This window comes from Pelodiscus sinensis, chromosome 2 (genome assembly GCF_052426305.1).
Source record: "Pelodiscus sinensis isolate ZL-2025 chromosome 2, ASM5242630v1, whole genome shotgun sequence".
NCBI lineage: Eukaryota > Metazoa > Chordata > Testudines > Trionychidae > Pelodiscus > Pelodiscus sinensis.
This window is the reverse complement of record NC_143053.1, coordinates 31,971,547-32,185,221: the sequence shown is the minus strand read 5'-3', so window position 1 is coordinate 32,185,221 and position 213,675 is coordinate 31,971,547. Positions and strand designations below refer to the sequence as shown.

At 42.4% G+C, this 213,675-nt stretch overlaps 1 protein-coding gene across 3 annotated transcripts; it reads right to left on the bottom strand.

Annotated features, from left to right (window-relative positions):
* Positions 1-3,100: 3,100 nt before the first annotated feature.
* RSPO2 (R-spondin 2) lies at positions 3,101-187,135 on the bottom strand. 3 transcript variants are annotated; one of them, XM_075920218.2, is made up of 6 exons: positions 186,882-187,135; positions 186,340-186,632; positions 109,029-109,217; positions 93,669-93,812; positions 85,169-85,357; positions 3,101-3,813 (listed from the first exon to the last, which is right to left on the bottom strand). In XM_075920218.2, exons 2-6 carry the CDS (start codon positions 186,431-186,433, stop codon positions 3,704-3,706), a joined length of 726 nt encoding a protein of 241 aa, XP_075776333.1. In that variant the 5' UTR covers positions 186,434-186,632; positions 186,882-187,135; the 3' UTR covers positions 3,101-3,703. The 3 variants fall into 3 exon arrangements, with proteins under 3 accessions (XP_075776333.1, XP_075776334.1, XP_075776335.1); XM_075920219.2 differs by having other exon boundaries at positions 85,169-85,354; XM_075920220.2 differs by lacking the exon at positions 93,669-93,812.
* Positions 187,136-213,675: the final 26,540 nt, after the last annotated feature.

Sequence of the window (213,675 nt, the reverse complement as noted above, 5' to 3'; positions counted from 1 at the left end):
GCATTTTGTGATCTCTGCTGCCCTGCTGGAATGTGCCCCTCCCCTCTCAAAGCTGTGGGACCTTTCTGATAGCTGAGTGTGCTGTTCCATTTGGGGAACAAAGAGCAAATCTTTGGAGTGCTCCTTTGCTGCCCAGTACTTGGAACACAGCAGAAGGCAGACTGCTAATGCAGGAGAAAGGGGACAGATGCTGTGCAATTTTGATATTCCTCAACACGGAGGGCTCACAGAACTACTCAGGATGCCATACCCGGCAGCTGAGAATGCTGTGGGAGAACTCTCAGGGAACCCGAAGATGCGCAGTGATCAGCTCTGCCTTCCCACAACATGGAACTGTGGGATACATTCCCACAGTGCACTGCTCAAACTGTCGATGATGATGTCCCCAGTGTAGACATAATCGGTTGACAGAGGGAGCAAGTGTGAACACCCTCTGGAGAATTTTGTTTTGTTGTGTCGGCATAAGTATTGTCAACAAAATTTGGTAGTGTAGACATAGCCTCAGCCAAAGATCCCTGCAGCTGCTTCCTGAGTCCACACTGCAAGACACTTCAAATTGACAGATTATCCTGTCACTTTGAGGAGTAAGATGCTAACTCATTTGTGTGTATATGTTATTTTGCTTTAATCTGTAAATAGCTCTCATTTTGTTGTCCTAGGGAATGAACCTTTAGATAGTTTATTACAGGAAAGGCTACAAGTGCTGTCTTTGGTGTAAGATCTAGGTCACAATTTGATGTGGGGTAAGTGAGTGGTCTCTTGGGACTGGAAGCAATCTGAATGTGGTGTGATTTTTGGTGGAAGTGACCATTTATCTATGTCCAGTTTGTCCAGGTGGCAAAATAGACTGGAGAGTCTGAAGGTAGTGGTAGGACTACTGTTATTGGTTTGGTGAAATCTAATTATAGAACACACCACCACTTCGGGGTGTATGTCCTTGTTTTGAGAACAGTGAGCCATTGCAGACAGTGTGACAGACCCAGTTCAAGAAAGCATCCATATCACTCAGGCTATTACTCAATTGTGTGCTTACAATTAGGCGTGGGCTTAAGTCTCACTCATGTTAATAGTACTGAAAAGGGATGTACGTAAGCTCGTGCTTAAATGATGTCCTGAATCTGCAACACTGGTTCTATCTGTTATTGGTACTCGACAGGTGCATTTTAGTATAAGGAGACTAGAAACGAAGGCTTATTCTTCATCTTAAGTTTAGCATATAGAATCTGTTTTAGGATGAATGCCCATTTACAATATCACATATATAACTGACAAAATCTTGTTTAGTTAAAAGTCTTCATTCAACTTCCATTGGCAAACACATCTCTACTCACCAAACTTCTCTGAATATTATTTTTGGATTACATTATTAGGAAATCCAGTCTTTAAATTTAAAAAAGGAACCGACATATTTTACTCAGAGGTTGACTATAAGGTTTTATTGTATTTGTAGAATAAATTCCATGACATGACTAATAAAATATTTGTAATCCCTGCCAGTGGAATTCTGCTCAGGTGTTCATTGCATTCATTACCAAACTTGATAACCAACAATCAAAATAGGCAACATTTTAAGTCATCTATTTAATGCCCAGAACAACAACCCAGGATTAGAACAATTTTATTAATCTTAACAATAAAGTACTATATATAACATGCTCTAGCTAAATAGGAATATACTCGAGAATGGAAAGAGTTGAGAACTTCAGGATTAAGTGAAAATCCACAAGAAGCTTCCTACAACATTCATATATGGCTTAATACTGTATATTTCTAGTAGTAAAAATACACCTAGATAGCTATGCATGAATATGATATCCATGTTTGTTTATATTTTTCTTTCATAATTTATTTGTGAAGAGCAGAACCAGGAAATGTAAAACTAAGTTTTATTTTCTAGAGATAGCCTCTTTTCTTTGTTTGTTTTATATTTTTTTCTAGCTCTTAAGGTCATGAATTACAGTCAATCTTAGTTCTAAAGTCAGATTAACCTTCACAGGTGACTGCAGGTAGCAATTGTAGTGCAGACTTTTCCACGGCAGATCTTCACTTGGAATGCTGGCCCAATAATGCAAGCCTACTGAAATATACCCTTTGTGATTTCTCCTTCTCTAAATGGGAAAAGGCAATAAACAAACATGTCTAGATGCACTGTAAGGCTGAAACTTGCTACAAATTCCTGAACTGAGTGGCAGTGCCAAGTCATGAATCCCCTGTACCTATAAATTATAATCCCCAGAGAAAAGGCCCCTTTGCTAACCAGTAAGGCTAGAATTTTGAAGTAATCCTGTTAGGACAGGAATAAAATACTGAGAACAGCATGAAGGGAGCTATGCGTACAACTCCTGTGATAGATAATGGGTGCTGTTCATATAATTCCCCTTTAACAATCTTGTTTCTATGAACATCTGTCACCATCATAATTCATTTTCACTCTTAGGGGCAGATTTCTCTCTGTGAGAAGCAACACTAACATTTCAGCTCAAGACAAAGGCAAGATTACATTGTAACTGAAGAGACTTAGGGTGTGTCTAGACTACAGGGTTTTGTCAACAAAACTATACCTGTGTCTACACTGCCACTGAGTTCTGTTGACATAGCGTTGATGGAACTCAGCAGTTTTGTCGACGGCTGTAAACCTCATTCTACGAGAATAATGCCTTTTGTTGACACAGTTCTGTTGACAGAAGGCGTTATTGCATCTACACTGTCCTTTGCATCTAATGGCTTGCTTTGTCGACAGAACTGGTAGTCTAGATGCTCTTTGTCGACTAAAGCTTTGTCAACAGTATGTGTCGACAAAAATTCTGTCAACAAAAGCCTGTAGTCTAGACGTACTCTTAAATTTTACTGAAAGAATTAGGCATGTGTATTGCAAACCTGACACTGTGTTCTGAGGCTAATACAAGCTAGTTTTGTATCTGAAAGTGCCTTAACAAATGAGAAATTAATCTGTCTTGCTTAAAGGTAATGATAAACTGTAAAAACATTCAAAACATAGCAAAAAGTAAATGTTACTGGACTATGTTCTGGAATTACTGGAACCAAAGTGACAACTTTAAACACACATAATATGTTACACATAAGAATGAAAGCACAAATGTACAGTAAATAAGTTTATTTATACACCAAGAGCATAATATGTACACATAGGGGCTTCTGTGCTCCTAGAACACTAAGCAGTAACTCCTGTGGCATACCATCTTAAAGCAGTTTTATTATACAATAGTTTCAATACAGTGGGTGCAGAGAATACACACATTAACACTAAGCTGATATTCATATACATTTACTCTTGAAATGTACAAATATAAGAAACAAAGGCCATAAATGTAAGTGTATCTATACCACCAAGACCTCCTCTTTTATATAAATATGCACAAGTCCATTATCTAATGGTAATTTGCTGTCTTTCCTGCTGCACTTTAATTTCAACGAATTGGCCATTTCCATCTCCCAGGCACTGAATGCAAAGTCTTTGACAAACTGCCACACCACTTCCACTGATTCAACTCAGTGCGCTCCAACCATTGGAGTCTTCGGATTCAAAAATTAAAAAGTATAAATAACACAAATTTGTGGACATTTTTCACAAGTTCTTTGCAACCAATACTGTCAAAGCAGAGGATGCAATGCATCCATATGCAGAAGCATATAGCAGCTTTTGTGCACTTTGCAAAAAAAATATATATAAACAAAAAAGTCTTTACTGACTAGCTCTGTCTGTAGCTAGGAAGATGCTGTGCTGCTTCTGAGCTCTTTCCATTAAATTCTTTTTCTTCTTTCTCTTGTCCTTTGTTTTTGCTGTCCTCCTCCCTAATTGGAAAAAAGCACAAAACAAAACAAAATCATTATGTAAAGGCTTACTTGGCTTATTTGGTTCTTTGGAGAGAATGCAAAAAGAATATTCCAAAAGCTGGTCAGAAAACATGAGGGCTGAAAAAATATGTACTGTGTGGCAATGTTGACACAGAGAACATCTACAATGAAGAAAAACCAGAGGCAGCATGCTTCATACCTCAGGTCAACTGACTTGGGGCTAAAAATAGCAATGAACATGTTCCTGCTTTAGTTGGAGCCCTGGCTCTGAGATCCCCTCTCTGGGGCTATGTCTAGACTGCAGGCTTCTTTCGAAAGAGGCTCTTTCGAAAGAGCCTCTTTCGAAAGAGAGCGTCTAGACTGCACGGAGAAATTTCGAAAAAGCAGCTTGCTTTTTCGAAAGAAAGCATCCAGTGAGTCTGGATGCTCTCTTTTGAAGAAGCCCTATTTACATTGAAGAACGCCTTCTTTCGAAAGAGGAACTTTCGAAAGAAGGCGTTCTTCCTCGTGAAATGAGGTTTACCGCCATCGAAAGAAAAGCCGCGTTCTTTCGAATTAATTTCGAAAGAACGTGGCTTGAGTCTGGACGCAGGGAAAGTTTTTTCGAAAAAAGGCTACTTTTTTCGAAAAACCCCTGAGTCTGGACACAGCCTGGGTCTCAGAGCCCAGGTCCAGCCCAAGAGAGTTACTTTTATCCAAATCAGCTGGCTCTTCAAATTGATCCTGTGACTTTGTTTTTGCAGTGTAGACATACCCAAAACTACTGTGGTAATGTGTCAATAACCAGAATAGCAAATTTTCAAGGTACAGGCAGTCCCCGGGTTACGTACAAGATAGGGACTGTAGGTTTGTTCTTAAGTTGAATTTGTATGTAAGTCGGAACTGGTACATATTGTAGGGGAAACTCTAGCCAAACATTTTTTTTAGTTTTGGATAGCATAGGGAAAGGTTAACTCCCCTCTAATGTTTGTTTTGCTGTCTGTTCCCCTGTTCAGAAGATTTCACATCTATTTCTGTCCCTGTGACAAACTCAGGACTAAAGGAGTAACTCATCAAATACCAAACAGCTCTGCACCATGCTTTGAGCTAATAGCTTTATTTCCACACACCACCCAGGGTTCTAGGAGGAGGGTCCTTTTTTTGCTAACACAATGAGGCCAGCACTTTGTTTGTTTTGGTGGAGTCTTTGTTTGCCCAGGGAGCCCAGCATGTATGGGGGGAGGAGGGGCGGAGAGGCTGCTTTTGTCTGCTGTTCAGCAGCCTGTTGCTCAGGGGAGGGGGCAACCTGTTGCTGGCAGGGGGGGAGGGGGGAGGCGTGCAGGCTGCAAGGCCGCGGAGGGGGGGGGCAGCGGGCGTGGGGAGGCACTTTTCCTCTGCCTGGCAGCTCTGCGGGATCCCTGTCCCTGTGGCCAGCTGCTGCAGACAGAGGCCAGTTGGAGCCGGCCGAAGAGGAGGAGAAGGTGGATTCTAGGACCCAGGTGAGCGAGCCCCATGCTGCTGCGCTCCGGGAGCCCGGCATGTATAGAGGGGAAGAGGGGCAGAGAGGCTGCTTTTGTCTGTTCGGCAGCCTGTTGCTCAGGGGAGGAGGCAGCCTGTTGCTGGCAGGGGGGGGGCAGCGGGCGTGGGGAGGCACTTTTCCTCTGCCCGGCAGCTCTGCGGGACCCCAGTCGGAGCCGGCCCGAGGAGGAGGAGGATCCTAGGACCCAGGTGAGCGAGCCCCGGGAATGCTGCTGCGCATGTGCGGGAGTTGCCTCACCCCGTTCGTATCTAGGGATCCCACGTAAGTCGGATCCACGTAAGTCGGGGACTGCCTGTAGTGCATGAATAAATAAGGACTTCAACTCTTCCAAACTCTTAAGCAAGTGTTTAAGTGAAGTCCTGCTTTCTTCAATCAGGACCTTACACTTGTGCTCAATGTTCTTTTTGGTATGAATCTATTGGGCCTTTGATGGAAGCATACAGGTCCTATTGAGATAATATTATTTGAAGAGTATTAGAGACATTTTTACTGCTGTATATAGTCAGTGGAAAAACTGTAGATTTCAATCTCTAGAGCTGCCAACCCAGCACATTTCGGGAATACAAAATTCACTTAAGAGGATGAGAGTGGAGAAAAGTTAAGATCGCCTATAATATAAAAAACATAAACTATAAGGAGAAAGAATATTCTTTAGCAGAAGAGAAGTTTTCTTAGTGTGATATTGTCTTGCTTTTATAGGGTTTTTTAAATGAAAGCAGACACAATGAAAAGTTATGAAACATTTTCTCCCATTTCATCATAAGAATTTAGATAAAGGGCATTGTTTAAAAAGAAACAAGGGTTATATAAATATATATAACAAGGGTTATATATCCTTGAACATTGCACCATTATATGTAATCATCATTAGGAGTTGATGGGGAGAAGAACACTCATTTTTAATTTTAAAATATAACAGCATTAAGCTAACAAGGGCATAGCTGTGGTCCCATATTAATATAATCAGAGTCTTAGGAGTTTTCTTCTGCTTCTCATTCAAGTCTGGCATTAATTCAATGATGGCATTTTGCCACACTTACATCTAAATTAGGCTTACACAGTAAAGCTCCAGTCCCACAGCCAATCATTAATCGGAGCAGCTTTCAAGTTAGAACTATTTAGTAACACTGTATCTAATGATCAGGCGCATCTAATAAGGTCAGAAAGATGAAACATTTGACAAAAAATGACACTAAAGCAAGGTGATTTCAATTATAAAAATGTCTATATCACATCAATATTTTCTCATGCAATTTTATTGGTTTGATCCAGGGATCATATAAAGTGATGTTTAAACAATTTCATATTGGGTTTTTTCATATTTTACATGTTTAAAATAGTTTTTAAGCCTGAATCTTGGAAAAGTTTATTTATTAACTGGCAAATGGTAGGAAGCAATTTTGAAAGTGGTGATAAAGCTGCTGGTCAGATGAGCAGGGGGTGCACTCCTGCCTTCGTTGGAGTTTTGTGTCTGAAGCTGATCAGTTCATGACTCTTTTATCACTTTCCTGGGACCAGTGCATGCAGCATTCAGCAAAAGGAAGTTTAATATATGGTGACCATCATATTTTATTTTCTTTATGCTCCCTTCCAAATAGAATGCTGTGTGGAGTGTTCAATCAGTATAAGATGTAAACTGAATGCTGAAGCACACTGATAAAATGACCATGAAAGGACTGTATCCACTTATGTCAGCATTCTACCAGTTTACCTTTACAAATCACATTGCTAGTGTGCTATGTGAATATGATACCCGTTGGTAAAGAAGCAATGAAATATAACATACTTCAGTGGTTCGGTATCATAGTATAGTGCAGCAACAAGGACCATTTCAAGTATTTTCAAGGGATTAAGCGAGTCTATTAAAAAAACATGGATTTTGCCAAATACAATGACCATTTCACTGTTTTCCTTTTGGAAACAACACTAGGGCTGAAGTAACTCCTGGGGGCTGGAATGGAGGGGATTGAATCAAGAGAGAGAATGCTTCAGTTCTGGAATGCTTCAGTTTTAAAGCTGCCTTGCCCTTCCTCACACCACACACACTACTGTGCTAACCTAGTGCAAGGGATAGACTTTCTCTTGGCAACATGTCAGTGCTGTGTGCTGTCTGAACACACATAACACCAAAGTCCAAATACAGTTTTGGATGGAGAGCTGTTGGTAATTTAAAAGGCATTCTATACACTAGCAAATCATGCTTGTTTTGTTCCTAGAATGCAACAGAATCTTGGGGTGCATCTACATAACACCCTTACCTCAAAATAAGCTATACAATTTGCAATATGCAAGTTGCGTAGCTTATTTCAAGGTAAATTCAAAATAGCTTATTTTGAAATTTGGCGCTGTCTACATAGCACCAAATTTCGAAATAAAGCGCTATTCCGAAACTTCCCCTAACCCTCCTATAATGAGGTTTACAGGGATGTTGGAATAGCGAGCCCATTATATTTCAATATAACAGGCTTGCTCTCAAGACACAGAATAGCTATTTTGGGATACCTCCAATATCCCAAAATAGCTCTGCAGTATAGACCTAGCCTTGCAGACTTGTGAAAAAAGTACTGAATTAAAAGGCTACCAAGTTCAAGCAAAGTTTCATTACATTCAAATTTATCTTAAAGTATTTACTTTGTCAGCAAATGTATGCTAAGAAGAAGAGAAAGAACTTTCTTACAATTTGCCACAGACTGTTCTATTGCAGAGTATTATGGCTTTGTATATTATGGTAGAGGAAGTAGGTCTATACAAAAGCACAAAATGTCAAATCTCAGCCAATCAGATAGCTTGTGGGCACCAGAAACACATGTAGGAAGAAGGAGGGAAAGACTTTTCCCCCAGGATAGCCAGAGAGAGGTCCTGCCACTGCATTACAGAGGTTTCTTCAACTGTGTGGATGAGGTAACTCTGGTGCAGAAGAAAGATGTGAACTAGCAGTCAATACTCTGGCAGCATCAACCCTCACAAAGCCACACCCATGTCTTGTCCCACCCATTGTATGTTGCTGAGCAAGCATCCCCATAGATCCAAGCCCCTTCCATCAGAGCAGAGTAACACAGGTCTGAGGTTCTTGGGGCTGCTAAAGAGAGGGTTAGATTTTACCCAAGGTCTATTCCATATACAGATTTCCCAGCACACTACCCAGAGAGAATGGCTCAAGGTTGGAATGTGGGCAGACATCATGAAGGGCACACAGGAGAGACGACAAGAGGAATCTGTGAATTCAGGAAACCACATGGACTTTTAGCTCCTGCCCCACCCTGATGAGGGTGAGGAGGAGGAAAAGGAGGTTCATTGTCCCAACCTCTGCTTAGCACCACACTTCAGAGAGGCAGGAACAAGCTGTGCCTCTCTAATTGATGGTTCAGCTCTCCATAAAGGATGCTTCAGCCTGTACCAGGCTCATGGTGAGGAGGCTGGTACAATCCCCCTCAACACTCCTTATACAGCTAGTCTCTAAAATCTACAATGTGGCCCTAAACCTGTCCTCCCAATTTGTGTCCAAGTCATCACTAACCATCTTAGTTTATGGTGTCATTGAATGTGACTGAAAGAGACAATACCTCAGGGTGTGTCTAGACTACAGGGTTTTGTCAACAAAAGTGGACTTTTGTCAACAAAACTATACCTGTGTCTACACTACCGCCAAGTTCTGTTGACAGAACGTCGAAAGAACTGAGCAGTTTTGTCGACGGTGGTAAACCTCATTCTACGAGGAATAATGCCTTTTGTCCAGAGTTCTGTCGACAGAAGGCGTTATTGCATCTACACAGTCCTTTGCGTCTACACTCTCATGTAGACAAAGAGGCTTGCTTTGTCGACAGAACTGGATGTAGTCTAGATGCTCTTTGTCGACAGAAGCTTTGTCGACAGTATCTGTCAATAAAGGCTCTGTCAACAAAAGCCTGTAATGTAGACATACCCCTAGATATTAAATTTGATCCACACTGTTTATAAAACTATCTTTCTCAGACATAATTCAAGCACACAAGTTGTTTGGGAATAGTCAACTTAGATTTATAGTAAGCTCTGATCTTTAAAAGACATTATACTATTTCTAGTAAAAATACCCCAACTGGTTGTTTGGCATAGAGCCATAGCCGTTGTTTCTGCTTTCCAAAATAGCTGCCTCCTTATCAAGACTTATCTTCAGGAATTATTTTATTATTCTGGTCAGGTTCTCCTTGAAAGTCTGCCATGTATTACACCTAATGGGATAAGAGTGAACAAATTAAATCAAATAAAGTAGTTTCTATTCAGCATGTCTGTGTGTATTGACATACATATATTTTAAGATATTTTTTCCTTAGATGGTAATTAAGCACTTTTAAAAAATGGATTGGTATTGTAACATGTCCCCCCACACATACCAGTATCCATTTCACCTATGAAGCACTGAGTTTTCATTACAGGGGCTTTCCAACAAAGCTTTGAACAGAACTTTTACAAATTCTTTTGATGTTTATAGAGACTGATGCATAGGATGTAAGGAAACTTTGAAACTGAGCTAGTTTGCTGTATTGTTATGCAATATGAGAAGCAGTTTACAAAACATCCCTGCTCAAAAAAGTAGTTTGTATCACTCTTGATAAATGATATTTTTGCACGGGTAATTTTGAAAAATTATTACCTAAGAAGCCAGCCAGTGGCCTTCTATACAGATGGTCAAACTGCTAGGATTAATATTACAGTAAACTTCCGATAATCCGGCACCTTTAGGACCCAGGGGGGTGCCGGATTATCAGATATGCCGGACTATTGGAAGGGGGGACTATGAAGGGTCTGGGGTGGGGAGGGGGGGATGACACCCCAGATCCCTCTTAGCCCCCCCTTCCGATAGTCCAGCTCTGCCCCAGGAGTCCCCGATTAAGCTGCTGCTGGTCAGTTTCAGCAGCGGCTGAATCGGGGAAACCTGGGACAGAGCAGCACCCCAACTGCTCTGCCTCCGGCTTCCCCAATTCAGCTGCTGGTCAGTTTCAGCAGCGGCTGAATCGGGAAAGCCGGGCACAGAGCAGCTCCAATTGTCCAGCAGTTGGAGCACTTCCGGGTTCCTGATGGTGCCGGACCATCAGGAGTGCCGGAGCATTGGATGCCAGACCAATGGAGTTTTACTGTAGTTACAACTTTAGCTTTTTAGTTCAGTAGCAACTTATCCACAAATGAATCCTTATTTTCTAGGAAGGTATTTGTTATTTAGAAATACTAGCCATAACTGTTTGAGCTAGTAATTTTCAGTTAAAAACTTAAAAAACAACAAATAGTCTGGTAGCACTTTAAAGACTAACAAAATAGTATGTGACTGGTCATTCAGGCTACACCTACACTGCGGAGCTATTTTGGGATAGCTCCGTTATCCCAAAATAGCTATTCTGCTTCTTAAGAGCAAGCCCATTATATTGAAATATAACAGGCTCACATTCTGATGTCCTGTAAACCTCATTGTATGAGGGCTAACAGTCATTTTGAAATAACACCTTATTTCAAAATTACCTCAAAATAAGCTACACAATGGCTACGTCTACACTGGCCCCTTTTCCGGAAGGGGCATGTTAATTTCACCTATCGTAGTAGGGAAATCCGCGGGGGATTTAAATATCCCCCGCGGCATTTAAATAAAAATGTCCGCCGCTTTTTTCCGGCTTTTAAAAAAGCCGGAAAAGAGCGTCTACACTGGCCCCGATCCTCCGGAAAAAGCGCCCTTTTCCGGAGGCTCTTATTCCTTTGAAGTAGGAATAAGAGCCTCCGGAAAAGGGCGCTTTTTCCGGAGGATCGGGGCCAGTGTAGACGCTCTTTTCCGGCTTTTTTAAAAGCCGGAAAAAAGCGGCGGACATTTTTATTTAAATGCCGCGGGGGATATTTAAATCCCCCGCGGATTTCCCTACTACGATAGGTGAAATTAACATGCCCCTTCCGGAAAAGGGGCCAGTGTAGACGTAGCCATTGTGTAGCTTATTTTGAGGTAATTTTGAAATAAGGTGTTATTTCAAAATGACTGTTAACCCTCATACAATGAGGTTTACAGGACATCAGAATGTGAGCCTGTTATATTTCAATATAATGGGCTTGCTCTTAAGAAGCAGAATAGCTATTTTGGGATAACGGAGCTATCCCAAAATAGCTCTGCAGTGTAGGTGTAGCCTGAATGACCAGTCACATACTATTTTGTTAGTCTTTAAAGTGCTACCAGACTATTTGTTGTTTCCTACTTTGAAGTAGGAATAAGAGCCTCCGGAAAAGGGCGCTTTTTCCGGAGGATCGGGGCCAGTGTAGACGCTCTTTTCCGGCTTTTTTAAAAGCTGGAAAAAAGCGGCGGACATTTTTATTTAAATGCCGCGGGGGATATTTAAATCCCCCGCGGATTTCCCTACTACGATAGGTGAAATTAACATGCCCCTTCCGGAAAAGGGGCCAGTGTAGACGAGCCCAATGTGTGTAGTGCAAACTGCTTAGCTTATTTAGAAGTAAGGGTGCTGTGTAGACACACCCTCAGAAAGCAATATGCTGCTTCTGCTCCCTACCTGAGGGGCAAACCAATTAGTAGGCTAGTAGCAAACAGTGAATATAGCACCTACAGCATGCATGTGTTTCTGGACAAATCATTCTTGGTGCCAACTGCTGACCTTATACTGGTGAATAATGGTCCCACAAAGCATCAGACCTAATCTGGCACTTTTATTTTTTAAATTTGATTTTATTGTTGATCATTTTACTGTCTCTAGATCTGTAAAAGTCTCAGAGGGGTAGCCATGTTAGTCTGTAACTTTAAAAACAATGAGTAGCCCCGTGGGCAAAACCTATTTCTTCAGATGAGTTTGAGTGGAAAAATGTGCAGACTCCCATGTGAGACACATCATGCTCAGTTCCCTGCTTGAGATCTTACCTCCTGAGCCATGAGGTTTTGGAAACACAGCATATCCTTCTGAACAGACCCTTCTGGCTAGTTTAGAATACATGATACTAGACCCAGAAAGAAGGGAGCTGCAGTCAATCCTTTTCAGAGGAGAGATGATCTTCCTAATGCACATTTTGAAAGGTAAGATATTTGAAACACAGGGGTATCCATAACATTCCAAAAATCAGCCATGTCCTCAGAGCCTAAGCAAAGCATATTTCATACATTAACAAAGTTATCAATAAACTACTGTCGTGGAAGTTCCATGGCTATTATGACCTATATTATCAGTTTAGTATCTGGTGTATCCTCTGTCTAGACAACAGCTGTATGTTCTGTCCTCACAGAAAGATGGATGTGATCTGATAGCATTTCTTCATTTCTGGCTTTTCTAGATTGACAAAATACAGCTTTTCTCCACAAGAGGGCAGTACGTATTTTAATTTTAAAATAATAATAAAGCATCCATGACTATAACTTCACTTTACGTTCTAGTGTTTATGATTTGATTCTCAGGTTCCTATAATTTTCAGGTATCCCTATGCCAACTGTGTTTTGTTGCTGTTGTTGCTGTTATTTTTTTCTTTTATGTAATAAGTATGGAAAATATTGAAATTGCACTTGCTGTTTCTTTAAAATGCTCTCCTATTTCAATATATTGCTGAATCAATGGATCCTGAAGGTGCAACCCTATTCCTTCCACTCCTATCCATGTATGTACATATTTTGAGGTTTCACATGTCAGCAGCTATGGGTGTTAAATTAAAACAATAGTGCTGAAACATGAGGCAGATCTTTCTAAATATACACCTGCAGATCTTTCCCTGTCTTAGTTCTGCTTTGAGGGTTCAGTGCTTTCACATTTGTAAATCACTCCTGTAATTGTGCTGTTGTTGACGTTTTAAATTGGACACTCAGAGCAATATTTCCTTTGTATGATGAGCAGAAAGTTGTTCCATTCTAATTAAGGAGTGTTTGGGTGTGTTTCATACAAGGCAGATTATCAACAATAATGAAAAACCAGTAGGGGAAGGGTGGAAGTTGGAGTTCACAGATTCCATGGTCAGAAAGGAACATTGTAACCATCTAGACAGACTTTCTAAATAGCATAGGTCATAGATAATCCTAGATAATATCTTATAGAAAAACATACAATCTAGATTTTAAAATTTCCAGTAAAGGAGAATCCACAATGACCCTGAGTAAGTTGTTCCAGTGGCTAAATACTCTGACTGTTAAAAATGTACACCTTATTTCAGTGTAAGTTGTCTAGCTTCAATTTGCAGCTGGAACACATTACATCTTTCATTGCTAGACTGAAGAGCCCATTGTTGAATATTTGTTCCCCAAGTAGGCATTTACAGATTATAATCAAGTTGCCCATTAACCCCCTTTTTGTTAATCTAAATGGATTTGACTCCTTAAATCTGTCACTATAAGGCACATTTCCTAATCCTTTAATCATTCTCATGACTCTTTTGAACCCTTTCTAATTTATCAATAGCCTTCTTTAATTATGGACCCCACAACTGTACACAATATTCCAGCAGGAGTTGTATCTGTATTAAATATAGAGGTAAAATAGTCTCTCTGCTTCTACTCAAGACGCCCCTGTTTATGTATCCGAGGATCACATTAGCCCTTTTGGCCACAGTATAACTGGAAGGATCAAAAATGGAGAGAAGCATGCCAAGAGTACATTTTTGAAGAGACAGGATTGGCACAGTAGCTTCCAAAACTTGGCACTATCCTGCATAAAATATTGGATGCTTGGACATTTACATTTGATTTACAGTTTGCATCCTCTAGACATATAAACATTTACTGAAAGAAAGGCTGGAGATAATGGAGAACAGTCAAGCAAGCCAAATAGTCAAATTACCCTCAGACACGTTATATGCACATAAAACGTATCTGTGGCTAATCAGATAGATAGATAAACAGATAGATAGATAGATATCTGTCTGTGGCTAATATATAAAAAGAGGAAACTAATGTATAAGCATTATTGCTCTCCAACGGCAATTCATTTCCTGATACTCTCAGTGGAGTTAAGAAGTTGCAGCAATGAGTGGCAACTTTCCATGTCCTAGTGTAGATTTAGGGATATAGCTGGGTGTCTGGAGCTGGTACTTTCACATTGAGTCATTTGAGCTCTGGCCAGCACTGGCAAAGCTCTGCTGTGTTATGAAACTTATAGCAGTGACCTAGTCTAACTGTTATCTCAGAGTGTTCAATACACAACACCGGGTCTGTACAGGGAATGTAAGATGACTACCAAAAGGAACAGAGGAAAGGAACTAGGCAAACTTTACAATTCATATTCATATTGCAGCAGTGACTGCAGGATCTGTCACTATAAGAGTTCTGCTGCACTGGATGCTGTACAAACACAAAGATAAATCCCAGGTGCTAAATATAATGAACACGCTGCTACTACAATGCCAAGGAGGCAAGTGCCACTCAAAGGAGTACTACAAACACATGAGGATTGAAAGATTCACCTTCCCATGTCATGAGAAGCACCCTTTTCAAAGGCTATTTTGATGTGGTTACCAAAAGGGCTGCTCAAAAACCTTGTCGAGCAACCAGAATAATACAGTCAAAAGCTGTTAGCTGCAGGACCTGCCTGAGTGGATCAATCCAGTGAAAAATCTCTGACTGAGAGCTGGGAAAGGTAGAGACTGGGTAAGATTTTTTTACTTTGAGCCACACCCAGTAAAAAATAAATACTGATATTTTTTTTATTTCGGGGGAAAGGAGCAGCAGTAAAATGAAGACAAACTTTTGCCATTTCCTGCTCCTCCCAAACTAAGCATCCACTTTCCTTTTGGCCCATGAAAACCTGGTTAGAAAGAACTATCTACATGACACTGGAAGCAAGACTATAAAAATTTATGCCGGAAACTTGCTTTCTGGCTGACACCAAAAAATCTTCAGAGGTTGTCTATTTGGGAAATACTGGGTCCAACAGAAATCATATAATTCACAAGTAACAAAACCAAAACAACAACAACAACAAACAAAAGCTATCTAGGTAGATTCTCCTTGTTGAGTTTACATCAAGATAAGAAAACCAAAGTTGTACAAAGTTCACTAACAGTAAGACTCTTGATAGGAAAGCTTGGGAGAGAGAGCTGTTCTTTTATACTGTGGACAGCAGAGGGTAGTGGTGATACTAATTGCAGGCTTGCCTTCTCCTCCTCCAGTTATTAATTTACTTTCACCCTTCCAAACAAGAGTATTAATTTTCTTTGCAGAAGCAGCAACTTATTCTGCCTTGAATAGAAGCCAACTGACTCATTTTGCAAAATAAGATTAAAAATAAGGACCTCACACAGGGAGACTCATGGAAGAAGTGGAAAGAAGAGGGAGAGAGCCTGTCAGCTGTAAAGTGCTATACAACCTCTCAGAAAACTCACCCTCAAAGTAGATGTTTAGCTGAGAAGCAAAATAAATCTAAGAAATATTGAGCCTGATTCTCTTTTCATTTCTGCTGATGTAACATCAGGAGTAACTCCATTGCAGTCAATATAGCCCGTTGGTGCAGGTTCAATCAGAATTAGACTTCCTGTATTATGGATGTCAGCATGCCGTAGGTACTTAGGGCTCAACCCAATCCTGGAAGGTCCTGATCACACTCAGCACACTCAGTGAGGGCACTCATCACGTTGTAATAGCAGGCCCTCGATAAGCAGAACCAAACCAAGATATCCAAGGTTCCCCCCCACCTTGACATTTTTCTGTTCTCAAGTTTGTTCTTGAGTTGGATTATATAACATTTCTCAGTGTTAGTTTTTGTAATGTATCTGTCATGGTCTGAGAGGGTTATTCTTTAAATAAAAAAGAATCCACTTTTGCTTAAAAAAAATCCACATTTATGAATGCTTAAAAGCTGGGGGAGGAACTGATGCTGCTCCCAAAGCCATATGGTCTAGCGGATTAAACACTAAGAACTAGGATGTCCGGAATTCTATCCCTGATTGCTTCTCATTAGCCTTAATACTGCCAATTCATACAGCACTTTACAATAACATTGTCAAACCACCATCCCCAATTTTCAAGTGATTAAATAAATTTAGAATTCAAGTAACATGCCTGTTGCACAGCAATCAGAACCAGGTAAGTCACATAGGCCGCTGCAAAAACTCATTTACATGCTCATGTCTAGTCACATGAGAAATCCCACTTAAGTCAATTGGGGATTAGTCAAAGTAAAACACTTGCAGTATTGGGGCCTTACACAAATATTCTCTAAATTGAGTGCACTGAGTAAGGTACCTAACTAAATGGCCTAAAAATGGTGGTGAGAAGCCAGAGAGAAGCTGAAGTCACACCCAGCAACACACACACCTGCAGGCTTCCAGGGTGAGACAGGTGCCCCCGGGGCTCTCATTTCTACTAGGCTTTCCTGCCTTGACATCCTTCCCTGGGCAGAGGGTCTCGCTGTCAGTGCTGGTCATGACCCAGTCTGGAAATGGCACCACCAGATTTTGAAAGGAACTCTATGTACTCTATCTGAAAATCAGGTGTTTCCTAAAAGTGCCCACAGGTGGATTTACCTGGCCAATGTACCTCTTATACAATATTTTGGCCTTAATTCCTATGTGTGTTTTTCTCCAAACTGATGGTCAAAATGACACCTAAGAAACTACAGATGAATGTTACATAACAAAACTGTTCAGTGTTAAACTGAAAATTTTATTTAAACCAATGACGAATCTTGTGACACCTTAAAGAGGAACAGATTTATTTGGGCATAAGCTTTTGTGGGTAAAAATCACTTCATCAGAAGAGCTATTGCACCATGAAAGGCCTGCTATTGGATCTACCATATTGCATCTATCAAGACAGCTACAAAAAGCTCAATAAGTGGACTGGTGACAATAATTCTAACACAACAAAGAATAATCATTTTAACAATAATTTGTGTTAATCTCTCCAGTTTCAGAGGAGAAATAATGGAAATCAAGACAATGATGTACAACTTCCAAAAGTCAACTTCCCATCACTAAGCCTATAAATAATACATGTATAAAACCAATTTGAAAGTAATTACAGCCTCTCTCCGAGTTACGAACGAGTTATGGACCAAACACTTGGCCATAACTCGATCCGTTTGTAACTCGGACCAAACTGAGTTACAAGCGACTGCGCTGTTCGTAAGCGCGGGTAACGTTCGTAACTCGGAGACCACCTTTACAACCGCTCCATGGGAGCTTTGGTCATAAGTGCAAACGGTCGTAACTCGACCGTTCGCAACTCGGGGAGTAGCTGTAACAATATGTTCATACACAGATGAAAACTATGTTTATATATATACACATTACTTCTATTTGATAATGTACTGAAGTTTGCTTGTGAACTTCCCCAAAACGTGAAGTGGATTCTGATCTGGTATTCTAGCTTAGAATTCTGCTTAGCATTTCACAACTTGTTCACTTCTCTTCCATCTCTCCCTCTCATTTCCTATTTTACTGACTTTACTTTTGATTTCTTTATACATTGCAAAGAAAGAACATCTTTCTATTAAGATATCAATGATTTGTGGCGCCTACAAGATTTAATTTCGGCACTAGAAATTGGATTAGGTTCCATTAACGACCTATCACACACACATATTATGTGGAGAAGGTACTATTTTGAAGCCAATTTTTATTTTCCAAAGTGCTATTTAGTTGCATATTTTTTTTAAATTCCCTTTAAGCACTTTGATCAGGAACATAATAAACACACTCACTTTATTCCCACAACTTCATTATTGAAACAGCAGAAATGTTCAGGGATCAATTCTCTCTACCTTACCATCAGAAGCACCTGAATACACAAGTAATTCCATTTAAATTCAACATAAGTAAGGGCAGCTGAACTGAGCTTTTGGAAGCTAAAATAAAACATTATCCAACAGGAATACTGGTGGCGCAAGACAGGTACACTTAATATTTATCAATTATATAATGCTTTTAGCTCATATAGCAGTTAAATTATTATTAACTTAATCAAAAATACTGGTGCACAGCATTAGCCAGTCTTTTAAAGATTATTATTATATGCGATATGGATTATATATGACAGGTTGCGCACATTTATCTTTCTGTATGGTAAGATGAAACACATTAAGGATTTTTTCCCAGTTAAAATGTCACTGTTGGACATAATGGACTTCCAAACAGAACAATAGTCTATCCTTGTTAAAATTTTATATCAGCACTATGGTTAAGTTGGAATCCATATCTGTATAGGTTTTCTCCCCTAGAATTTTCCCTGTGCCCCCAAAAATAAAAAGTACACTTCTTCATACCATCCATTTATCTATTTATTGAGACCCAATCTCCTCCCGTCTAGCTGATCCTGCACATGAAACTAACAGCTTTTCAGCGGAAGCTAGTACATGAGTTCTAGAGATAAGCTTTTCTCCCCACCAATCTAAATTTAGTTTCCAGGACCCCTCTCCTACCCAACTCTAAGGCATTGGTGTCCATATATATGACACTTACCAGCTCTTCCAAAAAATGTATTAGGAGTTTGTATTGATGTTGCATGGAATTTGCCACCTTCTTATAATGTAGGTAAGTGACTGAATTGTTGTCAGGATAATGTCTATTAGGCCTCAAATGAAAGAAAGTAACAGAGAACTGCAGGGGTAATTCCTAAACCTAGCAACTCAGTTAATTCCATAAGGACTTCAAATGTGCCCAAAGCTGCAATAAAGGAAACAGACAGTCCTCAGTAAGGCCTGCATATTAGGCAAGTGAACAGAACACTGAACCAGGGCCAAAAAGACAGCAGGATGACATGTTTCTTCCTGGCACTCCGACAAGGGACTTGACTACAAGTCTGGCGGAATTTTAAAGGGAAAACTGGAAGGACACCATGGATGATGATGATGATAACACAATTTCAAGTGACACTTCTCAGGTTATTGAAGATTTCAAGGAAGTCAGAAGTGAGATGGAAGAGAGGAATGTCTGGATCATCCATTTGAAGACCCCTTCTGCCACACGAGCAAGGGAAAAGTGCTGGCAAAAAGTAGTAGAGACTGTTTGACTAGACTGATGTAAATAGAGAGGTTTGGTTCTGTGTAACATAGGATAATCTTCTCTAGGAGGCAGGACTGTACAATTTACATGGTATCTATGTCAATACAGGAAATTTGCTGGATGAACTAGTTAAATTAGTCAGAAAGACATTAAACTAACAACAAAGAGAGAAGATTGTAATGGAGCTAACACAAAATTGTGACTGAAACTCAAGGTACTGTGAACGTAACGAATCAAAGAATCATGAAACAATGCAGAGAAAAGTTAATTGCCTAATTACCAGTGATTAAAATTTGGGAAATAAACAGGAGGAATCAGAAGAGATTGTGTATGAGGGAAAAAATTGCATAGTTATTAGTATCATTAAAATTTGGTGGGTGTATTCATACAATTTAAATGCTAAATCACTGGTTACAAAATATGTCTGAGGAATAGAATTGGCAAAATTTGACTGGTTGACACACTAAAGCAAAGAGACCATTATCTTTTTTACCCTTATTGGCAATTCAAAAGCACAAGACCTTAAATAAAGATCAAACTTCTAACTGATCAAGCACAATATAGGGTACTGGTTCATGATACTGATGGTGTTACAGACTAACAAATCAGATTAGAAAAAAGGATGAACTGCTCCTTAACCATCTGTCTATTATTTTTTTTAAACCTTCCATAGGGTTTCCAACCCAGGGGACATATGTTGGGATCTTATTCTGCCAACAGAAAAATGCCTTTGGAGTTTCCACAAAACTTTGTTGTTTGGAAAGTCTTCTAACACCAAAATATGGCACACAATACAGCATAATGGAATATTAGACCTCATTCTGGCAATGAGAATTACTGAACACTCAGGTGATAAATTATCTGGTGCTGCTGTCATCTTGGATTTAAAGGATGATCTGAAAGTTATGGCTTTGTTGTCCAGTGTATTAGCAGAGTTCTCTCTCTCTCTCACGAGAGAGGTACTTGACCTGGACAAATTTCTCTGAGGGAGCTATGAGCAACTATATGGCTGGCCACATTAGTACCCACTGCATTACACATTCTGTTAGTGCTGTTCTACTGGCTTCTAAATGCATTATTAGAATTATAGAAAGTGTGTGTGTGTGTGTGTGTGTGTGTGTGTGTGTGTGTGTGTGTGTGTGTGTGTGTGTGTGTGTGAGTGAGAGAGAGAGAGAGAGAGAGAGAGAGAGAGAGAGAGAGAGGCTGGAAAATAATATTTCGGTTCTTATAGCTTTCTCTCTTTCTAGTGGCAAGTGTTGATTCTTCCCTGTTTCAAATTAAGCTGAAGATCTCATGGCCAGTTTAATTTAACGGAAAAAAAAACCATACAAACAAACTCAACTACTACAACTTATGCAGCATTTCATCTTGCCAAAACATTTGTTTATGCACTATTAACATCAATAATACCAGCACAGCTTTGGGAGTAGCTTTGTTGCCTGCTGCAATACAGCCAGCAAAGAGACATCAAAGAAATAATAACAATGAAGTATGGACACTAAGCTCTTTTCAAAATTCTCCACTGCAGACGTGGACTACTTAAACAGTCTGATTGTAAGGCATCCCTGATCTGAGTATAACTACTTTAAAGTGAAAATGTCTCAGAGGGGTAGCTGTGTTAGTCTGTAACTTTAAACTACAATAAGTAGTCCTGTGGCACCTTAGGCTATGTCTACACTGCAGAGTTTCCGAAAAAGCAGATGTGTTCTTTTGGCATCTCTTTATTCCTCATTGTATGAGGAATATGGGATGTTCCAAAAGAGGAGGTTTTTCCAACATTTGGCTCTAGATGGGCCAAATGTCAGAAAAGCTTCTTCCAAAAAAAAGTGGAAAAAGATACGCAAATTGCAGTCCTCAATTTGCATGTCTTTTTCCGATAGAACTCTGCAGTCTAGACATAGCCTTAGAGACTAACAAAAATATATAGTATTATGAGCTTTTGTGGGTAAGATCTATTTCATCAGATGTGTTGGAGTCGTAATAACAGAAACAATTGTAGGACCTGTGTTAATGAGGCTAATTAAGTGGGCTGGATGTGTCTAATTCATAGCTTTTGATGTGAAAATGCAGACATTAGAGGAAGGGGAAATTGTCTTTGTAATGCATTAACCAGTTGATGTCTTTATTCAAGCCTAGGGTAAGTGTCAAATTTGTAGATGAATTCCAGTTCTGCAGTCTCTCTCTTTAATTGTGTGGTGAAATTCCTTTGTTGAAGAATGGCTACTTTTAAATTCATGGTTGAGTGACCAGGGAGGTTAAAATATTCCCCCACATGTTTATGTGAATTACCATTCCTAATGTCTGATTTGCATCCATTTAATCTTTTTGTCTCAGAGATTATACTGTTTGGCCAATTTACGTGGGAGTTAAAATCAGTTAATTAGGACCATATACCACTTGCCTGTCCTAGATTTTGTTTTTTGCCATGCACTGTGTGGAAACACAAACTAAATGAGGGAGTATATCAGGTGGAACAGGGAGCGAGAGGAACTGTGGTGGGAGAGGAACTATACTTGGCATACTTCTGATGCATGATTATAGTCAATGTGATGGTACTAACTCTGCATTGCACCTTGGAGTGGGCAAAGCATGCACAGTGAGTTAGACCCTGCTGATAATATGCCCCGATCAACAAAGCACTTAAGCATGTGAGAGGTCACTCCCGTGCTTGAAACTGGGCACATTCTTAAGCACATTTTACTGGACCATGGTCAGAAAGCCCCATTATTGCCTCAGATATCTGTGCAGAGGAGAATCTTCTACATGTGGAACAGGGGCTGTTTGTTGCCCCTGTGATGTCATCTCTCCACCCTACACTGTGGAGGGGAGTGACTAGGCTGCAGGGGTGAGTTCCAGTCCCACTGGGAACTCTTTAAAAATCTCATTCTCCTAACCCAAAACACCTTGCTTCATTAAAATCTGCATCTCTGAATAAGAAGGTGGGTGAGAAAATATCTTTTATTGGATCAGCTTCTGTTGGTGAGAAAGACACCTATACAGAGCTCTTCTTCCGGACCTGAAGTTTCTCTCACTCATTCACAGGGCCCGATAAAAGATATGACCTCACTCACCTTTTCTCTTTAATATCTTGGGACCTAACACAGCTACAACAATACTGCATAAAAGCTGAATTGATACATGACTCCATTCCAGTGTATATTAGAATATCACATAACTTCTTCTGTTTTAAATAACACAGAGGTACATTTTGAGGCTAACATACTGGATAGTGAACAATGTTGCACTACAGATTAGACTAGAACAGAAAAAGGAAGAGTTTGTATAGCTGGCAGCTATTTTGCTTTAGTTTAAAAAGAAGTAGCATTAAGCCTATTTGTATTTTCATATGCCCTGAGCCTAGAGCTTTGCTGTACTTCTGGCAGTCTCTGAAGGCCACCTCAATGCTAGTCCACTCAATTTTAAAAACATTCATCACTTTAAAAACATTTGTCATAACTCTAAAACTACTGAACCAATTTTCTTCAAACTTGCTTATGGATTTTTTATTTAATATTTGAACAATATTTGGTTGATTGTCTTGCACAGAAAAAAAAACACCCTATAACCTGTTTCTTCTATGGGCAAATCTCAAAGATGAAAATAATTATTGTTATTACTGAATGTTTAATCCACTACTTGACACTGTGTCCACTCTAGACAATGGTGAAGCTCCTGCTGACTTCACTGGGAGTGGATCAGGGATGTGCTATAGAAAGAGTTTAACTGTCTCTAAAATGCATCAGTTGCTCATAGTCAACATCAAGACTCGGTAGACAGCAGTTTTTCCCAATGAGCAGAATTGGGGGTGTGGCCTCAGTGCCAGTCAGAAACCATGACATGAGCCAAATCAGTATCAAGTCAAACCAAGGAATAAGAGTGGGATTGGAGTCAGAAGTCATCCTAACTATTAAGGCAAAGAGAGTAAGAAATCACTTCAAGGACAAGCCAGAGCCAGGAACTTAATTCAGGCTGAGGAAGATAGATCACATACTGCCTCTTCTCTGCCTCATCCAGAGGGCTTGAGCCTGCCTGCTTAGTGTTGCTTGGCCCCATCCAGAGTGCTGGGCCTGGTAATGTTTGCAGTCTGCCCCAGCCAGAGGGGTGGCAATAGACCTTTTATTGACTTACAGTGCTAATTCCCTATCGAATGGCCCTCTGTAGTTAGGTGGCATAGAAAGGCAGAGTAACCTCCCTTTGACACAGACAGGAAGGAACCACTCCAAGCCACTACAATCCTCAAGAAGGAAAGTTGTTGAGGGATTTGTGGCATAGTGGGTACATAACCTTAGATAAAATTTTCAGCTGAGGTTTGGCTGCTGATGCCCAACTCTGTTCTCACTCTTGTGTTTGCCTCCTTCCACTGCTTCCAGCCCATTGGACAGTCCCTAAGCTGGCTGTTTTCAAGCTTTTTTGATTAAACAACAACCACCTAATGCATTGTAAAATAAATATTTAGGTGTAAGTTACTGATATTGAATAGTGGTAAATTAAAAAAATCGTTTCTAGATCTAGAAAAAAGCCAGACTTTAACTAATTTCATGCAGCTGTTGGTCATCAACAGGACAATAAGGCTACGGCTATATTGCCATTTTTTTCGGAAGAAGATATGCAAATTATGCTCACATTTGCATATCTTCTTCTGATTCTTTTTGTGGAAGAGGTTTTTATGATATTTGGCCTCATGTAGATGGGGCTAAATGTTGGGAAAAAACCCTCTTTCGCAATACCCTGTAAACTTCAATTTACGAGGAATAAGGGGTCTTGCGAAAGAGGGTTTTTTCCCGACATTTGGCCCCATCTACATGGGGCCAAATATTGTAAAAATCTCTTCTACAAAAATAATCAAAAGAAGATATGCAAATGTAAGCGTGATTTGCATATCTTCTTCTGAACCCCCCCCCCCCCGGCAGTGTAGCCGTAGCCTTAGAAAAAGTCATTTTTCATTTATTCAAGTGTGACAGGGTGTATTTGCTTTGCACTGGTGAGGCGAGGTGTATGGAACTGCTCTGGACACAGGGAGCCATGCCCCCTCACCTCCTGGGCATGCTTCCACTGCAAGGAGCATTCAAAAAAGCGCAGCTCGGCTCAGTCTGAGCTGACTGTAGAGGAGGACAATTGGATGAAGCAGCCTCCTTCTAAGAAGCCACTGGGACTCCAACCCACAGGAACCGAGGCTCATACCAAGCCGCTTGAAGCCCTTCAACTGTGGGAACTGAGGGTGACAATTTTCTATGACCAGGAGAAGGATAAGACAGAGCTGTAATACCAACAAAGGTACAGGAAAAAAAAGGGCAGGAAGACACCCATGAAACACAAATAGGGGCACTAGATCCTATACCATATATATGGAACACTGTTTTGAAGGGTCCTGGCCTGGAACCTAGTGAAGTAGAGTGGCCCCGGGTTTCCACACCATCCTTCTACTATAACCAGTAAAGAAGGCAGCTATTGACTTGCCTTTGGGTGACACTACTATTAACTGCAGCCACTAGGTAAAGTGGCCGTGGGCTCTTGCCCTTGCATGATGCTCTTATATAGATAGAGTGGCCCTAGACTCTCACCCATGGGTGATACTATTGTGTACCATAGTGCAAGGCAAAATGGCTCAAGACTCATGCCATTAGGAGATGCTGTGATACTCAAGACTGTAAGGTATTACTGCTGGCCTGGGGCACACAGCCACCACCTCAGCGGTAGCACAAAATTAAAGTAACTCAATTGATTGTGCCTAACCTGTCCATGAAATAAATTGATCTGTGTGTTGACACCAAGCATGGATAATTTAAAAAAAGGAATTTTGTTTGTGTGGGTCACTGATGAAAAAGGGTGATAGAATCTAAAGAAACTCCACTTTATAGACACACTCAATATATAGTGCTCTAATGTACTACCTGTATGTGCTATACAAACTGTGCATTAGAAATGTTATGCAAACAAAAAATAAACAAAAACCTGTCTGAAATTTGAGCTTACAGAAACTAGGCTTATTATTTCCTTTACCCACAAAAGCTGAGCTCTAAAGAGTGAAGTGTAAAGGGAGAATAATTTGTATTTCAAGAGAGGAGCCTCTACTTTAAAGTGAACTAAGGCCTTACCTACCCAGGCCATGTCTTCACTAAGTTGAAGATCAAGGTTGCCGCAATTGATCTTCTGGAGTTTGATTTAGTGGGTCTAGTAAAGATCCACTAAATCAAACTCAGAGAGCGCTCTCATTGGCAGCTGGTACTCTGCGAGGAGTAAGGGAAGCCACTGGGAGCATTTGCTTCTGTTGGCCTCCTGCTTTGGGGATGGTGGGGAAATTTGAATTAAGGTACATCAACTCCAGCTACATAATTAACACAGTTAAAGTGGAATATCTTGAGTCAGACTTCCCCTTTCATGTAGACCTGGCCTCAAAAACATTCACTGGTTTCACTAAAGATACTATGTATTTTAAGTGGATACAATTAAACTGGTGAAAACCTCAGTGAATAAAGTTACCAACATGAAGCAAACTAATATAAACCTTTTGGAAACTGAGTTAAGGTGGTTTGGGCAGGAGTCTGCATATCAATTTTTAAACTAGTATTAGTTAAGTCTGTGCTACTTATGTGTTTAGATCAGTCCTTAATAGCAAGAATGATGTCTTATATATGTGATGAGAGGCATAGTAAAAGTGCTTTTGATAGGGTTAGCATAAGGCATATAAACCAACAAACATGGTATCAAATAATAAATCTGTGGTGACAAGTTTATTTTATTCTTTTCTAATTCCCCAATATAAATCTGCAAGAAACGTGGTACTTTCACTTCCAGCCCTGAACCAAACATTCAGTATAAATTAAACAATTGAAATGTTAAGACTTTTTCTATATAAACATTTAAAAAAATTTCTGCACTAATAACACTGAAAAAATTTCATGGAGATTTAAAAGACCAAGACAAAAATGAAATAAACAGAACACACAGCTAAAGAGGCTACTTGCCATAAAAGGATCTTCCCCACTGGAAGTTACTGATATACTCAAAAAACAGATTTAAGATATAAAATTTATAATCAAAAACAAAAAGGAGGGTAATTATCATTTGTTATATCATTCATTCAAGAACATACTAATCTCTCTCTTTCTCTCTCTCTCTCTCTATATATATAGACACACACACAGTGCTTTTTTTCTGACGGCACGGCCCGGAACGGTGTACTGTCACCTATTTTCCCAGCACACAGAAAAGGAATGGCATTTCCCCCCTGCATACCAGCACCTGTTTTCCTGGGGCGGCTTGTCTCATGATAGAAGCTGGCTCAGGAGGTGAAGCGTTTTTTTCTTTTTCAGCTCTCAACGTGGCGTTTTGGCTCTTAAAGAGGCTGTGAATGCATTTCATTCCCCAGCACGGCTTCTTTTTTTTGCTCAATAAGTTTTCCTTTTTTTTTTTTCACAACAACTTTTAGCCTGGAGTACTAGCACCTTTTTTCTTACAAAAAAGCATGATAAGAGATAGAGATAGAGATAGATACAGAAAAGCTTTTCCTGACAGATGACAGAATGACATCATCACATCATCAGCAACAACAGGCTTTCTCAGCGAAGTAAAAGCAGCCGGGGGGCGGAAAGGGGAAGGGAAGCGTAGCGAGCAGAGGGCACAGCCCCCTAGTACTCTTATAACAGTAAAACTTTAGCAGATGATTCAGCATCTAATATGCACTGGAGACTGTAAGATCTTTTTCTTCACCCACACACAGTCACATTCTAATAAAGACAGCAGCCCCTGAGTTTGCGAGAATTCTCCAGGATTTCTGTTCTTCATGGTGACATCAGCATAAAATGAAGAACAGTCAGAACCTACAGCATCTATTAAGAGGCAAACACTGATACCAAACCAGTTTGCATGCCGTAATCCTGATGCCAACAGTTAACATGACACTCCATTTGGTGGGCTAGAGTGATTCTACCTGTACCCTTGCAAGCTCCACAGTGATAAAAAGCCTGCCCAGAATGGGAATTCAGTGTCACAAGCTGTACACTGTCCTCATTACACTGGGAATTGAGGAGATGGCCACAGAATTGGCAGGGCCATCCAGGGAGGGAGTGAGAACATGGCACCTATGGCGCTGTGCTGGAGATATACCAGGGCTCCATAGGTTTACATCAGAACCTCTGTTAGTGATAATGGATAAAACTGCACTGCCTTCTGTGGGGCAATGTCAGTTTACAACAGCAGAAAATCTAGTTCTGCCACAAATGGTTCCAGTAATGCAGCCACCTCATTGATGCTGGGACTGATGCAAACGAAGTCCTACATGTTTATGTTATCATGAACACAGAACAAAAACTAACTCTAGGAAAAAGCAACGATCCCTGACAATGTAAACAAGCAGAGGTTGAATCAAAGAGGCCCAGGCATGTAGGGAAAATCATGTCAGTTTTATATACACACATTTTAAAATTCCTTTAGTTCTGGTGGCCAGCCAGAACACTAAACTGCCATATTTGGAGGGATGAAGGTAAACTGCCAGTTGCACTTGTTTAAAAGTCCCACAAGGGAAAAAATGTACTCCATTGAGGGGATATCACACAGGTCTAAAGAAAAGGGATATATAAGAGTAAGGCAGTGGCACTGACATTTCATGAATTAACATGGTGTCTACTGAGAACACACTGCCAATTATATCATTAAAAGTTATTGCTCACTTGCCTAATTGAGTCTAGGCACAGTCTCTCCTGTCAGATACGTGGCTTTTCCTCTACGGAATGTGTCCATTCTGTAGCATCATCTATAGAGACAAGTATACCTACATTTTCCAATCTCAAAATATCTTGTGTCAACTGCTACTGAAATTTATCTTGGAGAATGTGCTAAAATGCATAGGGGACCAATAGTGGCAGCCACATTAGACTTTTGTTCCATACAGTGAAATGTATTAGATACATCTTTATATTTTGTTTCATTAGGTCATAAGTGTGTGCTATTTTGAAACTGGTAATGTCAGTGGGGAACATCCCAGCTCTAGTTTGATCAGTTCAAGATATGAAACCAAGCATTTGTACATCTAAAAATGTTACGCTATAGGTATTTAGGTATTTTGTATTCTTCCATCTTTTACGTATTGGAGGTCATGTGCTTTACATATCCAGTGGGTCATATCCATAACAGGACAATGGCTGCATACTGGAGTGAGGAGGTTGAGGGCTTTAACTTTTGTGGAGATTGCATTCTAGCATGCACCAGTATCAATTTCATTTTAATCTGGAGAGCTTTCTCCCCACTCACTTGAACACTTGCACAGAGACAACCCGAACTGTTGATACTCTTGCTGTTGCATGGATAATACTTCTCTTCTGCCAAAACAACTTCTGACCTATTGTGTGGCCTCTCACTGACTTGGTACACATTGAGATGCATTCCACTTGCATAAGGATTTCTCTTTCTCTTACTTTTGAAACATTACCTACTCTTCTGCTGAATCGTCATCTGACTTGTGTATTCTCATGTTCTACCTTTGGGCATAGGTTTTTATTCTGCTTTGTGCTACACATTGTGATTGACTGACAGGATGGTGAGGTTTTGCAAATCCATATACTGCTTCCTTTTAGACATAGGCCAAAATATTCAAATGATAGTTAGAATCCTGAATTTATACTGAAGCCACAGTTTCAAAGGTGTCACAGTTCCCACTGACCATACATTGTTTCAGTGAGAAATGGTGTCCTTACATAAGCTGAACAGATGACTGTAGAACCATTAAATATAGCTTGCTCTGTACATTTAATTGAATTCTATAGGATTATCCTGATTTGAAAAAAATCACTGATTAGTTTTTATATAATAAGTCATGTGTGCTCAGCATCTTTGAAATAAGGTGACTAGATATGAATTTAGCAGACTAAATATAGGCATCCAAATGTAGAAACATTGGGCATAGATTCTAGTAGGTCTTATACCATTTCACGTGTTTGAGCAAGGTCAACTGGTTTATTTAAAGTCAACTGCTCAGCTCTGTGATTATCAGCTATGCAAAGACTTGTAATGAATTTGTGCTAAACTCAAATAATTTCATGATGTTAGCAGATGCATATTTCTTATCAGCATCTTTAATTTTGTCAAAAGTAGCATGAGATCACTTAGACCTTCTTATCAAATTAATATTTTGTGACCACTGGATCATTGTTTGGGTGACATATTCAACACATTAATTGTAATATGCATTTAAATCAACTTTTTCTTCTGCTGGAATACTTTTACCAGATATTACGAATGCTTCTTCCTTTTCTCTCCAATCTGGACTGGCAGACAACAGTATTGTTTCCTCATCCCCAATAGACTTCAGTGGACCCTTGAAAGTGACCTCTGTGTGCTGCTCAAATTTTTCCGTTTTTATTAGGAAGGTTCATATCTTCCCAGTTGACATTGTGACAACAATATTACAATTCCTTATTCCTAGCCAATTATTGTCAGGTATGAACTATACCCACAGCAATCTTTTATTTTACCATCTGTAAAACCTGCAGGCAGTAGGTTTACACCTAAAAATTATTCAGAGAGGCTAACGCAGTAAACATATTTTACATGTAAAATATACAACTTTTAAAAGGATTGAACCACAACTACAAATAAGCATAGCTTCCAGAATCTGTCTATACAGTAAGTTAAACATAACCTGTAAGACCATTTAACTTGTTGACTATCAATATTATACTTCTTTATTGTTAAAATTGTGAAAGTCTACATCTAATTTAAAAAACCTTTCAATTATTGGTCTGTTCTTAAAGGGTTACTGTTTGCTTGGGTTCATATTTTTCTTTTCATCAAATTGTTTGATATTAAAACTAAACAGAGGCAAGCTACTGATGGACTTTTAAACAGTTAAGAAAACAAAACAGATTAAGGTTGATGTCTGTTAGCATTTAGCATCCTTTTAGAATAATACTGCAATAGTTATTTCTGTCAAATTATTATGTTCTGAAAAATACTAGGCTTTAATAAATATGAAATAAACATACAGTATACCAGAATACATTTTAATAAATTTAAAATTTGCCATATCTATTTTTAAATTGTTAGTTTTAAAAGCCAGTTAAAGCTTTATAGACAAAGAACCCACTTTTCAAAAGAAAATGTTTGACTATCCAAATAAATTTGACCTTATTAAGTTACTAATTGCTTCCCAAATTTTATGAGTCTACCCAACACACATGCAGTTTGAAGCCCTTTGTGATACAGCAACAAACCATCATTTTCAAAACCATCATTCCATTGGCAGGGTATGTGTGTGCTTATATTAGATCACTGTGGTCTTATCCTTTTCTATCTAACACAATTTTATGAACTTTTACCAGTGTATTATTTTAACTACTCATGACTTAAATAACCATCTGATTTATTTTTGTAGATTTGTATACAACTAAAAAAAATCACAAGAAAATCCTTGTGAGCTCTTCATATGCCAAGTTTCAGCTCCAAAGAACTTTTATTTAATGATTAAGTATGAATTCCTGGAAAATAAGGTTTATCATGGAAAAGCTGGCAAAACAGTCGCTGTATTTGTGCTAAGTGGCGCCACTATAATGGGACTGTAGATCTAGAAATATGCCAAGAGCAGAAGCTAAAACTATCACGGAACTAGCTAGTATTATTTGATTTGATGAGATTAGAAAGGGATTTTGTTATTTTTTCTATTTTAATAGTACTCTACTGGACTGACATTAATTCATAATTTGAATTGTGAAGAATTTGTTTTTATCTGGCCCTGATCTCATTTTTTCTCCAAAAATATTGTTTTAAAAGGGATTCAGTTATGACATTTCATTTGGCAACAAAAATGTGTTACCATTTTTAAAAGCTGATTTATTCTCGCTCTCTGTCAAAAGCTAAAGAAGTTAAGGTTTCAGAAGTTCAAATAGTCAGACAGTAGATCAGACTTCAGTAATTACTAACAGAATCTCCTCCATCCAGTGGTTGAACATGCTGTACACAAGCTTTGTACATCGCTATAAGCAAACTTGCATTGGCAACCGCTCTTTCAGGTGAGCCAAAAGAAAGCCTCCATTTGGCTGAGCCGAGAATAAAAGCCATGCTGAGATTGGCTGTAAACAAGATCTCCAGCTACAACAAGAACATTTTGTTTTTCACAGCCACCCAAATAGCCCTGTTTTGTAGAAGTGACAGATTAGCATACAAAACCACATGCCACCTACTCCTACTTAAAAGCTGATTTTCAAAACCCCCTGCACCAGGATCCCCATCCAAAACACTCTATCTGTACAAGTATTTATACTAGATTTACCCAGCATTGCTCAGATCCTTAACCCAATTCATTTTTGTTTTTCTTCATTTCAGTCATTGCTCTTCTGTTCGGCTGAGGATGAGGGGTTCAGTATGCAGGGTTACTGGGGAGAGAGGATTACTCCAGCCCTCTCTCACAGCAGCTGCTAGGGGTCAGGTGAGAAGTTCCTCTCCATGGATGCTTCGACTCTAGCAGGCACAGCCAGGGGAGGGGTGGATGTTCCTCAGCTAGGGCAGGTCCAGGTTCATCTTCCCCCTCAGATTGAGGAATGGAGCAAACTATAGAACCTTCAATGTTCCTGTATGAATGGGGGGGAAGAGGGTACAGCCCCTACTCCTCCTAAAGGGTGTTTGGGGGATGAAAGGCTTAGGGTTGGGCCAGTACTGTCTGGGGGTGGGAGTGCCCCAGTCAGCCCCTTTTACCTGCCTGGTTATTCTGTCTCTTTTCTGCATGGTTTTATGCATCCTCATATTCTTGGTGGATACTCCCTTCAACTTCCTCCCTCCCCCCATCCCGCACAATCAAACCCTTACTTGGCTTGAAGTTATGGTAAGAGGAAGCTACATACCAACTTTGGCAGTCCTAGCTCATACCATTCAGGAGAAGTTCTTAAACAAATGGACAGGCAACAGACAGACTTATTCGGTCACAGACAAACTCTTTTTAAATACCCAAATTCTACAACTATATGTGCAAATTGTATAACATGTATTTGATTTATGTGCACAATTTTGGGAACTTCCTGTATATTTTTGTTTGCAGCCTCCAGTGCCTTGAAAATCAGGCCTGTAATGTTGTTTTCCAAAGACCTCATGTGTGAGGTGGCATTATTATCAGAGAAAGAACTGAACAGATGACAGAATCTTGTACCACAAATCAGTGATTTAGCGAGGGCACCCACACTCAGCTTATCCCCCACCAGTTATCTCCTTTCTGGGTGGAAACCAACATTTTCCTCCTTCTAACCAGGGTATTTCCATGCTGCGTGGTTCTCTGCCTTCACTAGGTATTTCCCAGAAAAGTCAGGTGGCCTAAACAAATCTATTTGCTTTCTTTTCAGAGACTAATAATGGAGTGGTTACTCCACATTTTTTTCTAGACAAGATTACTTTATTCTTAAGGATAAAAGGCATTACAGAAATAAGAATTATAAAAAAATATGCAGGCTAATAAGCTTACAAGACATCACACTACCCAAAGGATTTCTTTGTGGTTATTAAGTTCATGAAAGCTTCAGCTCAGGAAAAGCACACACACAAAAATAAAATTTTGATGGAGTTTCAATAGTCCATTTCCTTCCAATCCTTCCCCAAAGGATTGGACCAGGGACCCTATCTGTTTGCTGAACCAGGAGGAAGTCCCTGAGTAAAGCCAGGTCTTCGCTAAAGGGGAAGGTCAAATTAATATATACCACTCCAGCTACATTAATTAGGTAGCTGGACTCAATGTACCTCGATTCGAGTTTCTCTATTGACCCCACAGAGGGAGGCCAACAGAAACAAACGCTCCCATTGGCTTCCCTTGCTCCTTGTTGGAACGGGAGTACTGGCCACTGATGGGGGCACTTTCTGAATTCAATTTAGTGTGTCTTTGCTAGACTCTCTAAAATGAGCTCCAAAAGATCGATCGTGGCAGTATCGATCTTCTCTGGAGTGAAGACACAGCCTTAGTTTAAATATCAGGAATGACTCTCTGCAACCTTAATGTATACCCTGCACCCTATTTTTATAATCTTTGTATAAAATAAACTTTGTGAGCTATGATCTGAAACTAATAACTCACTCTTGCATATACATATCTGTAAGCAGGGTCTGAATCAATGCTTCCATTACTGTCAGCTGGAATGGGAAAGAAATCCTGGGTGTATTTATGTAAATACTTTTGCCCCTGCTTTGCTTAGGCCTGCTAGATATTCCACTGTTACCATGGTGTTTTGCCCTTCGTAATCTATTTGGCTGTTGTGGCATCACAAATTTTGTTGGCACTAAATGCAGGGACTGTGAGATGTGATCACCAATACTTGGTGAAGGGAACTCACCAGCCAGGTGCGAAAGGAATGCACGGAATGCAAGTACTTTCCCCTCACTCCCTTAGCATCCGGAGAACAGGATGAAAAGTTACCACATCCCAGAGTGCACAGCAGCTGCCCTCTCTCCCTTGCCAAAATGGCACCCTTGAATGGATGCTGAAATTACTTGTGGCTGAACTGTGCTTTGGGCAAAGAGCTGAAATCACTGACCGCTGAAATCACTAGAGCCACAAGCCAGTGGAAGATGCAATGAGCAGCCAGCAGAGCGGCGGCACAATGAGCAACTAGCAGGGCAGTGATTGAGAGGTGTAATGAGCGGCTAGCAGGGCAATGGCAGCAAGGTGAGATGAATGGCCAGCAAGGATGCAGCACAGAGCAGCAAGCAGGTGGATGATGAGTGACTAGTAGAGTGAGTAAGATGCCTCCTTACCTTTCCCCAGCTCAGGAAGGGAGATGATCTCTGCGGATGCACCTCTGAACTCTGAGTCTGCCCTGACCAAGGGCAGCACCTGTGAGTGGGTGCAGAGAAGGGATGGGCATGTGAAGGGGACATTTACATTGCTGGGCGTAAGAATCTGAGAGGCAGAGGACATTGCCCAACTCACTCGGGGTGGGACTGTTACCCATGTTTTTGGTTATGAACTCTGTTTGTGGCATTTTCCCAAATTAATGCATTTGTTGCTTCCCTCCCCTTTTATTAAAGGTTTCTTTTCTACACTCAGACTCTGTGCTAGTGAGTGGGGAAGCATTAACCCTCAGAGGCTCCCAGGGCTGCTGTGTGAATTTCCCAGGTTACTGGTGGGAGCTCAAGCCAGTTCTGTGTTGGATGGATGGAGAGGAACCCCTAGATATTGTATCCGGCTCTGGCTGCTGCTGGAGCTACCTGGCAGAAGGGTTACATATCAGATAAACAAAGATATGAAAATAACCATAACAGGTGGTGGAGGAGACAGTATGGCATCTGTACCCCAGCAGAAGAGAGAAGCTTGATCTGTGTTTTACTTTTCAAATATACTTGAACCTGTCTCCAATTAAAATTATGCAAGGTATGACCAACACAATGGCCATCCTATTTACACAGAAATCAGTAAGGAATGGGAAGTTCAAAAGATGGGAAGAACATATTTTCACTTTTATTTGCTTGTAACCTTTTCTGGCTTTATTACTTTTACTTGGTATCACTTATATCCACTTATTAATAAGCTTATTTTATTTTTATTATTAACTCACTCCATGCTGTGTTTGCATGGAAAGGTGTACTCCAGTTAACATCTGTGATCTTTTATCTCTTTAAAGAAACAAACAAACCATATTTTTTCTCTGAAATATTCAGGAGCAAGCTGGGCATTGCAGAGAACATAGTTTTGGGAACATTTTGGATTGGAAGGGTCACCTTACTGGTTATTACCAAGTCTTATGGAAGCCAGAGTGATATTGTGGGACTCTACACAGGCTGCTGGGATCAGAGCTACTGAACCAGAGCTAGCTACATGGTACCCAGATACTCAGGCCAAGTCTACACTAAAGGGTAAAGTCAACTTAAGATAAATACAACTACAGTTATGTTAATTATGCAGCTGAAGTCTAAGTATCTTAAATTATGTTTTGGTGCCATACACACAGCAGAAGGCACCAAAGAGACTCATGTCGACTTCCCTTACTCCTCATGAGGAGCAGGACTATCAGCGCTGATGGGAGCATCCACTCAGTTTGAATTAGTGGGTCTTCAGTAGACCCACTAATTCAAACCCCAGAAGATCGACTGCAGCAGCTTCGATCATCTCTGTAGCATAGACAAGCCCTCAGAGAATAATCTGTATGCTTGTTGCTAATTGTAATCATTGTAAGTTGGGAACTATAGTAATAAAGTATTATGAGTTTCAGAGAGGTAGCCGAGTTAGTCTTTAACAGGAAAAACTTAAAAAACAACAAATAGTCTGGTAGCACTTTAAAGACTAACAAAACACGTAGATGGTATCATGAGCTTTCGTGGGCACAGCCCACTTCTTCAGATGACCAGAGTGCTGGAAGTCCAGAACCAGGAATAAATAAGAGAGGGGAGGGGAACTGGAGGAAGAGGGAAGAGGACATTAGGTAGATAAGGTTCAAAGGGATAGCCAAACCAGTCTGTAACAGGAAAAACAATAAACAGTCTATTAGCACCTTAATGACTAAAAAGTTAAAAGAGGCAGTCTGGATGCTCTCTTTTGAAAAAGCACAGTTTGCATTACATAGCGCCTTGTTTTGAAAGAGCACTTTTGAAAAAAGGTATTCTTCCTCTAAAATGAGGTTTTCCACGGTCAAAAAAACTGCCACATTCTTTCTATTACTTTCGAAAGAACGCAGCAGCAGTGTAGACATGGGAAGGTTTTTTTTTTAAAAAAGGCCACTTTTTTCGAAAAAACCCTGTCATCTAGACACACCCTAAAAATCTTTCCTTTGTATGTTGGTTTTTGAACTAGTATATGCATATATCCTGGGAGAGGGGTGGCCTCAAAGGCTGATGGGGGGGATGCTTATGAACTTCCTCCACTACTAGAAAAGGTACATATGGAACCATAGCACCACATACAAAATTGCAGTTTTATATAATCTACCCCAAAGGTATTAACCCACACTTCAGCAAGGTTTAACTTAATTCAACAATGTTTACCTTACTTCCATGAGGTTTGTGGGAATATTTCAGGATATTATTCGTCTGTCACACACCTATAACTGTATCTTCTGAGTCTCCATTTTTTAAGTAGTAATGCTAATTGGCAATAGAGTGACTTTCTAAAAGAAGGGCTCTCTACTTGGGAAGGGAGGATGAAAATTTATTTCCATCTGCTTTGATAAGGTCAGAAAGGGAGAAATTCATATTTTACGTCAAGGCTTAGCCATTCAATAAGCCATTGTTCACATGCTAATGAGAGCTGTTTGCTGCAGATGTTCCGATGAGTATAGTGTATCAAATCATTCATTCTGCTGCACTGCAGAATGACACACAAATGAATATGGGAGAAGGGACATAGTAAATATTTGAGAAAAAGAGAACTTACGCTGGGTTTAGCAGGCCAATGCTCAAAACACTGAGCTATCCCTCCCCCTTAATCTTGAACACTGTGCCTATTTGTGAAACAAATTTAAATTGCAATTATCATTCTGAAGACTCTGGAACTTTAGGGTTCTTTAGAAACAGAGATAGCAGAAAAATGCCTTGAAGAATTTTGAATACTAGAAAGTTTCCAGACTGAGTGAATCTTTTGATAGACTAACCTATAATTGTGAATAGGACAAAGGCTCAGGACAGTCACTGTAAAAGTAGCATGGTGTGGTGGAGAGAAAGTGAGGAATATATCACTAGCAGGCGCCTCCCATGCTGGAATATTGATGGTGTCAGGAGGAGGGCTGTTGTGCTGTTAAATTGTCCAAACAATACAATGTCACAGAAATTATTTAGCAGTACTGTGGGAAGTGGGCATAAGGGAATTAGGAAGGCTTAGCCCTTCCCAGGTGGTACGGGCCTGCTACCTTTGGAGCACTGCTTCCAGAAATTCCCAAGAAATAGGGTGGCTACAGGTACCTGAATCGTGGCTTCACCTATACTCCACCCTGTGTTCTGGCTCCCATTCAAGCTCTTCCAGCCATTTCTCTGTCCTTGCTCCACTCTTCACATCAGTCTCCTCCCATGAGGTTACCACCTGCTCACTGCTCACTTCTCTCCATCTGTCCCCTCTACCTAGACCCCCTCTGCCTGTTCCCCAAGCCTCCAATCTATTGTTTGCTCCTCTCCACCCCCTCTTCTAAAGCCCCCGTCTGCTGCTCATGTCTTTCTGCCCCATCCCTCAAGGCCCTCCTGCCCACAAGCATGCATGGGGTTGGGCGTAGGCAAGGAGGCACATGCCTCCATCACTTTTATAAGTCATTTTGCCTCTCAATGGTTGGTCCAGATGGTTGACTATTGCTGTGCTGATGCTGGAGAAACTCAGATAAGGGGCAACTGGGGGAGGATAGGGGGAGGAGGCAGAGAGGGGAGAATGGTATATAGTGTTCCTCAGGGGAGGGGACAAGGAGGAGCAAGTGGTGTGAAGGGAGCCCTCAGGGGAGGGGCCCAGGAGAAGTGAGTGGTGGTTGGAAAGGCTTTGGGGAAAGGCAGAGCAGGGGCAGGAAGAGGTGGTGTGGGGCAGGACCTGGGGGGAGTTGTCTTAGTGGCAGCAGGGACTCAGGACAAAGCAGGGATGGAGCTTGGGTGGGCCCTTGGAGCCTCATGCCCCCCATACTTCTAGGGAGCTTCTGATGCATGCACCCAACCTCCCCAAATGCAACAGTCATGCATTTCCTAAGAGCAATATCATGTCATGAATAACTTCTCTTTTAAAAATGTATTTTTCAGATATTCTAAAGATTCATAAAACATGATCAGCTCTTCCATAATGTTTGAGCTGGTCCTACTACTTCCCATACACCAACTTCTGCAATCATATTAAAAAACATCTTTTGGATAATGACTAGAGCTGAATTCAAATGTCAAGTATTCTTGGAGCAGTAGTACCAACCACATGGCAGCATCTAAGGGCTTGTCTACACTGGATACTCGAGAAATCTTATATGAATTAGGACAGAAAGGGAACTCAAGAGATCATCTATTCCAGTCTCCTGCAGGATTAAATATTATCTACCCTATTCCTGACAGATGCTTATATAATCCGCTCTTAAAAATCTCCAGTGATGGAGATTCCATAACCTCCCCAGGTAAATTTTTTTTTAGTGCTGAAGCACTCTGACAGATATGACGTTTTTCCTAATGTCCATCCTAAACCTCCCTTGCTGCAACATAAGCACACTGCTACTTGTTCTATCCTCAGAGGTTAAGGAGAATAATTTTTCTCCCTTCTCTTTGTAATAACCTCTCTCAGAACTCTCTTTTCTAGACTAAACAAACCCAGTTGTTTCAATCTTCCTTCTTAGGGAGTGGTTCTCAAACTTTTTGGCCTGCAATCTACCCTGTTCAATCCAAACCTTTTTGTGGACCACCAGCCAACCATCCATGTTAATATAATGGATGCTGAAGGGAGTTGGGGTATGGGGTCTTGCCAGGGAGGTGGGTGGAGGAGTGGGCTGAAAGTGAGGGATCTTGATTAAAAAGTGTCAAATTTTCAAAAGAAGGCAAGTTCCACAACTTCTCTCTCCACCTGTTTTTTTTAAATTGCTTTGTAGATTTGACACTTTTAATCAAGGTTTGAACAAAGACATGAACTGGATGGACCACTATATTCACACCTTAATGACATCAAAAGCAAGTATTGGGCACTTTCAGCCCAACCCATTGGCCTCATTTAGCATGGACACTCTAATTGACAAGATTTTTTTCCTTCTCTTTCCCTTCCCGTCCCCTCCTTTTCTGCTGTTTATTTCTACATCTGGACCAATTGCTCTATTTTTCTGAAGAAGTGGGTTGTGCCCACAAAAGCTCATGATACTATCTACATTTTTTATTAGTATCTAGGGGTATGTCTACACTACCCTCCTAGTTCGAACTAGGAGGGTAATGTAGGCATACCGCACTTGCAAATGATGCCCGGGATTTGAATTTCCCGGACTTCATTTGCATAAGCGGGGAGCCGCCATTTTTAAAACCCCGCTGGTTCGAACCCCGTGCAGCGCGGCTACACGGGGCTCGAACTAGGTAGTTCGAACTAGGCTTCCTATTCCAAACTACCGGTACACCTACCGGGCTTCATTTGCAAGTGTGGTATGCCTACATTACCCCGCTAGTTCGAACTAGCGGGGTAGTGTAGACATACCCTAAGGTACTGCAGGGTCATTCATTGTTTTTTAAGTTTTACCACTGTTTAATTATGGTCAGAAAATCTGTTGAAATATTTTCCCAACTGAAAATGAGAAATAACTTTTGCAGATCCCTTTCTTCACGTCCCCAGTTCCTGAGTACCTCTACCACTGACTATGAACATTTGTGTGAAACACAGTCCCTCTGAGGTATCAAACTGAATTAACTCCATGTTTCTTAATCATTCACTTCTCCTCAGTACCAGCCTGTGGTTCTTTCTGAGAATATGTCAAAGGGAAGATCGCTAATCCCTATAACTGAGACCCTCACTGAGATTAGTCGCCATGGAGCACTTCTGAGTTCCCAGAGGCTATGGAGGTCACAGATGGCTGCAATGAGCTGAAACTTTCTCCCTCTCCCCTCAGCTTCTATCTATATATGGTGAGAAATTAGGGTTGCCAGGTTTTGGACCAGAACATCCAGTCAAAAATAGCCCCTTATGGATCCAGTTAACACCCTAACCCCTTGTCTAGGTCCAGAGCCCCCTCCCATGTTCTGAACTCCTAAGGGCCTCAGAGAGGGTATGTCTACACTACAGAGCTAATTCGAACTAACTTAGTTCGACTTAGTTAATTCGAACTAAGCTAATTCGAACTAACGCATCTAGAACTAAAAACTAGTTCGAATTAGCGTTTTGCTAATTCGAACTAGCACGTCCACATTAAGTGGACCCTGAAGCGGGGTTAAGGATGGCCGGAAGCAGTGCCGGCATGGCATCAGAGGAGGACTTAGAGCGTGGAGATGCTGTCTCAGGCTAGCCGAGGGCTGTGCTTAAAGGGTCCCAACCCCCACCCCGGACAGACAGTTCTCAGAGGTGCCCCGCTTGCAAAGCAGTCCTGGCTTGGAGTGCCCTGAGTGCCCACACTCGGCACATCACACCACTCGGCCATCAGCCCGGCTGCACTTGCCGCAGGCTGCCATCTGGGGAGAGGGGGCAATTGGGGGGCTGCAGGAGAGCTTCCACCCCCAGAAGCCCGCAGAGCCAGCCCAGTCCTCCCCATCGGGGACTCGTGCCCCATTCCTCCCTCACCTCCTTCCACTTACCCTTCCCTAGCCCCTCTTCTTGATGTACAAAATAAAGATAACGTGTCTTCCAAAATGGAATCTGTCTTTATTGAACAAAACTGGGGGAGACTGGGAAAAGGAGGTGGGAGAGGGGAAGAGAGAGGCTGGGAGAGGGGAGGGCAACTAAAATGATCAGGGGTTGGGAACAGGTCCCATATGAAGAGAGGCTAAAGAGACTGGGACTTTTCAGCTTAGAAAAGAGGAGACGGAGGGGGGACAGGATAGAGGTCTCTAAAAGCAGGAGTTGGGTGGAGAGGGTGCATCAATAAAAGTTCTTCATTAGTTCCCATAAAGAAGGACTAGAGGACACCAAAGGAAAGGAATGGGTAGCAGGCTTCAAACTAGTAACTAAGGGTATGTCTACACTACCCTCCTAGTTCGAACTAGGAGGGTAATGTAGGCATACCGACTTGCAAATGAAGCCCGGGATTTGAATTTCCCGGGCTTCATTTGCATAAGCGGGGCTCCGCCATTTTTAAATCCCAGCTCGTTCGAACCCTGTGCCGCGCGGCTACATGCGGCACGAACTAGGTAGTTCGAACTAGGCTTCCTAGTTCGAACTACCGTTACTCCTCATTCCACGAGGAGTAACGGTAGTTCGAACTAGGAAGCCTAGTTCGAACTACCTAGTTCTTGCCGCTTGTAGCCGCGCGGCTAAGGGTTCGAACGAGCGGGGATTTAAAAATGGCGGAGCCCCGCTTATGCAAATGAAGCCCGGGAAATTCAAATCCCGGGCTTCATTTGCAAGTGCGGTATGCCTACATTACCTCGCTAGTTCGAACTAGCGGGGTAGTGTAAACATACCCAGAAAGTTGTTCTTTACAAAGCAAAGAGTCAACCTGTGGAACTCCTTGCTGCAGGAGGCTGTGAAGGCTAGAACTGGAACCGAGTTTAAAGGGAAGTGAGATCAAGTCATGGAGGTTGGGTTCATGGAGTGGTATTACCCAGGGGGTAGGAGTGGTGTCCCTGCCCAAGGTTTGTGGAAGACTGGAGAGGGATGGCACGAGACAAATGGCTTGGTCACTGTCTTCGGTCCATCCCCTCAGGGTCCGTAGGGTTGGCTGCTGTCAGCAGACAGGCTACTGGGCTAGATGGACCTTTGGTCTGACCCAGGACGGCCATTGTAAGCTCAGGGCTCAGGGTCGGGGGTCTCAGTGGACCCCCTTGATTCTCTTGCACACCTGCTCCTGGGTGGCCAGGCTGGCAGCTATCCTGCCCAAGCCGGCCACTTTCCTGTGCCTAGTGCGGAGATCGTGGACGAGGTCCACGATGTCCGCACTAGCCCAGGTGGGTTCCCGCCTCTTGCGGTCCCGGGCAAGCTCTCGGGAACCACCAGCCTGGTCCCGGGAAGAGGGGGAGGGCTGGCGGGCATCGGGTGGGTGGCTCGATCCGTGCCTGGTGCAGGGTCTGCTGGCTGGGTGCTGGCAGGCTTGCACCTGGCACGGGCACCGTAGCCAGCCCGTGCCCCTTTAAGGGGTCCGGGGCCGGGAGGGGGGCAGTAGAGTTTCCCTGGTGTTTGCCAAAGTGGCCACCAGGGAAACCTGGGAAGCCTTAGCCTCCCACTAGTTCGAATTAAGGGGCTACACACCCTTTAATTCGAACTAGCTAGTTTGAACTAGGCTTAATCCTCGTGGAATGAGGATTACCTAGTTCGAACTAAGCGCTCCATTAGTTCAAATTATATTCGAACTAATGGAGCGCTAGTGTAGCGCCTATGAAAGTTAGTTCAAGCTAACATCCATTAGTTCGAACTAACTTTGTAGTGTAGACATACCCAGAAAGGGTAGGGCGGGGTAAAGGTGTTTAGTTTTGTGTGAGTAGAAAGTTGGCAAGCCCATGAGAAACACATCTAAAATTAAATCAAATACGTTTTCACTGATTTAGGAAGTATCAGTAATTGTGCACTAAAGTTTGTTCTCAAGTGTTTTCCAGCCCATGTTTCTAGACCAAAGACTTGTAGATAAACATCCCAAATGTGGAGGGTTTATTCTAATAGATAATCTGAGTCAGTCATCATGAACTACAAGATTAGCCTGGATCATTTTGATTAAATAGGGTAACTATAGATTCTGAGGGTATGTCTAGACTACATGCTTCTGCTGACCGAGGCATGTAAATTAGACATACCAACATAGTCAATGAAGCAGGGATTTAAATATTCCCCAGTTCATTAGAATAAAAATGGCTGCATAGTTGTGCCAACTCAGCTGTTTGTTGGCATGAAGCGGAAGTCAAGATGGGGATTGGTCAGCAAGGAAAGCCTTTGCCGACCGATCCTGTAAACCTCGTTGCATGAGGCATAAGGGGTTGGTTGGCAAAGGCATTCCTTGGTCACCAATTCCCATCTTGACTGGCGCTTCGTGCCGACAAACAGCTGACTCGGCACAACACGGTGGCCATTTTTATTCTAATGAAGCGGGGGATATTTAAATCCCCGCTTCATTAACTATGTCAGTATGTCTAATTTACATGCCTCGGTCGGCTAAGGCATGTAGTCTAGACATACCATGAAGGTTTTACAATACCTTATAGAATAGCTCAAGTTTAGTACAAATTTAGAGACTGATTAAATGGAAGCACTCACAGTAATTAAGTGATTGTAATCACAAGTCCTTAATTAACCTTCAGGCTATTACTCTACGTAAAATATATGGCAGAAGCAGAGCCACACAGTTCTGTGATTTTAGAGACAGTAGGGGAAAGAGTAAAGGGAAGATTATTAAATGCACCAGAGGGATTTAAGAATATTAGACTCACTAAAGACAACTAGGACCTTAGGGAAATGTCCCCCTTAAGATTTTAAGAGTTATTATTTTATTCTAAAAGCATTCACTTTCAATAACAGATGTTAAAACACAGAAAAGATCATTTGTTGGGAGAGGGTTTGGCCAGATTTTCACAAGTAGTTAGCATCTGCTAGTTTCTACTCTGAGGAACAGAAGCTGCAGAGCCCTGTTGAAAATCTGGCAATACTAGAATATAACAACAACAATAATAAATACATACATCAGAAGGTTTACATTATTTTAGATATAAGTGTTCTTCTGATTTAGAAAACAGTGCTGAACATTTGTAGACCTGGAAAATACATCTAACCAATGTTGTTCCAACCTCTCCCAAATGAAACACTAACTCTGAAGACGACACAATGATAGGCTTAGGTATAAACTAAAAAGAAAACTGTAGGAGTCAGCAAACCTACTAGGAAAGAATTTAAACACAAACAAACAAAACCTAAGCTCATAAGTCTGATCCAAATGTGTTAAAAGGTATAAAAATCAAAACATTGTAATAAATTTTGGCTCTTAAACTAGCGTAATCCAAACAAAACAGTTTCCAAATTTTAACATTATATGATTAAATACTCAATTTCCTGCTGTTTTTCCTCTTCAAAATAAAACTAGACTGTAATAAACACTATATGAAGCTTCAAGCTGGAGGGATCCAGATTTGATTATGATGATGATGATTATTACTTAAAGAGATTTGGCAAAGAAACACAGCAAAATTTCCAACTTAGAGTAATGGTACTGATCTTTCAATGTGTAAAACCACTGTATGGGCATTTTATCTCCTCTTTTAAAGAGAAAAGTTAGTTAGCAAAAATGAGATTATAGATCATGTTTGATATTAACTTTTGTAAAACAAACATTTTCTCCTCACGTTATTATTGAGTGATATGGCTAACAGCAGTAGTAGTTTTCACTTCATTTTCTGCAAAATGGTTCAGATAAAATTAAACCTCTCACACTTTCCCCATGCAAACACTCTGGAACATTAAAGATTCATGGAGCATTTGCTTTCAAAATCCAATTCACTTGGAGGCTGGGGGGCAGTTGGGTACTGAAGGACCCTTTATGGAGTTGATGTTTTCATATTAACATTGCTTGACTGAATTCCTCATTCCTGCATGTACAAATATAATAGAATAACTATGTAGTGTCACAGTTTAAATCAAATAACTCTGAAGATTGCGACTATACATGATGGCTGTGTCTAGACTGGCAAGTTTTTCCGGAAAATCATCTGCTTTCCGGAAAAGCTTGCCAGCTGTCTACACTGGCCGCTTGAATTTCCGGAAAAGCACTGACGATCTCATGTAAAATAATCAATGCATTTCTGGAAAAACTATGCTGCTCCAGTTCAAGCAAAAGTCTTTTTCTGAAAGACTTTTGCGCAAAAGGGCCAGTGTAGACAGCATAGTACTGTTTTCCGCAAAAAAGCCCCAACCGTGAAAAAGGCGATCGGGGCTTTTTTTGCGGAAAACCGCGTCTAGATTGGCCACGGATGCTTTTCCACAAAAAGTGCTTTTGTGGAAAAGCATCCTGCCAATCTAGACGCGCTTTTCCGAAAATGCTTTTAACGGAAAAGTTTTACGTTAAAAGCATTTTCGGAAATTCATGCCAGTGTAGACGTAGCCGATGTGTTTTTACAGCAAGTTACTTTTCTACTAGCAGAACACAAATATATACTGTAGGAAGAAACATTTTTATCTGTAGTAGGAAATTGTAGCTAATGATGGATTTGGAAAAGTTCAGCTCTGTCCTAACCACATTGGGTGCCTTTGCTATGACACAATTATACCTATTGAACAGACATGAAACTGCTGACAGGAAATGACTAAGTAAAATTACCAACCATTTAGCTTGTCACAATGCACTGCATTATCACAACCCCAGAATCTATGCTATAATATGAATTTCTAATCTTCTCAAATTAGCATTCTAGATTGTTGCATTGAAATGTTTTTTCACTAATAACTCTTGATTTTTTGCAGCTGACTGTAGCTATAGTTATAACTTTAAAGCATTTTTTTTTATTTTTTTTAATGTTTTTAGGAAACTGACAATCTGAGAATCCTGTAAAATTAAATTTTCTTTTCCACAACACACATACACCATGGTTCTACACACTTAATTTAATAATTAAGTTAAATAAATACTCCATCCTCTTTGGAACCTCTCTTCAGGTAGTTGAAGGCTGCTATCAAATCCTCCCTCAGGGTACGTCTATGCTACAAAGTTAATTCGAACTAACAGTCGTTAGTTCGAATTAACTTTCATAGGGGCTACACATACAAACCGCTAACTCGAATTTAAATCGAACTAGCGGAGCGCTTAATTCGAACTAGGTAAACCTCATTCTACAAGGAGTAACGCCTAGTTCGAATTAAGTAGTTCGAATTAAGGGCTGTGTAGCCACTTAATTCAAACTAGCTGGAGGCTAGCCCTTCCCAGCTTGCCCTGGTGGCCACTCTGGGCCAAACCAGGGAAATTCTTCTGCCCCCTGCTGGCCCAGGAGCCCTTAAAGGGTCACGGTCTGGCTACAGTGCTTGTGCCAGTTGCAAGCCTGACAACACCCAGCCAGCAGACCCTGCAACTGGCATGGCACGAGCCAGCCACCCACTGCCACCCAGCCCTCCGCCTCTTCCCAGGACCAGGCTGGTGGCTCCCAGGAGCCTGCTCGGGGCCGCAAGGGGCAGGCGCCCACCTGGTCTAGTGCAGAGATCGTGGACCTCATCGAGGTTTGGGGGGAAGCCTCCAACGTCCACAATCTCTGCACTAGGCACAGGAATGCGGACGTCTAGGGCAGTATAGCTGCCAGCCTGGCCACCAAAGGCCACATGCAAACCCAGGAGCAGGTTTGCATGAAAATCAAGCTGGTCCAGTGAGACCCCCCCAACCTTGAGCCCTGAGCTTAGAACATAAGCATGGCCGTACTGGGTCAGACCAAAGGTCCATCTAGCCCAGTAGTCTGTCTGCCGACAGTGGCCAACACCAGGTACCCCGGAGGGGATGGACCAAAGACAATGACCAAGTGATTTGTCTCGTGCCATCCATCTCCAGTCTTCCACAAACAGAGGCCTGGGACACCGTTCATACTACGTGGCTAATATCACTCCATGGACCCAACCTCCATGAATGTATCTAACTTTTCTTTAAACTCTGTTATAGTTCTAACCGTCACAGCCTCCTGTGGCAAGGAGTTCCACTGGTTGACTATGTGCTGTGTGAAGAAGAACTTTCACTTATTAGTTTTAAACCTGCTGCCTATTAATTTCATTTGGTGTCCTCTAGTCCTTATATTATGGGAACTAATGAAGAACTTTTCTTTATTCACCCTCTCCACACCACTCATGATTTTATATATAGTACCTCTATCATATCCCCCCTCAGTCTCCTCTTTTCTAAGCTGAAAAGTCCCAGTCTCTTTAGCCTCTCTTCATATGAGACCTGTTCCAAACCCCTAATCATTTTAGTTGCCCTTTTCTGAATCCTTTCCAAGGCCAAAATATCTTTTTTGAGGTGAAGAGACCACATCTGTACACAGTACTGAAGATATGGCGTACCATAGTTTTATACTTCCCCTCCTCCTTCTTCCCCTGGCTTCTCCCTTCCAGCTCCCTCCTCCCAGATTTCCCCCTCCCCTCTCCCACCCTCTCTTTTCCCCTCTCCCACCTCCTTTTCCCAGTCTCCCCAGAGGTTAACCCGCCCCCCCCCCCAGTTTTGTTAAATAAAGAGAGTTTCTATTTTTGAACACACGTGTCCATCAGGAAGGGGGGCTAGGGAGGGGTAAGTGGAAGGAGGTAAGGGAGGAATGGGGCACAAGCCCCTGATGGGGAGGACTGGGGTGGCTCTGTGTGCTTCTCGGGGTGGAAGCCCTCCTGCAGGGCCTCCTGGATCCTGACAGCCCCCTGATTGACCTCTCCCCCCCCCCGGATGGCAGCCTGCGGCAAGTGCAGCCGGGCTGATGGCCGAGTGCTGTGATGTGCCAATTGTGAGCACTCAGGGCACTCCAAGACAGGATTTCTTTGCTGTCCCTCATCGACTTAGACAAGAAAGCGGGGAATCCTGAGAACTGTTTGTCCGGGGTGGGAGTTGGGTCCCTTTAAGCACAGCCCTCGACTAGCCTGAGGCAGCAGCTCCACACTCTAAGTCCTAATCTGATGCCCTACTGGCACTGGTTTCAGACAGCCTTAACTTCAGTTCAGGGTCCACTCAATGTGGACATGCTATTTCGAATTAGCAAAACGCTAATTCGAATTAGTGCATCTAGACCTAAAAACTAATTTGAATTATCTTATTTCGAATTAACTAATTCGAATTAAGTTAGTTCAAATTAGTGCTGTAGTGTAGACATACCCTCACTCTTCTCTCTGCAGTTACCTCAGCCTCTCCTCATAATTCATGTGCTCCAGCCCCCTAATCATTTGTGTTGCCCTCCAATGGAGTCTCCTCAATCAGTCCCAATTGGAAGATCTCTTCCAGAAAATTTTCTTCCAAAAGAAGCCTGCAGTCTAGACATAGCCACTAATGAGGGGAAAATAACAGAAAATGTGGAAATGACAAAGGTTCTAAATAACTTGTTTGTTTCAGTTTTCGTCAAGAAGTTTGGTGGTGATTGGATACCCAACATAATGAATGACAATGAAAATGGGCAGATTCAAAAGCTAAAAAAAGGAAAGAATAAGTAAACATTATTTAGACAACATAGATGTCTTCAAGTCACTAGGGCCTCATGAAATGCATCCTAGAATTTTCTAGGAGCTGACTGAGATGCCTGAGCCATTAGCTATTATTTTGAAAAATCATGGAATACGAGAGAGATTCCAGTTGACTGGGAAATGGCAAATATAGTGCCCATCTATAGGAAATAAGGACAACCCAGGGAATTACAGATGAGTCAGCTTAACTTCTATTCCAGGAAAGCTAATGGAGCAAATAATTAAGGAATCAATTTGCAAGCAGCTAGAAGATAATAAGGTGATAAGTTATAGACATCATGTATTTGTTAAGAACAAATCTTGTCTAGCCAACCTAATAGCTTCCTTTGACAGAGTATTAAGCCTTATAGATAGGGAGAAGTGGAAGATGTGTTATATTTACATTTTAGTAAGGATTTTATACAGTCTTGCATGATCTTCTCATTAGCAAACTAGGAAAATAAAACCTAGATGGGTCAGTGCACAACAAACTGGATACCATTTCCTGAGAGTAGTTATCAATGGTTCACAGTCATACTGGCAGGGCAAAATAAGTGGGGTTCTGTAGGGATCAACTTTAGGTCCGGTTCTATTAAATGTCTTCATAAATTATTTAGATAACGGCATAAAGAGTATACTTGTAAAGTTTGTGGATGATACAAGGATGGGAGGGATTGCAAGTGTTTTGGAGGATAGCGTCATAATTCAAAATGATCTGGTCAAACTGGAAAAATGGGCTGAGGTAAATAAGATGAAATTCAACAAGGACAAATTCAAAGTCCTCCATTTAGGAGGGAACAATCAGTTGCACACATACAAAATGGGAAATGACTGTCTAGGAAGGAGTATTGTGGAAAGGAGTCTAGAGGTCATAGGTCAAAAGCTAAATACGAGGCAAAAGTATTGCAAAAAAAGCAAACATCATTCTGGAATGTTCTAGCAAGAATGTTTAAACACCTCAGCAGAGTAATCATATAAGTCTGTAACTTAAAAAAAAATTAAACAATGGTCCTGTAGCACATCAGAGACTAACCAAAAATATATATAGATAGTATCATGAGCTTTCGTGGGCATAACCAACTTCTTCAGATGATAAAATATGGAGCAAGAGGCACAGAGGTTGAATTATAAAGCAGAAAAAAGAGGGTAGAGAGGCAGGAGAAAAAACCTCCTGTCAATTAAAGTGTTGGTGCTAAATGAGGCTACTAGGGTAGGCTCTAAGCCAGTGGTCTCCAACCTTTTTACACCCAAGATCACTTTTTAAATGACAGAACAAGCCAAGATCTACCACCCTGCCCCTTCCTTGAAGCCCCACCCCTTCTTTAAAGCCCCACCCTCTCTGTTCTCCTTCTCTCCATCACTTGCTATTCCCAACCCATACACTGCTGCTTTTTTCCCCCAATTCTTCTGTAGGGTGAAATTTTTCCAACACTTGACCAACTGTCAGAAAAACCCCTTCTTTTGGAAGCCCCCTTATTTCTCGTGGAAAGAGGAATATAGAGGTGACTGAAAGATCATGTTTGTTCTTCCACTTCTTTTAGTGGAAGAGCAAACACATCCCTGGATGCAGAAGAGTTTTTCTGGGGTATCTCCGGAATCCTGAAAAACTCCTGCAGTCTAGACGTAACCTTGCTGGGTTGAGACAGGATGTGTAGGCTCCGGGGTGGGAATGAGGGATTTGGGTGTGGGAAGGGATGAGAGGTGCAAGCTCTGGGAGGAATTCTGGATACAGGAGGAAGTGGATAAGGGAACGCGGGCTTGGGGAGGTAGTTCCAGGCCGGGCAGTGTTGGGGTAAAAGGTAGGGTTAGGGTACTAAGTAAGCAATAGACTTCTGGATATGAGGATTCAGGAATTTGGGTTGGGGAATGTGAGGGGCTCAGGGCAGGGGCCTCCAGTGTATGATAGGCTGAGATCTATGGTATGGGGGAAAGGGGAGTGCAGGAGTGTCATAATGCTGTGGTCAGATCGGGGGTTGACCAGGCTTCATTTTCAAATAAAATACTATGTCAAACACAAAAACTTTCTGCATTGTCTTTATTTCTGAGAAGGGCAGGGGACCTGTTTGGACAGGGTGCCAGTGCAGACAGGTTTCTGAGGCTGGGGAGTGGGGAATGGGAAGAGGGAACAGGGGACTGGGGAGAGGGGGGAGGGAACAAGAGGGAGTCCCTGCTATCGCCTCCTCCCAGGATTCTCTCCTCTACCCCCCCCCCCCACCGTGAGGGAAGTCACCGCGTGCCTCCCGCAGTGCAGCCAAAGCCCTCCAGGCGCTTGCCCCAGGACCAAACCCCCTCTCCCACGGTGGGGCCAGACCCCCCCCCCCACAGCGAGGCCAAACCCCCTCACCCACGGCATGGCCAACCCCCCTCTCCTGTGGCGTGACCACCCCCCTCCCTGCGGTGCGGCCCAGCCTGCCCCCCCCCCCCCCGCAGTGTAGCCAAACCCCGCAGATGCCTGCTCCAGGCCAAACCCCGGGGCCCACCCCTGCTCCCGCGGCGCAGGGAAGGCCCTGCGCTCGACTCAGTCCTCCGGAGCCGGCGGCATAAAGAAGTCGCCGCACTCCTCCTCCAGGGCCGATGCCCCCTCCCCCAGCACACAACAGAGTTGTGGGAGGGGAGCAGCCCACACACTTCCGGAACTCACAGAAGTGACATGGGCTTCAGACAGGACTTCCGTCCACCCCGCGGGAAGCCGGCACTACACTAGAGGTAGGTAGTGGGGCTTCTCGGGGGTAAGGGGAAAATCAGGGGTGCCTGAATGCCTCATGATCAACTGGTCGATGCCTTGCAATTAACCAGTCGAACACGATCGCCGTGTTGCACGGCAGCACAGCTTCACAGGTGATTAATCAGCCCTGACCAGTCAGTCAGCTCCATACATGGAGCCCTGAGCCTCTGACTGTTTTTTCTCCTACCTCTCTCCCCTCTTTCTTATGCTTTATAATTCAACCTCTGTGCCTCTTGCTCCATATTTGTCATCTGAAGAAGTGGGTTATGCCCACGAAAGCTCATGATACTATCTCTATATATTTTTGGTTAATCTCTAAGGGTATGTCTACACTACCCCCCTAGTTCGAACGAGGGGGTAATGTAGTCATACGGAGTTGCAAATGAAGCCCGGAATTTGAATTTCCCGGGCTTCATTTGCATAAATCCGGCCGGCGCCATTTTTAAATGCCGGCTAGGTCGGACCCCGTGCCGCGCAGCTACACGCGGCACGGACTAGCTAGTTCGGATTAGGCTTCCACGTTCCACGAGGCGTACAGCTAGTTCGGATAGGAAGCCTAATCCGAACTAGCAAGTCCGTGCCACATGTAGGCGCGCGGCACGAGGTCCGACCTAGCTGGCATTTAAAAATGGCGCCAGCTGGCTTTATGGAAATGAAGCCCGGGAAATTCAAATCCTGGGCTTCATTTGCAACTCCGAATGACTACATTACCCCCCTAGTTCGAACTAAGGGGGTAGTGTAGACATACCCTAAGGCTGTGTCTAGACTGCATCCCTTTTCCGTAAAAGGGATATAATTAGACACATCGCAATAGCAAATGAAGCGAGGATTTAAATCCCCCTGCTTCATTTGCATAAAAATGGCTGCTGCTTTTTTCCAGCTCGGAGCTTTGCCGGAAAAAAAGCGCCAGTCTAGACACAGATCTTTCGGAAAATAAAGCCTTTTCCGAAAGATCCCTTATTCCTTATTTTAAGAGGAAGAAGGGATCTTTCGGAAAAGGCTTTATTTTCCGAAAGATCTGCGTCTAGACAGGCGCTTTTTTCCGGCAAAGCTCCGAGCCGGAAAAAAGCGGCAGCTATTTTTATGCAAATGAAGCGGGGGGGATTTAAATCCCCGCTTCATTTGCAATTGCGATGTGTCTAATTTGCATCCCTTTTACGGAAAAGGGATGCAGTCTAGACACAGCCTAAGGATATGTCCACACTAGCCCCCTAGTTCAAACTAGGGAGGCTAATGTAGGCATTCGAAGTTGCAAATGAAGCCCGGGATTTAAATATCCCGAGCTTTATTTGCATCTTCCCGTCCAGGCGCCATTTTTAAATTCCCCTAGTCCAAACTAACTGCCCGTGGCTACACGCAGTAGTCAAACGTTAACTCAAACTAAGTCCTTAGTTCAAGTTAACTGTTACACCTCATTCCACGAGGAGGCTAATTCGAACTAGGGGGCTAGAGTAGACATACCCTAAGGTGCTACAGCTACATAGCTTTTGATGTCATTTGGGTGTTGAATAGAATGTCCCATCCAGTTGATGTCTTTGTTCAAGCATGTGAGATAGTATCAAATCTACATATGAAAGCCAATTCTACAGACTCTCGCTCTAGTTCAGGAATGGGGAACTTTCTTTGGGTCCGGGACCACTGACCCACAGAAAAATCAGTCAGGGCAAAAAAAACAAAAACAAACCCTCACTGACATGGCCCCCAACTGAGAAGAAGGAAGGACACTTTCCCCATTCCTCTCACACACCAGAGTCTAAGGGGACCCAGCCTAGTAGATTTTATGTGCTCCAGCCCTGCAGTGGAGCAGCAAGAGGGCTGGAACACCAGTGTGGGCTCCCCAATTCCTCTCGGGCACCCTGAGCCTCGAGAGCCAGATCCAGGCAAGTCGGGGGTTACATCCAGCTCCTGGGTTTTAGGTTCCCTACCCCTGCTTTAGTTGATTGAAATCACTTTGTAAGAATAAAGCCACTTTTAAATCCATTAGTGAGTTCCTGGGCAAGTTAAAATGTTCCCCAACAGGTTTCTATGTGTCACCATTTTGTCTGATTTGTGTCCATTAATCCTTTGTCATACAGACTGTCCAGTTTGGCCAATATACATGGCAGAGGGGCATTGCTGGCACTTGATGGCATAGATCACATTAGTGAATATGAAGCTGTATGAGCTTCTGATGTGGTGGCTTATGTGGTTAGGTCCTGTGATAATATCACTTATGTAGATGTGTGGACAGAGTTGACACTGGGGCTTATTGCAGGGGTGGGTTATACTGGGTGAGAATGTTTGAGATGTGATGTAGGGTAGCTGAAAATAATTTGTTTCAAGTTAGGAGGATTGTCTGTAGGTGAGGACTGGCCTATCCCCCCAAGGCCTATGAGAGTGAGGGATCATTTTCCAAGATAGGTTGTAGATTGTTAATGATGCACTAGAAGGGTTTAAGCTGGGGGCTGTAGGTGATGACTAATGGTCTGTTATTTTGTTTGTTGGTCCTATCTTAAAGAAGTTGATGCCTGGGTACTTGTCAGGCTCTGCCAATCTGTTTTGGGGTTTTCTTTTCACTTTCCCGGGTAGGTATTTAAGTTTTAAGAATGCCTGAGAGAGATCCTGTAGGTGTTCATCTCTGTCTGGGGGATTGAAGCAAATCCAGTTGTATCTTAGGGCCTGGCTGTAAACAATTGATCGGGTAATGTGTCCTGGATGAAAGCTAGAAGCATGTAGGTAAGAACAACAGTTGGTAGGTGGCAGAAATGTGGCCATCATTTAATTGTACTGTAGTGTCAAGGAAGTGGCTCTCTTGTGTGGACTGCTCCAGGCTAAGATTGATGGTGGGCTTGAAGCTGTTGAAATCCTTGTGGAATTCTTCAAGGGCCTCCTTTCATGGGTCCATATGATGAAGATGTAGCATAAGTAGAGTAAGGGTGCTAGGGGGTGAGAACTGAGCATAACCAACATCTGTATTTGATTGAATTAGCTCTGATGTCACACTTACATCTCTGTATCTCTATTATCTGTTTCTTTTTTCCCCTGTAGGCATCTGATGAAGTGAACTGTAACTTATGGAAGCTTATGCCATAATAAACTTGTTAAAGGTACTACTGGGACTCCTTGTTGGTTTTGCTGACACAGACTAATGCAGCTTCCTCTGAAACTTGTCAGTTTTGAATGTTTATAATTGCCACTAGAGGGCACAGAAGAAGGAAGGAAAAATCTATATGATCAAGAAACAAAGTCTTGCATTCACCCTGTCAGTGGTGTGACAGGTTTCTGTAGTCTCTACAGGATCTTGCTCAGCACATTTTTTTCAACAAGTATCATACCATATGGTCAAGAAGCTTCTCTGCACAGCACCAATGATCAAAGACAATCATTCTCCTTTCTTCTGCTGTAATTAACTCAAAAATTTTGATCCATTTAACAGTCCTGACAGGGTTGTGAAACCTTAGTTTGAACACTTGCCTCTTCCATGTACTTCCACAGCTATTAAAATTTACTCACTAGTTTCTCCAGTTGTGGATTTTCTTTTCATAGGTTGTATGAAAATAGTTTCTCTCTATTTAGGTATTATAAGGAACAGATGGCAAAACAGAAGGTGGCAAAACAGATGGTAGCAAAACAATCTGGTCCATAAATTCAGAGCAAGAATATAAATCTGGAATTTAACAATAATTGTGGTATATTGTATTTTAATATCTTTGTTTTAGAAACTCTGTAGACATTTATCATCTCTAGCAGCATCTCAATGTAGTAATTTTCTCAATACGGAGGATACTATAGTATTAAAGCCAAATAAAGTCTAACTTAACTATAATGATGCTAGATCTCATCAAAGGTACATAGAACTTTACAGCCAGGCAGCAGACAAGATTTCATCAGGCAGCTTAAGAAAAAGTGAAACAAACAAAAAAGCTTGAATAGTCACAGAATTATTTCAATTGAAACAATAATGAATATAACTTGTAAACAGAAAGCACCATTCACATAAAAGTTCAAAACGTACACATGTTTATTTGAAGGATAAGTCCAGCAATTTGAATTTGTCTTCATTTTAATAGTGCATTTGCAGTAATAGGATATCATATGGTATTAATGAGCATGTAAATATCAGTGATCTTTATGCCACATGGTGAAACAGTTCAAACATGCATGCTTGAAAGTCATGCCCCTTGTTTGAACTTCTTAAACAAGTTCTCAATAAATCTGACACTTCATAACACAACTGCTCACATTAGTGACCTACTGTTGCTGCAGCTTTGCAACTAGATATCTGCATGCTTGTCTGCCATCCAGCAGAGTCTGACTTCATATGGGGGGTGGGGGGAATCTCAGGATTTATCTGTCTTATGTTTCTGATAGAGTTAGGCATGTCAAAGTATGTTATCAAGAAACCAATACATTGTGCATCAAGCAAAAAGGTAACATTGGCACATGAATTTGCATGGAATAGCCAAGTCAATTATGTTAACAGAAATGACCAAGCTCTTCCAGAGTAAAGACTGAAAAGTAAGTATTTTTCTATCAGTTGAGTAAGTTAATAAAATTTGCTGATTAAATTGCCTGATATTGTTATAGTTTACAAGGATGACATAGAACAGATCTGCAAGTCATAAAATTGTGGGCCCAATTGAAAGGTGGTGTAAGGTAATGTAAAGGCTTGCCTTTACTACAAATCAGTTGGAACGAGCATGGGTGTAAATCTCAATGCTGTCCATTAACCATCCACGTGGACCCTGCTGTTGCACAAAGTTTCCTAGTGCACTCTGACCTATTCATACACATTATGGAACTTTCACTGCACAGCAATAGGGTCCTTATGATGTGCTGCTGTACATTTACAGCCCAGCTTGCTATACACTCACCATACAAACATTCCCTAAGTTAGGAAGATGGAATAGATGCAAGTTAAAATAGGATGGGGGCAATTTAGCTTATATCTGTTTAGATTCTTGCATGCCAACAGTCTGAATGTAAGCAGAGTAGAGTAAGTAGAGAGAGGATTAAACGCGCCTTACACAGTAGCATTAATTGTGGCACTATATTTGTAGGAGCTAAAGATAAATGAGGCTTTTTAAAGGTCAAGCCCCAAAAATTATTAAAATATATCTATTTCTAATGAGAAAGTTGAAAATCAAGAAATATGCTAATTAAGCAATGTACATGATTAACACTCAGTGAATAAACTAAACTATTTATGAGTGTTTCCTTCCCATTTCCTCTCCACACAAGCCACTTTCCTACTTCTTCACCACCATTATCTGCAGTCCTGTTTGTAGTGCTCTGGATTTTACTTGGAAAGGTCATGCTTTTGCTTACCTCAGAAGTACCGGGCACAAGTATGACACTATATAAATCAGTGGTGTCCACCTTTTCGAATGCAAGGGTTGAACATATTATTTCAGAAAGGTCAAGAGGCCACAACTAATACTTGGAAGCAGAGTCTTTGCCTGGTTCCGCTCCTTTTGTGCTGCTCAGGGGATGAAATGGGAACAGAAACCACCTGCAAATTCCTTGCTCAGGATGCCCCTGGCTTGTGGGAATCCCCAGTGGGTGCAGCGCTAGCATTGCTGGCTTACTCTTCTTTCTCCTTCTCCACAGCCTCTGGCATACAAGTGGTGTGCAGGCAGCAATAAAGGGTATTCTTCACCCAAGCACCTGATGTAAAGTTTTTTGGGAGCCATAGCCAACCATCACAAGTTAGAGTTTCCTCAGGCTGCTTAAATTTGGGCTGAAGCAAAGAACAGAGAAGCTGCAGTGTATAGAAAAGGGTGGTAGCCTTTTAAATGGTTGTTGAGAGACCCCTAATGCTGCTCACTGTGTTCTGTGGTTTAGAAGCTGCAAGAAACAAGTCAGAGCAAAAGTACCAGTTGTGCATTTGTAAATTCTTCATATGACTAACATTGTGCAAAGAGCTAAACACACAACAAGAGCTATGACTGGTGACTGGTTCTCAGCTTCTCTTATTCATTTCTCCTGAATTGCCAGAGGGGGGTTGTTTTGGGAGAGGAGGCCATCCTTTCTCCTCCAAACTCCATCAGAGTGAGGGAAGCTCCTGTGCCTGCAGGGAAGCAGGCTTCAAAGAAAGGAGAACTATGTCTCCCTCCCTTACTGTGTTGCCAGGAAGACAGACATGTTGCTACGCAGCATGCTTTCAGTTCAAATCAGGGCTTGGGTGGAAGGGGAAGCAGTCAGAGAACTGAGTTCATTCACTTCCATTTAAAAGCGATAGGACATGGCTGAAGAACATATTCTCAATTCATAGACATTTATGAGTTTTCTTCTTAGCACCTACCCTTGAGGGCCACATGAAGGACACCACTAGCATAAATAATATGTTAAAGTTGTCCTATTTCGTCCATATTTATTTCTATGTTTTTCTGTGCATGAGCACTTTTTTTAGTGCATGGCATTCTCCCTTAGTGCATGCAACACTGCAAGATTAATTAAATAAATGTCAGCTACTTTTAAGATGGCCTTTTGCCCATAATTGGCCAGACCAGTTTTAACTGGATCCAGAGGGCATTTCTTAAATTCAGATGATGGCCAGTGAGAGAAAAATTATTAAAAAGACCAAACAGCCAGAGGACAATGAAGGAAATTTGGAGACATCTGACATCTGGGTGCAGTGTTTGGAGTGGGACAGTTATTTACGGCTAATTGTTGTTTGCACATTGCCAATGTACTTAGAAGTTTCCATTATACAAAATCTATGATAATGAATAGTATCTGTGTAAACTAGGTATGTGACATGTATATTCCTGCAACCTATTTCCTTTTAACTAGGGTCTTTGTGTGTGTGCCAAATCTTTAAAGACGACTAGGTACAGCAAACCCAGGCTCTGGGGAAAGGGACAATGTTCCTCCAAGAACAGTAGTGTGCCACACATCTGTGGCCTGAAAGAAGGCAGTTTTTAACATGAGTCATGTGTTGATAGATTATATATGTACACTGAGCTGTGGCTGACAGACCTTTTAAAAGGGAAAAATCTAGACTTTATCTACATTTTTCTGTCTGTTTGCTGGTTTCTCTGAAATGATTAGTCTAGTGGAGGGAGGATCCATCTGACACTTTCACAGAGAACTTTACCTCCATCTTCTTGTCAGAGGCATGTAAACTGATGTGAGTGACTACCTGGTTGTGAATCAAAACTGAATGTAGAAATTGAGTGCAGTCTGATCTAAAGTTGATGCTGACTGAGGGTACTGTGTAAGGTTATGTGCAATAAAATAGCCATAGATCCTTTCTACTGAGAAGTAAAAGTCATACAGATCAACTATAAGGCTGTATCTACACTGGCATGAATTTCCGGAACTGCTTAAAACAGAATACTATTCCGTTTTAAGTTTTTCCGGAAAAGGAGCATCTACATTGGCAGGCTGCTTTTCCGGAAAAGCCCTTTTTCCGGAAAAGCATCTGTGGCCAATGTAGACGCGCTTTTCCGGAAAAGAGCCCCGATCGTCATTTTCGCGATCGGGGCTTTTTTCCAGAAAAGACTACTGGCTGTCTACACTGGTCCTTTTCCGGAACAGTGTTCCGGAATAAGGACTTATGCCCGAGAGGGAGCAGAATAGTTTTTCCGGAATAGCGGCTGATTTTGTACAGTACAGCATCGTTGCTTTTCCGGAAATTCAAGGGCCAGTGTAGACAGCTCGCAGCTTATTCCGGAAAAGCGGCTGATTTTCCGGAATAAGTGGCCCAGTGTAGACACAGCCTAACTGTTGTCAATACTAGTATTTCAATGAGGATTAGCAACTGGCTCTCTTTCAATACTTTTAAATGATCCTGAACTGCATAATTGCTCAAGATGGTTCTAGCTCATGCTCCGGTCATTTAAGGATGTTCATTGTGGTACGCATCCAGTTATTTATAAAAAGCAGATAACTCCCATAACAACTCTTACATCCCATGATACTCATTCCACTTCTGAAATACAGTGCAGTTAAAGAACCACACACATGGGAAGAGAAGTTATCTGGCATAAGATACAGTAATGGCAACATATGTTCTTAATAGCACATACATCTTTTTCATTTTTAAGTAGTTGTGTGACAATTCTCCCAATAAAATACTTATTACTTAATTTTTAATTAAGAGGAACAGAAAGCTTATTTATATTTGGAAGGAAGGAAGGTGCTTATATATATACTGGGATAGCACTTTTTTACTGCTAGTATTTCATTGCTGCTCCTTTGACAATAAACATTCATAGAATCATAGGGCTGGAAGAGACCTCAGGAGGTCATCAAGTCTAGCCCCCTGCCCAAAGCAGGACCAATCACAATTAAATCAACCCAGCCAGGACTTTGCCAAGCTGAGACTTAAAAACCTCCAGGGATAGAGATTCTAACACCTCCCTAAGGATGTGTCTAAACTACACCCCTCTGCCAACAGAGAGATGTAGATTAGGCACATCACTATTGCAAATGAAGCGGGGATTTAAATATCCCGCGCTTCATTTGAATAGAAATGGCCGCTGCTTTTTGCTGACGTGGCACTGTGCCGGCAAAAAGCGGCAGTCTGGACAGAGATCGATCGACAAGGAAAGCCTTTTCCGACCGATCCCTTATGCCTCATGCAACAAGGTTCACATAGGGGTGTAGTTTAGACAAACCCTAGGTAACCCATTCCAGTACTTCACCACCCTCCTAGTGAAATAGTTTTTCCTAATATCCAACCTAGACCTCCCCCACTGTTAACTTGAGACCATTGCTCCTCGTTGAAGAATTATCACATTGAAATGAAATAAAACAGCACATACATTGCAGCTGTTGAATCATCCTGATAGGGTAAACAATATTAATAGCTTTTGCTCATATGGCTGCAGTTTGCTCACACATGTTGTCAAGAAACTTTTTAAGAGGCAGTTACCACCAAAGAAGAAAAACAAAAAGCCATTCAGAGGATTACTACCACTTGCTGAAAAAGTACTTTCATTGATATCTTTTCAGGATGAACTCTAGAGGCTAGAACGTTAGCTGCCTTGAAAGTAAGTAATGTAAGAATTTGATGGGGTTCAGTCAACAAATTCATTATAACCATATTTGCACAAAATTCAATACTTAATCATTGGAACGAGAAAGAAATAATTACTATAGTTAGATGTTTACAACTGCTGAGTGTCTACTAGGGCTAAGCAATGGATTTATCCAGATAACTCATTCCTGGTCTATACATAACGGCTACGTCTACACTGGCCCCTTTTCCAAAAGGGGCATGCTAATTTTCCAGGTCGTAATAGGGAAATCCGCGGGGGATTTAAATATCCCCCGCGGCATTTAAATAAAAATGTCCGCCGCTTTTTTCGGCTTGTAGAAAAGCCGGAAAAGAGCGTCTACACTGGCCCTGATCCTCCGGAAAAAAGCCCTTTTCCGGAGGATCTCTTATTCCTACTTCAAAGAGGAAGTACCAGTGTACCGGTAGTTCGGAATAGGAAGCCTAGTCCGAACTACCGAGTTCGAGCCCCGTGTAGCCGCGCTGCACGGGGTTCGAACCAGCGGGGTTTTAAAAATGGCGGCTCCCCACTTATGCAAATGAAGCCCGGGAAATTCAAATCCCGGGCTTCATTTGCAAGTGCGGTATGCCTACATTACCCTCCTAGTTCGAACTAGCAGGGTAGTGTAGACATACCCTTACTCTTCTTTTTAACCATTCTCTCCCCTATGGTTCATTCTTTTACAATAAAAACATGCTTTAGTCACCCCTATCTTTAAAAAACAACCTGAATCCTATTTGCCTCTCCAACTAGCACCCCATTTCCCTTCTCCCTTTTATCTCTTAGCTCACTGAACATGCTGTTTACAATCACTGTCTGGAGTTTCTCTCCTCCCTTTGTATTCTAGATATTCTTCCATTTCGATTCTATCTCTTACGCTCCATTGAAACCTCTCTCACCAAAGTCTCTGGTTGATTTGTGGCCAAAATGCAACCATGAATGCAAAATGCAATGCAGCCTCATCTTCCTTGTCCAATCAGTACCTTTAACACGGTGAACTATACTCTTCTTCTTGAAATCTTGTCCTCCTGTAGCTTCCATGACTTTATCCTCTTCTGGTTCTTCACCTACCTCTTCAACCAATCCTTCAGCATGCCCGTCAATGCTCATACCCCCTCTAGATTTCATTGGAGGTTCCATGCTGGTCCCTATCTTTTCTCTTCTAAGCCTATCTCTGAGTAATTTCATCAGCAAACCCAAATACAGTCTCTATGCTGATAACTCGCAGATCTACCTCTCTCTGCTCTAGACTGGTCCCCGTTCCCCAGACTAAAATCTCAGTCTTGTTTCTCTGACATTGCCTCATGGATATATAACCATCAGCTCAAACTCAATGTGGATAAAACAGAGCTCCTAATATACACAAACACATGCTTCCCACTTCTTCAGATGACTGAAGAAGGAAAAAAGAGAAAAAAGAGGGGGAAAGAAGAAGGGGGAAAAAGAGAGAGACAGTGAGTAGATGGTTCAAATAGTTACAAGAGGCTGATAAGAACAATTAGCACCTCCATTGTTGGGTTGGTTGGTTAAGTCAGTAGGATGTGGAAGGTAGCTTGTGAGCCAGTCAATGTCCCTGTTCATACCATTTGCATAAGAATTACACATGTAAATGAAGTTAAGTTCCAATTCTTCTCTGTGTATTTGGCTTGTGGAATTGGCCTGAAACAATATGGTGACTTGGAGATCCATCAATGAGTTTGAACCGTCAACTCACTGAGGGTATGTCTACACTACAGAGTTAGTTCAAACTAACGGACGTTAGTTCGAACTAACGTTCATAGGTGCTACACTAGTGCTCCGCTAGTTCGAATTTAATTCGAACAAAGGGAGCGCTTAGTTCAAACTAGGTAAACCTCATTCCACGAGGATTAAGCCTAGTTCGAACTTACTAGTTCGAATTAAGGGGTGTGTAGCCCCTTAATTCGAATTAGTGGGAGGCTAGCCCTCCCCAGGTTTCCCTGGTGGCCACTCTGGCCAACACCAGGGAAACTCGTCTGCCCCCCTCCCAGCCCCGGACCCCTTAAAGGGGCACGGGCTGGCTACGGTGCCCGTGCCAGGTGCAAGCCTGCCAGCACCCAGCCAGCAGACCCTGCACCTGGCACGGATTGAGCCAGCCACCCGATGCCCCCCAGCCCCCCCTTCCCGGGACCAGGCTGGCGGCTCCTGGGAGCTTGCCCGGGACCACAAGAGGCGGGCACCCGCCTGAGCTAGTGCGGACATCGTGGACCTCATCCACGATCTCCGCACTAGGCACAGGAAAGTGGCCGGCTAGGGCAGGAGAGCTGCCAGCCTGGCCACCCAGGAGCAGGTGTGCAAGAGAATCAAGGGGGTCCACTGAGACCCCCGACCCTGAGCCCTGAGCTTACAATGGCCTTCCTGGGTCAGACCAAAGGTCCATCTAGCCCAGTAGCCTGTCTGCCGAGAGCGGCCAACCCTAGGGACCTTGGAGGGGATGGACCGAAGACAGTGACCAAGCCATTTGTCTCGTGCCATCCCTCTCAAGCCTTCCACAAACCTTGGGCAGGGACACCACTCCTACCCCCTGGCTAATAGCACTCCATGGACCCAACCTCCATGACTTGATCTCACTTCCCTTTAAACTCTGTTCTAGTTCTAGCCTTAACAGCCTTCTGCAGCAAGGAGTTCCACAGGTTGACTCTTTGCTTTGTGAAGAACAACTTTCTCTTACTAGTTTGAAGCCTGCTACCCATTCCTTTCCTTTGGTGTCCTCTAGGCCTTCTTTATGGGAACTAATGAAGAACTTTTCTGTATGCACCCTCTCCACCCAACTCCTGCTTTTAGAGACCTCTATCCTGTCCCCCCTCCGTCTCCTCTTATCTAAGCTGAAAAGTCCCAGTCTCTTTAGCCTCTCTTCATATGGGACCTGTTCCCAACCCCTCATCATTGTAGTTGCCATCCCCTCTCCCACCCTCTCTCTTCCCCTCTCCCACCTCCTTTTCCCAGTCTCCCCCAGTTTTGTTCAATAAAGACAGATTCCATTTTGGAAGACACGTTATCTTTATTTTGTACATCAGGAAGAGGGGCTAGAGAAGGGTAAGTGGAAGGAGGTGAGGGAGGAATGGGGCACGAGCCCCCGATGGGGAGGACTGGGCTGGCTCTGAGGGCTTCTGGGTGTGGAAGCTCTCCTGCAGCCCTCCAATTGCCCCCTCTCGCCAGATGGCAGCCTGCGGCAAGTGCAGCCGGGCTGATGGCCGAGTGGTGTGATGTGCCAGTGTGGGCAGTCCAGGCAATCCAAGCCAGGACGGCTTTGCAAGCAGGGCACCCCTGAAAACTGTCTGTCCGGGGTGGGGGTCGGGACCCTTTAAGCACAGCCCTCGGCTAGCCTGAGACAGCATCTCCACGCTCTAAGTCCTCCTCTGATGCCCTGCCGGCACTGCTTCCGGCCATCCTTAACCCCGGTTCAGGGTCCACTTAATGTGGACATGCTAGTTCGAATTAGCAAAACGCTAATTCGAACTAGTTTTTTAGTCTGGATCCGTTAGGTCGAATTAGCTTAGTTCGAATTAAGTAATTCGAACTAAGTTAGTTCGAATTAACGTTGTAGTGTAGACATACTCTGTCTCTCTTTTTTCCCCCTTCTTGTTTCCCCCTCCTTTTATCTTTTTCCCCTCCTCCATCCTCCATTATTTATTCTTGGATCTGGACTTCTAATATTCATCTGAAGAAGTGGGTTGCACCCACAAAAGCTCATGATACCATCTACATGTTTTGTTTGGATGAGAGTTTAGTTGTGTGGACTGAGAGGAAAGGCCATGTCTTAGAGGTCCTATGTTAGTCTTTAAAGTGCTACTGGTTTATTTGTTGTTTTTTAAGTTTTTCCTGTTACAGACTAACTCAGCTACCCCTCTAAAGCTTCTCATCCAAATGTTCATCATTTCATGTCTCAGTTACTGCAACATCCTTTTCTCTGCTCCTGCTTTGTTCCTATCCATTTATAATACTGCTGCAAAGATCTTTCTCCTCGACCAGCACTTTGATCATATTGCATCCCTCCACTGGCTCCCCTTTGTTTAATGCATCAAACATAGACTATTTCTCTTCACTTCCATGGTCTATCCCAGAGATGAAAATTAGTGACCTACACAGTTCACTGGAATTAGCCTTTAGTGAGCCACCAGATGCTTTATTTTCCTGTGCAACCACAGATACAGATACTCCCAGCTCTCACTGGCCATAGTTCTCTGTTGCTGGCCAAAGGGAGCTATGGGAAATGGTGCAGGCTGAGCTATCACTTCCCACACTTCCCATTAGCTGGGAATGGCAAACTAATGCCAATGGCAGCATCGAGCAGTCATATCTGTGGATGTGCAGGTAAATAGAGCATCTGGAAATCTAACCCTGGTGAACCGCATCTGGCCGTAGGCCACTTATTGCCTACCCCTTGTCTATCCCCAGCTTACCTATCTTTCATATCTCATTCACTGTTGAGAGTCATCTCCCACCTCCAATTGACCTGTGATACCAGCTTCCACTGCCTATGCTTTAAATTTTCCAGCAAACACCTGTGTGATTTCTTCCATGCTGCCCCTCATTCTTCAGAGCAGCTTTTCATAAACATTTGAGAAAGTGATTCTCCTTCAGAATCCTCCTTAAAACTCTCATTTTCCATTATGCTGACAAAAAATGGACAATGGTAGACTGATGGTATCCTGAAACCACAGTCTGCCTACCATAATGATGAATATTGATTGTTTCATTGTTTCTTTATGCTCCCCCATTTATCTGCCTGTCTCCACTTGTCACCTCTTGTCTTATACAGTAGACTTCTGATAATCCAGAACCTTTGGGACCTAGGTGGTGCTGGATTATCAGATATGCCAGACTATCAGGAGGTACTATAAGATGGTTTTATATATATACTGCATACAGCATATACTCTATATAAAGTGTTTTAACCCTTTTTATTGTACATACTGTATACAGTATACTGTAATGTTTTAGTTTTTTTAACCCTTTTTTACCCTTTTCGCTCAGTTCAGCTGCTGCCACTGCTGCCTTATGACTTGTTTTTTGCCAAAGCTCACTTGCTAGGCTCTTGCCATTTTGATGCCGGACTATCAGAAGTGCCGTACAATTGGATGCCAGACTATTGGAGTTTTACTGTACTTAGATTGTGAGTTCTTTAAGGCAGGAACCACCTTGTTCTGCAGTGTTTGTACAGCACCTACCACAATGGGGTCTTCATCTATGGCCAGGATTCTTAGGTGTAACAGTAATACAAATAAATAACAACAGTAGTAAAACCTGCCCTAAGAAAACAGAATGGCTCAGTGACATGCCTACTTTTGGCTTGGCTTCCTTCCACTCACAGAGAGTAGGATTTTTCCCCATCAAAACATACAAGCTACGTTTACACTGAACGCTTCTTGTGCAAGAAACTTTTTGTGGAAGAGCTCTTCCACAAAAACTTCTTGTACAAGAGCATGTCCACACTACAAAAGCACGTCCACACTACATTACAAAGATGCTATTTCACAAGAAAGCTCTGATTGCCATTAACTGAATGGCCACCACGGCATCTGTGCTTCTTTTGATAGGCTGCTTTTGCACAAGAAACCCCTGTTTGCCATCCCCTCTTGCAAAAAAAGGATTATTCCTTACAGAAAGCAGAATAACTATTGCACAAAAAGCCTTCTCTTCTGATTTACTGTAAATTTACTTGTGCAAAAACACACTTGTGGTGTGGACACTCCGTGACTTTTTGCGCAAAAACTCTGTAGTGTAGACATAGCCACACTGAATAGATGCATTCCTTTCTAAGGCATAACTACACGTATTGAGGCTGACTGGTAATACACAAAGCACTCAGCACAAATCTAGCTCAACAAGCAAAGTGGTCATAGCTATTTCTGCTTAAAGAGGCCATTCAAAAGAAGAGGTGATGAATAGACTGCTGTGTTAAAATTTAGCCTTTTCCCTATAACCTTATCATTTAGATATGATCCAACTACTAGCCACTTTTTCCTGTAAAAGACGTATCACTCATCTTTGCTTGCAAGTAAGAACTTTGAGAGGAATTATAGCTCTGCAGACTGCCATTTATTACAGTCTTCTTCAGCTTCGACTATTTCCTCTCTCCCGCCACCCCCTGCTACTCATTACTTCTCCCTGCTTGTAATCCTCAGGTCCATCTGGCTTTCCAGTACATCGAGGGGCAGGAGACTCTGCCACTGCATTGGCCTGCTGAGGATCTGGCATATGGAATGAGACCTGTATGCCGTGCAACAGTGCTCCCAGTGGACATTTGGCCTTCACACAGCGGTGGAAGCAGACACCAGTATCACCGCATACCTTAATGACTGTCAGATGCAATGTGCAAATGCGTGGAAGAGAGGAATTCCTGTTGTAACTTGCAGTGAAAACCACATTAGCACTTAGCAACTGGAATCATAGGAGAAAAACTGACCAGGCTGTCTATAATTCAACCAAGTGGGTGGGATCTCCCTGACACTGCGGGCCCTGTCCAAGTGCTCTGTAAGCACACTGATTAATTTGGGGCTGAGATTTGCTCCAAAACCATTGTTATTCAGATTCAGTAGAAACATGTTAAGTCCAAGGGCAACTTTAGAATAGGACATCAAAGATATTCCATTCAACCATATGCTTCCTCATTCATCTGGTTGCAAGAGACATGTGCAAACAAGACTTCATAAAAGACTAGGCAAAATACTACTTATTATAGGTCTCGCCTCTTCTCTAACTAGAAGTGAAACTGCAATACATCACTGTGTGACACCCTCTGCTAGGATGCAGGAGGCAACACAAGTGGTCATTCACCAGCCCTAACGAAGGCGGGAGCATGGCTGTCTACCTTCCTCAATTTTATTTGCTTCCTGTGACGGACCGGGCCATGTCTGGGCACAGCTGAGGGCGTCTTCTCAGGGCGAATTGCTCAAATCCGGGGCTCCTTACAGCCCCCAGACTGGTGACCTCTCCAAACAGGCCACAAACCAGTCACACAGAGCGCTTCAGCTGCCTGCCTGAAGCCTCACGAGCAAAACCCTCCGACACCCCAGCAATATCCGTACCCCTGATGGCCCCGGGCCTCATACACAGGTGGGGGGTCCTAGCACCCAATCCCACCTACCCCGAACAAGTTCTGTCCGGTTCCAAGAAACCAGGCACAGATCCCTGGTCAATTTACCCTTTAGACCGTACCCACAAATCACGCTGGGCCAATCCTTTAGCATCTAACATCTAAAGGTTTATTATTATAATAAAGAAAAGCCTGAGAGTAAGGTTGTTAAAGAATAGTGTGTTACATGCATCGAATCTCCCAGTCCTCGATGCAGGCTCTAGCAGAGATGTTACAGCTGCTGGTTTAAAAGTCCTCATTGCACATCCTGGAATCAGGATGGGTTCACAGGTCTTTCCGGCTCTTCGATCCCTGCATTGCTGCCTCTGGGATGAAGTGCTGAGCTGAGAACAAAATGGAGTCCCCCACATGGCCTCTTTATACATCCTTCCTGGCCTCTCCTTGGCTGCAGCCCGTCACCTGGCCGTCAGCCTCTCTCTGCTGCAGCTCTTAGGCTTCCGCCCTCATGCTTTAGGTGTGTCCTTGGCCCATCAAATGCTATTGTCCCATAGGGCCTCACTAATTAGCATGTCCATAGGTCAGGCTCTGCCCAATGCTCAACCACATTCAGAGAAATATTCAGTTTCCACACAGATTACAGATTCCTACCTACTCACACAGACATTATACACGCACATAAATAGCGTACACAGGATCAGCAGACAGTAAGCTTCTATTCAATACCTCACATGGCCCCCTTCTATACCTTTCTTGGGGCCAACACCCCCACCTATGGGTGCATCAGTGATCTGGCTGCTCCCCTCAAGATCCAGTAACGTTACACTTCCTCAATGGGGAAACATGGAGGAAAGAGCCCCTTCTGTTATCTTACTAATAATTTCTAGCCCTCCTGTGGGAAGCAAAAGAAACATCCAGCATGAGAGAGAATGTTTTCCCTTTGTATGAAATAGTGACTGGGCCAGTGGTGAGGGTACACATGTAGTAGACCCATGTTCAGATCCCTCTTCCACTGAATATTTATTTATAACATATGGAACAGGTTCAGCAAGTGAGGTTGACAGAGTTTACCTTTACCATAAATAGCCCTGTCGTTAGGGCACTTACACGGGAGTTGAAAGACCTAGGTTCATGCCCCTGCTCTATATTAGGCAACATGAACCTGGGTCTCTCACAACCTGGGTAGGAACTCCAAACATGGGGCTATAAGAAACATGGAGTGGCAGCACCCATGCCACCATTTGTTGTGAGACAAGGCTAACCTAGAGTAAGTGCCTAATTCCAGGAGAAGGCTGACAGCTGTGAAGGCACCTTTCATTGGCCTTGATTTAGGCACCTAAATCCTCGAGGGAGCGGGGCACATCCCTCTCCTCAGCATTTCCTCTTGTCTAAATTAGTGAGCTCCTCCACTCAATTTGCTGGCTTCTCAGGATCTCTCCATAAGATTCCCAGATCTCCCCATACAATTGTATAGGGACTTTGGGTGCCCAACTCAGGGCTATGGATTCCTCTAGGTGGCCTATTGCAGGCCCACCAAAGGGGGAGCAAAAGGGACACTGCTTCAGAGCCCAGCAATTTGAAAGGGCCCAGGGCTCCCAGCTACCACTGATGCTACAGTGGAAATCATAGTGGTGGAGCCCTGGCCTTTTAAATTGCCCACAGAGCCCCAGATGGTGAGTGCTGAGTGGCGCTGAAGGGCTGCCAAGGGGAGGCTAGTATTTAGCCCTGCCCGATGTCCTGCCCCTTTCAGGGCCCTGGAGCTGGCCTTCCCACACTTTACCCAGGGCTCAGCAAAGTCTATCAACCACCCTGGCCCATTAACTAAACATCCAGCACTGCAATACTGATCAGTTTATGGATCCAGCCCTGTGAGATGTTCAGTTCCCTGTGAGATGTTCAGTTTGCTAGAGAAGGACTCCGATATTGCTGTTCAAATGCACTGAAGTATATCAAGAAAAACACATTAAAGTCCCTTCCACAATTCACACCATAGTGATGAAAATGTGGTTTATAACTTACTGTGCACTTGGCTACCTTGACACAAAACAGGGAAAATAATATTTTTCTTCAAAATTTAGCTTTTAGCATTCTACATTTGGGGTACACATTAAACTGGTGTGTCTGTAGGATAAGGATTAATCCTGTGCATAATACACAGTAAAATATTTTCTTGCTGGAGATTGGTAGAGTGATAATAGAGACAGGAATATGTATACTCTTTTTAGAAGCTGAATGCTGAAGTAGAGACTATAGACAATTTAGCTATATAGTTTTCATTTGTGACTTAATTCAGAACCCTGACAAACCAAGGGGTTGGCATTTCCTATGCCAGGGGGAGAAATTATAGACCTTTTTTGTGGCTGTTTCTCTATAACAGTCAGCACTATTATCATTCCTAAACTTTATCTTTTAGCAAAGAGAAAAAACACATTTTAAAACTTACTACAATGTTCTCCATTTGAAGCAGATGTTGCTATGCCGATAGTCCTGTGATAATCAGATTTAGCATCTGACAAAAGCTTGTTCTTGAATTGAACGCACTAACAAGCATGCCAAGCTTTATTGGCTAAAGAATACTAAAAAAACCCTTATATTCTGGAAACTCTCCAAGATATCCTCATCTTATCCCTTCTTGCTCCCACTTGTTAGTTCCTACTGAACCTGTTTTGAATGAGCATGGGATAAAATAGCCACATAAATGTTTGTTCATTATAATTTTCTTCTTAACCAATCTGAATACATTTATAAGATTCAAAGTATCTTTGCATGAGTTGACTTCTTGAAGATATCTGCTGCTGCTCAACTGACTTCCTTTCTACCTGTTAAAAAATAGCTGCTTGTGTTTACATTATGCGCCATATTTAAATATTATGGAGTACATTTTCAGCCATGCTAAACCCAAGCCTCCCTGTTTGTGGACACAACTGACATCTATAAAGTACTAGGGGTAAATCTGAGAAGTGTTCTCTATTTAGACAAATCAAGTATTCAGTTATCATTACTCAGAGCTACATTCTCTGTTTTCACCCTTTAACTCAGTGGTCCCCAACGCGGTGCCCGTGGGCACCATGGCGCCCGCCGGGGCATTTGTGTGCGCCCGCCGACAACCTGGGCCAGCCCTGCCCCCGGTGTGTGGCGCACTGGAGGCGCCGGCCCCAGGCGCGTGACACGCACCGGCACCTGGTGCGGGGCGCTCGGGCGGCCCCAGCCCTGGGGCACATGTGGGCGCGTGGCGCCGGTGCCGGCCCCAGGCACGTGGCTTAGGCGGTGGCGGTGGCGCCGACCCCGGGCCCACAGCACAAGGCGCTCGGGCGGCCCCGGCCCTGGGGCACATGCCAGCGCCGGGTGCAAGGGTATCCCCGCCCCTGGTGTGCCCCAGGACGCGCGGCCCCGCCCCCGGGCACCCGGCGCGTGAGTGGCCCCTCCCCTGGGTGCCTGGGAGCCTCTAAAGGTTGGGGACCACTGCTTTAACTAGTAATAGGTCTCAATGCATATAGATCTCATAGCTAGAAAAGGGAAGCTACCATTAGGAGAACTTATCCTGAAAATGAAAGCAGTGTTTAAAAGCATTTTTTAAAACCTCACAAAGCGTCTAGACTTTGGTACACTGCTCCCACATGCCAATATTAGTAGGCTACGTCTAGACTGGCATGATTTTCCGCAAATGCTTTTAACGGAAAAGTTTTTCCGTTAAAAGCATTTGCGGAAGAGAGCGTCTAGATTGGCATGGATGCTTTTGCGCAAAAGCACTTTTTGCGGAAAAGCGTCCATGCCAATCTAGACGCGGTTTTGCGCAAGAAAGCCCCGATCGCCATTTTCGCCATCAGGGCTTTTTTGCGCAAAACAGTTTTTAGCTGTCTACACTGGCCCTCTTGTGCAAATACATTTGCGCAAGAGGGCTTTTTCCCGAACGGGAGCAGCATAGTATTTGCGCAAGAACACTGACAATCTTAAATTAGATCGTCAGTGTTCTTGCATAAATTCAAGCAGCCAGTGAATACAACTAGCAAGTTTTTCTGCAAAAGTGGCTGCTTTTGCGGAAAAACTTGCCACTTTAGACGCAGCCGTAGGCTATATTATTGCAATGTCCATGTACATATTTCCATTTACTGTGCTGATGAGGCCCATAAACTCCAGTTTTAACTTCTTAGTAACAGCACCTTAAAAATGGTTTTGAAATCCTCAGAACATATGCATTACCAACCAAACCAACAGCATAATTTTAATGCTGTAAACCTAATCTCTCCCAAACCTATACAATTAATACTTATTACCATATTTCATCAAGTCAAATATCAATGTATTTCATAATCCCCACAATACAGTGCCATTGTTTTTGTCAATAATATGCCTGTACAGTATATCTAAGACATGGTTTAAATAATAGAATGGAACTATGTTTCTAAAGTTCTGAACAAGTTAGACTGGATTCCTATTTGAGGTTAGATTTGTTTAAAAAAATAAATCAAAGCAACTTTAGAATTAAAATACAATTTGTGAACTGTATCTCTATAGTACCTGAACTTTTTTTCAGTACTTTCTTAATCTATTGTGCATAAAATGTACCGTAACCTAAAAAATGCACAAGGGTCCATCCTATCCAGTTATTACACAAGGGTTTTGAAACTACAAATTTGTGGCCTTCATCCAGAGATCATTAAATAAATAGGCCAAATACTGGATCATAGTCACAGTTAAATTTGGACCAACTTTTTTTTTCAATTTAAGTTTTGTTCTTGTTAGTGAAGGTCGAGTTACTAATCAGTATTTTGTGTATTTTGGGCGTTTAGCTTTACATAAGAAGTGTTAAATGTATTTCTGTACTTCACTGCCTTGCATCAGTGTGATAGAATGGCCAAGCAGAAGAACCTAAAACAGAAGAAATTTGGATAGGCTGTTCTCTTCTGAGGCTTCCCCCAGCCATAGTTTCCATAACCAGGTATTGAAACAGAAAGCACAATCTATCAGACATCAGCAATACAGAAAAACTTCAGTCTAAAAATGCACACAAAAATTAGAGATTTCTATAGCACATACTATAGATTGGAACATGTCATGGAGACTGGTTTTCTGTTATAAGACTCTCCCAAATCTGTTCACTAGGAAGGGGGAGGTGTACACACAGCATAAGGAGATGTTCACTTCAATCAGACTTGTGAGAATTTCCATCGAAACTGCTGACTGTGGTATTAAGTGCAGGCCTCTTCTCTGCAATTCTGCCACAGCTTTCAGAGCAGCATCTAGCCTGTGGCATAAGATTTAATTTTATTTTGCAAGATATAATTTTGGTCATAATTCATGGTGAGAGACTGAAATGATGCTGCCTGGTGAGGCAGGAGCAAAAAAATGTTGCATTTCTCATTAAAATAGAACACATGCCTTTTATTAGCCTATACCACTGCACTTGCAGCCTTCCAGAAGCTTTTTGCATGATCACAGATGTAAATACTAGTATCTGCCAAAATGATTACACATCAAAGATCATTCAGAGCAAGATGTGCAAGCAACAGGAAAGTTTGCTCTCTATCTTGGTCAATTCTTAAGGCAGAATTACTCCCCAGAACTTGGGCATTGATATTGGGCTGAGATTCCCAAAGAAGGGATTGCCTTATATACTGTCTATCTACGTCTGTTTCAGGACTGTTCCAGTACAGTATGTAAATAAAACTAGTTACTCTTAAGCCTGCCCTACACTAGGAAAATAGTTCAATGTAACTACATCATTCAGGAGAATAAAAACCAATCTAGCCTCCAGTGTAGAGAGCATTAGGTCAACAGGAAAGTTCTCCCATCTACCACCTCTTGGGGAGGTAGATTACCAGTGGTGACAGAAGTCCTCCCACCAGCCTAGGTAGCATCTTCACAGAAGTGAGCAGCAGAACAGCTATGCAGCTGCAATGTTTTTTAAGTCTAGACAACATTTAAGAATGCACGTGTCACCAATGCCTCCTTCTCTACTGGAAGCCAGTCTGAAAGGTCCTAGATATCTACTATCACTTGCCAGAAGTGCAACAATACTGTTAGCTATCCATCCAAAAAAACCAGTAGAAGATATGCTCTCTTCTCATGGGCTACATCTAGACTGCAATCTCTTCTTTCGAAAAAGTGAGCCGCTTTTTCGAAAGAGAGCACCCAGGCAGTCTTTCGAAAAAGCCCTGTTTGCACTCAAGAACACCTTTTTTCGAAAGAGTACTTTCAAAAGAAGGCGTTCTTACTCGTGAAATGAGGAGTACCGCCGTCAAAAGAAAAGCCGCGTTCTTTGTATTTAATTTCGTGGCTGTAGTCTAGACGCAGGTGAAGTTTTTTTAAAAAAAAGGCTACTTTTTTCGAAAAAACCCGGCAGTCTAGACACAGCCTTGTTGAGAAACCATCATCCAACAGTGCGTATGTTGGAGGGCTGGGGGGAGGGAAAAGAGAAGGATACTCTGAAATGATATGGAAAGCTTTTGAGCTGCTCTAGTTTGTTTAAGCACAATACTGAAAACATCACTTTGCCACCATTAACTAAAAATAGTGGAAGAACTAAAATAAAAAAATAATTAAATTGGTAAAAAATGGAGTGGCAGCAGTAAAATACACCATTAAATGCATAATTTAACAATTAAGCACAATTGTTAACAATTATTAAATAAGTTAACAATTTCTGAAAAAAGAAATAAGGCAATGTTTTACTGTTTAAAAGTTTGGTAATTGAATACAATGCTGGCACATAGCCACAGACAGCAAATTGACAGTTTCAAGCAGTTTGGCCCATGGCTGGTGTGTTAGTAGACAGTGTAAGGAATGTGTTTAGGTAAAGGTCACTCCTAAAATGAAGGGAGGGATTAATCACATCTGCTCAGTCCAAAACTAGTTCCTGGTCCCCAGAACGTAATAATAAATACCTCATAATACTACGTCTTTGTTTGACAGATTTAGCTGTTATAATTGGTCTGTAAAAGTATCGATCAATCAGAAAGGGTCTGAAAGTGACTGGACAATAGGTATGCGAATACAGGATAAGTAAATAAACCAATCAGAATACGTCAAGAATTGTATAAAAGACAAAGAGCAAGCAGGCAAAAGTCAGTCAAGTCAGGAGCAGGAGAACCAGAAGATCAGAGGAAACCTTAGGGTGTATTTACAATGCAGGGCATAACTCGAAATAAGCTACAGAAATAGAGCTATGTCAATTGCGCAGCTTATTTTGAAATTGGGAGCATCTACACAGCACTTATTTCAAAATAGCGCACACTTCCTCTGACTTCCCTTATTCCTCATACAATGAGGGTTACAGGAGTCAAAGTAAGAAGTCCTTCAGCTTGACAGTATTTTAACACTATTTCAAAATAACTGCCTGCTGTGTAGATCCGAACTAAGTTATTTCAGAATAGTGTTGCAGCATAGACATACCCTAAAAGAGCCAAGTATTCAGAACAAGCAGCAGAAACAACTGGGCTGTGTTTAAACTCGCTAGTTTTTCCGGAAAATCAGCCGCTTTTCCGGAAAAACTTGCCAGCTGTCTACACTGGCCGATTGAATTTCCGCAAAAGCACTGACTTCCTACTGTAAGAAATCAGTGCTTCTTGCGGAAATACTATGCTGCTCCCATTTGGGCAAAAGTCCCTTTTGCACAAAACTTTTGCGCAAAAGGGCCAGTGTAGACCGCTGAGATTTGTTTTCCGCAAAAAAGCCCTGATAGCAAAAATGGCGATCGGGGCTTTTTTGCAGAAAAAACACGTCTAGATTGGCCATGGACGCTTTTCCGCAAAAAGTGCTTTTGCGGAAAAGCATCTGTGCCAATCTAGATGTTCTGTTCCGAAAATGCTTTTAATGGAAACCTTTTCTGTTAAAAGCATTTCCAGAAAATCATGCCAGTCTAGACGTAGCCCTGCAGAATAACAGCAGCAGCACTGTTGAGACGGAGATGAAGGATCTTTAGATATAGTAGAGGGCAAGAAGTCTACAGAAAGTAAACAGTTTAGCTGTAATTTAGAATATAGACCAGAAGTAGGGTTAATGAAAATTAGAGTCTATAATATTTATGTTACTATATATAAAGTTTAGAGTTTATTAAGATTGCTGCAAGTCTGCCTATGACCGATTACCATTTGCAAAACAATCAATTAAGCCATTCCAACTATGACATTAAGGTAGTTCAGTCTGTATACATGTGCTTAGGGATTTATGTTTTAATGTATGTTTAGGTTAATTGTATTAGGTAAGACTGATTACACTGAATTAAAAAAATGCTTTGTTATGGAAAAGTATTTCCTTAGTGCCAATCCTTTGAGCAGAGGGCTGAATCCATGTCCTGGCAGGGTGAACTGCTCTAGTCTATTCTGGGAAGTTTCCTAAAAGGTTGTGGGAGACCCTGGGTAAATCATGTCAAGTCCACCAAGGCAGCCTCCTCATTTCAGATTAATAGGTCAACATCTTGGGATCCCAGAAGGAAGCAACAGGAGGGCTACTCTGAGATGCCTAAGACTGTTCTTTGTGTAACATCAAGTGTTAATGTACAACTAACATTTGATGTTACTTTTTTTCCCCTATATGTAACTCTGTCTCTAGCTAGGAAGGTGTAGATCTATACTACATAACTGTTGAAATGCACATGGTATTTCAAAACCATTTTTCTAAGTAACAGAAACTGAAAAGTGATCCCAATCCAGCGATTCCATGTGCCACTAATGTGAGTTAAATAGATGTTGCCAGCTATTTCTCCTCAAGAATTAACCACCTAAATAATTGGAATGTGGCTGGAGACATTACAGAAGTTTTCAAATATGTTACAGCTGTCCTGATAAAATATACTTAAGCATATAGCCAGATTTTCTTTTATAAGTCTGTTTTTAGAATAAGGTAGGTAGTAAACCTTTACAAATTGTGAATTTTACTTGCTAAGGCATTTTATTGTAGAATAATTACTTATCTAAATATTTTAAACTTTAAACATCATATATACTCTGCCACCTGAGAAATGGTTGGGTTTAAGTTACATTCAGTCATCTATTGGCAAAGACATATCAGAACTTTTATTTCTTGATGTAGTCAGAACATAGACACCTGGGAGCTCTGTAACAGCCAGAGCAATAGCCCTGTTCAGCTGAAGTTGCTAATCCTGTTAAAATGTTTTCTTCCCAAGAAAAATCTGATACTGGATGACATCCAAGACCATTAGCTCTTAAGGTTCCAGAGTACCTGGAAAGCTGAGCTAAATAGACATTTATCTTTTTATCAATAATGTTTAAAGACAATTCTGAATAGGACTGATAAAAAATGTCCATAAATTGTTTTTTCAAAGGAAAACTGGAATTTGAGGGACAAATTATTTCATTTTGAAGTTTTCAATTGAAAATAAACCATCTGACTTTCCTAAATGTAAATGTTTCATTTCAGCTTGTTTCAGTTGTGTTCTAATGAGGCCAGTTCATCATGCCAGATGTAGCTTTGGTGCCTCAGAACTGTTCCCCTCACTGTGCTAGAATAGATCTCTTATAGTGTACCATGTGACTCGCATGATTCATTGCAATGAGTCAGCAGCAAGGGAGCCTGTGGTGAATGATGGATGATGTAGTCCCAAAAGGGAATACAGTCCACATAAGGGTGCATCTACACAGCAGGGCTTAACTCAAAATAAGCTATGCAAATTGAGCTATGTCAATTGCATAGCTTATTTCGAAATTGGAAGCATATACAAAGCACTTATTTCAAAATAGAGCACTTTTCTTCTGACTTCCCTTACTCCTCATATAATGAGGGTTACGGGAATCAGCATAAGAAATCCTCCAGCTTGATGGTATTTCAACATTATTTCGAAATAACTGCCTGCTGTGTAGACATAGACTAAGTTATTTCTAAATAACAGTCGTTATTTTGAAATAATGTTGCTGTAGAGACGTACCCTCAGGTTATGTCTATACTGCATTGTTTTGTGCAATAAATATGCTAATGAGGTGAAGCGTGGCATATCACCACTCTTCATTTGCATAATTAATAAGCGGCCACTTTTTGCACAAGAGGCTTTTGCGCAAGAGCCGTTCTTCCTGGAAAAAATGCAGAAGAACGGCTCTTGTGCAAGGGGGGGGGGTTTGCAAAAAGGAGCAGTGTAGACAGCTCCCTTTTGCCCAAAAGCCTCTTGCCCAAAAAGGGGCTGCTCATTAATTATGCAAATGAGGCACAGTGATATGCCACACTTCACCTCATTTGCATATTTTTTCTGCAAAACAGCACAGTATAGACGTAGCCTAAGAGAATGGGCACATGAGACACAAGAAATATAATTCCCAAGAGGCACTGCAGAAACCTAGATAGACAGATTAATGTCAAACTGCCCTGAAACAAAACCTTTTTATTTGGTGCCACAAATTGAAATATTTCATTTGGATTTGCCCAAAGAAAGTTTTCAAAGAAAATGAATTTTCCATTCATTTAATGGAAATTTTCTATGGAAGAAACTTCTGACCAGCTCTAATTATGACTAATTTGTTTAATAGAATTCAAAGATTTACAACAACATTTTTCAATCAAAAAATCACTACAGATAAGAAAACAAAGATATCTACATATTTGTATTTGTAACACTGGCAGACGGAACCAAACCTGGGACTCTAGGGCTTAGTGCATGAGTTTCTACAGCTTGAGCTAAAAGCCAGCTGGTTCTCAGTCTATGTCTATACTACAGAGTTTTTCCAGATATCGCAGAAAAATTCTGTTGCATCCAGTGAACGCGTCTGCTCTTTCAAAAATTTTTTCAGAAGAGCAGACACGTTTTTTCGGCATCCCTGTAAACCTCATTTTACTAGGAAGAAGGGATGTTCCGAAAAAGGGTTTTTTCCCAACATTTGGCCCAGTGTAGATTGGCCAAATGTCAGAAAAGCCTGTTCCAAAAAAAAAAAAAAAAAGAAGCAGAAAAAGCTACACAAATTGTGGTTCATAATTTGCATAGCTTTTTCCAGAAGAACAGTGCAGTGTAGACATAGCCTCAGCTGTAGAGCACAGTCTTTCTCTCTCTCTGTAGACAGTGTTTCTTAAACTGTGTTCCGTGGAACACCAGTGTGCCGCAAGGTAGTCAGAAGTGTGCTGAAAAGAACAACAGAGTTCAAAATGGCTGCCCTCAATAACTTTTCCCCATTCTCCCCACCCCCCCCATTCCCTCCCCCCCTTTTTTTTTGGCTCAACAAAAAATCCTTGGTGTTCCTCATTAAAAAAAATATTGTTTGGTGTTCCTCAGTCTTAAAAAGTTTAAGAAACATTGTTGTAAGAGGTCTAAATGCCACTATATGGGACAATGAATCACACCCAGTTAGTGTGGGGGTTACATATCCATATAAATGGAGTTGTTTCTATTAGTTGCTATTGTAGTATAATTAGATGTTAAATACAAAGACCCCAGGATCTAGTCTTCCTCTGAAAATTATCTCTGTAAACATGGAATTGAGAGCAGTCTGTTAATTTTTGATACTTTCATATAAAACATGCTTGGTTACAAGTGATTGAATTTTCACAGCTGATGGGGGAAAAATCTGAGAGATGAAAGTCAAGGTGGGTTCTTACCTTCTAATGGTTCATAGCCAACAAAGAAGGATCTACAAATACCCTCAAGTTGTACCCATAACATCCCATTGTCTCTGAAATGCTGCCCTTAGTGCCACCCGTGCAGTACCCTGGCCTTCAGTATGTTTGCAGATATAAGAAAACTTGCTGAATAACTCTGTAGGGGTACGTCTACACTGCAGTGTTATTTCAGAATAACTGACATTCAGAAATAACATAATCTGCGTCTACACTACAAGCAGTTATTTCAACATAATGTCAAAATAATGTTGAGCTGGAGGACTTCTTACTCTGACTCCTGTAACCCTCATTTTGCGAGGAGTAAGGGAAGTTGGAGGCACAGTGCTCTAACTTGGACTTCCTGCTGTAGAGACAGCACCAGAAGCCAAAATAAGCTATTTCTACTTAAACTATGCAATTGATGTAGCTCAGGCTGCGTAGCTTATTTCTGCTTTAGCCCTGCTGTGTAGACATACCCAAATGATGATGGGAGGAACAGACTCCAGGTTACTCTCACTTAGGCTAGGCCTACACTAGGTCTGCACTCCACATTTTGTGTAGCTTTTTCTGATTTCTTTTTTTTGGAAGAGGCTTTTCTGAAATGTGGTCCATCTACACTTTGGAAAATCTCCCTCTTCCGAAAGAGCGCATTTGCACTTCCGCGTTTTTTTGCAGAAGAGCAAACGCGTTCCCAGGACGCAGCGGAGGTATCCCGGAAAACCCCCGCAGTGTAGATGTAACCATTAGTAAGGTTAACAAGAGGTAAAATCAGCTTTCATTACTAAAGACAGTGAACACATCTTTGAATACATTTTATACCCAAAGTTGCTGAATACGCAAGGGGCTTTTTACAAAGATGATTTTCCGAATAAAAGTGCACGTAAGTGGCTCCCTTAACACAGTTTTTGCAGTGGTTAGTTGTGATGAGTATTTGCTTATTAAATATAAAATGTCCAACAAAATAAAAATTTACTTTTTCATTTTAAAGCTTTACAAAAAAGTTTGCCCAGTGGTTAGCCATTTGGAGTTAACGGACATGGAGACAGAGACAATAACAGAGAGGCTTTACCCTGCTGTTCTGGTTCTCCATTTCCTGATAGATAGGAAGTCTCTGCTCCTACCACTGCATGGAAATTTAAGAGTACTGGAAAAACAGTTTCCAAAGTCAAATCAAACAGTACAGAATCATAAAATCAAAGGACTGGAGGGGACCAAGAGGTCATCGACTTCAGTCCCTGGCACTCATGTCAGAACAAAGAAGTTGAAGTCTTCCTCCTGCCAGTTATACATTTATGCCACAGAGATAGCCTCCCTTCACCTTCCATGTTAGGAGTTTTCCCCTTCAAACACAGAAGCTGAATGTGATAATCATTAATTGGGCTCATCTCCTTTTTAACTTACAAAATAGTCACACAATTACTGACATTGTTTCTAGAATGATACAGAAAAACTGGAGGGAGTTCTGAGAAGAACAACAGACATGTTCAGAGGCTAGAAGGACTGATTTACAAGGAAAGGTTAAAAGGGCCAGGGATATATAGCTTGCCAAGCAATGATTCATAGGGGATGTTAGAACATGCTACAAATATATGAAGGGTATAAACACTAAGGATGGAGAGTAATAGCTTACAGAGGTATACAGGGGGAAGAAGTGTGACTAATAGGATGAAAGGGAACATTTATGATGAATTTGAAAGAGAACTCCCAAATATTTGTTTATGGAATATTTCTCGCTCAGGATGGGTGGAAGTCTCAACATTTGGGACCCCTAATAATAATGAGATCAGATGGAACAGTAAAAAGTTTGCTGTAGACAATAGCTTGACATTGGCAGAATGGACTGGATAATCTTGGCAGTCTTTTCCATCTGTCAAGTATCAGAGGGGTAGCTGTGTTAGTCTGAATCTGCAAAAGCGGCAAGGAGTCCTGTGGCACCTTATAGACTAACTGAAGTGTTGGAGCATAAGCTTTCATGGGCAAAGACCCACTTAGTCAGATGCATCTGACGAAGTGTGTCTTTGCCCACGAAAGCTTATGCTCCAACACTTCAGTTAGTCTATAAGGTGCCACAGGACTCCTCGCCACTTTTTCCATCTATAACTCCTTTGAGCCTATGAGACATGTTACACCAATGCAACAATGTAATATATGTAACATTTACCAGAATGAAAGGTGAACATTTCCACTTAGAAATAATAGTTTAATCCGTAGAACTGGCAATCAAAATATTATTAGATAACCTATCTGAAATTAGAGTGCCATCCTATTTTACAGCATGCTACTCATATCAACAGGAAAGAACTGAGGCCCTAGGGCTGTGTCCAGACTCAGGGGTTTTTTCGAAAAAAGTAGCCTTTTTTCGAAAAAGCTTCACCTGCATCTAGACTGCAGCCATGTTCTTTTGAAATTAAATCGAAAGAATGTGGCTTTTCTTTTGACGGCGGTAAAACTAATTCCACAAGGAAGAACGCCTTTTTTCCAAAGTGCTCTTTTGAAAAAAGGCGTTCTTGAAAGCAAACAGGGCTTTTTAGAAAGAGAGCATCCAGACTCACTTGCTGCTTTCTTTCAAAAAAGCGGCTTGCTTTTTCGAAAGTTCCGTGTGCAGTCTAGACGCTCTCTTTCGAAAGAGGCTTTTTCGAAAGTATCTTTCGAAAAAGCCTCTTTCGAAAGAGGCTTGCAGTCTAGACATAGCCTATGTGAAATCACTTGCAGCCCAGCCTAAGTCTGCATATAGTGAGAAAGAGATGAAGAGTTCCTCTTCAGAGACTGTATGTGTTGCATAGCTATACAGACAGATGGGTAACATCCCAGTCCATCATAAATATGGAACTGATGCAGTTAATAGGAATGGTAAATGCAACTCTATTTCTTCTCCAGCAAGGATACATAAAATAAAATAAAATAAAAAAACCTGCTTGTGAAGTTCTCATGTACAATTCAGGCCACATAAATAGTAACTGGAATGTAAACTAAATGCACTGAAATAGAAAGCATATGTCCTAAGCACATTTACTTTACCCTATTCCACCAAAAATATCCTTATTTCCTGTTCTCAGTTTAATCCATCACAAGCTACAACCCTCTTTAGTTACATAATCTAATACTTATCCCACATATTGCTGTGAGTTTATACACTCAGAACATTAGAAGAAAGGTTTTATTATCTTACCCTCTTAACAGATATTTAGAGAGATTATGGTTTCTAAATACTATTTTCCTTACAGTTGCCTTTATTTCCCCAAATTGCAAACTCAGAATATGCGTAATAATAGAACAATGTCATACTTGTAAAAGAGCACTGCCTATTCTGTTCAAGACAGATTATACTTGATTTCTTGTTTCCCAAAATATTATGGTCAGATTAAACATTGCTGGTGATCAATCATCTAACACACTAAAATATGAACCAGTAAGGGTACCTTAGGACTCATCTCCATGGCAAGTTCACAGCAAGCAAGCATGTGAATCTAAAGTGCATCAGTCTACAACATAGCAATGTTCCATGCAAACACTGCTGCAGTTCAATGAAAGTCCCTTCCATCATCATTATACTTTATTATAATGCTCTACCAAACCATTGCCTATAGTGCTATCTATCTATTTAGGCTTTGTCTACACTGCGCAGATTAGCATTTTGTCATGCTCCATTTGCATAATTTATTCGATGACGGTTTGCACAAAAACAAGCAGTGTGGACAGGGATTTTTTTTGCACAAAAGCCCCATTTTGCATACGATCCTTATGTCTCTCTGGGAGAGAGGCATAAGGATCTTGCACAAAATGGGGTTTTTGCACCAAAAAAACCCCATCCACACTGCTTGTTTTTGCGCAAAAACCCCTTGCGCAAAAACAGCTTGAATAAACTATGCAAACGAAGCATAGCAAAATGCTAATCCACGCTTCACTTGCATAGGTACTGCTGGCAAAGCCAGCAGTGTAGACATGGCCTTAATGTACCAGACAACTCACACTTTTGTTTCTAGGGGGCAGGTGGCAGCAGCCAGCTTTGTTTTTTTCAGGTTCTCTACCTTCTTCCAGAGCATCTTTCCTCTCCATTGATCTGCAATTGATCCTCTATTTAGGTCCCAATTAACCTATATTGGTGGGGATTTGAGTGACAAGGTACAGGTCAGCTCCTGCCTCAGATTAGACAAAGGACCTAATCCATGGGCTGGACCTCTAGAAAAAAAATGTCCCTTCTTTTAAACTAGACAAGAATTATAAACACAGACATTATACATTTCTCAAATGTTACAGTATTGCTTCTGTACTAAGGCACCCATACGAATACTATAGGCCAATAGTAGATTCTTTGGACCAAACTATCAGGACTGATTGAAAATGCATCTGTAATATCCATGTCAAGGAACTCTCAGAATAACTACATAGGTGCTAGAACTATGGGTGTTGGGGGTCCTTCTGCACCCGCCAGGCTTGAAAGTGGTTTCCATAATATACAGGGTTTCCAGTTTGATTGAACGATTCCCAGTACTCCCACTCTGCAAATTGTTTTATCACTACTGTATAACTAGACATTACATGAATGTATACCTGCTTGCATGCGCGACTTCATCTATATGTCTCAAAACACATGGGGACAGGGATTGGTGTGGAAACCTATATGGTTATATCTATCCTATCCAGAGCTGGAGAAAAAATTCTGGCATTCTCCCAAACTTCACTCCATAAACTAACCTCAATGCACCAGAAATCCCAAAAGAGGGGCTCAACACAAGAAGCCATTCAAAGGATATTGTAGAATCATAGAATCATAGGACTGGAAGGGACCTCGAGAGGTCATCGAGTCCAGCCCCCTGCCCTCAAGGCAGGACCAAGCTCCGTCTACACCATCCCTGACAGATCTATCCTGTTCTTAAATATATCCAGAGAGGGAGATTCCACCACCTCCCTTGGCAATTTATTCCAATATTTGACCACCCTGACAGTTAGGAATTTTTTCCTAATGTCCAATCTAAACCTCCCTTGCTGCACTTTAAGCCCATTACTCCTTGTCCTGTCCTCAGAAACCAAGAGGAACAAATTTTCTCCTTCCTCCTTGTGACACCCTTTTAGATATTTGAAAACAGCTATCATGTCCCCCCTTAATCTTCTTTTTTCCAAACTAAACAAGCCCAGTTCATGAAGCCTGGCTTCATAGGTCATGTTCTCTAGACCTTTAATCATTCTTGTCGCTCTTCTCTGTACCCTTTCCAATTTCTCCACATCTTTCTTGAAATGTGGCGCCCAGAACTGGACACAGTACTCCAGCTAGTGTAGAGTAGAGAACTTCATAATGGGATCATCCCTTTCCTCTCTTTTGTACCAGCAGAAAAAGTTAACAAATTGGAGTTCATCATTATCATTTTGGGGCCTCAGAATTAACACGCTCTGAAAACGAACAGGGCACTTAACACATCTCAGCTATTTGTTCAGGCTGTTTGCAAGAACAAGCTAGCCTGGCTACATTGGTTTACATGTCAATTCCATTCTGAAAGTTGTTGAGGAGGACTAAAGACTTTGAAAGAATTGATTCTGGGGCACAAGATGGCAGCTTGAAGAACAAAATGCCAGCTCCCTGAGCTACCATGAACTAGTTCAACTCAACCTCTGATTCTGCCTCTCCCCATCTCCTTCCTGCCTCCTCTCAGCTACCCACAAATATCCACCATTGCATGACTGTTCCCCCCAGTACATTTCCTAGTATTTTTTCCTGTTTAGTTTAAATGACTCAAGAGGCTGGATTTTCATCACTCCCCTTGGGCAATTCTTCCACACCATATTATATCTTAGTTCTAGGATGTTTTTTTCCTAGTGTTCAGCCAAACTTTTCTCCTTCTTTGATGTGTCAGCTACTTACTCTTAGAACAATACTGGAAAATGGACAACCCAACTCTGAAACAAGAGCAGGGCTTTATAAATTTTAAATAAACACATAAATAATAAAATGATTAATATTGCATATATGTTAATGTATAACTGAACTAATTTTAAAGAAGTATTAGGAGTCTGAATGGTAGCTCCTTGGGCTACATTTAAATTTCTGACCAAATGATATCAAATTATTTTCCAAAGGAGAGAGTGTTCTGACGCTAGTTTGGTAAACAAAGCATTAGTGGTTTGCAATGAACACTATAGGCTAATAAATGTTACTATTAAACAGATATGTTGGTATAAAATATTGTATTAATGTAACAATATGCACTGACTATTAATCTAGTCAAGTACTACTGATTTGCTATATTACAAGTAAAAATGGTTTGCCTCACATTTATTTCTTGTATACAATGGATTAAATTTCCTGTTTTCACTTTCAGTAAGAATAGTGCTTAGAATTGTAAGTAGACATACTTATCACTATTCAGAACTGGGATCATATAAAGTACTGTCATCATCTATAGAGGCAACATGCAGCATTTCATGGTTTACTAACGAAAAAGGTTAACAACCAACTATAAGTGAGTGTGGTGAAAGATAAAATTAACTCAATCTAAGAAATAATCCTTAATTTATTCACTATGCCTTGTCTTTTTGAAGAAGACATAGGTAGCTAGTAGTTTTGTTAAAGTGGTTTAAATAGCTGAGCATTTTTACCCTTCACATAAACAAACTGATGTATTGTACATTCAATAAATTAAGACGTTGCATTCAGAGAGAAAAACATTTAAAACTTTTAGCATGAGGTAGGTAGGAATGTGGGTGGGAGAAGAGAAAAGGTTTTACTATGGACGGTCTTCCTTCATTCCTGGTTCCTTTGGGGATTGGCTCTCCATGCAGTAGTGTGGCTCTACTGCCTTTTAACCATGCATAATTGCACAAGATAGAGTAAGAGGAGGATTTTTCCTATTGATTGGACTATATAGCTTTGTTTTCCAAGTTATACATGAGACTTACATTAGAAAAGGGTTAAAAAATTGTTTGGCAGGGAATGTCTTACCTCCTCGACAGTGCCTTATGGCCATTTTACATCTTCTGGACTCTGCAATGGTTGGGCATGGTATTGTGTCCTTTGCCGGTTTTTTCACAATTTGTCTTGTTCTTGTTTCCAGACCCCACTTAAATCCACAGGTTTTATTATTTCTGCTGCAAGTTGCCCATTCACTCCAGGGACCCACTTCACAGCCTTCTGATAAAGCAAAATAAGTAATAAATTAGCGGACTTTGTCTGTATCTCTTTCTTTCACAATAGATGGCAACTCTAACTAGCAAGAGTATTAAATTAGAAGTTATTGCTTGTAAAATTTGTTTAGTGAAATCTCAGATTATGATCTTAGTTTGCAGTTTTTACAAGGCATTTGCATCAAAAACCTGAGTTATCCTAAAAACTGACACAAACAACAGCTAGCCAACCACAGATTCCTTGTAACAATTCCCTCTTCATGGCTTTCATTATTTTGATGGTTTTAATAACGCTTTCATTAAATGGTTCCTGTTTTATATTTGACACTATTGTATCTGGAAGATTCTTGCTTGTATTTTTGTCCTTTGAAACTGAAACTTGTGGATGAATATTCTTAATCTCTTTCTTCTACTCAAGCAATGTACAAAGTAGTGTTTGTACCAAAAAGAATGGTCTTCTGAAACTTTGCTTGGTGGGCATATTCTGTTCACATAGTGTTATTAAGCAGAATGAACAAATGACCTAAAGAAGTCAGATACGGAGATGGAAAAGGATAGAAGAAATAAAGCACAAAACCATACAGCTACTCCATAAAAGCATGGGTATAATACTATTATTAATGTCAGTCATTGAAAGATAATTAGTCAGCTCTCCTATCCCACCCCTCATCATGAGATGAGCTTAAAATCGTGAAAAAAATAATGAATAATGCTGAGTTCTCTTCATTTGCTATGCTATTGAGCCTTTAGATTTGTGTTTTCCTCAGTCATAAAGGATCAGTTTAAAAAAAATAAAAACAGAATCCCACATGGCATTATTGTAGGTGTGAGGTAAATCCATAACCAAACCAGGGCTGCTCACTCAGCTGCCTCTCCCACAGATCGAGGACATCTGTCGAAGGAGAGGAGCGCCTTGCAGAGCTCCTGCTACACGACCTCAGCTCAATGTGCAGAAGACTGAATCCCCCTCAGTGCACAGAAAGTTGATCCTGGTTGGTCAAACCTGCTGATCTATGTTTGGAGGAACTGAATGGACTCCATAGTGCTGAGCCAATGCATGGGATTCACCATCTATGGAGTCCCCCATTGCATGCTGCAGCAAGTGAGGGAAGCCTTACTGCTGACTTCTCACACTTTTCTCAAGCGAGTCCTAGAGGAGGGTACTTCCCAACTGCACCTCACACCTGGCCCTTTGGACTTCACCACTGGGACCATGATTTGCAAGCCTCCCCTGTCACTCTTGACATACTATGTGAACCAGATGCACACTATGCAGTTGGTCTGCCTTTCAATCACCATACCAGAAGTATCCCGGAAAAACTCCACTACATCCAGGGAACGCGTCTGCTCTTCCAAAATTTTTTTTTGGAAGAGCAGATGCGCTCTTTCAGAAGCCCTGTATTCCTCATTTTATGAGGAATAAGGGCTCTTCTGAAAGAGCAGGTTTTTCTGACATTTGGTCCAGTGTAGACGGACCAAATGTTGGAAAAGCCTCTTCCAAAAAAAGGATCGGAAAAATGTACACAAATTGCGGTTCATAATTTGCTTATCTTTTTCTGAAAAAAACCCAGCAGTGTAGATACCAAGGAACTCATACCAATCCAGGAGGGTGAGTATTTGACTCTGGTCTCACAGCCTGCTAGGGAAATTCATTAGTGACTCCTTCACAAACATACACCTGAAATGGTTCACCACCTCCCCTGACACCCGTCCCTTCTATAGTGATAAGGAACCCCTGGTGCACATTTATATAGCATGTATCAGACTGGAGGAGCCCTTTGTCCAGCTTCTTCAAAACCTTCTTAAGTTAAGGTTGTACTTTTCCCCAGAGTCTTGATCTAAACACACTCTATCTGTGATCCTATGACATCACAAGATCTTGTCAACCTCCTCTTGGTGCTGCCCAAGGTGGTCCTCTACCATATCAGCAGGAGGAAGCGGCGGGGAGGGCTTTGTGACAGGAAGCCTATTTCTGGTTCCTTTTCAAGTCATATCTCCAGGCAAATTTCCTCTGCCCTGTGTTCATTGGCTCTCTGTATGCCTTGAAGAATCAGTAAGCGCTATCCAAGGGTCTCTGCTTGGCGTTCCCCTTTGAATCTGAGATTTTATTCCTGTGACCTTCACTCCCATCCCTCTTTTTTCCTTGCTGTCCCTTGTCATTGGTTGATGCCTGAGTCTGGTGCCCCCTCCCCCTTATGCTGCACGGAAAGGCCTTTAATAATGGGCAGTCCGATACCCCACCCATTCGCAGAGCCTCAGTCATTCCCCTGCAACAGAGCTGCAGTAAGCATGTAGCCACAACCCAGCTGTACTAACTTACCCTTCCCAGAGTCTGCAGTTACTCGGCCATCAAGGCTGCAGCAACCTATCTCAGAGTGGAGCCTGGGTCACATGACCAACCCACCAGAACTGCAAATCAGTCTGTACAACAGCACTATCTAGTCAGGAGCTCTCCTGAGGTGTGTCTAGCCTACAGGGTTTTTTCGAAAAAAGTAGCCTTTTTTCGAGAAAATGTCCCCTGCGTCTAGACTGCTGCTGCGTTCTTTCGAAAGTAAATCAAAAGAACGCGGCAGTTTTTTCAACCATGGAAAACCTCATTTTACGAGAAAGAAGTCCTTTTTTCGAAAGTGCTCTTTCAAAAAAAGATGCTATTTAATGCAAACTGTGCTTTTTTGAAAGAGAGCATCTAGACTGCCTGGGTGCTCTCTTGAAAAAGTGGCTTGCTTTTTCGAAAGTACTGGTTGTAGTCTAGATGCTCTTTTTCGAAAGAGGCTTTTTTGAAAGTATCTTTCGAAAGAGGCTTGCAGTCTAGACATAGCCTTGCTGTCTCCCAATGTATCAGACTCTCAACTTTCAGCCTGCTCCTGCCCATGCTCCTGCTCCTACCTAAAGCTTGCTCAAGCCCTGTTCCAGTCGTGTCTTTGCCCTGCTCTGACTGTGCTCCAGGCCTTGCCTCTACCTCCTGATCCCACAGAACTCTGACCACCCAGCTTTGACCCTGGGCCTGTATCTGGACTCCAGCTACAGTACTGATTTGGTTTCTAACCTCCCAACTCCGACCTCTGGCCTATAGCTGGATTCTGGCTACAATACTACGTCTGGCTTGCCTACTGTCTCTGATCTGTTCTGACCCCAGTCTGTCCTCAAATCCCAGTTCCGGTACTATCCTCAGACCAGGTCTGCCCTTACATCTGGCTTCGACCTCTGCTCTGACCACTAGGCGTGAGTACACACCAGAAGCTGGAGCCTTAACAAAAATATCAAATATCATGAGTCTCACCAAGAAGTCAGCAATACTGGCTCAGTTTTATAAACTTCAAACTTTACAAGCATTAAACTGAGACTTGCTCCTTTTCTGAAGTAAATCCAAAGCCATGTCAGGAATTCCGTTCAGTGGATTTACAAAATCTGCAGTTAGTACTCACTATACTCTTGCAGATTGGAGAAATCAAACATCAGGAGGGGGATGAAGTGAATTCGGTTTTCCAGTCTCTGTCCTGTAACCCTACCCCATTTGCTCTGCATGTGTGGATGTGGGTGTGGAAGTACAAGCTCATTTCCTTCTGGCTTTTGGGTTTCCTGAGGAGTAACCCCCCTGCCAGACTTCATGTGTTCCTATTACTCCCTCCTGCATGTTGTCGAGCAGCCAGCTTGGGGATGCAGAGGAGAGGAAGAGAGAACACACTAGAATTAGTGCTAACATAGTGCCACCCAGCAAAGACCAGAAGCTGGAAAAAACAACGCCCTCTGCTCCCATGCTGCCCTCTACACATTTGACATGGGAAAGAGAAGAGAGCTTCAGAAAAGGGTGAATGAAGGCAGAGCTAAAATCTCCTCCTTAGTATGAACCCAGCTAGCCCTGTGGGGCTGTGTCTAGACTACATGGCTCCATCGATGGAGCCATGTAGATTAGGGCTGTAGGCAAAGGCAAATGAAGCCGCGATTTAAATGATCGCGGCTTCATTTAAATTTACATGGCTGCCGCGCTGAGCCGACAAACAGCTGATCAGCTGTTTGTCTGCTCAGCGCGCTAGTCTGGACACTCCCCTGGGGGTATGTCTACACTACAAAGTTAGTTTGAACTAACGAATGTTAGTTCGAACTAACTTTCATAGGCGCTACACTACCGCTCCGTTAGTTCGAATTTAATTCGAACTAACGGAGCGCTTAGTTCGAACTAGGTAATCCTCATTCCACGAGAATTAAGCCTAGTTCGAACTAGTGGGAGGCTAGCCCTCCCCAGGTTTCCCTGGTGGCCACTCTGGCCAACACTAGGGAAACTCTACTACCCCCCTCCCGGCCACGGACCCCTTAAAGGGGCACGGGCTGGCTACAGTGCCCGTGCCAGGTGCAAGCCTGCCAGCACCCAGCCAGCAGACCCTGCACCTGGCAGAGATCGAGCCACCCACCCGATGCCCCCCAGCCCTCCCCCTCTTCCCGGGACCAGGCTGGCGGCTGGTCACCCTCCTGGGCTAGTGCGGACATCGTGGACCTTGTCCACGATCTCCGCACGAGGCACAGGAAAGTGGCCGGCTTGTGCGGGATAGCTGCCAGCCTGGCCACCCAGGAGCAGGTGTGCAAGAGAATCAAGGGGGTCCACTGAGACCCCCGACCCTGAGCCCTGAGCTTACAATGGCCGTCCTGGGTCAGACCAAAGGTCCATCTAGCCCAGTAGCCTGTCTGCTGACAGCGGCCAACCCTAGGGACCCTGGAGGGGATGGACCAAAGACAGTGACCAAGCAATTTGTCTCATGCCATCCCTCTCCAGCCTTCCACAAACCTTGGGCAGGGACACCACTCCTACCCCCTGGCTAATACCACTCCATGGACCCAACCTCCATGACTTGATCTCACTTCCCTTTAAACTCTGTTCCAGTTCTAGCCTTCACAGCCTCCTGCAGCAAGGAGTTCCACAGGTTGACTCTTTGCTTTGTGAAGAACAACTTTCTCTTACTAGTTTGAAGCCTGCTACCCATTCCTTTCCTTTGGTGTCCTCTAGGCCTTCTTTATGGGAACTAATGAAGAACTTTTCTGTATGCACCCTCTCCACCCAACTCCTGCTTTTAGAGACCTCTATCCTGTCCCCCCTCCGTCTCCTCTTTTCTAAGCTGAAAAGTCCTAGTCTCTTTAGCCTCTCTTCATATGGGACCTGTTCCCAACCCCTGATCATTTTAGTTGCCCTCCCCTCTCCCAGCCTCTCTCTTCCCCTCTCCCACCTCCTTTTCCCAGGCTCCCCCAGTTTTGTTCAATAAAGACAGATTCCATTTTGGAAGACACGTTATCTTTATTTTGTACATCAAGAAGAGGGGCTAGGGAAGGGTAAGTGGAAGGAGGTGAGGGAGGAATGGGGCACGAGCCCCCGATGGGGAGGAATGGGCTGGCCCTGCGGGCTTCTGGGTGTGGAAGCTCTCCTGCAGCCCTCCAATTGCCCCCTCTCCCCAGATGGCAGCCTGCGGCAAGTGCAGCCGGGCTGATGGCCGAGTGCTGTGATGTGCCCAATGTGGGCACTGAGGGCACTCCAAGCCAGGACTGCTTTGCAAGCGGGGCACCCCTGAGAACTGTCTGTCCGGGGTGGGGGTTGGGACCCTTTAAGCACAGCCCTCGGCTAGCCTGAGACAGCATCTCCACGCTCTAAGTCCTCCTCTGATGCCCTGCCGGCACTGCTTCCGGCCATCCTTAACCCTTCTTCAGGGTCCACTTAATGTGGACGCGCTGTTCGAATTAGAAAAACGCTAGTTCGAACTAGTTTTTAGTTCTAGATGCATTAGTTCCAATTAGCTTAGTTCGAATTAACTAATTCGAACTAAGTTAGTTCGAATTAACGTTGTAGTATAGACGTACCCCATCTGAGGGAGTAGGTTTTGCCCACAAATGGTCATGATTCTATATGCATATTTTTGTGTTAGTCTCTAAGGGTATGTCACACTACAACGTTAATTCGAACTAACTTAGTTCAAATTAGTTAATTCGAACTAAGCTAATTCGAACTAACGCATCCAGACTAAAAAACTAGTTTGAATTAGCATTTTGCTAATATGAACTAGCATGTCCACATTAAGTGGATCCTGAACCGGGCTTAAGGATGGCCGGAAGCAGTGCCGGCAGGGCATCAGAGGAGGACTTAGAGCGTGGAGATGCTGTCTCAGGCTAGCCGAGGGCTGTGCTTAAAGGGTCCCAACCCCCACCCCGGACAGACAGTTCTCAGGGGTGCCCCGCTTGCAAAGCAGTCCTGGCTTGGAGTGCCCTGAGTGCCCACACTCGGCACATCACACCACTCGGCCATCAGTCCGGCTGCACTTGCCGCAGGCTGCCATCTGGGGAGAGGGGGCAATTGGAGGGCTGCAGGAGAGCTTCCACACCCAGAAGCCCTCAGAGCCAGCCCAATCCTCCCCATCGGGGGCTCGTGCCCCATTCCTCCCTCACCTCCTTCCACTTACCCTTCCCTAGCCCCTCTTCTTGATGTACAAAATAAAGATAACATGTCTTCCAAAATTGAATCTGTCTTTATTGAACAAAACAGGGGGAGACTGGGAAAAGGAGGTGGGAGAGGGGAAGAGAGAGGCTGGGAGAGGGGAGGGCAACTAAAATGATCAGGGGTTGGGAACAGGTCCCATATGAAGAAAGGCTAAAGAGACTGGGACTTTTCAGCTTAGAAAAGAGGAGACGGAGAGGGGACAGGATAGAGGTTTCTAAAAGCAGGAGTTGGGTGGAGAGGGTGCATACAGAAAAGTTCTTCATTAGTTCCCATAAAGAAGGACTAGAGGACACCAAAGGAAAGGAATGGGTAGCAGGCTTCAAACTAGTAACAGAAAGTTGTTCTTCACAAAGCAAAGAGTCAACCTGTGGAACTCCTTGCTGCAGAAGGCTGTGAAGTCTAGAACTAGAACAGAGTTTAAAGGGAAGTGAGATCAAATCATGGAGGTTGGGTCCATGGAGTGGTATTAGCCAGGGGGTAGGAGTGGTGTCCCTGCCTAATGTTTGTGGAAGGCTGGAGAGGGATGGCCCGAGACAAATGGCTTGGTCACTGTCTTCGGTCCATCCTCTCCAGGGTCCCTAGGGTTGGCCGCTGTCGGCAGACAGGCTACTGGGCTAGATGGACCTTTGGTCTGACGCAGTACGGCCATTGTAAGCTCAGGGTTCAGGGTCGGGGGTCTCAGTGGACTACCTTGATTTTCATGCAAACCTGATCCTGGGTGGCCAGGCTGGCAGCTCTCCTGCCCTAGACGGCCACTTTCCTGTGCCGAGTGTGGAGGTCGTGGACGAGGTCCACGATGTCCGCACTAGACCAGGCGGGTGCCCGCCTCTTGCAGTCCTGGGCAAGCTCCCGGGAGCCGCCAGCCTGGTCCTGGGAAGAGGGGGAGGGCTGGGGGGCATCGGGTGGGTGGCTCGATCTCTGCCAGGTGCAGGGTCTGCTGGCTGGGTGCTGGCAGGCTTGCACCTGGCACGGGCACCGTAGCCAGCCCGTGCCCCTTTAAGGGGTCCGGGGCCTGGAGGGGGGCAGACGAGTTTCCCTGGTGTTGGCCAGAGTGGCCACCAGGGAAACCTGGGGAGGGCTAGCCTCCCACTAGGTCGAATTAAGTGGCTACACACCCCTTAATTTGAACTAGCTAGTTCGAACTAGGCTTAATCCTTGTAAAATGAGGTTTTCCTAGTTCGAACTAAGCGCTCCTCTAGTTCGAATTAAGTTCGAACTAGCGGAGCGCTAGTGTAGCACCTATGAAAGTTAATTCGAACTAACGTCTGTTAGTTCGAATTAACTTTGTAGTGTAGACATGCCCTAAGGTACCACAGGACTACTCATTTTTTCTCTGATTTTATGAAATTGTATGTGTACATTTAGAAGTTATATATATTATATGTGAAGGATTAGTTTAGAAGTTTTCTGGAGGATGAGATTTTTAAAAGGATAATGCTGATTTGTAACAAAATTGACCAAATTCTGATATAGAAGAGATCACACCAACATTGCATATTTCTCCAGATTTTTAAAAAGCACAATGATAGAGAGCAATGCTTTTCTGAAAACAGTGATTACTTTATTGAGACAAAAAAAAATTAAGAGCCAGATTACAATCGTAGTTTCATCTGGTTTATGTACCAACATTGGTAAGGGGAAAAAAATGGTGTGATGTAATTACTTGAACTTGTCCTCCTTAATATCTAGAGAATTCAAAATGTCAGCATGAGACTTTTATAATTTTCAGTCCCAATTAATAAGTCATTTGTAATCAGAAGTGCAGAATAAATCCAGCAGACATTTCATAAAGATACAGGTATTAAAATTAACTGCTATGATAAAGTTGTGCAAAGACACTCACCCACACATTCCATAGTTTCCTCTAAGGATGCAAAGCCATCTGGGCATTCTCCAAAACAACGGCCTCTGTGTAAGTAAAAGCCAGCTTTGCATTTGGTGCAAAAGTCTCTGCTAAAGCAAGAGTCGCAGTTTTCTATTCTGCATCCTGAGACACATTTTAAAAGTTTTCAGTTAGAATAAGGCCAGACATGAAAACACTTGTAAAGCAATTATATAGAAAAAAACCCAGAAGTTTACAAAGGGATGCAGTCAATCTGAAATCCACCCAGTATTTTTTTAAATGATCTTTAGCTACCACATTTGCCTAGAATTTCTCGTACTATTTTCTGTAGTTTTATAACTACATTTTCCCATTTTTTAATTTTTCTTCTTTGTTGCTATATTAAAGACATGCCCAAACAACAGAAACTGACTCAACAGTGGAAAGTGTGAAGTTAATTGTGCACAAAGTGCTTCCAAATGCATAAATAAGTTAAAATGTCTATTTTTCTTTTGCCTTTAAATGGTAAATAATAAATATAATGAAATTTCAGAAAAGTTTAACTTTTGAGCTGACTATCCTCCTTTGTGGGATAACATTGTGTTTAATAGAACTATATTTTGTTGTGGTTCTCCCCTTCTCCCCCAAATAAATTTGTATTTTAATATATTTGTGTGGCAAAAGGAGGGGAGAGAACTGTTTGGAGAAAGAGGAGTGTATAATGTGAAAACATATATCATTGCTTATTATTACATACAGGATCCAAATGATTTCTATTAGTCGACCCTGAACAGACTATCAGCAATCACAAGAGAATGCTTTCTTATGCTATGTTTTATTTCTAAACTGAATCCATATGCTATGGTACCAATACACTGATCTTCAGATTTTATTGGTAAATAATATTGAATACTCAGTAACTTGACTTTCTACTTCCATTTTTGTTAGAAATATACATGCCATATATCTCTTTCACAACATATTTTAGTAGCTTCCCTTTCCATGCTGCATTTCAGGATTTTGTTTGCTTTTCTCTGTCTGTGGAGGTGCATTTACACTGCACCAGTAGGTCAAAATAAGATATGCAATTTGAGCTACGTAAATTGAGTATTTTATTTCAATCTAATTTCGAAATAGCTTATTTTGAAATTTGGTGCTATCTACACTGCACCAAATTTCAAAATAAACTGCTATTCCAAAACACCCTCATTCCTTGAGGGTTAACGGGTATCCCGAAATAGTGCTACAGTCTTGATGTACCCTTGTTGACCAGCTTTCTCTCCCCCTTTCTAAAATATATCATCACAGTGCTAGCTTTTAGGAAATCCCTGTGTTGATGATGCTGAAACTATTTTATACTCGTTGTTTTTACTGACTGCTCAGCTATAGTTAATTATAAAACTGATGCCTTTGTGTTACTTAGAGATATCTGTATTACTCCTGCTCTTGTGTGTCCCAGAAGCAATGTTTGAGAAGATGTCATATGATCCATATGTTTATACGTGGATTACTCACACTGTTTTAAATAGGAAAAAGGCAATTAAACCTAATTTTGCAGAGGATATATAAGCTAAGACATAGTATGGTCTTTCCCTCATCCCAGACTCTGGTCCAGATGTACACATGGAGCAGACAAAAGAGAGGCTTCTGCTTCTCCAAAGCAATACATCTAGGGACCAATTCTTCACTTCTTGTGCTTTCTAATTTTCACCGGATCTCTAAGACATTAGCTTTCTTTCTGATATGGATATTAAGGAAATTACTAAAAATGCAGTTAATAGTGTTACTTGAAAAAATAAAGGTAAACGTTTAGAAATCAGTAACCATGAAAACCTTAAAGATCAATGTCAGACATTGAGCTAGTATGGAAAACAGGAAGATAACAGGAATAAATGTGATCACACATTTATTTAGAGAAGTTTCGACATATATATATATGAGAAAGAGAAAGAGGTCTGAAAATTAGGGATACTTAAAAAGCTATTTATGCAATAATTACATAATATAGTATTACTCTTTTTGCAAGGTTTTGGTTAGTAAAGTCCCAACACACACACCAATGCAAAATATCCAAAGGATGACAGAAATATTGCTAAAGTAAGAACATATACACACACATACGCTATAAATCAGACATATTATTTGAAATATTTTATTATTTATATTTATTTTATTATTTTTAAATATAATAAACTGCATCAATATATCCGTCAATAACCATCTGAAGTCACTGCAGAAAAGCATTTGGAATTCATTTTATGCAACATTGTATCCGTTTTTGTTATTACTTATGTCGTTCATTTCTTTTTCCAAAGGAGCAAGTTGACCCAGCGTGGTACTTCTGAAATAGCTATTGTAATTTCCCCTAGGAACTTTGCAAGTTTATAAATTTTTTAAAAACAAAGACGTTAGTATTTATTCTTGACTCTTAGAATGCCAAACATTACAATAAGGCCACTTAAACTGATGGAACTTTTTGTCATCTGAAGCAGCTAGGGAAGCACAAGACATTTATAGCAACTCTTATTGTAATGTTGGATTATAAATTAGGCAGTTTGCACAAGAAAAGTAATTTGAATTTTGGAATCCCTTTGTGATTATGTAGAATTTAGCTTACTCAGGTTTTTAACATACAATATGCCACATGAAGCAATGGCTCCTCAGGCTCTCCCTCTCTTAGCCCTAGTCTACACTGGGGAGTTAGTATGGATGCTCTACTGCTATTTCGAAATAACTACTCCCCAGAGTCATTCAGAGTAGTAACTACTCCCCAGTGCTTTCTGGGGCTCTAAGTCAAGATAGTGTGTCCACATTAAGGGAGCTTGCCTTGGACTAATTTCAAGACTTCCCTGTAGTGTGGACATGCTATTTCAAATTAGTTATTTCGGGAGTTGTTATTTCAAAATAATTTCCTGGTGTAGACTTGCCCTTACACATCTATCTATCTTAGGCTATGTCTACAGTATGAGCTAGGAGTGTGATTCCACTGCCTGTGTACCACACACTCATGCTAGCTCTCACAAAGCTAATGGGTGTATAAATAGCAGCATAGCTGTAGTGGCAATAGCAGGAGTATAGCTGAGTCATGCCAGTTACAAACCTTCCTGAAACTCCTGAGTTATGTACTTGGCACAGCTCAGCCATACCTCTGCTACCACTTCCTGTGCTACACTGGCTGCCCTTGAATGTATACTCACGGTACCTAAATGGCAGCTAGCATGAGGCTGTGTGCACAAACAGAGGAATCACAGCCGTAACTCACAGTATAGACATAGCCTTATGGCTCCCGTTGCCATAGCATTTGAGACCCTCACAATCTGTTTACATATTTATCCTCACAACATCCTTGTGAAGTAAGGAAGTGCATCCCTACATTGCATAGCTGGAATCCTGAGAGACTAAGTGATTTGCTCAAGGTCACCCAAGGGGTCTGTGGCAGAACAGGAAATCCAGTCCCAGGCTAATCCCCTAACCACTGTACTGCCCATTCTCTCCTCATGCGCAGTCTGCTGTTAGCACTAGACCCCAGAGAGCCTTAAAATGATATTCAGATACTGTGTTTAAATAAATGCCCAAATGTTTGGATACTTAGCAAAAATTTAGTTGCCAAAAAGGGGGTGGTCAGCTGCCCTGCTATATCATCTCCTCTCTCTTTTTTTTTTCTCTGAATGGATCTCCTAGGGGCCTAGCATATGTGTATAGGGAGAAGGCTAGGATGTGATGGCCAGTGAGAACATACATTAGCTTCCATCCATCAACCCTGATCCTGAGATCCTATTCCTTAGTGTAGGGAATAGTTTTCCAGAGTCCTTACTTAGGCAAAACTCATATTGAAGTTAACATAATTGTTTCATGTCCACAAAACAAAACAAAACAAAACAAAACAAAACAAGAAACTAAACCAAAAACAAAACCCTGAGATTCTTAGTTGGAAGATACAGAAATATTTAATATTGGCAGGAATTGACCATGCCCTTAATACTTAACCTATAATGCATGTGAACTGCAAATTAAGAGCCTGAGACTGCTATGCACTTTCAGGATGAGGCCACAAGGTGACTTGTTCTGATGGTATCCTGCAACAGTTAACTGCAATGTATGTTTGTTATATTCAAGATGCATTGCAAATATTTCATTAATTGCAATACTTTAATCAAATGTCCAGTATGTTTAAATATTAATAAAAACATTTGCTTCTTGCCCACCCACACAAGACAGTTTGAAAAGACATCAAGGCTTTTCCAAATCATTTAGCCCAATGATGAGGTGCAGAACAGAACATATAAAAGAAACATTAACATCATGTGACCCTCCTTCACATCCAAGTGACGCAAACATATACTTGAAATAATGCATTATCTATTACTTCCAAAACTGAGAGGGAATAACATGTTTTGAACATTTCATTTCTAAATGTTCTGGTGGTTCCTTCTGGCTTTAAAAATCTATGACTCATTTGTGTACTGTTTTAAATAAAAAAAAATCACTTGCCAAAAGCACCCTTTGATAAAAGTGCTGTCCTATTGCTTGATTAATTTTCACTTCACCTGACTTTATGGACACTCCCTTAAAACTTTCCCTGTTTTGGTTTAACAAAACATATGCAAAGAGCATGTTTAAAAGTTAAATTAATAATTATATTCTATTTCAGTTTCTTGATCATAATTCAAAATTCCTCTCTTATTTCCATCATTTACTTTGCCTTTTTTGGTAGTTCGGAGGTTTTTCTTTGAAGGGTGGGGAGGGTTGGTTTGTTTTTAATTTGTGTTTTATTGTATTACTACAAAGTCCACAATGTTATAATTATATTATGGAGGCACCGGCAGCAGCTCCATAGTTAATGTTGAACTGAGATTTTAGAGCAACTCAGATTCATTCCTTTTTCTTATGAAGATGACTGATTCTGATTACCTGACTCTTAACATGTAACTTACTCCAGATTCATTTGAGTAGAGATGGGCTAATGAAAAAGACATTTCTGTACTACTTTAAGAATTCTATGATCCCGACACTCAGATACATCACACTGCCACACAGCACATACTCCCATAAGCCTTATGATTGGGGGGGGGGGGGACAATCTTCCACCTAATTAATAATACCCCCAAAATAGACATGGCTCACCAAAGAGCAGAACACAGTGATCACTCCTCACCCTTGATGCACCCACCACACACCGTCTACACAAATAAGCTACTAGAAGTCTCGAACTTCATGAAAATTCACCCCAGCCACATGCAACTATAAAATAGCAGAGGAATTATGTGCCATTAAGGTTGTATTGGAGACTTGGTAACCTTGTCTACAGTCTTAACCAACCAGAAGAATCCAGAATACCTATGATCATCTAGAATATCTATTATTGGTCAAGGCACAGAATTAGTGGAAGTGTCACTGGGCCTTATTCTTCTCTAGATTTGATTTCACAATCCTGTATCATGCAGGCAATAAGAATGCAAGGCTGATGACCTCTCAGAAAAAGGGGAATACTATATAGAAGCTGCTAAGGGGCCACCTTCTGGCACAGTAAAAAGTGCAGAAGAGTCACCATGAGGCATATTACAGAACCACACCATTTCATTGTAGGTCTGCATCATAGGACTTACTTGCCATGCTTTAAGAAGCCCTGCCTTACAGTTCTTTTGCTTTTAAACTCATAACCTCTTCTCAGGTCTCCCCAGTATCACTTCATGACATTATTCCTGGATCAATGACTTTCTCTATGTCAATGGCCTCTCAAAGAAGTCCCAAGACCAGAAATGCTGCATGTACATCATGATACTCTCTGGGCAGGTCACTTTGGCCATTCCAAGACTTTTCTTGTTACAGACTGCTCATTTTGGTGCCCACAAATGTAGGATGATGTTCAGTCCTACGTCAGCTCCTATGCTCCAACAAGGCCCTCTCCAAACTGGTGCTTTGTCTTTCTGATTCTATATGAATGCCCTTCCCAGCCCTGCTGGACCTGACCCAATATGGCTGTTCTTATGTTCATCGACTTCAGTGGTGTTTCATCCATTTATAAGAGCAGAGACTGACTTATCTCATTAGAATTATATCTTTTTTCAATAGGGAAGAAGCAGCAGATGGGAAGATCGAACCACAATCAGGGAAGAGCCTGAATGCAGAAACTTAAGACTGTTCTAAATGTATAGTACTGTCACAATTTCAAAAATGACAACATGATTTAGGAACGTGGCTTTCTATGAGATTTATACTCCTAAGCACTCAAGTCACTTTTGAAAATGAGACTTTGAAGTTTTTGTAAATTTTATCCAGAAAACTTTGCATATCAAAATTCATGAATTTTTTTCAAAGATGATAATATTTCCTGACAAGTTTCAATCTGTTCCAAATATGATTGCTTTAGGACAAATCGATCTGCTGCTGTAAGAAATATCCTTAAATCCTGGTTATAGAATATTAGAGTTCAGATTTCATAAGCTCCTTAATACTAACATTTTCAGTGCCAGTTTATTTGAAGGCCAGAAAATAAATCTCAGGTGGAAAAAATTAATATTTATAGACAATTACATAAATGGAGCATTAAAAAATTGTGTTGAACAAAGACTCTACTAGCAAATCATACTCAAATTATGGTCATATTCAGGAGTAATAAATAAACAGAGGAACCAAAGTGACATTAAACAAATTTTCTAATCTGTTTTTGTCTTCCTGACTCTAATACTAAAATCCTAAGTCTGCTTTTAAAAAGCCAGTATTAAGGGACTAAGATGTTTATTTGTAATTTCTTAAGACTGACTAAAGAGTGGAAACATTTGAAGTACAAATTCAGATCTTAAATTATATCCAGATCCCAGCACATAGAGTCTGTTTTGGTGATGTTTTCTCAAACCTAATCCTTACCGCTGATTATTTTTTTCAATTGAATAGGCCTTGTGTAAATGAAGGGTCAAACTCCAAACAGCTGTGTTTCAACCAAGAGATCTCTTCCTGTTCCTGAGCAGTAAGTGACAAGTTTTGGAATTGAAGGGATGGGAAATACCAGAGGATTATGGGAAATTATTGGCAGACTCTCCAGATCCAATTCTGATGGCCTCTACTTGAGCAGTGTCCACTCTGCAAGATGACTTGGCACTGATTTGTGTTACAGTGGAACTCAGGCTCTGCCCATCTCCTCCCCACTAAGGTCTGCCTAATCAGACTAATATCTGTGTGGATAGCAGCTGTGTTTGGTCTTAAAGCAGAGCCAGAGCCTGGGCATAGTGTGCTGTGTAGACATGCCCACACTAAGGGTATGTCTAGACTACATGCCTCTGCTGACAGAGGCATATAAAATAGGCTAACCGACATAGTCAATGAAGCAGGGATTTAAATATCCCCGGCTTCATTAAAATAAAAATGGCTGGCGCGCTGTGCCGGCTCAGCTGATCATCAGCACAGCGCGCGAGTCTAGAGGCAGATCAGTCGACAGGGGAAGCCTCTTTCGATCGCCCCTGCATGCCTCATGAAACGAGGTTTACAGGAGTAGTCAACAAAGACTTTCCCTGTCGACCGATCTGTGTCTTGACTCGCGCGCTGTGCCGACAATCAGCTGAGCCGGCATAGTGCGGTGGCCATTTTTATTTTAATGAAGCCAGGGATATTTAAATCCCCACTTCATTGACTATGTTGGGGAGCCTATTTTACATGCCTCTGTCGGCAGAGGCATGTAGTCTAGACGTACCCTAATTTGAGAAAGGGTCACCAGACACAAAAATGATCATTCCAGTGTCAATTTATAGCTAGTTTGGTAATGCAGAGTTATCTATTTTACACTTACAAAAACACAGAATAAGCTAAGTGAAATCCACAGTGTTCTACGTACTGATATGATAGAGATTTATAAAATCATGACTGGTGTGGAAAAAGTGAATAAGGAAAAATTATTTATTTGTTCCCATAACATAAGAACTAGGATCATCAAATGAAATTAATAGATAGCACATTTAAAAAAACTAAAAGGAAGTTTTTCTTCACTCAGTGCACAGTCAACTTGTGGTACTCCTTGCCAGAGGATGTTGTGAAGACCAGGACTTTGTTGTATTTACACTGCACAGTAGGTCAAAATAAGATATGCAATTGAGCAACACAAATTGCATATCTTATTTCAATCTAATTTAAAATAAACCACTATTCCGAAATGTCCCTTAATCCTTGTGGAATTAGGGTTACAGGGACGTCAGAATAGCGAGCTTATTATTTCAAAATACATCTGGTATCCCTAAATAGCACCACAGTCTAGACATACCACTAACAGGGTTCCAAAAAAGAACTAGATAGATTCTTGGAGGTTAGGTTAATCAATGGCTATTAGCCAGGATGGACAGGAATGGTGTCCCTAGCCTCTGTTTATCAGAGGCTGGGTGTGGATGAGGGGTCCACTCGATGATTACCTGTTCTGTTCACTCCCTCTGGGGCATTGGGCACTGGCAGAAGATAGGATACTGACCTAGTATGGCCTTTCTTATGTTCTTATGTTCTTAAATTGGGGACTCAGGGAGTAACTGATGAGGGGGCTGGAGGAGGATTAAGTAGTGTCACTTTGGGAAGAGTGAGAGGACAAGAAATGGAGGAGAGCTGTTAGCTTGGCTGGCGTTGAAGAGAGAGGGAAATGAATGGAAAAAAATCTGTGAAGAACAAGGAGCAAAATGAGAACATAAAAGTTTGGTGAACAGAAAGGAGGTCAGAGGCTAAAGCTCCCCAGTTTAACATAAATCTCAAGCTACAACATTAAAAAACTGAGGATCTATTTAAACGTTTAAGTAAAATGGCCTAAGCACCTGTGCTTCATCTTCAAGATACAAATCGAAACACCCTATAGGCCTTTCACAGAGTCTTTACAAGTCTCCTATTGAAGTATCTGCAAACTCAATGGATACATCAGTTTCTGGGGGCATAAAATGGACCTACTGCCTCACTAGGAGCAGCTATAGATGAATGAGAATTTTGTCATTATGAGAATTCTTTAATAATCACTTAGTAATGTTCATCTCGTATGTTAAACCATGGATTTGTTATTAATGGACACCCTTTTAAACACTTGCCAAGCCACAACAAGTATCTTTTCAAACATCAATTAGTATTTTACAAATATACAAGTGTCTTGTTAAATCTAAATTGACTACAGATTCAGGAACCTTAATTTAAAGCATTGCCAGGATTTTTAGCTTCCAGACAGATCTATGGCAGCCCTACTGAAATGATACAGAGTTTGGCCAATAAGTTACAAAATAAGAAGGATGTGTCCAAATGCTTATCATGTTTTTGTTGGGAAAAAAATAAGGCGCCTGCAAAGTAGATTTTATCTAAACCTCAGATTCTTGGCAGTTAAATTTTATTTTCAAAATCCCAAATACTTTTTAGACCACATACTAGACTCGTCTCTTTTCAGTTTTTAAAATAAAGCCATTTTTTGAATTAAAGGAAACAATAACAAGAGTACCTAAAGCTACTTTTAAAAAACTTAAAAAGAATTGATTTGATTTCCAGTTGACTGCTTCCTCCAACTGGTCTGTGTATCTGCTGATGTCTTGCTATGAAGTTGTAGCTGATATATAGATTTCAGAAAAAGTTAGAATAGCATTCCATGGGCTAGTCTATATGAGCATTAGCCAAGAAATTTAGCTGTTATTTTCAAAGTAAAGATTTGATATTTTGTAACACAAGCTTAGTACTTGGAGACATTACTTAATATACTAACTTTAATAAATATATTTCGTTAAAACTTATTTTATGATTGTTCATTAATTTTTACTCTATGCTAAACATTATTTTAGGCAAATGGGACTAGTGATGATTGTGACAGATAAGGCAATTTCCTGCAATATCTTTAGGAGATTTTACTGTATTAAATGTGTTTGTCATTACTGGCCAGTAATTGTACATAATTCCATGAGAAGTATGACAGTGTTCACCATACACCACCCCTGAAGGAGTTAAAGTGTCTCCGAAGGGATAATTAATCTAGTGGGCTGCACTTCCGAGGGACATGGACTTGACTGACAAGCACAAATTGACATGGAGCCCATCTGCCCTAGGAGCAGGCAGGACTTGTGAAAAGCCAGACAGTGAGAGCAGTAGGGAGCTACAAGGTTGAACTCTACAGTCACAATTGGGCCTAATGAAGAGAGGAGGAAACCTGAGGGGCAGGGCAGAAGCCCTGGGACTCTGATCCTAAAAAAAGTGTTTACCCTTAGGGAGTGGTGGAGAAAAACACCCACAAAAGGCAAAGAAGGAAGAAGCACAGGTAAATGGCAGACAGGATTGAGACAGTGTAGACCTTGACTGCAGATTGAAGGGTCCCTGGCCTGGAAACCAGAGCAGACAGTGGGTTTTACTTCTTCTATCAGTCACTGAAAAAGTGGCACAGCCTTGACTTGGCACCCAGACAGCTGGTCTGGGGAGACTGCTATCCAAGAAGAGGAAAATTGCATAGGGACTTTGGTACAAGGCCATGAAGAAGAAGTACTGCTATACCTAGAAAGCAAGAGGGGATGCTGTGTGTGTCCGACAGAGAAGGGCTAATATTCAGATGCAGCTACAAGGGGGGTCCCTCACTGGTGAGTAGACCCCATGATAGGTGGAGTGACCACAGATCCTCCAGGAACTAAGAAAAATAAGAGATAATTAGACAAATTCATTCAGGTTATAACAACTCCAGAGAAGGACCATCACCTGGTGTGGTGTGGACATACAGTTCAAACAGGATTCCAGAGACCAAGCAGGACTTTTGGATAAATAGACTGACTTTAAACTGATTCAGGGCCTTCCTTCTGATCCAGAAAAATGAACGAATGCTTCCTGGTTTGGGCTGAAAGACCTTTGGCCTACTGAGGCCCACAAGACTGATGAATGACCTCTGGTATATTTGTATTGTGTGCCTAGGATTATATATATATATATATATATATATATATATATATATATATATAAATGTGGTGGGTTTTGTTGTTGTTGTTTTTTGGTAGTGATTTCACGTTAAGATTAAATGTGCTTGCTTTTAAAGAGCTGTGTGATGCTTATAATTCCTGGAAGTTACAGCTGTTCCTAGCCTTCAAAGAAAAAGTCAAGTGCAGATGATGGCCTGTTCAGGCAGTCTGGTATACTGGGAATATTATGATATAGGCAAGGGTTTGTTCTCCTGGGGACAAAACCCATCAGGAGGAAGAGAGATGGATCCTCTCTGACCAAGAGAGGAAACTGTTAAAGAAATGGGAGCCCTCAGTGTGGACCCTGGAAGGGTAATAAAGATACAGTAGTACTACATTCTGACAATGAAGACTTTGGGATGTTATTTGGCACCTTGGTGAGAAGGAGTCTGACTTATGAGATAGAAAGAAGAGTTACATAATAGTCTGAGTACCTAGTCAAAGGTGAGAAGAATGATGAGTCTCCACGCTCTTGTATACTCCAAAAAGGGAAAGGCAAAGGTCAGTTTAGGCAGTTGTTATGCAAAAAGATTCAAGAGGGGTTTATCTTAAACAGCCTAAAGTAGAACCAATACACTGAAATTATGGGTTTCATTTTATTCCCCAGTAGAAATAGCGGACTTTCCTGAGAGCTTATTTCCTTCTGACATTCTCCTATTCAGAAATTGGGAGGAAGGGAGAAATCTTTTGAGTATTTCTGTTTCTACAACAAAGATTACACAGAAACATTCAGCTTTATGCCCTCAATAATTCAATTAGTTCTCTCGCCCCAAAAAAACTCTTTGTCCATTCCTGTACACAAACCATCCTTACATGACTCATCCTGACCAGAAAAACTTTTTTAACAGTTTTCCAAATTCAAAATGCATAAATCAGTTGCATCTATCAAAGAAACTTAGTCTTGGAATTCACAAATTTCCATAATTTTGGAGCTGTTATATTTGGCTGTAGTATTTACAGTGTTATGTCTGGCATTGCTCATGCTTTTTAAACCATGTCAACATTTTGTATAAAAATATGCAATATTGCTCTTCTCGCACAATGGGCAAATGTTCGAATTATAAAACGTTAAACATTTTTTGTGACTGTAATAGACATTAATAGGGCAGAAATCACTATAACTAATATGAGTCAACTCCTAAAACTCACAAGATATTTTATTCTAGCCAACATGTTTAATATTTTTAGCTAAGAAAATGCTATCTGAGCAATAAAACTTAAGAGGCAATGGTCTCAGAAAGTCCATCCTACGTGAAGAATTGTATTCTATTTTTCATATATTTATCTTACCATACTTGGAATACTTCTGGGCTGTGTCTAGACTGGCCAGTTTTCTCCAGAAAATCAGCCGCTTTTCTGGAAAAACTTGCCAGCTGTCTACAGTGGCCACTTGAATTTCCGCAAAAGCACTGACTTCCTACTGTAAGAAATCAGTGCTTTTTGTGGAAATACTATGCTGCTCCTGTTCGGGCAAAAGTCCCTTTTGCGCAAAACGTTTGCGCAAAAAGGCCAGTGTAGACAGCTGAGATTTGTTTTCTGCAAAAAAGCCCCGATCGCGAAAACGGCAATCGGGGCTTTTTTGTGTGTCTAGATTGGCCACAGATGCTTTTCCACAAAAAGTGCTTTTGCAGAAAAGCGTCCGTGCCAATCTAGATGCTCTGTTCCGAAAATGCTTTTAACGGAAAACTTTAAAAGCATTTCCGGAAAATCATGCCAGTCTAGACATAGCCCTGAAGAACACAGTTGCTAGCTGTGTTTCTATGTATGTCACACATGAGCACCGAACCAAGAATGAAGACAAAGCTGGGCCATACATATAAACCAGCTAGTGATAATTTTCAACATAATCTTTTTCATAAATATTATTTGAAGGGAATCAGAATTGGTCTACATATGAAGGGCATCATTAATCTCAAAAAGAAGATTTTCAAAAGCTCAAAGGGCAGTTGGATGCCAATGAGTGTTGAACTAGTTACTCCTGGGATGTGGCAGCACTTGCAGGTTTAAAGTGGTTTTCATCCTATAGAGTTGAGAGTTTTGTTCAATTGCTTTCGGTACCCCTCCTCCCCCCACACTATACAAATTGTTTCAATGTCATTGTGCGTACTCAACACTCAACAAATATCAATGGAAGTTGGGCACTTAATATACATATGTGTATTTGAAAAAAATCTGCCCCATAATTCAGGATTAAAAACATTGTCACAGCCAAAAATTACCTTGTGTACATCGTGTAGTGTAAAGAAGCTAAACTGAGTTCTCAAACTGAACTCCATCAAAAAGATTTTTTTTCTTGAAAGAATTGAATGACACACATATTAACCCTTACCTAACTCAAGAAAGTCCTTATTATTGCTGGGAAACAAACATACATGTCTCAGAGTTATGTTAGACCATATTTCCCATAACAGCAATGGAAATAGCTTTCGAACAACACGTACAAATTTGTTTAAACCAAGTTTAAACCAAGAAAAAAAAAGGTTTAAAGCAGACAAGTTGTTGAGTTCACAATTAAACTATGCAAATGAAGGCCAAGATCCCAATACACTTTACAAAAGGGATATACAAAATATACACTGGGATCATTTAATCCTCCATGTAGCCACATGGTAAATATTAGGCAACACTCAACAACTTGACATAAAAGTTAGGAGCAGAAAGTGAAAAATAACATATCCAACTGAAACTGCACAGTGAATTTAGAAAAACAGGCAGAATGTCAGTATACAAGTTGGAATCTGGCCAGAGCAGTTAATGCTTCTATTCTTGTGCAAAGTGCCACGAAAGGACCTCATGTGGACCTTGGGTTTATGTCTCACTTGAAAGTTAGCATTCACCTTCTACAAGCATGGTGGACCTCGATACTACATTGTTGCCTCATTTTCTGAACTCTAAAGGAGGAGTGCCACATACTTAGTGACAGCCCCATTTCAAGAAGCACAAAAGCTTTTTTTTAGTGGTTTGCTGACCTAATTCTGGTTAGGCTGTGAAATATGACAATCAAAAACACAAGGCAGTAGTGGGAACATTGTATACATTGACAGACTTCATGGCCAAGTTGTGTAACAGCCTGTCATAAGCATCTAGAGAATCGACATGAATACCCACAACTAGTAGATATTTGTGGAATTACTTGTGCCCATTTATTTAAAATATGCCAGTGTTTCCAAGCCCAAACACGCATATCTGAATCTTGTTACTGATCAGTGGACTGTGAAATCTCAAAACAATAACTAAATGTTGAAGTTTTTTTTTTAAATGGTGAATCTGTTTTATTAAAGTTGCAACATTCTAATGTTGGGACAAGTTTGGAGTGTGGGAGATTATTCACCTGAATGTGGGAACAAGGAGAGAGAGGACATGTCTGTCTTTAAAGAGGGAGAACAATATTATATACCAGTGATCCTAACTTTGGTATCTGTACAGGTACTGGAGCAAATGATTAAGCAAAATATTTGTAAGCATGTAGAGGAGAATATAATTTTAGTAATAACTAACATGAATTTGTCAAGAACAACTTATGCCAAACCTGCCTTATTTTCTTCCTTTACGGGTTTACTGGCCTAGTTGATAGAGGAGAGCTGAAAATGTGATTTATATTGATTTTAGTAAGGCTTTTGACATAGTCCCACATAATATTCTCATAAGCAAACTTGGTAAATTTGAATTACATGAAATTATTAAAAGGTGAATGCACAACTATTTGAAAAAATAGTTATTAAAGACACAATAGTTATTTAAGTTTGCTATCAATCTTGGGGAACATATCTAGTAGGGAACTGCTCAGATCAGTCCTGGGTCCAGTACAATATTTTTAATTCATGACTCTCGGATAATGATATAAAATTACAATGATAAATTTGTTGATGACATCAAGGGCACATCTAAAGAGCAGGGTGAAAGCTGAAATAAGCTACGCAACTTGTGCTATATCAATTGCGTAGCTTAAGTTGAAATAGCTTATTTCAGCTTTTGCTGCTGTCTACATAGCAGCAGGAAAGCCTGAGTTAGAACACTCTTCCCCTGAATTTTCTTACTCCTCATAAAATGAGGGTTACAGGAATCAGAGAAAGATGTCCTCCAGCTCAACGTTATTGTGACATTATGTTGAAATAACTGTTTGTAGTGTAGACACAGACTATGTTATTTCAGAAGAACATCAGTTATTCTGAAATAGCACTGCTGAGTAGACACAGCCCTAGATGGTAGGTGTTGCTAGCATTTTGATGAACAAGATTAAAATTCAAAATGACCTTGGCAAATAAGAGAATTGATCTGAAATCAACAAGATGAAATTCAGTAAAGTACAAAATACTACACTTAGGAAAATAAATTAAATGGACAAATACACAATGGGGGATAACTAGGTAGGCAGTAGGTTTATAATAGATCATAAAATGAATAAGACAACAACATGATACAGTTGCAAAAAGATACATCAGAAACTTACTTGAACATCTGTTCATATCTGGAGCTCGGAGGCCATAGTATCCTGATGGGCAGGAATGCAAGCATTCTCCATACTGCCTCATTCCTTCTCGTCGAAGAAAGAAAAACAATTTATGCTGGCATCTGATGCACCCATTATCCTTTGAGCAAGACAAACAGCCTTTGCAGATTGGGTTTGGTCCATAGTTAGCTGCAAAGTAAAACAATACATTTTAATAGTTTTGGGAATAGTTTTGCTGAAAAACACACACACAAATGTTGTTTATCTACTGCATCAATACTAGTAGTTTGGAAAGGATAAAACTTACAATTGTCTGAAGATTTTAACACATCTGCAATGGAAATGAAATATTTAATTTATACTGATTAAAAATACAATCTCCATTTTTATATTAGTGTGTGATGCTATTTGATAAACTTTCATTTCATTAATCTGGAGTGTATTATTTTACATACAACTGGAGAGCAAGAGAATTCAAATTAGTTGCAGTAGAGCAATTAAAATCATTGGATCACACTCTACATGCTCATGACAGCAGCAGCACACAGTAGAAGACTGGTATCCTGAAACAGACACACGCACACAGTTCTGCCTGCCGGATTTCTGTGAGTGTCATTTCCTCTTGAAATCTAGTTATAATGCCAAAGCATATTTTTTAAAGGACACTGATGCCAGAATTCTTAAGTGCATATAAATGACATGTGAAAAGGTTTCTATTGATTGAACAGGAGTAGTACAGATAATAGCAGTACAAGTTTTCCCCAATATCTGTTTTGCTTGAGGTGACCAACTCTTAGGGTACAAAGGTAGCATAGTTTCTATGTAGTCACTTCTTGGTCTCTCTGATGAAAATACCAACAATAGTTTCATTCATGGCCAACTGTGATGGATTTTTTAAATCATGAATATTTAAGAACATAAGAACAGCCACACTAGGTCAGAGCAAAAGTCCATCTAGGCCAGTATCCAAGGGTATGTCTAAACTACATGGCTCTGTTGACGGAGCCATGTAGATTAGTCAGGACGGCAAAAGGAAATGAAGCCACAATTTAAATAATTGCAGCTTCGTTTACATCAAAATGGCCGCCGCACTGTGCCGATCAGCTGATTGTCAGCTCAGCGTGGTAGTCTAGACAGGGATCTGCCAACCCCAGAACCCTTTGTCATGGTAAACGAGGCATAAAGGATCTGCCAACGAAGGTTTCTGGGGTCGGCAGATCCCCATCTAGACTACCGCGCTGAGTCGACAATCAGCTGATTGGCACATCGTGGCGGCCATTTTGATGTAAATGAAGCTGCGATTATTTAAATCGTGGCTTCATTTCCCTTTGCCGTCCTGACTAATCTACATGGCTCCATTAATGGACCCATGTAGTTTAGACATACCCCTATATTCCAACAGTGGCCAATGCCAGGTGCACCACTGGGAATGAAAAAAACAGGTCAACAACAAGGGAACCATCCCCTGTTGCCCATTCCCAGCTTCAGGGAGACAGAGGCTAGGGACACCATCCCTGCCCATTGTTGCTAATAGCCACTGATGCACTATCCTCCATTAATTTATCCAGTTCTTTATTGAATCTGTAGTAGTCTTGGCCTTCACAACATTCTCTGGCAAAGAGGTTGATTATGGATTTTGTGAAGAAGTACTTCCTCTTTTTTATTTTAAACCCACTGCCTATTATTTTCTTTTGATGACCCCTAGTTTTCCCCTTATGAGAAAGAGTAAATAACATTTCCTTATTCACATTTTCCTCACCTGTCATGGTTTCATAGACCTCTTTCATATTCCCCTCCAAGATGCCTCTTTCCAAACTGAAAGTCTCAATTTTATTAATCTCTCCGACTAAGGAAGCTGTTCCTTACCCTTAATCATTTTTGTTGTCCTTTCTCTGTATCTTTTCCAGTTCTAATATATTCATTTGAAATGGGGTAACAAGAATTGCACACAATATTTATGGATGTGGGCCTACTATATAGCAACTTTATTAAGTTTTCTGTCATGTTATCTGTCCCGTTGCTAATGCTTTTCTAACATTCTTTGAGGTTTTTTTTTTTTTTTTTTTTTTTTTTTTGACTGCTGCTGCTTATTGAATAGATCTTTTCAGAACAATATTTACCATGACTTTCAGATCTCATTCTTGACTGGTAACAGCTAATTTAGACACCATCATTTAATACGTATAGTTAGGATTATGTTTTTCAATATGCATTATTTTGCAACTTCATCTGCTATTTTACTGACCCAGTGTAACTCTGACAGGCGGAACCAAACCTGGAGCTTGGTGCATGAGCCTCTATAGCATGAGCTAAAAGCCAGCTGGCTCTCAGCTAAGGCAGTAGAGCAGACTCATTATTCTCTCTGCAAGTATTCTCAGTGTCACTAGCTAGGACAATACACTACACCCAGAAGGTGTGTAATTTACATTCACACAGTTTTGTAAAGTCCCTTTGTAAGTCTTTTTAATCTGCTTTGGATTTAACTATCTTGAGTAGTTTTGTACCATCTGTACATTTTGCCATCTCACTGTTACTACTTTTCCCTGATCATTTATAAATATGCTAGATGATTTACTCAGCATTGCTCAGGTCCTTAATTCAATTTTTGTGTTTTTTGGATAATAAAATAAATGTGTATACTTCATTTAAATCATTACTCTGGGGAGGGGCTGGAGATGAGTGGTTCAGTATGCAGGTTTCCTTGGAGAGAGAGGATTACACCAGTCCTCTCTCATCACAGCAGCTTCAGACCAGGTAAGAAGTATCTCTCCATGGCCGCTGCAGTTCTAGCTGGCATAGCCAGAGAAGGGGTACATATCCCTCAGCTTAGGCAGGTTCAGATTTGTCTGCCTCCTGCACTCCCCAGTCAGAGGGCATTTTCCCCTTGCTCCCTGCTGAAGGGAAACAGCTAGCAATGTTCCTATACAAATCAGGAGGGGGGAAACGTCAGCACCCATCCCTCTCCAGGTCTCACAATCAAACTCTTAATTTGCTTTAAGTTATAAGAAAAAGCTGTATACTGATTTGGTGGTCCTACCTCTTACTATTTTGGAAGAGTTCTTGAACAAACGGACAGAAGACACAGAGATTGATATATAGTAGATTGAATAGGACTGGTCCCAGTACGGACCCATGGGAGACACAATCATTGACCTCTCTTCATTCTGGAAACTGACCATTTATTCCTACCATGTCAAAGGCTTTCTGAAAAATCTAAGTTCCATACATCCACTGGATCCCCCTCATTGACATACTTGTTAACCCTTTCCAAGAACTGAGGAATGGTGAGGCATGGCTTCCGTTCATAAAAACCAAGTTGACTCTTCCTCAACAATTCACGTTCATCTATGTGTCTAATAATTCTATTCTTTCCTATAGTTTCCTATAGTTCTTATAGTTAGCCTGGTTACTAAGTTAAACTTACCAATCTGTAATTGCCTCTGGTGTCTTTTATAAAATTAGCATCACAATAACTATCCTCCCATCATCTGGTACAAAGGATGATTTAAATGATAGGTTACAAACCAGAGTTAATAGTTCTGCAATGTCGCATTTCAGTTCCTTCATAGTTCTTGGGTGAATGCCATCTAGTCTTGGTGACTTATTACTGTTTAATTTATCAACTTATTCCAAAGCCTCCTCTAATGACAACTCAATCTGGGACAGTTCCTCAGATTTTTTCACTTAAAAAAAAAAGGCTCAAGTTGAATAATCATCCTTCAGGGTATGTCTACACTAGCTCATTAGTTCGTAGGCAAATGAGGGCAACCAGAAGAGTAGGTAGGCAAATGAGGGCAACCAGAGTTACAAATGAAGCACGGGATTTAAATATCCCGGGCTTCATTTGCATGTTCCTGGGCGCTGCCATTTTTAAATCCCACTTAGTCCGAACTCCGTGCCCGCGGCTACATGCAGCACGGAGTAGGTAGTTCGAATTAGAGATCCGATTCCATGGGCACGGAGTTCGGACTAAGGGGGATTTAAAAATGGCGGCTCCCGGGAACATGCAAATGAAGCCCAGGATATTTAAATCCCAGGCTTCATTTGCAACTCTGGTTTCCCTCATTTGCCTACCTAGCTCGAACTAACGAGCTAGTATAGACATACCCTCACTGACCAATTTAAAGAACTGATTAAGTTTCTTCACAGTGACTTATTCCTCTTAAGTGGTTCTTTAGCATCTGTATCGTCCAATGGCTCACAGGTTGTTTAGCAGGCTCCCTGCTTCTGAAGTACTTTAGAAAAAGTTTGCTGTTACTGTATGAATTTTTGGCTAGCCATTTTTCAAATTATTTTTGACCTTCTAATTATTTCTCAGAGTGGGCTGAAACCAATTTATCTGCACATGGGCCAGCAAACAACTTTCAGAGAGTAACAATTCTAGGGCACTACCAACTGCTGTGTCTTCAACAGATTTATGTTCTTTTCTCTACAATAAAAATGACAATGCAATAAATCTTGTAATTCAGTTCCTGCCTTACTGCCAAAAGAAGGCATCATCTGACCAAGTGGATGTCTACGTCTTCTTGTTCTCAGTCTCCACTCCTTACACATATTAAAAGTGACTCTGAAAAGCCTTTATTTCACTATTCCTACCTCCATGCCTGCTTTCATCACTCTGCCTCTCTCCAGCTGCACAAAAAACACCACCCTCTGTCACATTATTTCCCATGCACTGATTCAACACAGCAGGTTAACAAAGGAAGGATGGCTTGAAAGGCTTCTGAAATGAGAATGTCATGAAAAGTCTGTTTTAAATATTAACTTGGCCACAGGACTTAACTGAAATTTGCCAGTTCAAAACTGACTTACTGAAAACAGAGAGAAACATTAGGCAAAAGAAGGAAAAGGTTTCTGGGGTGTTAAAAGTTTTTCACCACAGCAGACTGTGATGGCAAGTTGCCAGGAGCATGAGGGTTACATTAAATTGGCATATTTTTAAAAAACGAAATATACACATACAGCCATAATGTGCGCAGGTACTTCTATCCTATAAGAAGGATTAATAGGGGTTGTTCAGTAGTGGACCATTCAATGAAAAAAACCAACAGTCCTGGAACCGTGATGAATTTTACTCTCACCCTCTCACACCACATTCCTCCTTTCCTATCTTCTACCCTTCCCCACAACTTCTAAATAGCACCAGACAAAACCACAACACTCCACTTTGATGTTGTACCCAGAAGCAAGAAGGCAACAGGAAGAGGATTTGGTCATTTAACTAGGAGAGAAGGGGATCTAGTGGAAAGGAGAGAAGACAAAAAACCCCAAGACCTGGTTGGTTCCCTTTCAAGAGTGATTCTGGACTGGGCAAGTCAACTCTCTGTACTCCTATTTTCTCACTTCACAGGAATGCTGTAACGCTTAGTTCATTGGCAATTGTAAACTACATTGAGATCATCAGATGGGAGAGATGAACTGCTTGTTACCACCTAAATCAATAATGATCAAACTAGTCCATAAGCTTTTGGTGATCTATGAAGCATATGTAAGTCACACAGTGCCAAGTCTTCTCTTTGTTCTCAGCTTGTAAGCTATATCAAGATACAGGTTAAATCTTAAATATTTTCCTAACTTTTTCCCCTCCGCATAAGTTTTTGCTGCGGAGTTACACAACAGTAAATGGGAAGGGAAGCATTCTGCTAGGCACAGCAGAGAGCTTCTTAAGGAAGCTTTGATCTCTAATCCCTTTAGTATCCATTAACTGTTAACAAGGGGACAGAGCTACCCAAGAAGAAGAGAAGTTTAAAAAGCCAGGACCTAAGTTACCAGAAGAGAAAGTGACCAGGAGCAACTAACAGCTTTTTGCATATGAATTTTAGAAAAGTGTGAGATCCAGATAAATACTGAAAATGTTAATCAGGTATAAGACAAGACCCCAAAAAATGCAATAGAGTAAAAAGAATGCAGGCCGAAGTCCAGCATCAATGTGGGGTCTATCCAGTTTATAGCATTGAAAGAAGCATGTATGATTACACTACTTTCAGAGACAGAATCCCATCCCAGGCGACCAGAGTAACTAAACTGGAGGAGCGAAGGGGCACAGAGATAGATAGATAGATAGATAGATAGATAGATAGATAGATAGATAGATAGATAGATAGATAGATAGATAGATAGATAGATAGATAGATAATGTGCCTCTTTCTGTGTGTCTGTCTCCGAGTCCATTTGTTCAAGAACTCCCCCTAAATGGTAAGAGCTAGGACCACCAAATTAGGTATCCAGATTTCTCTAATCCTAACTTAAAACAAGGTCAGTGTTTGATTGTGCCAGGAAAACAGCATATGCCTGGAATTTGATTGCTTTCCACAACAAGGAAAAGGAGAGGAAGGATGTGATCCGCACAGTCACCACTGGGGGTGCAGGGGAAGGCTGTCCTACAGAGTCACCATTAGGGACAGCCTCACCACCAATGGAGAGGCCAGCTGGAGATGGAGTTCCACTATCTTGCCTGCCACTGCTAAGCGGCCTCCCCACCTCAAACCTGATTCCCCAACTTTTGCTCCCACCACTGTGCCTCCTGTCTGCAGCACTACTGAAGCTAGCCAGCCTGGCCACCCCCCATAGGACCCACTGGTGCCCAATTCCCCTCCCCCCCACCAGTACACCCAGTGGGGCCACTGTGGGCCATCCTGCACAAATTCCCCTTCTCCCCATCCCCTCAGCCAGATCAGGAGCGCTGGTGGGGGAAGTCTCTGCAGATACACACACACACCCCTTCTGCCTCCCGGGCCAGACCCCAGGGAACACTAGCAGGAGAGAGGCCTGCATAGCCCTGGCCCTGGGCCAGGTCCCTTCCCCAAACCCCCCTCCCCAACCCCAAAGCTGGGGCTGGCCTCCCTCCCCAAACTCCAGGCCAGTCCCTCTCCCCAAATCCTGGGCCATGACCTGCCCCCGTTCTATGGGCTAGAACCTCCCCCCCAAGCACTGAGTTGGCCCTTCCTCTGACTCTAGGACAGCCTGCATGGTTCCTCTCCTACCAGGCCAGACCCGAGCAATGTCAAGTAAGTCTGCTAGAATAGATAGATGGATAGATAGGAATTACTTTCAGTTCCATCTCTCAGTCCACAGCAGGGTACCCTCACACAGCAGTTTTCTCAGAAGTTCTCAAAGCTCTCACAGACAGGGAACTCAGCTGATTCGTGGGGGGAAGGGTGCCTCACTGAGCAAGCAGCTAAACGGAGCTAGCTGCCTGCTTCAATTGAGGCGCTTTGAGAGCCGGTAAAAAGGGAGATGAGACAATTAGTGGCTAGGGGATGGGGAGTGAGTGAACGAGTAAATAATTAATGAATTGGCTATGAGGAGTCAGAGGGGAGGAGCGTTTAGAGTGTTCCTCTGCAGGAGGAGAGAGAGGCAGAAATTCTGCACTCTCAAGCCTCCTGGGAAGGGGGAGATAAGGGGCTGACTGCATGGGGTAGGTTGGGGAAAGAGAAGGTGGGTGAGTGCTGGCATCTGTGCAGTAAGGTGGAAGCAGGGGGCAGTTTGCTTAGGTCAGTGTTTCTGGAAGTGTTCCGCGGAATCACTCTCAGAAACACATTAACTGGCCGCCCCAGTTTGTTTATTTACCAGCGCCAGCTTTCTGCGGCTCCTCTTGGCCGCAAAGGCCGAAACGGAGCCAATGGGAGCCATGAGGCTCCATGGCCACCGCAACGGTAAATAAACCGGGGCAGCCAATTAATATGTTTCTGAGAGTGATTCTGTGGAACACTTTCAGAAACACTGGTTTAGCGAGTCTGACTAGCTGCAATCCTCTCTGTCTGTCTGGGTTGGCGGGCAGGGGGAGGAGCAGGCTGCAAGGGAAGTGTATGTGCGCCAGGACATTTGCATGATTGCATTTCAAACAAAGTTTGCATAAAGTGTTAATGGCTTAAGATAAGAAAGAAAAAGATTTTTTTTAACAATGTTTTTGGAGTGTTGCAGAGATGTAAAACTCTGAACTCTATGATTTTTTTAAATCTGTGTTACTAAATAATACCATTATTATTGTATTGCATTGTATTGTATTGTATTGCATTAAGACCAGATTTTTGCTATTTGGTAGATTGCTGGCTCATATGAGTCAGAAATAGCAACTACTAGCTTGAACAGTTAGAAAGGTTGATACAGGAACTCCAAAGGTAGTGTTAATTTTTTAAATTTAATTTCATATTAAATATTATATGCATTGTCCCGTGTTAAATATCCCTTTTTTTAATATATTTTCTTCTGAACATATGGACTGTTTAAAATTGTGTGTGTGCTTTATTTGTATTGGTGGCCACACACACATACACACTACCTCAATATTGGTGGTGCACATAAGAAATTTCAACCCATCCAAAAGAAAATTCAACCCGCCCAAGGATATAAAATGTTAGAGGGAACACTGGTCCCCAGTCTGACAGCCCCTATGATGTTAGGGAGAATAAAAATCTGAGGGAAGGAGAACATCAAACAGGAGTGGAAGGATACCTCCTCCCAGATGATGTCATGGTATCATCTCATATTAAAGATATCAGGTAGAATCATAGGGCTGGAAGAGACCTCAGGAAGTCATTGAGTCCAACCCCCTTCCCAAAGCAGGACCAACCCCAACTAAATCATCCTAGCCAGAATTTCAAAAACCTCTAGGGTATGTCTATACTACCACCCTAGTTCGAACTAGGGTGGTAATGTAGGCAACCGGAGTTGCAAATGAAGCCCGGGATTTGAATTTCCCGGGCTTCATTTGTATATTGCTGGGCGCCGCCATTTTTAAATGTCCGCTAGTGTGGACTCCGTACCGCGCGGCTACACGCGGCACGAACTAGGTAGTTCGGACTAGGCTTCCTATTCCGAACTACCGTTACTCCTCGTTCCATGAATAGGAAGCCTAGTCTGAACTACCTAGTCCGTGCCGCGTATAGCCGTGCGGCACGGAGTCCGCACTAGTGGACATTTAAAAATGGCGGCACCCGGCAATATGCAAATGAAGCCCGGGAAATTCAAATCCTGGGCTTCATTTGCAACTCCGGTTGCCTACATTACCACCCTAGTTCAAACTAGGGTGGTAGTGTAGACATACCCCTAGAGAAGGAGAGTCCATCGCCTCCCTAAGTAACCCATTCCAGTGCTTCACCACCCTCCTAGTAAAATAGTTTTTCCTAATATCTAACCTGGACCACCCTCATTGCAACTTGAAACCATTACTCCTCATTCTATCGCTATTGAGAACTGTCTCTCTTCCATCCTCTTTAGAGCCCCTCTTCAGTAGTTAAAGATTTCTAACAAATCCCCCCTCATTCTTCTCTTTTGTAGACTAAATAAGCCCAAATCCCAGATATCTTTCTGGTGAAGTGAATCCCAGTTATTAAGAAGAGACAGGTAATAAGGGAGGCTCAATTATTAGAAATATAGACAGCTGGATTTGTGGTGACCACTAGAACTGCATGGGGAATTGCATGTTGGGCAGTCCTGCCAATGGGGGGAGGAAAGGAACCACTGGCAAGTATATAGGGCCCAGTGTTGCTTGTCACCACTACTGTGGCAGTGACAGCACCTAGAGACCTGGGCCCTTTAAATCAGCATTTCTTAAACTGTGCTGCAAGGCAGTCAGAGGTGTGCTGAGGAGAAAACAGAAAAAAATCTGGTCCCCCGCCCCCTGCAGAGCCCGTAGACTGCACCTGCTGTGGCTGTCCCCCTTCCCACCAGCCTGCAGGATGGCCCCTGTCCCACAGGGCCTCTACTGCTGTGCAGCCTCCTCCTTCTCCACGTGTGCAGGTGGCTGCTGGGAGTGGGAGGGGTGGCCAGAGCTAAGGAGCCACTCTCGGACCTCGGCAATTTAAAACTCAGGCTCTGCCGCCGCCCCCTGCCCCCCACCCCCACCGCAGTGCGCTCAGGCTCTGCGGCCTCCCCCCCTGTAGGGGAGCACTTGGGCTCTGCTGCCCCCCATGCACTGATGCTCTCTCTCCCCTGTGCCCCTCCCCAGCCTGCTGGGAAAGTGGCAGAGTTTAATCTGGCAGGGATGGTCGGGGTTTCTACTCTCCCCACCTCTCCCCTGCCCTGCCAGCAGGAAGCCTGGCCTGGTGCTGCAGCTGCACTGGGTTCCCAGCTGCATGGGCAAAGGAGAGAGGGAAACTGAGCTTTCCGCCCCCACCCCATCCCAAAGAACAAGAGCATGCTCCCTGGAGGCTTTTCCTGCTGCAGCAGGGTGCCTAGCCAGGTAAGCGTCTCCCTCAAACCCAGACTTTTCAGCTTGTAAAAGAGACAATTTGGTGGAAATATGAGAGAAGTGTATAAAATCATGATTGGTCAGGAGAAAGTGAATAAGGAAATGTTATTTACCTTTTCACAAAACACAAGAACCAGAGGTCACCCGATTAAATTAGCAAGCAACAGGTTTCAAACAAACAAAAGGAAGCACAGCTTCACACAACACGCAGCCAGACTGTGGCACTGTTTGCCAAGGATGTTGTGAAGGCCAAAAATATAACAGAATTCAAACAAGAACTAGATAAGTTAATGGAGCATAGGTCATTTAATGGCTATTAGCCAAGATGGCCAAGGAAGCAACCACATCTTTGGATGTCCTAAACTTCTAACTGCCAGAGGCTGGCAATGGATAACACGGGATGGATCACTTGATAATTGCTCTGTTCTTTTCATTCCTCAGAAGCATCTGGAATTGGCCACTGTAGGAAGTTAGGATACTGAGCTAGTATGGCTATTCTTTTATTCCTATGTGTTATAAACTCTATGTTGAAAGAGATAGGTAACTCTATGAAAATGTTTGAGAATAGCTTACCTAAATAGAATGCCTGCCTTGGCGTTGGATGACTAAATACATCTTCCAAGTGTTTTGTGCACTTGTGATTTGCCTCATTTGTGTTTACCAACTTTTGTTGCTGTTGCTGCAGAATTTTTACTCATGGCTTCAATTCTTTGGGAAGCAATACATGTAAACCACTGTACTCTGGGTGCTGCTAATCCAGGGACACTCATGTATGAAGGAGGAAGAAGCTCTGTGTGCTGTCATTCCCCCGTCTTCCAACTGGGGAAATGGCAGTGGGCAGAGACACTCCTCCAGAGGCTTTTCTGGGAGATGATGCCTAGGAACAGTGGGAAGCTCAGAGCCACATGGGTTTCCTGGAGTGGGCGTAAGGTAAGCACCCCATGCCCTCATACCTAGATGCTGTAGTGCCTTTCCTGGCCTGGTATAATCTTTAATCCATCGTACCCTGTTTCCCTGTGTTACCAGATTAAAAAGGTTCAAGTGTACTGAGTCTCACTGCGTTTATTGTCTCCTTTCAACTCCCCACATAACAAAACAATCACAATTGTACCCTAGTAACCAATTATTGAATAACACATTCTTTATTAAGTATAAATATTGCAACACAATCTTCCTTGTTACCCTGCTTGTATGGCTTGCATGGCTCCATGGAGCCATTTTCATCTTTTTTTCTTCTCTCCAGGCTGGCCCAAATCCTGTAGGTTTTTTTTTCCCCTTCAAAACCTCAAAAATCTGTTAATCCTTCTCACTTTCCAATTATAATACTTGCTTGTACGTATCTTGGTTCTCTCTCAGTGCAACTACAGCAACCTCTTCGTCTATAGCACCTCCAATTCCTAGTTAACTTCTCTTCAGAGTAAGGAAGAGAAAATCCTCTTCGCCCATTGCTTCAATGATTGCACTCCCTTTGAATTTCTCCACACATTTCTTTCCACCTTCCATACTGAGCTAAAAAAGAAGCCCAAAGGCCCTGCAGAGCTCTGCTCTGGGTTTCAGCTAAGTAAACCAACCAGACCACTCCTTTGGTTTTCTTCCCCTCCTCTTCCAAGTAGCACTGAATTATCTTGATAGGAACGCCCTCAGTATGCACCAAGCAGCCACACTTTCTCCCCTCAAGCCCCTCATGAAAGCTTACTACTTCCACAAATGCTAACCAGTGTCAGAATGCTGCTGCCATCGCATCATAAAACAAAACTAAAACTCACACACTCTCTGAGTTAGTACCATCTTCTGGATCTTAGTTCTCCTACTAGTTGTCTAGTAGACTGTAAACTCCTCACTGCAATAACATCCCCTCCTTTTAGGTTTTGTACACATGTGCACATACTCAAATGCATGTGTGCACATACTCACATTCACACTATGACTACACTATCAGGTTATTTTGAAATAAGTTATTTTGAAACAATAACTCCCTGAGGGTAGGTCTACACTGCATTCCTCTTTCTAGCGAAATTGCAAATGAAACACGGATTTGAATTTCCCATGCTTCATTTGCATAATGGCATCCAGTCGCTTTTTTTACCCTATTTCAAAAGAACAAACGCAGTCTAGATGGGGTTATTTAAAAAAAAAACTTCTTTCGAAATAACCCTTACTCCTTAAAAAAATGAATGAAAGGGCATTGAAAATTCTGTCTCAGTTTTTCAATTGCAGTGGTCAGAGAAGGGGCACATACTATGTCAGTTTAAAGAAAAGCTATTGCAAAGGTGGGCATGTAATTACACACTAGAACCAAATATACTTTAAATGTAATGGATTGGATCCATCTCCACTTAGATATGATACCAGCTAGCAACATTGTTTTAACTCCATAGCTGTGACAAGAATGGGTAGGTCTATACAGCAACATTATTTTGAAATAACTTAGTCCACATCTACACAGCAAGCAGTTATTTCTAAATAATGTAAAAATACTGTTGTGCTGGAGGACTTTTTACTCTGACTCCTGTAACCCTCACTGTACGAAGAGTAAGGGAAGTCAGAGGAAGAGTGCTCTATTTTGAAATAAGTGTTCTGTTGCTCAATTGATGTAGCTCAATTTACGTACTTATTTCAAGTTAAGCCCTGCTATGCAGAAGCACCTATACTGAACACTTTGTTTTATCCTTGATTCCTTATCTATGTTTTGGTCTTTTACAGACAGAAAACTGTTTGGGGGGAAGAATTGTGGGACCATTTCTTCCTAAGCTTTTGTTTATAAGCTACCACAATGGGATCTTGCCCCTTTCTGGATCCTACTGCAATATAAATAATAATCAGCTTTTAATTTGTATCTGGCAGCGATGCCATTCAAAAAAAAATCAATACAGATATGGGGTATACAGGAGTAGCATGAAAAAGGGAGAATTAAAAAAGGCAATTGGGGGGGGGGGAATATTCATCAAACAAAGATAAACCCTCTAAATAGCAGGATAGAGGCATATCCTTCCTATGCTCAAGTTATTTATTCCTCTTATCTTGCTAAATGGGGCTGTATATATTACAGTGAAAAGAAAGATTTCACAATCATGAATATGTATACAATAACATTATGTATTCTGGCATCCTTTCAATGCCCAAAATGATTCATACAGTATTAACTATCCCAAGGTTTAAAAAAAACATGTCAGATCTCAAAAATTCCATGAGATATTATCTTTTAAATAGATATGTTTCTGCAGAAACATGTTTGGTTTGATAAATGTTAGCCAGATAAGTTTCTCCAGTCCAGACTGGACATTCTGCTCCAAAGCAAAGAGTAGCCAATATCCCAGTGACTAGAAACATGAACCCTCCAAGATTGTCCCATGTCCTAGTTAAATGCCACTGATTTACAGGATTAAAGTTTCATTTTCAAGCTCATCTACACACCTAGCTGGGCTAAAACATACCTTTTTAAAAAAATGAAACTGAGATTCTCATTTAATCAGATAATTCCAGGAACTGGGGTTTCAAGAAAAAAATACCAAAAATCACAAGAATCAGCATGGCAACATAGTCTCTGCTACCAACTGGCAGCCAAAAGGAAGGTTATAACGTGAGCCTAATCACAAAAGGCCAGCCCTTGAGAGCAGCTAGGGGAAACGTGGGGGCAGGAAATAAAGAGGCAGGGTAAGATGGAGCAGAGGGAGAGAGAAAGCAGATGACATGGTAGTCAATTTCCCAAATTCCCCAGTTCATCTGGAGAAACTGTCCCTTAACATTATTTTTTGTCAAGTACACATGGACCCTGATACAAGTGGCCAGACTCCACTTCTAAGACAGCTGAGACACCAGGTCTCCTTTCTAATAGAGATATATTACACCTCAGACTCCGGCCTTAAATAAAGCCATGCTTATAGCTTGACGGTGAACAAACAACCCAACAACTCATCTCACTTACCCAAAAATTGTAAAGAGGTCAAGGAAGCCTATCCATAGGTCTTTTTTAGGACCTGTCTACTTTTTAGGAGATTATTGCACTTCTTGGGTGGTTACAAACAGCTGGACATCAGCCTCATGCCTTTCCACATCAGATGCTATAATCATCCAGAAATACACGAGTTGTCACAGCATCTCTCTTAATTACATGCACACAGGCGCACACACTAATAGCTCTATTCTGCTGTCATTATCTATGTTTATCTCTTTCCCCCATGTGTATCCTGCATGCGACAATGTAAATTGGTTTGCAACAATGATCTGGGGCATAAATCTCATCAGAACAAAGTCTCAGTCATTTAAACAAATTTATTTTTGTCTGATTTAATATCTAGAATACTTCAGCTTGCTGTTGTGTGTAAGATTCATCTCCAGCATACAGGTGAATAAACAGAGATTTATTTTTCCCCCTTTAATTGTGTGTTTATTTTTGTCTTTTATTGTAAGTTTTAACTTTTCCAAGCCCTGAAATCTGCAGGGATCCAGAGTAGCTGCATTCCAACAAAAACACAACTACAAACACAGATCCACCCAAACAGCTGAAGATAAAAACATTATCTGACACATTAAAACTGAAAAGGTGAAAATCCATGACACTTAGATGAAGAAACAAAGTATGACATACAAACAGATGAATGATACTTCATTCTTTCACGTATTTTTCTTATGAAGCAATGCCTGAAAAGATGGAAAAGAGCAAAAAACAGAAAAATAATGTGAAAGAAAGAACTCCATCCCCCTCGCTGCACTCATTGACATACGGCCGGGGAAAAGAAAAGATTGAGTAAAATCTATTTTACAATTTATAAATCTCATATCTGGAATTTGAAGTTACATCTCTCGCTTTCTCAATCACTCGTGCATACACATGCATAGAAACAAACAATAGTCAGCATTTTCCACACAAATATTAAGTATCACTAAAATGATGGGTATGTTCTTCACTATTGTGTGAGATTTCATTTTCATTGTATAACTGCAGAACAGTTACTGGCATGTAAAAGAAATATAATCTACAAGCGCTTAATTGTACTTTGTAAGTTCCTTTGAGCAGAGACCATGCCTTATTTTGCAATTCTACAGCCAGAGCTCACTTATCAGTGATTCATAAATACCAAACTGTTAGTGGCATATGATGAGATGTTAACACCTCCTCCCTTTTTTCCCTGCCTATCCTTCCTGAGCAAGCTGTACCATTCTATGCCAATATTCCAAGCATGTATACTATCCCACCAAATCTCGGTGACACCAACTATGTCATAGCTGTGTTTATTAACTAGCATGTCAAGCTCTTCCTGCTTATTCCCCATAATTCTTGCAGTTGTATACAGACAACTAAGATACTGATTTGATTTACTCCCCTGTTTTACCTTGTTTCTCCTTGTGTCGTTACTATTACAGCCCATGCTCACCCAATTCCTAATCCTTCACCCAGGTCTCTATGTTTTTCACTTACCTATGAGCTTTGATCACCTAACCACATTTAATCTATTATAAAGCCCTCTTCATTAGGCTAGACAGTCTGAATCTATCTTACACATTATGAATTTATCATCTGTCAATGTCCTGACTTTCATGAGCATAGTGAAATACAGCCACTCGCCGAGTTACGAACAAGTTACGGACCAATATTTGGTCCGTAACTCGAACTGTTCGTAACTCGGACCCCATTGAGTTACACACGACCGCGCTGTTCGTAAACGCGGGTCGCGTTCGTAACTCGGGGACCGCCTTTACGACCGCTCCATGGGAGCTTTGGTTGTAAGTGCAAACAGTCGTAACTCGACCGTTCGCAACTCCAGAAGCAGGTGTATTTAAAGAAGCAAATTTCCCAGTTTTGTCAGTGCTCTTCTAATTTCAACGCTGCCAAGTGTGTATTATTTGTCTCTGTTTATTTTTCTTATATGCAGACTTGCATGACATTTGTTGGCTACGAGCATGTTTTTTAGGGCCTGCTCCTGATAGAAATGCTGACAAAATGCTAACTATAGAGACATTACCAGATATTAGTATAAGTTGAAAATGTAGCTTGTGTCCTGAAAGTCATTTTACAAAGCAGTTGTAGGGGAAAATGACAATTTGAATGTGAAAAATTACCCAAGTGCCAAAATTTACTGGCCTACAAACTAACAAGTAGCATCTCCCTTGTTCTCTGCAATGGTCATACTTGAAAAGCTGCCTCCAAAATAAAAGAGAAAACAAGTCAGAGTGCCACATACCTTCCACAGATATGTTCCACAGGTTGACTTTTCATTGTGTGAAGTAGTACTTTCTTTTGTTTGTTTTAAACCTGCTACCTATTAATTTAATTTGGTTCTCACATTATGGAAACAAGTAACTTTTCCTCATTCACTTTTTCCACACCTGTCATGATGGTATATACCTCTATCATAGCCCCCTTAGTCTCTTCTTTTCTAAGCTGAAGTCCCAGTCTTTTTAATCTCTCTTACTATGGCACCCATCCCAAACTCCTAATCATTTTGTTGCCCTTTTCTGAACTTTTTCCAATGCTAGGATATCTTTTTTGCAATAAGGCAACCGCAAATGAATGAAGTATTCAAGATGTGGGTGTACCATCAATTTATATAGAGGCGATAACATATTCTCTGTCTTATTCTCGATCCCTTTTTTAATGATTCCTAATAATTTGTGGGTTTTTTGACTGCTGCAGTACTGTGAGTGGAAGTTTTCAGAGAACTAACCACAATGACTCCAAGATCTCTCTTAAGTCATAATAGCTAATTTAGTCCCCATCATTTTGTACATATATTTGGGATTATGTTTTCTAATATGCATTATTTTGCATTTATCAACATTAAAATTCATTTGCCATTTTATTGCCCAATCTCCCAGTTTTGTGAGATCCTTCTGAAGCTCTTCACAGTCTGCTTTGGTCTTAACTATCTTGAACAGTTTATATGTTGGAAAGCTAACTGATATTCATAAATTCTGTCTCACCAATAAAAGTCACATGATTATCCATATTTACTATCAAGGCTGCAGAATTATTAAGGAAATGATAAAGTATTTAAACCAGAAAGTTGAAAGTCCTGGCGGGTGAGGGAAAAGGTTCTTGGTGTAGGGAACCTGCTGTAGGGTACCAGTCACCTTCATTTTTCAACTTTTATATAAAAGCCATTAATAGGATATTTTCCATAAAAGTTACTCTTAACTCCTAATTAATTGCACACTGGTATCTTTTTCACAGTCACTTCCGACATCAATAGGAACAGAGTTGGACCAACAGCGAGTGCTTTTGAAAATCCCAGATTTCACACTTAAAAACAAATATTACTGCTTTGAAATACAATACCATCTGTACAAGTGCCATTACTTAGAACTAATTTGCTTTTTAACTATATCTATCATCTTGAATGCACTACTCATGATCACTAGCAATAAAATGTAATTAAACAATATAAGACCGTTGAATCTCACAGTCAGAAGAAACTATAAGTACCATTAGAAATGTACTTTTGATTTAAAATATCATGTTTTAGAAATCAAATTGAACTGTTATTTGCAATTTACTTTACTACAAAGTACAAGACTAAGGAACATGTATTTACTAATACATATAAGATAAATAGGAAGAAAAATAATTACCGTCCCTTTTTAAAAGCCATCTAAAGTCCCTATATCCTAAAGGAAACAAGAATTTTGCCAGACTTAATTATAGTTTCCGCCAGTTGTAACATTCATAGATCTGAAATCCTTTACTTAGTTTTATTGCCAGTAATTAGGTGAAGTACATGTTGCCTTTCCAAAAGATGAAAACTATTTTAAAAGTTAAGAATTTTGTCAAGAAGTACAGCTACTTTGCTTTCACTAAACACACACCTCACTTTGTTTCATATTAAAAAGTTTATTGAGTTAATTTCATACCAAAATGTAAATATGGTGCTTGTATTTGTCCCCGATGAATAAACTTTAAAGCATTATTTCTCATTTACGATGCTTTCCCCAAACACATTTGGCAATAAAAATGCAGCCAGATCCTTTATTACTGAAAAGCTTGCGTGAGAAAGTGAGACTTTAGGTATGAAGGAAACAAAAACGATAGAGCATTAACCAAGTATTGAACTAGAATTGCAAGTTTTCCTTGAGCTATAAACATCCACTATTCTGCAAAAATACATGAATTTTGAGTATGTGAAGAAACTTAACAAGAAAGGAAGGATAAAACATTACCATCTTTACTTTATCCATTTATTTTGATCATTAGAACTCATTCTATAATTTCTGATCATACTTCTTGAGGTACTATACTAGTGGCATACTTTTGAACAACCTTTTAATTAGTGATTACCTCCACTTTTAAGTCTTTTGCTAACTGATGAATAGCATGCCAGATTTTCTATATAGATCATAAAGTGCCTGAATTAGTGGTGCTCTGTTCTATAGAAAAACAATTATTTAGGCACATTTAACAAAACGTAAAATACAAAAGGTGCATGCAGAAACTTGGTGTTTGGCAAAACAACATAGAAGCATGTAAACTGTGGAATTTTGCAGTGTTTTATTTGTTGTCAGTGTCACTTATTATTCTTAACGTTTAATGGATAATTTTGTGACCTAATTGTTAACATCAATTTAAGCTATGATTAATTTTAAAACAGATTTAAGATATACTTAATTCGTTTGCTACTTTTAGTGATTTAGATAGCTATTTAGTAAAGACAATGTAACAGCAAAGCTGTCTTTAGGGGCAGAATTTATCCTACTATATTCAGAAAAATACATAAATTGTCAGGGCAGAAAGAAGATTGGGATATCAGGTTTCTTTGCCATAATTTCTGAAAACAGTGTACCATATTCTGCTCTTGGCTACCCTCCTAAAAGCCAACAATATCATGTGGCCAAGTTGGTGGCAGTTTTGACCACAGCTCTTTGGAAAGATGGACTTCTTATCAATTGACAACTGGATGAGTTGTGTGAGAAATATGGCTCAAATGGCAAGAGGTATCATGCCTGACACTGAGTTAGATACCATGTTTTCCTGGAGTCCTCCAACTATAGCGTAAGCAAACCAAGGTTTTGCCAACTTTTTCTTTCTGAAGTATAGTTTACAGTATCTTATCTGAAATATGATACGGTCATCTCTGTGGTCGAGTCAGCTGCAACCACAGCATAGGCCATCCCCAGGTAGTGATCTCTGTGACAGCATGACTGAACATGGTGCCAGCTGTGGTTTTCAGAAAGAGCAAGTTTTAACACAGTACAGACAGATATCTTCAGGGCCTGTGGTAAGGACAAAGTTAAACCCTCTTAGATGTAGCTCTTTTAACACCCTCAGACCTGGCATAACTCACACCTTCAATGGAAAATCTTGCACAGGAACCTCAATTCCATTGTATGCCTCCTTTTCCTTTAACAGAAAGCTCAAATTAAGCTTCTTGCTTCCCCTATAGGACCTTTCTGCAAGTCTTTTGGGTGTTCCCTTTCATCATCTAGCATGGGAACACAGGAGCTCCCCACTGCAGTTCTAAAAGGTTTAGCATTGCCTATGGGCATAGTAGCATCTGGGAAGTGAACTGAATGGCTTGAAGATGCTTACACCATGTATTCAGCTCAAAGGTGCACTGCACTGGAGGAGAATGCCAGCTCCAACTACATTACAGACTTGGTTGAGGCTGGTGCTACGTAAAGAGATACACGGAAGAAGAATCAACACGTGTGTCATTCGTCAAGGCAATTGTACCTGTTTTTTCCCCTTCATGATCTAGCAAGGGCATCCTGTCTAGGCTCCTAGCTCCTCAGCCATCACCTCTTTTGGGGAGAGACTCCTTTATGTCTTTCCTGATGAGAGTTATTCCAGGTAACATTGTTCCCTGACTACGCTGTGAGAGCCCCAGCCAGTCAGACTACTTAAGCAGGCCTTGCTGTTCTTTCTCCTCAGAGGCCATAAATGGTGTAATTGCCCACAGGTACAAGTACCACACAGTTCTTCCTAAGCAAGTGTGTTTATTCTTAAAGTAAAAGCATTACGGTAAAACCTTAAAAAAATAAAAGATCCTATTTGTCCACTAATGAGCTGCTTACCAGAGATGACCCCAGTTCCGCAAAGTATTCTGACTAGTGAACAGTCCTTCAAATCCCACCAAACAGTTTTTTTATGGCCACGAGTTGATAAGACCAGTTAGTTCAAAACAAGCACCCATGTGAATTGGTGAGTCATTCCTTTATCCAGTTTGGCCCTCTGGTTTTGTCCTCATACAATAGTTGATCAGCAAACAGTGCTTTTCTTTGGGGCATAGTGTCAAAAGTATGGGTCCAGAGATGGGTAATTTCCATTCTCTCCATCTTCAGTGTTTCCTAGGAAACTAATTCAACTACAAGTTCAGTGTTGTCTAGACCGTTGTTTTAAAACTCGCAATATTTTCCAGGGTTTGCATGAGTTCTGCCTTCCCCACAATGTTACATACAATTTTACAATGTTGCCTAAATATTTGCATTTTTAATACAATGAACCACCAAGACACTTAAACTTAATTCAGTTAGGTTCAACTTGAGTCAATAATGTTTGTCCAGAATAATACAGGAAAATATCACATCTGTCTACGTGTGTACATGGGGATTCAGAATATGTTGGCAGGGAGAGAAGAATCTGGCAGGTGTGTATAGGGGAAAATCAAGGAGGAGAAGAGGCTAATTTAGTCACTTTGTACATAGAAATGTTAAGTATTTAGGGGTTTGTTGTTTAGTTTTTAACAATTCTACTGCTTCCTTAACCAGCAAAACTGAAGAAGTTGGACTCATTTTATATCAGAGATGCTTTTTTGCATCTGTAGCCAATATGAAACCACTTCCTCATCCCTCAAGAAAAAAGATTCTTGGGCATGGTGCTGCGTGGGAGAAAAGGATTTATAGCAAATCTCTTTTGGGAAGGAGTGGAAGAATTAACAATGAGACAAGGTTAACAAGAGAGGTTTAATTAATATTTAAAATCAACCAGGACTGAAAAGCCAAGTCCTAGACATCTTGCTAACAGCTGTACAATTGGCAGGGGTCCAACAGTCAAATATTGATTATTGCATAAATCCTGTACTTATAAAATCCAATCAAGTATTAAAAAGCTTTAAAATACTCTTCATAACTCTCTTGACCCTACACAATCTCTTCCAGCTCCTGGATGAGATTTGACAGTTTTGCATTCTGTCAGGATGGAGTAGAAAAGGCCTGAACATCAACAAGTGTCATCTCTAGGGCTTTCAAAAACAAGATGGCATGCTTTTTAGAGGGAAAATGCGGAGGTGTTTATGAATTACCAATATGCTAAACTGAAGCTCAGTTCTCACTTTTCCCTGCCACTTTGTGGTACATAAAAAATGGAGATGGGAGTGAATGGTTGAGAAAGGTTCCAAAATCGAGGATCGGGCACCGTTTACACTTGCAATGCCATTTCTGGGGGCATCTGGGCTTTGCAAGAGAAGTAAAGAAGCTCCAAACCCTCCCAGGCAGAGAAAGCCTATATGGGTTTACACTGACCCAAAATAGAGAGTATGCTCATGCATCATTTCCTCCAATAGACTTCCTGTTTCTATGGTCCTCAAGAAAGCTCTTCCCAAATGGCTGCCAGGTTCATAAAGCAAGAAAAAGTATCATCTACACACAGCCATGGTGAAGAGAATTCTATACAGGCAGTCCCCGACTTACGCGGATCCGACTTATGTCGGATCCGCAGTTACGAACGGGGCTGCCCCAGAGTACACGGACTGCGGGACCTCGCGGTCCTGCTGCCCGTGTACTCTGGGGCTTTCTCCGCGTCTCCCTGGTCTGCAGACCATGAAGACGCAGAGCAAAGCCGCGGAGGGGCTCGGGCAGCGGGGCAGCCCGAGCCTCTCCCCCCTCCCCCCCGCGGCTTTGCAAAGCCTCGGGGAAGCCGGCAGTGGAGCAGCCCAGGCGCACCTGGGCTGCTCCGCTGCTGGCTTCCCCGACGCTTTGCAAAGCCGCGGGGGAAGCCGGCAGCGGGACAGCCCAGACACCCCGCGGCTGTCCCACTGCCGGCGTCCTCAGAGGCTTTGCTCCCCGTCTCCCTGGTCTGCTGGTCTCCAGCAGACCAGGGAGACTGGGAGCAAAGCGGCAGAGGACCCAGGCGGCGGGACCGCAGTGCATCTCGGTCCGCCGCCCGTGTCTTCCTGGTCTGCTGGGGTGGGGAGGCGCAGCTAGTATGCCCCCCGCTCCCCAGCAGACTAGGCTTTTCTCCGGACGCCTGTGGCAGAGCAGCTGGGGTGCTGCCGGTTGGTCCCACAGCGCCGCTCTGGGCGCTACTGGTCCAACCCAGCAGCACCCCAGCTGCTCTGGTCCTGATTCAGCCGCTGCTGGTCAGTTTCAGCAGCGGCTGAATCAGGTCGCCTGGGGCAGAGCAGATGGGGTGCTGCTGGGTTGGTCCAGTAGTGCCGAGGAGCGGCGCTACTGGAGCAACCCAGCAGCACCCCAGCTGCTCTGCCCCAGGCGTCCTGATTTAGCCGCTGCTGAAACTGACCAGCGCTGACTACAGGAAGCCCGAGGCAGAGTTGCTCTGCCCCGGGCTTCCTGGAATCAGCTGCTGATCAGTTTCAGCAGCAGCTGACTTGGGGACGCTTGGGGTTCTTAAGTTGATTCTGTATGTAAGTCAGAACTGGCGGTCAGTTTCAGCAGCGGCTGAATCTGGATGCCAGTTCCGACTTACATACAGATTCAACTTAAGAACAAACCTACAGTCCCTATCTTGTACGTAACCCGGGGACTGCCTGTATAACTATACAAAGTGAAGTCTAGAGGTAGGACTTTTCCACAGGAAAACCTTCAAGTAGGTCCAACTAGCAATCACTTTTCACAATGTGAAGTTAGGTCACACAGATCTGGGTTTTGGGGGGGTTTTCCTGTTGCTACGTGATCATGAGAAACTTTTAAGCCATGCGCTTACAAGAGGGCCTTAGAAGAGAAAAAGTATAGGTAAGGAACTGCCATTTGGGATTTGAAAGCACTTATACTTCACACATTAAAGGAAATCAATTTAACTCTTTGGGGCAGGTGTGGTCCTCTCGCTTTATGTCTAAACAAGGCTTAGTGTTCTTTGGGAGTGGAAAGAAAATTTGAAATGTGGTATATGAGAAATCAGTATAATTAAACTGACTCTCCATTTCGTATCAACCTTACAGGACATGATCTTTATACAGCTGAAAGAAGAAATGTGCTCTAGTAATTATAGACATGGGATTTGAAATCAGAAATATTGACTCTGACTGACATCAGCTCCTTCTGTGGCCTTGAACAAGTCAGTTCACTTGTTTCTCTGTTTCCCCTTCTCAGCTGTGGATGATCATTAGTTAAACTATATTTATTTTTTTTAACTGCTGAATAAATCCTTACTATTAAAACAATCTGGAGACCCAAAAAGTAATGACTGTGTCAATTTAGTCCTTTAATTGTTTTAACTAAGGATTATTCTTTATCTCAGCCTTGCCACATCGCTCATTAATGATATTACTAGCAACAAAGCGATAGTGTCAAAATAAAGAAACAAACAAACAAACAAACCACAAAGTATCCAAAAGTTAAATGCTCATACAGATTTATCCAAGAGTCTTTGGCATCAATATTAGACTGGAATCCAACTGAGAACAGGCTGTATTATGTTATCATGATACTTGAACTTCTGGCCAAATCCAGAAAGTGTGGATATGTGCAAATGTGAAATCCTAGCATACAATTGAAAAAAATTAACTAAATCTGCTTTGACCCAAGAAGAGGATCTGCTTGGTATTTTAGCTGAGATTCAAGCACATTCTAGTCCAGTCTCCCATCTTGAAATACTATAGAATTAGTGTAGCATGCTCCATAGGAAAGGAGTAAAATACCTTTTCTGAGGCTACCTCTGCATTGCAGACTTCTTGTGCAAGAAGCTTTTTCGGAAGAGATCTTCTGCAAAAACATCTTGCACAAGAGCGCATCCACACTGTAAAAGTGCATCAGAAAAGCGATGCGCTTTTGCGCAAGAGAGCATCCAGACTGCATGGACGCTGTCTCACAAGAAAACTCTGATTGCCATTAACAGAATGGCCACCAGGGCACCTGTGCTTCTGTTGATAGGCTGTTTTTGGGCAAAAACTCTGCAGTGTAGACATAGCCTGAGAGAGAACTAGAAAGGAGTGACAGAATTCTGCTCAATTCCATTTTCATTTGCACTAGTGTAAAGCAGGAGTCACTCTCACTAAAGGGTGTTGTAAGAAACAGTGAAGGATTGCACAGCAACCTGAAAATGTAAAAAACAATTTAATATCATTTGGCCCTTCATATACATTTCTGACACTAACAACATTTTCAAAACTTTTTAAAATTGTTTGTATCTGTACATGCCTTTAAAGCTCTCTGGAAAATGAGGCTATCTTCTGAAAAGTGATTCTCAGAGTGACACGGCTGAATTTCATTATTCTTTTGATTTCCATATCAAATTTGCTTGGTTTGTAAGTCAAAAAGATTCCAAGTCCAAATCTGTAAATTCAAGTTATGACCTAAAAACCTAGCCCTAGTTTTTCATCAAACAGCAAGAGACCTGTCAATCAACAATCTTGAAAACACCTGTTGTGGGAAGATTCCCACTCATCCTTCCATAGTTGTGTTGGCACTGTGCTACTAATGAAAATAGAAGTTTGTTTGTGGGTGTACAGTAAGCAGCTTTACTGTTTTCAGCAGAAGGGGGACACATGCAAATAAAATAATTTCTCATTCAGTACATATAGAACTTGATCTTAATACATGCGTGCATGCAAGTCAGCCATTTAAAACAACTTAACGTTCAATAAAGGTATGTATAAAAGTCCAAGTTGAGGCACCACATATTCCAGCAATGGGAATGTTTTTAAGAAGACTACTGAAATAGAAAAAAAAAGTCTTGGGTAGCCCTCTAGAACAGAGGCCTGCAAACTATGTCTCTCAAGCCAAATATGGCTCAGTATTTGAACCAAATATGGCTCTTTTCCCAAAATACACGCAACTTTTTAAATTAAAATGAAATATTCAAAATTTTAAAAATGCATAATTACTCATGTAGCCTCAATGCATGAATGAACCTGAATTTGACCAAGTTTATGATGTAAACATCAAAGAAATGTGTGAAAAGATGCAGCTTTAAAGTCTGTGAGTACAATGTTTCATTTATGCTATTATTAATCATTATGTCAATTATCAATAATATTAAGTTCTATATTTTCAGTCATGCAAAATGAGCATTCTTATACTGGCTCTTTGGTTGACCATATGTTCTGAATTTTGATATATTTTGGCTGGTTGGTTTGAAAAGGTTGCCAACCCCTGTTGTAAAAGGAAGCTGGAAATCATGAGACTGATAACAAAAGATGATGCAGCCAGAGAGCCATCTAGAGAATTTTTGTTTGGAAACTGGAGATTCCTTATATCTGTCTGCAACAGACACAAACAATAAGGAGATTTTCTAAATGGCTTAGTTCTGTCCACGTAAAAGTCTAATACCCTTCTGACATCATGCACATATTATACATAATTCTTCTTATTCAGAGGTGGTTTGGGAAAGAAAACTAGAAAATAATAGCACTTTAAAGACTAACAAGATGGTTTATTAGATGATGAGCTTTCGTGGGCCAGACCCACTTCCTCAGATCAAATACTATTTGATCTGAGGAAGTGGGTCTGGCCCACGAAAGCTCATCATCTAATAAACCATCTTGTTAGTCTTTAAAGTGCTACATTGTCCTGCATTTTGCTTCAGCTACACCAGACTAACATGGCTACATCTCTATCACTAGAAAATAATAGAGTGTTTAAATGTGGAAATCAATGGCCAATTACAGTAAGAATTTGGGGTGTGGTCACAATGTGAATTTGGCCCTTGAAAAATATTGTGACGTGTGGAATATGCCATTAAAGCTCTTTGAGCAAATGTAATGGCTATAAGGAAGGACATTTTCATAGATAAGTCAAGAAGGAGACAGGCTGCCACTGGCTCAAAGGAATATCTCATAAGGCAGCTAAACATCTAGTTCAAGTCTCAAACAGGGTTAGGATGTTTTAAAAGATTTCCCTGCCCCTTGAGAAACCTCACCATCATTTCTGAGAGAACACTGGAAAACCCCCAACCAGAAAATGAACAGCTAAATGTACCCTAATGGAACTCAAAGATAAACCCAAGTTTCTGAGTTCTAGGATATAATATAGTGTATCTGAGAGCAAGAGGATGCAGGTGAAAAGTTTCTTAAGTGATGTCAGTGGCTGAATCTGCTCCAGTCGGTATTATGGATACAGTACTAACTACTGCTCTTTTCTGCAGCTCCTTTGTATGTCCCTCCTGGCCCCTGAATGGCTGCTTCCCCTGCAGCCATTCTCCAGTGTTCCTTTCCCGGGATTGGTGTGGCAGAGCCAGGAGGCCTCCAGGAGGGGACCTTTAAGTCTAATCCTTGAGATCACAATGCTCATGAAAGAAGTTCCTGAAGAGGGTCAGAGAAGGGGGTGCATGAAGTAATGGAAGCAAAAAGGATGGAGTATCCCACCGATACATCTCCAAAACCCATATACCCCTGGAAATATGCTCCCATGCGTGTCAGAAGTGAGAGAGGCAGTCCATAGCAAGGAAGGAAAGTGAGCTCTTGCAGCTGGTCAGATGAAGGTGGGTGGTGATTCAGAACCATGATCATCCTACCAAATTGGTGCTTCAATGACGAAGGTTGCCTGTGAAACAAGTTACCTTTTCGAGAAACTGCTTCTTTCACTCGAGTTCATCAGGTCTCCGGGAGCCACAAAATTGAGAAGAAGGAGATATCTGGGACCAACCAAATTTCCTTTTATGCATAGGTCTGTAAACTTTCAGAGAACACAAAGTGGCCCTGGGATTATTTAATGTATGCAGAGACTTGTCTGTATTCAATGGCATCCAGAGAAGCCTGAAGAAATGTTCTGGCAAGGAGCTGATCCTCAGTAATGATTGCCTAGTATTGGTCCTTCAGCTCTTGTGGTAGAGGCTCAGATTACATTTCATCATCGATTCCTGATAGCTAGCAATTCAAAACTGCACAGTCACAGATGACTGTGACTTGTGACCAAAGAAACCGACACTTCTGGTCTTTCTCATGTGGACCTGATTAGCGTGCCTTCCACATTCATTTACAGCCTCGACAACTAGGAAGTTGGGAGAGGGATGTGAAAAACAGAATCTCCAAATCTTCAGTGGAAACTTAATGTGGGCAATACTGTTCTTGGGGTATGCCATTTTATTTCTGCAAGATCCAACCAAGTCTTATGAATAGGTAATGAATATCTAGCAGTTTGTGTTGTGACTCCTTAATCTCCTCAAGTGGAATCTGTAAGGAGTCTGCTGGCCCTTTAATGAGATCCTGGATCTGTTTGAAGTCATCAGCCAAGGATGGTAGGGGAGGCATGATTGCTTTCTCAGGGGACGAAGAGATGTTGATTGGTGGGGTGATCTCTTTGTCCATTAATATCTTTTGCTCTATGAAAGTATTCTTGTAGTTCTAGCCTTTCTAAGAGAAAGGACTGGGGTGGGGGTAATTGCCTACCTACATGGTGGCCAAGAGAAATGCTAGAGGTCCTAATGAGTTGTTGATATTATGCCACTCGTGGATCCTAATATGCCCAATGAGTGGGCATGTAGCGAGCCACCATGATCTCACTCTGCATCTGAAAGGGAGGGACCACTATAAGGCATATATAGCAAAACTGGGGGAACTACAGTGTGCTCATACAACCAGGATGGAGTTTCAGGGTGTCTTTCACAAATATAGTCCATCTCTCTAGGACATATACTCATAAGAACATGAGAACAGCCATACTGGGTCAGACCAAAGATCCCTCTAGTCCAGTATCCTATCTCCCAACAGAGACCAATGCAACAGGCTCCAGAAGAAATGGAAACGTAATCATCAAGTAATCCATCCCCTTTTACCCATTCAAAGCTTCTGACAAACAGAGGCTAGGGACACCATTCCTACCCATCCTGGCTAATAGCCATTGACAGATCTATCCTCCATGAACGTATTTAGCTCTTTTTTGAACAATGTTAAAGTCTTGGCCTTCACAATATACTCTTGGAAGAAGTGTCACAGGTTGGATGTGTGTTGTGTGAAGAAGTACTTCATTTTGTTTGTTTAAAACCAGCTACCTATTAATTTCATTTGGTGACCCCCTAGTTCTTGTGTTATAGGAGTAAATAACTCTTCTTTATCCACTTTTTCTACACCAGTCATGATTTTAGACATTTCAGTCCAGGGTTCCATCTAAGCTACGCAGCAGCACAGCTTCACAGGTGATTAATCAGCCTCACCCAGCCTCACTTGGAGCCCTGAGTCTCTGATTGGGCGGTGCTAATTAATCACCTGTGAAGCTGTGCTTCTGCCCATCTTAGAGGGGAACACTGCTTCTATCACATCCCCCTCCCCCAGTCATCTTTTTCCAAGCTGACAAGTCCCAGGCTTATTAATCTCTCTTCACCTAATAGTAAGGAGGGAAGCCCTGAAGAGAAGTGTGAAAGACCAGTGAGAAATCCCTATCATCATTATCATCAAAGTCACTTTGTAGAGACAGAGCACCAGTAGAAAAAGGTGGTGACTCTGTTGGTATCTGGTCAATGTCATGACACCTAAAGGTCCTTAAAACCAAGAACAGATTGGTGCTGAACAAAAGGAGAATCAGGCATTTCTGTCACTGCAAGGTCTCTTGAAAATCTAAATTCCTGAAATACCAGCATGGTGGTTGATACTGACCAGCCATCTGGGCAGCAGTGATTGTGGCAGGAGGAGCAGACAGTACTGTAGGCTTTATGTGCTCTGAAGAGTGTCTGCTAGGTACTGAAATGTTAAGTGCTGAGGATCTGGCTGATTCTACTGGTACTGACCTGACATAGAGTCTTCTTTTTGTCATCTCACCTTAGTAAAGTTATCCGGGATCCTCCTGAGCTGAACCCCTTCGATTCTTTGGGTTTACTGGGGCTCACAATACCTAAGGAATATACAGCTTCATGGGTAGAGCTGTGGACCAATAGTTGTCGCAAATGGTGACCAGGTTTCTTTGAGGTAGATTCTCTTCCTGGGAACCTGACCTACATTTCTTAGTCTTTTTGAAAGGCTTCTTGAAGCACTAGGGAAGAGTTGTGCCAAAATGGTTAAGGCAGTAGACTTGCCCAAATGCTAGTGTACACGTGGTGGGGGGTCCAATGGCCTAGATCAGAAGCTGGACAGAGGGAGCTCTCATAAGGAGGCACAACTGAATCTCCTGTTTTTTTCTGGCTCTCAATTTTAAAGTCAGGCAAAAAGCTTTTGAGGGATGTGAGACTTCCCCAGGCAACAGACACACCTTGAGCGCCCATCACTCACTAAGGCTACGGCTACAGCACTAACTTCTACCACTATAACTAAGCTGTGTAAAATGATGGAGAAAACTGTAGTTGCAATATGCTCAACTCATACACTACCGAGGATCTTTCTCAAATTGAGAAATCTGAGAAGAAATCAAAGCTGGTTCACCCCACACTGATCTGAATAGCCACAATGCAGTGCATAAGTCAGAGTGAACAGCATGCATAAGCCAAATGGTCTCTGCTACATAAAATCTCTTACCAATGGCATATCAGGTGCAGGCTCACCTGAAGTGGAGCACTTATAGGGACACTATGTGCAGACTTAGAGTTGTTTTATTTTGTTGTTGTTCTATTAAAAAAGAGACATACTCCAAGATATAAAATATTCTTAAAATTATGGGTCCCTAAAGAAAAGGGTATGTCTAATACTTGCCCCCTAGTTCAAACTAGGGAGGCAAATGAAGCATACCGAAGTTGCTAATGAAGCATGGGATTTAAATATCATTGCACGAGGAGTAACAGTTAATTCGAGGGAAGGGTTTTGGATTGGACTACCGCATCTACACCGGGCGAGTTACTTTGGGCTACCGGCATTTTAAAATGGCACCCGGCTGTGAATATGCTAATCAAGCGCAGGTTATTTAAATCCCGTGCTTCATTTGCAACTTCGGTATGCTTCATTTGCCTCTCTAGTTCATACTAGGGGGCAAGTGTAGACATACCCAAAGATATTTGTTTTACCAACTCTTTTAAGGAAATCCTCTCATCCCTGAGAAACACAATTCAGATCAGAGCTCCCAAACAACAGTTCAGAAATCTCACAGTTCTGATATCCAACAAGGTCAGTTTTAGAGAACATTAAGAAAGCTAGGCCACACAAGCACTTTCCAGGGCAGACAAAACAAATACAATATATATAAGATTTCAAGCTTTTTTAGGCTATGTCTAGACTGCAGGGTTCTTCTGGAAGAACCTTTTTTTGGAAGAGATCTTCTGAAAAAACTTCTTCCAAAAGAGAGTGTCCACACATAAAAGTGCATTGAAAAAGCGATCTGCTTTTTCAAAAGATAGCGTCCATGCTGAATGGACTCTATCTCGCATTTAATCTGTGATTACTATGGATGGAGTTGCCACCAGGGTAACTGTGCTTTTTCCTCTTTCCTCTTCTTTCAAAAGAACTCCCTCTTCTCTGTCCACATACTCCTTTTTCCGAAAAAGCTCTTTCGGAAAAAGGCTTCTTCCTTGTAGAAAGAGGATTACTAATGCCAGAAAAACCCCTCTGTTCCTTCAATTGACTTTCAGAAGAATGTGATTGCAATGTGGACGTAATTCAAACTTTGTAGTGTAGACATACCACAACTGTTGATAGAAAAATGTATGTTCCCTTGAGTTCTACTGAAAATATAAATTTTAACTTTGTATAGACTGTGAAAGTTTATAGGAACTGCCATAGTATTGATACTGTATTTTGAGGGGAGTTTATTATGCCGATCTTACTTTTCAGTCTTTTCTTTTTCCTTTCTGAGTCAATAACAGAACATTTTTACCTATAAAATGACATCAGTGTTTTGCACACCATGGGGCACTATAAAACAAACATCATAACCACATATATGAGTATCAGAAAGACAGAATAACTATTAGAATTGTACAGAAAAAATACTTGGAAACAAGAGATAAGAATCAATCAACAAGCTAGTGCAAATATCAAAATCAATACAATTTAAAACAAAATAGAACATCTTAAAATGACAGAGATCTAGGCAGAACCAGTCACTTATTCACACATTTTGAATACTATACTGCTCAAAAATCGGAATATGATGATTAAAGATCCTGGCAAAACATTCTAATGTAAGTGGTTTTTAAGCAGTTACTGAGTTCTGTTAATCAGAGCATTAGAATCTCCACTAAAGTCATTTCTGTAAATAATGTTAAATAGTTATCTGCCTTAAGCCTTGTGGAGAAAGACAAAAGTTGAAGTTGTATGTTACCGTTGCCATCAAATAAATGCTGCTAGCTAACTGGTTCAAAAAAGGGATCAGGATTGTCTTTGAATCTGTTTCCAAGATATGAAATCTTTTACATGCTTTTGCTGGTCAAACATTTCTGGAAATATGAAGGACTACAAGGGAACATTTGGACCCTTAAAAAAGGTATCCTTTTTATAAAACATACACACACACTTGCTGAACCTAATCAAGTAGAAATGTACAAGTAATCACAAGATTTTTTCCAGTAATTGGGCCAAGGTTAGCAGCTGGTACTTGGTATAACAAGACAAAATAGAAAATTCCTTTTTTTTCTTGTTAAAATTATAATTAGTTAATAACTAAGCCCACTATTTAGAAGAAAGATAACTAGATTAAAAATTTTACTTTCCAACATTACTTTAAAATGCATGCTTAATTTTATAGAAGAGTCTGATTTCAGTGGCTGCCTGGACTGAGATTGAATTCAGATGCTAACTGTAGCCATATAATTCCACAACAGTCTAAGGTTTTACCTTTATGTGGGACACCCTAACATCCTATCCACACTACAACTTAATTAGATTTGTAACCAGCTCCCCTAATGAATGAGCAAATCCCTGCTGATAGTGTGATTATGTAGGTTATGGTGCAAAGAATACAGCTTTCATTTGAATGCCTGACAAAATAGAAGACTTTCAAAGATGCTGTAAAATACAAGGGTAGAGAATGTGGATAGCTGTTAATTATCTTATAACAACTTTAGAAGTCTTCCATTTTGTCATACATTCAACAAGAAAGTGTATTGCACCCATTACATCCATCTGAATTCCCACTGTGCTTCTTTAGGTTATTCATCCCATATAGCTTCTTTTTATTGCATTTACTCTTTATTATGTTTAAAATACATTAACCACAAAAGTAAATGACTTATTTTTAGACTTATGTTTAATGCATTTTTCCCTGGAAACAGATTGCCTAGAGTTTAATTATGTAAGGGATTTCCCTTCCTCCCCCTTTTTGGTGTGAGTGCATTTTTGGATGTGTGTGATTTCAGTATTACTGTACTGTTACATTACAGGAAATGAGGCACTGTTGCTTAGAGAACACCAGCTTCTTGTTAAAGTCTATCAGCAGACAAACAATGTGTCTTTGTCATGAAAGCTATCATTCAAATGAATGAGGGTCAGATAATAAAATAAAAAAACATGGCATCTTGTATGAAAGAATATGCTTTCACTTTAGATAAGAAATGAACATACAAGTTTCTAAATCAGATGCTCTGGAACTAAAACAGTTAAAGTGAGAGCACTTTGAAGCCTAAAAAACATGTCTCTTCATGTTCATATTATATTTGTACACTTTATAGTCAATAAAAAGTGTAGTACATTTTTTAAATTAATCAGTTCATCAAACAAAAAATGTCAAAATAAATATTCAAATATATGCAGCCACATAAAATTGGGTCCTAAATTGGAGTGCCAGACCACATGTAGCTTGTTAGTTTAGAGTAATCTCCTTATATTATTTTTTATATTCTAAGTATTGCGGGGTAGGGAGAAGAACCAGAATTAGTTCTGATGAAAAAAATTATCATCCCAATATCCTTCTCTTTTATGTCCTGAATATGTCACAGGAAGTGGTGAATTGTCAGAGGTATGTATAGCTATGCCTAAATTATAGCTATAAAACCAGCTACCCAAATTTTCTGAGAACTTCTAGTTAGAATCTACTCAGATTACATGAAGATAATAAAAAAGAATTAAGCTAGGAAGCTGAAGGGGTTTTTTTTGGCCACACATTATTTAAATGTGAATCTAATTACTGGCATTCATGCAATGGTTGTCTCACTCCATCAAATTTCTCTTAAAACAAAGAAGATCTAACTGCACAACAGCACTGTACACTGTACAACCCTGAAATAATGGGAGCAAAGAATGTCCCACGTTATACAACGTTATTCATGAGGGAAACTCACTTTTAGTGTAATAAAAATGATGGGGATATAATGAATAATTATAGGACTTTATAGCTGAAAGGCATGGAAATTATTTCAGAGCTATTCGTAATCAACAGTGTTATAAAGACAGTAGAATGTTTTACAAATGTGCACAAAGTAGCTGGGAGTATGTATTAAACTCCAACATCTCAAAGAATGAAAGGATGTTTGTTTCTGGAGTGCCTATCGTATTTCTAAATGTGAATTGAGAAGCAACAAAGAAACATATCACCAGACTCCTAAGGAGGGAGAAGAATGGGGGACAAATAAAAAGATCCAGCAAGAGAAGAAGAGAGCTTCATCTCCTTTTTCTGGCTGTCAACTGTATTATTCCCTCCCCTCCAGAAGCAAACAACTTTTGAAGGAGATGTGAGGATTGGACCTCACAGGTTAATTAGTTCCAGCTAACATCCAAACAGAGATGAGCACTAACAGGCTCAGTGTGATGTGTGCAAAAGTGTTGCCAATTCTCGATTTTTTCCTGGGTCTAGCAATATGTTTCTTTTTTCTTAAAACCCTGGCTCCAGGATTAGTGTGATAATCTTTAATTCTTTATATTGAAAACTAAATTTCCAGTCCTTCCAACTGTGAAGGAAAGCTCAAAACCATGACCTGATGCAGTGAGAACTGCTTACGTCAGGCTGATAGAGCAATTCCAAGAGATGTGAATTGCCCCATGCATCAGTGGGGTGTTAATGATAAGACTCACTGTTTTGAAAGAACCCCTCAGCAGATACCCTTCAAAATCAAGTGTGACAGCGAGGAGGGTTCTGCTGTTACCCTCACTACTCTTGTGAAAAGGGCCTGTTGCCATTCCAGGAGGAAGATTAGAAACCTGCCATTATCACATAACAGCAGAGGCGGCTGCTGAGTTTGCCTATAGGCACGGGCCACCCCTGCATACCAGGGCCATAACTCTAGCTACAGACTAAAGGTACAGAATCCTTCAGAATCCTTCAGATTTGCTCTGGTCATAATGATGAAGGATAGAACCAAGCCATGAGCCAATGCAGGAAGGGTAAGGGTACTACTGCAAGAAAGGTACAGGAAGAGATACAGGTAGATGTTAGCTTCAAAACTTCACACAGCAGAGAGGAGGTTGCCAGAGATCCCAACAGCCTCCCTGGGCTCCTGGGCAAGGTTGGGACGGGGAGGGGAGTGACACTTCCAGAAGGAACAGGACTTTGGGCAGAAGGGGCACGGCTGAGGGCAACCAACCCTCAATGCCACCTGGAATGCATCACACTGCTCTCCCCCACCCCGGTCCACATGGTCACCCATAGCACAGTGCTCCAGTGATGATTCAAAGGACTTGGTGCGTCAGCAGCCACTGCTACTGAGAGCTCCAGCCCCTTTTGAATTGCTGGGCCCCATGGTAATGACACTCTTCCTTCCCTCCCTGTTGGCTGGCCTGGAGGTTGCCAATGAGTAGCATTCATGAAAGGAGGTGTGAACAACCACATGGTCTGTAAAGGGTGGGAGACACACTTAAAGAATTGCTGAGCCTACTTATCCTGCTGGGAAAATTAGCTACACAGGACTTGGCTTTCAGGTAATGAACTAGTTCTGGTCAAAAAATGATATTATATATATGTAACCCACACACCTAGTATGGTTACTGAGCAATGCAAGTGGTACCTAGACCACAGCAACAGTTAAGATCAAGAATCATAGAATCATAGGACTGGAAGGGACCTCGAGAGGTCATCGAGTCCAGCCCCCCGCCCTCAAGGCAGGACCAAGCTCCGTCTACACCATCCCTGACAGATGTCTATCTAACCTGTTCTTAAATATCTCCAGAGAGGGAGATTCCACCACCTCCCTTGGCAATTTATTCCAATATTTGACCACCCTGACAGTTAGGAATTTTTTCCTAATGTCCAATCTAAACCTCCCTTGCTGCACTTTAAGCCCATTACTCCTTGTCCTGTCCTCAGAAACCAAGAGGAACAAATTTTCTCCTTCCTCTTTGTGTCACCCTTTTAGATATTTGAAAACCGCTATCATGTCCCCCCTTAATCTTCTTTTTTCCAAACTAAACAAGCCCAGTTCATGAAGCCTGGCTTCATAGGTCATGTTCTCTAGACCTTTAATCATTCTTGTCGCTCTTCTCTGTACCCTTTCCAATTTCTCCACATCTTTCTTGAAATGTGGCGCCCAGAACTGGACGCAGTACTCCAGCTGAGGCCTAACTAGTGCAGAGTAGAGCGGCAGAATGACTTCACGAGTTTTGCTTACAACACACCTGTTGATACAACCTAGAATCATATTTGCTTTTTTTGCAACAGCATCACACTGTTGACTCATATTCAACTTGTGGTCCACTATGACCCCTAGATCTCTTTCCGCCATGCTCCTTCCTAGACAGTCGCTTCCCATCTTGTTTGTATGGAACTGATTGTTCCTTCCTAAGTGGAGCACTTTGCATTTCTCTTTATTAAACCTCATCCTGTTTACCTCTGACCATTTCTCTAACTTGCTAAGGTCACTTTGAATTATGTCCCTATCCTCCAAAGAAGTTGCAACCTCACCCAGTTTGGTATCATCTGCAAACTTAATAAGCGTACTCTCTATCCCAATATCTACATCATTGATGACGATATTGAACAGACCCTTGTGGAACTCCACTTGTTATCCCTTTCCAGCAGGATTTAGCACCGTTAACAACAACTCTCTGACTACGGTTATCCAGCCAATTATGCACCCACCTTATCGTGGCCCTATCTAAGTTATATTTGCCTAGTTTATCAATAAGAATATCATGCGAGACCTTTTGTGCCTTTGCCTTTCTAATCTTGCCCCTGCATTCCCGTGTTGCTAGACCTCTACAGCAGGGGCTAGAAGGCAGCTGGCTTTTAGCTCAGAGGGTAGAGGCTCTTATACTCCACTTCAGAAATCCCAGGTTCAAATCTGCTTGGTGATGGTTACATATACATATGCATGCATTTCAAATTTTGTTCAGACGTGGAGGAGGTTTCAGGCATAGTTAAATGTTTCAAACCATGATTTTAAACAATGACTTTTAAATATAAATGGCATTGTATTTGAGGAGTTGTTTTTGAAGGAGTATGGACATTTCACTTCAATTTCCAGAGATTTAAACTATAAAACAACTGCCAACTTACTATAAAAATATAAACCGCTGGCTTGAATCCATTCCTGAATTAATCTTTGTCAGAAGGGTGTCTATAAAGAAGGTACTTAAAAAGACCCCAAAGATGTTCTAGCACTGATGGTTTACCATTATGTGGTATAGCAAAATTTTACTCAACCAGTTCTAAGAGTATACATATGGAATCCATTAAAAACCTTCCTTTTTTGTGGTGCAATTCTGAATGGTTATATTATGCTACTTATTTAAAAAATTGATTGTAACCTCCACCACCAATTACTAAAATTCTATACATTGCATGAGTTTTATAAGATGCACAAATTCTGTCATCAGCACCTATAAACTAACACTGTCCAAAAATGTACTTATTAGAAAGTAACAGTTCAGCAAAATTAAGTGAGATAGGAAAGAAAACTAAATGTCACATAGCCTTATTAAGTAAAAGGCAGACTTTCTAGCTCAGGGGTGGGTAAGAGGTGGCTAGCGGGCTGGATTCGGCTCGCCAAGCCACCGGATCCAGCCCATGACAGCCTCGCCAGCACCCTTACTATACAGCAGCTGCAGCCACTATAAACAGCAGTCTGCTAATTCCAATGCTGTCTGGGCAGCGAAGAGATAGCTTCAAGAGTAGTCCCCACCCACCTGGTAAAATCTTCCAGCTTCCATTGGCCAGTTTCCAGCCAATAGGAGCTGAAAAATGTTGCTGAAGGTAGGGGCAGTGAATGAAGTCTCGTCAATCCTTCCCCCCTCCCGTGCTGGAACAAAGCCATGTGGAGCAACTGCCCAGCACACAGGCAGGGAGTCTGCAGGTGGTTGGGAGCCTCCTAGGTAAGTGCCTCCCAGCCACAACCTGCCTCTGGCATCCCAGCCCCTGTCTCCCCCCAACTACCTGTCCCAGGTCACCACCCAAACCATCTGTATCCCCTCTCCCCACCTCCTCCAGGTCACAACTCCCTCCCAGTCCCAGTCCCCTCTCTTGCACCCTTCCCCCTGGCCAGAATCTTTTCCTGTACCCATACCCCTCCCTGACCCTGAACCCCATTCCCCTGACCCACATCACCACCCAAACCCTCTGCATCCCTTCCCCCAAGTCACCGCTCTCTCCCAGTCCCTGCACCCCTCCTATACCCCTTCTCCAGGCCAGAATCCTCTTCTGGACCCATAACCTCTCCTGGGTCCTTCACTGCAAGTCCCTGCCCCAGATCATTACTCCCTCCTTCACCCCAACTCCCTCTCAGACCACACACTCCAGTCCTCTATCCCAAGCTCTCGTCTACCCCACACGCTAATCAATAATTTTAAAATATATTTTGGTAAAAAAAAAATTGTCAAATATGTGAAACTAATCAAATCAGTGGATCTACTTTCCACAGTAATAACTACCCTTCCTGCTCCCAGTTCTCCCCTTCCTGGGTCAGATTCTGATTCCACATGGACCAGTGTACATCCCGAGTGACTACTGTGCCTAGTTGTCTACACCCACTTCCTTTTCCCATCCTGATGCATTTTTTATTTTCTAATTGAATTATTTAAGCCCCAATCCTGCAATGAAATTCAGGTAGGCACCATAATTAAAGGCCTCCATGTGAACTCAGGAGTACCCTCAGGCAGACTTTATTTCATTATTGGAGAACCCTTAGAGTGTAAGCTCCAATAGTTGAGGATCAAGTTACTTGATGTGTTTGCAGGATCAGGGGCCAAATCATTTTTCTTCTTGCAAAGCATCCTACACATTTATGGTGCAGCACAAATATATAATTGTTAATAATATGGTCCATGTGGGATGCTAAGTAGATGCTAAGAAATTCTGAGACAGCAGAAATGCTTCCAATACGGACTGCAGATTAAAGGATTTCACAGTAAAGCCCTGTCAGTCTTTAGTGAGTCCTACCCTGTTGTCTAACATTATGGGAAGATTACACTGAACATATAGGTATGTGGTTGTAGTTAGATCAACTTTGTTGAGAAGAGTGTTTTTCAACAATATGTCAGTTAACTCTCTTGAATCTTTGGAAATCTCTCTCTTAACACCAAGTCTTTACAACCCACTTCATTTAGGCAGGCACTGATGTTTGACCTAGGAAGCTTTAGCACTAAAAGCATGAACCTCTGTCATCTGAGCTAAAGGAGTTCAAGAGCTGGTTGGTGTAATATATTTCTTCATACTGTATATTGACCAGCCACTAGAAGAGAGATAAACTGTGCACTTCAGAAAGGCAAATGAGATATGATAAGAAAAAGCCACTCTAATGTGGAACACACAGCCTTTTCATATTTCAGCAACAGTCACAAAAGCCCACACTGAGAAATGCTATACAAGGTTTCTTATGTATCACTCACACAGATATATCACTCACAGAGATCGTGTAAGCCAGTTGGGAGCACCTGGCGTTGACCACTGTCAGAAGACAGGATACTGGGCTAGATGGACCTTTGGTTTTACCCAATATTGCCATTCTTATGATGAGCTGCTAACTCCCCAGGCAGACATTGACTATGAATTAAGACCAAGTTGGAGCCCCCGGGCTTCATATGTTTGCATCTGCCAGCATATCATATCAGAACATAGTACATTATTACCTGTCTTAATAATATATGTAGAAATATGCCAGTCTATGGTGAAAGTAAGATTCACAGACAATTATTAAGGTTTAAGGTGACCATACTTTTGCTAAGTGGCTAAGTATAAAATCTGCAACTTTTTCCTTCCAGGTTCGGAGCTGCTAGTTTAATTTTTAATAGGAACAGGCATGAAATCATGCCAGTATTAATAGACATATTTCTGCATTCAAGAAGCAGACCTTTTACCCTTGGAAAACAGCTCTCACGTTTAACTTCTATTCTGTAGTCATAAAACCTTGCATACTTTGTACTATAATCATACAAACTAGGAAATAATAATCAAACTATAAACCCGCTGCAAATGGTCTCAGATGAGTGACTATATTCTTTGTTATCTTGATTTGTTGGATTCTTTGCCAAGCAATTATCATGCTGATTACTGGGCTAACTATAGAACACTGAAATGGTTACATCTGCACGGATATGGACATTTATGAAAAAGTAATTTCTCATTACTGCTGCAAGCATCAGATTCCAGTTTAAATGAAAGTGTATAATGATAATTTAAAAAAATAAATCCTCTCAAATTCTTGCTTTTCCCTTATCTAATGCACTGCACATAAAAAGCTACTTCACTGATGAACAAATCCTACAACCATGTCATCCACCCACAGCTGTCATAACCATAGATCACCTTCCTAGTATTTTATAATACATTTCAGGCATTTGGCAGGGAGGGGAGCTGCATTTCAATTTTTAAAGTAACACAACAGCTAGATTATAACAGGGCAGAGCTGCAAATGCTTGATACTGAACAGGGCCCAATTCTCCATTGTTTTTGGACACTGTTAACTCATTTAAACACATACAAAGTGAGTGTAGAGTGAATATAAAATGCTACCAAAAAGAATTCTCACTCATTTACATCGATGGAAACACTTTACACCCCCTCTGGCCAGATACAATGATTGCTCAGAGGCAAAGCAGTGGAGAAGCATATCCATACAGTATACTCCTGGGCAAAGTCCCAGGATTTGTGGGGGATTGCTAGCTGCAGAAAGCACTATGCCTGGAAGAGTTTGAAGAAGCAGTTTGTACTGAGTGCAACCTGTTGAAATCTTCATTACCTCAAAGTACAAATGCAAGTCACCCTACTGACAGTTGTTTGTCTAATAAGATACTTGCCAAAAAAGGACTGGCTTTTGTTCAACGAAAGCAATGCAAAACAGACAAGAGGCAGCCAACACGGAACAGCAGTTTATACCAGTAGCAGCAAAAGAATTTAAAGAAATCTAAACAATTTTTCTGGCTAATCTCGTTTTTAAGAACAATAATGGGAATGCCTACAGCACTGCTTGATTTTGAGTTAACCCAAGTGATGTAGCTATTAGTGCTGGTAGATATTAAGTCAAGTCTCCAATTATGTGTTATAACACAGCTGAAAGTGATTAGACAGTTTACACATGACTTCTAGAAGCCCAAGTGCATATAATGTGGGCCATCAGGTCCCCCAGCTTAAACACAATCCTTCATTTAATGGACAAATGAATTTTGCTAAACCACTTCAAATGCAGGAATGTTTTCTGAATCTGTGCACAGCCTGCTAGTACGTTCCTATGTAGCCTCTGACTAAGATCTCTCAGAGTCAATAAAACGTGCACCCCAAAATGGTAGACCACCCAACTAGAGCCTTTTCACTAGGACTAGCTGAAAATTTTCAATTGAAACTGTTTTGATAAAGAATTGGGGGAGGGGAGCTTACTAAATTTGTGTGTGTGCAGGTGAGTGTGAAATGTCTGTTTTAAACAGACAATTTCAATTTTCCTGACAAAACCCTAACTTTTTTCCCTTCATTTTTGTCAAAATTTTCCAAAGAAGCGAATATATTTTTCCATCACCTCTGCTCCCTTCCATAGAAGACCATATGCTCTCAGTCTCCACAAAGAGGCATCAATCCAAAAGTGGCAGTTCCATTAGGACCATACTGAGGTAAAGAATAGGTCTACACAAGCACCTTCCTCTTCCTCCTTCACTCTGTCCATTTTAAATATAACAATGAAAATTCCAACCTTCCTCAGAAATGTCTTCTAGCCTGCCTTGCCTTAAATCTGTTAAGACTTAATTCTTCAATAGATCTAACCCAAGCAAAAGCTTCATCTTTTCCTTGCACCAATAAGTTACACAAAGGAATTTACTGCTCACTTCTACCAATATCATAGGATTGCTATCTCTGCTCTTTTGTCTTTTAAAGAGAGAAAGTGAAATTGTGGAACACTATCAAGCTACAAGGACATGGGCACATTATGACACAGCATATCATGTTAAGTTGTTTCAATAGAATGCCATTACTGTGCGATTCAGAAAGAAAACATATTTCCATCTATTCCAGGGAGGGAGGAGGACCTTTTTTGGGTCAGGAGCTGCTGACCAACAGGAAAAAAACCCAAATCCTCACTGATGTGGCCCCCGAGTGAGAAGAAGAATAAAGACACTTCCTACTCTCCCCTCACACACCAGAACCTAGTGGGGCCTAGGCTGGTAGATTTTGTATGCTGGCTTCCCAGTGCTGGGGGGGGGGCTGAGCCTTGGGGGCCAGATTCAGGCAAACTGGGGGGGGGGGCACATGTGTCCCCCAGGCTTTAGGTTCCTCACCCTGATCTATTCAGATACATTTGGGAATCCATCTGCCATGAATGCCAGGTCTTAGAGACCACAAGCCAGAGTCCAGGAATAAAGGCGGAAGAGACAGCAAAGCATAGAGGAGGGGAAAGAGGGCAGACAAGAGATGCTCACCAACAGCCTGGCCAACAGGCTCCCTCCTTCCTCTATTGCCTGTGGTTGGGCTGGCACCCAGGAAAAGCCCAAGACTCTCCAGCCTGGGGCACTGGCCAGGAGAAGCAGAGTTCTGCATGTGCCAAAGCCCCACCCAGCACTGGCACAGAGCAGCCTCTCTGACCCTCTGTTAAGCTCTGGAGTGGTGGGGGAGGGAAGCAATTTCTAGCCGGTTAACACCCTGAACCTGCAGGCTCCACAGCAGCCCCCAGGACAGGGGCTTAACACCAACTTCACCTGCCCCTCACCTCCTCCAGCACTGGGTCCTGCTCCCAGGGAATGCAGGGCTGCTCAATCTCTTAGGCACCATCCTCTACTGAGCTACTCCTCTGGCTGGGTTTGCTAAAGCCCCTGCAGTCAGATTTCCTGGCGCTAAATGAGTCCTACGGGCTTAACCCTTTCTTGCCCATACTATAACCAGTGAAGAGAAGGTGGTTGATTATGTTGGTGGCCAGCAGACCTTTGGCCAGATCAGACCTTTGGCATTCAGCTTATTTAAAAAAAATCAAAGCAGCTTCTCAGTCAATTTTTAATGTAAATCTGCTACAAACAACATGGCATTTTTAAAGTATTGATTTACTCTTAAACAACATATGCCAGTCGACTATCTTATAGAATTTGAGCCCATAAGGACCACTATGGTCATCTTGATATCCTCCTGCATGATAAATGTCATGGACTTTTACACCGTAATCCTTGCAGTGAAGGGAATTATTCTTCCCTAGTCCATATGTGAGTACTATCAAACTGAATAATTAGTGGATGAACTAAAGCATTTCTTTTAGAAAGACATTCAATTTCAAATTAAAGACTTTATTAGTTAGATAGGAACAGAGCCTAAAATATTTAATACTTCATTGACTGGTTGGTTTGGGGGGGTTCAATTTGTTTTTTTGTCAAATGGGACAACCCATCCTTTTGTTCTGAATCATTGTTGAGCCGTTTCCTACTTCTATATCCATCATAGGAACTGAAGGCAATAAACTCTCCAGCCCTTTCTGTTTAAGATATGTACTGCAAGTGGTGATAGGCATCAATGCATAATATTAAACAGTTGAAATTCCTTAAGACTTTTTGTTCATGACTTCTGAATAAATGAATAGCAGACGAATCTTGTCAACAATTTGCTAGTTGCTTACTACATTCTGACTACCATATTATAGAATGCACATTATATATCTGGTTAGTATTAAAGTGCATAATGAAGAACATATTTACATCCTGTATTTTTCCAATTCTATCCACTATATTATAGGATTAATGGGTCTCAGGTTCATGTGAGGAGCCAAATTGTTCTAATAAAATATGAAGTAGTTCTTATCTGCTAAGAAGTTGGAAAGGGCACAGTTCATAACATTAGAGTACTCTGTAGTATATCTCTAAAGCTGAGCCAGTTCAAACAAGACTAAATCTCATCCATGCTTCCTTCATTTTACATGCTGAGCTTCTGTTGATGTAATGGTTAAACAAAACCCAAGAACCTATGCAAATAAAAGACAGACATTTCTCTTATTTTATTTAACAGAGCACCAACAATGTACTTAAAAACAACAAGGAGTCCTGTGGCACCTTAAAGACTAACAGATTTATTTGGGCATAAGCTTTTGTGGCAAAAAAACCAAAGTGTTTTTAAGGTGTCACAGAACTCCTCATTTTTACAGATACAAACATAATAGTGTACAATAACTACTGTATAATGTAAATTAACTTCTGTGCCAGGGAAGATAATGGAGCAAGTAATTAAGGAATCCGTCTGCAAACATCTGAAAGATAATAAGGTGATAGGTTTCAGCCAGCTTGGATTTATGAAGCACAAAACATGTCAAATTAATCTGACAGCTTTCTTTGATGGGATATCAAGTCTTGTGGATAAGGGGGAAGCAGTGGACGTGGTATACCTAGACTTTAGTAAGGCATTTGACGTGGTCTTGCATAACTTTCTTATCAATAAACTAGGGAAATACAACCTAGATGGGGGTACTATAAGGTGGGTGTATAACTGGCTGGATAACCATTCTCAGAGAGTAGTTATTAACAGTTCACAATCGTGCTGGAAGGGCATAACAAGTGGGGTTCTACAGGGGGTCTGTTTTGGGACCGGTTCGGTTCAATATCTTCATCAAAGATTTAGAAGATAGCACAAACAGTATGATTATTAAGTCTGCAGATGATACCAAGCTGGGAAGGGTTACAAGTGCTTTGGAGGATAGGGTCAAAATTCAAAATGATCTGGACAAAATAGAGAAATGGTCTGAAGTAAATAGGATGACGTTTAATAAGGATAAATGCAGAGTACTCCACTTAGGAAGGGACAATCAGTTTCACACATACAGAATGGGAAGCAACTGTCTAGGAAGGAGTACTACTGAAAGGGATTTAGGAGTCATAGTAGTTCACAAGTTAAACATGAGTCAACAGTGTGAGACTGTTGCAAAAAAAGCAAATATGATTTTGGGATGCATTAATAGGAGTGTTGTGAGCAAGACATGATAAGTCATTTTTCCGCTCTACTCTGCGCTGATTCAGCCTCAATTGGAGAATTGTGTCCAGTTCTGGGCAACATATTTCAAGAAAGATGTGGAGAAATTGGAGAAGGTCCAGAGAAGAACAACAAAAATGATGAAAGATCTAGAAAACATGTCCTATGAGGGAATACTGAAAAAACTGGGTGTGTTTAGTTTAGAAAAGAAAACTGAGAGGGAACATGATAGCTGTTTTCAAGTGTCGAAAAGGGTGTTACAAGGAGGAGGAAGAAAAATTATTCTCCTTGGCCTCTGATGATAGGACAAGAAGCAATGGGCTAAAATTGCAGCAACGGAGGCTCAGGTTGGACATTAGGAAAAAGTTCCTAACTGTCAGGGTGGTTAAACACTGGAATAAATTGTCTAGCTGGAATAAACTGTCTACTCAACAGGCAGCCTGTGGGTCGTATGCAAACTGTGGCTCATTTTTTTGCAGCCTGCGGTGAAGTTTGGGTTTACGCGAGGCTCAACACATGGCCCATGGGTGGGAGCCAAAACAAAAAAGTAGTCAATATAATGGTCCTCTATTGATATGCATTTTAGTAGTTAAATTCCTGGACTATCATTGCTCATTAAAAGTGCTGTCATATGGGTGGAAATCAATTAAATAGTACATTTTATTAATATCAGCAGAACTGACTGAAATGGGGCCTATGTGTTGTGTAGTCTTGCCTTAATCTTTGTATTCATGCCTGTCAGTGTGAAAGAATCTATTTGTATGTATATGCCACCACACTTAAGTTGTAGCCCTTGGCATGTACTGTGAGGTATCATTATGGCTCTTGGGGCTTCCAAAGTTGAGTAGCCCTGATCTAGACAGTGCTTGGTCCTGCCATGAGGGAGGGACTGAACTCAATGATCTCTCCAAGTCCTTTCCAGTTCTAGTATTCTTGTAATGACAATATACAATAATAATGTACTTGTCTCTGTACACAACAAAGACGGCATCCATACTCCAGCCCATCTAAGTTATTTCTCAAGTATCCAAGACCAATGGAGTTTAAAATCTGCATACATTACTGAGTGTACTTACAAGCAAGTAACTTCACTCATGATATTGATATTCCTGAGGGAACTAATTAACAAACTCATGTGAGTAAAGCTACCTAAGTCTATTATTAGTCATTTCAAATATTTTGCAAACAAGGGGTAGCATTCTGCTGCCATTTAAGTCAATGGTAGTTATGATTGATTGATTGATTGATTGATTGATTGATTGATTGAATCTCAGTGGGGCCAAAATTTCTTCCAAGGTCTCTGCTCTGAAGAATGCACAGCTAAATTTAGACAAATGCATGGCTAGTGATGAATTAGCCACTGGACTGCTGAAGCCTGTGTCCAGGGACCCTGGCCATGGAAAAAAATCCTCTGCCAGGTGGCGGAACTTCAGAGCTCTGACTACAGGGTGGATAAGTAGGGCAGGGGAAGCCCCCATATCCTGACCCCAATCCCCAGAAGTAGCACTGGGGAAGTGGGAGGGGAGAGGGAAGCCCCTAGGCCCTGACTCCACTACCCGGAAGATGGAGGTGGGGAAGCTCCTAAACCTGGAAGCCACAATGCAATGGTGGAAAGCATCCAGGCCCCCTCAAACTCTGTCTCTGGCAGAAGCTATGGGCAGTAGGGGAAACTTTCCTGCCCAGCCCCACTCTCTGGCAGAAACCAGGGTTGGAGAAGCCCCGGCACCCTGACTTTGGTCCACCACAGCACCACAGCTGTAGCCCCAGGATTGGAGAAGTTCTTGCTCTCAACTATGGCCTCAGGGCCATGGCAGAGGTACAGAGTTTCTCCAGTCTTGGGACCACCCTGGAGAGGGCAGAAAGGCGCAAACCGGTCGAAAGGCTGAAGTAGTGAGGTGAAATGGGAGGGACTCTGAGTAGAACAGTGGCAAAAACCCAGGGGAAAAGGCCATGGAGGGAGCTCTAGGAAGAAGGGGTGGAATGGGGGCGTAACTGTAGGCAGAAGAGGAAGGGAAAGGCTCCCCACTTGCTCTGGCCCGGGGCAAAAAAACTTTTATTTGCCTCTATGCATGGCACACTAGTTCAAGAGACAAAAAGCATAGAGACCCAGGGCCCAGTTTCCTGCTCCAGCACACAGATGGCAACAAGGGTGCTGGAACAATTTGTAAAGTGAGGACGCTGACTGCCATTGACCCATGTTCTGATGGAAACTACTTCAAACTATGGGCTGCTGCTGCACTCCCAGCAACCCTAGTTCTAGCACCTATGGCTGGCAAAAGAGTTCAGTATAGGAAGATTTCACAAAAGTATAGTGTATGGAAGGGACTGAAGGCAGAGAGTAAGGGAACAGCAGCATGAAGCAATGTGCAAAGCAAAAGCAAATAGAAACAGAGAAGAGCAGATATTTATTCTATCCAATCCAGGAACTTGTATCCATCCTGTCATTTATGAGCCTCAGACTGACAAGCCTATAATTACCCAGGTCAACTCACTTACAGTTTTTAAATATTGGCACAACATTAGCCTTTTCCTAGTTGTCTGGTTGATTGAAAATCAGCATTAATAATGCAGCAAGCTGTTCTGCCAATACTTTTAACACTCTTGGACGTAAGTTATCTGGACCTGCTGATTTTAAAAAAAAGTTTGTGGTTTGCCTCGGAGGGCTGCAGTTGGCCACGATGGGAGGCAAAGGACTGAGGACTGCTAATGCTCCCCTGGAAGGAGGAAAGAATGGGGTGGTGGTCACTGCCAGAGAGCAGTGTCCAGAAGAGGACGCCACAGTCCAGGAAGCAATGTGGGTCTGACTATGCATGGGGAAGACAATGGGTGAGATACAAGCCAGAAGGCAGCGCACTCCAACAAACTGTGCTAATTTTTGGTGTGACCAGCTGGAGGTGCCACAGCAGTGAGTGAAAGCCTGTTCCAAAACACCTCGCAATTTTTATCTGATTATCCTTGCCACTGCCCTGTCAGATAGCATATCTTATAGGGATATTCAAAAATGTGTAATTGGGTAAATAGGTAACCACTGAAAATCTCAGCAGTTACACAGTTACCTGTGCCCGCAGGGCAGGGCGGCAGCCAGCTTCCCATGAGTGGAGCGGGAGCCTGCATGTGGAAGCCCAGTTTTATCAGTTAACTGTTTACATGGTTATACTTTCATATTCCTAATACCTAATCCCCATTTTGCAAGGTGGACTCAGGCTATGTCTATACTGCGCCCGTTTTGCACAAGGAACATGCAAATGATGTGAAGCGTGGAATATCACCGTGCCTTATTTGCATAATTAATTAGGCTCCATTTTTGCACAAGAGGCTTTTGTGCAAAAAGGAATCATCTATATGGCTCCTTTTTGCGCAAAAACCCCCTCTCGCGCAAGAGCCATTCTTCTGGAAAAAAATGCGGAAGAACGGCTCTTGTGCAAAATCCTCTTGCACAAAAACAGAGCCTCATTAATTATACAAATGAGGTGCAGCAATATTCCATTCTTCGCCTCATTTGCATATTTCTTGCACAAAACAGGGGCAGTGTAGACATAGCCTCAGTGATTTAACTAGGGTCACGTAGGAAGTCTGGAGCTATGGTGGGAAACAAGCACAGCTCTTCTGAATACCAGTGCAATGCCATATTATCTAATTCACTTTTCCACTCTAAATCTTATAAAGATTTCACAAGTCCTCAGTGAACGCCAAGCTAGAGCTGATTTTAAAATAATACATTGCTTTTTGCGTGAAATGTCAAAGTTTCCTGCAAAAGTTTTTTTCATTTAAAAATTGTTTTCAATAAAGATTTAGTTTTCCAAAGAAAAAAATGGAGTTTTATGCCCCCGCCCTGCTCTCATAAAATCAGTTTTTGACAGCAAAATTGAAGACATGGCTCAAAATAAAAATGTCCTGCCAGAATACCATTTTTCATCAAAATAGCATTTTAGAAAGCTGTGCTTTACAAGGCCAGTACTGTAACCTCAGAGCTACAGAACTTTCCTCTGAAGAAAATAAAGAGCAAGAAGCAGCGTAGGATCAGATAGGCCATGGCCACACTAGGAAGCTATTTTGAAATTACTAAATTCAACTTAAGAACTCCTGATTTAACAAATTCGAATTAGCAAGTCCTCACTACAGGGAAGCCTCAAAATTAATCTGAAATAGCATGTCCACATTTAACAGAGCCTGCCTCTGACTTAAAGCCCCCAGAAGCACTCTGAGAAGGGCGCCAAGAGGGTGGATACTTCTTGTGGCTGCTTGGTCTGGCAAACTGTGACATGTACTTACAGGGGCTCCTCTCCAAGCCCATGTGGCACCCGTCCACTGCCTCCCCATTGTGGGACACAAAAGGGATGCAGTGGGCACATGCCTTCTCATGCTCTAACACCACAGCACTGACATGGAGCCATAGCTGCTACAAAGTAGTGCCATGCTCATGACCCTCACACTGCACCTCATGGTGCAGTACTTCCACACTGCTCGTATGTTGCTTCAGCAGGACCAAATCAAAGATGAAGAGGGTGAACCCCACAAAGACCCTGCTCAGCCAAGTCCTGATGCTCCTGCTCCTGCACATGCTGCACAATCCCCTGGACACAGTCAAACGCCACTGCTAGTGGAGGGAGATGACCTCGGAATGGTGAGACTGCATTGTCATACTGGGATAGGGCAATCATCAGTTGCTGAACAACTTCCGCATGCAGGAGGCCACCTTCCTGGAGCTCTGTGAGTGGCTTGCCTCTGCCCTCAGGAAACCGGATATCTGACTGAGATCCGCCATCCCCCTGCAGAAGTGCATGGCCATCGCCCAGTGGAAGCTTGCCAAGCCGGACAGCTACCACCCAGTTGGGAACCAGTTCGGGGTGGGGAAATCCAGTCAGTACCATGCTCATGCAAGTAGCCAAGGCCATCAACCACTTGCTGTTACAGAGGGTCGTCACTCTGGGCAATGTGGACAGCATCATTGATGGCTTTGCCACCATAGGCTCCCACACCTGGTGGGGGGGGGGGGCGCATAGACAGCATGTACATCCCCATCCTGGCCCCTGACCACCATGCCTTGGAGTCCATCAACAAAAAGGAGTACATCTCCATGGTGCTGCAGGCACTCATAGATCACAAGGGATGCTTCACCAACATCAACATCTTCCATTGGATGGCTGGAAAGGCGCATGACACCTGCATCTTTCAGAACTCTTCCAAAAAGATGCACACCAGCACATTTTTCCCCAGAGTAAAAAAGGTGGACATACTCATCATGATCCTGGATGACACGCCTTCACCTCCTGCTCCCCTGGCTTGTGAAGCCCTACATGGCCACCTGGACCCCAGCAAGGAGCAGTTCAACACCAGGCTGGGCAGGTGCCAAGTAGTGGTAGAATGTGCATTCAGGCTTTTAAAGGGGAGGTTCAGGAGTCTCCTCACCCATCTGGACCTCAGCGAGTGCAACATCCCCTTCATAGTGATGGCCTTTTGTGTGCTCCCCGACCTGTGCAAGAGCAAAGGGGAAACTTTTCTGCCAGGGTGAGGGACTGAGGCTGAATGTCTGACCAAGGAATTTAAGCAGCTGGACACCATGCCACTAGTAGACCACAGCAAGGGGCTGTGCTCATCAGAGAGGCCTTGAAGGACTGTTTCATGCAAAGCCAATTCTAAGACTTTCCCCTGTGCCTCTCCACAAGGGGCCCCTGCATTCCCTGTTTGTGCCTTTCATCCCCCACACCTCCCTTCCCCTGCCCTTTCTTCTTACATTCTCCCTCCCTCTCCTCTTCTACAGAGCAAACAAAAAATACATTGTTTCTGAAAAAATAAGAATCTGTATTTGGAGGTCAACAGGGGAAGAACTGGGTATAGAACCTGGAATTGGGGAGGAGAGTTCAGGAATGGAACTGGTGCCTGCCACCAAGTGGCCTGGAGCCTTCAGCTGCCCTAGAGTTCCCCATGTTCTGGAGACCTGGCAGCCCCTGGGAACCCTTGAAGGGAAAGCCATCGGGTGGGCGAGGAGGTGGCTGGTGGCCCACTCCATGTATGACACCATGCAGTCCATCACTGAGATGAGGGTGGTGAACATATTATTGTGCTGGTGCTCCAGCTCTTCCCAGGTGGCCTTTCTCTCCTCCCGGGCAGCCTGAAGCTCCTCCCAGTTGACCACCCTCTTGTGGTGCTCTGCCTCAAGTCCCTGGACAAGGGACTGCAGGCAGATCATCTGCTCCCTCATTAGCATCTTTTTGGAAGAGTTCTGAAAGATGCAGGTGTCATGCACCTTTCCAGCCATCCAATGGAAGATGTTGATGTTGGTGAAGCATCCCTTGTGATCTATGAGTGCCTGCAGCACCATGGAGATGTACTCCTTTTTGTTGATGGACTCACCAGAAGTGCCCTCTCCCGGGTTCATTTCTGCCCATGGATCCTGCTCAGTCAGGTAGATGGAGTGGGAGGTAGGGGCCAAGCTCACAGCTGTCCTACTGTGAAAAAAGTTAAAAGGGCAGTCATCACAGGAGACACTGTGTATGAAGTCTAGCCCTAAACTCTGAGCCAGCTATGTGCTTCGAGTAAAACCATATGTTGCCTAGACAGCAGGCACTTTCTAGCAGGTGCACAGACATCCCAGGGGAACAGTGCAACACACGGACAAGCAGGCATGGGAGGGTGCCAGCCAAGCCAGGAGCCTTCGGGTCAGAGGGGGGAGAGGGATGGCTTGGCTTCTTTCTGTGTCCTGCACACATCGGGTCTAGCACTGGCAGCATCCTGCAGAGAGAGAACTTCAAACCGTGCCCACTGGAAGACAGGCAGGTGGCTGGGGGAGGTGTGTGTGAGCAGCAGATGCCACTTGCCAGAGAAAGTGCTAATAGGCTCCCCTCTTCTTTTTCTTCCTAGCAGGTTCCCATGCATGATATTAGTCTCCTTCATATCCCTGCGCTTGACTGGGAGCAAATGCTGACTGAGTGCAGGCATGAACTTGGGCAGTGTGCTGCACTGCTGTGTGTTTCTGTGACTAAACTACTTAGTGGTGGCTTGGTGGGAGAAGGTGTCCTACCATGGAGGCCAGAGTAAGGCAGGCTTCTCCAGGAACTTTGTGAGAAGGATCAAAGGGTTCCTGTGTGAGAGCACCATGGGGCTGAGTGCTCTGGACTGGAGCTCCATGTGCACCCATGTGAACAAGCTGTTCTGTGACCCCCCCCCCCCCAGGCCGAGTAGGCCAAGAAAGAAGCAGGCAGCCCTTCGTCTGGCCCCACTTAGAGATAAGGAAAATTAGAGAACTCACCAGAAGTGCCCTCTCCAGGTTTGTCAGAATCCTGGGAGACATCCTGGGAGATGGGGACCGGCTCCAAGGTGAGGAGCAGCTCCACATTGTCGTCATCCTCTTCCACCACACCACTATCCTACTGGCTTACACCGGGCGTGTCCTCACCAGACGTCACAACTATATCAGGGGAGGTGATCTGCTCAGCCTCCCAAGATGGCATTGAATTCCTCATAGTAGCAGCAAGTATGAGGTGCTGCCCCAGAGCATTTGCTCTGTTCCCCGGCCTTGTAGTAGGCTTGGCGCAGCTCTTTGATTTTGAGCCTACACTGCCACAGGCTACTGCTCTGCCCTCTCTCAGCTAGGCTATTGATGATCCTGCCGCAGATGTCAATGTTGCTCTTCTTGGTGTGGAGATCCTGAAGGTTGGACTCCTCCTCCCACACCTACATGAAGTCCATGATCTCTGCACCAGTCCAGGTTTGAGCTTTTCTCCATCTCTGGGCAGTGGGGGCCATGAGAGCAGCAGAAGTGCTGGCAGCCATTGGAGGGCCCAGAGGAGCACTGAGAGTGCTCATGTCTCTGTGCCCTGGTCTCTCACACAGGGCTCATGAAGTTGGCCACATGGCATAAGCCCTTCTCCTCTTCCTGGGACTGTTACAGCTCCGCAAGAGGAGGAGAGCAGTGGAGATGCCAGGTGTGGCCAGAGCGGTCAGAACTGACAGCTACAGGAGACTTCCGGAGGCCAATTAGTTTGAATTAGTGGCACTAAGGCATCCACACTAAAGTTATTTCAAAATTACTATTTCGGAGTTAGCATTATTCCTGATGAAAAGCAGGAGTACAGAGTTCAAATTTTGAGGCATGTTATTTCAAAATAATGGTAGCGTGGATGCACCACTTATACAATTGAACAGGTGGGGCCTATATTTCAGAATAAGGTCCTAGTGTAGACCAGGACATTGGGAGAAAGAAATGAGTCAGGGTGAAGTTACACAATGTCTTAGGAAAGAAGCTTAAATTTGATAAAGGAGGAGAGACAAAGCCAGGGAAAGGTATGATTTCAGAAGGGGAAAGGGAGCTCATGAGATTGGAGTGGCAGAAGGATAATATGAGCTTAGTAGTGAAGTCCTGGCTCAACTATGAAGGGTTCCCAGCTGCCATTACTATGGCAGTGACCAGAATCCAAGGCCCTTTAAATTGCTGCCAGAATCCTGTGCAGTGTGTGAGTGCTGCCTGGGACAAACTAACCCCAGCTCCGACCCTTCTGCCTGAGGCTCGGAACTGGACACCTTACCCAGGGATCAGCAAGTCTGTCAGCCCCATTGATAAATCAGAAAGAGGGCTAACACCACATAAAATGGCTCTGACAGTGAACTGCTACAATATTAACCTTTAGGAGAAAGAAATGACCCCTCCACAGCATTTTAAAATTTGAACTTCTGTGTCCTTTCCCCTTAAAGTTGAGTCATTTATCTCAGGTTTGGACACTGATTGCAAGCACATCCTAAAGTGGCAAGTAGCAATTATGGATTGAAATGGGCACAATCTAGAGCTAGTTAAAGTTTCCTTAATTGCAATTTTTTTCACAAAATAACTGCATAGGAATTGCCATAATGTCCATCTAGTCCAATGACCTATCTCTGACAATGGCCAAAACAAAATGCCACAAAAGAAGGGATAAAACACCTTGCAATAGGCAAATTTGCAGCAATCTGTCTACCGACATTACTTTTTCCTGAGCTTTAATAGTTAAACTGAACTAAGCCTTGAAGTTTGAGGTTTAATAGCTCTCTTAAAATTTTTGCCATCCTGAATTATTCTAGATATTCTTGATATCTATATAAAATCCCATTTTTTATCTACTCTAGAAAGTAGACACTAGCAACTTGATTTTTCAGAGGTTCTGAGCACCTGCAGTTCCCATTCCTCAGCACCTGTGGGGGGAAAAATAATCAAGCTTTTACCATCCCAAGCCTCAGCTCCTATCTTTGGATATAGAGGTACAGGATAAAAACTTTGAGATCCTCCAGTACTAGGCACTCTAGGGTACGTCTCTACTGCAACACTATTTTGGGATACCAGCGTATCCCAAAATAGCTATCCCATGTCTTAATCACAAGCTTGTTATTTCAGGCTTGCTATTCCAACGTCTCTGTAAACCTCATTCTATGAGGAATAAGGGACATTTTGTAATAGTGCTTTATTTTGAAATATGGCACTGTGTAGACAGTGCCAAATGACAAAATAAGCTATTTCAAAATAGCATTGAAAAAAGATATGCAAATTACATAGTTCTTATTTCAAGTTACAGTGCAGTGTAGAGGCACCCTAGAAGTGCAAGATCTATAGAAAGAAGTTAGCATCTTTATAGGGACCACAGACTAATAGCTAGATCACAGAAAAGAAAAAGATGACCATTGATATTGCACTATTCTAAGTAGTCACTATACACTATATTTTCAGTTGGACTCTAAAGTGGCGTTTTAAAGTGTAAACTGCTCACACAAGTATTTTCTGAAGTGATTCAAAGCTAAACATATGAACTACACGTGTAGTGCTTGATCAGTTAGAGAGCACACACTGAGCTCTAAGTCAGGATAAAAGCCACAGAGTGTAGATGAAAAAATGTTAAGACTTTTGTAATTAGAAAGAGCCAGCTGCAGCTAATAAGGAGGAATGTTAAACTGGGATTTTTTTAACTTTACTGCAGCTGAGACACTGAAGCCAAGCAAATCACTGGACCCTTTCATTGTTTGATTGCTGGTAGAAAACTGCCCATGAAAAAACTACCAGCAGCTGATCTGGTAGGAACACAAGTCCTAAATGGAGGTCTCTCATTCAGGTCAAGCTTTGGCAAGCTCTAATCCTTCTCAGGTGACGTTACTTGTATTCGACCACATCCAGTTGATCTCCTCAAATATTTTCCTTCCTCTCCTTCTTAAGCCTTCCAGAGTGTGTTTAAGTAGCACAGACTAATGTTATTTTACCCAGTGAGCCTCAGATTACACTAGGATGAACATGCAGTAGTTTCACTTAGTAGCTGCTTGAAAAGCTATTAAGAGAAAACAATATGAAACCTAGTCTGTTTTAGGATCCTGGTTGAGAAGGGTCACATTTCAGTCCTTCTCCAAAAGCTGAAAAAATGCATGTATTTATGTTGCTTCTAATGCTACCAGAAGTAAAATAGAAGTTTGAGACTGCTCGATTTTTTTTCCAAGAGTCTGATGGAAAGAGAACTGAGAAACTGGTTTCTCGAGTGAACTTCAACTCTTATTTAAAAGAATTGCCCAGCTTTTAGCCTTTTTGATTAAATCTCAACATGCCTGACACTACAATTGCACTGCCGAAAAAAAATCATAGAAGCACCATTTAAAAATTACAGGGAACACAGGCTACATCATTCTGATCTAACTTATGCTGGTATTACAGCTAGTGTAATTCCACTGAAGTCACTCCTGATTTACCCCAGAGAGAGCAAGCTTGAAATCAGACCCAATGCTGTTTCACTCACACTGCGTCGTTGAGTGTGTTATGAAGTGCTCAAAGGAGGAAGAGAAAGAGAAGAAGGGAAAGCTTGTGTAATGCTAGGTAGGAAGGTGGGAGGCACCTGGGGACATGTGGAAATTCAGGGATAAATTCAACAGCCTGTCTTTCCACTTTCACTCTCCAATTTCTTTTTTAGTTTTCCTTAAGTTTCTACTTCTGGTTTTTTTCCAGTCTGTGCCCTTTTTCCATGTGAAACAGTATATAAAAAGGAGGGGCATATTCTGGGAAATGTGTTGGACCTAAATTCTTGCAGAGAAGAAAAGAAAGAACTAGGAGTTCCTGCTCCCTCCCTCACTCCCCTTGGAGAATAGGAAACAACATGAGGTTGATCTCAGGGTTTCCTACAAAGGGGATACAGGAATTATGAAGCTGCAAAAAGTTCAGCTTCCCAAACTTCTGTACCCTGGTGATTCCCAAAAGAACCCGTCTGCCTCTCCCATCTTTCCTAAGGGTGAATGGGACTAATAAGACCCAAGTCAGCAACATCGAGGACAAAGTCACCATCTGAGAGCATTGCATGGTTAATGAAGCATACTGAATTAGACACAGATAATATCTATATCTGAGGAGATCCTGCCCCCCAAAAGAAGCTGAGCCAGATCTCTCCAGGACAGTCCCTAGAAAGCCTCTGCAAAGTTAAGAGTATGTGCATGCATATGAGAGAATAGAGTGGAAAATATACAGCAGACACCACTATCACTCTCTTTTTTCCACATCAGCTGAGAGAGATCATAGTCATTCCTGAATTATGAAATGTCAAATTGAGGCTTGCACTATAATGACATCTCAAAGCAGAAAGGTGCATGATTAAATGAGTAGCGCAATGGGCTGGGTGTCAAGAGACTTTCATTCTATTTCTTGGCTGTGCCACTGATTTGCTGCATGATGATGGCCAAGTCACAGCATCTTTGTGCCTCCATTTCCCCTCACAGTATTACTGTCTTGTCTATTTACTCTTCAGGGCAGTGATGGACAACCACAGCTTGTGAGAGGGCTGAACGAATGGCCCTCCATCTCAATGGGTCACAAGACTGAAACTTGGCATGTGCACTCACCCTTATCCCAAGAATAAGATTAAATACATTGTGTTTTATTCTCCTTTATCATGCCTTTTCAGCATAAAGCAACCTATTATTAGGGGCAAATTACATGGCCAGTAAAAGGGACATAAAGATGCAGAGGGAACGCATGACTCTCACAGTGTTTTTTGTAATCAGCATGCACCTCCAGGCCCACTAACGGGGAGGAGAAAGGGAGCAGCTGGTGACTGAAAAGGGCCCAGAGCACCCTGCTACTGCGCCTGCAGCAACAGCCCTAGCCTCAGGCCCTTTAAATTGCCACCAGAGTACCATGTGATGTGCTCCAGACAATTCGGCGGGCTACTGGGGGAGGCATGACACGGCATGTTCCAGGCAGTACTGAGGGCCAGCTGCCCACAGTTCCACCCCTTCTGCCCCAGGTCACGCCCCCTCTCTGGGGCACAGCAAGTCTGTTGGCTCCCCTTTGCACTTCACAGGTGCCCTGGCTTTAAATGTGTGTTACTTCTCATTTTGCCAGGAGCTGTTCAACCCGCCCCTCTGCTGCAGGCCCTGCCCCCACTCAACTCTTTCCTTCTAACTCCCACCAGGCCTCTTCCTTGATTCCTCATGGGAACAGGCCTGATCCCTTCTACTCCTCCTCCCTTTCAGCATTTCGGGAGCACTGTGAATTGGCTAATTCATAGCACTACAGAAGTTTTGGGAGAGAAGGTGAGAAGTAGGTAAGTGCAGGGACCTCAGCGCATGAGAGGTGTGGGAGGAGGGCAGAGGGGGAATTGCATGGGCTGCATGCACCCCTGGGCCACAGAATACCCCCCCACTGCCCTTACGCAGAGGGTCCCCAGGAGCACTGATGTATTACAGAAAATTATAATATTCTTAACTAACACTTAGAATATATTCAGTCTCATAACACACATGTCACACTGAGGTTACAAGGAGGTTTTTGCTGCTGTAGTATTTCTAAATGAAAAAAAAACTTGCATCAAATTAAACATTTTCTCTAAACATATTCTAAGAGAACCAAAAATTACTTTAAAAACTGTAATAAAAACCAATTTAAAAAAATTAGCCATAGATTTTCCCTTTTACTGAACCTCACTTCTGGAGAATTCTTTGAAATCAGGCACAGATGGAGAAGGACCAATAAAGAGTATCCAATGAAAAAAATGTGGTGCCCTCTTGTAATTCTGTAACATTTCATTATCGCAACAAAAAAAACCACAACCCATTATCATCACAGTATCACTGGAATCACTGCTGTCCACTAGATAGCAATGTTGCACTGAGAAAAATTATCCTGTGTACAGAACACTTGTCCAGAGCTAAGATTGCTACAAGATGCCATAGCTGATCAACTGCCTTAAAGCGCAGCCATTCTATGGCATCATCTGGTGTTAAGCTTTATATTAACATGGATCCTAATGAGCAACAACCTTTATCTGTGGCAAGGTGATAAGAACACTGCCTTGTGATTTCCTGAATTCTCCCCATTAAATCTGAGACCGTTGGATCTAAGACACAATGTTCAGATCCAAACTTTCTGAAAATTCAGGGCTCATATCTGGTCTGAAAGTCTTTCCTAACACTCAGCTGTTGCCATAACAGTACATTCATGAGAGAAAAACTAGGCTGCCTAGCTGTCTCAAAAGGGGCTTTGCTGGATGGAAGAGAGAAATTAACTGTAGGACTGCTGCCCTCCTATGTGAAGATGACCTTCTACAGGAGTGACAGCATATGGGACAGTAACTAGATCATCATGGGAGGGAGTAGATTTAGGATAAAAGAGCAGCAATTTCAAGATGTGTGTTAAACAAGTACAAGGGCTTCAGAACATAACATCCAAAGAGGAAATATAAATAGGCAGAAGGTTTTCTGCAGACTTGCTAGTAGGTAAATATGTCAGTAGATTTGTATGAACATGTATTATACCCACTACTGATCTAGTGGTAATACATGGCAGAAGCTAGAAGGTGTTGTTAACATATGCCCGGACTGAAAGGCTATGTCTAGACTGCAGGCTTCTTTCGAAAGATGCTCTTTCGAAAGCATCTTTCGAAAGAGCATCTTTCAAAAGATCGCGTCTAGACAGCAGGCGGATCTTTCGAAAGAGAGCACCCAGCGAGTCTGGATGCTCTCTTTCGAAGACGGCCTCTTTACATTGAAGAACGCCTTCCTTCAAAAGAGGAACTTTCGAAGGAAGGCGTTCTTCCTCGTGAAACGAGGTTTACCGCCATCGAAAGAAAAGCCGCGTTCTTTCGAAATAATTTCGAAAGAACGCGGCTTGAGTCTGGATGCAGGGGAAGTTCTTTCGAAAAAAGGGTACTTTTTTCAAAAGAACCCCTGAGTGTGGACACGGCCAAAGAGATCAGAGCTATTGTTTGTGAGCATACTCCATACAGCATGTCAATTTGGAGCAATGCCTGGGAAGTTTGCACTCGTGTAACTATAACACCGTAAACTCCTACTGTAGACCCCATGTACTAAAGCAAAGGTCACCAAACTGTGGGGCATGCCCCCTAGTGAAGGTGTGGAGGGACATTCAGGGGTGCGGAGCTGGAGACCATGCCAGCCCCCACAGGGGCCAGGGAGGTAGTGTCAGCAGCTCTGTCTTGGCCCTGGCTCCACACTCAGTGCCCCTGCTGCCAGCCCCACACCTAGGGCCCCAGCTGCTGACCTCTGTCCCTGCCCAAGGCTCCACTCCCAGTTCTGCCCCCACCCTTAGCAGTAGCACCCATCTCCGTCCTCTCTTATTCCTGTTGATATCTCCCCCCATTCCTGAGCCATGGTCCTGCTCCCAGCTCCAGGGGAGGTGTGACACAGACACCAGTGGGGCAGGAGGCCATAAAGTAAGCAAAGTAAAAAGTCTGGGGACTGCTGCACTAGAGCAACACTGAGTTGCAAAGGTGCAGCTAAGCCAAATATGTTACCAGGGTAAATTGCCAGATACAGATTCAGACTTAACTGATGCAGCTTGTCAACATGGAGGGGGTTATACCAGAGAGGCTGTGTGCCATAGAAGGGGTGCTGCCTACTTTTATAATCCTAGGTTCGCTCTTTGCTGTATGTTTTGTTTGTGATTCCTGATGACTCACTACAAATGTGTATTGGGGCCAGACTCCTGCCTGGGAAGGGAGACAAAGGAGAGGCAGGGCTGACTCAAGGCTGCAGGGTAGGGCCTGTGGGAAGAGTCAGTCTCATTTGGGCTAGGATGAGAGAAAGGGCTTAGAACATGAAAGGGGGGGGAGAACATAAGAATGGCTGTACTGGGTCAGACCAAAGGTCCATCTACCCAAAGGTCCATCTACGACAGTGCCCGGCGCCAGGTGCCCCAGAGAGGGAGGACCAAAGACAATGATCAAATGATTTGTCTTGTGCTATCCATCTCCAGCCTCTGACAAACAGAGGCCAGGGACACCATTTCTATCCACTGGCTAATAGCCTTTTATGGACCTAACCTCCATGAAATTATCTAGTTTCTCGTTGAACTCTCTTATAGTCCTAGCCTTCACAGCCTCCTCTGGCAAGGAGTTCCACAGGTTGACTACGCGCTGTGTGAAGAAGAACTTTCTTTTATTAGTTTTAATCCTGCTACCCATTAATTTCATTTGGTGTCCATTAGTTCTTCTATTATGGGAACTAATAAATAACTTTTCTTTATCTGCCCTCTCAACACCACTCATGATTTTATAGACCTCTATCATATCCCCCCTCAGTCTCCTCTTTTCTAAACTGAAAAGTCCCAGTCGCTTTAGCCCCTCTTCATATGGGACCCGTTCCAAACCTCTAATCATTTTAGTTGCTATTTTCTGAACCCTTTCTAAGGCCAAAATATCTTTTTTGAGGTGAGGAGACCACATCTGTACAGAGTATTCAAGTTTTATAGTTTTATACAGGGGCAGTAAGATATTCTGTATCTTATTTTCTATCCCTTTCTTAATAATTGCTAACACCCTATTTGCCTTTTTGACCACCGCTGAACACTGTGTGGAAGTTTTCAGAGAACTATCCACGATAACTTCAAGATCTCTTTCCTGATTTGTTGTAGCCAAATTAGCCCCAAATTTTTTCCAGCGTGCATTACTTTACACTTATCCACATTAAATTACATTTGCCATTTTGTTGCCCAATCACTCAGTTTGGTGAGATCTTTTTGAAGTTTTTCACAGTCTGCTTCTGTCTTGACTATCTTAAAGAGTTTAGTTTCATCTGCAAACTTTACCACCTCACTGCTTACCCCTTTCTCCAGATCATATATGAATAAGTTGAACAGGACTGGTCCCAGGACTGACCCTTAGGGGACACCACTAGTTACCCCTCTCCATTCTGAAAATTTACCATTTATTCCTACCCTTTGTTTCCTGTCTTTTAACCAGCTCTCCATCCATGAAAGGACCTTCCCTCCTATCCCATGACAATGTAATTTACACAAGAGCCTTTGTTAAGGTCCTTTACAAAGGCTTTATAAAAATCTAAGTATACTATATCTACTGGATCCCCCTTGTCTGCATATTTGTTAACCCCTTCAAAGAACTCTATGGGTATGTCTATACTACAGCACTAATTCGAACTAACTTAATTTGAATTAGTTAATTCGAACTAAGCTAATTCGAACTAGTGCATCTAGACCTAAAAACTAGTTTGAATTAGCGTTTTGCTAATTCGAAAAGCATGTCCACATTGAGTGGACCCTGAACCGAAGTTAAGGCTGGCCGGAAGCAGTGCCGGCAGGGCATCAGGTTAGGACTTAGAGCGTGGAGCTGCTGTCTCAGGCTAGCCGAGGGCTGTGCTTAAAGGGACCTGACCCCTACCCCGGACAGACAGTTCTCAGGGTTCCCCACTTGCTTGTCTACCTCAATGAGGGACAGCAAAGCTGTCCTGATTTGGAGTGCCCTGAGTGCCCACACTCGGCACATCACAGCACTCGGCCATCAGCCCGGCTGCACTTGCCACAGGCTGCCATCTGGGTGGGTCAATCAGGGGGCTGCAGGAGAGCTTCCACCCCGAGAAGCCCGCAGAGCCACCCCAGTCCTCCCCATCGGGGGATCGTACCCCATTCTTCCCTCACCTCCTTCCACTTACCCCTCCCTAGCCCCCCTTCCTGATGTAAAAAATAAAGGACACGTGTTCAAAAATAGAAACTCTCTTTATTTAACAAAACTGGGGGGGATTAACCTCTGGGGAGACTGGGAAAAGGAGATGGGAGAGGGGAAGAGAGAGGGTGGGAGAGGGGAGGGGGAAACCTGGGAGGAGGGAGCTGGAAGGGGGAAGCCAGGGGAAGAAGGAGGAGGGGAAGTATAAAACTATGGTACGCCATATCTTCAGTACAGTGTAGAGACGTGGTCTCCTCACCTCAAAAAAGATGTTTTGGCTTTGGAAAGGGTTCAGAAAAGGGCAACTAAAATGATGAGGGGTTTGAACAGGTCCCATATGAAGAGAGGCTAAAGAGACTGTGTCTTTTCAGCTTAGAAAAGAGAAGACTGAGGAGGGATATGATAGAGGTATATAAAAGCATGAGTGGTGTGGAGAGGGTGCATAAAGAAAAGTTCTTCATTACTTCCCATAATAGAAGGACTAGAGGACACTAAATGAAATGAATGGGTAGCAGGCTTCAAACTAATAAGCGACAGTTCTTCACAAAGCAAATGGTCAACCTGTGGAACTCTTTGCCGCAGGAGGCTGTGAAGGCTAGAACTATAACAGAGTTTAAAGAGAAGTTAGATAAAGTCATGGAGGTTGGGTCCATCGAGTGCTGTTAGCTAGGGGGTAGGAATGGTGTCCCTGGTCTCTGTTTGTGGAAGGCTGGAGATGGATGGCACGAATCAAATGGTTTGGCCATTGTTTTCGGTCCATCCCCTCCAGGGTAGCTGGTGTTGGCCGCTGTCGGCAGACAGGCTACTGGGCTAGATGGACCTTTGGTCTGACCCATTACGGCCATTCTTATGTTCTAAGCTCAGGGCTCAGGGTCGGGGGTCTCACTGGACCACCTTGATTTTCATGCAAACCTGCTCCTGGGTTCGCATGTGGCCTTTGGTGGCCAGGCTAGCAGCTATCCTGCCCTAGATGGCCACTTTCCTGTGCCTAGTGTGGAGATTGTGGACGTTGGAGGCCTCCCCTCCAAACCAGGATGAAGTCCACGATCTCCGCACTAGACCAGGTGGGCGCCCGCCTCTTGCAGCCCCAGGCAAGCTCCTGGGAGCAGTCAGCCTGGTCTTAGGAAGAGGCAGAGGGCTGGGTGGTAGTGGGTGGCTGACTCATGCCATGCCAGGTGCAGGGTCTGCTGGCTGGGTGCTGGCAGGCTTGCACCTGGCACGGGCACTGTAGCCAGACTGTGGCCCTTTAAGGACTCCAGGGCCGGGAGGGGGGCAGAAGAGTTTCCCTGGGTTGGGCCAGAGTGGCCACCAGGGCAAGCTGGGAAGAGCTAGCCTCCAACTCGTTCAAATTAAGTGACTACACAGCCCTTAATTCGAACTAGGCGTTAGTCCTCATAGAATGAGGTTTACCTAGTTTGAATTAAGCGCTCCGCTAGTTCGAATTAAGTTCGAACTAGCGGTTTGTATGTGTAGCGCCTATGAAAGTTAATTCGAACTAACAGCTGTTAGTTCGAATTAACTTTTTAGTGTAGACATACCCTAATAGATTAGTAAAACAGGATTTCCCTTTACAGAAACCATTCTGACTTTTGTCCAACAAATTTCGTTCTTCTACGTGCCTGACAATTTTATTCTTTACTATTGTTTCTGGATCCGGGACGCCTTCTCCCCAAGATTAATAATGCTGTCTGCTCTTGGTACCTGTGCTAACAACGATCCTGTGCTACGCTGTGTCCATGTGAACCAATAAAACTTCTGTTCTACCTGCTGGCTGAGAGTCACATCTGGCTGCGAATGGGGGTGCAGGGTCAGGGACCCCCCAACACTTCATAACAGGCTGCCCTGGTACAAAAGACACCCGGTATACATAGACTCTAAAAGTTAAAATGGCTATACTGGTTTTTGTGTAATTTCTTTAGAAACTTTCCCTGCCATATTCCTTTCTCTTCCAACATAACATGTGGGTGTGTTTACATTTGTAAGTAAAAAATGCTTCCGATAACAAAGAAGAAAAATCTGGAAGATTTAGGGACAGGATCCAGAGGAGTAAAGTCTGTGACTGGTCACTCCCTAATCCATCTGCTCTGGATTATTTGTAGGCAAATATTAATTCCCTTTGTATAGAGTTTTCTATTTCTTAAAAAGGATTAAAGATACCTATAGTCTTCTGCTGACTAAATATGAGGTTGCTGATTTCCTCATCCATAAATGTTCAAAATTCAGACAAAGGAACATTTCAATTTACTCTGAAACATACTTATGAAAATGTGTAAGATTATTGTAAACACTAGGTATAATTTGTAGAAGTCATTCAAACACGATCTGTTTATCTGATAGGTGGGGAAGAGAGTAAGGCTGTCTCTACACTACAAAGAAAAGTTGGAAAAAAAGATAAGCAAATTGTGAAACACAATTTGCATATCTTTTTCCGCTTTTCTTCCGAAAGATGCTTTTCCGACAATTGGCGCATCTACATGGGGCCAAATGTCAGAAGAAAACCCTCTTTCGGAACATCCCTTCTTCCTTGTAAAACAAGGTTTACAGGGATGCTAACAAAATGCATCTGCTTTTCCAGAAAAAAATTCAGAAAAGCAGACCTGTTCCTTGGATGCGGCAGAGTTTTTCTGGGATACTTCCAGTATCCCGGAAAAGCTCTGCAGTCTAGACGTAGCCTAAGAGTACAGCATAAGCTTTTCTCAAAAAGCCCAGAAGTTAAGGGGCACAAGCTTTTAGCTGCATTGAGTATTTTCCCACGATTGATTAAATATTTTGAGAAAAGGAATATGTGATTGATTTAGTTATTGATTTTCAGAGTCTGCAAACTATGAAGGCACCAAAATGATGTTCTAGGAGCCTATTTTATTATATTGGATCAGGGAATGTCAAACTTCTATATTGTGAACAGCAGTTTAATAGGAGATTGTTCGTTGGGCATCTCTCCTCACTTTTCCATTATTTGATCAAAGTATTTAGGATGTTTACTGTTTCCTCTGCTTAAAAAAAAAAACCCCGAGGAGTCCAGTGGCACTTTAAAGACTAACAAATTTATTAGGGTATGAACTTTTGTGAGATACAACTCACTTCTTCAGATGCTTGAAAAGAAAAGAAATGAAAAGAAACGAAAAGAAAAGAAAAGAAAAGAAAAGAAAAGAAAAAAGAAAAAGATAAAGATATGACCCCACATAGCCCATTTTATATTTTTTGGTTTATGTCCTGTAAGTGGAACAATTCTTGATATACAGAGGAAAATCTGGGAAAGGCAATCACCAGCCTCTCTCATGCCAGGCTCACTACACCAAATCTAAGACAATTATTTAGGCTTCTTAATCATATTTAAGAATAGAGAAGATTGCAGCAAATTGACATGAACCAGTTTATTTGCATCACCATAGTAGCTGATCATCATCACAAAGAGAAGCCAGCACTCTAGGCTACATCTACACTATGGGTTTTTTGCACTCTCATTTGCATATCTTCTTGCCTGTAAACCTCATTTTTTGAGGAATAAGGGCTCTTGTGCAAAAGGGTTTTTTTTTTCCCGACACAGGGCCTTTTATTGCAAAAACCTTTTCCGCAAAAAGGATTGGAAGAAGATACGCAAATGAAAGTGAGAGATATGCAAATGAGGGCTTCATTTACATTTCCTCTTCCACAAAAGTCTGCAGTGTAGACATAGCCTCTATGACCAGCCAGACCAGCAAGTTCTCCACTGTCCACAGTTTGGTAAATGGAGATCAAAGCCACAAGTACTTCTTAGAATTTGAGATGTCTGAGGCAGAACTATCCAAGGTCAGTGGGTGGAATTAGCTTCTCACCCTCTGCTGATGGTCTTGGAGGCTGTCAGAAATCCACTTAATCTCTGGAGGAAAAAATGTGATATGTACCTGAAGCTAAAACAGATACTTGTGAAATCCCTCAATTAGAGGTGTTGTCTCTCTGCTTTCACACCACCCTCCAACTAGTAGATGTATTGAAATTTGAAGACCTTGGTCTGTCAAAATAAACTCCCCTCACCACAAAGCTGCCTTCTTGGCTGCTACAAAGATGCAGAGAAGGAATGGCACTACTTTATATCTCACCCAGCCTTGTTTTCCATCCTAATGAGTATCTCCAGAGCCTGACAATGCTGCTACCAGTCTTTTCATGCAGCAGCAATGAGAAAGCAGCTTGATTCATCTCAGTTTCAATTCTCCTCAGATTCTGAATACCAGTTGTGAAAACTGAAAAGACTGGTCACAAATCTCATTCTGGGACAGCCTTGGCAAGTTTCTAAGCATCAGTGTGAGTTGAGGCAGTCAGGGTACGTCTACACTACCACCCTAGTTCGAACTAGGGTGGTAATGTAGGCAACCGGAGTTGCAAATGAATCCCGGGATTTGAATTTCCCGGGCTTCATTTGCTTAAAGCCGGGCGCCGCCATTTTTAAATGTCCGCTAGTGCGGACTCCGTGCCGCGCGGCTACACGTGGCATGGACTAGGTAGTTCGGACTAGGAAGCCTAGTCCGAACTACCTAGTCTGTGCCGCGTGTAGCCGCGCGGCACGGAGTCCGCACTAGCGGACATTTAAAAATGGCGGCGCCCGGCTTTATGCAAATGAAGCCCGGGAAATTCAAATCCCGGGCTTCATTTGCAACTCCGGTTGCCTACATTACCACCCTAGTTCAAACTAGGGTGGTAGTGTAGACATACCCTCAGTCTGCACAGTTAGGGAAGCTGCACTACATCAGTTTATGCTGGATTTGTGTTTGCAGTGTTTTCTTTGTAACCACAAGGGCTGAAAGTTTAATGTATATAAAAGCAGATTCTGATTAAATTGCCATTAACTTCACACTCACTCCCTAGGCTGGATTGGTCAAGCTCCCAGCATAGCCTTCTGCTTCTACTATGTCGCCAACCTTTCCCACCCTCTACGCCAAACAATCTGTGAAGATAATTTAGTATGCGTATGTATAAATTAAATTATATGAAAGAATAGAATAAGGTGAAATCAAATTCTGTAACTAAGTTATATAAACACACAACGTTTAATCTGAAGCAGACTCTTTAATCAGTTACTACACACTAGATCATGGGTTCTCAAGCTAGAGAATCACAATCAAGTCTCAGGGGTTGGAACCAGCTTCCCTATTCAATAACTGTAGAGAAGTGTGTGTGTGTGGGGGGGGGGGGGGGGTATCCCAAAACTTTTTTCTGCTATAACATTGGGTCATAGTATGGAAAAGTTTGAAAACTACTTCACTAGATCTGTGCTGCAGATGCTTGATTAAGAAAAACTACTACCTCTCCTTTTCAAGGAAATCCATTAAATCCACAAAAATGTAGGGAGATTTCTCTTGTAATCAATGTTATAAAAAAGCAGAGCCCCATATTTATATGCTGGTGACTATAGAAAATTAAAAGACCTTTTCTTATGGTCTTTTAATATATGAGATGGGACAGTTACACATATTTTTTCTCCCTTTTTTCTCAAACTGGAATTTATTTAACCTTTGATCCAGGCATCTGGAGCATAGTAAAATCATAATGTTTGAGCTATGGCATTATAACCTTATTCGTATATTAATAAGATGCAATTTAAATGCTAGATCTTATTCCAGATATTATACACAACAATTGAAATAGTCTTTTAAAAGAAACAAAGAATATAACATTTTCCTAAGTCATTTCCAAACTAGGTAAATTCAGATATTACAAGAATGCAACAGCTCCCAATCTCCATCCTTTTATTCTATGTGAGGAATTAGTTGTGAAGTATGTTTTGCCAGCAGACTGACAGCCTTTGTGGGCCCTGGGCAAGCTGGGAGTGGAAGTGGCTCTACTGTACCTGGAAGGGACAGGGACTCAGATGGAAGGGGCAGGCCTGTGGGCAGCCAGCCCTCCACCTTACCAAGAGTGCAGCGAACCTCCTCCCAGCCCTCAAAAATGCACAGAGCATATGGCATAGCACTTCTGCATCGATGTAAAGGGCAGGGGCTCTGGCCTCTGCCAGTGCTGCAGAGGAGCTGACCAGAAGTCCTGGACCCTTTTCAATTGCCAGGCCTGGGGCAACCTCCCTCTTTGCCTCTCCCTCCCATGTCATTGGTCCTGCCCATGCCGCCTAATAGATGCTGTGCATTTGCATACTTACAACAATAAAATGTGTCATCAGGGCTTAGTGCACAAGAAATATTTCAGAAAGACTGGTATTCTTACAAAATGTGGGATTGTCAAAAAATATGAGAAATGGAAAACTGGGAATGCAAGAGGAATGGCCTTGATGCTAACATGCAATATTAACACAGCCAACAACCCACCAGATGAGTGGTCTTTGCCTTGTCAAATTAAGAAGTACAATACCTACATAGAATCAAGAGGAAACTGAAAGGCAGTATAGGAAATTGAAAAGGAGAGCAGATGCACGGTTGTAGGAGGAAAGCTTTCACTAAATGTTGTGTGTTGTATCATTTCCCCCACACCCTGTGTCTATCTTATTTCTGTGTTCAGTAAGCTCTTCCATCATGGATGACCAACTACACTATTTGTACAGTGCCTAGCACAATCATTCCCTAGCACTTTAGGCACAAATATAAAAAGCATAATTAATAATAAATAGGGCTGCCAAGTGATTAAAAATTTTGATTAATTGCACTATTACAAAATTTAATCACAATTAATTGCATGCACTGCCCCTTTGAAAAGCTGTGGTGGCATTTCAAAGGGGCAGCACCGCAGGAGCGCAGGATCAGCTGGAGTCCCCAGCTGACCCCGGGCTCCGTGCAGTGCTGCCCCTTTGAAGCGCCGGTCTGACACTTCAAAGGGGCAGCCCAACGTGGAGCCGGGGATCAGCTGGGTGCTCCAGCTGATCCCTGGCTCCATGTTGGGCTATTTGCGGCACTTCAAAGGGCAGCATAACGCAGATCCCAGGATAGGTTGGGCATTCCAGCTGATCCCCAGTTCCTAATGTGCTGCCCCTTTGAAGCACTGGAGCAGCACTTCAAAGGGGCAGCCCAACGTGGAGCCAGGGATCCGCTGGAGCACCCAGCAGATCCCCGGCTCCACGTTGGGCTGTCCCTTTGAAGTGTCAGACCGGCGCTTCAAAGGGGCAGCACTGCACGGAGCCCGGGGTCATCTGGGGACTCCAGCTGATCCCAGGCTCCTAATGCTCAGCACTTTAAAGGAGCAGCACAGCACTAACACCTTCCCTGCATTAATCACAGGCATTAACGCACATCAATTGACAGCCCTAATAATAAACTTTCTACAACATAGGTATTGTGGCAGATTGACTCATCGCCACATTACTACAAATAGTATTGTGCCTTGTCTATACAACTTCATGACTAATAAGGTGAATTTGGTTTACACCAAAGTGCATCAAAAGAAGCAGAATATAACTGATAGACATCCAAATAAAACAGGAAATCTGCTGGAAAAAGCTGGTGTTCCAAGTTAGAGTGAGAGTAAGAGACTGATTGTAATAAAGATAGTTTCACTGAGATCAGCGGACTTTGGGTTACACTTTCAGGCTGCATCTCCATGGCAGCTAGGATCAACACTCCAGAGATCAATGTATTGGAGGTCAATTTAGCAGGTCTACTGAAGACCTGACAAATCAACAGCAGATCATTCTCCAGACGATCCCAATCACTCTCCAGACTCTGTCTTGGTTGAGAAGAATAAGTAAGTCAATGGGAAAATGTCTTCCATCAACTCAGTGTGATATAGACATGGCAGTAAATCAACCTAAGATATGTCAACTCCAGCTATGTTATTTACATATCTGGAATTGTATACCTTAGGTCGATTTACTGCAGTAGTGTAGACATACCCTAAGAGTGCTCTTGAGATGGTGACAGAGATATGAATATTTTACTTCTGATTTCACTCTACAAGGGCATGTCTATACTACAAAATTAAATTGACTTAATTTAAGTCGACATCCAGCTGCCACAGTAATTAAGTCAGTGGTGCATGTCCTTAGCACACTCAATGTGTCAGGAGAGTGCATCCTCACTAGCAGCACTTACCTTGATGCACAAAGCACTGTACTCTGGGTAGCTATCCTATAGTGCTACTAGTCACAGGGGGTGGGGAAAAGACTTGAAATGCCTCATGAAACCAAAATATTGTTCCCGGGGGAATAGGAACACAGCTTTGGCCTCCTTCGATGCCATTTCCTCCTTTCCTTCCTACAATGATATCAATGGCAAACAAGTCATACTTTCTTATGCCTTTTTTCAAAAGCTTGGCTTAACCACACACATGCCATATCCTGAGAAGCATGGATCCACTCGGCTGTGCACTGTTGCTATGAGAATTACATACAACTCATACCTTGCCCTGTAGTATTTTCCAAGCAGAGACAGAAGCTGTTGCACAGAACATTGCAATGTCGTTCAAGCAGCACTGCTGTAAGCCACAGAATGAAACAGTTCCCAACTACTGATAGCAGTTGCACAGCTGCTGAACACAGTGAAGTTCTGTTTCTCATCCCAGGAGACAAGCACTGACTGGTGGGAGCACATTATAATGCAGCTATGAGATGACAAGAAGTGGCTACAGAATTTTCAAATGAAGATCATTTTCCAGGAACTTTGTACAGAGTTTTCCCCAGCTGTGAAGCAAAGCAGCCCTAAAATGAGACTTCTTCTGACAATGAAAAAGCGAGTATTGATCCTTCTGTGGAAGCTTTCAACACTAAACTGCTACTAGTCAGTGGGGAATCAATTAGGAGCTGGTCAATCCACCATGAGACCTGTTGTGATCCAAGTGCGCAGGACTATTAATCAACTTCTGCTGAGAAGGGCAGTGACTCTGAGAAATGTGCAGGACATGGTGGATGGTTTTGCTGTGAGAGGTTCCCTAACTACAGTGGGGCAATAAATGGCATGCATATCCATAGCTTAGCACCAGGCCACCTTGCTAAAGAATCTATAAACCACAAAGGATACTTTTCAATGGTGTTGCTTGCTGGTTGATAATGGGGGGCATTTCACCAACATGGGATGGTCAGGAAAGGTGCATGACATTCGCTATTAGAAACACAGCTCTGTTCAGAAAGGCTGTAATCAGCAGCTTTCATTCCAGATCACAAAATAACCATTGACAATGTTGAAATGCCAGTAGTGATCCTGGGAAATCCAGGCTACCTCTTGCTCCCAAAGCCCATGAAGCCATATACTGGGTACCTGAAGACTAGTAAAGAGCAGTTCAGCAATAAGCTGAGTAAGTGCAGAATGGTGATGGAATGGGTCTTTGGACATTTAAAGCATAGTAGGTATGGTTTGCTTTCTAGGTAGGACCTCATTGAGAACAATATATCCATTGTTATCACTGCATGCTGTGTGCATCATAATATCTGTAAAACAAAGGGAGAGAAGCTTCTGCAGGGGTGGGGTTTGAAACCACATAGGCACATAAGCTAATTTTGAGCAGCAAGAGCCTAGCAAGGAGCTCTATGTTGCTGGGAGGTGTTGAAAACCCACTTTACTAATGAGTCACGGTAATGTGCACTGCTTATCAGTGTAATACCTTCTGTGTAATATCCTCCATTAAATTGGTTTCCCTCCCTTCCTCTTCCCCCCCCCCCCAAAAAAAACCAACCCTCATGACTGGAAGAGCATTTCATTCTAGAAACATTTATACTTTTATTGCATAAATATAAAAAAACTGAAGGTCTAGAAAAAGAATTTAACATTGGGCAGACAGTGTGATAACATCGGGAGTGAAGAAACCAAGTCAACTTGCCTGTGAAAGCACAGCAATCCTGTTTATTAAATGTATTTGAATGAATGGCTGCTTTTTGGTCTCAGTACTGTCTCCCTGTGTTGAGTGGAAACGTTACTGAACTTCCCCACCACCACGTCCTGGAACATCTAAGGCAGGGGTGGGGAACAGCAGCCCAGGGGCCAGACACAGCCCCCAACTTGCCTGGAACCAGTCCCCAAGGCTCAGGGGACCCCCCAGCATTGAGGAGACCATGCTGGCACTTCAGTCCACCTGCTGCTCCACCACAGGGCTGAAGCACACAAAATATACTAGGCTTGGTCCTCCTAGGCTCTGGTGTGTGAGGAGAATGTGGGGAATGTCTTTCTCCTCAGTCAAGGGCTACATCAATGAGGAGGGATTTTTTGTTTTGTTTTGTTTTTTGTGGGGGGAAGGGAGGGTTGTGCTTCTCACTTGTGTGTGGCTCCCGACTGAGTTTTCTGTGGGTCAAAAAAGGTTCCCCACAGGCAGTTCCAAAAGGACTGCAAAAGGACTCTAGCCTCAAACTGTTTTTCAACAAGATGCCTCAACATGTCTGATTGGTTCTTCATAATCCACACCACCTCATCCTGAGAGGCACACTCATGCTCCTGGGATGCTCTCCAGGTCCAGGTTCAGTTTTTCAGACAATGGAATCCTCTAGGCACGTAGCTCCATGTCAGCTGTCCCAGAAGCATTATCTCACTGAACATATCATCACACTTTCTCTTTTTTTCTTTTTGTCTTCTAAGCTGTGAAAGTCTTTCCTCTGGTGTGGAGGAGGTGCTTGAAGCCAAGCTCACCTAAGGAGCAGATTTTGCCCACAAAAGCTCGTGATACTATATATATATATATATTTTGTTAGTCTCTAAGGTGCTGTAGGACTACTTGTTGTTTTTAAAACTTTCCACTGTAAGGGATGCAAAGTACATGGCAATCATTATCAGTTATACCCTGAATTTAGTGCAAGGCTGCTTTTTTTAAAAAAAAAAACTCCCTTATTACCCTCTGGTGCAAGTCAGAGCATAAATCAGAATCCTTAGCTAGCCAATAAACCAGTTGGCTGTCCCAGCCAAAGTGAGCATGGCCCAATGGCATGGACAATGGACTTTGAGCTGCAAATTAAGGGAAACCCATGTCAGGAGCACAGGAAGACAGATAAATAATGTCCACTCCCTGCAAGCAACATGGACATTGCTTTGAGACCAGGAAGAAGGGTTAAGCTTTGCAAATTGTGATCTTTGTCCTAGGCAGCTAGGGGTGGGGATGGGGGAATTTGTGACCACAAAAGAACACAGGAAGCTCACACCGTCTTCCCTTGTCACTGCTGGTAATAGTCACCCTGGACTTCCTGAATCTGAGGTCAACACCCATCTCTGCCAACCGAATCACCAGCATGTTAGGGAAAGCATGGCTGAGGGACCTGGAAGTCACCACTTGGGATGAATCACATGCTCTATTGTTCGCAGTATGAGCATTTGTAAAGAAAGCTTCCACTGTTTCCCCATGTAACCTAATGTGACATTAGTCTCCTGAGGGTAACAGAAGCAGCAAGGGAATAGATACTGCAAGCATCTAGGTACAGACCTGGTCCTTATACTGCTATGCTGGGTACCACAATGATACTAGCAGACTTAACACTGGAGCGGCATTGGAAAGTGTCCCACTGTGGTGGAAGAAATAAGGCAGCCCTCTCTAGAATCCTTCTGGAAAGGATTGCATAGTGCCTCCACAGACATTTTCTAGAGATCTCCAAGAAGGATTCTCAAGCCATCCCTGTGCACAGAAACAGTCTTCTCCAGGGAGCACACTCTGTGTTGCTGGAGCAGCCATTGGGAAGCAAATTACCACTGCACTTTACTTTTTCTTCAGATTAAACGTAAAAAATCAGAACATGTAACCTCTTCGGTTTGTTTGGAATTGCATACTCAACAGAAGTGCTTTCCTCAGCACCATGCTCAGCCACCATGATGTTCTGTAACCAGCTGAGCTCTGGGGTTAAATATAGTTCCTGGCTCTCAGGGAGAATGGATCCACTTCTCACCTGCCTCCCATTCTCCTCTTCCTCTTCCTTGCCCAGAATATTCTCCTCATTGTTGACTGAGGAGGCCTGGCACTCAGACTCCTGGGAGGTACCCATGCTGTGTTTGCAGGCAGTGGTAGCATCACCACGAAGAATTGCATGCCACTCATTGTAGAAGCAGCATGTCTATGGTGCAGCACCAAAGTGACTATTCACACCCCTTGTCTTCTGAAATCCCCGCTAAAGTTCTTTGATTTGCATGTAGCATTGTTGCATGTCCCTACCTATTCCATCTCCCCGATGCCCTACACAATCTTTTCATAGATGTCTACCTTGCTTCAGTTGGATCAGGGCTATGCCTGCACAGACTGTTCTCCTCAAAGACCAATAAGATCCACCACATCCTGTGTACTCCAGGCTGGAGCTCATTTGAAGCACTGAGTCACAATGATCACTTGGGCTAGTGAGTTCTACATGCTGGCCAAACAGGAAATAGGGCTTTAAGAAGGGAAGGGCTATTTCCTCTGCACATCGTTTCTGTACAGTAGAACTGAAAACACTCTCCAGAGTGGTCAGAGTGAAGCATTGTGGGACACCTTCTGGAGGCCAATTCAGTTGACTTACACTATGCTGCATCTATACTGGCTCTCTGTCAACCCATCAACGTTGAATTATACACTACACCTCTTATAGAGGTAGACAAATTAAGTCAGTGTTACTGGTGAGCTACGTCACTGGGTAGCATAGACACCTACATTATTAGGTCAACATAAGGCAGCTTCCATCATAACTGCTCAACCCCAAGAGGCATTACCAAGATTCTGGCTGCAACAAGTAAGGCACAGGAGGCAAGCTGGTGACCATTAAGGGAGATAGGGACCTGAATGCAACATAGGCACTATAAAACCAGTATGAAAGCAAACACTATAAAACCAGTATGAAAGCAAAATAAGTAAGTATCCAAAAGAATGCAAAATTCAATTATGCCTTACAAAACAAGAAAAGGATACAAATTAACCATAGCAAATAATGTTTTAGTGCTGAAGCAGTAAACAATTATGTGTAGAGTAATGACAGTTACTTACACATTTATTTTTAATTCCTCCTCTTGCACTAATAGAAATCTCTTGATTTTTGAGGAATGTAAAGAGTAAATGTCTGATGTGACCTGTTTATTTTATTCTGTTTAACAGACTAACAATATGAAAACAATGCCTGCTAGGAAAAAAGAATGTAAACCTCAAGTTTTTCATCAGTTTTATTGCACTATGTTACATAATTTGGTCTGGAATGGGAAAGGGGAGAAGGAGGAAGGAAAACATGTGATCAGCCTTCTCCAGTATTTACTATACTCTCCTGGAATAGGCTAACTACAAACCCCACTTCCTATACACATAAATGCTTTTATTTAAAAAAATAATTAATATGATAGATATGCTTACTATTCCAAACTGGATGCAACTGATTCCTACTGCGTAGGAGAAATGATCGATGCCAAGAATTTTATTTCATTAAGAAAACAATGTTATGGAGCATCTGAGATCACATAACATACAAATAGAATGCCAGAAAAGTTCTAACTGCCAGTACCCCACAGTGAATGCCTGATTATTTGCAGATGGGAAAAGAAAAAATTATAAAATTACAGGAATTTTGAATCCTGAACTAAGACATTTATTCAGTCTGTATTGCATGGTAAATGTCATAATTTCAAATATATTTACACATTTTGCCTTCAACTTTATCATCAGCCACTTTTCTTTCTTTAAGTTTATAGACTGAAATGATATTGCATTCTCCTCAGTCCAAAATAAAAGCCTAAGGTAATAGCACTAAACTGGTCCAATAAGTCAACTGTCAATACCAATGTTATTTCATTGAGCAAGCAAATGTCCATCAAGAAACTAATTTAAATCAATCTTCTTTGGGAAAGCCAGTTGTCCAACAAGTACAACAATTGGTCTAAGATCAATCAGTGAACACAAGATCAATTAAAACCAGCTTAAGTTTTTGTAGGGGGACAATTCACGCAACTCAAGTTAGATCTCTATTCATTTCTATACTCCCACAATGCAATCCTTAAGCTGTGTTGTAAAGCAGAAATACTACTATCACCCTTCACTGTCTAGCCAGCACTCTAAGTAGTTCCACATTTAATTAAAGACACAGTATACCCTTTGTTAACACAGATAGTCAGTCTGGTCACTTTAAAGGACTGCAGCAGTTTTAGTCACCCATACAAAAATTTAATTCTACAAACCATCTGTTGGAAAAACATCAGAACTAAATCATTTTACAATGTAATTTTGACCCTCTCAGAAGTTTACATTGGCCTGAAAGTATAAGCCTCTTCTACTTTGTGGTTTTATTAGGACTTATATTTGCTAAGCAGTGGAGATGTTAACAGGTTACTAATAACCTTTTGGTTACAATGTCTTATGAAATGTAAGGAATAGTAGCTGAATTTCCAGATTTTCTGTTGTTCATAACAGTGGGAGGAAGAAGAGTGGAAAACAGGGAAAATTAATATAACTACTTAAGTTTAGATAGATACCTATAGTTGTTATGGATGAAGCCCAGAACCAGAAAAACAGCTGTGAAATGTATAGAGAAGATGCAGTAACACTTTTGTCCACATGGGTGCTGTAATGACATATTCCACAACATCAATTACTAATCTCTAGCAATTCCAGTTTTTGAAAGCCTCCAGGTTTTGGAAACGAAACAAATTAGGACTTTATGCTAATTCTCTAAAATGCATTCATAATACAAAATCATCTCTCTGTGTGTCTTTAATGTGTATTTCAACAAACTCACTATTTAAATAGCAAGAATTTCTCAGATCGATTTCTAAAAATGAACGTCTGCCTAAATCAATGATCAATCCCCTGACATTATAAAGTATCCAAAACATTTCTTGGGACAATACAATAAAGAAACAAAACTCTAAACTGGATGTAATGCCTCCCAGCCTAAACCAGTTTGTACTTAACAAAACCATATTTTAGTCCCTGAAATTACATTTAGATTTTCTTTTCAACTTGATATAAACCAGTCACCTCTAACAGTATAGTGTAAAAACCTTTCACTGGTTTAAAAATCATTTAAAGGGGAAATGACAAAGTAGTCTACTTCCAGTGGTAAATACAAGCTCATTAGTCGTTGTAGATATATGCAAGCTAATAACTTCTGACGGGTAGAATAATTTGCCATGTGCAACTAATCATCATAGGCATAAATCCAGATCCCTTCTGTAAAACAAGAGGTCGGGCGTGCTTGGGACGGAGAGCTGCTGCATCCGCTTGACAAAGGGCATGGACTCAGTCCGGGAGCACCCAGGCTAAAGTGAGACCAGTTTAACAGAGCCGGAGGCAGGACCATTGCTCCACAGAGCCCGTTACAAACAGATCGCCTCCCGGGCTGGGCGAGGCGTTCCTAGCAGGGGACCTAGTCGCCGGGAATCCCCAGCGCTGTCATGACTGTCACCTGGGACAAAGGGGAGGGGGTGTCTCCGGCTGCGCGAGGCGCTGCACGACTCGCGGACGATACCTAAGTGGGCGCTTTCAGTCCCGAGGAGAGAGGGCTGGCTCGCTTCGCACACGCGGGTACCACAGCAGCGGGGAGCGGGCGCTGCAATACGACCGTGCAGGTGACTCTAGTCTAGCGAACCTGCGGCTTCTGCCTTCCCGGCCGCTCTGTCCCCTTGCACGCCCAATGCCATGTCCCGGGCCCCAGCCCCGTTGGTGCTTGGGGTGGGCAGTGGCCCCTCACGCGCCATGCGCCCCTTTACTGACGGGCTCCCCTATTCCAAACCGAGCCTTGCAGCTCACAGCACCGCCCCCCCCCCCACCCCGCAGGGTAACGCCTGGTGCAGCGGCTCTGACAAATGCGCCCCCTTCCCAAAGGCAGCTGCTCCCGGCGGACAACCGCTTCCACTGCCTGGGGCCACCCAGCCCGCGGGCGCTCTGAGTGTCTCGAGCAGTTCCGGACCTGGTGGGGGAACGGGGCTCTGGCGATGGGACTTTCATCCACCTGCCGGGCAGCTGAGGGGGGGGGGGGTGCACGTCCCGGGCCGGCTCGGGGGAGCGGGGAGGACGCGGCCGCCGCACTTGCTGCTCCGCACTAAGTCACTCTAGGAGGCTGCGACGGCTGGGGGCCAGGAGCGCCCCCTTCCTCCGCCCCGAGGGGCAGCCGCCGCGGGCCGCACGGGTCCAGGCTACTGACCTCTCTTGCTGCGTCTCCAGCGGCCGGCCTGGCAGTGGCTGTAATCCATGCAGTTGAGGACGAGCAAGGCAAAGGAGACGAGGCGAAACCGCATCCTGGGCGGCGAGGAGGGGCAGCTTCTCCCAGCGCCGCAGAGGGGGCAAATCAGCCGGCTGGCGGGGCCGGGAGCGGAGGTGCCAGGCTGAGCGCGGGGGGGCAGCGGCGGTCGCGTCCGGCTGCGGAGTCACCACCCGCCTGCCGCTCCCCTGGCCAGGCGCTGCGAAGTGGCAGCCGCTCCCTGCATCGCCTTTGATCTGCGGACACGGAGCGGGAGGGGTGGTTATGTGGGTGGGGGGCGGGGGTTAGTCCCACCCCCCCCCCCCCCCCCCACACGCCGGCTGCACCGAGGCCACGGGGATGGAAAAGCGAGGCGGGAGGGGCGACCCGCCAAGAGCCGCCGCTTTGCCCGAGGGGGCTGCGCCCGGCCGGGCTCTTTTGTCTGTCCCGCCGGGGGGCCGGGGACTCGGGCTAGTAGGGGGCAGGCGCTGGGGCACGGCCCCTACCTTCAGCGAGGGGCAAGCAGTGGGGCGACCCCAGCCATCCTGCGGCCCCGGCTCCCCGCGAGCAACACGTGGGCAGGCGAAGTTTGGAGACCGCTCCGCGGAGGGGAGCGGAGGTTCCGCGGCAGGCGGCTCCGCGGGGCTGCCTGGCCGGGAGATGGGCCGGCGGCTTCTGCACCGTGCCCCTCGCCCGCCCTGTGCTGGGGAGCAACCAGGGGAGCTGCAGCCCCGTGAGTCCCGACTGCGCTAAGCTGCGCTGTGCCGGCGACTGGGACTGGCCCTCGCCCTCAGCAGCCGGGGCTGCGCGGGGCTTGCCCGAGGGCTGCGCCGGGGCTGGCGAGCAGTAAGTAGGTGGTGCTGTGGTCCACAGCATCTCGGAGCGGCTCCGCGCCCCGTCCGCCAGGTCCTAGCGCCGCGGGAAGCCCTGGTGCCTCCGGGTCCTAAAGCCCTTTGCGAGGCAGCCTCCCTCCCCCGGCTTTGCACGACTAAGTCCTCGGCCTAGCCAGGGCCTCCTCTTCTCTGCAGGGTCCTACCGCAGGAGCCAGCTCTCCTCTCCAAGGCTATTCCCCCAAGGCTGGTAGCTCCTATCCTGCCTGCTGCTTGGGGCTGTGGGCAGAAGCTGGCGGCATTTAATGGCCTCAAGAATCTCAGCTTTGTCTCTCTTTTCTGGCCTTGTCAACTTCTGCCAGGCACAGCACAAAGAATTCCCAATTTCTCTGCCTATAGCCTGTTAGAACCTCTCCTCCACTCCTCCCTCTGGGGCTGCTAAGGCCTGGGGCTCTTGCTAGGGTAGGATTCAAAGTCCTTAAGTCAGTGACAATTCTCTTTTTGGTGTCCCTGCACTTTGTATAATGCTTCAAGTTTCTATCCAGTCCTGGAGCTTCTCCTCCAGCTCCTGCTCCTAAATCCTTAAACCCAGAATATCTCCTAGTCTACAATGGCCTCGAGCCAGCTTCATCTGCTGGCCATTTTCCCTGGCCTCAAATCCTTGTTCATCTCTTTCTTTCCCTTCCTTCAGTATAAAAAACAAAAAAAAAAACCAACTAGGTTTATCTTATTTGTCTTTTGGTCCTTGCTTCCTACAAACTGCTTACATGGGGAAGCTCTCCAGGGACAAATTAAATATCACTTGGCATCCCAAGGGTATTATAGAAACAATCTCTCACTGAGTCAAAATTTTGAGTAAATTAGGCCCTGATTCTGCAAGTTTGTTTTGTGGTGGCAGTCTTCCATGCCTGAAGGAAGCTTCACTGAGTTCAGCTGCTGAGCCTGGTACAGAGGCTGATCTGTGTGGAACACCTTCCAAGATCAGAATAATGTAAGGATTTGAGAGACCTCAATCTTAATCAGCTGGAATATTGTGCTTGTACAGTTGTGAACCAATTCATTATTTACCTGTTTTATTTCTTATGTTTTTATGACACCTGAGCTTCCTTCCTTCAAAATGCACCCTTATGTGTAGTATGACAACTGAAACTTTCCTTCTACACACTCTGTAGAGAAGCCAAAATGCTGCTGTTTTTGCAATATAAAGCAATCAAACCTTTGCATGGTTTAGGGAGCTCCACAGAGCATGATCTTGAAAATATCCTAACTTCACTACACAGAAGATACACTTCTTATAATGAATTATACCAATATATTTATAATCAAAGATTCCTTTACTATGGTACATTCATATAACAGGGAGACTCAGCTCTCTGTGCTGAAGTCTTAATACCTTCTCAGTATGATATACAAACCTTTACTGACTTACATTGCGGTGAAGGAGACAGACCTTTAATCTCAGTGCAAGCAGGTGGTTTAGAGAGAATGATGTGTTTCCTCATTCTATGAAATATTGAAAGGCTTTCCTTCTAAACTTTAAACATGAATATATATGTATATAAACCATCTTCCAAAATCTTCCTTGGCAATCATCCTCTGCCTCCTCCTCCAAAGTCGTCATTCCCCAAAGCCCACCTGTTTCATGCATTCCTCAAAACATAATCTCTTCCCTGTCATAACCTCTTAGCTGCAATATTATGTCTGAATTGTTATGCTGTGTACTTTCTGATTGTCTGAATTACAGCCTGAACTTCTAAACACTTCTCTGCTGCATAAAAGTCATTTTGTCCAATAGTAAGTATCAATGATTCTTCTCAAGGTAACAGGGGCTAGGGATCTTCACACTGATGCAAAAGCCTCTCACGTCAGACCCTATGTTCTGCAGTGTTTGCAGTATATTGGAGTTAGTCTATATTATAAATCTTTGAGGCAGGTACCTTGGCATTTGTGTATTTATAGAATCCCTATATATTTAGACCAGTCTGTATACACTAAATAATAATAAAAGTACACAGTCTCCTAGTTAGATAGAGGAGACTGCCCCTTATACAATACCAAATACTTTTGGGTATGTCTACACTACAGCGCTATTTCGAACTAACTTAGTTCGAATTAGTTAATTCGAACTAAGCTAATTCGAACTAACGCATCCAGACTAAAAAACTGGTTTGAATTAGCGTTTTGCTAATTCGAACTAGCATGTCCACACAGAGTGGACCCTGAACCGGGGTTAAGGATGGCCGGAAGCAGTGCCGGCAGGGCATCAGATGAGGACTTAGAGCGTGGAGCTGCAGTCTCAGGCTAGCCGAGGGCTGTGGTTAAAGGGACCCAACCCGCACCCCGGACAGACAGTTCTCAGGGGTACCCCGCTTGCAAAGCAGTCCTGGCTTGGATTGCCCGGAGTACCCACACTGGGCACATCACACCACTCAGCCATCAGCCCGGCTGCACTTGCCGCAGGCTGCCATCTGGGGAGAGGGGGCAATTGGGGGGCTGCAGGAAAGCTTCCACCCCCAGAAGCCCGCAGAGCCAGCCCAGTCCTCCCCATCGGGGGCTCGTACCCCATTCTTCCCTCACCTCCTTCCACTTACCCTTCCCTAGCCCCCCCTCCTGATGTACAAAATAAAGGACAATTGTGTTCAAAAATAGAATCTCTCTTTATTGAACAAAACTGGCGGAGACTGGGAAAAGGAGGTGGGAGAGGGGAAGAGAGAGGGTGGGAGAGGGGAGGGCAACTACAATGATGAGGGGTTTGGAACAGGTCCCATATGAAGAGAGGCTAAACAGACTGGGACTTTTCAGGTTAGAAAAGAGGAGATGGAAGGGGGATATGATGGAGGTCTATAAAAGCATGAGTGGGGTGGAGAGGGTGCATACAGAAAAGTTCTTCATTAGTTCCCATAATAGAAGGACTAGAGGACACCAAAGGAAAGGAATGGGTAGCAGGCTTCAAACTAGTAACAGAAAGTTGTTCTTCACAAAGCAAAGAGTCAACCTGTGGAACTCCTTGCTGCAGGAGGCTGTGAAGGCTAGAACTAGAACAGAGTTTAAAGAGAAGTGAGATCAATTCATGGAGGTTGGGTCCATGGAGTGGTGTCCCTGCCCAAAGTTTGTGGAAGGCTGGAGAGGGATGGCACGAGACAAATGGCTTGGTCACTGTCTTCGGTCCATCCCCTCCAGGGTCCCTAGGGTTGGCCACTGTCGGCAGACAGGCTACTGGGCTAGATTGACTTTTGGTCTGACCCAGTACGGCCATTGTAAGCTCAGGGCTCAGGGTCGGGGGTCTCAGTGGACCACCTCAATTTTCATGCACACCTGTTCCTGGGTGGCCAGGCTGGCAGCTATCCTGCCCTAGACGGCCACTTTCCTGTGCTTAGTGCGGAGGTCATGGACAAGGTCCACAATGTCTGCACTACACCAGGCGGGTGCCCGCCTCTTGTGGTCCCGGGCAAGCTCCCAGGAGCCGCCAGCCTGGTCCCGGGAAGAGGGGGAGGGCTGGGGGGCATCGGGTGGCTGGCTCGAGCCGTGCCAGGTGCAGGGTCTGCTGGCTGGGTGCTGGCAGGCTTGCACCTGGCACGGGCATCGTAGCCAGCCCGTGTCCCTTTAAGGGGGCCGGGGCCGGGATGGGGGCATACGAGTTTCCCTGGTGTTGGCCAGAGTGGCCACCAGGGAAAGCTGGGGAGGGCTAGCCTCCCACTAGTTCGAATTAAGGGACTACACACCCCTTAATTCGAACTAGTAAGTTCGAACTAGGCTTAGTCCTCATACAATGAGGTTTACCTAGTTCGAACTAAGTGCTCCGCTAGTTCGAATTAAGTTCAAACTAGCGGAGCGCTTGTGTAGCGCCTATCAAAGTTAATTTGAAATAACATCCGTTAGTTCGAATTAACTTTGTAGTGTAGACATACCCTTTGAGTGTAAGTAGCATGCTCTTAAAACCTTAATGGTCATAGGCTAGTTCTACAACTGTGCAAAAAGAATTCTCTCTCTCTCTCTCTCTTTCTCTCTCTCATATTTTGGTTTTAAAAGAAGGAGAAAATTAAATAATAGAAATGTTAGTCTAAGCTACAAAGGAAATAGTTTATTTTATGAAAAAGCAGTGAAGCAAGACCAGATTTAATTCTTCTATCTTCTGTCATATTCAATTCTCTGCACAGTAAAACTATTCACATAAAAATGTATTATCTCAACAAAAAAATCCAGCAGCTTAAGCAGGGCAATTGGAGATACAGTTAAGGAATGGGCGGGGGGGCAGGGGGGAGGAGGGGAAGGGGAGGATATCTAAATAAATTCACATATCTATCAAGCAAGGGAGACAGTGCCTGCCCACTTCTTGACAATTCTCCTCTCTGAAATACAAACACTTCATTTTCTGTGTCTGGGTTATTTGTCACTATCTGTTAGGCCCAATCCTGCAGTCCTTGCTCAGGCAGAACTCCAAGTAATATCTATGAGCCTGAGCAAAGAGAAGCTATGTGTGTATGCATGCTTTTATTAAGATATAAAGAAGCAGATGGAAAAAGGGAGAACATCTCTAAAATAACTATTGTAGCTCTCAAGTTTAATTTCCACTTCTTTCTGTGAAAAGGAGAGAGACACAGGAAAAGTAATAAAAAAAATACATTTTCAATGATGTGTATCCTCCTCTTTCAAACTGGACCAGTACCAAAGCATGAATTCCAGTCTGCCAGCCAGGGACACCCTTCTACGCTTGGAAAGTGACAGATCCAATTTACCAATGTTGTGATATCATAGTGTTAAGGAAAGAGTTCAAATTCCAGTTTGGCAACTGGGGAATCCCATGTTTCTGTTGGAGAGTGGTAGCTTCAATTAGCCAACTTAGAAACCAAGAAGAGGCAGAAAAATCAAGATCCAGCAGGACTTTCCTTCTATGGATTTAGGGTTTGTTTGTTTGGGTTTTTTTATTTCATTGTAACTTTAGAACATAGAAGCTTCAAAATGTTATATAATAAAAATATCTAAAGTTCGAACATATCATTAGAAGACTGGTGCTGCAGAGGACAGAAGTGAATAAGGAAAAGTTCCCACAATATAAGAACTAGGGGTCACCAAATGAAATTAATAGGCAGCAAGTTTAAAACAAACAGAAGTTTTCTTCACTCAGCTCACAGTCAACCTGTAGAACTCCTTGCCAGAGGATGTGGTGAAGACTAGGATTTCAACAGGGCTCAAAAAAGATAGATAGATTCATAGAGATTCTGTCCATCAATAGATACTAGCCAGTATGGGGAGGAATGATGTCCCCAGCTTCTGTTTGTCTGTAAATGGGTGAGAGGAGAGGGATCATGTGAGGATTACTTGTTGCATTCCCTCCCACTGGGGCATCTGGTATTGGCCACTGTCAGCAGACAGGATACCGGGCTACATGGTCTTATGTTCTTAAGTGATGATTTAACTGGTTTTGCATCCTTGTCTGCTCTATGTATAGCTGAGCGTGGTCCTCAGCTCTGGCCCTTTGTCTACCCCATTCCTACACAATCAAGCACAAGTATAACTATAGGTAGATTTTATTTCTGCTTCCCATTCATTCTTTTTTTTAAATTGTTGTAGTCCGTACATTGGAAAGGGAAAGAATATCAGTAACCAAAAGATTTAAAAACCAGCCACCTCCATAAGACAGCATACCCTTTTGCTCCCCTCATGGGCTGCAGGAAGAGGAGCAAACTTGAGTATAACCCTGTAAATAAACTAAACATGAGACCTTTCCAAACATGGGGATGCACTGGAAGGCCAGAATTGGCTATGAGGACAGCTCCTGTTAAGTGGAAAGCAAGACAATTAAGCCTGTCTTTAAATGGATCTTTAAAACAAACTCTTAGTAAATTACTTTCCTATGGAAGATGTAGCTCAGCATATGTTTTGCTGGACCAGTGTACTCAACAACTTCTCAGCAACATAGCTACCCTAGGTTACGTAACTGAAGCTATGTCTATAAGTTATTTCAAAATAATAACTCCCCAAATAACAGTTTCAAAATAGGTGTTATCAGTGCTTTTTTTGTAAGAAAAAAGATGTTGGTACGCTGGGGCAAACTTGTTGAGGCAAACCCCACCACCACCACCACCACTCTGGGGGCCGAAATGCAGTTGCGGCCTCTTTAAGAGCCAAAACGCCACCCTGGGAACAAAAAAAAACCAAACAAACCCCTGTCCCGAGCAAGCTTCCATCAGGAGCTGAGCTATCCCAGGAAAACAGGTGCTGGTATGTGCGGGGGAAATGCCATTCCTTTTCTGTTGGCTGGGAAGATAGGTGGTGGTATGCCGTTCTGGGCCGTACCATCACAAAAAAAGCACTGGGTGTTCGCCCTCATTTTATTATTTCTTATTTTGAAATAACAAGCCTGTTATTTCAAAATTATTTTGAAAATTATTTTGAAACAACAGACTTGCTGTATGGACGCTTACCTTGTTATTTCGAAATAAGGAGAGTTATTTGGAAATAACTCCCCAGTGTAGACATGCCCTGATTGTCAAAGATTGTCTTCAGTCAGGACTCAGAGGCTTTTAATTAGGCCATAAAGGTGGCAGTGGAGTGGATATAGGAATAGACTGAGATCTGGGTTCTTGGATTTGCCACTGGTCTGCTGAGTAACTATGAAGAAATTGCTCTTTCTTTTGGACACCATTGTACAATAGTTTGAAAATGAAAAGTGCTGTGTAAGTCTTATGATGATGAGTATATGCTTACTCAGATACAGCTATTTTGCAATAGGACAGTTGCAGAGTTTTGTTGGACTATACAACAAGTATGTCTGCCAAATGATAGTACAGAGGGGAGTTTGAAAAGAATCTTGGACAGTTAATACATTTTCCTAATATTTTTTAGCTATGTCTTCAGTGAGTTATAATTTCCTCCATTTAAAATAGGACATATCATCAAGTGGCATTGTCATACTCTGTGGACATTATAGTACATGGTGGTACTCTGTCTATAATTTGATTATTCATTGTCTTATTTATCTAACAAAATTCATGTGCAAACATGTAAACACACTTACCTCATTATTAATGTCATGGCCTCTCTCAATGAAAAACTCCATTTCTCTACTCATTCTTAGCTGGACAGAAAGTCTGTCCTCAACAGTGGAGTTTTACATCTCAAAATCAACAGCCAACCACACAGAGAGAACAAACTTGGGTGCCTTATCTCTCTGCATATCAAAGCCCTTAATAGGAAGTGGTGCATAAATCTAAACAAAGAATGAATATGTAAATTTATTGGGGAAAGAAAACAGGCCACTATTCAGATTCTTCATTAGGTGTGTGGAAATATAACTTAGCACAGAATTGTCTTGGAAATGAAAATCAGGCAAGTTTTGCTTGATTAGGGACTGTAGAACTGGTTCTTAGTTAAACATGTTGTTGATGATACATTATCCAGACTAGAATCCAGATTTATACTGTGCCAATCCATGCTGAGTGCCAACTCTCTCTCTCATAGTTGCATTAGTTCTGTGGTATTACATTTGTAGAACCATCTACGCTGGAGCAAGACATTTTCTCTTATTTCTGTCATTAAATATGACTGAATACAATGAGGAAGCAGAACCACTGAGTACCTCAGAACATGATAGTGGATCAGACCAATGGTCCATCTAGACCAGTATCCTGTCTTCCAACAGTGGTTAATACCAGATGCTTCACTCAGGCTACATCTAGACTGCTTTCCTCTTCCGAAAGAGGAAATGCAAATGAGGAAAAAGGAAATGCCAATGAAGCACTGATTAGCATTTTCTCATGCTTCATTTGCATAACATCTTCTAATCCTTTTTTCGGAAAAATAGCAGTCTAGATGGGGGTTTTCTTACAAAAACCCTTTTTCAAAAGAACCCTTCTTCCTCAAAAAATGAGGTTTAGAGAGTTCTTTTGAAAAAGGGGTTTTTTGCACAAAAAAACCCATCTAGACTGCTTTTTTTTTTTTCAAAAAAACCTTTTCCGGAAAAAAGGATTGGAAAAGGATATGCAAATGAAGCACGAGAAAATGCTAATCAGCGCTTCATTTGCATTTCCTCTTTCCTCATTTGCATTTCCTCTTTCGGAAGAGGAAAGCAGTCTAGACGTAGCCTCAGAAAGAACAAGTAATCCATTCTTCTCTCATTCAGTCCCAGCATCTGGCAGTCAGAAGTTTAGTGACTTCCAGAGCATGGGTTTGGACCACTGACCATCTTGGCTAATAGTATCGATGGATTGATCCTCTAGGAAATTATGTAATTCTTTTTTGAACTCTGTGTGCTTTTTGCCTTCACAACATCTTCTGGCAACAAATTCCACAGATTGATTTTGCACTGTGTGAAGAATTACTTCTTTACACTTGTTTTAAACCTGCTACCTCTTAATTGGAATGGGTAACACCTGTTTCTTGTAAAGGGATAAATAATACTTCCCTATTATGCTTCACATCACTCATGCTTGTATAGGCCTCTATCATATCTCCCCTCAGCCAACTCTTTTCCAAGCTGAAAAGTCTCAGTCTTTTAGTCTTTGCTCATGTGGAAGTTGATCCATACCCCCAATCATTGTTGTTGCTCTCCTCTGTACTTTTTTCCATTGTAATGTATCTTTTTTTGAGATAGGGTAACAAGAACTTCAAGTAGTAACCAATGTGTGAGTTAGCATAGATTTAGATAATGGCATTATGATGTTGTCTGACTTATCTGTCCCTTTCCTAATGGCCCTAACATTTTGTTAGCTTTTATGACTGCACAGTATACAGATCATTTCAGAGGACTATTCACAATGATTCCATGAGCTCTTTCTTGATTGTCAACAATTCTTGCAGACCCCAGCTATTTTATGTACTTTGGATTACGTTTTCCAATGTGTATTATTTTGCATTTGTCAACATTGAATTTCATCTGACATTTTGTTGCTCAGTTTAGTGAGACCCCTATGTAACTCTTTGCAGTCAGCTTTGGACTTAACTCTCTCGAGTAATTTTTTTGTTATTTGCAAACGTTGCAAACTTCTTATTTACCTATTTTTTCAAGAACATTTAGAAATATATTGAACAACTTTGGTTTCCGTACAGATTCTTTGGGATCCTGCTATTTACCTCTTTCCATTGTGAAAACTTAACATTTATTCCTACCCTTTGTTTCCTACTTTTTAACCAGTTACTAATCCATGAAAGGGACATTCCCTCATACACCATGACTGCCACTTGATTAAGAGCCTATGGTAAGGGACCTTGTCAAAGCTTTCTGAAAGTGAAAGTTCACTTTGTCCATGGAATCATTCTTGTCCACATTTGTTGATCCCTTCAAACAAAGCTAATAGATTGGTGAGGTGCGGTTTTTCTTTATAAAAGCCATGCTGAGTCTTCCTCAACCTATCATGTTTGTCTGTGTGCCTGATAACTTTGTTCTTTATTAAATAAAGAATGCACCACTTTTAATGTTGGCATTCTTCAGAGTAGAATCATACTTTAAAAGAAATCTGGATATTATATGATAGCTACCATATTGACCAATCCACTGGAGACTGAACTGGAGAAGTTTAGAACTAAAAGCATGAGCTGCTGCAGTATGAACTAAAGAATTAAAGCTCTTTAGCTACAGGCTGTAATCACTCATAACTTTTGTGGATGGCCCCTGAGGAGGAACTGTCACACACACAGTGGGATGCAAAGGCTATATAATGCATGCTGCAACACAGGACACGTTCCTGCACTGGAAGGTGATGAAGTAGAAGAGCTAGTAGGCGATTTCCATCCTTAAGTCATATTTTTTCTCACTTGATTTTATCACTTTTCCTCCCACCCCCATATTAAGCACTATACCAGCAAACTAGCAAGGCTGTTGTTCCCAGACATATACTCAGGTTTCCACCTCCCAACCCGAATAAAACCTGTCTTATAATTGAAATGGCATTTTAGGATTTGTTCAGACTTTGGTTATTTCATTGTCAAACACAGGCTTCTCCAACACAGGCAGCACCAAGGTTATGTACTTCTAGCCATCAGACATGATTTATAATGAAATGACAGAAAAATAACTGAATCACATGATAGTCTAAATCCAGCCACTGATTCTCTTGGATACCTTCATGGCACTTGGAAACCTCCCTGCAGTACCTAAGCATGTTTTTTTGGCACAGATATTCCCCAGTAGCTGGCAGCTGACTATATGCTACAATAATGCTGAAAACAAAATGGCTTCTTTCTACACAGGTAAGTTGGCTGACTGCACATAGTCAATAATCATATTGGCCTCAATTCTACCACACTTATTCCCACTAAATATTTCAGAGGGGTAGCCAAGTTAGTCTGTAACAGGAAAAACTTAAAAAACAACAAAGTCTAGTAGCACCTTAAAGACTGACAAAACAAGTCAATGGTATCATGAGCTTTCATGGCCATAGCCCACTTCTTCAGATGACAGCTGAAAAAACTAATCTATTGAAGATTTGTATTCAAGTCTGTGTCTACATCACAATCCTAAGATATTATTGCAAGTTGTGTAGATGTACCTGAGCTAGCTTTAATGTAGCTAGCTTGGATTCCAGAGAAATGAAGCTATGGCAGAATGGGCTTCAACACAGCCTGTTTGCCTGGAATCTTGGGTAGTTACTTTCAGGGCTAGATGGCATGGAAGCACTCAGAACATAAGATAGCTAGATTAAATCTAGCTCAGGCATGTATACATAAGGTGCACACACTTTGCAATTGTGGTGTAGACACGAACCAGTTTAATGATAGCAAATTGATTCCTAAACTTCCTAGCGGGCCCATCTGTGAGAGGTTCAGGTTCCTGTGACTGCTTGCTTTCAGTCATTCCCCCAAACCAGTTTATTTATTTGTGGCATTCTGTTTAGAAGCTCTTGTATGAAATTCTAGTTTTCAGTCTAGATTAATTGCAGGATTTCTGGTATGTATATTCCCTCAGTGAAAAGCCTACCTCAGTGGTAGTTAATAAATCATCCTTTCAAACACAAGAGAACACGTACAAATATGTTGGAAATTTAAAATTGGATCTTTTCTGTCATTTTTCTCTCTCATGAGAAATAAACCAAAAAGAAAGCCATTTGGGTATTAGAAGCCTTTGGATTGCAGCTACTAACCAAAAACTACAGCAGACTGCCAAATAAACTACTTCCCTCGAGCTTAATGTTCAAGTTCTGTTTCTTCTTCTTTAATTACCTCGGCTTTTATGTTCCCATGCAAAAAGTAAAACCTATACTTTGTGTAAAATGCTTTAGAGAAAGAAAATAGAACAGATGCTAAATGGAGAACACTGGGACTACGTCTAAACTACGAGTTTTATCGGCAAACATATGCAAATGAGGGATTCATTTGCATGAGTTGTGATCTCATTTGCATATTTTCTGCCAATCTGTTTTTGCGCTGGGGTTTATGTGCAAAAACAAGGAGTGTGGTCATTTTCTTTTTGCACAAAACCCCTTTTCCCGCAAGATCCTTATGCCCCAAAAAAGGAGGTTTACCAATCTTGTGGAAAAAGGGGGTTTTGCGCAAAAAGAAAATGTCCATATTCTTGTTTTTGAGCAAAAACCCCAGTGCAAAAACGGATCAGCAGAAAATATGCAAATGAGATCATGACTCATGCAAATGAGTCCCTCGTTTGCATATTTTTTGCTGAGAAAACTTGTAGTGGAGACGTAGCCTAGGAGTGAGTCTCCTCTGTAACAGTCTTCAATAATGCTGAAAGCAAAATGGCTTCTTTCTACACAGATAAGCACAACTCCTAGATATTTAATGGTATACTGGTGATATTTTATCTCTAGAAAAAATAAAACAACATTAAGCTACTTAACAGAACAATCATTCACCATTTTCTTTTTTGCCCATTGTGCTTGGCTCACTTACCTCCTCAGATTGGCTACTAACTAAAGCTTCAAAAGCTGGGATCAAAACCATTCACTGACTTGCTGTCTCTCACTGCAAATTCAAATTCATCTCCTTTTTTCTTTTTTTCTTAATCTTTTTCCAAATGCAAAAGATATACCAAAATACCAGATTAATCACAATGCTCAAAATAATAAGGTCTCCGAGGGATAGCCATGTTAGTCTACCTGCAAAAACAACAAGGAGTCCTTAAGGTATGTCTACATAGCAGCGTTATTTTGGAATAACTCATGTTATTCCAAAATAACAAAGAGCGCATGTACAGAGCAAGCCATTATTTCAAAATAATGGTGAGCTGCAGAACTTCTTACTCCAACTCCTGTAACCCTCATTTTACACAAAGTAAAGGGAAGTCGAAAGAAGAGTGCTCTTCCTTTGACATCCTGCTGTGCAGGCTGCACTAAAAGCCGAATGCAGCAATTTCAACTTCAGCTATGCAATTGACACAGCTGAAGTTGCGTAGCTTAATTCGACTTTTGCCCTGCTGTGTAGATGTGCTCTTAGACTAAAGGCTGGAGAGGGGAAGCAACATATCTATCTTCAGGGTCTATCTTAATTGCAGATCTCTGAAAAGTTTGCCCACATTGCCTTTCTGCAGAACACCAATCATTCATTATCTATGATGCCAGCTGTATCACTAAGCCACACATACATGTTTGGTGGGCATGATGAGGTTACTTCCCTATGCAGCAGTGGTGGTTCTTCCAGATGTATCCCTGTAGGGGTCAGTGGTGGGCAACCTGTGGCCCACGGACAGCACACATCCCATCAGGATAATCCACTGGCAGGTCACAAGACATTTTGCTGACATTGTCTGTCTACAGGCCTGACCCCCTGCAGCTTCCACCAGCCTCAGTTCACCATTCCCAGCCAATAAGACCTGTAGGAAGTGATATGGGCCACAAGGACATGCTGACTGCTGCTTCCCACAGCTCCCATTGGCTGGGAATAAGGAACTGCGAACAGTTCACAGCCATGCTCATTCCACTGCCACTGACCCCAGCTGATGCTGCATTCCCCACCAGGACTGGGCTCTCCACCACATTGGCCCAGGCTGTGCTCATGGCCACTGGCCCAGCAGGGGCTCCCAGCCACCAGACCCGCTGCTGCCAGCCAGGGCTTCGCTCCTGACCCTAGCTGCCCTCACTCCCATCAAGCTCTCTGCCCCAGCAACTATCAGTTGTTGCTGGGCGAGAGAGTGCCAGATTTCAGAGGTTTAACCTGTATGAAGCAGAGGAAAAGAAGGGGAGGTAGTGGAGCACCCCATGGAACACACATTTTGAAGAAACACAATTACTGCACAAGATGAGAAACTTCTTCTTAATCTCTGAAAAGTTTCCTTGTGCAAGTGGCTCTTGAGCAAAGATGAAAGTAAGCCAGCGTGCCTCAGTACACTGGTAGGAGACTGGCTGGCTGGAGATAGCACCCTCGATTAGGGGTGTTAGATATCATTTATTTTAGTAATCGTGTAGCTGCAACAATTTTTAGTGATTAAACAGTTACTAAAATAGTTTGCCCCACTCCCAGAGAGCCCCTGACCACCTAGCGCTATGTCCTCTGTATCAGAGGCAACAGTGTGGAATGGCAAAGGGGAGCTGGTTTAAAAATTGGCTTCCCGCACAGACCGGCGTCCTCCTGCCACTCTACGCAGCTCCTTTCATACAGAGGCAGTAAGGTGAGGTGATAGTAGCCCCTGTCTGCACAGTGCTCGAGCTCTCTGTGGACAGAGGCTGCTCCGTGGGATGCTGAAGTAGCCTCTGTCCGCGGGGAGCCTGGGCCCCCCACAGACAAGGGCTGCTCTAGTATCCCACCTGCACCCTCCCCTGCACTCCTGCCCCTGATACAAAGGCAGCAGTGCTGGTGGCAGGAGGGCAGGCAGCTCCACAGGATCCCGTGCTTGTTGGGAGCAGGCTTTGAAGTCAGCTTCTCCCAAGCATTGGCTCCCACTTGCCTCCCGTGCTGCTGCCTCTTTGTGAGGCAGCATTTGGGGGGCAGGCAGCTCCATGGGAACTGGCAGCCATGGGGACTGACTCCCACCTTCCCCCCCCCTTACTGCTTCTGATACAGAGGCAGCAAGGGAGGGGGAGTGTGCATGTAATCATTTGGATTAACCAATAACCCTAGGTTTATCAGTTAATTATTTAAACATCTGCATCCCTCTGGATGCTTCTGGCATGCTGGGTGATATGGCTGTAGTGCAGCCAGGCTTGAACAGCCAGGCAGCGAGGTCTCTGACACCCCGGGGATTGGGCAGCTGGGCAACATAGTCTCCATCACTCCAGCTAGCCCTAGGGACCTAGATCTGGCAGCTAGGTAGTGTGGTCACTACCATCTCGGCCAGCCCCAGGGATCAGGCAGCCGGGCAGAGCCATGGCCACACTACCAGTCCTGATCTCTCTAGACCAGTGATTCCCAACCTTTTTCCCATGGAAGAACCCCTAAAATAATTGTTCATATCCCAAGGAACCCCTACCTATGAAAATGTTTGCTTGGCCAGAAAAAGTTGACAGTGGGGAGCGCAATTCAATTGCTGCTAAATTATTGTCAAGAAAATTTATTTGTATAGAGCTGATATATATATATATATATGCCAGCTTACATTTTAACAAAAAAAATGTTATTTATTTATTCCACACTTTCTCGCAGAACCCCGATGATGGTCTGCAGAACCCTGTTGGGAAACACTGCTCTAGACACACATGCAATCCTCTGCCCTCAGCCCCCCCATACCTGACAACCCCTTGGCATGATTCCTACACCCCCTCTGTGTAGGAATTGAACTCTTTGTCCTGAGCCTCCCCCAGCTCCCAGCCACCTGCTCTAAGCCTCCTGAACTCCATCTCATTCTTACATTTCTTACAGGCACTGTCCTATTGCAACCCCCTCCCAATCCTCTGTTCTGATCCCTCTCTCCCCCCCCCCCCCTCCTCCGGGAGGGTTGCAATAGGATATTACCTGCAAAAAAGTTAAGTTCCTTTCACCCCTGCTCCTGAGTGGAAGAGGGAGATTCGTAATTGAGTCAAAGACTGAAGACAGTGCAGAAGAACCTTCCAACACATTGGATCTGAGGACGTGGACTAAGGCATTATTACTCACATTCTACAGTGCATCCCATCTTTACCCTTCTGTGGGCTCAAGGGATAACCTGGATAATTTAGACTCCCCCGCCCTTTCCTAATGTGACAGACCAGGCCGGGTCTGGGCACCACTAAGAGCATCAGCTCAGTGCAAATTGCTCAAAACCAGGGTTGCTTACAGCCCTCGACTGGAGACCTTTGCCAAATAGGCCACAAACCAGTCTAACAGAGCATTTCAGCTGCCAATCTGGACAGCAGGAAGGTTCACAAGTAAAACCCTTCAGACACTGCAGCTTTCCCTGTGCCACAATCAGCCCCAGGCCTTACACACAGGTGAGAGATTATAAAACCCAATTTCACCTATTCCAAACAGATCCTCCTGGTCTCAAAGAACCAACCATAGTTCCAGGCCAATTTACACTTTAGATTTTACCCACAAGAGCACACTGAGCCAATCCTTTAGAATCTAAAGTCTAAAGCTTTATTAATAAAAGAAAGAAAAGGTTGAGATTGAGATTGTTAAGGAGAACACATTACATACATCAATTACCAAGTTCTTGATGCAGGCACAAGATGTTACAAACTGCTAGCTTAAAAGTCTCTGTTGTACATCCTGTGTCAGGATGGGTCAGCAATCCTTCCCAGCTCTCTGTCCCTAGCAAGGATGCATCTGGAATCAGTAGCAAGATTGAAGACAAGATGGAGACAGTCTCATGGCACTTTTATATTCCTCATGTCTCCCAAGGTGGCACTGGTCACATGATCCAGTGACCTATCTCTGTTTCACATGCAAGTAGCCATTATGCACTGGCCAGTCTGAAGGTTTCCAGACACATTCCTCAGGTAAGTATTGGCCACTCCAAGAGCCATTGTCCATGAAACAGAGCTAGTTAGCCCTGAACAATCCTTCCTCACAATAGGCAGTCCAGACCCATTGCTCTCTCCCAGACAGAGAACATTTACAATACAAGAACAGAGCCCATATTCATAACTTCATATACAAAAATCACAAAATCATATACAAAACCTGGGAGGAACTGACTGGGTGGTGGCAGGAGTTTGCCATATAGTCATTGGTGGCTCTATGAGCAGTTTATTAATGGGTAGTACAACATGGGTGCATGTTGCTGACTAGAGAACATGCAGGAGTTTGTGTTGTTGAGCGTCTTTAACCTCAAGAGTTCTCTGAGGGTCAGCCATATTCTTCAACAGATCCTGTAATTGGCAAAATCATAGGCTAGTGGTGGTGATGGAGGCATGACTGCCTCTTCCAGAGATACATATAAAATAGGAATTTGAGCAAGTGTCTGTTTGTCCACCCTATTCTTCTGTTTTTCAAAGGTCTCTTCATGTAGGGGGTTTGCTAGAAAAGAAACCCAACCCTAGCTTCTGAGTGCAATGGAACTGTAGGTCTGGCAAATTGCTGCATCTCCCAAGGATCTCAATATGCCATTGGCCCAAGGACCATACAGGAAGTAGGGTGGCACCCAGGACTGATCCCATTATCCCTGTCATGGAAAGGATCCTTGTCAAAGTGTGGGTTCCTATGCTGATGTGCAGGGGCAGCCTGTGGACGTAGGCAACCTCGGCAGTTGCCCAGGGCGCCACGTTAAACGCGGCGCCCAATGATGACATCACACCATTGAAGGCTATGGAGGTGGGGGTGCCGATCGAGCATTCCGCCTAGGGCGCCAGTTGCCGGCAGCTCTCCTCAAGCTGCTCCTGCTGATGTGGTAGGCACCACCTCACACTTCTAAAGAGGAGACTGATTGAATGTCTCTTTGTAGTGGGGTGGCTTCCCCATGATGGAAAGGAAGGGATTAAAAGCAGGCCTGTTCAAACTCCTCCCATCAGAGAGAAACTTATTAGAAGCCAGTGAAAGTGTGGCTTGCTGGGATAGCCTTGACATAAGGAGCAGCTCAGCAGAACAGAGGGACAGTTGGGTCCTGACCAGCAATGGGAAAGGACCACTGCCTAGGAAGGACCACCTTGAGTGAAGCAGTGCTGGGCAGGTTCAGGGAAGCAGAGAGAGAGAGGAAGGCTCAGTCTGATACCAGCCTGGCTGAGTCCTTGAGATGAGTAGAGAAGCTGAAAGGGTCATGGGGAAATGACCCAAGCAATGGGAACAGTCCAGGGGAGAGAAGGAGGTAGCTGCCACCAGAGGATCCCTGGGTCAGGGCCAAGAGTAGTGTAGTGGCCTGGGACCCCTCATTCCCTTTTGCATTGCAACAGGCCACACTATAGCATGGCCTAAATAGATTACAGCTTGCCCCTGAGCCAAGGGGGATAAACTTTGGGTCTGGAGGTGCCCATGGTGGCAGGAGTAAGGACTGAGGACTGCTGGTAGTCGCTGAAAAAGAGAAAAACAGTAGTGAACAATGCAGCCAGTGATGGGCAACCAAGATTAGTGAGTGAGCCACATGAGTGGCCCTCCTTCACCTCAGTGGGCTACATGCAGCCAACGCATCACCTCTCTGCCCCTCTCCCACATGCCCGCACTGGAGCACATCACCTGCTCCTGCCCCTCCCTCCCAGCACTTTTGGGATGCCACAAATCTACTGATTCACACTCCAAGCTCTGGGAGAGAGGAGGAGGACTGGGGATGGAGCACAAATCAGTGGATTCATGGAGCTCCAAAGTGCTGGAAAGGAGGGGGAGGAGTAAGAAGTCTGGGGCTCCAGTGCGTGAGAGGCGTAGGAAGGAGGAGGGCAGTCAAATGGACTGAGCTAATTCCCAGTGTGACCAGCAGGAGATGCTGTGGCAGTGAGTTGATGTGGTTACATTCTTTCATCCTCCTTGATGTCCTCAAAAAGGGGGCTCCCAGTAAAAAAACAAACACAAAAACCCAAACAGAGAAACTTGCAGTACCAGGAAGCAATAATAACCCAGAAATTGGTGTTTTGCTACCAAGAGTCATTCAGTATCCAGAAGCAGTGGGTAACTCCATCTCACCTAAAACTGACAAGTCCTTGGAGTAGTGGAATTCCTGTGGTACTGACTGTGTTGCTACTGATACAGGCGCTGAGGTGGACAGTACTACTGAACTATAGTACCAGGTAAAACGTGTCTGGTGCTTCAGTTTTGCTTGTGCCAAGTGAGAAGGCACTAACGGTAAGTCTGATGCAGATGGTGCAGTTTTAAAGGAGTGTACATCTGGGCCCTTTCTGGTACTGAAGGCCTGGGGTAACCAAGCTTCCCCAAAGCGCACCACGATCTCCTGACTCTCCTGGTAACAGAAAGAGAGTCCTTTGCTTCCATGGGTGTAAGTCAAGAGGTAAAGACTTCCAAAACTATAGATATAGATCAGGGGCTTTGTGGATCTGGCTTCTTTTTGTTAGAGACTTAGCTCTTCTTCTTTGGAGCTTTCCCTGAATCCTCCAAAGTCTTCTCTCTCTGAGGGGAATCCTTGGTCCAGGCCAAAGATGTGCTGAATCTGTCCAAAGACAGAAGTACAGAAAGGGTTTTCTGACCTGACTCAGAAGTGCATTCCATCATCAGAAGCTTCAGTTTAATCTCCTGATTCTTCATTGCTCTAGATTGGAGAGCTAGCCAAAGGTCACAATTTAGGGAGAGACAGGATTCTCTCAATCAAAGGAATACTTTTAGAGTGGTGTTGTATAGCCTTCTCACAAGAGTGGCAGAGTTTGAAATCTGACAAGCCAAGTGAGCCCAGCTAGGCTAAAAAAAAAAAAGCATGTGGGTGGGGGGAGAACCTCTCATTACTATAGAATTCTATACTAACAACTAACACTAAATGGAAACACTAAACTAACTAAAAAACACCTGTGGAGTATGCGGAGGCATTCCCAAGGCAGACATTCTCGAGCTCCATCTCAGGTTGTAGTGGTAGGAAAGAAACTGAGGGTAGATCGCCTACAGAGCTCTATGTAGCCTCGGTGTGTGGCACAAAGCTGTGCAGAGCATGCATAGGCCAAGTAGACAGTGCTAACAGAAAATCTCTGATCAAGGTCCCAACAGGTACGTGTGCTCCTGAAGCTGAGCATCCACAGGGACAATACTTGAAGAAGAATGACTTTCCACTTCTACAGGATTAGTGTTTCAATGATCAGTGCTGCATACTGAAACCACACCATCTTCTTACCAGGTAATCTCCAAGAGAAATATATCCAAGAATGAAACTTGAGGGGAAGGGCTCCAGCCTAGCATCCAGTATCAAACTGGATCTTTTAATCCACCTCAAACTCTTCTCCTTCACAACTCTTCTCAATTTCTCTCCTGCCTATCCTCTCTGCTCGCTTTTCTTCCTTCTCTCTTAATGTTCTCTGTCTCTGCCCCCTACCCAGGGCTGCCTACAGGGTAGGGTGGAGTGGGGAAATGGAAGCAGTTGCCCTGAGGTGATTTTAAAAGAGCCACAGCAATAGCCAGAGCCCTTAGCCCTTTAAATTGCCACTAGAACCCCGGGCAGCATACCCCCCAGCAACGCAGAAGGGCTGGCTGGGAGAGGTTAACCCTCAACCCCATCTATTCGACCCATGGCCTTTCCCCTTCCGGGGGAGACAGAGGCCAAGCTTCTTCCCCAGGGCTGGTGAAGTCTGTCCTCAGTCCTGCTCTAGCTAATCGCTCTGTGTCTCTTTCCCATTTGTTCCTTCACATCTCTTTTCATACCGCCTCTGGTGCTTAACGCAAATCCACTTCTGTTTCAAATCCTTGCACCACAGGTATCACTCATCATCTTTAGTGTTCATTGTCCCCCTTGTGCCTATCTGTTTGAATTAGATGCTACACTCATCCATGCAGGAACCTTTGTCCAAATTAAATAGTACTGTGCACAGTAGTATACGTTAGACTCCCACAGGCCCATCTACAAATGTATAAAGGATTGTGAGTTGATGTAACTTTCATACCAAAGAAGGCAGCATAAGTTAATGGATACTTTCTTTCACCCCACTCCTGTTAATTACTTGTCTGATTGCACTTTTCAATTGTGTCCCCATAAGTGCATGTCTCACCAGCTTAGACTTTCTTAGTCTATTAGGGTGTGTCTACACAGCAGGGCTTAACTCAAAATATTCTATGCAAATTGAGCTGTGTCAATTGCTTAGCTTATTTTGAAATAGCTTATTATGAAATTGGGAGCATCTACACAGCACTTATTTTGAAATAGAGCACTCTTCCTCCAACTTCCCTTTCCCCTTGTTTAATGAAGATTACAGGAGTCAGAGTAAGAAGTCCTCCAGCTTGACAATATTTCAACATTATTTCAAAATAACTGCCTGTTGTGTAGACGCTGAGTTATTTCAAACTAACACTAGTTACTTTGAAATAATGTTGCTGTGTATACATACCCTACATCCGTGGTCCCCAACACGGTGCCCGCGGGCGCCATGGCACCCGCGGGGGCATTTCTCTGCGCCCGCCAAGTGCTCAGGGCTGGCCTGGCCCCGGGCACGTGGCGCATGCGCAGTGCCGGAGCCGGCCCCGGGCGCGTGGCGCACGGTGAGCGCTGGCCCCGGGGGCGCCGCGGATTCACGCCCCGCGGTGCATTGGGGGGGGAGAAAGCGCTAATGCCGGCCCCGGGCGCGCGGCGCTTGGGGGAGGGCGGGGAGAGAGCGCCAGTTGCTGAGGTATTGTCAGATCAGAATTGTTTCCTTCTCAAGGTAAACCACCATTGCAAGGTAAATCATTCAAAACACCTTTAAGGCCAAGAATACGTTAAAAGGGAGCACTTGGTACTGGAAATTATCTTGCCCCCATGGTGAATCGTAGGTATTTCCTGTGCAATCAGTTTATAGCTATATGCAAGTAAGTGTTTTGTGGGTTAAGGGATGGAAACCAATCCCATTAAAGAAATTAGAGCTCCCAGAGTTACCATCCTGAACTTTTGAGACTTCACAAATTTGTTCTGATGACTGAATTTGGCTCTATGTGTTCATAACGTACAACATGTTCCTCCATTAATATGTTGGAAGTAGTACATAATTTAATCCTAATTTCTGTTTTTAGTAATATCTCAGCCCCAGAGTTCAGTTTTGCTGCTTTCTAATAAGCCTTTTTTCTTTTTGGAACATTTGTTTTCCTCAGCTGCTTTTGGTGGTAAGCATTGAGTGGGAGTAAAGTAAGAAATTCGATGAGCCTGAAGACAAGCTCATCATTGGCAGTGTACATTGCTTTTCATTATGGCATGCAGGCCCTCCAAGTAACACAAAGTCTCCTTTTTGACAGGACTGACAGCTAAGTTATATAACAAGAAGCAGTTGGATATTCTTTTTTGTTTGTGGGAGGGAGAATTGCGTGAAGTAAAATTCAAGGCTCAGTTAGTAAAATGAGGATTCTAGCTTGTTTATAAAGCACCCTCCCCCCCCCCCAAAAAAAAAAGAATCCTAAGTCTCTTTTCAAGATTTAAAGTTATGGGATGCCTAAAATTAAGGTCCCAGATCCCTATTTAGAGACCTAGCTAAATATCTTAATGTTCAAAAGTGCTTGAACACTTGACAGCTGCTGTTCACTATAGAGGGAGCAGATAGGTGTCTCATTTTAGATTTGGACCATGAAATGTAGCTTCTTGTGTTTGAACATTTTGGTCAAATTTTCTTTGAGTCAACAATAAGGTACTTGTGGCCAATCATTAATGTCTTCTAGCCACATTAAAAGGTAGCGTGAGAGAGAATCCATACAATGTACCTTCCAGCCTGATTTCAGCCTCCTATTGACACGAAAATTTTCCTCTTCCATTTCTTATCCTTCAAACTCTACTTCATAATCAAATCTGATTTCTTTGTTGTAGTTACTCAGCAATGGGTATTTTCCAAAATGTGAGGCTGGCCTTCTTGGAGTGATTCCAGGCTCTTTAGGAGAGGTTTTGAAAACCAATGGGAAATGGTGACAGGAGAGGGGAAGATCTGACATTAAGTAGAAGCTGAAAACACAGTAAGAAATGCATGGCACTAAATTGGTGATCCCTCATTTACTCAACCAAAAGAAGAAATAAATTTCAATAAGAAAGAAACATATTCTCTATTAAATGTACTACTAAAAAAAAAATAATCAGTATTTTCCTATATTTGCTAATGAATTTTCTTGTTTCCTTTTCCAAATCTCATTCAAAAAAGTCTCACACGCTTAACATTAAAGAGAGGGAGTGTAGTGGGGATTTATTTAAAATATTATCGTGTTCTAACATTACTCTTATTACCCACCCTTTTTTCTAAATATGCAACAACTTTTGCATGGGAAGGGTGATATTTTAGCGATGGAAATAAGGCAACAAAATATCATATTTACTACTATAGTAGCAATGATTTGTAAATACTAATGTTAATTTCTATGGTACCTGCTAGACAAGGATCTTAAAGCATTTTACAGTGTTAATTAACCTCACAGCACTCCAAAGAATGACTTTTAATCTTATTTTATAAATGACTGAGTGATTGGGCAACAAAATGGCAAATGAAATTTAATGTGGATAAGTGTAAAGTAATGCACATCAGGAAAAATAACCCCAACTATACATAGAGTATGATGGGGGCTAATTTGGCTATGACAAATCAGGAAAGATCTTGGAGTTATCATGGACAGTTCTCTGAAAACTTCCACACAGTGTGCAGTGGCGGTCAAAAAGGCAAATAGGATGCTAGGAATTATTAAGAAAGGGATAGAAAATAAGACCCAGAATATCTTACTTCCCTTGTACAAAACTATGGTATGCCCACATCTTGAATACTGTGTACAGATGTGGTCTCCTCACCTCAAAAAATATATTTTGGTTTTGGAAACGGTTCAGAAAAGGGCAACTAAAACGATTGGGGGTTTGGAGCGGGTCCCATATGAGGAGAGGTTAAAGCGACTGGGACTTTTCAGTTTATAAAAGAGGAGACTGAGGGGGGATATGATAGAGGTATATAAAATCATGAGTGGTGTGGAGAGGGTGGATAAAGAAAAGTTATTTATTAGTTTCCTAAATGGAACTAGAGGACACCAAATGAAATTAATGGGTAGCAGATTTAAAACTAATACAAGAAAGTTCTTCTTCACACAGCATGTAGTCAACCTGTGGAACTCCTTGCCAGAGGAGGCTGTGAAGGCTAGGACTATAACAGAGTTTAAAGAGAAGCTAGATAATTTCATGAAGGTTAGGTCCATAAAAGGCTATTAGCCAGGGGATAAAATGGTGTCCTTGGCCTCTGTTTGTCAGAGGCTGGAGAGGAATGGCAAGAGATCAATCGCTTGATCACTGTCTTCGGTCCACCCTCTCTGGGGCACCTGGTGCTGGCCACTGTCAGCAGATGGCCAGATGTCGGCTAGATGGACCTTTGGTCTGACCCGGTACGGCCATTCTTATGTTATGTTCTTATGACAAAACAGGATTGGAAAGATTATCGAACAGTAAATCTATGCAAGAGCTGGGAATAGAATCCAAATCACTAGTTTCCCAACCCAATGCTTTGCAAGCCCATCCTTCTCCAGTTAAAACAAAATGACAAACGATCATCTAGCACAAGCTAGCTAAAGTAATTTCCATCAGAGTATATTTTTCATAATGGGACAACAAATGAATGTCTCCAAAAGGGGGTGGAAAGAGATGCCTCAAAGCAATGAGGTTACTTACCTGTAAGTGAAGGTTCTTCAAGATGCGTGTGGTCCGTGTTTGCATTCCACTGAGGGCTATGTGAATGCACGCCATGCCAGGAGCTGGAACTTTTGAAAGTTCCCAAACCACACCGTGGGCTGCAAACAAATGGTCCGCAGGTCACATGTGGCCCAGGGGCCGCATGTTAAGTAGCCCTGCACTAGAGTACAGTGTGTGGAAAAGGTGTGTACTGATTTCTGTGCTACCTTGCACATGTCTGCAGGAGCCATGTCATGTAGTGCAGCTGTACTTGAGGCTTGTGCGCTTGGGAATGTACCCAAATCCTTTCAGGTAGAAATGGATAGCAGCACATAATGTACTCTGAGCGACAGTTGCAGATTCTCTCAGTGGAAAAGGTTTGCCCTTTCATTGCCTGCCATGGCAATGAAAAGCAGAGATTTCCAAATTGTCCACTGAAAATAAAATCCAATGCCCTTTCATCTGAGTGACACTTTCCTCATGCAAGGCACAAGGCTTGGGGAAGGAGGTAGGTAAATGTATGGGTTCACTGAGGTGAAATTAGGATACCAGCTTGGGTAGGAATTTGGGTTGAAAAAGTAAAGAGACCCTGTCTTTATGAAAAATGAAGTGAGGGTTAATCATCATAGCTCACAGTTCACTACCCCTCCTAGCTGATAAAATGGCAATGAGGAAAGTGACTTTCATAGAAAAAAAGAGAGCAAGCACAAGACCATAGGTTTGAGGACCTAGTGGATGTCAACAAGGTGATGATCAGCTTAAGCTCCCACTGGGGTGTGACTGAAAAGGAGAGTATTTTTGCAGAAGATTGTTCCAGAATCATAGAGTTAAAGAGTGGATAAAAAATTGAATGGCTATTATCAATCTTAACTAGGCAATGGTTACTATAGCACCTGCCCTTTAAAATATAAACCTCTGGATGGAACTTAATTCAGGTCACCCAAATAATATTTTAATTTCTGTGCCAAATATTTATTTTTAAAGACTATCTAGTATTAAAATCTCACATTCCATCTGTCATAGTATACTATTCTACTTATTATTTGCACAGCATCCATAAGGTAGGAATGTTGCAACCAAGAATGTATTGTAGGCAGAGTTACCCTCCTTGACCTACTTAATACACTTTCAAGATAGTACCTTCATGCTTTCTGCCATGAAGATCCTAACTTGAATGGAGCTCCCTGGAAAAATCCACAAAACTAACTCATTATGCTCCTTCCAATCTCTTATAATTCTTTCTGAGATGCCTACAAAAAACATAAGAATAGCTAGGCTGCTGTTGTATTAAAACCACAGCGTATCGTGAGACCAAGTGTCACACTGTTTCCTTGTATTCCCCATGGCTGACTGGCTGGCTGTTTCCAACTGTTCCGTCTTATCTTATACTTGCATTGTAAACTCTCTGGAGCATCTACCATCTTTTTATTCTGAGTTTACACAGCACTTAGCACTATGGGTCCTGGGCTCATGCACATGATACAAATTACATTATGAGCGCATGAAGGATATTGTATCCTTTGAAAGGTTTTGATGGTGCTTGTTTCTGGAGTTATGAGTAATGTTAATGTGCCCTAAATGAGAAAGAGAATAGTGAAGATTTAAGAAAAAGAGTAAAGAGATCTTTTGGAAACCAGATAATTCACTTCATGTAACAAAAGCAACTCAGTCTTTGGCATGAATGCTCTCTTGTATTTAAGGCTTTTAGGAATGCTTACAGTACCTGATAGGAAATCCATTGGAGTCAGTGGAAATTTTTAGACGGACTTCAGCTCAGACCTATGATATTTAAATCCTGCCAGAATACCTTTTTCAGTTTGATTTTTTTCCTCTTCAAAAGACTGGAGGGAAGGGAAATGTAGAATTCCAATACATTGTACATACACAAGCATATTATTATGCTATATTGCAGTATTAGCATCCAGTGAAAATGGTATAGTATACACTTTAATTCATAATACAAGAACCCTTTACTTATTGCTTATTTGATCAGTTGTCCTCTTTAAATGCTCTAGCACAATGTTTTGCTGCATCTTGTATATCATTCTACGTAATGTTTTCTAATGTAGCGAATAAGGACATTTCCACTGGCAATCATTTACATGCCGTCAGTAACCTTTTCAAAGTTTCCTTAAAGTTTCTGGTGTGATTTAGTTTATCTTTTATTTAAAGGTTTTTAAAATAGGCATTTGCTGTCCCTTAAACATAGCTTGAAAATGCCCTGCAAATGGGTTCAGGAAAGGACAGTGGGGGGAGGTTGGTTTTGTATTGTTTGCTCCTTCATTATGTACAAAGGCCTAACATGTATTTTTGAAGGTTTTTTAATATTTGAAATGTCAAGTGTCCTGACATGTGTTCTTGCTGGCAGACTCCAGGGAGGACTAGTGGAATGTCAAATGTCTCACGTACAAGAGACTTAAACTTGAGCAATTCAGTTGGGCTGTTCAAAACTGTTTATTCAAAAATTGTATTAATATATATTTAATACAAACTCTTGCCAAACACGAGGGAAGAACACTCTTTGTGAAAGATGCAATGCTCACACCCCTTTCCCTCCTTCAACTGGGGTGTGTGTGTGTGTGAAGAATTTACTCATCTTGTGCACTAATGATGGTTCTTCAAAAGACGTGTCACTGTGGGTGCTTTGTAGTAGGTGTGCTTGTGTCCCTGCACTGCTGATCAGACAATTTCAGTAGCAGTGTCTGTTAGGCACACGTAAACGCTGTCCTGCCTCCTACAAGGTTGGACTGTACATCCTCCCTCAGTTCCTTCTCTACTTCTGCTTCTGATGTACTTAAAATATACTATTATTTTTTGAGTTTATGGCTATCCGTTCTTCAAATTCCTTTTTGGCCTTCCTCATATGTTTACACTTCATTTGACAGAATGTATGCTATTTTTCTCTTTAGGATTTAACTTCTACTTTTTGAACAATACATTTTTATC

Coding starts and splice junctions, on each gene's coding strand:
- RSPO2 (XM_075920218.2), bottom strand. CDS start 186,433: ATGCGGTTTCGCCTCGTCTCCTTTGCCTTGCTCGTCCTCAACTGCATG. Junction 109,218..186,339: donor CTGGAGACGCAGCAAGAGAG/GTCAGTAGCCTG, acceptor TTTACTTTGCAG/CTAACTATGGACCAAACCCA. Junction 85,358..93,668: donor GGAAACTATGGAATGTGTGG/GTGAGTGTCTTT, acceptor TTGCTTTATCAG/AAGGCTGTGAAGTGGGTCCC.